Source organism: Rhinolophus ferrumequinum, chromosome 23, assembly GCF_004115265.2.
Source record: "Rhinolophus ferrumequinum isolate MPI-CBG mRhiFer1 chromosome 23, mRhiFer1_v1.p, whole genome shotgun sequence".
In the NCBI taxonomy this organism is placed as follows: domain Eukaryota; kingdom Metazoa; phylum Chordata; class Mammalia; order Chiroptera; family Rhinolophidae; genus Rhinolophus; species Rhinolophus ferrumequinum.
This window is the reverse complement of record NC_046306.1, coordinates 45,049,255-45,337,612: the sequence shown is the minus strand read 5'-3', so window position 1 is coordinate 45,337,612 and position 288,358 is coordinate 45,049,255. Positions and strand designations below refer to the sequence as shown.

General features: G+C 40.4%; 2 protein-coding genes across 6 annotated transcripts; one reads left to right on the top strand and one right to left on the bottom strand.

The window, feature by feature from the left end:
* The first annotated feature begins 53,778 nt into the window (after positions 1–53,778).
* On the top strand, positions 53,779–277,737 carry SYNDIG1 (synapse differentiation inducing 1). 5 transcript variants are annotated; one of them, XM_033095214.1, is made up of 5 exons: positions 53,779–54,205; positions 158,330–158,937; positions 193,288–193,425; positions 233,075–233,134; positions 265,892–268,239. In XM_033095214.1, the coding sequence occupies exons 2-5, from the start codon at positions 158,458–158,460 to the stop codon at positions 266,048–266,050; spliced, it is 837 nt and encodes a 278-aa protein (XP_032951105.1). In that variant the 5' UTR covers positions 53,779–54,205; positions 158,330–158,457; the 3' UTR covers positions 266,051–268,239. The 5 variants fall into 5 exon arrangements, with proteins under 5 accessions (XP_032951105.1, XP_032951109.1, XP_032951108.1 ...); XM_033095218.1 differs by lacking the exons at positions 233,075–233,134; positions 265,892–268,239 and adding exons at positions 194,586–194,661; positions 200,930–200,986; XM_033095215.1 differs by lacking the exon at positions 53,779–54,205 and adding an exon at positions 54,381–54,680.
* LOC117016120 (V-type proton ATPase subunit e 1-like) lies at positions 262,637–263,397 on the bottom strand. The gene has a single exon (XM_033095219.1). The coding sequence runs from the start codon at positions 263,395–263,397 to the stop codon at positions 263,152–263,154; it is 246 nt and encodes an 81-aa protein (XP_032951110.1). The 3' UTR covers positions 262,637–263,151.
* Positions 277,738–288,358: the final 10,621 nt, after the last annotated feature.

Sequence of the window (288,358 nt, the reverse complement as noted above, 5' to 3'; positions counted from 1 at the left end):
ATCTTACAATTTGCAACGATATGGATTGAGCTAGAGAACATTATGCTAAGTGAAATAAGTCAATTGGAGAAAGACAAATACCATACAGTATTTGTGTGTAATCACAACTAGTCTCAGGGATATAGAGGAAAAAGTGATGGTTGCTAGAATGGGGGCGGGGATGGGGGAAAAGGGAAGGGATTAGAAAGCACAAATTTGTAAGCACAATGTTGCCACGGGACATGAAAAACAGTTTGGGAAATACAATCAATACTGTTGTAAAGATTTTGTAGGGTGTCAGATGGGCACTTGTCTTATTAGGGAGGCCACTTCATGGACAGTGTAGATGCCTGACCACTGCACTGTACACCTGAAGCTGAAGCTGAATAATATTGTATGTCAACTATAATTTTATATACATATGGTCACGGGATATGGAGTACAGCATAGGGAATACAGTCAATGGAATTATAATAGATACGTACGTTGTCAGAAGGGCAATAGATTGGAGGAGGGAGGTTATCACTTTGTGAGGGGGGAAATGTTTAAGTATTACATTGTTTTGTACACCTGAAAGTAATAAAAAGAAAAGAAAAGAAAAGAAAGAGAAAACATGGTTAGGAGTACACTGGGCTGTCAGGATAATATTGAACATTTTCAGTAGGGGTATTTTAGGGCAGTTGGAGTATTTTTACTCATAATCTGTCCCATCCTTATAGAACATTGTACTCTGGTTCATCACTCTATCCTTCTATTATATATATATATATATATATATATATATATATATATATATATACACACACACATATATGTATATATACTTATATATGTATTATATATACATATTTATGTATTATATATATGTATATACATATACACATACACATACATATATATATATACACACACACATATATATATGTGTGTGTGTGTGTATATATATATATATATATATATATATATATATATATATATTCATAGGGGCTGGAAATCCCAGAATGGAATTCAGACTTACCAAAAAACAAGTTTTAAAAACTACATTGTAAATGTATGAAATAACCTAACTGAAACGGTCAGGGTAAAAGGTAGTAATCTAAGTAATTTTTGAAATGAATCCAATCTGAGACTAAAGTCAAAGGGAAATGCACGTAGCATTATACTCTAATTGATGAAGTTGTTTCCCATGGGGTACAGACAAATTATTCTGAAGCCATTATCCATGTATACTGCAATTGAACAATTAAATAAATAATAGCATATATTGGGAGCAAGATTTCTCATTGTTGGTGCCGGAGGTTACAGATAATCATGGGTATATACATATGCAGATATATACAGAGGGTGCCAGAAATTATATATATATTTTAAGAAAGGAAGAAAGTACTAAAATTGTAATACTCAATATATACCGATAATACAAGATGAATACAAGTCACATTTGACGTCTGCAATTACAAGAGGTGCTCAAAGTGGTTACCATCAGTGTCCAGACACTTTTGATTATGGCAAACTACTGCTTGAGCAACGTTGACCAAAGTATCCACTTGTATACATTTTTTTGCACCCCCAGTATATATGTATATAAGTGTACATACACAGTTCAATATGCACATATATTTTCTTACTCAGTCTGCTGAGTGGGACTAGAAACAATGATACTCCAATAGTAATGAGCACGTGTAGCACCCAGATTTTGTTTTTTTGTGGTAGGCAAATTAATGGTCCCCCAAAGATACCCATATCCTAATCCCAAGAATTTGTGTATATGTTAGATTGTATGACTAGAGGGAATTAAGATTGCGGGTAGAAATAAATTTGCTCATCAGATGATCTTCAGATGAGGAAATTATCCTGGATTATCCAGGTGTGCTTACTCAGCTATAACAAATTTGGGTAGCTGTGAGCTACCCAATATATAATAAATATAATAAATTTGGGTAGCTGTGAGCGACCCAAATCCCCAACATAATGGCAGATTCCTTAAAATAGAAGAGGGAAGCAGAAGAAAGAAGAGTCAGTGTCAGAGTGATATAATGTAAGAAAGACTCAACAGCCAGGGGAAGCTTTGAAGATGGAAGACCACAAGCCAAGGAGTGCAGGCAGCCTCTAAATGCTCGAAAGGTCAAGAAAAATGGATTCTCTACAACGGCATGTACCCTTGATATGATAAGAATGGCAATTTACCTCTATGCTCCTCCTCTCCAAAACCCATAACTCTAGTCTGCCCATGAGAAAAACAGACAAATCCCAATAGAGAGACTTTCTACAAAATAGATAACCAATATATCTCAAAACTGTCAAGGTCGTCAGAAACCCAGTAAATTCTGAGAAACTGTCACAACCAAGAGAAACCTAAGGAAGTATGATTACTTGAAACACACACAAATACATCAGGTAAAAACTAAAGCAATCTGAATAAAGTATGGACTTTAGCTAATAATAATGTATCTTTATTGGCTCATTAATTGCAACAAATGTAACATACTAATGTAAGTTGTTCACAATAGAGGAAACTGAGTTATAGGTATAGGGGTACTCTCTGTATTATCTTTGCAATTTTTTGTAAATCTAAAACTAGTTTAAAATAAAAAAAATTTATTAATTAAAAGGGGGAGCTGATATAAAAGGGCTACATAAAGTAAATACTAATGTAACTTTCAAGAGATAAGTTACCAAAGCTATCTTGAAAGGAAAAAATAAAAGGTTTCCAAACCTTTCACTTTGAATCTATATTTGTCCTTGTAGCTCTGATGTGTCTCTTGGAGGCAGCATATGGTTGGGTTAGTTTTTTGCAGCAATCTGCTACTCTGTGAGTTTTTATTGGTGAGTTCAGTCCATTTACATTTATGGTGATTATTGATATATGAGGATTTCCTATCATACTGTCTTTTGTTTTCTGGTAGGACGGTGTTTCTTTGCCTTTTAGTTGTTGTCTATTATTGTGGTGGTATGCTATGATTTTCCCCTCAGTTTCTTCTTTTTTATGTTACATATTTCATTCTGGATTTTTTTTTCAGTGATTACCATTAAGTTTATGTAAAAGAAAGTTTCTTATTTAGAGTATTACATGTTCTTCAGCATGGTTCCTTTGTCCATTAACTTGTGACAGTTCAGTCCTTTACTCTCTCCCCTTTTATGTTTTTGTTGTAACAAATATCCCTATTTATGCTGTAAATTGATTTCTGCAGTGCAGAGGCAAGTTGTCTTTTGTCTTTTTTCAAATTTTTAAGTGTTCTTTCTTTCCTTTTCTTTATCCTGTGTGTTATGTTTAAGTGTATAGTGTCCTATTTGGTGTAGGGTTTGCCATTTCCTGCTTCTGTCTGTTTGTTCATAATACAAACAGACAGTCTGTTTGTTCATGGTTTGTATTCTTTTGCTTTTTTGTTTCAGGTCAAATAGCCTCCTTCAGTATTTCTTGTAGTGCAGCTTGTGGGTTAGAAAATTTCTTCAGCTTCTGTATGTCTGGAAAGGTCTTTATTCCGCCTTCATATCTGAAGGATATCTTTGCTGGATATATTATTCTTTTCGATATTTCAATAGTTTAAATATTTGATTCTGCTTCTTTCTGGCTTGTAGAGTTTCTACTGGAAAATGTGATGATATTCTGATGGGCTTTCCTTTGTAGGTTACCGTCTTCTTTTCCTTGGCTACCTTGAGGATTCTTTCTTATTGTTTATTTTTGACAGCTTCAATACAACGTGCCTTGGAGAAGGCCTATTGGGGTTGAGGTAATTAGGTGTTCTATTTGCTTCTTGGATTCGAGGATCCAGTTCTTTCCACAACGTTGGGAAGTTCTCATCGACTATTTGTTTGAATGTACTCTTTGTTCCCCTTCTCTCTTTCTTCTCCTTCTGGTATGCCCATTATTCTTGTATTGCTCTTTCTGATGGAGTCAGAAAGTTCTTGTAGAATTCTTTCATTTCTTTTAACTCGCAAGTCTCTCTCTTCTTCCATTTGTGTCATTTCCAGATCTCTATCTTTGATGTCACTGATTCATTCCTTCATCTGGTCAGCTCTGTTACCTAAGCTGGCTATTTCATCCTTCATTTCTTTTATTGAGTTCTTAACATCCAGGAATTCTATATGGTTCGTTTGAAAAATTTCCATCTCTTTGGTAAAGTGTTCATTTTGTTCTTTGAATGTGTTTCTGAGTTCATTAAACTGCCTTTCTGTGTTTTCTTTCATCTCATTGAGTTTTTCCAAAACTGCAATCTTGAATTCTCTGTCAGGTAAGTCACATATTTCCATGTCTTTAAGTTCATTTTCTGGATACTTTTCATTTTCTTTCTGAGCTGCCTTGTTACCTTAGTTATTCATGGTGATTAATGAATTATTGTTTCTCTTCCTAGACATCTACAGGAGTGGGTTCTGCCACAAATTGATAGGAAGAGGCCTTTCTTTTGCTTTTCAGCTGGTAGTGTTGGTAGAATGCTGTATTTTTCTCTCCGACTTCAGCCTTTTATTCTGTCTCATGTTGTAGTTTTATATTTTATCTGCACTGTTCCAGCTTCTCACACAATGGGGCTGTTCCCTGGAAGTTTCACTTCTCCTCTGTGAGCAGGTTGCCTGGGTCTCAGGGCACCACCTCCGTGGGGGAATATAGAGAGCTTCTGAAGTTCCAAAGCTCTTCCTACACCAGTTTCAGGGCCTGTGTGTTTCAGTGGCCCTGTTTACCCCTGCAGGCATCCACCCAGGTAGGTGGGGGAGGGGCAGGGTGGGTTATGAGAGATGGGTCTGAGCAATGGCTGTGGCCACCACCAGCACAGCCAGGCCTGCACCCAATGCTCTCTCCCCTTCCCTGGAACTAGTTGAGCTGCAAGTCTGTGGCTGTGGGCCACCATTCTCAGAACTGCAAATATTCTGTTCTTTTGATCTGACACTGCTACTGTTCCGCTTCCAGCACTGGGCAGGTGGTGGTGGTGTGAACTCTGGGAGGGTACGGAGGGGTTGGCTAGGCTCCGTGCCTATGCCTTCCATCCTTTGCTTGGTAGTGAGGACTTAAGCTGCTGTTTTCACCCTTCATCCCTCAGTCTTTGCTCTGAGGTCTCTGCCATGAGTATGGGTTCAGCCATGTTATTTGCTGATCCTTCAGGCAGGACTGTAAGCCGAAAGAGAGCACTGACAGTCCTAATTTTTCCCTCTCCCATGACTGCTGTAGCTCCGGAGTGCCAGGAGCTCAGAGTTCCAGTCTGCGTTCTGAGGCCCGTGCAGCCCTGAGTCTCCTCACTGCCCCTTTCCCTCTTCCCCTGCTCACTCAATTTGCCCACCTTTAGATGATTTCAGTTATGTGTCTTTTAGTCTTGCCTGTCTGCTATTCAGGGAGTCATTTGTGGAATTATAAGTGTTTAATTTGTTGTAAATTCCAGGGGAGATTTCAAGAGGCTCACCTCACGCGACCGTTTCTATGATGTCATGATCATCCAATTGGTTCTCAATCTTTTGCTCTCTCTCTTCTTCGAGTACCCCTATGATGTAAATGTTGGCATGGTTGATGTTGTCTGATAGGGCCCTTAAACTATTCTCACTTATTTGGGATTTTTTTTTAATGTTTTGATTCATTGTTTTCTGCTACCTTATCTTCTAAAATACTGATTTGATCCTCTGCTTGATTGGAACTATTTTTGACTCCCTCTAACATATTCTTCATTTCAGTTATTTTATTGTTTCTGACTTGTTCTTCTTTTTTTATTAGTTTATTGGGGTGACAATTATTAGTAAAGTTACATGGGTTGCAGGTTGACAATTCTGTAATACATAATATAAATATATATATATATATATGTATATATATATATATATATATATATATATCACATTTTGTGTAATGTGATATATTACACTGGAATGGAAAGAGAGTCAGTTCTCTTTCCATCACCATATATTTGATTTCTTTTACCGTCATCTACTTCCCCTCTCCCTCCTCACCCTCTGGTAACCACTAAACTATTGTCTGTGTCTATGAGTTTTTGATTTACATTTGTTTGTCTTGTTCCTTTGTTGTTTTCAGTTGTATATACCTCATATCAGTGAAATCATATGGTTCTAGACTTTTTCTGGAGGACTTATTTTGCTTAGCAGAATAATCTCAAGTTGCATCCATGCTGTCTTTTTTATGTTTTCTATCACAATTTTTATGTTTCCTATCTCTGTGTTGAAATTCTCCATGAGATATTGAGCATCCTTATAACCAGTTTTGAACTCTTCATCTGGTAGATTGCTTGTCTCTATTTAGTTTAGTTTTTGTTTTCTTCTTCTTCTTCCTCTTCCTCTTCTTCTTCTTCCTCTTCCTCTTCCTCTTCCTCTTCTTCTTCTTCTTCTTCTTCTTCTTCTTCTTTTTCTTCCTTCTTCTTTCTTCATTTTCTAGAACTTTGTACTGTTCTTTTGTTTGGGACATGGTTTTTTGTCTCCCCATTTTGGCTGCCTCCTTGTGTTTGTTTCTATGTATTATGTAGGACTACTATGCTTCCCAGTCTTAGTAGATTGGCCTTATGTGGTAGGTGTCCTGTGGGGCCCAGTGGTGCAATATCCCTCATCACCTCAGCCAGGAGCTCTAGGTGCATCCCTCGTGCAGGTTTGTGTGCTTTCCCATTGTAATTTAGCCTTGGTTGCTCTTTGCACACCAGTAGTAAGGATTCACCCTCTGGCTGAATGATTGTGAGGACTGGCTGTGACTATAGTGCAGGAATTGTGCAGGGGCAGCCCCTATAGAGCAGGATTCACTTTAGCAGGATTCTGGTGCCTGCCCATCCTACACTTTGAGTGTGTCAACTTTGTAGGCAGCCAGGTGATACCCTGGCTCAGCCAAAGCTGGCCATGGGGCATGTCATCCTCAGGGTCTCCTGGAAGGGTACCTACTGCAGGTCAAGTTCAGCCACAGCATATGCCCTGCCTAGGGCCACTTGGCATGAGCCATAAAGCAATTGTAGATGGCCACTACTTGCACAGGGCCCAGCAGGTTTGCTTTGGGACCAGAAGTATGCCTAGAGGGCATCAGACTCTTGGTGCTTGCCCTTTGATGAAATTCTGAGAAAGGGATGGGATACCACAGACGTGTTGCTCCTTCCAGCCATCTCCTGGTGGCTGCTTTGCTTTGAAATGCGTCTCTGTTTCAATTGTGTGTGTGTGTATGCTTGTGGGCATTCATGTATGGGAATTCATGTATGTTTGGAACACACATTAAATTCACTGATGGTGTATAGAAACCACTTCTCTTCCTGAAGTGCCAATCATCCTCACTTGTGGCTTAACTATTCACCTCAGGCCTTCCATTCAGGTGGACCGCAGTTTTCAGTAACCCCACTCCTAGTTGAATGGGGTAACTTCTAAGACCCATTCTTCTGTACCTTCATCTCTGTTTTACTCAGTTTCCTTCTTTTGACAGACAACACTACCCCCTATCCTGCTCAAAGAAAGATAATCACTGTAACTCTGCTGAGTTCGCTTCTCTTCTTCCTGTACTTCTTCTAAAGAGTCCAAGAAAGAAATGGAACACAATTACTGCTGCTACTATTATGATTGAGAAATGTCTAGCTAAACTTCTCTGAGCTCACCCATGCTTGAAATGATGCCTAGTAATAAAACCAATCAGTGCCTCTTGATTTATTAAAAAATAAAAAAAAAAAACTGCTGTGTGTAGGAATGAAATGTACATAGTTTACTCTGACTTACCTCCTATCCTTCCACATGTTTGAAACAACTTGGCATTCCCAACCAATGTTGACTTTGTTATATTTTGTTATTCTATTCAGTAGAGCTTTCATGTTCTTACATAACTTCAACTTCACATTTCATTTGGCAGAGCACAAAGCTGATCTCCTGCTCTCAGTTCACATCCATAACCTTTTGTCCTTCAAACCTGGTCTTAAATATCTCATAAACAGCTACATGAATGAAGTCTGTGATATAAAAATACCAGCTAGGATATGCTTAAGTTTTCAGAACAAATTAAGAGTTCAGTTTCTTTAATTAGAGTTCAGTTGCATATTATTTACTGAGTATATATGCCTATGTGTTGAAGCACTGTGCTCCACAATATGTAGATAATTCAATGTTTCTGGGTTAAAGGCTTCACCGATCAGGGATATTTCTCCAATTATAAAATAGTGGTTCTATATCACCTTTGGAGTAAGACAAACCAAGGTTAGAAAGTCAGTTCTGCCACTTACTGTGAATGATGTTTGCCCTGCCTCAGTGTCTTCTTCTGGTCAGTGTTGCAGGTACTATCTCACCAGTGAATAATATAAAGACCAGCAATCACTAATGAGAGCTGATATGTATTGAGTGTGTCTACCTGACAGACCTTATACTGAGAGCTTCAGAAACCTCTCAGGGTGAAGGATAGTCAGAAAGCCTGGAGCAGAGTTAACTCTCCGTAGGGTGGTCCAGTCAAGTAGGCAACTGACATTTGTAAGCAACACAACCACATCTAGAACCCATACCCACATACGGGTCTAAGGATCATCCCAGCTGGTGGGCAGAGCATGGCAACAAGGCTGACCTGGGCCTCTGTCTGTGAGCGGCAACACTCTAGTGGGAATAATCAAGTGTGATCTCTACACAATCAGAGGAATCCACTACGAGCAAGATGTCACTGTGAACTGGACGATACTGATTTGTCTTGAACAATTTAATTGTTTTGGGTAAGTACTGGAAACCACTAAAAGCTAGAGATAGGTGAAGGTTGGATACTCACAGCCTTTTTTGGTAAGCAGGCCCGGGACAGCCTCAGCTTCCAGTTTCTCTAGTGCTCTGAAAATATCGTGGATGAAAAGTTCACCTGATACAAAAATTACATCCCAACAAAAGGATGCAGTGCATCAGCTACATAATGTCCAGTGACTAAGAATCCTCCACTCAGTGGCTGGACAAGGGTAGTCAGGACCATCTATGGGGCCCCCAGGACTCTAGTTTTGTAAACCGCATCCACGCAAAGACAGGGGATAAGCTCCACAATACCCGGCTGTCTTGAGAACAAATGAGAGCTCCTTTCTCACATCCACTGTGCTTTTTAGCAAAGCTGCCACCTCTGGGAGCCTCCTGTAAAGGGTGGATTCTGGTTCTATGCTGGCTGATCCTGGAAGCTGGGAACTGACCAGGGAGAGTTACAAAATTACCTGCCACTAAGGCGGACATGGAACCTAGGACACACACTCACTTAGATCATAACGTCTGCACCTAAGTATTTAAAGCAACTAATGGCTCTCATATTAATTTCTGAGGCCCTATAGGGAGATTGATGAATCAAGCTCTGTCTAAAGTAAAATGAACCAGAGGCAGAGCCCAGTTGTCCATGCTGGGGATTCTGGAGACAAGTGGGGACCTATTTGATCATGAACGCACCTTCCAGAAGGAAAGAGTTATTGCTCTGCAAGCCAAAATGCAGCATCTGCCACATGGACACAAGAAGCACTAGAACCCTGCATTTGGGTTACCCTCACAGGGAGGGATGTGAGGCTATCCCTGAGGACGGGAAGGGAGGTGTCGAGGCAAGTGGGTCTCTGGCCCTGAAGCTTGTTTTGTCCTGGGTCTTATCTGGGAGGTACATGGACAGGTCACCCCAAGTACATGGTGCCGTGCCTGCCTTCTGTCTCACCAGCAACAGATGCTCCTGGGAGTCTTTGCATAGAATGTGAGACATTGTCTGTGTGACAAGTTCCCAGCAAGGTGAAGAGAAAATGAGGGAAGTATACATTTTTATTTTCATGAATCTTATGTTAAGGACAGTCCATTTCTTCTGATAATGAATTTCTTTTTCTATTATTCATGTTAAAATATACTTTCTTTTATGCATTTATGGTGAAGGTACAGGAATACCTCAGAGATATTGTAGGCTCAGTTCTAGACCACTCCAATCCCTTGAATATCGCAATAAAGCAAGTAACAAATTTTGGGGTTTCCCAGTGCATATAAAAGTTATGTTCACACTATACTGTAGACTATTAAGGTGCAATAGCATTATTTCTAAAAATATATATACACATACCTAATTTTAAAGTATTTTATTGCTAAAAAGTGCTAACCATCATCTGAGCTTTCAGTCATAATCTTTTTTCTGGTGGAGGGACTTGCCTTGATTTTGATGGCTGCTGACTGATCAGGGTGGTAGATGCTGAAGATTCAGGTGGCTGTTGCAATTTGTTAAAATTAGACAACAGTGAAGTTTGCAACATCAGTTGACTCTTCTTTTCACAAAAAATTTCTCTGCAGCATGTGATGTTGTTTGATAGCAGTTTACAACTTCTTTCATATTAAGGTCAATCCTCTCAAACCCTGCTGCTGCTTTATCAACTAAGTTTATATAACATTCTAAATCTTTTGTTGTTATTGTAACAATCTTTACAGCATTTTCACCAAGAATGAACACTCTTGAACCAAGAGTGAACACTTACTTGAACACTTAGAGGCCATTATAGGGTTATTAATGGCCTAATTTCTCAGAGAATAGAGAGGCCTAGGGAGAGATGGAGAGAACCATTTGGTGGAGCAGTCAGAACATACACACAAAACATTTATCAATTAAGATCACGATTTTATATGGGCACCCCAACACAATTACAACAGTAATATCAAAGATCACTTAGCATAGATCATTATAACAAACATAATAATAATGGAAACGCTTGAAATACTGAGAGAATTACCAAAATGTGGCACAGATACAAGGTGAGAAAATGATGTCAGAAAAATGGCATTTATAGACTTGCTGGCCTCAGGGTTGACAAAAACATTCAATTTGTAAAAAATGTGCTATCTGCAAAGTGAAATAATGTGAACTGTAATAAAATGAGCTGTTCCTGTATAAAGATCGTTGCATTTGATTTACTTTTTAATGTTATTACTTAGCAAAATAACAGATTATAAATAAGGGATTTTGTGATATCTAAAGTTTCTCCAATTTAAGCATCCTCTTTAAGAAAGAAAATACCTATTTAAAATGAGAAAAGAAACTATGACAAATCACACATGTTGAAAGCTGACAGCACAAACAACACAAATTTCAGAAAAACAGTATAATATTGCTTTCAACCAACTAACTGCCTGGCAACCTTTATAATGTAATTTCCTTTGGTGTATGCTGGTTGGCTCCATCTTTCCCTGACAATGATTTCATAATATCATTCTCCATAACAAAAATAGTAATTGATAAATTATTTTCCTTACAGGGTTCATTAAACTTCATTGTGTTACTTATTTTTAAAACATTTCTTTTAGACTCACTGCTCATAATTATTAGCAATGTCATATATGTTTTAGTATTACTTCAAGTTTTAGAAGACTTGTATCAAGGTCTTTCATATATGAGCTGTACAGTTTAGAGCATTTTGATTTTATTTATTCACTAATTAATCTTCAATGTTGTTTGAATTTCTGACACTCTTTAGCCAGTTTGTCATTAGTGACTCAGTGAGTATGAATTTTTCTAATATTTTGTTATTGTTTCCTCTCTGGAATCAGTATTGGCATCTCAGGTGAACTGGGATTCACTGGTGCGCATGGGCTCTTTGTCTGGAATGTGGAGTCTTCCCTTCCAGGGCATTTCCCTGGACATGTCTGGATTTAGATTTTTTTCCAAATTTCACTTTTCATTCTCCTCTTTACTAATCTCAAAGCAGTGGACCATTGTGGGCTAAAGTGTTTGGTTTGTGAATAACTTGTAAAGTTGACATATGGCCTTACTTTCATAAGATGTGATAAATCCTAACTGGAAAACAAAGCCTAAAAGATGTACAATCACTCTGAGAGTTAGAAAACAAAAAAGTTTATCACTAGTCCTCCATATTGTGCAGGTGCTGCTGGAAATTCTGCTCTCAGTAAATTGCTATAATCACTTAATAAGAGTAGCCAGTAATTGAGAAAACAGTAAAAATATCACTTCATCTAGTGTAATATTTGCATTAATTATTTTTCTAGATTATCCTTAATAATTTGTATTTAAAGCACAAATGACTCAACTAACACAAATAACTCCAAGCTTATATGTTACAGATCAGAGAAGCTCATTAGCATATCCCAAATTCACTTACACCAACCTCTACTCTTCTAAATCGATCATTCCATCATGATGGTGAAGATAGCTGTCACATCATTATGAGACAGCATATTCCATATGACAAAGATTTAATAGCATTTTAACCTAATGAAAATCAAAATAAAAAATGTGTTTTGCAGTGGTAGCTGGAAAAGCCATGCCAGGAACCACTGTGCTCCACAAACCACAATTTACTAATCCCTCAGACCAAGACTAACCCAAATTTTGAGCACATTTGCCTTTGAAAAGGCTTTTTATCTAAAATATTTACCCAGGGAAAGTGCCAGGTTAAGATAGGCCCAAAAACAAACAAAAAAGAATGTTAGGACTAAAATTGTGTTATGTTCATACTAAGAAATACTACTCAGCAACAAAAAGGAACATATTATTGATACACAGTACGTGGGTGTATCTCAAAATACTTATGCTAAGTAGAAGAGACAGGACCCCCCCCCCAAAAAAAAAGTACATATTATGACCCATTTATATAAAACTTTAGAAAATACAAACTAACCAATTGTGACAGAAAGCAGATGAGTGGTTGTCTGGGAATGAGGACATGGGAGTGGTGGGCAGAAAAAATGGATTGCCAAGGGGAATGATGATGACAGATACACATAGTATGCTGATTGTGATGATGGTTTCATTAGGGTATGTATAGTATACCTATGTGAAAATTCATCAACTTGTACCTTAACTTTGACTTTACTATATGTCAATTATACCTTATTAAACTGTTTTGAATGGTGTTATGGCTGAACAGGTAGAGTCTTTCCAAATAAGTTTAGGCTAAGAAAAATTAAAGGGAAATTTCTTTACCCTCAGAATAACAGCATCTGAGAACATGAGGAAATGGCAGTCACTTGGTTTGTAGAAAGATTGGATATTTTAAAGGCCACCAAGACTGTTTCATTTAGTTTTATTATCTGTTTGAGTTGAAAGCTTGGAGTATTCCATAATTTGCATTGCAAATCATTTGGGTCCAGACGAGAGGAGTGGCTTCCCTAGAAAAGGCCCATGTGTCAACTTATGTGAGACAACACACAGGACAAAGGACAAAGAGTGAAATCCAACCAATGGTAAAAATGGTAAACAAATTTTACCATAAGGTAAACTAATGAATTAGTAGAAGCTGCTTGAAATTCTGTGTTGACAAGGATTATGTCCTCTCATCTCTTTAGAGAAAAGTGTGCCGCAGTTGATTATTAATGTCTGCCATGGACACAAATGCCAAATATCTTCTAAGCCATACCTAGGCTATCTTCAAGAATCCTTCTAACTCTAACAATGTGGACGTACTTACTATATGCAACTAACTATGCAACATACCAAAGAAGAGTCAGAAGATGAAAAATAATAATAGTTAATTTTTATTGAGCACTTCCTTTGTACTACAATGTTTCCCCAAAAATGAGACCTAGCCGGACAATCAGGTCTAATGCATCTTTTGGAGCAAAAATTAATACAAGACTGGGTATTATATTACAATTACACTATATTACATTACATTACATTATAAAAGACCTGGACTTGTATTATAGTAAAATAAAACCAGGTCTTATATTAAATTTTGCTCCAAAAGGCCCATTAGAGCTGATTGTCTGGCTAGGTCGTATTTTCGGGGAAACACAGTATATATATAAATGCTTATACTGTCTTTTATACTTAGCTACATAATTACTGTTACCAGAGTTCTTTGGTTTTTCATGTGGATTCAAATTACTTCCTTGAGGTTGTTGTCAGCATAAATAACTCCCTTTGGTATTTCTTGTAAGGTGGCTATACAAGCGATGAATTGTCTCATTTTTTATTTATCTAGGAATATTTTTATTTCACCTCCATTTTTGACAGTTTTGCTGGATATAAGATTCTTGGTTAGTGATTTTTTTTCAGCAGTTTGAGTACATCATCCCACTGCCTTATGGCCTCAATTGTTTTTAACGAAAAGTCAGCTGTTAATATTGGGGTTCACTTTCAATTGATGAGATATTTTCCTTTCATGGTTTTCAAGAAATCTCTTTGTATTTCAGCATTTTTACTATATGTCTAGGTGTGAATATCTTTTGTGCTCTTTAATGTGTAAATTAATATTTTTTCAGACACTATTTTTTTTTATATTTTTCATCTCCTTTTTCTCTCCTCCTTTTAGTACTTCATTACATGTATATTGATATACTTAATGATATATCATACATCTCTGAGGCTCTGTTCATTTCATTCTTTTTTTAAATTAGTTTCAGGTGTACAAAGCAATGTATTAGTTACACATTTACACACCTCACAAAGTGATAACGCACCCCCCATCTACTACCCCTCTAACATCCTGACATTGTATATGGCTCTTCCTATACCATTGACTATATTCCCTTATGCTGTACTTCATATCCCGTGATATGTATATAAATAAATACACACACACACACACACACACACACACACATATATAGTTGACACTCACTATTATTCTACTTCAGCTTCAGTTATATAGTGCAATGCTCAGGTATCTACACAGTTTATGAGGTGATCTCCCTGATAAGTCCAGTGCCCATCTGGCACCCTACATAATATTTACATTATTGATTATATTCCCCATACTATATTTCATATCCCTGTTACTATATTGTGACTACCTATTTGTACTTTCTAATCCCTTCACCTTCTTCCCCATCCCCATCACCTCTCATCAGGCAACCATCAGTTTTTCCCTTATATCTCTGAGTCAATTTCTGTTTTCTTTGCTCGTTTCTTCTGTTCTTTCGATTCCACATATAAGTGAGGTCATATGGTATTTGTCTTTCTCAGTCTGACTTATTTCACTTAGCATAATATTCTCTAGGCTCATCCATGTCATGGCAAATGGCAATATTTCATTCTTTTTTATGGCAGAGTAATACTTTATTGTACAAATGTATCACAGTTTCTTTATCCAATCATCTATCAATAGGCATTTCAGTTGTTTCCATACCTTGGCTATTGTGAATAGCACTGCAATAAACATAGGGGTGCATATATTTTTTTTTTAATTAGTGTTTTATATTTCTTTGGATAGATACCCAGGTGTGGAATTGCTGTCATAAGGTATTTCCATTTTCAATTTTTTGAGGTACCACCATACTCTTTTCCACAAATCTGCAATGGCTTCACAAATCTGCAATCCCACTAACAGTAGATGAGTGCTCCCTTTTCTCCACATCTTTGCCAGCACTTGTTTGTTCATTTATTGATGATAGCTATTCTGACAGGAGTGAAACATTGTGATTTTATTTGCATTTCTCTAATGATTAGTGATGTTGAGCATCTTTTCATGTGTCTGTTGGCCATCTGTATGTCTTGTTTAGAGAAATGTCTCTTGATGTCCTCTGTTCATTTTTTAATTTGGTTGTTTTTTGGTGTTGAGTTATATGAGTTTTTCATAAATTTTGGATATTAACTCCATATCAAATATATCATTGGCAAATATCTTCTCCTACTCAGTGGGATGTTTTTTTGTTTTACTGATGGTTTCCTTTGCTGTGGAAAACCTTTTATTTGATGCAATCCCACATTTATTTTTTCTTTTGCTTCCCTTGCCTAAGAGGATATATCAGTAAATATATTATTAAGGGCAATGTGTGTGAATTTACTTACTATATTTTCTTTTAGGAGTTTTATGGTTTCAGGTCTTACATTGAAGTCTTTAATCCATTTTGAATTTATTTTTGTATATAGCATAAGAAGGTGGTCCAGCTCATTTTTTTGCATGTATCTGTCCAGTTTCCCAGCACCATTTCTTAATTAGACTGTCTTTACCCCAATGTAAATTCTTGCTTCAATTGTCATAGATTAAATGACCATATAGACATGGATTTATTTCTGTGCTCTCTGTTCTGTTCCATTGATCTATGTTTCTGTTTTTATACCAATACCATGTTGCTTTGATTACTATAGCCTTGTAGAATGATGTCAGGTAGCGTGACAACTCCCACTTTGTTCTTATTTCTGAAGATTGCCATAGCTATTGAGGATCTTTTATGGTTCAATAAAATATTAAGATTATTTGTTCTAGTGCTGTGAAAATGTCATTAGTAATTTGATAGGGATTGCATGAATCCAAATATCACCTTAGGTAGTATGGACATTTTAACAATATTAATTCTTCATATCCACGAGCATGGTACATATTTCATTTATTTGTATCTTTTTAATTTCTCTCTTCAGTGTCTTATGATTTTCTGAGTACAGATTTTTATTTCCTTGGTTAAATTTATTCCTAAGTATTTCATTGTTTTTGAGGAAATTGTAAACAGGATCTTTTTTTTTTAAATTTTCTCCTTTTGATAGTTTGTTATTGGTGTATACAAATGCAACTGATTTTTGAATGTTAATTTTGTGTCCTGCTACTTTACTAAATTCATTTATCAGTTCTAATAGTTTTTTGGTAAAATCTTTGGGGTCCGCTATATATATTATCCTGTCATCTGCAAATAATGACAGTTTTACTTCCTCTTTTCCAATATGGATGCCTTTTTCTTGTCTGATTGCTGTGGCTAGAACTTCCAGAGCTATGTTAAATAAAAGTGGTGAAAGTGGACAACCTTGTCTTGTTCCTGATCTTAAGGGGGAAAGTTTTATCCTATCTCCATTGAATATGATGTTAGCTATGGGTTTATCATATATGGTCTTGACTATGTTGAGATATGATCCCTCTATTCCCACTTTGCTGAGAGTTTTTATCATAAATAGGTGCTGGATTTTGTCAATTGCTTTTCCTGCATCTATTGACATGACTATATGATTTTTATTTTTCATTTTTTTAAGGTGGTGTGTGTCTTAATTGATTTGCAGATATTGAACCAACGTGCATACCGGGAACGACTCTGACTTGAGTGTGGTTTATGATCTTTTTAATGTATTGCCAAATTGGGTTTCCCAATATTTTGTTGAGGATTTTTGAATCTATGTTTGTTAGGGATATTGGCATATAATTTTCTTTTTTTGCAATGTCTTTGTCTGGTTTCGGGATCAAAGTTTTAGTGGCCTCGTAAAATGACCTTGGGAGCCTTCCCTCCACATGGATTTTTTGGAATAGTTTGAGGAGAATAGGCGATAATTCCTGTTTGAATGTTTGGTAAAATTCACCTCTGAAGCCATCTGGTCCAAGGCTTTTCTTAGTTGGAAACTTGTTGATTAGTGATTCAATTTTCTTGGTAGTAATCAGTCTGTTCAGATTTTCTGTTTCTTCTTGATTCAGTTTTGGCAGATTGTATGCTTCTGAGAATTTATCCATTTCTTCCAGATTGTCTAATTTTTTGGTGTATAGCTGCTCATAGTATTTTCTTAAAATTTTGTCTATATCTATAGTGTCTGTTTTCACTTCTCCTCTTTCATTTCTAATTTTATTAATTTGGGTCCTCTCTCTCTTTTCCTTTATGAATCAGGCTAAATGTTTGTCATTTTGTTTATCTTAAAAAAAAACAAACAGCTCTTGGTTTCATTGAACTTTTGTATTGTTTTTTGGTCTTTATTTCATTTACTTCCTCTGTGATCTTTATTACTTCATTCCTTGTACTCATTTTGGGCTTATTTTGATGTGCTTTTTTTTTCCAGTTTCCGTAGGTGGAAAGATAGACTGTTCATTTGAGATTTCTCTTATTTCTTTAGGTAGGCTTGCATTACTATGAATTTCCTTCTTAGGTCTGCTTTCACTGCATCCCATAGATTTGGGGTTGTTTTGTGTTCATTTTCGTTTGTTTCAAGGTATCTTTTGATTTCGTCCTTGATCTCATTGTTGACCCTTTCATTATTTAGTAGGATGTTATTCAGTCTCCACGTGTTTGTGTGTGTTTCCAGTTTTCTTCTTGTAATTGATTTCTAGTTTCATACCCTGTTTCCCCAAAAATACGATCTAGTTGGATAATCAGCTCTAATGTGTCTTTTGGAGCAAAAATTAATATAAAACCCAGTATCATATCATACCACATCATATCAGACCCGGTCTTACATTATAGTAAAATAAGACCAGTTCTTATATTAAGCTTTGCTTCAAAAGATGCATTAGGGCTGATTGTTGGGGTAGGTCTTATTTTCAGGGAAACACGGTAACACTGTTGTCAGAGAAGACGCTTGATATGATTTCAATCTTCTTAAATTTATTGAGAATTGTTTTGTGGTTTTCCATGTGGTCTATCTTGGAAAATGTTCCATGTGCACTTAAAAGAATGTGTACTCTGCTGCTTCAGGGTGAAATGCTCTAAAAATATAAATGAAATCCAACTGGTATAATGTGTCATTTAAGGTCACTGTTTCCATATTGATTTTCTGTCTGGAGAATCTGTCCATTGGTGTCAGTGGGGTGTTAACATGCCCTATTCTGATTATGTTACTTTTGATCTCTGTCTTTATGTCATTCAATATCTGTTTTGTAAAAGTTGGTGCTTTTCTGTTGGGTGCATAGATGTTTACTGGAGTTATGTCCCTTTGTTGTTTTGAGGAATTTATTATTATGTAGTGCCCTTCTTTGTCTTTTATTATAGTCTTCATTTTAAAATCTATTTTGTCCAATATAAGTATTGCTACTCCAACCTTTTTCTTGTTTTCATTTGTGTGATATATCTCATTCCATCCATTTATTCTCAGTCTGTGTGTGTCTTTTGATCTGAAGTGTGTCTCTTGTAAACAGCATATTCATGTGTCTTATTTTCTTATCCACTCAGCTATTTTATGTCATTTGATTGGAGCAGTTAACCCATTTACATTTAAAGTAATTATTGATATTTATTATACATAGTTATTGACATTTTATTTTTTGTATTTCTGGTCTTTGTTGCTTAGTTTGTTTTCACCTTTCTTCTGATTAAAGAGGCGCTTTTAACCTTTTTTACAATACTGGCTCAGTGGTAACAAATTCCTTTAGCTTATAATTTTCTGGGAAGCACTTTATTTGTCCTTCAATTTTAAATGATAGCCTTGCTGGGTAAAGCAATCTTGGTTGTAGGCTTTTGTTTTTCATTACTTCAAATACTTCCTGCCACTCCCTTCTAGTCTGCAAAGTTTCTGTAGAAAAGTCAGCTGCTAGTCTTTTGGGAGCTCCTTTATAGCTGTCTTTCTCTTGTTGCTTTTAGGGTTCTCTGTTTGTCTTTAACCTTTTCCATTTTAACTGTGATGGTTCTTGTTGTGGGCCTGTTTGGATTCATCTTGTTTGGGACTCTCTGTTCTTCCTGGGCTTGCATGTCATTTTCCTTCACCAGATTAAGGAAGTTTTTGGTCATTATTTCTTCAAATATACTCTTGATCCCTTGTTGCTTCTAATCTCCTTCTGGTATTCCTATCATGCAAATGTTGTCCCAAGGTATCTTAAACTATTTTCCTTGTTTTTTATTATATTTTCTTTTTGTTGTTCTGATTAGGAGAATTCTCCTACCATGTCATCTAATTTGCTGATTTGATCTTCTGCTTAATGTAGTCTGCTGGTGACTCCTTCTGGTGGTTTCACCTATTGTATTATTTACTTCTCACTGGTTATTTTTTTATGGTTTCTATATCCTTCTTTATGCTTGCTGTCTCTTTGTTGAAATACTAAGTTCCATAAACATTCTTTTTTTTTTTAATTTATTGGAGTGACAATTGTTAGTGAAATTACATAGATTTCAGATGTACAATTATGTATTACATAATCTATAAATCCCATTGTGTGTTCACCACCTAGAGACAGTTCTCCTTCCATCACCATATATTTGATCCCCCTTGCCCTCACCTCCCACCCCCCACCTCACTTATCCTCTGGTAACCACTCAACTATTGTCTGTGTCTATGAGTTTTGTTTCTCATTTGTTTGTCTTGTTCTTTTGTTGTTTTTGCTTTATATACCACATATCAGTGAAATCATATGGTTCTCTGCTTTTTCTGTCTGATTTATTTCTCTTAGCATTATACTTTCAAGATCCATCCACGATGTCACAAATGTTCCTATATCATCTTTTCTTACCGCCCAATAGTGTTCCATTGTGTACATATACCACAACTTCTTTATCCATTCATCTATTGAAGGACATTTTGGTTGTTTCCATGTCTTGGCCACCGTAAACAAAGCTGCAATAAACATTGGAGCACACGTGTCTTTATGGATAAATGTTTTCAGATTTTTTTGGGTATATACCCAGGAGAGGGATTGCTGGGTAATATGGTAATTCTATTCGTAATTTTTGAGGAACCTCCACACTGCCTTCCATAATGGCTGCACCAGTCTGCATTCCCACCAACAATGTATGAGGGTTCCTTTTTCTCCACAGCCTCTCCAACACTTGTTACTATTTGTCTTGTTAATGATAGCCATTCTGACTGGGGTAAGGAGTTACCTCATTGTGGTTTTTAGTTGCATTTCTCTGATGATTAGTGATGTTGAGCATTTTTTCATATGTCTATTTGCCATTTGTATGTCCTCTTTGGAGAAAAGTCTCTTCAGGTCCTCTGCCCATTTTTCAATTGTTTTTTGTTTTTTTGTTGTTGACTTGCATGAGTTCCTAGTATATTATGGATATTAGCCCCTTATCAGAGGCACTCTTTGCAAAAATCTTCTCCCATTCAGTAGGATGCCTCTTTATTTTGTTGATGGTTTATTTTGCTGTGCAGAAGCTTTTAAGTTTCATATAGTCCCATTCGTTTACTTTAGCTTTCACTTCCATTGCCTTTAGAGTCAAATTCATAAAATGCTCTTTAAACCCAAGGTCCATAAGTTTAGTACCTATGTTTTCTTCTATGCAGTTTATTTAATCAGGTCTTATGCTTAAGTCTGTCATCCATTTTGAATTAATTTTGGTACATGGTGACAGACAGCAGTCTAGTTTCATTCTTTTGTACGTGGCTATCCAATTCTCCCAGCACCATTTATTGAAGAGGCTGTCTTTCCTCCATTGTATACTTTTAGCTTCTTTGTCAAAAATTATCTGTCCATATTTATGTGGTTTTATTTCTGGGTTCCCCATTCTATTCCATTGGTCTATGTGTCTGTTTTTCTGCCAATACCATGCTGTTTTGATTATTGTAGCCCTGTAGTACAAGCTAAAGTCAGGGAGTGTGATACCTCCAGTATTGTTCTTTTTCCTTAAGATTGCTTTGGCTCTTCGTGGTCTTTTGTGGTTCCAAACAAATCTGATGACTTTTTGTTCTATTTCTTTAAAAAAATGCAATTGGGATTTTGATGGGGATTGCATTTTAAATCTGTATATTGCTTTGGTAATATGGCTATTTTAACTATGTTGATTCTTTCAATCCATGAGACCGGAATGTTTTTCCATTTCTTTGTGTCTTCTTCAATTTCTTTCAAAAAAGTCTTATAGTTTTCAGCATATAGGTCTTTCACATCCTTGGTTAAGTTTATTCCTAGATATTTTATTCTTTTTGCTGGAATTACGAAAGGATTTGTTTTTGTATTTCTTTTTCTGAGATTTCATTAATAGTATATAGGAATGCAATGGACTTTTGTACGTTGATTTTGTAGCCAGCAACTTCACTGTATTCGTTGATTGTTTCTAATAGCTTTTTGGTGGAGTCTTTAGGGTTTTCTATGTATAGCATCATGTCATCTGCAAAGAGTGATAATTTAACTTCTTCATTCCCAATGTGGATGCCTTTTATTTCTTTCTCTTGCCTGATTGCTCTGGCAAGGACTTGCAACACTATGTTGAAAAGCAGAGGTGATAGTGGTCACCCCTGTTGTGTTCCTGAACGTAGAGCAAAGGCCTTCAGTTTTTCACCATTAATTATGAGATTAGTTGAGGGCTTGTCATATATGGACTTTATTATGTTAAGGTATTTTCCTTCTATACCTAATTTATTTAGTGTTTTAATCATAAATGGATGCTGTATCTTGTCAAATCCTTTTTCGTCATCAATTGATATAATCATATGATTACTGTCCTTATTTTGTTTATGTGATGTATCACATTGATGGATTTGCAGATGTTGAACCATCCTTGTGTCCCGGGGATGAACCCCACTTGGTCGTGATGAATAATCTTTTTAATGTATTGTTGTATTCAATTTGCTAGAATTTTGTTTAGGATTTTTGCATCTGTATTCGTCAGAGATATTGGTCTGTAATTTTCTTTTTTTGTGTTGTCCTTACCAGGTTTTGATATCAAGGTAATGTTGGCCTCATAAAATGAGTTAGGGAATACTGTCTCTTCCTCAATTTTTTGAAGAGTTTGAGCAGGATTGGTATTACATCCTCTTTGAAGGTTTGGTAGAATTCACTAGTGAAGCCATCTGGTCCCGGACTTTAGCTTTTGGGTAGGTTTTGGATGACTGATTCAATTTCTTACTGGTGATTGGTCTGTTTAGATTTTCCAGTTCTTCATGGTTCAGTCTAGGAAGGCTATATGTTTCTAAGAACTTTTCCATTTCTAGGTTATTGAATTTGGTGGCATATAGTCCTTCATATTATTCTTGGATGATTCTTTGTATTTCTGTGGTGTTTGTGATAACTTCCCCTTTTTCATTTCTGATTTTGTTTATTAGTGTCTTCTCCCTATTTATCTTAGTGAGTCTAGCCAAGGGTTCATCAATTTTGTTAATCTTTTCAAAGAACCACCTCTTTGTCACATTACTTTTTTCTATTGTCTTTTTGTTCTCTATTTCATTTAGTTCTGCTCTGATTTTTGTTATTTTCTTTCTTCTGCTGACCTTGGGTTTCACTTGTTCTTCTTTTTCGAGTTCTTCAAGGTGTAACATGAGGTTATTTATTTGGGATTTTTCTTGTTTCTTGAGATAGGCCTGTAATGATATAAATTTCCCTCTTAAAACTGCTTTCGCTGCATCCCAAAAATTGTGGTAGGATGTATTTTCATTGTCATTTGTTTCTATGTATCTTTTGATCTCTCCTCTAATTTCTTCTTTGACCCAGTCGTTCTTTAAAAGTATGTTGGTTAATCTCCATGTGTTTGTGTTTTTTCCTGCTTTCTTTTTTGCAGTTGATATCCAATTTCAAAGCCTTGTGATCCGAGAATATGCATGGTATGATTTCAATCTTCTTAAATTTGCTGAGGCTGATTTTATGTCCTGATATATGTTCTATCCTTGAGAATGTTCCATGTACACTAGAAAAGAATGTATAGTCTGATGTTTTAGGATGAAGTGCTCTATATATGGCAATCATGTCCATGTCATCTAATGTGTCATTTAGGGCTGCTATTTCATTATTTATTTTCTGTTTGGATGATCTATCCATAGCTGTCAATGATGCATTTACGTCCCCTAGTATAACTGTGTTTTGGTCAATTTCTCCCTTTAGTTCTGTTAGTAGTTGCTTGGTATATTTTGGTGCTCCCTGATTGTGGGCATAAATATTGATGACTATTATGTCTTCTTGTTGTATAGTCCCCTTCACCATTATGAAATGTCCATCTTTGTCTCTTGTTATCTTTTTCACCCTGAAGTCTGTTTCATCTGATATAATTATGGCTACACCTGATTTTCTCTGGGTACCATTTGCTTGGAGTGTCAATTTGCACCCTTTCACTTTGAGTCTATGCTTGTCCTTGGAGGTGAGATGTGTCTCTTGGAGACAGCATACGGTTGGGTTTAGTTTTTTGATCCAATCTGCTACTCTGTGCCTTTTTATTGGTGAGTTCAGTCCATTTACATTTAGGGTGTTTATTGATATGTGAGGATTTCCTGTCATTCCATCTTTAGTTTTCTGATAAGGCTGTGTCTCCATTGTTTCTTTGCCTTTTTGTTGTTGTCTATTATGTCTGTGTGGTGGTATTCTATGATATTTCCTCTGTTTCTTCTTTTACTACAGTATATATTTCAGTTCTGGATTTTTTTTTTTTTTTTAGATTTTATTGGGGAAGGGGAACAGGAGTTTATTGGGAAACAGTGTGTACTTCCAGGCCTGTTTTTCCAAGTCAAGTTGTTGTCCTTTCAATCTTAGTTGTGAAGGGTGCCGTTCAGCTTCAAGTTGTTGTCCTTTCAGTCTTAGTTGTGTCGGGCACAGCTCAGCTCCAGGTCCAGCTGTCGTTGCTAGTTGCAGGGGGCACAGCCCACCATCCCTTCCGGAAGTTGAACCGGCAACCTTGTGGTTGAGAGGATGCACTCCAACCAACTGAGCCATCCGGGAGCTAAGCGGCAGCTCAGCTCAAGGTGCCGTGTTCAATCTTAGTTGCAGGGGGCAGAGCCCACCATCCCTTGAGGGAGTCGAGGAATCGAACTGGCAACCTTGTGGTTGAGAGCCGGTGCTCCATCCAACTGAGCCATCCGGGAGGCAGCTCAGCTCAAGGTGCCGTGTTCAATCTTAGTTGCAGGGGGCGGAGCCCACCATCCCTTGCGGGACTTGAGATTGAACTGTCAACCTTGTGGTTGAGAGCCCACTGGCCCATGTGGGAATCGAAACGGCAGCCTTCAGAGTTAGGAGCATGGAGCTCTAACCGCCTGAGCCACCGGGCCGGCCCTGGATTTTTTTTTGACATAAACAAAAAAACAGAAAGTTTGATATTTAGAGAAAGAAAGTTTGATGAAAAACTTTATCAAAATTTGATATTTAGAGTATTATGTAAAAGAAAGTTTGATATTTAGAGTATTCCTTTTTCTTCAGCACGCTTACTTTCTCCATTCTCGTATTCCGGTTCAGGCCTTTGCTCTCCCCCTTTTTACGTTTTCATTGCCACAAATTGCTCCTGTTGGAGATGGTCAAATAGCCTCCTTCAGTATTTCTTGTAGTGCAGGTCATGTATTAGAAAATTCCCTCAGCTTCTGTACATCTGGAAAGGTCTTTATTCCTCCTTCATATCTAAAGGATATCTTTGCTGGATATATTATTTTTGGCTCATAATTTCTCTCTTTCAATTGTTTGAATATTTGGTTCCACTCCCTCCTGGCTTATAGAGTTTCTGCTGAAAAATCTGATAATAATCTAATGGGCTTTCCTTTGTAGGTTAACATCTTCTTTTCCCTGGCTGCCTTGAGGATTCTTTCTTTGTCGTTGATTTTAGACAGCCTCAATACAATGTGCCTTGGAAAAGGCCTGTTGGGTTGAGGTAATTAGGTGTTCTATTTGCTTCTTGGATTTGAGGATCCATTTCTGTCCACAAGTTTGGGAAGTTCTCATGAACAATTTGTTTGAATATACCCTCTGTTCCCTTCTCTCTTTCTTCTCCGTCTGGTATGCCCATTATTCTTATATTGCTCTTTCTGATGGAGTCAGAAAGTTCTTGTAGAGTTCTTTCATTTATTTTAAGTCTCAAGTCTCTTTCTTCTTCCATCTGTGTAATTTCCAGGTTTCTATCTTCGATGTCACTGATTCTTTCTTCCATCTGGTCAACTCTACTACCTAAGCTGGTTATTTCATTCTTCATTTCTTCTATTGAGTTCTTAATCTCCAGAAATTGTATTTGGTTCTTTTTTAAAATTTCAATCTCTTTCGTAAAATGCTCATGTTGTTCTTTGATTGTGTTTCTGAGTTCATTAAACTGCCTTTCTGTGTTTTCTTGCATCTCGTTGAGTTTTTTCAGAACTGCAATCTTGAATTCTCTGTCATTTAAGTCACATATTTCCATATCTTTAAGTTCCTTTTCTGGAGACTTTTCACTTTCTTTCTGAGTTGTCTTGTTGCCTTGTTATTCATGGCAATTACTGTCTTGTTATTCATGGCAATTACTGATTTATTATTTCTCTTCCTAGACATCTACAGGAGTGGCTTCTGCAACTGTTGGATAGGAAGAGGTCTTTCTTTTGTTTTCCAGTACCTGTTGGTATAATGTTTTATTTTCTCTCCAACTGCAGCCTTCTTTTTCTCTCTCACATGGTAGTGCCATGTTTTCTCTGCACTATTCCAGCTTCTCACACAGTGGGGGGATTCCCTGGGAGACGGGCTTCTCCTCTGTTAATAGTTCGCCTGGGTCACAGGGCGCAGTGTCCCGGTGGGTATGCGGAGAGCTTTTGAAGTTCCAAAGCTCTTCCTGAACCAGATTCAGAACCCTTATGTTTCAGTAGTTCTGTTTACTCCTGCAGAGATCTGCCCCGATAGGTGGGGCCAGGGGCCAGGTGAGTTGTGAGAGGTGGCCCAGAGCAATGGCGGCGACCACCACCACAGCCAGTCCTGCTTCCATCACTCCCTCCCCTTTGCCGGAACTAGTTGGGCTGCGAATCTGTGTCTGCGGTCCCCAGTTCTCAGAATAGCAAATATTCTGTTCTTTTGATCTGACACTGCTACTGTTCCACTTCTAGCACCAGCCAGGTGGGGGCGGGGCGAGCTCTGGGAGGGGAGGGAGGGGGCGGCTGGTCTCAGTGCCTAAGGCTTCCGTTCTCTGCTGGGCAGTGAGGGCTTAAACCACCGTTTTCAGCCTTCTTCCCTCAGTCTTTGCTCCGAGGTCTCTGCAGTGAGCCTTGGGTTCAGCCGTGCTATATGCTGCCCGCTCAGCCCTGTGGGCCATAAGCGGAGCCCTAGCAGTCTGAGTTCTTCCCTCTCCTGCAGCTGCAGTAGCTCCGGGATGCAGTGAGCTTGGAGCACTGAGCTAGGTCTGCGTCCTGCTCCCGCGCCGTCTCCGCACTTCTCCCTTCCCTCCTCCCCGGCTCGCGCAATTCGCCCACCTTTCAGTGAATTCAGTAGTGGGCCTCTTCGTCTTGCCTGTCTGCTGTGCAGGGAGTCCTTTGTGGCGTTATTGTTGTTCGATTAGTTGTAAATTCCAGGGGAGCTTTACAGAGGCTCACCTCACGCTGCCATTTTGATGACCGATCGTATGATCTTTTTAATGTATTGCTGAATCCAGTTTGCTAATATTTTGTTGAGGATTTCTCATCTATGTTCATCAGTCATACAGGCATATAATTTTATCTTTTTGTAACATCTTTGTCTGGTTTTGGAATCAGAGTAATGCTGGCCCCAGAAAAGAAGCTTGGGAAGCTTCCCTCCTCTTGAATCTTTTGGAATAGTTTGAGGATAGGTTTTAATGCTTCTTTGCATGTTTGGCAAAATTCACCTGTGTGGATGACCTGACGTTCTTCAAATACATGCTAGACTTGTTGCTGTTGTACTTGTGGTGGATCCATCAGGAAATATCCAGCAGTTTGCCATCAATCAAGGGCATGCACAGGTTGGAGAAGCCAATGTAGAAGACAGTGAAACACTGCAGGGTGAAGTTTGCCAGTCTCATCATAGTACCAGGAAGACATGTAGTTCTTGAGCACCTTGGGAATGGCTGCTGTGTCATAGCAGGCACCTCCTGGGCATATTTAGAAATAGGGTCCTTGGTGATTAGGTCATCCAAAGACACCCCCACCTCCACAGCAGCATGTTGAAGTGCTGCATGCTGGTGGCAGCTAGGTTGGAGCAGGGTGGCCAGTACAAGCAGATCATCCTGGAGATTACGCACTTATAGCCCTCAAATATTCTCTTTTATGAGGTAATTTTTCAAGGCTTCTGTCCATTTTTGTATTGTGTTCTGTCTTTATCTTTAAAAAACTTTTTATTGGGATAATTATTGATTTACAAAAAGTTGCAAAGGTAGTACAGAGCAGTCCCATGTACATTTTACCCAGCTATCTCCAAAGGTTACATCTAATATAATTATAGTACAATTATTTTTTTGCTGTTTATCTGATATATAAATTTGTTTAACCATCACTTCAGTTCAAGTTACTGAACCATTTAATTACCACAAAGGTCATGTGTTACCCCTTTATAATGCCTATCACTCCCCCACCATCCCTAACCTTGTCAACCACTAATCTATTTTCTAGCTTTATAATATTATCATTTTGAAAATGTTATATAAGTAGAATTACGCAGCATGTGAGCCTTTAACAAAGGTTTTTGTTATTCAGTATAATTCTCTGGAGACTGATTCAAGATGTTCCTTTTAATGGCTGAATATTATTCCATGCTATGGATGTCTCACCATTTATTTAACTATCATATATTAGGGATATTTTGCTTATTTTCACTTTTTGGCTATTATAAATAAAACTGCTGTAAACAATTGTGTACAGATTTTTGTGTTGACATTAAGTTTTCATGTCTCTGGGATAAATGTCAAGGAATACAATTGATGGGTTACATGAGTTTAATTTAGGTGTTTTGTTTTTAATGCCAACTATTTCCCAGAGCATCTATAATAATTTACATTCCACAACAATGTATGAACAATGCAGTTTCTCTACATCTGCAACAGCATTTAGTGTTACCAGGTTTTTGTTTGTTTGTTTTAAGTTTAATTGTTTTAAAGGTATGTAGTGATATCTCACCATGCTCTTAATTTGCCTCTTTCTAATAGCTAGTGATGTTGAATCTTCATGTGCTTATTTGAAACCTGTATACCATCTTTAGTGAAATGTCTCTTTATGTCTTTTTTCACTTTCCAAATGGATTGCTTTATTTACTTATTTTCTTGCTGTTCAGTTTTGAAAGGGCTTCATATATTCTAGATATGAGACCTTTGTCAGATATGTAGTTTCAATTTTTTAATCCTCTTAACAAGTTCTTTTGCAGAGCAAACAGTTTTGATTTTGATGAAGACTTTCTTTAATACTTTTAGCCCATAATTTGAACATATGGCATATGTCATGTGTGCATGTGTGTGCGTGTGTGTGTGTGAGTGTTGGCAACTCCCTGGCCTGGCAGCAGAGCAATCTATCTTTCTGGGAATCTGAAAACCTCCCCTTATCCACACTCAGTCCTGTGTTTACCAATTTCCCTTTAGTTGAGAAACTCCTCGAGCAACTGCCCTGATATCAAAGCCTCATGTGCCACCACCTGCTTCACAGGCATACAGATAAATGGATGAGATTGAAGTCACATCCCAATTGTGGCGCCATCTGATTCCACATTATTATTCTAATTCTCAGTCAATTTTAGTGCATGACCTTTTAAAAAATTTTATTATTGTTTTAATCTTTTTCCTGGAGAGTCAAACTCTATTCCTTGAATCCTATAAAGAAATTATATTAATCAACAAACTGTAACAGTTGTAAATGAATGAAATTTAACTTCACATATGTCAGTCACACTGGATACACTTCTCCAAGGAGCCTATGCCAAATATCAGTTCTGTGGAAACATTTTATCATGAATACTTACCCAGATTTCTGTGTCTTTCTCTTAACCATATCCCACTCCATATTGTAACACTCTTTCCACCATCCTCTTCCCCTTCTTTCGCTTTCTATCCTGTGATCTAACTTTCAGGTTTGTAACCACTTTTTTTTCTCGTGAACCCCCTCTGAGTTTGGCATCCATTTCTCTTACCTCTGCTGCCTCTCCCTCTCAGTACCCCTTATACTGTCCACCAATATTCTCCTAAATTCGTTTGTTTCCTTTATCATCTCTTTCCAAATTCACTCTTATCTCTCTTTTACTGATATATTCTTAGTCTATTTTCTGCCCCCAAATCACACATTCTCTCTTTCTCCCTATTACCATCTTGACCAGAATTTAACTTCACAATTAAATACCACTGTATCCTTGGGGGAGATATTTTAATTTTTCTCATGAGCTTCAGTTTTCTCATGCATAAAATGAGGAGAAATACCTATCTTGCATTTTTGTTGTGTGGATTAGAAATTATTCATCTGAATAATAATATAGTAGTACCCCCCCCACCTTATCCATGGGAGATGTGTTTCATGACCTCCTTCAGTGGATGCTAGAAACTGTGGATGCTACCAAACCCTATATATACATACCGTTTTACTTAAAGAAAGCACTTTACAGTTTTTCTTTGGCATATCCAAATTGCAAGCATCACTACTCTTGTATTTTGGAGACATTATTAAGTAAAATCATGGTTTCTTAAACAGAAGCACTGTGATCCCACAGCAATTGATCTGAAAACCCAGATGGCTACTAAGTGACTAATGGGTGAGAAGTATATACAACATGGAGATGCTGGGTAAAGGGATGATTCACGTTCCAGGTGGGATGGAGTGGAAGAGCACAAGATTTCATCATACTACTCAGAATGATATGTATATTAAAACCTATTAATTGCTTAATAGCTAATTGTTTATTGTTAATAAACAATAAAATAATTGTTTGTTTTTCATTTAACATTTTCTGACTGTTGTTGATCATGAGTAACTGAAACCACAGAAAGTGGATAAAAGTGGACTACTGTAGCAATTAACATCTATTGAGCAGCTATGTTATTCTAGGAAAATAATTAATCCTCACAATATTCCTAAGAAGCCAAAACTATTATTATGTACATTTTAGAGATGAGAAAAATGAGGCACAGAGTGACTAAAACCCTTGTAAACATTAGAGCCAGGGTTGAGACTAGCACCTGTCCTAGAACATCTAATCATAACTGGTTCAATCTATGGCAGTTTAATTGCTTAATGTTTAAAGTATATGGCCAGTGAGTTCCTGTGCCAGATCACCTCCCCTCTCACAGGATCTAGCACAAGAACACACAGGCCAGATACCTTAAACATTAAGCAGTTAAACAGTCTGGAAGCCCTGTCAGCAATCCTTTAAAGGATGTAGTATCATTACTCCCACTTTACTGATGATGAAACAGTCTTATGGGGATTGTATAATTTGCCCCAGATCCCTAAGGTACGTAAAGGATCCCAGGGTTGAACTTACATCTGTCTGGTTCTAAGCTCCACATTCTAGAAGTCTGGAAAGATAGCTTGTCTCCAGGACGGTACATCAAGCCATACCCTCCCAGTACATACATGCCATTTCCTTTTTGATGTGTATAATCTCCTCCCTGCCCTTTATTTTTCATTTAATTTTTAGGTCATTCTTTTCAGTTTTAAATTAAATTTAGTTTTATTATAAGTTTCAGGTGTACAAAACAACATAACAATTATACATTTACACTCCTCACAAAAGGATAACCCCACCATCCCACAATTATATACAAGGGGTGCCAAAAAAAAATGTATACACATTTTAAGAGACGTTATCTATGTATTACTTTTCAAAGTAGACATGATGCATACATCCATTTTACCTGTAATTCATACACTTTTGGGAATGATTGATTTTACTTCCAACAAACTGGTACACCACTGCACTTCCACTAAGAAATGAGAGCTTACCTTGAAGAGAATTTGCCAGGACAATGGATAGGACAAACAGGTGTGGTTGAGTTTCCCCCATGTTCTCCTTACATAACATCCCTTGACTTCTACCTATAGGGGACCTTAAAGGATGTGGTGTACCATAGAAAACTGGCTACACTGGTGGTACTTTGGGAAGAAATTGAAATGGCATGCGAAGAGATACAAGTAGGCATTTTGTTCAACATTGCTCAAACAGTAGTTTGCTGTAATCAGAAGTGTCAGGGCACTGATGGTGACCACTTTCAGCACCTCTTGTAATTGCAGAAGTGAAACATGACAGGTATTCATCTTTTGTTATCGGTGTATATTGTGTATTGCAATTTAAATACAGTTTTTTTCTCTCTTAAATGTGTATACTATTTTTGGCCATATACATGTGTGTGTGTATAATATATATATATATATGTGTGTGTAATATATATACATATAAAATAGGACATTCAATATTATTTTATATTAGTTTTAGGTGGTGTCTGGCACAGTGGTTAGGCATTTATATCATCTATGAGGTGACTCCCCTGATAAGTCCAGTACCCATCTTGCACCCTACGTAGTCTTTACAATATTATTGATTATATTCCCTATACTGTATTTCACATCCCCATGACTATTTTGTGACTATCAACTTATACTTCCCAATCCCTTTACTTCTCACCCATCTTTCAATCTCCCCCCATCTAGCAACCATCATTTTTTTTCTCTGTATTTATGAGTGTATTTTTTTCTGTATGCTCATTTATTCTTTTCTTTAGAGTCCACATATAAGTGAGATGATATGGTATTTGTCTTTTTCAGTCTGACTTATTTCACTTAGCATAATATCCATTAGGTCCATTCATGTTGTTGCAAATGGTAAGATTTCATTCTTTAAAAAAAAATACATATATATACATGTGTATGTGTATATATGTGTATATATATATATGTATATATATATATACATAAATTAAAGTTTATTGTGGTGACAATTATTAATAAAGTTACATAGATTACAGGTGTATAATACTGTAATACATCATCTATATATCACATTGTGTGCTGACCAGCCAAAGTCAATTTTCTTCCCATCACCATTAATTTGATACCCTTTACCCTCATCTACCACCCTCCTCTGCACTTACCCTCTGGTAATCACTAAACTATTATCTGTGTCTATGAGTTTTTGTTTCTTCATTTGTTTATTTTGTTCCTTTGTTGTTTTCAGTTTTATATACCACGTATCAGTGAAATCATATGGCTCTCAACTTGACTTATTTCACTTAGTGTTATAATCTCAACATCCATCCACGATGTCACAAATAGCATTATTTCACCTTTTCTTATGGCAAAATAGTATTCCATTGTGTATATATACCACATCTCCTTTATCCAATCACCCATCGAAGGACACTTTGGTTGTTTCCATGTCTTGGCCACCGTAAATAAAGCGGCAATGAACATTGGAGCACATGTGTCTTTATGGATAAATGTTTTCAGATTTTTTGGGTAGATACCCAGGAGAGGGATTGCTGAGTCATATAGTAATTCTATTCGTAATTGTTTGAGGAACATCCACACTGCCTTCCATAGCGGCTGCACCAGTCTGCATTCCTACCAACAGTGTATGAAGGTTCATTTTTCTCCAAAGCCTCTCCAACACTTGTTACTACTTGTCTTGTTGATGATAGCCATTCTGACTGTGGTGAGGTGATATCTCATTGTGGTTTTTATTTGCATTTCTCTGATGATTAGTGATGTTGAGCTTTTTTTCATATGTCTATTTGCCATTTGTTTGTCCTCTTTGGAGAAATGTCTCTTCAGGTCCTCTGCCCACTTTTCAATTGGGTTGTTTTTTTGTTGTTGTTGACTTGCATGAGTTTCTTGTATATTTTGGATATTAGCCCTTATCGGAGGCACTGTTTGAAAATCTTCTTCCATTCGGTTGGTTGCCTCTTTATTTTGTCAATGGCTTTTTCTACTGTGCAGAAGCTGTTTAGTTTGATACAGTCCCATTCATATATTTTAGCTTTTACTTCCCTTGCCTTTGAAGTCAAATTAATAAAATGTTCTTTGAATCCAAGGTCCATAAGTTTAATACCTATGTTTTCCTCTATGTACTTCATTATTTCAGGTCTTATGTTTATGTCTTTGATCCATTTTCAGTTAATTTTGGTACATGGAGACAGATAGCAGTCCAGTTTCATTCTTTTTTTTTTTTTAATTAAAGATAATTGGGGTGACAAATGTTAGCAATGTAACATAGATTTCAGGTGTACAATTCTGTATTACATAATCTATAAATCCCATTTTGTGTTCAGCACCCAGAGTCAGTTCTCTTTCCATCACCATATATTTGATCCCCTTTACCCTCATCTACTACCCCCTCCCCACTCCACCTATGGTAACCACTAAACCATTGTCTGTGTCTATAAGTTTTTGTTTCTCATTTGTTTGTCTTGTTCTTTTGTTGTTTTTGGTTTATATGCCACATATTAGTGAAATCATATGTTTCTCTGCTTTTTCTGTCTGACTTATTTCGCTTAGCATTATACTCTCAAGATCCATCCATGTTGTCACTAATGATCCTATATCATCTTTTCTTACCGCCGAATAGTATTCCATTGTGTATATATACACCACAACTTCTTTATCCATTCATCTATGGAAGGACATTTTGGTTGATTCCATGTCTTGGTCACTGTAAATAAAGCTGCAGTGAACACTGGAGCACACGTGTCTTTATGGATAAATGTTTTCAGATTTTTTGGGTATATACCCAGGAGAGGGATTGCTGGGTAATACGGTAATTCTATTCGTAATTTTTGAGGAAACCTCCACACTGCCTTCCATAGCAGCTGCACCAGTCTGCATTCCTACCAACAGTGTATGAGGGCTCCTTTTTCTCCACAGCCTCTCCAACTTGTTACTATTTGTCTTGTTGATGATAGCCATTCTGACTGGGGTGAGGTGATATCTCATTGTGGTTTTTATTTGCATTTCTCTGATGATTAGTGATGTTCAACTTTTTTTTGTATGTCTATTTGCCATTTGTTTGTCCTCTTTGGAGAAAAGTCTCTTCAGGTCCTCTGCCCATTTTTCAATTGGGTTGTTTTTCTTGTTGTTGTTGACTTGCATGAGTTCCTTGTATATTTTGGATATTAGCCCCTTATCGGAGGCACTGTTTGGAAAAATCTTCTCCCATTCGGTTGGTTGCCTCTTTATTTTGTCTATGGTTTCTTTTGCTGTGCAGAAGCTTTTAAGAATGATACAGTCCCATTCATTTATCTTCACTTTTACTTCGCTTGCTTTGGAGTCAAATTCATAAAATGCTCTTTGAACCCAAGGTCCATAGGTTTAGTACCTATGTTTTCTTCTATGCAGTTTATTGTGTCAGGTCTTATGTTTAAGTCTTTGATCCATTTTGAATTAATTTTGGTACATGGTGACAGATAGCAGTCCTGTTTCATTCTTTTGCACGTGGCTTTCCAATTCTAACAGCACCATTTATTGAAGAGGCTGTCTTTTCTCCATTGCATGTTTTTTGCTTCTTTGTCAAAAATTATCTGTCCATATTTATGTGGTTTTATTTCTGAGTTCTCAATTCTATTCCACTGGTCTACGTGTCTGTTTTTCTGCCAATACCCTGCTGTTTGGTTACTGTTGCCCTGTAGTAGAAGCTAAAGTCAGGAAGTGTGATACCTCCAGTATTGTTTTTTTTCCTTTAAGATTGCTTTGGCTATTCAGGGTCTTTTGTGGTGCCAAACAAATCTGATGATTTTTTGTTCTATTTCTTTAAAAAATGCCATTGGGATTTTGATGGGGATTGCATTAAATCTGTATATTGCTTTGGGTAATATGGCCATGCTAACTGTGTTGATTCTTCCAATCCATGAGCCTGGAATGTCTTTCCATTTCTTTGTGTCTTCTTCAATTTCTTTCAAAAATGTCTTCTAGTTTTCAGCATATAGGTCCTTCACATCCTTGGTTAAGTTTATTCCTAGGTATTTTATTCTTTTTGCTGCAATTGCAAAAGAAATTGTTTTTTGTATTTCTTTTTCTGAGATTTCATTGTTAGTATGTAGGAATGCAATGGACTTTTGTACGTTGATTTTGTAGCCAGCAACTTTAATGTATTCGTTGATTGTTTCTAATAGCTTTTTGGTGGAGTCTTTAGGGTTTTCTATATGTAGCATCATGTTATCTGCAAAGAGTGACAATTTAACTTCTTCATTCCCAATTTGGATGCCTTTTATTTCTTTCTCTTGCCTGATTGCTCTGGCAAGGACTTCCAACACTACATTGAAAAACAGAGGTGATAGGGGACAGCCCTGTCGTGTTCCTGAACATAGAGCAAAGGGTTTCAGTTTTTCACTGTTAATTATGAGATTTGCTGAGGATTTGTTATATATGGCCTTTATTATGTTAAGGCATTTTCCTTCTATACTTATTTTATTAAGTGTTTTAATCAAAAATTCATGTTGTATCCTGTCAAATGCTTTTTCTGCATCGATATAATCATATCATTTTTATCTTTTATTTTGTGTATGTGATATATCACATTCATGGATTTGCGTATCTTGAACCATTCTTGTGCCCCTGGGATGAACCCCACTTGATCATGATAAATAATCTTTTTAATGCATTGTTGCATTCGATTTGCTAGAATTTTGTTTAGGATTTTTGCATGTGTATTTATCAGAGATATTGGTCTGTAGTTCTCTTTTTTTGTGTTGTCCTTACCAGGTTTTGGTATCAGGGTAATGTTGGCCTCATAAAATGAGGGAATACTGTCTCTTCTTCAATTTTTTGGAAGAGTTTGAGCAGGATTGGTGTTAGATCCTCTTTGAAGGTTTGGTAGAATTCACTATTAAAGCCATCTGGTCCCGGACTTTTGCTTTTAGGAAGGTTTTGGATGACTGATTCAATTTCATTACTGGTGATTGTTCTGTTTAGATTTTCCATTTCTTCGTGGTTCAGCCTTGGAAGGCTATATGATTCTAAGAACTTGTCCATTTCTTCTAGGTTATTGAATTTGGTGGCATATAGCCCTTCATAGTATTCTTGAATGATCCTTTGTATTTCTGTGGCATCTGTGATAATTTCCCCTTTTTCATTTCTGATTTTGTTTATCAGTGTCTTCTCTCTTTTTATCTTAGTGAGTCTAGCCAAGGGTTTCTCAATTTTGTTAATCGTTTCAAAGAACCAGCTCTTTGTCACATTAATTTTTCTATTGTCTTTTTATTCTCTATTTCATTTAGCTCTGCTCTGATTTTCATTATTTCCTTTCTTCTGCTGACCTTGGGTTTCATTTGTTCTTCTTTTTCTAGTTCTTTAAGGTGTAACGTGAGATTATTTATCTCGGATTTTTCTTGTTTCTTGAGGTAGGCCTGAAATGATATAAATTTCCCTCTTAAAACTGCTTTCGCTGCATCCCAAAAATTTTGGTAGGATGTATTTTCATTGTCATTTGTTTCTACATATTTTTTGATCTTTTGACCAAAACAATTATACTAGAGGACCTAAATGCATCGTTGACAGCTATGGATAGATCATCCAAACAGAAAATAAAATAAATAATGAAATAACAGCCCTAAATGACATATTAGATGAAATGGACATAATTGACCTCTAATTTCATCTTTGACCTGGTCTTTTTTTAAAAGTATGTTGTTTAATCTCCATGTATTTGTGGTTTTTCTTGCTTTCTTTTTGCAGTTGTGATCCAATTTCAAAGCCTTGTGATCAGAGAATATGCTTGGTATGATTTCAATCTTCTTAAATTTGCTGAGGCTAGTTTTATGTCCCAATACATGGTCTATCCTTGAGAATGTTCCATGTACACTAGAAAAAAATGTATAGTTTGGATATTTTAAGATGACGTGCTGTATAAATGTCAATTGTGTCCATTTCATCTAATATGTCACTTAGGGCTGTTATTTCATTATTTATTTTATTTTCTGTTTGGATGATCTATCCATAGCTGTCAATGATGCATTTAGGTCCCCTAGTATAAGTGTTTTGGTCAATTTCTCCCTTTAGTTCTGTTAGTAGTTGCTTGGTATATTTGGTGCTCCCTGATTGGGGGCATAAATATTGATGACTGTTATGTCTTCTTGTTGTATAGTCCCTTTTACCATTATGAAGTGTCCATTTTTGTCTCTTGTTGCCTTTTTCACCCTGAAGTCTGTTTCATCTGATATCAGTATACTAAACCTGATTTTCTCTGGATACCATTTTCTTGGAGTATCAATTTCCACCCTTTCACTATGAGTCTATGCTTTTCTTTGTAGCTGAGATATGTCTCTTCCAGACAGCATACGGTTGGGTTCCATTTTTTGATCCAATCTGCTACTCTGTGCCAAAATTTTTAATTTAGTTGTTCTGGAGAAGGGCCCAGGCATCAGTATTTGTTAAAACTACTCATGAATCAAATGAATCAAATGTGCATCCAAGGTTCAGAGTCACCTTGAATGCAGATTTCAGTACTAAGTCTTCATACTGTCAACTCTTCAGCTCCTCCAAAGGACGCCAGGAAAGGACCTACCACAGGAAGGGATACCCACCTGTACAGTATAGTCAGGGCTCAGAAGGGAATTGAACTAAGTGATTGTTGGGAAGCTCTTGAAAAGTGAGGAAATGATTGATATTGGACAGAGTTTATAACAAAAATAGCCTTAAATTAGTGGGCACAGCAAAGGGAGAGTCTTAAAGTGAACCCTGATGAGTACAGTCTTTGCTGGGTCTTACCTTCCAGGAGTAGGGGATCTTGGAGCATGCAGCCTAGTTGTTGTGTTGGCTTGTTTTTCCCTTGGTGCCTATACTCTATAACACAGGGACAGAAAATCATGTTGGTTTCAGTTCTCAGTATTAACCATAAGGAAAGCTTAATAGCAAGTTTGAATACATGTAAAAAGAAGTCTATTCAGGAAAGGGTAAATGAAAATCTATATATTCACGAGGAAAGAAAGAATTTGGAGAAAGCAAATGCAGTGGCCTCTACAGTCACCATAGGAAGCAGAGACTGAAAGCTTTCTTGCTCCGCTGAGTTCACTACTAATTTTTATTTTAATATTTAGCCACTGCATGATTAGTAATATAACTCAATTTATTAAGCACAGTTTAATGAATCAATCTAATATTTTTACAATGAGTAAGACATATTAAGAATATAAATGTATTAGTGAATCAAATATTTTGTTCTAAATAATGCAACACAATGGTGCTGCATCCAATTAGAAATTAAAATCAGGAATCTGATTAAAGACAATCACAAAAATCTATTGATTTTGTTGAATATATTGAAGTTGGTGAGGCTAGGAGAATATACAGTAATGTATTCAGTGCTTTGGCAAGGCACAATATGAGAAGAGGTAAGCCTGAGGATGTGGACATCACCAGCCACCTGTGCTCCATCCAGAAAGATCAGCATGTGATGTCATAACTCAGAGGCTTTTGGGAGAAATTTGGTAAATGCTTTCTGCAAATCCAGCTGCAACAACAGCTAATTAACCATCTCACTGAGTCTAGACACCAAATCAAGCCGTCTTGATTCAGATCCTTATGTTTTATATTCATGATGTATTAAAATAGGATCTTTCTGGGGAGAATATTTATATCATAAAAATATCTAAAATGATCACAAATCTAAATGAAAATAAAATTAAACACAATATCCACAAGTATGCATGGTTTTAAAGTATTTTAGATCAAATGTTTAATGAAAAAGTTCTTGTGGAGAGACAAGCAGTATGACCCCAGGGGCTCCTTTTAGTTACCTTGGCAAACAGCTGTCTGGGTCAGAAGTTATCCCACACCATGGAGTAGGGGTCTGTGCTTGCTCCTAACCCTTAGCCTAAGACATAGTTTCCCTTTCTTTGCCCACCAGTACACTCACTTTGCAATTCTTTCACCGCACTTTATCTCTTTGCTTTGGATGTTCTGGTTTTGTCTCTTCCCCACTACTAGATTATAAGGCCTTGCTAAGGAGAGGCTATGTTGCAATCATCTTTATATCCTCTGTAGATCTAAGAAGACATCTTGTGCTCATTAAGTGCTTGAGTGAACTGGGTCTCTTGCCTGCCTGTTGATATGAGGGGAGGATGTCTTCTGTGGATTCAGAATCTGCCTTCTGTAAGCAAGGTTTCATGACTACTCAGGAATTCCTCCTGATCAATAACCATGTTACCGAAAAACTCAGGTTTGGTGACTTGCCAAACAGAAGCCCAAGTCTGAGAGATATGGGTTGTGAAAAGAAAAGGAGGTTTTTCAAAATGCTGGCATTCTGAGAAGATGGAGGACTTCTATCTCAGGGGCCATCTTCCCCATTCCTAGAATGGCCAGAAGGTTTTATAGGCATGTAAGAAGAGGCAGAACAAAGGAAAGGGGAAGTTAGTCAGGTGATCCCTGGATGCTGACATCTGGAAAAACGCATTCTAGGGTATGGTTTGTTCAGAGATAATGTTATCTTGGAGCTGGTCATAGGAGCAATTCATATGTCATCTGATGGAAAATTGCAAGGAAGTTGCAACCTCTAGAGGTCTAAGGGATGAAACAGTTTCTTTTAAGTCCATGTTCTGGTGATTGACCAGGTTAACGAGGTATGTATGTAACCTTGGGAAAACAGAGCAATTGAACCAGGGAGGAGCAGAAGGAAACGAAGAAGAAAAAAATGAAACATATTACTAAATCTTGCAAAATATACCACCTTATAGACAAAAACAAACAAACAAAAACTCAGTCAAGCCTTCAGGAACGTGGCCTGACTGGGGGTGAAGAAAGGAGACAGGAAAATATAGTAGAAAAACAGCACTTGTCTTTGGCTGATTGAAATTCAACAGATTTTTTTTTTATTTAAAGTTTATTGAGGTGACAATTAAAAAAAAAAAGAAATTCAACAGATTCCCAGTGGATTTATTTTCTAAATGGCTTCTAATTTTCCTAAGTGTTTTGTCCTCTTTATCTTATATGTGAGCATCCAATGAGCAGGCACTGGTGCCATAAATTTCTGACACTGCCTCCTCGGCAAAATCCTCTAATTATAAAGTACTTCTTGTTATGCAACCTAAAGGGAAGAGTAAAGAATTTACTTCTGCTTTCACCATTGGCTTTGGAGATGAATGTCTTCTCATCCCCCTCAGACCCCAGGAATCCCTGACCCTGTGCAAAGGTGGGTGCCAGATGCTTGTGCTCACCCCTCAGCCCATGAGTTGAGGTGTTTGCCTCCTTTGCCTCAGGAATGGGCCATGCATCTCCTGGCTCATGGGGTCCCTTTGCAGAATGTCAAGCACAGTAACCTCTTGATGTGTGAATCTCTCCACCTGCTCCCAATCCCAGGCAACAGGAGAGAGCCTCCTAGATCAGGGAGAGAATTCTCCTAGAAACACTCTCAGATGCGCTGAGGGCTGTGACTTCAAGAGAAAAAGTGTAAAGGACTAATATTTAATGCACATTGAATGATAGCAGGAGGCTGCAGACCAGGCATATTGCATGGGGATGCCACTGAACTCTCTCTACATGGAAAAAAGATGCTATCATTGCCTGCCCCCAATTCAGTTTAGACCTGAGGCCTAGAGAGATTAAATAGCTCACCCAGGGTGAAACTCTCTCTCTGACAGACACACATGCACACACATCTGCACACACACTCACACACAGTGTTAATAAGTGGCAATGCAGCCTTTTGACCAAAAGATATACTTCATACACAGGACTTTAGGACACCTCTTGAAATCTGCATCCTTTTATGCATCTTAGCTATAAAGTCTATGAAGTTAGAACTGACAGAAACTCTAGTTCGAGTGAGAAATCCAAACTCAGGCACGGGTGAACAATGTGCTCAAGGTCACATGGATAAGGTTATCTAGAGAGCCTTTGGGACCTTGAGGATGTCTTAAAACCCAAGTGTCTTGGGAGGGTTCTCCCAGAATCAGACCCCAAGATGAGTATCCATGGGCAAGTGAGTGGTTATGGAAGAAGTCCCAGAGGAGGCAGTCAGGGAGCAGGAGAGGAGGGTGGGAAAGATAGGAAGTCACATGGGGCAGGATGTCAGAGAAGTTCTATAGAGATGAGCTGAAGCTTGACCCCACAGAGGGCTCTGGAGGGTAAGCAATGCCTCTGAATTTATCCTGCCTGGAAGCAAGGCAGCTGGACTTTTAAATGTCTATCTGTCCATCCATCACTGGTTACTGAACACCAGGAAGGACAAACCCACAGGCACTCCCAGTTCTCTGTGATTGAAGGGTAAGCCCAAGTCCTCTGAAGAAAGTATGAGTGCTGAAGTTAGAAGAACAGTATACAGAAACTGTAGAGTGAGGGCACAGGTCAGATATAGGAACCAAGGGGTGTCTTACTGGAGATCACCAAGGATGGTCTCCCAATGTTACTATGATGCTCCACATGGAGCCAGAAGCACACCCCATTATGCATAGCCCCACAACCTCCTCAGGAAGTGTAGGGAACTGGGGAGCTGTCCAAATATCTGCAGTGAAATACATCAAGGAGATTGGAAAACAGAGTTGAAAAGAAATGTTGACAGAATTAGAATATTTAGCTTCAAGAGAAGATGAAATAGTGGTCCAGTACCTTTCAAGTAAATAGAGACTCAGTGATGTCAAGTGGTCAAAACAACTCCAGACAATCCACCAAAAGAGCGGTTCATTCGGGAAAAGAAATGAAACCACCACAGCAGTGTGAGAATGCACACCTTTGGCCAGAGCTCCAATTGGTCACACACATGCAAAAAGCAAGAGAGCCCTCCCAAGATGGTGTCTCCCTCTCCCTCTCCCTCTCCCTCTCCCTCTCCCTCTGCCTCTCCCTCTCCCTCTCCCTCTCCTTCTCTCTCTCTCTCTCTCTCAAGTTACCACAAAGTTTTAACAGGAAAGCAGGACTAGAGAGTTAACAAGGGGCTCAGCTCCATCCATAGTCCTCTCAGCTCTATGGTTAGTCATCTTAAGATGCCAGTTCATTTTTATCAGTGGAAAGAGAATGATGGCTGATTCAGTGACTATAGAGCTAGGATATATGACTTAATGGACAAGAAGAGGTGCTGGTATCAGACCTAACAAGAAATGGCAGCCCTAGAAGGCACTGACGGGAGTGAGCTTTGCATGTCTGGGATTTGATGTACAGTGTTACGCAGGTCCTCCTTTAGGAGTACTCAGGTACTCCTAAAGTGACTTGTCATGAACATAGAAGCATGACACAAAGCTATTTCTGAGCATTTCTGAGGATTTGATTTTGGAGGCAGAAGTATGAGAATGAGACAAACCCAGGACGAGTAGCTCTTCCACACTCCCCTTAGCCCAGTGTGAGGGGAGTGGAAGTCGTTTAATCCTTCCAAGCATGGGCCTGGAGTCAGGATGCTCGAAGTTATGGCCCTTTCCAGCTGAGTGATTTATTAATGTCACTTGACCTCTTTGAACCTCAGGTCCCTCCCTTTTATGGAGGGACCAGTCCTGCCTCATGGGGCTGTTGTGAGTTCAGACATACTCAGAGCTAGGAACAAATAATGAAATATCAAGTAGAATGGCTCTTTAAAGGTGAAATAAAGGCCCATGTCTGGGGGAAAGGTGGTGTTCACTGCTGCTTACAAGAATTTAAAACATTCATCTGCTCAAGCAGAATTTATTTGAGTCAATAAAGTATCATCAAGGGACACCCAAAGCATCTTGAATATCTGGCTCAGACTATTTATATTTCTTCCAGCTATTGACATAGCACCTTATATCATATCAGTACTGTGCAGAAATGTAAGCTCATTTATCCTCCCATTGCCCTTGGGTGTGAGGCAAAATCAAAAATTAGCATCTCCAGTTTGCAGATACAAAAACTGAGAAATGGATCAAGTTGCTGCTTCCTCAGTCTGGAACAAAAGCAAGGTTTGCTGTATGTGTCCTCCTTTACAATCTTAAGTTTCCACTCCATGAACCAAGTCTTCAAGGCTCTTCATTGCTCTCCTTACTCAGATATTTCTTTTCTCCTCCTCCTCCTCCTCCTCCTCCTCCTCCTCCTCCTCCTCCTCTTCCTCCTCCTCCTCCTCCTCCTCCTCCTCCTCCCCCTCTTCTTCCCCTGCCCCTCCCCCCTCCTCCTCTTCCTTCCTCCTTCCTCTTCTTCTTCTTGTAAAAATGAATGGATCTTTCTTTGAAAGGAGTGAGAAAAGAGCACACAAAAGAGGTATGAAAATCTCAGCTGGGACTGGATTCTGGCACACAGAATTTGCCCTGATTTATACCTGGTTACTGCCCCAAGAATAGTAAACCAACAGCCAGTGAGGTCCAGTACCAGAACTGCAGCAGGGAGAAGCTGAGGTCTGAAGTCAAATACAAAGACTGAGGGAAATAGAAGTAAGTAGCTACATCATTAGCCAGGAAAGTAAAGAGCCAAAAGGAATCAGTGGCAAAAAAGGGGTTTCCAAAGTGTGGGTTAGAAAGAAGTCCCTTTATGTGAATGTGATGGATTGGGTCCATCATACCTCACGACCAGCCCAAAGACAAGCTATATAGAAGAGGCCTATGCTAAGTGCTACACAGACAGGGAGGCTTTATGAGTACAGGTGTTGGACTTCAGAGATGTCCCCCATTGCACAGTCACCCCCATGCCCCTCAGTCACCGTAAACAGCACATTTTCTCAGGATGCTCTGCAGCAAGCACAGCAAAAAGGAGCCTGCAGACTGGTCTAGCACAGCTCCTGGTCACTAGGTCACCTGCCCTCTTCAGTGGTCTCTCCTGCTCCCTGCAAGGAGGAGAGCAAAACTCCTAAGGCATCTCCATCAGAGTCTGCCATTTAAACCACAATAGAAATTATTGTGGCATTTGTGTCTGAAGAACTTTGATAATTCTTGTGTTACTATTTTGGTTTTGGCTAGCAGGCTATTTATATGACAGTCAGAGCTCATGGGTCTAAAGACTGTGATATATTAGAATAAAGGAAATCCACGAATATCCTTATCTTCACAGACAAAAAAACACAACATTGTTTGTATTGCCTCTATAAACTCCCCATTCATTCAGCTTGAAGGTTCAGCTGATTTTGTTGTCTTGGAACATTTGAGGTCACTTGACATATCCTGATGTTTTCCTTTTACTTTCCCCTTGAACTCTTCAGAAGGGAAGTGAGCTGAGGTTAGGTGATCTGGAAATACTGGAATGACAGGGTAGCAAAGCAGAAATAATCAGAGAGAAGTTTCCAGAGGGAGACAGAGATTAGAACACACTGTCTAAGCACAACTGCTAATTTTAGAAAGAGCAGGGAGGCCTGCCACACTGAAAATTGGCACAGCTGCTTTCTGTATCCATGATGCCACCCTGGCCTCTGGCCACCCCATATTATGCTGTGGTTTCTATGCCATGAGACTGTAGTGGTACCAACCAGTAGCCTCCGCCCTGCATGTTCCCTCTGCTCACAAACTGTCCTAAGAGAACAGGCCCAAAGGAGAGGGCAGCCAAGGGAATGCATGCTTACAGGTGCCACTCGCCATGCAGCTATGACATCCTGATTGCTTCTCCAGAATTTGCCTTTACTTGACAGTTAGGGAACAGTTATGTTGTTTGCAGGAAAAAATACATGCTTCTGTTGAAAACTGTGTTTTTAGTGAAGTAATAAAGTATATGTTTCTACCTGTTGACTATCTTGGTGCCTAAATAGAGTTTCTTCACAAGACCAAATACATTATTGTGGGTGCAGCTATTCTGTGCGTGGGTGGGAAGTAGCAGCCCTCAGACTCCAGCTGTCCCCACTGCTGTCCCAGAACTATATCCCTAGCCATGAACAGTTTGGTACCTGGTTAGTGGGAGACCCAGCTGCTACTGCTAAAAGCCTACAACAATAAAAACTTTGAAAAAATATACATAGTATATATTAAAGGTAATCCCAAATTTTAATTATCAATTAAAACTTTTAAGAAGGCCAAAAGCCACATAATACTGGTATATATAAATTCTAAGGAATAATTTTTTTTGCAGCAAGAATATTCCACAGTATTCAAATGGTGCGCACTCAGTTCGTTGATGGTGTTTAGGTCTCACCGTGAACAGAATTCATGGTGGCTGCTGCAGGTAATGACTGCTCGTCACTTACCTTCCTATGTTCACATGCACACATGCACATGCTTCCCCACACACATGTGCACACACATGTACAGTTTACTGGCAAACACCTCTGGTCCATTAAGTGCAATAAGTAAGGTGAATAAAGAACAGTGATCCAGGCAGGAAGTGGTCTGACCAACAGAGACATAAGGAGGGCAAGTCCCTTCTTGAAAGAAGGACAAGATCCTAATCTTGTGTTCCGGAAGAAGGAATGTTGGAGACAAGCCTGCCTATGGATGGGATGGCCCTGCAAGCCAGCAGTGAAGCAGATAAGGGGGCAGGTGCAGAAGCATGCCTGGACAAGAAAAATGGGAATTCCAAGTGTTGTCCTGAACGAGGGAGTCATGGCACTAGCCTGCAGATATTTTTGTAAGAGAAACACATTGCAAAAAGTATGAGAAAATCAGTGTGGCTAATGACGTGATGATTTCAAACTTTTCTAAAGAAACTCCAAAGCCGATCATCTTTCTTTGCTGTCTATGGAAGATTTATGCATGGCTTAGCTTACATATATAAATCTGATTCTGTCATTCTTCTAGTCCAATGTTGCTTGTTGCCCGAGGGTGAGGCCCAACCTTCTTAACAACTGGTCTGAGGCCTTTAGTGACCAGGCAACTGCCTACCTCCCCAGCCTGACCTCCTGACCGCACAGGAATCACACACTGGTGCTCCATGCTTCTTCTGATCTAAAAACCTGTAAGAGCCACTTGGCCCAGACACAAACCACCGCCCCTGCCCCCAGTGTGCCCAAGTGCCCACACACAGGCCTGTAACTCCTGAAGCGCTCTTGGGGCTCAGCTGTCCTGATCACACCCAGCTTCTATGGACTACAGTTATACTTGCTCTGTTCCACTGGGAGCCCTGCATTCCCAGTCAGAGGAATTGTGGAACTGCAGAGCCACTGCCTGTTTCCCTGTTCAAATAGGCAGGGCCACATCTGCCTTGCCCATCATGGCCCCCAGCATTGCTGCTTACCCCTGCCTTGTAGATACCAGCATATGTTCCTAAACCAGTGACAAATGTGCAGGCCAGGAAAGGCGCATCTAGTCACTTGGCCTTCCAAAGCAGTCTGCCACTGCAGATACCATCACTTTCCATTATTTGTGAGGATCTTCTTATTCTGCTATTCCTTCCATGACTGTGGGAATGAGATGTAAGTATTTGACAAGCTATACCACAGCTGTGAAACCCCTTCTATATGTTCTGGATTGTCAGGTGGTTCTTGGACCAGAGGAAATTCTTTCATTTGTAAAGCCAGCCAAGGCATATTTGTCCTGCATCCCAAACTGGATAGCTTCTATGTGGCATGCTTAGTGCTTGCTGTTTGAGGGGCTCCTCATGGCACCGCGGTTTCCTGGTATCAAGCAAACCACGTTTAAGGGACTCCAGGAAGGAGAGGCTGCCTGGACAGCTGGGGCAATGCCAAGCCCTGGTTTTCTTGGGCCCTGCTCACGAACATGATGATCGCCCAGCAAACAAAGCTAGAGTGCAGGAGAGTTCTGCATGGTTTGGCTCTGGCACTGGCCTGATTAAATATGAGTGAAAACCTGAGAATCACAAAAATGAAATTGCTTACCTTTGTGCGGTCCCCTCCCAGTTCCACATCCTGTAAGATTAGAGAAGTGGTTAATTTTGCAATAGAACTCTTTATTTTTGGAAGAAAAACAAACACATGTAGCAAAAATATATATCTTCTTGAGCTAAAAATGAGTCCTTAGGTCTTTTAGAAAAATGCTGGAGTTCATGCTAATAATTAATGACACATTTAAATGCTTAGCTCTGAACCCGCAGTGTTTTCAATTATCCCAACCTCTTAGCTTTTCAATATATTAGAGCTAGCTAGGACATGTAGTTCTTTTGTACAGCAAGAAAAACATGGTCTTCTTTCACTTTAGTGAAGAAGGTACATTGCTCTGTCCACTTCAGGGCATGGATCGAAGTAGACATCTGAATCCATTTTGGGGGGCTAGTGTTTTTGAGTACGTGCTGTAAATTTTGACCTCTCTGTCCATCCTGAAAGCAAGGTTTTGTAAAGCCTTTTTTTTTTCTCTCTCCAACAGTCCTGGAAACAATCCTATTTTCCAACTTTTGGCAAATATAATACATTTTCTGAAAGATACTGATTAGTCTGATACTGCACTCTGTCATAATAATAGATATATGTTATGAATCATTAACTGAATAGCAGGAGTTAGTTATAAGATAAAAGTCAAATAGAAGCCATCTGCTGAGGCAGGACAGGCGTGAGGCAGTGTTGAGATATGGAGGAGCATACACGTTGGTGACACAGGGAGCTGGTGCTGGAGGCTCTGGTGTGCAGGCTGGGCTGCTACCTGACATAGCTGGAAATGTCCAAAAGAAGGTGCGACCAAACCTGTGTTTAGGTCAAGTGACAGTCTAAGAAGAAGAAATGAATTATCAAAGTCAAGAGAGGGAGTACATGCGATGTGGGGGCAAGCAGGACGGCGGTAGCAAAGAACCCACAATGTTTGCACTGAGCACAGCAGAGGCACTTGAACTTGATCTCTATTTCCTGACTGGTCTCTGGCTGCACGGCATGTATGGGCTGCTCACTAGGAAAGGCACAAGATCTATCCCAACTGGGCAGCTTAACCAAACCTACCTTTGTGTGTATCTGATGTAATCCACAAAAACAAGCAGCCTTGTGGCCCATTCTTTAAAGAGGCTCACATTCAAAGAAAGCAATTTGATATCTAACATCTTAAAGTAAAATGTAGACTTGGGTGATACAGGAATTTCACACGGTGAATCGCACAACAAAATGTCCCAAGAGCCTACTTAGATGCCTCTCTGGTGCCAGAGGGAAGCTGTTTGACACACGTTCAGCCACCACCCAAAATACGGGTGCTGATGCCTTCTGGGCCCAGGGAGGACAGAGGTTATGCACATGTGCTTCCTCTCTTTTTCTCACCTGGGTGATTCTGAGAAACACTTCCTTCATTCATCAAACAGTTCCAGGAGGATTAAGAACTGGTTGTTGCCCACAGTGGTCACCACTTCAGGGATTCCTCCTTGGACTGGCTCCGTCTCCCACCCCGTTGACCATCCTGGTAGCACTTCACTGTCTCAGGGGCTATTTCCCAAATAAACTGCCTCAACACACCCTCAGGCTCTGATTTCAGGAAAGGAAGCTAAGGCCAAGATACCTGCTATCTGGATAATACAGCACCTGTATTTTACTGAGGTGGAGAGAGCTTGTCCAGGTGTGTGGAATTGTTAGCTCTGCTGAGAAAAACTACACCAGCAGAGGATGGGCACACAGACACTAAGAGAATAGGTAGCAAAACCTTCTAGTTCAGCTTTAGTCAGGTCCCGAAGGAAGAAGAAACAACTCTGAAGTGTTCCTCACCAGCATGTCTGAACATACCCACAGAAACCACAGCTCCTTTTTGGTGTATTCACTTGTATAGGTGCCCTGGACTAACCCTCCATGGCAAATGCCTTCATGCCCATTTTGTAGACAGAGAAACTGATATTTAAAGAGGTTGAGGAGTTGGTTGAATGTCAACGAGGTAAAAACGATAAGCTGGATTTAATCTCACCCAACAGACTCTGACCTGCCCCCTTCTACTACACCATAGAGTGTCCCATGGTCCTAGACATGCTCAGGTGTCTCTCTAGGCTCTGGTTGTAAAGGCCTGGAGCTGAGTGGAGCAGGCAGCCTACATTTGCACTATCTTAAAAGAGAAATTAAGGCTCTCCCAGAATGAGAGTGATACTAAAGAAATGTGCAGGTGAGAGTCATTAACAGCATGGTCCACAGAAGCTGAAGAACAGGTAGATGCAATTGACCAAAGAGATCTCAGGGGAACTGAAGTGACACAGCACTGTCAGCCACACTCAGCCTCTCCCCTTTGAAACAAGAAGCACTTGGATGAAAGAGAGAACATCAATCACCCCTCTTACATAGCATTATGTAGGCCTTCCAGCACCACCATCAGTTTTGTGCCAAGAATCTAGAATTTGCCTTTCCCCTCATCTTTCTTGGGAAGAGTACCCAGCAAGCCCTGACAGTCTTGCCAACTGTCTTTAAGAACAATAACCAGCCATCTCTGCTTAGGAAGACATGCTGAGTGGGTTGAACATATTCTTGCCTCATAAAATGCCAGGTCAGAGATATTCTAATTATGCTCATTTTAGATATGAGGAAACCCGGGCTCTATAAGTGAGGACAGAGAGTGATGGAAGTGGCAGATGCTCACTTTGAGGTCTGCCTGGCTCCTAATTCTGAGCTCCTCAACTGATGGTAAGTATTCGGCAGACTCCCAACAGACACACTCTGTTAATGTTGCTACTGGCAAAGTTGAAGACGAGGCTAGATCTGAACCCCACTCCTTCACTCACTAGCTATGTGATGACAGGCAAGACACTCAGTCCCTGACACTCAGCTTCTTCATCTCCCGGGATCACTCCTACCAACTCCCACAACTCAGCTCAACATTCCATGAAGTTATGTGTATAAAGAACCTATCTTATTCTCAGGTGAAATTGATTGCAAAAATTGCCCCAAATTCTTCCCAAACCTCCTCACATCCAGTCTCCAATGTGACTTTATGGCTCCATCCATTAAAAGGTGGAGGCTATTTCCCCATCTCCTGAATCTAGGCTGTGCCACGTGACCTGCTTTGGTCAATAAGACCAATTAGCTAATGCTAACAAGATATGAGTTTGAAAAACAGTATGTGTTGAGGCCTGCTGCTGCTGTTGGGCACCCTACAGACTCCAGTTTGGGAAGAATCCTGGGCCAGCCTACTGCAGAAGGAAAGGTTTATAGTCCAGTTGGCCCATCACCCCTGTCAATCGCCCACCAACCCACAGACATATGAGTAAGGCGTTTGACTGGCATCTGACCACAGCTGCCTGAGTGAGCCCAGGCAACACCACGTGAAGCACAAGCACTCTATCCCAGCAGGCTCAGCCTGCATTGACAACTCTCAGAATTGTAAGCAAATAAATGATTATCATTTTAAGCCTCTGAGTTTTGGGGTAGTTTGTTATGCAGTAGATAATTGATACACTGGCACTATAGAGGTTGCCTAAAATATATTCACTTTCTCTCTTCTTTGATTCTCTTCAAAGTGATGTGATAGATGCAGAGGCAAGACTGCTGATTTGGAAATCAGTAACCCAAATCTGAGCTTGACTGCCCTGCACTCAGCGCCTCTGGAACTATTTCTTCACCTGTACAATCAGAGGGTGGTACTAGGTGACCGAGAAGGGCTCCTCCAATTCTAACGTTCGTACATCCTATTGCATCTTTCTTCCTATTCTAAATTCCCACTTCAACATTACCTCAGAAATTTTTCTAGGTTTTTAATATTTCTCCTTTTATTCCTGATAGCAATTCATGTTTTTCTTAGAGCCTCACCTACCATGTCTACATTGAACATCTGAATGGTCATCTTTCTGTCCTTCTGAGTAAGTTCCTACTTTAATAAGATATTGCAGCTTTTCAATTCCTGGATGTCACGAATTTAAGTCAAACAATTTAATAACACACGTTGGGCGAGGGAGGCAAGGAAAAACTGGATTAATTGCATTACTTTAAAATCAGGTATACCATTCTTCATCTTTAGTATTACCATCAATGTCTGAGGCCAAGTATTTTACATATTCGATCCAAAGATGATTTCTGAATGAGCACTGTTGAACCCTAGACATCACACACAGCACCACATGGGCATTTTGTAATCCTTGCCCGTGGTCTAAATCCTTTAAGTTCAAAACATATTAAGGGATATCTATTTGAAAAAACTCAAATCTGTGTTTCTTCTCACCAAGCCACCTCTCTGGGGATATAACAGCTTCTCCTGAAAGTAGTCCAGAGTCCTGACATTTGGATGGGTGCTTGAGTGACACTTCTTCACAACACATGAATTGGCCCCACCAAATTCTCTTATCTCTGACAGTTTTGTGATCTGTTCTAGGAGATAAGCATTGTTGAGAAGGTACCCAATATCCCAGAGATTTGGCAATTTCTACTGTGTTCCACTGCAGTCCCTCATTTACTTTCTTATTTCAATGTTACATCATAGCATAATAGTTATGATAACATTCCAAGCAACTACTAGGGATCTACATTTAAAAGAAGCCACCCTATGTGTGCAGCTACCATTCTGGATCAACTGAAGTGTCCACCAGCAGCCCCGGACTCCTTCCCTTAGCTGGCACATCTGCTAGGAGCAGGTATATCTCTCTCTTCATTTGAGATTCCTGGCCCTGACAAGTTTCTTTTGCAATGAAGTGTAAGGCCCATTAGGATTGTAGAAACACTAAAAGATATGCATGTGTATGTAGGGGGGAGGACAAAAAAAGACAACATTCATCTGGGGATCTTCAAGCTATGTGAGTAGCATGGGAGAAAATAATGGATAATAATAACAATAATACCCACCACATCATGAAATTTTCCCTTTTCTTTAAAATTATCCTCTTCAAAGACATATATATTTTTGACCCCACAATCCAATGTGGTTTTTTTCCGAGAACTGTCAATCACTGAGTATTTGTTCAGTACCTGGGATGGGCCCAAGCAAAGAGCTTTACAAATATAAATATAGTGTTCTAAGAGAGCCCACCCATATAACTGGGAGAGAGAAGTTACACATTCATCCCACAAGAGAAGAAAATGTGTATGTTTGAATGTTAAATTGAGTGAGGCATGTTATAAAAATTAAGCCTTTGAAAATTTTAGGAAATGGAAGACTCCCACTCCATACTCAAAAATCACTTATAAGAGCCAGGGTACAGAGTTCCAAAGCATTGGCCTGAAACTTTCAAAGTACCTAGGACATGGAGACAGTCAACAGAACTCAATACAGGGGCAACTGCAAAGGCATTTTCTCCGTTTAACTTCTGTAACCCTCAAGTTTGGAGGGAGTACTCCACAGGTAACCAGAGGTGACCAGTGATCAACGTGTTATACTGTACTCAGCAAGGTGCCTGTCTGCTATGTTAGGAAAAGTCTAATTTAAAATTCAACCCTTACCCTAGAGGCAAAGGCTAGTCAAAAGTGTAACCGAAGCTGGTGTTCTCTTGACAAAACAACGTAAACTCAAAGTCTAGATAAGCAAAAGTGCACTAACGGAGAGTCAGGGAACCTGGGTCAGGGTTCTCCTGCGTATTGGGTGCCTGCAGAAATCTGTTAACCTTTTTGTAAAAAACCTCAGCTTCTTCATCTGATAAACAGGAATAATGATTCTCCGCCTCTAGTGAGTCTAACAATATCTATCTGCTCAGCTCAGTGGTTCAGATGAGAGCATGTTCTATTCAGAGAAGGATTCAGGAACAGTAAGCAACTTTACTAAGGTAAGGTGGCTTTTTCCTCTCATTTGAGTTCTTCCAGATGGAGAAATGTGTAATATCCATTTCTGAACATTCCAGACCACAGCCTTGCAGCTCTGGGATCTAGAGGAGGAATCCCCAGTTGTGCTTTGCCATGTTACGAAGAGAGATGGATGTGACTCAGGTGGGTAAAGACAAACCACAGGTGGTGCTGGTTGAGCTAACCTGCTCCTCCAATTCAAATGTGTCCTATAGTTGCACTCTGACTTTGGTATTCTCTTTGGGCTGTTGAAGTTCCAGGGGAGCCAGTCTCATCAAAGGAACAACAGGGAGGGACCTGCTGTTCTGGCACCACCTCCAACTCCTACCTATGGAAACTCCACAAGAGGAGGCATGGCAAAGGAAGCAAGCAGCACCTTCTGAGGCAAAGGGTTGTTTACCAGGCTGGAGGAGGGCTCGGACCCTAGGTGGGTTTCATAAGGCATAACCAGCCTTGATCACGAGGGGCAAGCCTGCACTGGCAAGGCTGGGGCTAGTGGCAAGTCTGTGTCTGGGGTAAAAATTGGCTCACAGATGTTTTTCTAAATCACTTTTGACCCTCTTTATGGTATATCTTTCACAGTTCATGAAATCCAAACTGAAAACATGACTCCCCGCTAACAAAATGCAGACTTGGGAGTTGGCCCTCCCTTGGCTCTGGCTCCCATCTATCTACTCTCCTCAGGATTGTGCCAACACCCCATTTCCCACCACAGCCACCCTAGTTTCCTTTCAATTCCAACTGCAAAGAGCCAGCCATGACTGGACAAAAGACATGCTTCAGGTTGGGTGGGGGTGTTGGAATCTGGGCCCTGCACCTGGTTTCCCCTGGATAGTTAGCTGGTAAGACTTGAACAGATGCCAGACCTATAAAGTGGGTCCTTATCAACCTCAAAGAGGAACCAGAGCTTGGAGAAGCCTTTAGGACCAAGGGGAGCCATCTCCTCCCTTGGTGGAGCCAGGTGTCAAGTCCCTGTCCTCTGAGTCCCAAGTGGCTGCCCCTCTCCCTCAGCCTCTGTCATCCTCAGATTCCCAGACACCTGCCCCTGGCCACTTGCCAGACGGGAACACCGGCGGGGGCCAGGTCTGCCTGGGGAAAAGTTGGCGGCCTCCTTCTGGCAGGGAAGTTTCCTCCTCCCCCTCCTCCTCCCCTCCCCCCTTCTCTCCTCCCCTCCCCCCTCCTCCTCCCCTCCCCCTTCCTCCTCCCCTTCTTTTCCTCCTCTTCTTCCCCTCCCCCTCCTTCTCCTCCTTCCCCCTCCTGCTCTTCCTCCTCCTTCTACCCCCTCCTCTTTTTCCTCCCTGCCATTCTTCCCTGGAGCCCGTGACTGCTGTCTCCTGCACGCGTGTCGCCAGGCTCCGCAAGCCGAGCTGCGTGCCCCGGAGCTCCCCTTCCTCAACCCGCAGGCCAGGCGCGCGCCGCAGGAGTCTCGCCTCACCCCTTCCTTTCCTAGAGGCCACAGGGCCAGGAGCTCCCGGCCGCCCGAGCTGCCGCCGCTGTCCCTAGTCCTGCGCTCCAGTACGCGCCGGACTGCTGGGGCGCGGGCGGCGAGCGCAGGGCGGGCATAAGCACGGGTAGAGGAGCGGCGCGGAAGGGACGGAAGCGAAGGGGAGGGTAGATGAGGAGAGAGGCGAGGAGCCGAGGAGCGAAGGCGGGAACCGCCCCGCCCCGTGCCCCTCACGCTTGCTCGCTCCGGAGACTTGCGGGAGGCCGCCTGGGCGCGCTAACCGGGTCACCTTGTCCCGGAGGTAAGTCCCACCGCCCAGACACTGCGGGCGGCGGAGGGGCTGGCTCGAGCCGGGAGGGGGCTTGCGGGCGGGCGGCGAGCACCAGAGGCGGCCCCTCGAGGGAGGGCTTCCTGGCTCCGCCTGGAGCGCGCAGACCCGGTGGCGGCGCGGCGCCGGGGGGGAGTCCGGGTGGTCGCTGCAGCGGCGCCTGTGAGGCGCGAGGTCGCCAGGCGCTAGGGGAGAACAGAGCAGGCGAGGAAGATGCCGAGGAAGGAGCGGGATGCTCTCAGCTCGGGCTGCAGCTTGGCTCCTCGCCATCCCTGGCGCCCAGGCGACACGGAGGGGCTGCTGTGTAAAGTCAGTGGGAGCTAGTGAGCCCGAGATCTGGGAGCGCAGCAGAGCGGGGCTGCCCAGGCGGTGACGGCGCGCGGTGGGCATTGGCTCTGCGGGTTCGGTCGACCCCCTGGAGCGACCCGAAGAAGACTGGCTGCGGCTGGTGAGTGGGCAGCCGCGGAGCTGGGACCAAGGTCCATCTGTGGCCAGGAAGGAAAGCGGGCTTCGATTTTCACATAGCTGATGGGAAAAGGAAGGCGAGGGTTCAAATGCGCTGGGGTTGGAATCTCCTAACAGGCGACCTGGACGGAAGCAGGAACTCCCCGAATCCCTCATGCCGACGAGGGCAAGACAGGCATCCGTGAACTGCCTGGTCCCTGGGAGCCACCAGACCAGGCGCGGAGAGGGAAGCAAGTGGGTGCGTATGGAGGGTTCAAGTTCTAGCCTCGATTTCCCTAGGTATGATTTCGTCCTCTTTGTGTGCGCTTTCCCAGCAATAGGGAGAGGGCCCTGGACGACAGAGTTGAGCATTTTCCTTAGGGAAGGGGCTTGGATAGCTGTGCATTTTCTCTAAGATCCCAGAAGAATGGGCGCTCGCAGCCCTGCTTTGGGAAGGCTTCCAGGGGGTCCCTTGACTTTTCTGAAGAACTAGAGGAAGGGGTCCTCTGGTCGCATTTAATTTCCTCTAGGGTCTGCTCTCATGCAGAGGTTTGGACTCCTAGCACCCAGACTTCAGGTGCTGGAAGCCCTTCTGCGTCAGATGCGCTAGCGCTGCCATGCTCCTGGCGGGCACTGGATGTCTGCCCCTTCCTTGACCAGGTCCTGGTGTTTAGTGCAGCACTGTCCGAGGCTGATTTGGGGGTTAGGGGTGAGCTACTCTGTTTTCAGGCGGTGGGGCGTGCACGCGAGTCTGTCCGCCCCACTCCTGCTGGCCAGTGTGTTTGGTCAGAGCCCAAAAGAAGAGGCGTGTTGCGCAGACCTGCAGTCTGTAGGGTGAGCAGCCTGGTAACAAACCCAGGAGGAGCGAGCCAACTTTTCTTTGCTGAGGTGCAGTTACCTGGGCAGTGCCGTTGGTTCAGGAATGTAGTCCTCAAGAGGGGTCTGACTCCCGAAATTTTCCCAGCAGTTAAAGTGAAAATTAGCCGCCAAGGGGCCGGGGTAGCCTGAGGTCCGTTCTAGCTAGGACAGGAAGTAACAGGAGCTGAATTTTCTGATGAATTGTTGCATGCTTTGTGCCTTGCAGTTGTGTGGAATGTCTTTCTGGAGATCACACCACAAGTGCTGGGCCTGTGGGATGTGTGAGGAAGAGCCCTTCCTCCCTCTGGCTAACACCCTCTGGCACTTTTTCAAAGAGCAAATGTTGATTTATGGCTAATCTGGTGCCCTCTCCCACCCTGTCCCCACCTACTTCCGGGAAATGTAGTAGTCCTAATCAAGAGGGGCCTTGTTAAGTAAAGGAAATAATTGGGAAATCTATGTTTCAAGATTTTTTTTTTATTATTATGGAAAATTTCAATGGTACATAAGGATAGAGGGAATAGTACACTAAATCTCCAGGGTACCGGTCATCCCACCACCACACTCATTAACTTTTTGCCCTTCCTCCGTGTGTACTGCCCCCTCCTTGGAGTTCTGGAGGCCATGTTGGATGAAGGATTTAAAGACCCATTGCCAGCTTATTTCACCTCCAGATGCATTCCCCTGTATCTCCACCTGATGAAGTTTCATATCATTTTCACCTACTCAGAAATGACTGCTTTAAATGATTCCACCAGAACATATGTGATGTTAAAATAAAAACGAAAACACCCCCCATTTTCATTTTGGGATAGAAAAAGAAAATCTGCTAACATTCCTTGAAACATGAAGTGGGGAACTAAAGGGAGAAGGAGAAACCCAGATCCTGGGAAAAAGAGACATTTGAAACAACATAGATTTGACTTATACCATTTGATGTGCAGGGGATAGACAAAAATCCAGTTGAACCATGATAGACAAAAAAAACTTTTTTTTTTTTGGTAAAAGTTTTAAAAATAATTTCATAAATAATAAGCAGTTAATTTCTTCCATATTTAGCATGACATAATAGTGCTACACTGGACTCAACTCAACTTTCTCATTAACTCTAACTCAAGTTTTCTGGGAGTTATTACTATTATAAGAGAATACAAACATATTTTTTAATGCAAGTTTTCTATCAAAGATAGTGCTATTCTGAGGTTCTGAAGAGTACTAAATATTTCATCTCTTAATTAGAAAACATTTGATCATAACACCAATCACATCACCCTCTAGAGAGACACTACTTCCTCAATTTTAATTCCAAGTGTCGTTATTGTTGGCTAGAGAATAGCGTGGAGAAAGCCTCCAGAGACAGTGGGGGGGTGACCCCCCACACATACATGCTTACATGGCCCCCTCCCAACCTGCACACCTCTGCATCATCCTTTATATAAAAACCGTTCCTAAAAATTATCAATGATGTTCTTGGAGGATTCAGTCAGACTTCTGAATACCTTTATAAGTTACACTATTTAAAGGTATCCTTAGCTAACCTTTTATAATATGAATAACCATTCTGTAATTGAGCAGTTTTATGTCTTTCTTCCCCCAAACAAAACCTTGTCTTTCCATGACAGTATGACCCTGAGCCTCTCACTTCGGCCTTTGCACGGCCCCCTTGCACATTGGAGATTCTCATGGCCAATACAGATTGAGTGTGACCTATAGTTTGAGCAGACTTCAAGTTACCACCAAAATTCTTTTAATGAGTGGATGAAGGTGGCAAGAATTGAAGGGTGGAGTGTTCATTTGTCAGTAGCAGTGAAACAGTGGGCTAAATGAATAGCAAAACATTCTGTTCTTTCAATGGACTTGTGACTACAAGGTTGTTTTGTGGAAACATGCTGGTGTGAGGTGAAATTGGAGCCATAGCTTTTGACCCAACATCTTTACATTGCAGACATTGGACCAACGAGTCAAAAAAAGCAAAACATTAAAGATATTCAAACATTAAATATTCAAAATATTAAAGATAGGCTGACCAGCGTCCTGCCCATGACACCAGAATTGGAATGAAGGCAGTATTAGGTAGTTCTAACACTGATTGTTCAATATTCTCTGTGCAAGATATTTAGATATTTCAAAGTATTCCTGAGGGTTCATAAACATGTGTTTTAAAGAGAAGCTGCAGTAACTCTTTCAGGTACCAGGCTACAATTCAGTGTCCTCGTTGTCACTTTATTTACTTCAAGGAGGCAGTATACTACATTTCAGCTGTTATTTGGGGAGAGAGGAGGCAGTGAGACGCATATTTGTGATTTTCCCATGTCTGTGGCTGCCCTGCCTACCCATTGTATTCCTTAGAGTGCCTGTGGAAGACTTAGGTTTCAAACTCTGGGCTCTGTTGCTTGCGTGCTCCATGATCTTAGACCACTTAACTTTTCTGAGATTCTTTTTCTTTTCAACCATGTTCTTTCCAGGATTTTGAAAACAAAATGTCTATGGTTGTCACAATTTTTTTAAATGGGGAAGACTGTATTGAGAACACGTCAGTGTCTTAACAGAAGGTTTCCTTTGCATCCCATGGCTCACAAAAAAAGGAGTCCAGACCTTTCTTTTCACCTGTGTCCTCCAGCTCCTTGTTGAGGAGAGTCAGAATAAGGACAGTGTGTATATGTCCACGCAGGTATGCATTCTCTAGTAGGAATGTGCCTGAGTGGTATAGCCATTCATGTCAGCAGGGATTTAGAGGGAATATGTATAGGAAGGCTTATGAGCAATAGCTTATGAAATGCGTCTTTAACACAACTAAACTTAAATTCATATCACATTATAAAAGTTATATGATGCATGTTCTCTAGGATAAAACATAAAAGATAACCAATAAATCATGAAACACCATTTTTTATAATACATGATGATTTAAATTACAAACTTTGGATCAAAAGTCCAAATATTTTTTTTTTCAATTGAAGTTTATTGGGGTGACAATTATTAGTAAAGTTACATATATTTCAGGTGTACAATTCTGTAATACATCATCTATAAATCCCATTGTGTGTTCACCACCCAGAGTCAGTTCTCCTTCCATCACCATTTACTTGATCCCCTTTACCCTCATCTCCCACCCTCCACCGTCCTTACCCTCTGGTAACCACTAAACTATTGTCTGTGTCTATGAGTTTTTGTTTCTCATTTGTTTGCCTTGTTCTTTTGTTGTTTTTGGTTTATATACCACATATCAGTGAAATCATATGGTTCTCTGCTTTTTCTGTCCGATTTATTTCGCTTAGCATTATAATCTCAAGGTCCATCCATGTTGTCCCAAATGGTCCTATTTCATTTTTTCTTAGCACCGAATAGTATTCCATTGTGTATATATACCACAACTTCTTCATCTATCGAAGGACATTTTAGTTGTTTCTGTATCTTGGCCACCATAAATAAAGCTGCAATGAACATTGGAGCACACGTGTCTTTATGTATAAATGTTTTCAGATTTTTTGGGTAGACACCCAGGAGAGAGATTGCTAGGTCATATGGTGATTCTATTCGTAATTTTTGGAGGAACCTCCACATTGCCTTCCATAGCAGCTGTACCAGTCTGCATTCCCACCAACAGTTTATGAGGGTTCCTTTTTCTCCACAGCCTCTCCAACACTTGTTACTATTTGTCTTGTTGATGGTAGCCATTCTGACTGTGGTGAGGTGATATCTCATTGTGGTTTCTATTTGCATTTCTCTGATGATTAGTGACGTTGAGCATTTTTTTATATGTCTATTTGCCATTTGTATGTCCGCTTTGGAGAAGTGTCTCTTCAGGTCCTCTGCCCAGTTTTCAATTGGGTTGTTTGTTTTTTTGTTGTTGAGTTGTATGACTTCCTTGTATATTTTGGATATTAGCCCCTTATCAGAGGCACTGTTTGCAAAAATCTTCTCCCATTCAGTTGGTTGCATCTTTATTTTGTCGACGGTTTCTTTTGCTGTGCAGAATCTTTTAAGTTTCATATAGTCCCATTCATTTATTTTAGCTTTTACCTCCCTTGCCTTTGGAGTCAAATTCATAAAACGCTCTTTGAACCCAAGGTCCATAAGTTTAGTACCTATGTTTTCTTCTATGCAGTTTATTGTTTCAGGTCTTATGCTTAAGTCTTTGATCCATTCTGAATTAATTTTGGTACATGATGACAGATAGAGGTCCAGTTTCACTCTTTTGCGCGTGGCTTTCTGATTCTGTCAGTATCATTTATTGAAGAGGCTATCTTTTCTCCATTGTATGTTTTTTGGTTCTTTGTCAAAAATTGTCTGTCCATATTTCTGTAGTTTTATTTCTGGGTTCTCAATTCTATTCCATAGGTCTATGTGTCTGTTTTTCTGCCAATACCATGCTGTTTTGATTATTGTTGACCTGTAGTATAAGCTAAAGTCAGGGAGTGTTATACCTCCAGCATTGTTCTTTTTTCTTAAGATTGCTTTGGCTATTCGGGGTCTTTTGTGGTTCCAAACAAATCTGATGATATTTTTGTTCTATTTCTGTAAAAAATGCCATTGGGATTTTGATGGGGATTGCATTAAATCTGTATGTTGCTTTGGGTAGTATGGCCATTTTAACTATGTTGATTCTTCCAATCCATGAGCATGGAATATTTTTCCTTTTGTGTCTTCTTCAATTTCTTTTAAAAATGTCTATACTTTTCAGCATATAGGTCTTTCACATTCTTGGTTAAGTTTATTCCTAGGTATTTTATTCTTTTTGCTGCAATTGCAAAAGGAATTGTTTTTTGTATTTGTTTTTCTGAGATTACATTGTTAGTATATGGGAATGCAATGGACTTTTGTACATTGATTTTGTAGCCAGCAACTTTACTGTATTCCTTGATTGTTTCTAATAGTTTTTAGTGGAGTCTTTAGGGTTTTCTATATATAGCATCATGTCATCTGCAAAGAGTGACAATTTAACTTCTTCATTCCCAATATGGATGCCTTTTATTTCTTTCTCTTGCCTGATTGCTCTGGCAAGGACTTGCAACACTATGTTGAAAAGCAGAGGTGATAGGGGACAGCCCTGTCGTGTTCCTGAACGTAGAGCAAAGGGCTTCAGTTTTTCACCATTAATTATGAGATTAGCTGAGGGCTTGTCATATATGGCCTTTATTATGTTAAGATATTTTTCTTCTATACCTATTTTATTCAGTGTTTTAATCATAAATGGATGTTGTATCTTGTCAAATGCTTTTTCTGCATCAATTGATGTAATCATATGATTTCTGTCCTTTGTTTATGTGATGTATCACATTGATGGATTTGCGGATATTGAACCTTCCTTGTGGCCCAGGGATAAACCCCACTCGGTCGTGATGAATAATCTTTTTAATGCATTGTTATATTCGATTTGCTAGAATTTTGTTTAGGATTTTTGCATCTGTATTCATCATAGATATTGGTCTGTAGTTTTCTTTTTTTGTGTTGTCCTTACCAGGTTTTGGTTATCTGGGTAATGTTGGCCTCATAAAATGAGTTGGTGAGTACTATCTCTTCTTCAACTTTTTGGAAGAGTTTGAGAAAGATTGGGATTAGATCCTCTTTGAAGGTTTGGTGGAATTCACTTTGAAGCCATCTGGTCCCGGACTTTTGTTGTTCGGAAGGTTTTGGATGACTTACTCAATTTCATTACTGGTGATAGGTCTCTTTAGATTTTGCAGTTCTTCATGGTTCAGCCTAGGAAGGCTACATGTTTCTAAGAACTTGTCCATTTCTTCTAGGTTATTGAATTTGGTGGCATATACTCCTTCATAGTAGTATTCCTGGATGATCCTTGGTATTTCTGTGGCGTCCATGATAACTCCCCCTTTTTCATTTCTGATTTTGTTAATTAGTTTCTTCTCCCTTTTTATCTTAGTGAGTCTAGCCAAGGGTTTGCCAATTTTGTTAATCTTTTCAAAGAACCAGCTGTTTGTCACATTAATGATTTCTCTTGTCTTTTTGTTCTCTATTTCATTTAGTTCTGCTCTGATTTTTATTATTTCCTTTCTTCTGCTGAGCTTGGGTTTCCTTTGTTCTTCGTTTTCTAATTCTTTAAGGTGTAACGTGAGGTTATTTATTTGGGATTTTCTTGTTTCTTGAGATGGGCCTGTAATGATATAAGTTTCCCTCTTAAAACTGCTTTTGCTGCATCCCAAAAATTTTGGTAGGATGCATTTTCATTGTCATTTGTTTCTATGTATCTTTTGATTTCTCCTCTAATTTCTTCTTTGACTTGGTCGTTCTTTAAAAGTACATTGTTTAATCTCCATGTGTTTGTGTTTTTTCCTGCTTTCTTTTTGCAGTTGGTATCCAATTTCAAAGCCTGTGATCAGAGAATATACTTGGTATGATTTCAAACTTCTTAAATTTGCTGAGGCTGATTTTATGTCCCAATATATGGTCTATCCTTAAGAATGTTCCATGTACACTTAGAAAAAATGTATAGATGTTTTAGGATGAAGTGCTCTATATATGTCAATTATGCCCATTTCATCTAATGTGTCATTTAGGGCTGCTATTTCATTATTTATTTCCTGTTTGGATGATCTATCCATAGCTGTCAATGATGTATTTAATTCCCCTAGTATAATTGTGTTTTGGTCAATTTCTCCCTGTAGTTCTGTTAGTAGTTGCTTGGTATATTTTGGTGCTCCCTGATTGGGGGCATAAATATTGATGACTGTTATATCTTCTTGTTGTATAATCCCCTTTACCATTATGAAATGTCCATCTTTGTCTCTTGTTATCTTTTTCACATTGAAGTCTGTTTCATCTGATATGGATATGGGTGTACCTGATTTACTCTGGGTACCATTTTCTTGGAGTGTCAATTTCCACCCTTTCACTTTGAGTCTATTCTTGTCATTGTAGCTGAGATGTGTCTCTTGGTTACAGCATATGGTTGGGATTAGTTTTTGATCTAATCCTGCTACTCTGTGGCTTTTTTTTGGTGAGTTTAGTCCATTTACATTTAGGATGATTATTGATATGTGAGGATTTCCTGTCATTCTATCTTTAGTTTTCTGGTAAGGCTGTGTCTCCATTGTTTTTTTGCCTTTTTGTTGTTGTCTGTTATTTCTGTGTGGTGGTATTCGATGATGTTTCCCTGTGTTTCTTCTTTTATTACAGTATATATTTCAGTTCTGGATATTTTTTGAGTGGTTACCCTTAAGTTTTTGTAAAAGAAAGTTTGATATTTTTAGAGTATTCCATTTTCTTCAGCACGCTTACATTCTCCATTCCCATATTCTGGTTCAGGCATTTAGTCTCCCCCTTTTTATGTTTTGGTTGCCACAAGTTGTTCCTGTTGATGGTGGTCGAATAGCCTCCTTTAGTATTTCCTATAGTGTGGGTCGTGTGTTCGAAAATTCCCTCAGCTTCTGTATGTCTGGAAAGATCTTTATTCCTCCTTCATATCTAAAGGATATCTTTGCTGGGTACATTATTCTTGGCTCATAATTTCTCTTTTAATAGTTTGAATATTTGGTTCCACTCCCTCCTGGCTTGTAGAGTTTCTGCTGAGAAATCTGATGATACTCTTATGGGCTTTCTTTTGTAGGTTACCGTCTTCTTTCCCTGGCTGCCTTGAAGATTCTTTCTTTGTCGTTGATTTTTGACAGCTTCAATACAACGTGCCTTGGAGAAGGCCTGTTGGGGTAGAGGTAATTAGGTGTTCTATTTGCTTCTTGGATTCGAGGATCCAATTCTGTCCACAAGTTTGGGAAGTTCTCATGAACAATTTTTTTGAATGTACCCTCTGTTCCCTTCTCTCTTTCTTCTCCTTCTGCTATGCCCATTATTCTTATATTGCTCTTTCTGACGAAGTCAGACAGTTCTTGTAGAGTTCTTTAATTTCTTTTAAGTATCAAGTGTCTTTCTTCTTCCATCCATGTCATTTCCAGGTTTCTATCTTCGATGTCACTGATTCTTTCCTCCATCTGGTCAACTCTACTACCTAAGCTGGCTATTTCATTCTTCATTTCTTCTATTGAGTTCTTAATCTCCAGAAATTCTATTTCGTTCTTTTTTAAAATTTCTGTCTCTTTTGTAAAATGTTCATGTTGCTCTTTGATTGTGTTTCTGAGTTCATTAAACGGCCTGTCTATTTTTTCTTGCATCTCTTTGAGTGTTTTCAGAACTGCAATCTTGAATTCTCTGTCATTTAAGTCACACATTTCCATATCTTCAAGTTCAATTTCTGGAAACTTTTCATTTTCTTTCTGAGTTGTCTTGTTGCCTTGGTTATTCATGGCAATTAATGATTTATTATTTCTCTTCCTAGACATCTACAGGAATGGGTTCTGCAACAGGTTGATAGGAAGAGGTCTTTCTTTTGTTTTTCAGTACGTGTTGGTAGAATGTTTATTTTCACTTTGACTACAGCCTTTTTTTCTCTCTTACACTGTAGTGTTATGTTTTCTCTACACTATTCCAGCTTCTCACACAATGTGGGGATTCCCTGGAAGGTGGGTTTCTCCTCCTTGAACTGTTTGCCTGGGTCATAGGGTGCCGCGTCCTTGTGGGGATGCGGAGAGCTTTTGAAGTTTCAAAGCTCTTCATGCTGATTCAGAGGCCCTGTGTTTTAGCAGTTCTGTTTACTCCTTCAGGGTTCCACCCAGATAGGTAGGGATAGGGGCAGGGTGGCTGGTGAGAGGTGGCTGAGAGCAATGCTGTGGACCACGACAGTCAGTCCTCCTTCCAGAGCTCCCTCCCCTTTGCTGGATCTAGTTGTGCTGCGAATATGTTTCTGCGGCCCACAGTTCTCAGAACTGAAAATATTCTGTTCTTTTGATCTGACACTGCTACTGTTCCACTTGTAGCACTGGGCAGGTTGGGGTGGGGTGAGGTCTGGGAGGGTAGGAGAGGGCAGCTAGGCTCAGTGGCTAAGGCCTTTATTCTCTGTTGGGCAGTGAGGGCTTAAACCACCGTTTTCAGCCTTCTTCCCTCAGTCTTTTCTCTGAGGTCTCTGCCATGAGTGTTGGTTTCAGCCATATTATATGCTGTCCCCTCAGTCCTGTGGGCCATAAGCGGAGCCCTAGCAGTCCGAGTTCTTCCCTCTCCTGCAGCTGCAGTAGTTCCGGGATGCAGAGAGCTCGGAGCACTGAGCTAGGTCTGCGTCCTGCATCCATGAGGTCCTGTCTCAGCACCTCTCCCTTTTCTCCTCCCCAGCTCACTCAATTTGCCCACCTAAGGTTATTTCAGTAGTGTACCTCTTAGTCTTACCTGTCTGCTGTGCAGGGAGTCCTTTGTGGAGTTATAGTTGTTTAATTTGTTGTAAATTCCAAGGGAGATTTCAAGAGGCTCACTTCATGCTGCCATTTTTTTGATGTCACCAAAAGTCCAAATAATCTTAAACCATTTAATGCTAACCTGTTAAATTACATAAAATAAAATACTAAAGAACACAAACAACAAGTAAGCATTGGGACCCAAGTTAACTGTTAGAACTAAAAATAACACCACCAAGAGAAAATACACACCTGTGGAAAATAATAAAAATAAAAGCTGCTTCCAAAAGTATATTTCGGATCAACCCAGGAGACAACTTTGCATATTTACTTGCACAAAAAGAATTTATCTAAGAGTACAATTAACATTATTCTAGAGCTCTTGGGGGTTGTGCTCTTGGGGTTCAAATCAATGTTCAGTGTGAAATATTGTGAGTTTTTAGTTCACCAATTGATTTTTGTATAGATCACAGTCATTTTTAAACTTAGGTTCTGATAAGCTATTATAACATTTAGGGGATGGCACTCCCAGGGATAAAATAGGTATTTACCGATTGCAAATTGAGTTTTTCATTAAGGGCCTGCTTAGTTTAAATTCATATTTTTAAAAATTATTACTTCTAAAACATTTGGCTTTATTGGATAATAAAATGTGCTAGCACGTTTCTTTCCTTAATCTTTTTCTCTGTTGGGAAACTTCAGTGTCCAAAATAAAACCAAACAGCAAAAAACATTTCAGAAAACTAGAACCACAAAGGTTTTATTCTATTTGCCTCAATTTTAAAGATACTCCTAAAAGCAAAAAATATCTTGCCTCAAATATATTTGGGCTTCACCCCCATTTAGGGAAGCAAAGAAACAAAAACGTTAACATATACTTACCTTTCTGCCATCTATGCAATATGCAGTTTTTAACTTATAATTTTAGTGGCACAAGCTCTGAGCTCACGCAGGTGTTTGAAATAATAATGTTTGTTTTTGAGAATTCTAATGGGATTAAGTCCTGGGACAGGGTTGAGAAATCCAGTAGTACTGCTGAGGGGTGAGCTCAGGCTCTGTTTAGCATGAGAGGGGACCTTGGCAGCTCATGCTACCAAGATCACTACTAATTCTTCTGCTATTTGCAGTGACTAAAATCGCCTTCACATAAAGTATATATATTTCTGTAGCCAACCTTAATATCTGAAGTCTCAGAGTTGGCCTCTTATCACAAGTGTTTCCTTTAGAAGGGACTTTATTCTTACCAGTTGGGATAATGGTGCTTTGTACTGTAGGACAGTGAGAAAAGTTGAGATGTGACAGGTAAATAGTGTGCACTGGGTCTGAGATGCCATATAAGCACAGGGTCTGGCCTGTGTTAGTAGCTCAGCCATTCATATATATAAGAGTCACTCATCTGCTCCACATATGTCATAGAGCCCCTCCACCCTGTGTGTGTGCAGACCGTGGAGAGGACCCTGCATTGGGCAATCACACCATTCCCAGCCCAGCCTACAAGTGTTTTCAAGTATCTCTTGCCTGTAAATGATCCTATTTTCAGTTTTCTCTCCCAATTTCTTTCCTTTCCCGTAGTGCCCTTTGGTACAAGCAGTTTAGCAACAAAGAACTATGAGCTGATTAATTAACATGCATACTATTTAACAGTTTTTCTTTTGTATGCTAAACCCGGAGACACAGCACATTCATAGTATCGGTACTCTGATACATTACAGTGCTCTAAAGTCCCTCACAAAGATGGATTTCTGTTCAAAGCCAATTGTAAGTAGAGGGAATAATCTGTTTTGTTAATTCTAAGTTCATTTTCTGCCTTTCATTCTTATCCTGATTTTTTTTCTAATTTCTTTTTTTTAAAATTAAAGTTTTTTGGGATGACAATTGTTAGTACAGTTACATAGGTTTCAGGTGTACAACTCTGTATTACATCATCTGTATATCACATTGTGTGTTCACCACCCAGAGTCAGTTCTATTTCCATCACCATATATTTGATCTCTTTTACCCTCAACTACCACCCCCCACCCCCTTTACCCTCCGGTAACCACTAAACTATTGTCTGTGTCTATGAGTTTTTGTTTCTGATTTTTTTTTTAAAGCTATCGATGTAAGTGTTCCACCTTTACACATGGGGCAACTGTTTTGTTTTTCTCCTTGTTCAGAGTTATATCATCAAGGCTCTGTTGGAATCCTTTCCTAACTGCCTCTGGACTCAGTAAGGGACATGCAATCTGCAACACAGTGTCCCACTCATGTGACTCAGAAGAAGAAGTGTCACTTATTCAACTGTGTCTCAGTCCTTCTGTCATCCTCTTTCATCCCACTTGTTGGGATCCCTTTTGCATGGTATTCAGTGGCACAATTGCTAATCTGAATGTTCTTGGTGTAAGTGTATTAGCTGTGAATGGGAGTACTGAATATATTTTGGGACCTCATAGTCTATTCTAAAACAGGAGGAAAAATGTATTTGTTGACTCAAAATGTGCAGAATAATGCAGTTTCTTTTCCTGATGCTCAACCTTGAGTAGCTGATTTGCTAAATATCTTTCCAGGGAAAAATCATGAACTTTGGGCTTTTAGTTCACATATGTATATTTCCATGCCAGACTCCAATAACTGCTCTGAGTGTTGTGCATCACAGGCAAATAGGACCACATAGCACAGGTCAGCTCGGTGAGTGGCTCTAGTGCAAGGTATGATCAGTGTAGCAGTACTCTCTCTTCATTGGTTTTTGATCCTGGCCCAGCCTCAAGCACCTTCTTTCTTTGCCAGAGCAGGGAGGTTTTCACATGCTCAGGTACTCATGACATCAGGGTTCCATTTTGGAAAGCTGAAACTTTGGAATGCCACACTGGAGCCTCCCTCCTCCCTTCCTATTCACCTTTTTGCCTCCCCCGACTGGGATGCTCCTCTGCTGACAAAGATCCCATCCTCCTTGGAGTCCCACACTGCCTGTTTCCAGCTACTGTGTGCACTCAGGACTATAGCAGCCAAACTTACAGATGGTGGGAGCAAAGGTCTTCCCAGTGACCCCTTGAGGGATGAGTTAGCCAAGCCGTAACACATTTAGAATTGCCCTACCTCCCCATATCTTGTGTTCCAGCTATTCCAATTCCCCTTGGTACCTGCAGAGGTTTCTGGTGACATTCAGATAGTAAATTGCCAAGTCCAATTTAGAATTACAAGTTATATTCAATTATAGTGTCACTTGTTCCACACCTGGAGAAACGCTGCCTACTGGGAGGAACGCTGGCCTACTCTTCCATCTGCTCTTCTGTTCTTCTCTTCCAGTACTGGATAACTGTAGAAGGACTTGGAGGAAAGGGGCAAATAGTATTTCCCTTGACTGGTGCTGTGGTAGTCCCCTCTGGTAGACCAATCACCAGTGAGGAAATTGAATCAATCATCTGAAACCTTCTCAAAAGCAAAAGTCCGGGACCAGATGGCTTCACTAGTGAATTCTACCAAACCCTCAAAGAATGTCAAATACGTGTCCTATGCAAACTCTTCCAAAAAATTGAAGAAGAGACAATACTCTCTAACTCATTTCATGAGGCCAACATTACTCTGATACCAAAACCTGGTAAAGATAACACACAAAAAGAAAACTACAGACCAATATCTCTGATGAATATAGATGCAAAAATCCTAAACAAAATTCTAGCAAAATGAATGAAACAATACATTAAAAAGATTATTCATCACGACCAAGTGGGGTTCATCCCAGGGATGATTCAGCATACACAAATCCATCAGTGTGATACATCACATAAACAAAATAAAGGACAAAAATCATATGATTATATCAATTGATACAAAAAAAAGTATTTCACAAGATACAACATCCATTTATGATTAAAACACTTAATAAAATTGCTATAGAAGGAAAATACCTTAATATAAAAAGCATATATGACAAACCTTCAGCTAATATCATAATTAACAGTGAAAAACTGAAGCCCTTTGCTTTACATTCAGAGACAAGACAAGGCTGTCCCCTATCACCTCTGCTTTTCAACATAGTGTTGGAAGTCCTCGCCAGAGCAATCAGGCAAGACAAAGAAATAAAAGGCATCCACATTGGGAATGAAGAAGTTAAATTGTCACTCTTTGTGGATGACATGATACTATATATAAAAAAACCCTAAAGACTCCACCAAAAAGCTATTAGAAACAATAAACAAATACAGTAAAGTTGCAGGCTACAAAATCACTATACAAAATTCCATTGCATTCCTATATACTAACAATGAAATGTCAGAAAAAGAAATTTGAAAAAAGTAAAATAGCTAGGAGTAAACTTAACCAAGGACGTGAAAGACCTATATGCTGAAAATTATAAGACATTTTTAAAATAAATTGAAGGAGACATAAAGAAATGGAAAGACATTCTGTGCTCATGGATTGGAAGAATCAACATAGTTAAAAGGGCCTAATTATCCAAAGCAATATACAGATTGAATGCAATCCCCATCAATATCCCAATGGGATTTTTTAAAGAAATAGAACAAAAAAATCATGAGATTTTTATGGAACCACAAAAAACTCCAAATAGTCAAAGCAATCTTAAGAAAAACGAATAATGCTGGAGGTATCACGCTCCCTGACATTACTTTTTACTGCAGGGCAACAATAATCAAAACAGCATGGTATTGGCAGAAAAACAGACACACAAATCAGTGGAAGAGAATTGAGAACCCAGAAAGAAACCCACATAAATATGGAGAGAAAATTTTTGGCAAAGAAGCAAAAAACATACAATGGAGAAAAGACAGCCTCTTCAATAAATGGTGCTGGCAGAATTGGAAAGCCACATGCAAAAGAACGAAACTGGACTGCTACATGTCACCAGGTACCACAATTAATTCAAAATGGATCAAAGACTTAAGCATAAGACCTGACACAATAAACTGCATAGAAGAAAACATAGGTTCTAAACTTATGAACCTTGGGTCCAAAGAGCGTTTTATGAATTTGCCTCCAAAAGCATCGGAAGTAAAAGCTAAAATAATTGAATGGGACTATATCCAACTTAAAAGCTTCTGCACAGTAAAAAAAAACCATCGACAAAATAAAGAGGGAACCAACTGAATGGGAGAAGAGTTTTTGCAAACAGTGCCTTCAATAAGAGGCTAATATCCAAAATATACAAGGAACTCATACAACTCAACAACAAAAAAACAAACAACCCAATTGAAAAATGGGCAAAGAACCTGAAGACACATTTCGCCAAAGAGGACATACATACAAATGACAAATACACATATGAAAAAATGCTCAACGTCACTAATCATCAGAGAAATGCTAATAAAAACCACAATGAGATATCACCTCACCCCAGTCAGAATAGCTATCATCAACAAGACAAATAGTAACAAGTGTTGGAGAGGCTGTGGAGAAAAAGGAACCCTCATCCACTGTTGGTGGGAATGCAGACTGGTGCAGCCGTTATGGAAGGCAGTGTGGAGGTTCCTCAAAAAATTGAGAACAAAATTACCATATGACCTAGCAATCCCTCTCCTGGCTATCTACCCAAAAAATCTGAAAACATTTATATATACATAAAGACACATGTGCTCCAATGTTCCTTGCAACTTTATTTACGGTGGCCAAGACATGGAAACAACCAAAATGTCCTTCGATAGATGAATGGATAAAGAAGATGTGGTATATGTACACAATGCAATACTATGCTGTTGTGTAAGAAAAGATGAAATAGGACCATTTGTGACAACAGGAATGCATCTTGAGATTATAATGCTAAACGAAATCAGTCAGACAGAAAAAGCAGAGAAACATATGATTTCACTGATATGTGGTATATAAACCAAAAACAACAAAAGAACAAGACAAGCAAACAAGAAACAAAAATTGATAGACACAGACAATAGTTTAGTGATTACCAGAGGGTAAGTGGGGAGGGAGGGTAGATGAGGGTAAATGGGGTCAAATATATGGTGATGGAAGGAGAACTGACTCAGGGTGGTGAACACACAATGTGATTTATAGATAATGTATTACAGAATTGTATACCTGAAATTTATGTAACTTTATTAACAATTGTCACCCCAATAAACTTTAATTTAAAAACAAAACGAAGCCTAAAAGAAATATAATATGCTTAATCTTTGTTTTATGCAATATATATATATATATATATATATATATATATATATATATATATATATATATATATATATATATAGAACACATTCTTAGTGTCCTGTTTATTTAAGCACCTAGAGGTAAAAAACAAATGCTAACTTTGACAACTGCTGTACCTCTGTGTTTATTGGTGTGAGTTTTGCAAGCACATGTGGTGAGAGCCTAGGCTCAGAATATAGCAGCCTATGCCCATCCTGAGTTATTTCATGTCTGTGCTCCAGTTTCTCTATTTCTTAATTGGAGATGAGTGCTGTTATCTCAAATAATGTGAGGTAATGTTTTGCAAAGGGTCTAGCACACTTCTTGGCATGTAGTGGGGATAAATAAACTAGCATATATATGTAAACTAGCATATATGTAGGTATATGTATATATATATACACATAAGTACACATGTGCACACATTTTACATGTATACGTGTGTATGTGTGCATGCATGCTAACCTCCCTGCCCAGTGTCCTTTCTTATGTAATATTTTGCCCCATATGAGGTATGGTATATTGTATGCAAACATGGGTTTCAGAAGTTCCTCTCATCTCCCCACATCCCCCCTTTGCACTGTGACATTCCCATGACTCCCGTCAAGAAGAGGAGTCCATTGAATTTGGACTGGACGCATGACTGACTTTGACCAAAACTGTGAAGTGAGAACGGCAATGTGCTAGTTCTGAACCCAGGCTTCATGAAGCCTTGTACACTTGAACTTGTTCTTTTGAACTTTGTCCACCTTCTTGTAAAAGAGCCCAGCTAGCATGTGGTCAGCCAACAGCTACCAATAACTACCAGACATGTGAGTGAGTGAAGGCACAAAGTCATGTGCTCTTTAGCTCCAGTGGAACCCTCACTGACTGGAGCCTCAAGAGAAATGCTAATAAAAGCCAAGAGAGACCTGCCAAGAACTGAGCAATCCATCTCAGTCCCACATGCTGACCCAGAGAATCGTGAGTAAATAAAATAGCTGCTGTTTTAATCCACTAACTTTTGATGTAATTTGTTACACAAGTAGTGACTTGTACATAGCTAGAAAAAAAATGGACTGGAATTATCTCTGCATAAAAATATATATTTAAAATATATATATATATATATATATATATATATATATATATATATATATATATATATATATATATATATATTTATACGTAATTCAATAATATAGCCCTTGAGCAAAAGTTGGATGGGAATTCAACAGGTTATTCATTGCTTTTGCAGAGAGGAAATGTGGGAAATGACTCAGCCAGGATCCTTGAGCCCCTATAGGAGATAAGGCACCATGTAAGCTGCTGCATTCACACTGAACCAGTCCTGGAGAGTCAGACAGACATTTCTCATTTTTTATATATGCAAAGTGTTTGGAACAGTCCCTTGTTGAGTACCCTCCCCTTCTCATCAGCTTTTGATGTCCACTTGTGACTGTGCCGTGCATGGCCTGGTGGTATGTTGAGAATAAGGTAGACCAGATGGATAACCACTAGAGTGGGGCGGTGATGAATCATCCACTTCAAGCCCTTCTGTAAGCTCCAGACCAGAGACTCCAGTGACCAGCTAAAGAGAGATAGGCTTCTTCTGTCCTGGGTCCTGTAGATATGGGTACAAGGAGCCCTCTCCTATGCATCACATTGCTTCCTCCTTAGGAAAGATGAATCCCCATTTTTTTGGCCTTTGCTGAGAACTCTTCCTCAGGCAGGCCCAGAGTATCTTTATCAGTGAGCTAAGTGGGACCAAGGCATGCGTGTTTTGCAGAATAGCAGTTAAATATGGTGGAAGACTCTCCATCAGGATTCTCATCAGAAACATTACTCCTGGACCTACGCTGCCCTTAACACCAGGCCTGTGCCAGGGCATTACTGGGCTCTGGGATGAAAGTGTCAGGCATTGCTCTGCCATTGTAGAATGTGGCATTGATCCGTGGGTCAGAATTTTCCTGTGTAATATGTAAAAAGTTTTTTCCATGTTAGCCTTCATTTCTCCTGTAGTGATTTAGTCCTACTCATGGCCAGTCTAAGCTACCTGTCAAGGCTGAGGTTCCTACAGGTGCCCTAATCTAGAACTGAACATCCTCTAACTTCTTTCAGAAGACAATATTCTAAACATATAAAGGTTATCTTCCCATCCCCATTCCTTCACATAGACACACACATACATTTACTCACATAGATACTGACAAATGGGTAAATCTACTCACACACATTCACACTCACATGTACATGCACATATACACAAGCACACACAGACACACTCACCTACCTACACATACACCCTGAACAGTAACCTGGCCCCCATGAATGTCACTCTGCAGGGAGCTGCTCCTGGGAAACCTGGAGGGCGGTGAGCCAGAGGACAGCACCCTGGGACATCGACAGCCATGTGCACCAAGTTGAGAACGAGACTTTCTGGCCACAGCCCCTGGACTGTGTGAAAAAGCCTTATGGGATGTTTTTGTGTCTTCACCAAGCAGCTCTCCCCACAGTGTTTCCAAGCCTGTTTCTTCTGGCTGGTGGGATTGGGACACCCAGAATTGAGTTCACAACACCTGTGCCCATAATAACAACAGAGGGGTGTCAGGAAGGGAGGGAGGGCAGCCAGGTGCCCGAGAGTACAAGCTGTCAGGCATGGGCGACAGGGAGATTTTGGAACCTTAAGCTTTTAGACAAGTGGATTCTTTCCACTCTGCTTCAGGTAATGACTAGAGTGGTAGTATGGAAGGCAAAGGGAACTCTTTTGTTGTGTTTGTTTCCTTTTGGGGGATCAATTTGTTTCCAGGCCTGAATGAAGAGCACACAGATCCCAGTTCCCTGAGCACTTTATGTAAAGCTTGTCTTTGTGGATTCTTGATTTTTATTTATAGAGAGTTATTTTACCTAAGATAGCAGTTATGCTTTGCCTGTGAGCCTGCAAGGATGGGATTTGCTCCTGGCATTTGGGAAATAGAGGCTAAGAGGAGGGGAAAACAAGTCATGGTAGCTTGGGGAGAGATTGGGGGCTGGCGGGGGAGTGGTGGAAATGTATTGGAATATAAATGGAGTTGTACCTGGGGACTCTGCACTGAGTCTGCCCAGATTTGAATTCTGCTTACCCCTTACCCTTTGGGAAATTATTCATCGTCTCTGCCTCAGTTTCCCTTTGAATGAGGAGGAGGCACCAGTTGTCCCTCCATGGTGTTGCCATGGCAATACATGAGATGACGTCCAGGTGATAGCATGTCGGCCATAGTGGGTGGGGGCCAGCAGGCAACAACTGTTGCTAGTGTTTCCTTACATGGGGCTTTAACTGAGGCCAACCGCTTGGGAATGGGCTTGGCAGAATCCTTTGTACAGGGGCAAGGTGATGGTGGGAAGCTGGGAGACCAGGTTCCAGGTGGGCACAGAGGAGTGGGGGCAAATGCCCAGTCAGCGAGCCACACTGGACATTCTGTAAGCTTGGACCATCGTGTGGGGGAAAAGCCAGGGAGGAAGCAAATCCCAGAGGAGCTGGCCTAGACCAACCTTACTGAGCCCAGCACCGAAGGCTGAGCCTATATAGTAAGGTGCCACAGGGTCACTGCCCTAGACTTCTTCGTGGGTCTGTGGACTGTGGTGGCAGGTGAGGGTTGGCCATTGAGAACTGGTGCCAGGAAAGGATAGGTGGAGCTGTTAATGGGGCCAAGACCATAAAATTTACAGAAAATAAAGTTTCAATCGCCCAAATGTGCTCCATTCAACAGGTCCTATGGATTTGGTGCTTAAGACATCAACCAATTAGCTGAGTGAATGTGAGGTCAATTACAATCAGTTGCGTGAATTCTTCAAACATACAAGTCATAACTAGTAGAATACTAAAGGATGCTCCTGGAGATTCAAGATCTGTACAAGCTGGGAGAATACCATTTTCAGACAGCCTGGAGAGAACAGGACCCTTGTGAAGTCCTTGTGTAGAAAAAAATGACGTCAGAACAATGTAAACACTCCTGACAAGTTGACAGGTTGACAGGTGTACGGATTAAAAGGGGTGAGCCTAAGATGCTGTCACCTGATTGTGACAGGCTGGCCCACTGCAGAGACACATGCAGGGCTAGCCACAGGGTCTACTGTATGAGGGAGGTGTTTTTGGCATCTTCCCATGGTAGACTCAGAAAACGTCCATCAAAGGTTCCTAAAGCCTGGGGGTGCAGAAACATGTGGGGATACACCTCAGGAATGAGGACTTGATGTTAACATTTACATTAAAAGCAAATGATGAAAATAGGAAACCTAGTCATATGTTGGCAAATAATATGAATTTGACAGCACCTTGGAGTATTGAAGAAAATTAGGGGAATGATTATGACTGATGACAGTTCAATTCATTCACTCACTGTATGACAAGCCGTTGGACACCTGTGCCATGCCTCTGCTTTATAGGAACCCAATAAAATAGAAAATGCCATACATTTGTTTAGGAGGCTGAGTTTCCTTTAATGTAAATACATTTTGGAAAAAAACAAACAGAATGTATAAGAATCCAAGAAGAATAAGAAATGCTGAGGATGGGTGAAAGAAGTAACATTAAGGTTAAAATATAGTACACTGTGAACATGGTATGAGATACTGTTAACTGCTGTCTAACAGATAGAGTGCCTGACAGCAAGATCTGTCAGGATACCCAGGTAACAGGAGACTCAGCTGGAATCCAGTCCAGCTTTGTCTGACTAGAGGCTTATGCTGTTGACAACTGTACTTTTCTGCCTGTCGTGTTTGTGGCAGACCTCTGAGAATCCATACAGACTCTGAGTGAAGACTTCTCTGTCCCTGTGCCTCTGAATGTGCCTACTCCTTTTTGCTGGTTCCTGTCAGAATTGGGGCTTTGCCAACACTGAACAGAGGAAGCAGCCCCAACAGCTTTGCCTTGAGTGAGCAGTCAAAGGTGGGTTTTCACTAGACAAGAGAGAGCTGGGCAGGGTAGAGGTGTGAGGGGAAGGGCGGCACACCTTTATGTTGTTGGTCCAAGATCTGCTGCTTTCCACCACAAGAGACGTGCATTCCCATCCTGGCTTGGGAGACTTTGGTAAACCTCCAATTCAAAAGAAAACAAAAACAATAAAACCTAATGTGGGGACAGAGTCCCAGAAAGCAGTTTCCAGGCTCTCGGCCTCACGTGGAAAGGTGCTGACTCGGGTAGCAGATGGCCATCAACTGTGGCTAGTTGGCCGTCAGCTGTAACCAGTTAGCCAATTAGCCACTGATATAACTGCTGCAGCTGCACTGGAGTCGAGAGTCCAGTCGAGTGAGTCAGTCAGTTGGCAGGCAGAAACGCGGACAGCAGGTTGCAGGTCGTGTGACTCCAGCCTCCAGTGAGACTATAGTGCCATCAGTGAGACGATAGTGGTATGACTCCCCTACCTATGGCTCCGTGGGTGTTCCTTTTTGGCCTAGCCATGTCCTGCGTTCTTATGTGGGGAATGGGAGCAGAGACCTCGCAGGCTGCCCCACATGACAAATGGCGGAGCGAGCAGGGTCTCCCGCACAACACCTAACATTCACTCTGTTGTGGGATAAAGGACAAGAATCATTTCTGTTTTCTGCAGAGCATGGGTTGAGCCAGGTTTTGTATGGTCCCCCAATCCATGCCACTGAACTGAAAAGAGTGTAAGACTATAGAGTGTGCCAGGTAGGATCCCTAAATAATGGACCTTCCCTCCTTGGAGAATGAAGATCCTCCCAGGGCAAGGGGCTGCACAGGGAAGGGTTCACTGACCAGCTCACTACCTATAAGCCCCCTCCAGCAGCCCTTCCCTTACTGTAGCACAGCCTCTTTCTGCCATCCAGCAGGAACTTCCTACTGCCAGCTAGATACTCCGAGCAAAAGGAAACTGCGTATCTTGCACAGTGGCAGGAATTCAAGGTGTTGAGGTAGACAATGCTGGGGGATGGCTTCATGTGGGATCAAAACAGAGATTAGGATAGTCCTGCCATGCTAACCCATTAATAATGGAAGAGAAAATCTATGATGCTTTGGACACATTAGGCCATTTACCATATAAGGCTATCAAAGTATTGAGGAGCACTCACAAAAGTTAGGGAAGCCTTGAATACTTGTGCAAAAATCTCTTTCCAGCTGCTGTCCAATCAGTTTCGCTGAAAGAATTATCTACACTAGCAAACTTAACCCTCAATCATTCTTTGCTCTGAGAATTAATACACATTTGTAATTATAATCAAAATCTTAAAAAGATTAAATGAGTTCACTTTTGTAGTTTTGAGTTTACGTTTTGGGCGTTAAGCCCACATGTGCACGCACACACTTGTGAAGTTTGGGTCCTGGTTTAAAGTGGATTTATTTTAACTGGATTTCCCCCAATATCAAATATCTTTTGGAAATAATAACCTCACGTATTAAAATAAGTACTGGAGGTTTTCATAAATGTCTCATGTACAGGGCTACTTTGTGATTTTCTTGAGTGCCTATACTGATAAGGGACCTTGAGCTCACGCTCAGTTGTGGCAACATGCTGAGTCTGAGGGAGTCTTGAAACAAGTAAAACCCAGGACCCCTGCCAGCAAAGGCAAGGTTAATACTTGTAACTAAATCACTTAAAAGGAAGCCCAAGCAAGTGACTACATGACCTGGTATGCCTGTTATCCTAGTGTCACTCTGACAAGTACCCTCTTTCATGCCCAGAAGTGGGCGGTCTGGATGATAAATCATGAACAGGTCAAATTCAATCAGATGTTTAGGGTGTGAAGTAAATGTGTAAATGAAACAGGCATCTAGAAAAGTATGCACTGGAGACTTCCAGAAAGACCTAATTTGTTCATCTGACTGACAGTTGAGCTTTCTACTGTGTCAAGCTCTGCTCTGGGTTCATGGCATTCAGTCGTAATGGGTCAGACGAGGCTCAGTTGTCACAGAGTGCGCACATTACCTTAGGGCATATATGGAAACAGATAGTTTTAGATTGTGGTAAATGCTATGAAGAAAATAGTTTATGTGACAGCTTAACTAGGGGAGATTGAAACAATGTAGGTGGTAGCCAGACTCAGCATCTTTTTTTTTATTGCTTTTTTTTTTTAATATTCAGAAATTGGTTGTATTTTTTTTTAATTTATTGGGGTGACAATTGTTAGTGAAATTACATAGATTTGAGGTGTACAATTCTATATTGCATCATCCATACATCACATTGTGTGTTCACCACCCAGTCAGTTCTCCTTCCATCACCGTATATTTGATCCCCTTACCCTCATCTCCCATCCCCCAACCCCCTTACCCTCTGGAAACCAAGAACTATTTTCTGTGTCTATAAGTTTTTGTTTCTCATTTGTTTGTCTTGTTCTTTTGTTGTTTTTGGTTTATATACCACATATCAGTGAAATCATATGGTTCTCTGCTTTTCCTGTCTGACTTATTTCGCTTAGCATTATATTCTCAAGATCCATCCATGTTGTCACAAATGGTCCTATTTCATCTTTTCTTACCGCCGAATAGTATTCCATTGTGTATATATACCACAACTTCTTTATCCATTCATCTAACGAAGGACATTTTGGTTGTTTCTGTGTCTTGACCACCGTAAACCAAACTGCAATGAACATTGGAGCACACGTGTCTTTATGGATAAAGTTTTCAGATTTTTTGGGTAGATACCCAGAAGAGGGATTGCTGGGTCATATGGTAATTCTATTCATAATTTTTTTGAGGAACCTCCACACTGCCTTCCATAACGGCTGCACCAGTCTGCATTCCCACCAACAGTGTATGAGGGTGCCTTTTTCTCCACAGCCTCTCCAACACTCTCCAACACTTGTTACTATTTGTCTTGTTGATGACAGCCATTCTAACTGGGGTGAAGTGATACCTTATTGTGGTTTTTATTTGCATTTCTCTGATGATTAGTGATGTTGAGCATTTTTTCATGTGTCTATTTGTCATTTGTATGTCCTCTTTGGAAAAATCTCTCTTCAGGTCCTCTGCCCATTTTTCAATTGGGTTGTTTGTTTTTTTGTTGTTGAGTTGTATGACTTCCTTGTATATTTTGGATATTAGGCCCTTATGAAGGCACTATTTGCAAAAATCTTCTCCCATTCACTTGGTTGCCTCTTTATTTTGTCGATGGTTTCTTTTGCTGTGCAGAAGCTTTTAAGTTCGATATAGTCCTATTCATTTATTTTACCTTCTACTTCCCTAGCCTTTGGAGTCAAATTCATGAAATGCTTTTTGAACCCAAGGTCCATAAGTTTAGTACCTATGTTTTCTTCTATGCAGTTTATTGTTTCAGGTCTTATGCTTAAGTCTTTGATCCATTTTGAATTAATTTTGGTACATGGTGACAGATGGCAGTCCAATTTCATTCTTTTGCACGTGGCTTTCCAATTCCGCCAGCACCATTTATTGAAGAGGCTGTCTTTTCTCCATTGTATATTTTTTGCTTCTTTGTCAAAAATTATCTGTCCATATTCATGTGGGTTTATTTCTGGGTTCTCAATTCTATTCCATTTGTCTATGTGTCTGTTTTTCTGCCAATACCATGGCATTTTGATTATTGTTGCTCTTAGTACAAGCTAAAGTCAGGGAGAGTGAAAACTCCAACATTGTTTTTGTTTCTTAAGATTGCTTTGGCTATTCAGGGTCTTTTGTGGTTTCAAAACAAATCTGATGATTTTTGTTCTATTTCTTTAAAAAATGCTTTGGGGTTTTTATGGGGATTGCATTAAATCTGTGTATTGCTTAGGGTAATATGGCCATTTTAACTATGTTGATTCTTCCAATCAATGAGCATGGAATGTCTTTCCATTTCTTTGTGTCTTCTTCAATTTCTTTTAAAAATGTCTTATAGTTTTCAGCATATAGGTCTTTCACATCCTTGGTTATGTTTATTCCTAGGTATTTTATTCTTTTTGCTGCAATTGTGAAAGGAATTGTTTTTTGTATTTCTTTTTCTGAGATTTCATTATTTGTATATAGGAATGCAATGGACTTTTGTATGTTGATTTTGTAGCCAGCAACTTTACTGTATTTGTTGATTGTTTCTAATTGCTTTTTGGTTGAGTCTTTAGGGTTTTCTGTATATAGTATCATGTCGTCTGCAAAGAGTGACAGTTTAACTTCTTCATTCCCAATTTCGATGCCTTTTATTTCTTTCTCTTGCCTGATTGCTGTGGCGAGGACTTCCAACACTATGCTGAAAAGAAGAGGTGATAGGGGACAGCCCTGTCGTGTTCCTGAACGTAGAGCAAAGGGCTTCAGTTTTTCACTATTAATTATGAGATTAGCTGAGGGTTTCTCATATATGGCCTGTATTATGTTATGGTATTTTCCTTCTATATCTATTTTATTAAGTGTTTTAATCACAAATGAAGTTGTATCTTGTCAAATGCTTTTTCTGCATCAATTGATATTATCATGTGATTTTTGTCCTTTATTTTGTTTATGTGATGTATCACACTGATGGATTTGCGGATGTTGAACCATCCTTGAGCCCCGGGGATAAACCCCACTTGGTCGTGATGAATAATCTTTTTAATGCATTATTGCATTGGATTTGCTAGAATTTTGTTTAGGGGTTTTGCATCTGTATTCATCAGAGATATTGATCTGTAGTTTTCTTTTTATGTGTGTTGTCTTTACCAAGTTTTGATATGAGGGTAATGTTTGCTTCATAAAATCAGTTAGGGAGTACTGTTTCTTCCTCAATTTTTTGGAAGAATTTGAGCAGGATTGGTATTAGATCTCCTTTGAAGGTTTGGTAGAATTCACTAGTGAAGCCATCTGGTCCTGGACTTTTGCTTTTGGGAAGGTTTTGGATGACTGATTCAATTTCGTTACTGGTAATGGGTCTGTTTAGATTTTCCAATTCTTCATGATTCACCTAGTAAGGCTATGTGTTTCTGAGAATTTGTCCATTTCTTCTACGTTATTGCATTTGGTGGCATATAGTCCTTCAGAGTATTCTTGAATGATCGTTTGTATTTCTGTGGTGTGCGTGATAACTTCCCCTCTTTCTTTTCTGATTTTGTTTATTAGTGTCTTTTCTCTTTTTTATCTCAGTGAGTCTAGCCAAGGGTTTATCAAATTTGTTAATCTTTTCAAAGAACCAGCTCTTTGTCACATTAATTGTTTCTGTTGTCTTTTTGTTCTCTATTTCATTTGGTTCTGCTCTGATTTTTATTATTTCCTTTCTTCTGCTGACCTTGGGTTTCCTTTGTTCTTCTTTTTCTAGTTCTTTAAGGTGTAATATGAGGTTATTTTTTTGGGATTTTTCTTGTTTCTTGAGGTAGGCTTGTAATGATATAAATTATCCTTTTAAAACTGCTTTCACTGCATCCCAAAAATTTTGGTAGGATGTATTTTTATTCTCATTTGTTTCTGTGTATCTTTTTTTTTTTTAATTTATTGGGGTGACAATTGTTAGTAAAATTACATAGATTTCAGGTGTACAATTCTGTATCACATCATCTATAAATTACATTGTGTGTTCACCACCCAGAGTCAGTTCTCCTTCCATCACCATATATTTGATACCCTTTACCCTCATCTCCCACCCCTTACCCCCCTCACCCTCTGGTAACCACTAAACTATTGTCTGTCTTGTCTATGAGGTTTTTTTGTTTGTTTGTTTGTTTCTATGTATCTTTTGATCTCTCCTCTTATTTTGTCTTTGACCGATTCATTCTTTAAAAGTATGTTGTTCAATCTCCACGTATCTGTGATTTTTCCTGCTTTCTCTTTGCAGTTGATATCCAATTTCAAAGTCTTGTGATCAGAGAATATGCTTGGTATGATTTCAATCTTCTGAAATTTGCTGAGACTGGTTTTTTGTTCCAATATATGGTCTATCCTTGAGAATGTTCCATGTACACTAGAAAAGAATGTATAGTCTGATATTGTAGGATGATGCTCATTATGTCCATTTCATCTGTGTCATTTAGGGCTGATATTTCATTTTTTTTCTTTTAGGATTATCTATTCCTAGCTGTCAATGATGCATTTAGGTCCCCTACTATAATTGTGCTTTAGTCAATCTCTCTGTTTAGTTTTGTTAGTATTTGCTTGGTATATTTTGGTGCTCCCTGATTGGGGGAATAAATATTGATGACTGTTATGTCTTCCTGTTGTATAATTTATCATTATGAAATGTCCATCTTTGTGTCTTTTTACCTTTTTTTACCTGAAGTCTGTTACATCTGATATCAGTATAGCTACACCTCCTTTTCTCTGAATACCATTTGTTTGAAGGGTCAATTTTCACCCTTTCACTTTGAGTCTATATTTGTCCTTGTGGCTGAGATGTGTCTCTAGGAGGCAGTAGATGGTTGGGTTTAGGTTTTTGATTCAATCTGCTACTCTGTGCCTTTTTATTGGTGAATTCAGCCCGTTTACATTTAGGGTGATTATTGACATATGAGGATTTCCTATCATACTGTCTATTGTTTTCTGGTAGGACTGTGTCTCCATTGTTTCTTTGCCTTTTTGTTTCTGTTCATTATTTCAGTGTGGAGATATTCTATGATTTTTTTTCTGTTTTTCATCTTTTTTTATTTTATACATTTTTGTTCCGTTTTTTTTTTTTGCGTGTTTACCATTATGTTTATGTAAAAGAAAATTTTATAGTTAGTGTATTCCATTTTCTTCAGCATGCTTCCTTTGTCCATTCCCTTGTGCCTGTTCAGACCTTTACTCTCTCCCCTTTTATGTTTTTGTTTCCACAAATTATCTAATTTTGCTGTGAGTTGAATTCTGCACTGCAGAAGCAAGTGGTCTTTTTCCTCTCTCTCTTTTATTTCAGTGGGTGTTTTTTTTTTTTCACCTTGCATGTTATGTTTAAGTATATAGTGTCCTATTTGGAGCAGGGATTCCCATTTCCTGCTTTTGTCTTCTATTCGTAATACTACTCATGGTTTTGTATTATTTTGCTTTTTTGTTTCAGGTCAAATAGCCTTTTCAATATTTCTTGTAGTGCAGGTTGTGTGTTAGTAAATTCCCTCAGCTTTTGTATGTCTGGAAATGTCTTTATTCCTTCTTCATATCTGAAAGATATCTTTGCTGGATATATTATACTTGGCTCATAAGTTCCCTCTTTCAATAGTTTGAATATTTAATTCCACTCCCTCCTGGCTTGTAGAATTTCTGCTGAAAAATCTGATGGTAATCTAATGGGCTTTTCTTTGTGGGTTACCACATTCTTTTCCCTGGCTGCCTTTGGGATTCTTTCTTTGTTGTTAATTTTTGACAGTTTCAATACAATGTGCCTTGGGTTAGACCTGTTGGGATTGAAGTAATTAGGTGTTCTATTTGCTTCTTGGATTCGAGGATCCAGTTCTTTCCACAATTGTGTGAATTTCTCATTGACTATTTGTTTGAATATATTCTCTGTTGCCTTCTCTCTTTTTTCTCCTTCTGGTATGCCCATTATTCTTATATTGCTCTTTCTGATGGAGTCAGAAAGTTCTTGTAGAATGCTTTCAGTTCTTTAACTCTCAAGGCTCTCTCTTCTTCAATCTCTGTTGTTTTCAGATTTCTATCTTTGAAGTCACTGATTCATTGCTCCATTTGGTTAGCTTTATTTTCTAAGCTGGCTATTTCATTCTTCATTTCTTTCATTGAGTTCTTAATCTCCAGTAATTCTATTTGTTTCTTTTTCAAATGTCAATCTCTTGGTAAGATGTTTGTTTTGTTCTTTGATTGTGTTTCCAAGTTCATTAAATTGCCTTTCTGTATTTTCTTGCATCTCGTTGAGTTTTTTAGTACTGCAGTCTTGAATTCTCTGTCTTTTAAGTCTCGTATTTCCATATCATTCAGTTCATTTTCTGGAGACTTCCCATTTTCTTTCTGAGCTGCCTTGTTACTTTAGTTATTCATGGCAACGAATGAATTATTATTTCTCTTCCTAGCATCCACAGGAGTGGATTCTGCAACACGTTGAGAGGTAGATGTCTTTTTCTTTTTCTTTTTTCTTCGACTGCAGCCTTTTATTCTCTTATGCTGTAGTGTTATATTTTCTCTGCACTGTTCCAGCTTCTCTCACAATGCGGGGGTCCCTGGAAGGTGGGTTTCTTCTCTGTGAGCAGGATTCCTGGGTTTCAGGGTGCCACCTTCATGGGCGGATGTGGAGAGCTTTTGAAGTTCCAAACCGATTCCTGCACCAGTTTCAGAGCCTGTGTGTTTCAGTGGCTCTTTCTACCCCTGCAGGTATCCACGCAGATAAGTGGGGGCAGGCGCAGAGTGGGTTTTGAGAGGTGGCTCTGAGCAGAGGTGGTGACCACTAGCACACCAGTCCTTCACCCAAAGCTCTCTCCCCTTCTCCGGAAATAATTGGACTGTGAGTTTGTGGCTGTGGGCTGAAGGTCTCAGAACTACAAATATTCTGTTCTTTTGATCTAACGCTGCTGCTGTTCTGCTTCTATCACTGGGGTGGTGGGGCTGGAGTGAGGGTAGAGAGGGTTCGGCTAGGCTCCATGCCTATGCCTTCTGTCCTCTGCTGGCAGTGAGGGCTTAAACCGCTGTTTTCACCTTTCTTCCCTCAGTCTTTGCTCAGAGGTCTCTGCCCAGAGTGTTGAGTTCTGCCCTGTTATATCCTGACCCTTCAGGCAAGACTGTGGGCCATGACAGGAGCACCAACAGTCCTAATTTTTCTCTCTCTGGCGACTTGGGTAGCTCTGGAATGCAAGGAGCTCGGAACTCCAATTCACGGTCTGAGTCAATCCTGTGGCCTGTGCAGCCCACATCTCTGTACTTCCGCCTTCCCTCCTCTCCCACTCTCCCAATTTGCCCACCTTTAGATGATTTCAAATGTGTTTCTCTTAGTCTTACCTGTCTGCTGTGCAGGGAGTCCTTTGTGGAATTATAGCTGTTCAATTTGTTGTAAATTCCAGGGGAGATTTCAAGATACTCACCTCATGCCTCCATTTCTATGACATAATCGCAATAATGACATTTTAAAATCTTCCTTTCCAATTTGGATCCCTTTTATTTCTTTTCCTTTCTCATTGCTGTGTCTATGACTATGTTAAATAAAGGTGGTGAAAGTGGACATCTTGTCTTATTCCTGATTTTAACAAAAACACTTTTAGCTTTATACTTTTGAGTATGATGTTATCTGTGGGTTTGGTCATATACACCTTTCTTTTATTATGTTATGTTCCCTCTATTTCCATTTTGCTGAGATTTTTCTTTCCAAATGGTTGCTGTTTTTTTAAATGCTTTTTCTATATCTATTGATATAATCATATGAATTTTATCCTTCATACTATATCTGGTGCATCACATTAATTGATTTGCATATATTGAACCAAACTTACATCCCAGGAATAAATCCCACTTGATCATGTTGTATGATCTTTTTAATGTATTGCTAAATTTGGTGTGCTAATATTTTGTTGTGGATTTTTGACTTTATGTTCATCAGGGATATTGGCCTATAATTTTCTCTTTTTGTAATGTCTCTGTCTGACTTTGGAATCAGGGTAATTGTGGCCTCATAAAATGAGGTAGAGAGACTTCCATCCTCTTGAATTTTTTGGAATAGCTTGAGAAAGATAGGTGTTAATTCTTCTTTGAATATTTGGTACAATTCGACTGTGAGGCCTTCTAGTCCAGGAATTTTGTTTGTGGACAATTTTTTGATTACTGATTCGATTTCATTAGTAATTATTTGTCTATTCACTTTTCTGTTTCTTCTCCAGTCTTGTCAGATTGTAAGCTTCTAGGAATTTATCCATTTCTTCCAGATTTTCCAATTTGTTGGCAAATGATTGTTCCTAGTATTATAATGCTTTGAATTTCTGTGGTGTTCATTGTCACTTTTCCCCATTCAATTCTGATTTTATTTATTTAGAGCCTCTCTCTTTTTTTCTTGATCAGTCTGTTTAAAAGTTGTCCATTTTGCTTATCTTTAAAAAAAAAAAAAAAGAAAGAAACCTCTTGGTATCATTCATCTTTTGTATTTCATTTATTCTGCTCTGATCCTCACTGATTTTCACTGACAGATGTTGTGGGACTCTTCTTTCCAGCACAGAAACACAGGGCTGGGGAGCACAGTGTGGGGATGGGCCTCCTCCCAGTGCTCAACCACTATCTGTGGGTTTGGAGTCAGCCTGTGTCATGTTGCTGCCCCTCCTACCAGTCTCGATGTGACCTCTTCTTTATATCCTTACTTATAGGGGTTCTGTTCAGTTAGTCTTTAGATGATTCTTCAGAAAGTAAACATTCTTGATAAAGTAAGGAGTGGCCACTCTCCTGTCACTTAAAAATTCTATAGAGGGGAGCTGACTCTATAGAATTTTTAAGTGACAGGAGAGTGGCCACTCCTTACTTTATCAAGAATGTTTACTTTCTGAAGAATCATCTAAAGACTAACTGAACAGAACCCCTATAAGTAAGGATATAAAGAAGAGGTCACATCGAGACTGGTAGGAGGGGCAGCAACATGACACAGGCTGACTCCAAACCCACAGATAGTGGTTGACCACTGGGAGGAGGCCCATCCCCACACTGTGCTCCCCAGCCCAGACACAGTGTGATTTATGGATGATGTGATACAGAATTGCACACCTGAAATCTGTGTAGTTTTGCTGACAATTGTCACCCCAATAAATTAAAAAAAAAAAAATTTACACATCAAAAAAAAAATTCTATAGAAAAAAATGAAACTCTTTATGAATGGTTGATAAAAATATGGGTAAAGCTGATTCCTGATTATCAGCCAAGGGGGTGGGGATAATAGATGCCTCATAAATTGTGCCTTTAATTTTAGTGATTCTGAGCAAAGCATGTTTCTAATACAAATAGCTGCATTTAGAAGTGCCATAATCACACTCACTTTATGCCTACACCTCTCCTGAGTTAGGTGGGAAGTAAAATGACCGGAAGGTATCAGTAAAGGAAAACCAAAGAAAAATGCCTGCAATTCATCCATTCACCAGCTAGGGGGTTGCCACCAGACTCAGGAGTCGGTGTCTGGACTGCTGTGCAGACAACAGTACTGGAGCAGTGCTGGCATCCCTGTTCCTCTAGGTAGTGTTTTGGTTTGATTGTTATAGCTCAGTAATAACATCTTAAAAGATGTCAAATGGCGACTGTAACATTTCTTTAAAAATGAATAAATGTAATTGTAGGATGTTAATACAATTGGAGTAAATATAATGAAAAGAAAAAAAAAGAAACTCCTTACATGCTAAAAAGAAAGGATTGAGCTTCTTTCTTTCTATCAAGTTCTGTTTTTAATCTCTTTCCATGAGTTTCTACAGAATGTTGGGCTACTTGGGCATTTCCGTATCGACTTGGAGAATCTGGTGTTTCCGGTACTCAAACAAAAGCAGATACATTTCTTTCTTTTGCCTCTGCCTTGATTTTAGTGCTGTGCACCATCCCCAATATATATGAAACATGAAATCCAAAGTACTGACTGAGGTGCTCACAGTATTGTGCTTTAGACAGGACTTCCATGTCTGGCTCCACAATGCACTTAGTTAAAGCACAGCTTTTAAATGCTGGTCGTATCAGGCATGTCTCTCAGAACATCAGTGCTGGCCTGGGAGGAGCACAAGACACAGAATGTGGGATTTCTACTCGGAAGCCTGTGCTGTGAGAGATCTATTTCATAAAAAAATAGATTGTGCTCATGGGCTGAAGCTGACAGTGCTCAGGATCCCAGAGGGACGTGAGGGAGAGTTTTCTAATTAGCGAAGACAAATTGAAAGCAGAAGCAGGTAGCTCACCAACTCTATCCTATAAACATTAAAACAAAACAAAACAAAACAAAACAAAAACACCAGATTCCTCAAGCTAGCAGGTGTCTGGAATAATTTGAAGCTTTTAGGCAAAGAAATATATCTATCTATCTACCTATCTAGATAGATAGCATATTTGCATATTTTATATACATAGGTATGTTATAAATTGTATTTTACACTTTATGTAGTAGTACATATATGCTTCACTTTGAATACTGTGCTTCTATATATAATAAAACTCTTGAAAGTTATTTCATTGTGCTGTGGGCTGAATGTCTGTGCCCCCCACCCCCTTCCAAAATTCATGTTCAAGCCCTAACCTCCACTGTGATGGTATTTGGAAATGGAGCTTTTGGGAGGTAATTAGAGTTAGATGAGGTCATGAGGGTGGGGATCTCCTGATGAAATGTGTGGCTTTATAAAAAGAGGAAGAGGGAGAGGTCTTGCTATCTAGCCATATGCATGTACCCAGAAAAGTTCATGTGAGTACACAGGGAGAAGGAGGCCATCTGCAAGGTAGGAAGAATGTCCTCACCAGAAACCATTATCAGCCAGCACCTTGACTTTAGATTCCCTGGCTTCCAGGACTGTGAAAAAAATGTCTGTTGTTTAAGCTGTGGTATTTTGATGCCAGTCTGAGCTGACATTCATCACTCACAGCACACTAGCCGTACATAATGAATAAGATATTATATATGAAGAGTGACAATTAAGTTCATGAACTTGTCACTGTGCACTTATATTGGCAGCACTGTACAAACACCTCAGTAAAGTTTCATAACATTGGTATATGAGTATCACACAGCTGTGTTCATGTCAACATGTGGCAGTATCTTGTTGAGTGTTGTTCATTATTGTTGTTGCGCGTTTTTGTGTACTGTCAAGAGAATGTATGACCTTGAATTAGAGCAATGAACCCACATTAAATTTCTTGTTAAACTTGGCAAGAGTGGAAGTGAAATCAGGGACATGTTAGTCCAAGTTTATGGGGATAATGCCATGAAGAAAACGACAGTGTACAAGTAGATTAAACGTTTTTCTGAGGGGAGAGAACGCGTCACTGATGAAGAGAGGTTAGGGTGGTGAGTAATGAGCAGAACAGATGAAAACATTACAAAAATTCATCGAATTGGGTGTCAAAATCGTCGGCTCACTGTGAGAAGCATAACCAACCAAGTAAACATCAGTAGAAACAGTTAGGAAAATCCTAACTGAAAATCCTGGCACGAGAAAGGTGTGTACAAAAATGGTCTTGAGGGAGCTCACCGATAAACAAAAGCAAAGGAGAGCGAAAGTATGCCAAGGCCTTTTGGAGAGGCAAGATGATATTTTGGGCTGTGTTATCACTGGTAATGAAACATGGGTGTACCAATATGACCCTGAAACAAAGCGTCAAAGTGCACAATGGAAGTCAGCCAATTCTCCACAACCAAAAAAGTTCTGTCAGTTCAAATCAAGACTCAAAACGATGTTGTAACCTCTTTTTGGTATCAGAGGGATTATTCATTATGAATTTGGACAATGAATACCAACTGGACAAACAGTTAACCAAGTTTACTGTTTGGAAATGCTGAAAAGGCTGCATTAAATGTAAGATGAAAATGACCTGAACTTTTTGCCAACAATTTATGGCTCCTGCATCATGACAGTGCACTAGCTCACATGACACTGTCTGTGAGGGAGTTTTTATCCAGTAAACAAATAATTGTATTGGACCACGCTCCCTACTCACCTGATCTGGCCCCAATGACTTCTTTCTTTACCGAAAGATAAAGTAAATATTGAAATGAAGCCATTTTGATGACATTCATGACATCAAGGCCATGCTTGATTGGTAATACAATGGCATCTCTGATGGCCATTCCAGAAAAAGAGTTCCAAAATTGCTTTGAAGGGTGGACTAGGTTCTGGCATCGGTGCATAGCTTCCCAAGGCGAGTACTTTGAAGGTGACCGTAGTGATATTCAGCAATGAGGTAGGTAGCACTTTTTCTAGGATGGGTTCGCAAACGTAATTATCAGACCTCGTATGTGACACTGCTGAGCAACAGCAGCTAATGAAGACTTTCCCCACCCATTTGCTAGATCCCGTTTATAAGCGTTCAAGTTTCTTTCAGGTCTTAAAGTAAGCTATGGCCGTTTGCATGGCCAACCACATTTCTGATGGGAAGCAGTGTGGAGTAGAGTTGGGTACATGGGGCTCTGAGACCAGACTGTCTGCGTTCAAATTCTAGCTTTGTCACTTAATAGCTGTCTGACCATCAGCAACTGATTTTACCTCTCCATACTTCAGTCTCCTCTACTAAAAATGGTAGTGGTATCGTGTTTCCCCCAAAATAAGACCGGGTCTCTGGGGACAGAGCCAGGAGTGCAGTTTCCAGGCTCTCGCCCTCACGTGGAAAGGTGCTCACTCGGGTGGTAAATGGCCATCAACTGTGATTGGATGGCCACCAGTTGTGGCTAGTTGGCTCTCAGCTGTAACCAGTGAGCCATTGGCCACTAATATAACTGCTGTGGCTATGCTAAAAGAAAATGGGGGCTAGCAAGAAGATGGTGGCTGAGGTAGCAAGAGCAAATTGCAGTTAGCACGACGGATTGCAGCTAGCAAGTGAGGTTGGTTGGCAGAAAAGCAGACGGCAGGTTGCAGATCATGGGGATCCTGCTCCCTGTGTCTCCAATCCAGCCGCCAGCGGGACTATAGTAGTATGACTCCCCTGTCTGTGGCTCCATGGCTGTTCCTTTTTTTTTAATATTATTAGTTTCAGGTGCACAAGACAAAGTAATACTTAGACGTTTATCATTTATATCCCTCACACTTTGTGAACCCCCTTCCCCCCATCCACTATCCCTCTGACATCGCACACAGCCATTACATTTCCACTGTCTCTATTCCTAATGCTGTACTCAGCTTCTTGTAAGTATATACATATATATATATGTATATATATATACGTATATATATATAAATATATATATATGTAAACTATATATATATATATATATATATATATATATATATATATATATATATATATATAAAACTATAGTTGGCATTCATTATTGTTTAACTTCAGGTGTACGCTGCAGTGATCAGGCGTCTACATCATCCCTGAGGTGGTCTCCCAAATGGGACAAGTGTCCATCGGATACCCTACAAAATCTTTACAACATTATTGATTACGTTCCCTAAATTAATTTTCAAAACCCCGTGGCCATCTTGTGGTTACCGAATGTTTTCTAATCCTCTCACCTTCCCCCTTATCTCCACCCCCCCGCCCATCTAGCAACCCTCAGTTTTCCCTCTATGTCTCCAAAACGGTTTCTGATTCGTTCATTCAATTATTCTTTTCTTTAGATTCCACATATAAGTGAGATCATGTGGTATTTGTCTTTCTTTGTCTGACTTCTTTCACTTAACATAATGTTCTCTAGGTCCATCCATGTTGTTGCAAATGGTAAGATTTCTTTCTTCTTTATGGCTGTGTAATGCTCTATTGTATAAATGTACCACAGTTTCTTAATCCAGTCATCTACTGATGGGCATTTTGGTTGTTTCGATGTCTTGGCTATTGTGTATAGTGCTGCAATAAACATAAGAGTGCATAAAGATTTTTGAATTGGAGTTTTGGATTTCTCCGGATAGATACCTAGGAGTGGAATTGCTGGATCATAAGGTAGTTCCATTTTTAGATTTTTGAGATACCTCCATATTGTTTTCCATAGTGGCTGCACCAATCTGCAATCCCACCAACAGTGCACAAGCGTTCCCTTTTCTCCACATCCGCGCCAGCACTTGTTGTTTGTTGATTTGTTGATGATAACCATTTGACCGAGGTGAGGTGGTATCTCACTGTGGTTTTTATTTGCATTTCTCTGATGGTTAGTGAGGTTGAGAATTTCTTCATGTCTGTTTGCCATCTGTATGTCCTTTTTAGAAAAATGTCTCTTCATGTCCTCTGCCCATTTTTTAATTGGGTTGTTTGTTTTTTTGGAGTTGAGTTGAGTGAGTTTTTTATAGATTTGTGATATTAACCCCTTATCAGATATGTCATTGGCAAATATCTTTTCCCATTCAGTAGGATCCCTTTTTGTTTTATTGATGGTTTCCTTTGCTGTGAAAAACCTTTTTAGTTTGATGTAATCCCACATGTTTATTTTTTCTCTCACTTCCCTCACACGAGGGGATATATCAGTAAAAAATCTTACTCCGGGTAATGTCTGTGAAGTTTCTTCCTGTATTTTCTTCTAGGTAATTTTATAGTTTCAGAGCTCACATTTAAGTCTTTAAGCCATTTTGAATTTATTTTTGTATATGGTGTAAGGAGGTGGTCCAGCTTCATTTTTTTGCATGTGTCTGTCCAGGTTTCCCAGCACCATTTATTGAATAGACTGTCTTTACCCCACCGTACATTCTTGCTTCCATTGTCGTAGATTAAATGGCCATATAGGCATGGATTTATTTCTGAACTCTCTATTCTGTTCCATTGATCTGTGTGTCTGTTTTTATGCCAGTACCATGCTGTTTTGATTACTGTAACCTTGTAGTATAATTTGATGTCAGGTATTGTTATACCTCCCACTTTATTCTTATTTCTCAAGATTGCTAAGGCTATCCAGGGTCTTTTATGGTTCCATATAAATTTTAGGATTTTATGTTCTATTTATGTGAAAAATGTCATTGGTAGTTTGATAGGAATTGCATTGAATCTGTATATTGCCTTAGGCAGTATGGACATTTTAACTATATTAATTCTTCCTATCCATGAACATGGTATGTGTTTCCATCTATTTGTATCTTCTTTCATTTCTTTCTTCAGTGTCTTATAATTTTCTAAGTACAGATCTTTTACTTCTTTGGTTAAATTTATTCCCAGGTATTTTATAGTCTTTGGAGCAATTGTAAATGGGATTGTTTTTTTAATTTCTCCTTCTGATGTTTTATTATTGGTATATACAAATGCAACTGATTTCTGAATATTAATTTTGTATCCTGCTACTTTACTAAATTCATCTACCAACTCTAATAGCTTCTTGGTGGAGTCTTTAGGGTTCTCTATATATAGTATCATATCATCTGCATATAATGACAATTTTACTTCCTCCTTATCAATTTGGATGCCTTTTATTTCTTTTTCTTGTCTGATTGCTGTGGCTAGAACTTCCAGCACTATGTTGAATAGAAGCGGAGATAGTGGGCAACCTTGCCTTGTTCCTGATCTTAGGGGGAATGGTTTTAGCTTTTCCCCATTGAATATCATGTTAGCTGTGGGTTTATCATATATGGCCTTTATTATGTTGAGGTATGATCCATGGGTGTTCCTTCTTGACCTCTCCTTATCCTGCGTTGTTATGTGGGGAGTGGGAGCTGAGACCCCGCATTACACACTGCATGACAGGGTTTTATATTAACTTTTGCTCCAAAAGATGCATGAGGGCTTATATTCAGGGGATATCATCCTGAAAAACCATGCTAGGGCTTATTTTCCAGTTAGACCTTATTTTTGGGGAAACATGGTAATCACAGTATCCACTTCACAGGATAGTTGTTACATACTTAATTGTGAGTTATTTGGCCCATTTTGCCTCTGATTCTATCCATCCGTCACACTATAGGCTGTACCTCATGGAGTTAAAGAAGAATTGCACTGATGATATCTCATCCAGGAATTTTATGTCCAGGTGTACTCACTTCTGCAAGTGTACTCACCTCTGCAAGTCCAAATCTTCCTACAGCTAACATCTGAGACTTTCTACCTGGGGGCTCTTTACCAAGAGTAGAAGACCACTCAGCCCACACCAGGGCAAATTGCAAGGGCAAGAGAGTGAATGCTCCTGGAACAGCCCTTAACCAATGATGGACAGAGAGTTTGTGTGCAAATGCCTTGGTTCCCTCACCTCTCAGGTAAAATAACTCTGAGTGTGTACTCTACGTGGTCTCCCAGATTTCCCCAGCAAAATTAAGCCCCAGAGGCCTGCAGCAGAAATTGGCTTATTAACACACTTTTTTGGTTTCTCTCTGGTCCCTGCCTTACTCGCCACCACCTGTTCAGTATTTTCTGGAACCATCTCCCGAATAAATGATTTACACTTCAATCCTTGTCTCAGGGCCTGCCAATGGGAAGTCTTGGGCATCACCATGGACATAGGAATCATAGCCTAATTGAAATGGTACACCTGTTCTGCTTTATGTGCTTGTCTCCTGCTTAGTAGTAAACTCTTCCCAGGACCAGCAGAAAGCAGGGGCTGATGTATCACATTGAGAGGCAGTGTCACTGGAGAAGTGGCTTTGCTTATGCATAGATGTTGCTGCTCTGATTCACAGAACATCAGAGCCTCTTCAAGATGAGTCACATCCCAGCACAGACAGGAGTGAATCTTAGGGAGACAATATCAGGATCCTCACAAATGAATATTATCCCGTAGAGTCTAATAGGAAAGAATATGACTGAAACAATCATTCATTTGATCCCAGCAGCTATTTTAGTGACTTTTAAGAGTAAGTGTCATTCTATGGATGTCTCATCCAAACTCTCTTAAGAACATGTTCATTTGCATTTTTAGATCAAATATAAATTCATCAAAGTGCATTGCCATTTGGCTTCTGTTCTGAAAGGTATGAAGGTCCCTGGGGCTGTCTTCTGCCATTAAAAGTAATGAAATACAAAAGTCATTGAAGTAATATGAATCCCAGCAACTTTATAATAATTAAGTGCCATCAGATACCTGCTTCTGTTATGTATGGGAAGCACCTTCGAGAGAGTTTTATCTGAATTTGTATTTATTCTGTAAATTCTGACTGGCTAAGATTTTCAGTGGATATTTACTTTGACAAAATTATGCTCACTGCTTATTCAGAAGTCATATCATTAAGCATATTACATTTGTTTTCCAAGTTTCAGTGGTCCATCATCCCAGATATGTGAATGGTCCTTTGCCCCAGATTCATGGTCAGTGTCTCAGAAGCTCTGTGGTCTTCAAATGAGACTGGCAAGTAAACTGGGCCCTCTTCCATTCCTCTCAGCCACTCCTTCCGGAAGACATGGAGGAAGGCTGGAATCACTTTACAGAAGATGGGCAGCTAATGAATGGAAATCTACCTAGGGAATGGATTGCTTACACATGGTATTTGTCACCCAGGGCATGACAAAGACACGTGGCAATAAAACAAAATTTGGTTAATCAACTAACTGAATACATAGGTGATGCTAACAAGATGAAGGGGAAGGATTACGGAAAAAATGAGACAAAACCAGGAGACAGGTCTGTACCCAAAATATATATGTTGATGTCCAGAACTGGTTATAAGCTCCTCAGCAGCAATGCAAAAAGGGAGACACAATCAGCAACATGACTCACAGCATTCAAGCGGCAAAAATAGATCATGGACTCATGAAAAGCTCATCTATTTCTGTTCCTGAGATGAGATGCAAAGTTCTCACTGAAACAACACTGCACTGCAATGAGCAGCATACCCCCGTACAATACAATGTCTCCTTTCCCCCTGCCCAGCTCTCCAATCTCTCTTACCCTACTCTAGCTTTTTGATTACTCTGATTAGCACAACTCACTTATTAAACCCATGATATGCCTTTTATCCTTAAATAGAGCATAAGCTTCACAAGGACAGAGGCTTGTTTTTTGGCTGGTTCCCTGGTGTAGCCCCAGCACTGAGAATGGTGCCTGATATAGGGAGTGTGCTCAGTGCATATTTGTTGAATGATTGGATTGAATAAATTTTATTTATTCAGGTGTGTTTTTTAGAAAGGAAATCCATGGGATCCAGTGAGAGCAAACATTCAACACGTGTGGGTCTCTGATGGCTTGTTTCAGTGCAATGTTAGATTGTATAAAGGACCAAATGAAGATGCACATAAAGAAGGTACATAAGATACCACAGAAATAACAAAAATGTTTAAAGAAGCCCATCAAAAGAAAATAGGAAATGGTGGGGATTTAGACAAAGTGAAGAAACTCATGCAAGATGGACTTGGTCACCTTCAGGCCACCTGTGGGCTAACCACTCTTAACCTTTGCTCTAGGACTCTATCTATGGCTATGAGGCTATTTGAGGGGTTGGATGATCAGGTTTTATTTTCCCTATTGTGAAACATGGAAGTTATTAGTTTTCAGTTTTATTCAGGGTGGATCAAGATCCCAACTTGAAATCCATAGTTCGTGAAGAATAACTTTTACTTCAAAAAAGTGAAAGAAGGCCAGTGGGCCTAGAGCACAGAAAGTTGGGCAGGAGGCAAGAGTTGAGAGGTTGGCTCATGCTGGGTCTCTTAAGCTTCATAAAGGTCTTTGGTCTGTACACCAGGGGCAATGTCACTAAAGTAATTTACACAGGTGTGTCACAAGATCAGTTGTATTCATGAGAGAACCCTATGGCTACTGCATTGACCAGGGATGGTTGTATGAAGAGCTAGAAGATAGTTGAAGTGGCATGGGTGAGAGATGATAACAACTTGGTCTGTGGTGATAGGGGGGATTGGTGAAATACTCAGCAAAACTTGTCAATGACTCAGTTTTGATGGAAAGGAGGAGGAGGTGGCAAAATAGACGCCCAGGTTTGGGATTTGGACATGTGGACAGATGGACATGTGGACAGAAATGAGCAGAGGGTTTGGTGCACATTGAGCGTGATATTTTTGAGAGGCTCTAATGGAGATTCAAGTGGATCTATTGGCCATTGCACGTGGGTGATAGTTGGCACCATGAGCTACAAGTAGACTATGAATGAGAAAAGGATTTAAATAAACCCAACACTTAAAGGCTGGACAGAGAAGGATGACCTGGAAGAAAGTAGGGGGGAAGACCTGGGGAAGGAGCAGGAAAAGCAGGAGAAGATGCAGTTGGGGAAGCCATTGGGGGAATTATCTCAGGGAGAGAGAAATTGCCAGGGGGCAGATGTTTCTGAGAGATCAAGCATGGTGAGCCTTAAAAATTACCCTCTTGTTTCATTGACATTTAGGCAACGGGTTCTTTCAGTGGAATAAGGGGAGGGGACCAGATTGATTCCTACATATGCATGTCCTAGATCTGCTCTCCTCACTCAACCTCACAGCCAAATTTGGGTAGATTTTAGACATCCACATTAATTCCTTATTCTTTGGGCTTTATTTTTTAGTGGCACTGCAACATTTATAATAAAATTTGAATTTAATAGGATCCCTGGTGACCTCCACCTATATTTGTTTTTCATAGTTTGCTTTTTTGGGAAAAGAAAATAATGATGGGGAAAATAGAAGGCAGCAGGAAAAGAGGAAGACAAAAATATGAGATGGATTGATTCCATAAAAGAAGCCATAGGCATTAAGTCTATAGGTTCTGAACAGGCTGTTGAGGATAGGACATTGTGGACATCACTCATTCATTGGGTCGCCAGCAGTTGGAGCACCCTCAACAGTACATAACATACACAGTTTGCTTCACTAACCAGGTCAGGGTATTCCAGCTGACTGGCTGACTTCAGCATTCTCCTTAGGAAGCCAGGTCTTAGATATCAGAGCATAGTGGAGCTAGGGCTTATTGAGGAAATCAGAAATCCAAATACAAGAGATAAAAGGCTTACCCTGGAGCACTTGAAGCAAGTTTTTAAAAGTCTGTAGATAATGACATGTCATTGAAAGTTTCAATATTTCAGCTATCTCATTTTCCCTATTCTGCCAAATGTTATGACCCAGTGGTGACCAACCAAAGGGCAACTACAGAACAACGTTGGTAAGGGGAGATCACTACTTTTAAGGGGTTCATAATATATATCTCCGGATGGCAGAAATGAAAGAGGGCCTGATATTATCTCAATGTTGACCCTGAGACTTTTGGTATGGTTTAGCTCCCCCATATCATCAAGCCCCAGCCCCATTTTATCCCTAGTGTTTCGATTTGGCACACCAGTTTCCATTTATAAATAACCTCAGGGAAGAATTTTCCATCTAGGTTAATGCAGCTGTGGCTGGAAGCATGCCCACTGCCCAGTGCTTCCAGCTAGGGTCTGTCAATTCAGGCATACTTGTCTTTTATAAGTTTTAAGACCAAGGGCACATGGAATAAGGTAAGCTAAACCCTTATCTAAAACATGCCATGAGTCCAAGCGGCAGCACACCCAACATACCCAGAAAAGGAAAATACAATTAAGATGACACATCTAAGTTATTAGGAAACCAAGCCAAGCTTAGGAGAAATAAATTCCCCCTAAGGAGATGGAGAGCATGACAACAGTCCTGCCTGATGCTACCAGAGTTAAGAGTGGCCAGTGTTCTGATATATTGTCACTTTTCCCCTCTCAAAAGCTGGATAAATAAGATCTCAAACAATAAACTTTTGAAAATTCAAGTCTCTCAAAGTCATAACATTAGATAAGTCATAACATCCAGATAAGAAAAGTCCTTATCTGGAGGCCGCAGATGGAGACTGCTCTCATTACTGAAGAAGAACCATGATCTCTGTGGGCACAACCCAGGGATTGTTCTCACCTAAAGTAAAAGTCCATTGTTTTCACTCTGGCTTGTTTAAAGTCTTTTGTGCTGTGACTTCCAGGGCAGTGGCTCATCCTCTATCTGCCAAGACAAGTCAGCATGGTCCACAGCAAACAACACTGATTCCCAGAATTGACAGAGATGTGTGCTCTGTGGGCCCAGGTCTCATGTGAGGTGCAGGTTTGAGACAGCCATACAAGGAGAGAAGTTGGGCAGTGGGTGAGGCAACCTGCAACTCATTCATTCAGGAAGGGATATTAGAATGGAGAGATTGAGCCCTAAGACAAGGATTTGAGCGCATCTGGCTTCCTTGGGATGTGATTCAAGGGGAAAAGTGGGGAAGTAAGCAGGGAAGTGAGGGAAGCCAATAAATGGCTCATTATCAAGAGTTGTAATCATGGGTGACTGGTGTCAGTCCAGCTGGAGGAGCTATGGAAGACGAAGTAGGACCTCTTCAGAATTATGGCACCTGCAGGCCAGGGGCTGGTGGCTTCATTCTTTTGTCTTTTGTGGCTGAGGATACACCTGGAGAACTGACTCCTTCCCCAGCCCATCAAGCACATGGACTAAGATAACACCTTTGATTGGTTATGGTTGGATGCCATTGGTGCATGCTGCTGTGATGAGTGTCAAGCGTGGACCATCAACATCTGCAACACCAGGAATGCCAAACTTTTTTTCATTCATCATCTTTATTCCCATGTATGTGGTTCCTGAAAGGGGGTAAATAGCACTTTACCTATGGCTTGTGAAAGCCTGGGCTTTCCCAGAAGATGCTTCTTGGAGCTCTCACTACTTAACCCCCTTCTTTGTATGAAGCCCTGTTCCAAGCCCATCCCTCTGCACCAAAGGGAGCCTGAACCTTGCCACCATCAGACTGCTGTGAGCACAGGAGCACAGAGGGAAGGGAGATGTAGGGCCCACAAGTACCTCACTGCACCTACTCAACACAAACGGCAGGTTTCACCAAGACGGTAGGTTCCTCCTGTGGTTTCTGAGGACTTCCTTGTTGGGAAAAGAAAGCAAGCAGCCAGCAGATGTGAACAGGATGTCTGCAGCCAGGCATCCCTTTCCACCATCTGACTAGGAGGAAAGCAGCCTGCACGAGCCTTCTGCCAGCCCTCTGTCTCCTCCTTGTCCAGCACACAGAATTCATGGATTCTACGCAAGGAGCTCATTACCAAGAAGGGCTGAGGGTTTAGCCAGGAGGCAGAGTGTTCCTGCGAATTCAGGAACCCCTAAGCAGAGGAGTTAGGTCAGCAAGCAGTAGTGGTCCCTCTTAAAAGCCCCAACCTAAAGGGGTCACTCAGGCATAACTACACAAAAGGGTCTGGATCTCCCGAAGGTACAAATGTGGGCAGAAAAATAAAGCCAGTGTGTGTGGGGGGGAAATTGTCTGAGAAGAAGAGGAGATAAAACATAAAGTTGGGAAGAAGGTAAAGAGATCAAAAATGTTAACAATGGATAAGTGGAAATTAAAATTAAGAGGAATAATATTTAAATATCAGATAATTTAAGAGGCCTGATGAAGGAAAAGGTGGGTGAAGTGAAAGGTTTAAAATAAATATTAAACTAAACAAACAGAAATAATAGAACTAACAAAATTAAAAGTCTAGAAGTTAAAGATTTTAAAGTAAAAACAAAAAACCAAAGTGTTAATACAAGTGTCATGCAGGGTCTCTGGTCCCGCTCCCCGCACCAGAACGTAGGATATGGTGAGGCCAAAAAGGAACACCAACGGAGCCATAAATAGGGGAGTCATACCACTATAGTCTCGCTGGCGGCTGGGTTGGAGACACAGGAAGCAGGAGCCACAATCTGCTGTCCGCTTCTCTGCCAACCAACCAACACCCTAGCTTAGCCACAGCAGTTATGTTAGTGGCTAATGGCTAACCGGTAACAGCTGATGGCCACCCAGCCACAGTGAATGGCCATCTGATCACAGCTGGTGGCCATCTAATACCCAAGCCAGCACCTTTCCACGTGAGGCCGACAGCCTGGAAACTGCCCTCTGGGACTCTGTCCCCACAACGAGGCTAAGAATTTTAAACTAAATCAATACAGTTCTTCAAAATTATTTTTAAAGATGTGATTACTCAAGCTCCCGGTCCCACATGCCCCCCACCCGGCATACACTGGAATAATCGTGAGAATTGAAAAAATAAAAATAAATAAAAAGGAAAGAAGTAGAAGTGAGGAGCTTAAAAACTAAATAAAAGGTATACCAATCGAATCAATATGAGAAGCACAACTTCTAAGATGATGAGTTCTGCCACAGAATGAGTTTATAGTGATGTAAGAAAGTAACACGGCATAAAAAGACCACAAATAACATATATAAAGAACTCCACAGACTTGAGGTGTAAATATCTTCTGAGTGAGTATCAGTTTACTGTTTGATGTCCCAGGATCCCTGAAATTTTTATGGCAAGCTGTGGCACAGACACCTATCTCTCAGAGTTTTCAAATTGATGGGTTATAGACATGTTTTATGTAGCCCCTATGTGTGTGTGTATGTGTGTGTGTATACAGTTACTTGTCATTGTAAAATAAATGTGGATGTCTAGTTCTTCTTGAACTATTTATGCTTTGCTCCCTAAACTTACTCAGAAAGTATGCTTTTTATTTATTTCATTAGATGGCACTCAAAATTTTAATATGCATTTCTTTTTTTTCCTTTTTTTTAATTATTAATTTCAGGTGTACAAAGCAATGTAACAGTTAGACATTTATACCCCTCACAAAGTGATAACCCCCCACCCCCAATCTACTACCCCTCTGACATCTCATACAGCTGTTTCAGTTCCACTGTCTCTATTCCTTATGCAGTACTCCACTTCTTGTATGTGTATATATATATATATATATGTATATATATATATATATATACACACACACACACACACACACGTATATATATATACATATACGTGTGTGTGTGTGTGTGTGTGTGTGTGTGTGTATATATATATATATATATAAAGTTATAGTTGGCATTCATTATTGTGCAGCTTCAGCTTCAGGTGTACAGTGCAGTGATCAGGCATCTACATCATCCCTGAGGTGGTCTCCCTAATAAGAAAAGTGTCCACCAGATACCCTGCAAAATCTTTACATTATTGATTACATTCCCCAAACTGACTTTCTTATCCCCGTGGCAATCTTGTGGTTACCGATTATGCTTTCTAATCCCCTCACCCTCTCCATCATCCCCACCCCCTCTTCCCATCTAGCAACCCTCAGTTTTTCCTCTGAGACTGTTTCTGATTAGTTTGTTCATTTATTCTAGTCTTTAGATTCCACTTATAAGGAAGATCATATGGTATTTGTCTTTCTCCATCTGACTTATTTCACTTAGAATAATGTTCTCTAGGTCCATTCATATCATTGCAAATGGTAAGATTTCATTCTTCTTTATGGCTGCGTAATACTCTATTGTATAAATGTACCACAGTTTCTTGATCCAGTCATCTAGTGATGGGCATTTCAGTTGTTTCCATGTCTAGGCTATTGTGTATAGTGCTGCAATAAACATAGGAGTGCATGAAGTTTTTTCAAATTAGTATTTTGGATTTCTCTGGATAGATACTTAAAAGTGGTATTGCTGGATCATAAGGTAATTCCATTTCCAGGTTTTTGAGATACCTCCATACTGATTTCCATATGGCTGCACCAATCTGCAATCCCACCAGCAGTGCACCAGGGATCCCTTTTCTCCACGTCCTCACTAGCACTTGTTGTTTGTTGATTTATTGATGATAGTCATTTTGACTGGGGTGAGGCGGTATCTCATTGTGGTTTTTATTTGCATTTGTCTAATGATTAGTGAGGTTGAGCATTTTTTTATGCGTTTGTTTGCCGTCTGTATGTCCTCTTTAGAAAAATGTCTCTTCCTGTCTTTTGCCCATTTTTGAATTGGGTTGTTTGTTTTTCTGGTGTTGAATTGAATGAGTTTATTTTTATAAATTTTGGATATTAACCCTTTATCAGATATATCATTGGCAAATATCTTTTCCCATTCAATAGGATGCCTTTTTGTTTTATTGATGGTTTCCTTTGCTGTGAAAAACCTTTTTAGTTTGACATAATCCCATATGTTTATTTTTCCTCTTACTTCTCTTGCCCGAGGGGATATATCAGTAAAAATCTTACTCCAGGTAATGTCTGTAAACTTTCTTCCTACATTTTCTTGTAGGAGTTTTATGGTTTCAGTTCTTACATATAAGTCTTTAATCCATTTTGAATTTATTCTTGTATATGGTGCAAGGAGGTGATCCGGCTTCATTTTTTTGCATGTGTCCATCCAGGTTTCCCAGCACCATTTATTGAATAGACTTTACCCCACTGTAAATTTTTGCTTCCACTGTTGTAGATTAAATGACCATATAGGCATGGATTTATTTCTGGGCTCTCTATTCCGTTCCATTGATCTATGTGTCTGTTTTTATGCCAATACCATGCTGTTTTGATTACTGTAGACTTGTAGTATAATTTCATGTCAGGTATCGTGATACCTCCCACTTTGTTCCTATTTCTCAAGATTGCTGAGGCTATCTGGGGTCTTTTATGGTTCCATATAAATTTTACGATTATATGTTCTATTTCTGTGAAAAATGTCCTTTGTTGTTTGATACGAATTGCCTTGAATCTGTATATTTCCTTAGGCAGTATGGACATTTTAACCATATTAATTCTTCCAATTCATGAGAATGGTATGTGTTTCCATCTATTTGTGTTTTCTTTGATTTCTCCTTCAGTGTCTTATAATTTTCTGACTCCAGGTCTTTTACTTCTTTGGCTAAATTTATTCCTAAGTATTTTATAGTCTTTGAAGCAATTAACAATGGGACTGTTCTCTTAATTTCTCCTCTGATAGTTTATTATTGGTATATACAAATGCAACTGATTTCTGAATATTAATTTTGTACCCTGAAACTTTATTAAATTCATTTATCAATTATAATAGTTTCTTGGTGGAGTCTTTGGGGTTCTCTATATATAGTATCATATCATCTGCATATAATGAAAATTTTACTTTCTCCTTACCAATTTGGATGCCTTTTATTTATTTTTCGTTTTTTTATTAAAGTTTATTGGGATGACAATTGTTAGTAAAGTTACATAGATTTCAGGTGAACAATTCTGTGTTACATCATCTCTAAATCCCATTGTGTGTTCACCACCCAGAGTCAGTTCTCCTTCCATCACCATATATTTGATCCCCTTTACCCTCATCTACCACCCCCTACCCCCCGTAACCTCTGTCTTTTTCCTGTCAGATTGTTGTGGTTAGAACTTCCAGAACTATGTTGAATAGAAGTGGGAAAAGTGGACAACCTTGCCTTGTTCCTGATCTTAAGAGGAATGATTTTAGCTTTTACCCATTGAGTACTATGTTAGCTGAGGGTTTATCATACATGGCCTTTATTATGTTGAGATATGGTCCCTCTATTCCCACTTTCTTACAAGTTTTTAATCATAAATGGCTGCTGGATTTTGTCAAATGGTTTTTATGCATCTATTGATATGATCATATGATTTTTATTTTTCATTTTGTTAATGTGGTATATCACATTGAATAATTTGTATATGTTGAACCAAACTTGCATGACAGAAATGAATCCCACTTGATCTTTTTAATATATTGCTGATATTTTGCTAATATTTTGTTGAGGTTTTGCATCTATGTTCATTAGGGATATCAGCCTGTTGTTTTCTTTTTTAGTAATGTCTTTGTCTGATTTTGCAAACAGGGTGATAGTGGCCTCGTAAAAATGTTTGGGAGCCTTCGCTCCTTCTGGATTTTTTGGACTAGTTTGAGGAGAATAGGTGATAATTCTTTTTTAATGGTTTGTAAAATTCACCTGTAAAGCTATCTGGTCCAGGGCTTTTGTTTGTTGGGAGCTTGTTGATTACTGACTCAATATCCCTGGTGGTAATCAGTCTATTCAGGTTTTCCGTTTCTTCTTGAGTTAGCCTTGGAAGGTTGTATGCTTCTAGAAAATTACCCATTTCTTCCAGATTGTCTAATTTGTTGGCATATAGTTGTTTATAGTAATTTCTAAATTTTTTTTTTTAATTTCTGTGGTGTCTGTTGTCACTTCTCTTCTTTCATTTCTGATTTTAGTAATTTGGATCCTCTCTCTCTTTTGATGAGTCTGGCTAAAGGTTTGTTGATTTTGTTTATCTTTTCTAATAAACAGCTCTTGGTTTCATTGATCTTATGTATTACTCTTTTGGTCTCTATTTCATTTATTTCCACTCTGATCTTTATTATCTCCTTCCTTGTACTCCCTTTGGGCTTATTTTGCTGTTCTTTTTTTTCAGATCCCTTAAGTGTAAAGATAAACTGTTGATTTGTGATTTTTCTTGTTTCTTTAGGTAGGCCTGCAATGCTGTGAATCTCCTCTCAGGACTGCTTTCACTGCATCCCATAGATTTTGGGGTCATCGTGTTTTCATTGTCGTTTGTCTCTAGATATATTTTGATTTCTTCCTTGATCTCATTGTTGACCCATTCATTATTTAGTAACTTATTTAGTTATTCAGCCTCCATGTATTTGTGTGTCTTCCAGTTTTTTTCTTGTAATTGATTTCTAATTTCATAGTGCTATGGTCAGAGAAGATACTTGGTATGAGTTCAATTTTCTTGAATTAATTGAGACTTGTTTTGCGGTCTAACGTGGTCAATCTTGGAAAATGTTCCATGTTTGCTGGAAAAGAATGTATATTCTGCAGCTTTGGGGAGAAATGATCTGAAAATATCAATTAAATCCAACTGATCCAATGTGTCATTTAAGGCCACTGTTTCCATATTGATTTTCCGTCTGGAGGACCTGTCCCTTGTTGTAAGTGGTGTATGGAAGTCCCCTTCTATGATAGTGTTACTGTTGATCTCTGTCTTTATGTCAGTCAATATCTGTTTTACATATTTAGGTGCTCCTATGTTGGGTGCAAAGATGTTTACTAATGTTATGTCCTCTTGTTGGATCGATCCCTTTATTATTATGTAGTGCCCTTCTTTGTCTTTTAACATATTCCTCATTTTAAAGCTTGTTTTGTCAGATGTAAGTATTGCTACTCCAGTTTTTTCTCATTTCCATTTTTGTGAAATATCTTATTCTAACACTTCACTTTCAGTCCGTGTGTGTCTTTTGATCTGAGGTGAGTCTCTCGTATACAGCATATGGAAGGGTTTTCTTATCCACTCAGCCACGCTATGTCTTTTGATTGGATCATTTAATCCATTTACATTTAAACTGATTATTTATAGGTACATAGTTATTGCCATTTTGTTTTTGTATTTCTGGTCTTCATTGGTTAGATTGTTTTCATCTTTCTTATATTCACAGAACCCCTTTTAATATTTCCTGCATTGCTGGTTTGGTGCTAATGAATTCCTTTAGCTTATTCTTTTCTGGGAAGTTCTTTATCTCTTCTTCAATTTTAAATGCTGGCTTTGCTAGACAAATCAATCTAGCTTGTAGACCTTTGTTTTTCATCACTTTGAATACTTCCTGCCACTCTCTTCTGGCTTGCAGTGTTTCTGTAGAAAAGTCAGCTGACAGTCTTATAGGAGTCCTCTTGTATGTAACCCGCTGTCTTTCTTTTGCTGCTTTTAGGATACTCTCTTTGTCTTTAACCTTTGCCATTTTAACTATAATGTGTCTTGTTGTGGGCCTGTATGGGTTCATGTTGGTTGGAACTCTCTGCACTTCCTGAGTTTGTGTGTCAATTTCCTTCACCAGGTTAGGGAAGTTTTCAGACATTATTACTTCAAACATATTCTCGATCCCTTGCTCCCTCTCTTCACCTTCTGGTTTTCCTATGATGCCCATGTTGTTGCACTTGATGTTATCCACAGGTCTCTTAAACCATTTTCATTTTCTTTTTATTCTTTTTTCTTTTTGTTGTTCCTCTCGTGTGACCTCTGCTAACTTCTCTTCTAAATCGCTGATTTGATTAACTGCCTCTTATAACCTGCTGGCAATTCCTTCAAGTGTGTTCTTTATTTCAGTTATTGTATTCCTTAGTTCTAACTGGTTGTTCATTATGATTTCTCTATCTTTCTTTATGTTGTCACTAAGCTCCTTAAACATTCTTATCATCAGTGTTCTGAACTCTGGCTCTGATAGGTTGGTTACCTCTATTTCATTTGGATCCAATTCTGGAGGTGTCTTCTGTTCTTTTGTTTGGGACATGTTTCTTTGTTTCCCCATTCTGGCTGACTCTCTGTGTTTTCTTCGATGTATTAGGTAGATTTCCTAGGGTTCTCAGTTTTTGCTGGGTGGTCCTATGTAGTATAGACATATGGGATCATGTCAAACAACAAAGGAAAAAAACAAATACACTCACATGTAAAAACAACAAACAACCAACACTCAACATGGGCAAAAATATAAAAAATACAAAAAAAAAATATCTAAAGAGAGAAATCAAAAACTAACAACACCAAAAAAAAAATCAATACAGAAAAATGGAAAGAGGGAGGAAAAGTAGGACAAGAAATAAAAAAGGAAGAGTGAAAAGGGGACAATGTGTGTGTGTATATATATATACACATATATATACATATATATGTGTATGTATATATATACATATATATATGTATATATATACATATATATGCTAAAAATTATAGCAATACTAAAAAAACAAAAGAAAAGTAGCACCAGTCTTGGCTTAAGCCCACAAAGCTATCTCCAGGTTGTCCTCTGCTGTACAAAGGCTCCTCTCCATCTTGTGGAGGTGGAGCCAGCCACCTGGCCCCCAGAGTGACTCTGGCACTGCAATTCTAGATGAGGGGGGCTATGGGGTGTGGTTGGTAGTTTTTACAAAGTCAGTGCATTTTCTGCTCTTGCCTGCACATGCGTGCACTGAGAGCACCACAGCCAGCCACTGGCAGGTGGGCTTATGCCCTGTTCCCAGGTCTCCTGAGTCTTAGGGCACTTCTTCCCTCAGGGGTGTGTGGACGTTGCGAGATTTCTAAGCTGCTGAAAGGCCAGAGTTGCCATTGCCACATGTGTCCCTGCATGCTGACACCTGCATGTGTCCCTGCTGCAAGCAGCCCAGAAAAGGTGGGGGCTGGGAAGAGAGGTGCTTTCTGTCTCTGTGCCCTGCTTCTTCCCTAGGTCACAGCTGCAAACCAGCTTTTTCCAGATCCTGAGCACTGCAGCTCCTCAGTAATCTGACAGAACTCCTCGGTTCAGGGAGCAGCTTGAGACTCTAGAAGGGAGGGGTAAGTTTGCTGTGGGAGAGTGTCATGTGGGAGACCCTGCTCGCTACGCCATGTGTCGTGCGGGGCGGCCTGCGGGGTCTCTGGTCCCATTCCCCACACAAGAATGCAGGATATGGTGAGGCCAAAAAGGAACACCCACGGAGCCATAGGTAGGGAAGTCATACCACTATGGTCTCACTGGAGGCTGGGTTTACACGACGTGCGACCTGCTGTCCACTTTGCTGCCAACCGACCGACTCTCCTCCACTCTCCTTCAGTCTCCTCCTCTCTCCTCCACTTCCCTCCGTAGCCGTGGCAGTTATATTAGTGGACAACGGCTCAATGGTTACAGCTGAGGGCCAACCAGCCACAGCTGATGGCTATCTACTACCTGAGCCAGCACCTTTCCACATGAGGCCGAGAGCCTGGAAACTGCTCTCTGAGACTCTGTCCCTACATTCCACCCCTGCAGGTTCTCACCTCATAATCTACGTGACAAGTGTCTTTCGCTAGGGTCCTTGTGCTATATTAGCCTATTGACACCTACGGACAAAAAGAAACGGTAGTCTTAGGAACCAACAATGGCAAATACCTTCCATCTGGGAGGATACATGCTAGCTTTTTGTCCTGGGAAAGGAGGGTCGCTGCCACTGGCACCTTTCCCGGTTTGTGGTACCAGACCTTTATGGCAGTGCTTGGGGTCCCTTGCATAGTTTCAACATGTAACAGAACAGGGGACCCCATAATAGGCCATAGTGAGAGCACATAGTCTCCCCACAATATCATCCCGGTATCGGGACCTTCGTATACTACAGTCACTTGCGGTGGCCACTCAGCCACCACCCCTGGCGTCACTTGCAGATCATGAGTCAAACCGGCCCCCCATGGGGCTATCAGGCCTAACCATCGACAGTGGGGGCGTTTGACCTGCCAGGGCCAAGTCCATTGCTGCCGTTCCCCTGCTTTTAAGCATGTGGGTGCTGGCAGCAAAATGTTTCCATTCCTGCCGTAGCCTGGCTTTAACAGAGTCTCACTGGTGGTAACTTGTAATTGAATGGGAGCGGCCGTTCGATGTAGCAGAGCTTCTACTGGTGCGGGCCCTCCCTTCCGTGGTCTCTCATTCAGGACTCTCAGGACGTCCCATAGACGCGAGGCCCAGTCACGCATCGTGGGAGGGTGTTTTGATACCCAGAGACCTTGCTTCAAAAGGCCATTATAGCGTTCAATCATGCCAGCTGCTTGTGGGTTATACGGAGCATGAAACAACCATTGTGCGTCCATCCTGGCAGCCCAGCGCTGCACTTCTTGCCCCATAAAATGGGTACCCCTGTCACTTTCAATGACTTGCAAGCGCCCATAGAGGGCGCACAGCCGTGTAAGAGCGACCACTGTATGCCGCTGATCCGCAGCTGGACATGGCCAAGCAAACATCAATTCCGTAGCAGTGTCCTATGCTGTAAATGTGTATATCGCATTGCGGGCCTTAGGCAGGGGTCCAATATAATCCACTTGCCAGTGAGCGAGGGGCACCCTCCCTCACGTAATCTGCTGTGTCTCCCAGGGGAGCCTCTGCCTTTGGGGGCTATCCTGGGCACAGACGACAGTCATAGCAGGCATCTGCTATCTCCTGCCATTTCAAAGGCAGACCCCAGCGTCTGCTCACCTACCACATGGTTCGGCTTCCAGCGTGCTGCAATTTCCTATGCAGCCAATGGGCCACATCAATGGCAGGAGCCCATTCTAACCATCGGACCCGTGCTAGGGCATCTGCTTCATCATTACCTGGGGACTCTAAGGGGGAGTGACCTGTGACATGCATTAGGGTTACCTCCTTTCTCTGCCCTAGGTCCCAGAGGTCCTGCCACATGGCTTGACCCCACAGTGGATGGTGTCCTACCAACCAGTTTTGGTGTTTCCATGCAGGTAGCCACAACGTTAGGCCCTGGAACACCACCCAGCTGTCAGTACAAATAACTAGGGGCCCAGGCTCGTGGCTGATTACCACCCACACAGCCCGTAATTCAGCCCACTGGCTACTCTGGCCCATCCCAGTATCAAACCAAATTGTGTCTGTTTTGGGCTGCACACCAATAGCCTTCCAAACAGCTGCAGCTCCTCGGCTAGAACCATCAGTAAACCAGGCATCCTCAGGTACTGGGGACTGTCCTTCTTTATAGGGCGAGGGTTCCAAGTCCTCCCCTCTAGGCAGAGTGCTTGGCTCAGCCTGGGCTACAAGCTCCACAGGCCCCAGGACCTGTTGTAGCTCTGTCCTCAAAGGGCTTGAACTAAGGGTACTACATTGCTCCAAGTAGGCACCCTACTTGGCGAGGGTGGTGGTCTGTGCCACCCCCGTTTTGGGTCCCTGGGTCCACGTACGGACCCACCCCTGGACAGGATAGGTTGTCCGAACCAACACCCGTGCCGTTCCTGTGATGGCTTCTGTGGCCACTAGGGCTGCGTACACAGCAGCCAGCTGTTTCTCTATTAGAGAGTAGCAGACCTCTGCTCCTTTCCATAATTGGGACCAAAATCCCACTGTCAAGCGGAGACACTCCTGCTGTTGCCAGAGGCCCCATCCGTACCCCTCTTGGGTTACGTGAACATCAAGTTCAAATGGGCAGCCGGGGTCAACTACTTGCAGAGCCTGTGCCTGCTGCACTGCCCATTTTGTGGCAACAATGACTTGCTCCATAGCCTCTGTCCAATCCCATGAGGCCCCCTTTTTTTTATCATATTGTACAAGGGCTTTGCCATTTGTGCTAAATGGGGTACAAACGCCCGCCAATAGCCTAGCAGACCCAAATATGTCTGCAGTTGGGAGACCTTGGTCGGCCGGGGAAAGGCTTGTATCTTATCAATAATTGCCTCAGGTATAACCTTTGTCTTACCCGACCACACAACACCCAAAAACATGACGGATAAGCCAGGGCCTTGGACCTTTTCCTCATTCACCGCCCAGCTGCGTGACTTCAGGTGGCGGAGAAGAGAGGGAGCTGCTTGCTCTAAATCAGAAAGAGAATCTGATGTTAATAAAATATCATCAACATAACGAAACAAGGCCACAGAGGACAGGTGATCCCACTGTGCCAAATCCTGGGCCATGAGCCCGTGGCAGATAGTAGGGCTGTGCAAGTATCCTTGTGGAAGGACTTGAAAAGTCCACTGCCGCCCATCCCAAGTAAAAGCAAACTGCTCTTGACACTCGGGTGCAATGTCAATGGAGAAAAAAAGCATTGGCCAAGTCCACTGCATAGTGATATGTCCCCAGGCAGACAGCCAGACGATCCATTAATTATGTATTGAAGGCACTACAGCGTGCAAGGGTGGTGTCACCTTATTTAACTCCCTATAGTCCAGTCATTCGCCAGGTCCCATCTGGCTTCTTGAGAGGTCATACTGGGGAGTTAAAGGGACTGTGCGTTGGCCTCACAGTATGCGCCTTCTCCAATTCCAATAATGTACGACCAATCTCCTCCTGCCCTCCTGGAAGGCGGTACTGTCGCATTGTAACCACGCGCCGGGGCTGTGGCAACACTTGAGGAGGGTGGCGACCATGCCCGTGTGTCACCGCTTTCACCACCTGGATCTGGAGACGGAACTCTCCTACTGACGTCTGTAAGCTGAGGGGTAGCACGTCCACCCCTAGAATATACTCCGGAACGGGGGAGACATATACCTTGTAGGTACGAGGGGGAAGCCTTCCTATACCCAGTGGTAAGGAAACGGCTTTCACAGTCACAGTCTTTCCCCCATAGCCATCAATGCAGATTGCTGGTCCAGGGAACAGTTCTGGGTTCCCATAAACAAGACTGCAGTCTGCGCGAGTGTCAACTAGGGCCAAAACCCTCTGCACATTAGAAGGGGACCAATGTATGGATAGTTCCACGTGGGGCCTCCGGTCCCTGCTTGTCCCCTCTGACCGGATACCTTGGCCCCACCTCTAATCAAGCTGAAATGAGTTGTCCTCAAGTGGCTGCATGAAGTCCTGGAAGCACACGGGTCGCGCTTTCCCAGACTTCTCCTTTATGCTTCTCCGGAATTGTTCCGGATGCAACTGTTTCCAAAGTTCCAGCAGGAGTGCATTGGGTTTTCCGTCTATTTTCTCCCGATCGACCCCTGCTGCCACAAGATCACGCCACATCTGTGCGCGTGTTACTCTCTGAGGCCCACGACCTCGCCCCTGTACCTTTGGTTTGGGCTTGCAGGTCTCAACTGCGCGGACCTCCTGTCTAAACTTCCTTCGCCTCTGGCTTTCAACATCCCCTAGGGTGGCCATGGCAGTTGTAACTTCATGGATCCGTCGCCCTACATAAGGTGTAAGAATAGCAATCAAGGATCCAAAAGCACTCGCAGGTGCAGTATCCAAAACCAGATCTCTCATGCTGGCTGTAAAAAGCTCATCATCCGGCCCCTGCATGTTAAGGTTAAAAATAGCATGTCTCATACCCATTTCACGGATGATTTGTGTAAGTTCCGTATATGACTGCCATTGACTCACAGTGTCTGGCAGCTCGCCGGCCTGTCCCCATACTGTGCGTACCACAGCAGTGAGCCACTCCATTAGAGAATGGTTGCCCTGGTCGTGGGCTAAGTTATGGCAATTCTGTAACCTTTGTCGCAGGGACGGATGCACTGTCACAAAGGCTAGCTTTTCCATCTCGCCTGGGGAGCAGAGAATGTTGTCTACCCCCTCATCCCATAAATGTAATACCCAAGCCGAGACTGGCTCTCCAGGGCTCTGTTTGTACCGCCTCCCCAGCTCCTGCAACTCAGTGGGAGTGTAAGGTGTGTAGGTTGTGAACTCAGTCAGAGCTGGGTTGCCTGCAGCAACGCCCCCAGGGCCCAAAGGTTGCTCACGTTTTACTCTTTCCTTCAAGATTGGCCGGGCTTGGGGGTTGGGAGCTACATTGTCTCCACTCGCTTCCTCTGCCTCTGCCTCAGAGTCTCCACTGTGGGGCCCCTCTTCTAACAGGCGGACCCGGACCCAGGCTTCCAGCGCTTCCAACCGGGACACCTGGTCCGGCACCTGGGCCATTTCATTAAGCGCATTTTCCGTGTTGAGACTCAAGGCCGTGAGGAACATCCAGCCCACGTGGCCGGCTGTAGCCTTCTCCTCCTCCGGCAACCGCTCAGCCAGAGCCTGCAGGGCCCTCTCCACGCTGGCCGGAGAGCCGTCCATGTCCTCTCAGCCCTCCTTGGGGGTCCAACTCCTGAGAACAGTGGCCACCGGACACCACACACTGTGTGGGGGGCACCTGTCCTCCTGCCCAGAGTCAGACTCCATTCCTACCTGGTCGGAATCCTGCTCGCCGTGTCAGGTGTCTGAGTGGGTGGAGACCTCCTCGTAAGATGTCCACAACCCTCAGAGCCTAAGGCTGCAGCAGATCATCAAAATGAAGGCAACACCTTCCATGACCAAGAGGGAGGTGTGCCAGCCGGAGGCTTGAGTCTCCCAGGCGGACCGCGCCTCCCGTTCCTGGTGTCGCTCCTCCTGGGCCTCCCGAAGCTGGGCTCTCACACGCACAAAGCGCTCCACCATGCTTCGGTAGGTTGTGGCCGGCACCATACCCTGCTCACGAAACTGAGCTTTTATACGTGTAAACTGCTCCAGTATATTCCAGAGAGTTTCGGCCTATGCCATGTGTTGTGCGGGGCGGCCTGTGGGGTCTCTGGTCCCACACCCCACACAAGAACGCAGGATATGTTGAGGGCAAAAAGGAAACCCACGGAGCCATAGGTAGGGAAGTCATACCACTATGGTCTCACTGGAGGCTGGGTTTACACGACGTGCGACCTGCTGTCCACTTTGCTGCCAACCGACGGACTCTCCTCCACTCTCCTTCAGTCTCCTCCTCTCTCTTCCTCTCTCCTCGACTTCCCTCTGTAGCCGCGGCAGTTATATTAGTGGCCAATGGCTCAATGATTACAGCTGATGGCCAACCAGCCACAGCTGATGGCTATCTACTACCTGAGCCAGCACCTTTCCACGTGAGGCCGAGAGCATGGAAACTGCTCTGTGGGACTCTGTCCCCACAGAGAGTGTGGGGAGGGGCCAAGGTATGGCTTTTGCTTTTTGTCTGACCTAGGGCCCAGCTGGAGACCTCAGCTGAGGTTATTGCCTCAAAGGCTGGATAAGCTGCTCTCTCAGCAGGAGAGATCAGCTGTGGGTTGCAGGAAGAGAGCCCATAGCCATAGCCAGGCTGCCTCAGTCTCCTGTCTGCGTCCTGAGAACCACCTGTCCCTGCAGCTGTTCTTGTGGGTCTTATCTCCACAATGCTCCATTCCCTTTTCCCCTGCTAACCAGGTGTGCCCATCTTCAAGTAATCCTCTTTGGAGTCTCGTAGCCCTTCTGTGTGATGAGCAGAGAGTCCTTTGATGGGTTATAGTGTTCAATTTGTGGTGGGTTCTGGAGGAGAACTCAAGAAACCCACCTCGAATGCAGACTGGTGCAGCCGCTATGGAAGGCAGTGTGGAGGTTCCTCAAAAAGTTACGAATAGAATTACCATATGACCCAGCAATCCCTCTCCTGGGTATCTACCCAAAAAATCTGAAAACATTTATCCATAAAGACATGTGTGCTCCCATGTTCATTGCAGCTTTATTTACAGTGGCCAAGACATGGAAACAACCAAAATGTCCTTCGATGCATGAAAGGATAAAGAAGTTGTGGTATATATACACAATGGAATACTATTCAGCGGTAAGAAAAGATGAACTAGGACGATTTGTGAATACGTCGATGGATCTTGAGATTATAATGCTAAGCAAAATAAGTCAGACAGAAAAAGCAGAGAAACATGATTTCACTGATATGTAGTATATAAACCAAAAATAACAAAAGAACAAGACAAACAAATGAAAAACAAGAACTCATAGACACAGACAATAGTTTAGTGGTTACCAGAGGGTAAGGGGGTTGGGGGGTGGGAGATGAGGGTGAGGGGGATCAAATATATGGTGATGGAAGGAGAACTGACTCTGGGTGGTGAACAGACAATGGGATTTATAGATGATGTAATACAAATGTTAAATTATTAAATTATTAAAGTTATTATAGAGATTATATAAGCATAACTGACTATAAACTCAAGTTATAGTAATAAAATAATATTTCCTCTCTACTAGTTTCCAGTATCATGACCTCCTGCACCAGAAGGAAAATATTCTTGTGTTTAGGTCAAGTTGATTCTATTTTACATTCCATAACTGCTCAAAATAATGGGGCCTTTTATTTTATGTTGTATTTGGACCCCTTTGAATTTTCATACAGTTTTTCTGATTTTGTGTTTTTTCTGGAGTTTCTGGATGACTTTCTTTTAATATTGAGGAAAGAAACGTGTGCCTTCCTCCCAGCATCACTGATATCTTGCAGCTTTGTGTCTGTTCTCTCTTTCCTGTTCATGAAGATGGCCTTTGTGAAGTGCACAGATGTTTGTTACAAATTGTACATATTGTTGCTGGACAGCTGCTATACCAGGATTTCTTTTTATTCATTTCTGGAGTTATTCACTGTTTCTTTTATCTCTGATTGCCCATTCCCTTGGTTTCCACTATCATTTTTTTCTAGTATAGATTTGTAAGTTAGTTATTTAGAGAGGCTGTGTGTTAGTTATTTAGAGAGAATATGTGTGAGATAAATAAATAAAATTTATTTAGTGTATTGTTGTTGGTGTTTCCTTTTTTGTTTTTGTTCACATTGTAATATTTGCTTTGTTGGATGCATAACTTAAAAGTTTTTTCTCCCAACTTTGAAGGCTTTACGCCATTGTTTTTCCAGTGTGTTCTAATGAAACCTGATGTCAGTCTATATTCCTTTGTCCTCTCAGCTGCCATTCATCACCTCTCACAAATTCCAGGCTGCAGCTGCCTTGTTCAGCTTACAGTGACTTTCCTTCTTCCAAAGATTTGTTGAACTCATCTACTATGGCTTCTAAATTTTTTTTACTTTTCTAAGTATTTGTTACAATTTTCTCTTCTATTAAAATCTTCCTTTATGACTTTACTAACACTTTTAATGAGGTCTTCAAAAAAGGGAAGAAAAATAATGCGTGCTCATCTTCCATCTTGTTTCAGAAGCTTGGTTCCATTATGGTTACTTTCTTTGTCTCTCTAATCCATTTCATCAAAGGATTGTTTTTCAAAGAACAAACTTTCGGCTCTTTTGATTCTCTGTGTTGTATCTTTGCTTTCTATTTCACTAGTTTCTACTCTTTATTACCACCTGTCATGTATATTCCTTCCCTTTATTGTTATTATTTTACCTGATTTACTAATTCAGATGTTGACTTATTACATTTTACTCTTTATTCCCCTAATATAGCATTTAAAACTATATATTTTCCTCTAAGTATTAGCTAACCTGCACTCCTATGTTTGATATGTAATTTGTTTTTCGTGTGTTTTTTTTTTAATTTATTGGGGTGACAATTGTTAGTAAAATTACATAGATTTCAGGTGTGCAATTCTGTATTACATCATCTATAAATCCCATTCTGTGTTCAACACCCAGAGTCAGTTCTCTTCCATCACCATATATTTGATCCCCCTTACCCTCATCTCCCACCCCCCACCCCCCTTACCCTCTGGTAAACACTAAACTATTGTCTGTGTCTATGACTTTTTGATTCTCATTTGTTTGTCTTGTTCTTTTGTTGTTTTTGGTTTACATACCACATATCAGTGAAATCATATGGTTCTCTGCTTTTTCTGTCTCACGTATTTCGCTTAGCATCATACTCTCAAGATCCATCCATGTTGTCACAAATGTTCCTATTTCATCTTTTCTTACCGCCGAATAGTATTCCATTGTGTATATATACCACAACTTCTTTATCCATTCATCTATCGAAGGACATTTTGGTTGTTTCCATGTCTTAGCCACCGTAAACAAAGCTGCAATGAACATTGGAGCACACATGCCTTTATGTATAAATGTTTTCAGAATTTTGGGTAGATACCCAGGAGAGGGATTGCTGGGTCATATGGTAATTCTATTCGTAATTTTTTGAGGAACCTCCACACTGCCTTCCATAGCGGCTGCACCAGTCTGCATTCCCACGAACAGTGTATGAGGGTTTCTTTTTCTCCACAGCCTCTCCAACACTTGTTACTATTAGTCTTGTTGATGATAGCCATTCTGACTGGGGTGAGGTGATATCTCATTGTGGTTTTTATTTGCATTTTTCTAATGATTAGTGAGGTTGAACATTTTTTCATATGTCTACTTGCCATTTGTATATCCTCTTTGGAGAAATGTCTCTTCAGGTCCTTTGCCCATTTTTCAATTGGATTGTTTGTTTTTTTGTTGTTGAGTTTCATGAGTTCCTTGTATATTTTGGATATTAGCCCATTATCGGAGGCACTCTTTGCAAACATCTTCTCCCATTCAGTTGGTTGCCTCTTTATTTTGTCGATGGTTTCTTTTGCTGTGCAGAAGCTTTTAAGTTTCATATAGTCCCATTCGTTTATTTTAGCTTTTATTTCAATTGCCTTTGGAGTCAAATTCATAAAATGCTCTTTGAACCCAAGGTCCATAAGTTTAGTACCTATGTTTTCTTCTATGCAGTTTATTGTGTCAGGTCTTATGCTTAAGTCTTTGATCCATTTTGAATTAATTTTGGTACATGGTGACAGATAGCAGGCCAGTTCCACTCTTTTGCACGTGGCTATCCAATTCTCCGAGCACCATTTATTGAAGAGGCTGTCTTTCCTCCATTGTATGTTTTTAGCTTCTTTGTCAAAAATTATCTGTCCATATTTATGTGGTTTTATTTCTGGGTTCTCAATTCTATTCCATTGGTGTATGTGTCTGTTTTTCTGCCAATACCATGCTGTTTTAATTATTATAGCCCTGTAGTACAAGCTAAAGTCAGGGAGTGTGATACCTCCAGTATTGTTCTTTTTTCTTAAGATTGCTTTGGCTATTCGGGGTCTTTTGTGGTTCCAAACAAATCTGATGATTTTTTGTTCTATTTCTTTAAAAATGACATTGGGATTATGATTGGGGACTGCATTAACTCTGAATATTGCTTTGGGTAATGTGGTCATTTTAACTATGTTGATGCTTCCAATCCATGAGCATGGAATGTCTTTCCATTTCTTTGTGTCTTCTTCAATTTCCTTCAAAAATGTCTTACAGTTTTCAGCATATAGGTCTTTCACATCCTTGGTTAAGTTTATTCCTAGCTATTTTATTCTTTTTTTCTGCAATTGTAAAAGAAATTGTTTTTTGTATTTCTTTTTCTGAGATTTCATTGTTAGTATATAGGAATGCAATGGACTTTTGTACGTTGATTTTGTAGCCAGCAACTTTACTGTATTCGTTGATTGTTTCTAATAGCTTTTTGGTGGAGCCTTAAGGGTTTTCTATATATAGCATCATGTCATCTGCAAAGAGTGATAATTTAACTTCTTCATTCCCAGTTTGGATGCCCTTTATTTCTTTCTCTTGCCTGATTTTTCTGGCAAGGACTTCCAACACTATGTTGAAAAGCAGAGGTGATAGGGGACAGCCCTGTCGTGTTCCTGAACGTAGAGCAAAGGGTTTCAGTTTTTCACCATTAATTATGAGATTAGCTGAGGGCTAGTCATATATGGCTTTTATTATGTTAAGGTATTTTCCTTCTATACCTAATTTATTCACTATTTTAATCATAAATGGATGTTGTATCTTGTCAAATGCTTTTCCTGCATCAATTCATATAATCATATGATTTCTGTCCTTTATTTTGTTTATGTGATGTATCACACTGATGCATTTGCGGATGTTGAACCATCCTTGTGCCCCTGGGATGAACCTCACTTGGTCGTGATGAATAAGCTTTTTAATGCATTGTTATATTCAATTTGCTAGAATTTTGTTTAGGATTTTTGCATCTGTATTCATCAGAGGTATTGGAAAGCAGTTGTCTTTCTTTTTGTTGTCCTTACCAGGTTTTGGTATCAGGGTAATGTTGGCCTCATAAAATGAATTAGGGAGTACTGTCTCTTCTTCAATTTTTTGGAAGAGTTTGAGCAGGATTGGTATTAGATCCTCTTTGAAGGTTTGGTAGAATTCACTAGTGAAGTCATCTGGTTCCAGACTTTTGCATTTGGGAAGGTTTTGGATGACTGATTCAATTTGTTACAGGTGATTGGTCTGTTTAGATTTTCCAGTTCTTCATGGTTCAGCCTTGGAAGACTATATGTTTCTAAGAACTTGTCCATTTCTTCTAGGTTATTGAATTTGGTGGCATATAGTCCTTCATAGTATTCTTGGATGATCCTCTGTATTTCTGTGGTGTCCGTGATAACTTACCCTTTTTCACTTCTGATTTTGTTAATTAGTGCCTTCTCTCTTTTTATCTTAGTGAGTCTAGCCATCGGTTTATCAATTTTGTTAATCGTTTTAAAGAAGCTTTTTTTGTCACATTAATTTTTTCTATTGTCTTTTTGGTCTCTATTTCATTTAGTTCTGCTCTGATTTTTGTTATTTCCTTTCTTCTGCTGACCTTGGGTTTCACTTGTTATTCTTTATCTAGTTCTTTAAGATGTAACATGAGGTTATTTATTTGGGATTTTTCTTGTTTCTTGAGATAGACCTGTAATGATATAAGTTTCCCTCTTAAAACTGCTTTCACTGCATCCCCAAAATTGTGGTAGGATGTATTTTCATTGTCATTTGTTTCTATGTGTCTTTTGATCTCTCCTCTAATTTCTTTTCTGACCCAGTCGTTCTTTAAAAGTATGTTGTTTAATCTCCATGCATTTGTGTTTTTTCCTGCTTTCTTTTTGCAGTTGATATCCAATTTCAAAGCCTTGTGGTCAGAGAATATGCTTGGTATGATTTCAAACTTCTTAAATTTGCTGAGGCTGATTTTATGTCCCAATATATGGTCTATCCTTGAGGATGTTCCATGTACACTAGAAAAGAATGTATAATCTGATGTTTTATGATGAAGTGCTCTATATATGTCAATTATGTCCATTTCATCTAATCTGTCATTTAGGGCTGCTATTTCGTTATTTATTTTCTGTTTGGATGATCTATCCATAGCTGTCAATTATGTATTTAAGTCCCCTAGTATAATTGTGTTTTGGTCAATTTCTCCCTTTAGTTCTGTTGGTAGTTTCTTGGTATATTTCGGTGCTCCCTGATGGGTGGCATAAATATTGAGGACTGTTATGTCTTCTTGTTGTATATTCCCCTTTACCATTATTAAATGTCCATTTTTGTCTCTTGTTATGTTTTTCACCCTGAAGTCTGTTTCGTCTTATATCATTATGGCTTCACCTGATTTTCTCTGGGTACCATTTGCTTGGAGTGACAATTTGCACCCTTTACTTTGAGTCTATGCTTGTCCTTGTAGCCGAGATGTGTCTCTTGGAGACAGCATATGGTTGGATTTAGTTTTTTGATCCAATCTGCTATTCTGTGACTTTTTATTGGTGAGTTCAGTACATTTACATTTGGCGTGATTATTGATATGTGAGAATTTCCTGTCTTCTATCTTTAGTTTTCTGGTAAGGCTGTGTCTCCATTGTTTCTTTACGTTTTTGTTGTTGTCTATTATTTCTGTGTGGTGGTATTCTATGATGTTTCCCTCTGTTTCTTCTTTTATTACATTATATATTTCAGTTCTGGATTTTTTTTGAGTGGTTACCCTTAAGTTTATGTAAAATAAAGTTTGATATTTAGAGTATTCCATTTTCCTCAGCACGCTTACTTTCTCCATTCCCATATTCCGGTTCAGGCCTTTACTCTCCCCCTCTTTATGTTTCGGTTGCCACAAATTGTCTCTGTTGATGGTGGTCAAATAGACTCCTTTAATATTGCTTGTAATGCAGGTCGTGTGTTAGAAAATTCCCTCAGCTTCTGTATATCTGGAAAGGTCTTTCTTTAGTCCTCCTTCATATGTAAAGGATATCTTTGCTGGATATATAATTCTTGGCTCATAATTTCTCTCTTTCAATAGTTTGAATTTGGTTCCACTCCCTCCTGGCTTGTACAGTTTCTGCTGAATAATCTGATGATAATCTAATGGGCTTTCCTTTGTAGGTTACCTTCTTCTTTTCCCTGGCTGCCTTGAGGATTCTTTCTTTGTTGTTGATTTTAGACAGCCTCAGTACAATGTGACTTAGAAAGGCCTGTTGGGATTGAGGTAATTAGGTGTTCTATTTGCTTCTTGGATTCGAGGATCCAGGTCTGTCCACAAGTTTGGGAAGTTCTCATCAACTATTTGTTTGAATATATTCTCTATTCCCTTCTCTCTTTATTCTCCTTCTGGTATGCCCATTATCTTTGTATTGCTCTGTCTGATAGAGTCAGAAAGTTCTTGTAGAGTTCTTTCATTTCTTTTAAGTCTCAAGTCTCTTTCTTCTTCCATCTCTGTAATTTGCAGGTTTCTATCTTCGATGTCACTGATTCTTTCCTACATCTGGTCAACTCTACTACCTAAGCTGGCTATTTCATTCTTTATTTCTTCTATTGAGTTCTTAATCTCCAGAAATTCTATTTGGTTCTTTTTTCAAATTTCAATCTCTTTCATAAAATGCTCATGTTGTTCTTTGATTGTGTTTCTGAGTTCATTAAACTGCCTTTCTGTGTTTTCTTGCATCTCGTTGAGTTTTTTCAGAACTGCAATCTTGAATTCTCTATCATTTAAGTCACATATTTCCATATCTTTAAGATCTTGTCTGGAGGCTTTTCACTTTCTTTCTGAGCTGTCTTGTTGCCTTGGTTATTCATGGCAATTACTGATTTATTATTTCTCTTCCTAGACATCTACAGGAGTGGCTTCTGCAACAGGTTGGTAGGAAGAGGTCTTTCTGTTGTTTTCCAGTACTTGTTGGTAGAATGTTTTATTTTCTCTCCGACTGCAGCCTTTTTTTCTCTCTCACACAGTAGTGCTATGTTTTCTCTGCACTATTCCAGATTCTCTCACAAAGGGTGGATTCCCTGGGAGACAGGCTCCCCTCGTTAATAGTTCACCTGGATCACAGGGCGCTGTGTCCAGGTGGGTATGCTGAGAGCTTTAGCAGTTCCAAAGCTCTTCCTGCACCAGATTCAGAGCCCGTATGTTTCAGTAGTTCTGTTTACTCCTCAGGGATCCGCCCAGATAGATGGGGTCAGGGGCGGGGTGAGTTGTGAGAGGTGGCCCAGAGCACTGGCAGCGATCACCACCACAGCCGGTCCTGCTTCCACAGCTCCCTCCCCTTTGCTGAAAGTAGTTGGGCTGCGAATCTGTGTCTGCGGTCCCCAGTTCTCAGAACAGCAAATATTCTGTTCTTTTGATCTGACACTGCTACTGTTCTGCTTCTAACACCGGGCAGGTGGGGGTGGGCTGAAGTCTGAGAGGGGACGGAGGGGGCAGCTAGTCTCAGTGCCTAAGGCTTCCGTTCTCTGCTCGGCAGTGAGCATGTAAACCACCGTTTTCAGCCTTCTTCCCTCAGCCTTTTCTCCGAGGTCTCTTCCGTGAGCATTGGGTTTAGCCGTGTTACATGCTGCCCCCTCAGCCCTGTGGGCCATAAGTGGAGCCCTAGCAGTCCTAGTTCTTCCCTCTTCCGCAGCTGCGGTAGTTCCGGGATGCAGCGAGCTCAGAGCACTGAGCTAGGTCTGCGTCCTGCGCCTGCGAGGCTCCAGATCTCTGCACTTCTCCCTTCCTTCCTCCCCCGCTCGTGCGATTCGCCCACCTTTAGGTGAATTCAGTAGTGGGCCTCTTCATCTTGCCTGTCTGCTGTGCAGGGAGTCCTTTGTGGAGTTATTGTTGTTCAATTAGTTGTAAATTCCCGGGGAGCTTTACAGAGGCTCACCTCACGCCGCCATTTTGATGATGTCTCCATGTAATTTGTTTTGATACGGATTTTTTCTATAATATTGAGTTCTAAGTAATTTTACATTTTGTTATGATTTTTCTTTAGTCCAATAGATATTAAGGAAGCATTTATTTTTTTCTTAATTTCCAAATGAGTAAAAATTAATAAATGTATTGACTTTTAATAAATTGAATTTTATTAAATATTATGACTTTTAACATCAACTGTGTTGAGGTTACAGGAAGTGGTCGATAAGATACTAATTATTTGAAAGTTGTTGATACTTCACAGCCTAGTATTTGATCAATATTTGGAAGGGACAGAGAGTGGATGGAAGGAGGGAAGGAAAGGTAAAAGAGAAACAGAAAAAGGAAGAAAACATGTGCCTAGAAGAATATCTGTTCTCTAATTGTTGGACTCAGAATTTTATATATGCTCTTTTGCTTATTTATTTATTTTTGTAATAATTGATATCTTTCTCATTCTTGGTCTACTTATGTCTTAACATTATTGAGAGAGTTTTGAAGTCTCTTGTTCTGGCAGAGAAGCTATCACATTATCGCTATAATTTTAGCAATTTTTCTTTGTATATTATGACACAAATTGATATGTAGTATATAGAAGTTGACAGTTGAACCTGATGAATTGAACCTTTTACTTTGTAATAACTATGTTACTGCGTGGTAACATTTTCCACTCCTTAATATCTGCTGTGTTTCACATTCATTAAAATGAGCCTTGGTTGTTATATTTTTGCTTATAAGTTTCCTTCTGTATGTATTTTCTGTCCTTTTGCTTTCAATGCTTCCATGTCCTTATGTTTTATATGCATCTTTTATAAATAACATACATCTGGATAATTGTTTTGAATTCAGACTAAAATTTATTTTAATTGGCAATTTTAATTTACGCCTACTTTGAATAAAGACGTATTTTCCCTTGTTTTTATCTAAATTATTTATTTTTATTTTTCTACTGTTTTTAAAAGATTTTTAGTAAAATAGAGCTGACATACAATATTATATTAGTTTCAAGTGTGCAACATAGTTATTTAACATTTATATACCTAAAGAAGTGATGACCATGATAAGTCCAGCAACCACCTGACACCATATCATACTATCACAACATTATTGACTAAATTGCCTATGCTATATATTATATCCCCATGACTTATTTGTTTTTCAACTGGAAGTTTGAACCTCTTGTTCCCCTTCACTTCCCCCACCCTTTTTAAAATTTTTCCATTACAGTTGACATTCAATACTGTTTTATATTAATTTCAGGTGTATAGCATAGTGGTTTGACATTTATATAATTTAAGAAGTGATTCCCTGACTAGTCTAATACTCACCTAGAACTATACATAGTTTTCACCATATCAGTGACTATATTTCCTATGTTTTATTTTACATTCGCCAATACTATTTTGCAATTACTAGTTTCTGCTTCTTAATCCCTTCTCCTTTTTCACCCATCCTACCCAAACCCCCTCCCACCTGGCAACCATCAAAATGTTCTCCATATCTATAAGTTTGACTCTGTTTTGTCTGCTTGTTTATTTTGTTCTTTAGATTCCACATATAAGCAAAATCAAATTGCATCTGTGTTTCTCTTTTGGACATATTCCACTCAGCACAATACCTTCCCAGTCCATCCATGTTGCCGCATAAGGCAAAAACCTATTTCCTTCTATGGCTGAGCAATATTCCATTGTATATTTGTACCACTTCCTCTTTATCCATTCATCCATTAATGGGCACCCAGACTGCCTCCACATCTTGGCCATTGTAAACAATGCTGCAATGAACATATGGATGCAAATGTCCCCTCAAAGTGGTGTTTTGCTTTTTTTCTGTTTTTGTTTGTTTGTTGTTTGTTTTTCAGATAAATACCCAGAAGTGTGATTACTGGGCCTTTCTTTATCTCTCGTTATAGCCTTTGATTTAAAGTGTATTTTATCTGGTATAAGTATTACTACCTCCACTTTTTTTGACTTTTCGTTTCCATTTTCATGAAATATCTTTTTTACTTTCACTGTGTGTGTCTCTTGATCTAAAGTGAGTCTCTTGTAGGCATCATATGTAAGAGTCTTGTTTTCTTGTCCATTCAGCCACCCTGTTTTTTGATTGGAGCATTTGATCTATTTACATTTAAATTAATTATTGGTAGATATGTAGTTATTGCCATTTTATTATTCATATTTTGACTTTTTTTTTTATCTTAAATGGGTCCGTCTAACATTTCTTGTAATACTGATTTTATGGTGATAAACTCCTTCTAGTTTTTTCCTCTCTGGGAATCTCTTTATTTGTCCTTTGATTCTAAGTAGTTTTGCTGGATAGAGAAATCTTAGTTGTAGGTCCTTGGTTTTCATCACTTTGAATATTTTGTGCCAGTTCCTTCTGGCCCACCAAGTTTATATTGAGAAAGCAGTTGACAGTCTTATGGGAGCTTTTCTGTAGGTAACTAACTGCTTCTCTCTTGCTGCTTGTCAGATTCTTTCTTTATCTTTAACTTTTGGCATTTCAATTATGATTTGACTTGGTGCAGGCTTTTTTGTGTTCATCTAGTTTGAGACTCAGTGCACTTCCTGGACTTGTCTATTTCCTTCATCAGGTTAGGGAAGATTTCTGTCATTATTTTTATCAAGTAAGTTTTCAATTTTTTGCGCTCTCTCTTCTCCTTCTGGCAACCCTATAATTTGAATGTTGGCATGCTTGATGATGGCCCAGATCCCTCTTAAACTATACTCATTTTTCTAGGTCTTCTTTTTTTTTCTTTCTGCTGTTCTGTTTGGGGGCTTTCTGCTTCCTTATCTTCTAAATTGCTGATTCAGTTCTCCACATCATCTCATCTACTGTTAATCCCTTCTAATGTACTCTTCATTTCAATTATTTTATTTTTCATTTATGACTAGTTCTTTTTCATGTTTTCCACCTCCATTTTATATTTTTATCTATTTGTGGAAGTTCTCCTTAAGGTCACAGAGCATCCTTATGACTAGTGTTTTGAATTCTGCATCTAGTAGATTGCTTCTCTTCATTTTGTTTAGTTCTTTTACTTGAGCTTTGTTCTGTTCTTTTATTTTAGACATGTTTCTGTGTCCCTCTATTTTGTCTTCCTCCTGGTGTTTGTTTCTGTGTATTAGGTAGGGCTGCTGTCTCTCCTGGTCTTAGTAGAGTGGCCTTATGTAATAGGTGTTCTGTGGGGCCCAGGAGTGCAGTCTTCAGAGCTGGTCACCAGAGCTGTGTTGTGCAGGAGTGTCCCTTGTGTGGGTAGTGTGTGTCCTCCTGTTGTAGTTGAGACTTGGTTGCTGTTTGCACATCAATTGGAGGGATTTATCCTTGGGCTAATTGGTTGTGAAGACTGGGTGTGGCTGCATTGGAGGAGCTGTTATGCAGGATCTGACCTTTGGGGGCAGGATTTGCTTTAGCAGGACTCTGGTGCCTTAACTGTCTGCCCTTTTGGTGTGTCATTTTTGGAGGCAGCCAGGTGATGCTCCACTTAGCTTGGTCCCAAGCTGGCCACCAGGCATCTCATCTCCTGCTAGGGACCCTACTGCAGACCAAATTTAGCCACAGTCTGTGCCCTGCCCTCGGTCATGTGGCATGAGCCACAAAGCAATCTGCAGTAGGACTTGCGTTAGCAGGGTCCAGTCTGCCCTTTTTTTGTGCCATAAGAATGACACACAAGGAGGTGGCCAGGTAATGCTCCAGCTCAGCGCTGTCTCAAGCTGGCCACTGGGTGTGCCAGCCCCAAGATAGGGACCCTGTTGCAGGTCAAGTTCAGCTGCATCCTGTGCTTTGTTCTGGGTCACCTGGCATGAGCCCCAAAGCAATCTGCAGGTGGCCGCCATCTGTGTTGGATTTGGAGTTGCCTCGAGAGGCCAAGCCACACATTGAGGCTGGCTGTGACTAGTGCCAGGCTTAGGGCTGCTCACCCAGAGGGATGATACACGCCAAAGCCAGATGCTGCTTGTTTGAGTTTTATTAACCTTTGAAGGATTTTAGGGAAGTCCACAGCATGAGTCAAGATGGGTCTGTTTGTAAAGAAAAGCCACTGGAAGCAGCTTGGGTAGGTCCAGAAGTTGGATAGGGAGTGGTCTCAAGGAATCACCAGCTCTCCTGATTTTTTATTTTTTAATTTTTTGGTCTATTTGTTTTTTCTCTTCTGGATTGAAATGTCTATAACTATTTTTATCCATTTGGTACTTATCCTTTAAATTTACTCATGCATATTTAATGTAAATCTAAAATTGAATATTTTAACATACTTCTGGAACATTTAAAGGATCTTCAAATCACCCATCTCTTGATTTCCATACTATTGTTTACATTATTTTAAAAACTAAATCTCACAATTTAGGGGGTAGACTTATATATAGACAATACTTGTTTGGATTTACAAACATGTTTTTGGTTAAATGTTCATCAGTCCTTGCATCTCAAGCCATCAGCTGATATTATTTTTCTTCTTCCTGAAGTGCATCCTTTAGAATTTCTTTTGGTTTAAGTCTCTTAATTTTTACAGTTTATGTGTGTAATATTTCATTTTGTTCTTAAAAAATAATTTTATTATGTATAGTTCAAAGTTGACATCTAATTTTTCTAAATATATTGAAGATATTAGTCCATTGTCTTCTGGCTTCCATTATTGTCATTCTAATGTTGTTTATATGTAACTTGTCTGCCTTTTCCCTCCAATTTCTTTTAAGATCTCCTTTGAATTTCATGTTCATCAGTTTAATTATAGCATGTAAATGTGGTGTTTCCTGGTGTTTACCAGTGACTGTGTGTTTCTCAACAGATCTGAAAATTTCACAGGTAACATCCCTTCAAATATTACTTCTCTTCTCCCTAACATTATTTCTTCTTTCTATCTGTGACTCCTACTAGAAGTAGGTTGATGTTTCTTATTCTATATTCTATATTCATAACTACCTATTTATATTTTCTCTCTTTTTCTAGTAATGATACATTCTGGCTACTTTCTCAACTCTATAATATAGTTTACATTGTTTTCTTGAGCTGTGACTATTTTGATGTTTAAATTAAATTTATCTGTTGTATTTTTATTTCAACTGAAATTTTATTCGTTTTTTAAAAATTTAAACTATTTTTTTTTAATTAAAGTTTATTGGGGTGACAATTGTTAGTAAAGATACATAGATTTCAAGTGTACAATTCTGTAATACATCCTTTATAAATCCCATTGTGTGTTCACCACCCAGAGTCAGTTCTCCTTCCATTAGCATATATTTGATCCCCTTTACCCTCATCTACCACCCCTCTCCCCCTTATCCTCTGGTAACCACTAAACTAGACACAAACTATTTTTGTTTATTTCTGATAGTCTCCTGTTACTTGTTCATCGTTCAGTATTTCTATTTATTTTATAAATATTTTAAATTATTTCTATAATTCTCAAACTATTTCTATGTGTCTGCAAATATCTCCATACATATTTTATAAATAATTGTTCTATATTTTTACAATTCCAATATCTGAAGTCCTTGATTTTTTAAAGGTATTTTTTTCTATTGATTTTCACTCACAGTGACATGCTCATTGCTTGAACTTATTACGTGGTCAAATTTGGGGCGCTTCTCACCACAGACGTTTGATTCTATTTCTACCTGTAACCAAGGGTCATCACTTACCTGACATTATGTCACAACCAATAGAGCAGTGGTTTTCAAAGTGTGGTCCTTGGATCAACAACATCAGCATCACCTGTAAATGTCTTTGATATGAAAATTTCAAGATCCCACTCCACACTGAATAAAAAAGAGTTGGTGGAGGGCTGGAGAGTCCAAGATGGTAGCGGTGTAAGAGGACACTAAACTCATCCCCTCCCACAAGAACATTGAAATATATATATATATATATATATATATATATATATATATATATATATATATATATATATAGTAGTTACTTTTGAGAAACAACTGAGTAGCTCTGAACAAAAAATTAGAGAAAGAGATAGAATAGAGAAGGCTGGGAAACCAAGGGCACTCCCTGGGAATTGTGGGAACTCTGGAATTGCAGGTGTCAGTGAGTGCTATTGTTTATATCCCTCTACACCTCTACAGGGCTGGTGGGACCTCTGTCTGGGTGCTTTGGCCTACCTGCAAGATAGCTGCAGCAAATTACCAACCACACTGTTTGGAGCCCATTTTGCCTCCAAACAAAGAAACAAAGAAAACAAACAAAGAAAACAGGATTAACAGTGTGTAACTACAGCCAACTGGCCTTTCTTCCTGGAGTCACTCTAGCCAGACAGGCCAGTACCACAGATGCCATCAGTGCCCTCCTAACTCTAACTAGCAGGCCAAAACTACCTAGTACACAAACCTACACAGATGTCACTTCTACACAAGACAATTTTCTTTACAACAAATGAGAGAGACTGTACACACAATCCTGGGGTGGTGTGGGAGCTCTCTAAGACCTGCAGGAATTCTCCAGGGTTGGATGTCCCAGTGAGCACCACTGAATGCATCCACCTCCACCTTCATAACACAGACAGGAGTTTTATCCATGTGCTGTGGCCCACCTGCAAGATCACCACACTGTGTTCCCAGACACATCACCCAAGCATATTTCAACTCCAAACAATGGGAGCAAGCAGGATCTACAGGGCATTACTACACACACCTGGCCTCCCTGCTACTTCAACTCAGTAGGACAATGGCTCAAATGCCATAGGCACCTGCTCAATTCTAATCAGCCTTCCAAAAACCACCTGGCACACACAGCTTACACAGAGGTTACTCCTACACAAGGCCACTTTTTCAAAACTGGGAGAGAAAACTATTTTGTATAATTCATATAAGCAAACAGAAGGTCAAACAAAATTAAATGACAGAAGAATATTTCTCAAAGAACATGAAAAATCCCACGGGGGGGGGGGAAATCTAAGGAAAAAGAGATATATAATTTGCCTGATAAAGAATTCAAATAAATGATCATAAGAATGTTCAACAAATTTGAGAGTGGAATAGAGGAACCTAGGGAGAACTTAAAGAGTTAGAATGTATAATAAATAACCAAGTAAAGTTACATAGGTTTCAAGTGTACCCCAATAAACTTTAAAAACAAAAGCACTAAGTAGAGCTGAAGTATTCAATAACTGAAATGAAAAATACACTGAAAAAATCAACAGCAGACTAACTAATGCATAAGAATAGATCAATGATCTGGAAGACAGAATAGTGGAAATCAAACAGCAAGAACAGCAAAATGAAGAAAAAAAAGTTTTTAAAAAGAGGACAGTTTAAGGGTCCTCTGGGTCAACATCAAACACACAAAAATTCACATTATAGGGATCCCAAAATGAGAAGAAAGAGAGAAAAAGGAACTTTATTGAAAGAAATAATAGTTAAAAGTATTCCTAACCTGGGAAAGGAAACAGACATCAGGTCCCAGGAAGCATAGAGAGTTTCAAACAAGATGAACCCAAAGAGACCTACAACAAAACATATGAAATTAAAATGGCAAAAGTTAAAGATAAAGAGACAAGTTTGAAGGCAGCAAGAGGAAAACAATGAGTTAAAAAGGAAACTCCACAAGGCTATTAGCTGATTTCCTAGAAACGGCTTTACAGTTCAAAAGGGAGTGACAGGACATCTTTAAAGTGCTCAAAGAAGGGAGCCTAGAATAACTTACCCAGCAAGGTTATTATTTAGGATTGAAGGAAAGACAAAGAGATCCCCAGACAAGCAAAAACTAAAGGAGTTCATCATTGAGCCAGCTTTATAAGAAATGTTAAAGGGTTCTTTAAGCAGTAAAGGAAAGTCTATAACCAGAAATAAAATATGAGTAAGGAAAAAAAAACTCACAGGTAAAGCCAAATATTTAAAAAATACAGCAAATCAGACATTTAAAAAGCTACTATGAAGGTTGAAATACAAAAGTACCAAATTTAATTCAAACTACAATAAATACATAGGAGATACACAAAACAAAAATATCTAATATATGTCATCAAAACACAAAGTGTGGAGGGGGTAGTTAAAATATAGTCCTTTTAGAATATATTTGAACTTAAATGCCTATGAGTTTAAAATAGACTGCTATAGATCTAGAATGATATACACAAGCCACGTGTTAAAAACAAACAAAAACCTACAAAAGATACACCAAAACTAAAGAGAAAGGAACCCAAACAAAACACTAAAGAAAAACAGCAAATCACGAGGGAAGAGATTGTGAGAAGAGAGAACTACCAAAACAACCAAAAGCAATAAAGAAAATGGAAATAAGTAAATACTTATGAATAATTACTTTAAATGTAAATGGGTTAAGTTCTCAAATAAAAAGATATTCTGGTTGAATGGTTTAAAACATATGACCCATCTATTTGCTATTTACAAGAGATTCACTTCAAATTGAGAGACCCGTACGAACTGAAAGTGAAGGGATGGGAAAAGACATTCCAAGGAAATAGACATGAAAGAAAGCAGGGTATCAATAGTTATACCAAACAAAAATAGACTTTAAAACAAAGAATGCAAGAAAAAAAAAGAAGAAGAAGGGCATTGCACCCAACATAAGAGCACCCAAATATATGAGGTCGACAATTAAGGTTGCAAACTCATCCTAGAAAAAGTGCTACATACCTCATTGCTGAATATCACTATAGTCACCTTTGAAGTACTCCCCCTGGGAAGCTATGCACAAATGCCAGCACCTAGTCCACCTTTCAAAGCAATTTTGAACCTCTTTTTCTGGAATGGCCAGCAGTGCTGTTGTTGTATTAACTTTGATGTCCTGAATGTCATCAAAATATCTTCCTTTCAATATTTTCTTTATCTTCAGGTAAAGAAAGAAGCCATTGGGGGCCAGATCAGGTGAGTAGGGAGTGTGTTCCAATACAGTTATTTGTTTACTGGATAAAAATTCCCTCACAGACAGTGCCATGTGAGCTGGTGCTTGTCATGATGCAAGAGCCACGAATTGTTGGCAAAAAGTTCAGGTCGTCTAACTTTTTCACGCAGTCTTTTCAGCACTTCCAAAGAGTAAACTTTGTTAACTGTTTGTCCAGTTGGTACAAATTCATAATGAATAATCACTCTGATATTAAAAAAGATTAGCAACATTGTTTTGACTCTTGATTTGGACTGACAAAACTTTTTCGGTTGTGGAGAATTGGCTGACTTCCATTGTGCACTATTTTTTTTGTTTTGTTTTGTTTTGATGATTTTTTTTTCTTTTTTTTTTTAATTTATTGGGGTGACAATTGTTAGTAAAATTACATAGATTTCAGGTGTGCAATTCTGTATCACATCATCCATAAATCACACTATGTGTTCACCACCCAGAGTCAGCTCCCCTTCCATCACCATACATTTGATCCCCCTCACCCTCATCCCCCACCCCCCAACCCCTTTACCCTCTGGTAACCACCAAATTACGTTCCCCAGATTAATTTTCAAACCGTGGCCATCCTGTGGTCACCGACTGCCCTCCAATCCCCTCACCCTTCCCCCACCCCCCACCCCTCCCGCCCATCTAGCAACCCTCAGTTTTTCCTCATTGTCTCCAAAACTGTTTCGGATTAGTTCATTCACTTATTCTTTTCTTTAGAATCCGCAAATAAGTGAGATCATATGGTACTTATCTTTCTCTGTCTGACTTATTTCACTTAACATAATGTTCTCTAGATCCATCCATGTTCTTGCAAATGGTAAGATTTCTTTCTTCTTTATGGCTGCATAATACTCCATTGTATAAATGTACCACAGTTTCTTAATCCAGTCATCTACCGATGGGCATTTTGGTTGTTTCCACGTCTTAGCTATTGTGTATAGTGCTGCAATAAACAGGAGTGCATAAAGATTTTTGAATTGAAGTTTTGGGTTTCTCCGGATAGATACCTAGGAGTGGAATTACTGGATCATAGGGTAGTTCCATTTTCAGATTTTTGAGATACTTCCATACTGTTTTCCATAGTGGCTGCACCAATCTGCAATCCCACCAACAGTGCACAAGCGTTCCCTTTTCTCCACATCCGCGCCAGCACTTGTTGTTTGTTGATTTATTGACGATACCATTTTGACTGGGGTGAGGTGGTATCTCATTGTGGTTTTTATTTGCATTTCTCTGATGGTTAGTGAGGTTGAGCATTTCTTCATATGTCTGTTTGCCATCTGTATGTCCTTTTTAGAAAAATGTCTCTTTAAGTCCTCTGCCCATTTTTTAATTGGATCGTTTGTTTTTTTGGAGTTGAGTTGAGTGAGTTTTTCATAGATTTGTGATATTAATCCCTTATCAGATATATCATTGGCAAATATCTTTTCCCATTCAGTAGGATCCCTTTTTGTTTTATTGATGGTTTCCTTTGCTGTGAAAAAACTTTTTAGTTTGATATAATCCCACATATTTATTTTTTCTCTTAGTTCCCTCGAGCGAGGGTATATATCAGTAAAAATCTTACTCTGGGTAATGTCTGAGAAGTTTCTTCCTATATTTTCTTCTAGGTATTTTATGGTTTCATATCTTACATTTAAGTGTTTAAGCCATTTTGAATTTATTTTTGTATATGGTGTAAGGAGGTGGTCCAACTTCATTTTTTTGCATGTGTCTGTCCAGGTTTCCCAGCACCATTTATTGAATAGACTGTCATTACTCCATCGTACATTCTTGCTTCCATTATCGTAGATTAAATGGCCATATAGGCGTGGATTTATTTGTGGACTCTCTATTCTGTTCCATTGATCTATGTGTCTGTTTTTATGCCAGTACCATGCTATTTTGATTACTGTAGCCTTGTAGTATAATTTGAAGTCAGGCATTGTTATACCTCCCACTTTGTTCTTATTTCTCAAGATTGCCTTTGCTATTCGGGGTCTTTTATGGTCCAATATAAATTTTAGGATTATATGTTCTATTTCTGTGAAAAACGACGTTGGTAGTTTGATAGGAATTGCGTTGAATATGTATATTGCCTTAGGCAGTATGGACATTTTAACTATATTAATTCTTCCTATCCATGAACATGATATGTGTTTCCATCTATTTATATATTCCTTCATTCCTTTCTTCAGTGTCTTATAATTTTCTGAGTATAGATCTTTTACTTCTTTGGTTAAATTTATTCCCAGGTATTTTATAGTCTTTGGAGCAATTGTAAATGGGATTTTTTTTTAATTTCTCCTTCTGATGTTTTATTATTGGTATATACAAATGCAACTGATTTCTGAATATTAATTTTGTATCCTGCTACTTTACTAAATTCATTTATCAGCTCTAATAGCTTCTTGGTGGAGTGTTTAGGGTTCTCTATATATAGTATCATATCATCTGCATACAATGATAACTTTACTTCCTCCTTACCAATTTGGATGCCTTTTATTTCTTTTTCTTGTCTGATTGCTGTGGCAAGAACTTCCAGCACTATGTTGAATAGAAGCGGAGATAGTGGGCAACCTTGCCTTGTTCCTGATCTTAGGGGGAATGGTTTTAGCTTTTCCCCATTGAGAATGATGTTAGCTGTGGGTTTATCATATATGGCCTTTATTATGTTGAGATAAGATCCCTCTATTCCCACTTTCTTAAGGGTTTTTATCATAAATGGCTGCTGGATTTTATCAAAAGCTTTTTCTGTATGTATTGATATGATCATGTGATTTTTATTTTTCATTTTGTTAATGTGGTGTATCACATTAATAGATTTGCGGATGTTGAACCACCCTTGCATACCAGGGATGAATCCCACTTGATCATGGTGAATGATCTTTTTAATGTATTGCTGAATTCTGTTCGCTAATATTTTGTTGAGGATTTTTGCATCTATGTTCATTAGAGATATCGGCCTGTAGTTTTCTTTTTTTGTGGTGTCTTTGTCTGATTTTGGGATCAGGGTGATAGTGGCTTCTTAAAAAGTGTTTGGGAGTCTTCCCTCCTTCTGGATTTTTTGGAAGAGCTTGAGGAGAATAGGTGATAATTCTTTTTTGAACGTTTTGTAAAATTCACCTGTAAAGCCATCTGGTCCAGGGCTTTTGTTTGTTGGGAGACTGTTGATTACTGATTCAATTTCCATGGTGGTAATCAGTCTATTCAGGTTTTCTGTTTCTTCTTGAGTTAGCCTTGGAAGGTTATACGCCTCTAGAAAATTGTCCATTTCTTCCAGATTGTCAAATTTGTTGGCATATAGTTGCTCATAGTAACTTCTTAAAACTCTTTGTATTTCTGCAGTGTCTGTTGTCACTTCTCCTCTTTCATTTCTGATTTTATTAATTTGGGTCCTCTCTCTCTTTTTTTTAATGAGTCTGGCTAAAGGTTTGTCAATTTTGTTTATCTTCTCTAAGAACCAACTCTTGGATTCATTGATCTTTTGTATTGTTTTTCTGGTTCCTATTTCATTTATTTCTGCTCTGATCTTTATTGTCTCCTTCCTTGTGTTCCCTTTGGGCTTGTTTTGCTGTTCTTTTTCCAGATCCCTTAAGTGTGAAGATAAACTGTTGATTAGTGATGTTTCTTGTTTCTTTAGGTAGGCCTGCAAAGCTATGAATTTCCCTCTTAGGACTGCTTTCGCGGCATCCCATAGATTTTGGGTCGTGGTGTTTTCATTTTCGTTTGTCTCGAGATATCTTTTGATTTCTTCCTTGATCTCCTGCTTGACCCATTCATTATTTAGTAATAAGTTATTCAGCCTCCATGAATTGGTGTGTCTTCCAGTTTTTTTCCTGGAGTTCATTTCTAATTTCATAGCATTGTGATCAGAGAAGACAATTGGTATGATTTCAATTTTCTTAAATTTATCAAGACTTGTTTTGTGGCCTAACATATGATCTATCTTGGAAAATGTTTCATGTGCACTTGAGAAAAACGTGTATTTTGCAGCATTGGGGTGAAATGTTCTGAAAATATCGATTAAATCCAAATGGGCCAATGTATCATTTAAGGCTGTTGTTTCCATATTGATTTTCTGTCTGGAAGACCTGTCCCTTGTTGTCAGAGGTGTGTTGAAGTCCCCTACTATAATAGTGTTAATGTTGATCTCTGCCTTTTAGTCAGTCAGTACCTGTTTTATATATTTAGGTGCTCCTATTTTGAGTGCATAGATGTTTACTAGGGTTATGTCCTCTTGTCGGATTGATCCCTTTATTATTATATAGTGCCCATCTTTATCTTTTAGTATGTTCTTCATTTTAAAGTCTATTTTGTCAGATATAAGTATTGCAACTCCAGCTTTTTTCTCGTTTCCATTTGCATGAAATATCTTACTCCAACCCTTCACTTTCAGCCTGTGTGTGTCTTTTGTTCTGAGATGAGTCTCTTGTATACAGCATATACAAGGGTCTTGCTTTCTTATCCAGTCAGCCACCCTATGTCTCTTGATTGGAGCATTTAATCCATTTACATTTAAAGTGATTATTGATAGGTACATAGTTATTGCCATTTTTAAATTTGTAGTTAGGTTGTTTTGATCTTCTATTTACAGAAGTCCTTTTAGTATTTCTTGCAATGCTGACTTGGTGGTAATAAATTCCTTTAGCTTATTCTTTTCTGGAAAGCTCTTTATCTCTCCATCAACTTTAAATGATAGCCTTGTTGGATAAAGCAATCTAGGTTGTAGGCCTTTGTTTTCCATCACTTTGAGTATCTCCTGCCACTCCCTCCTGGCCTTCAATGTTTCTGTAGAAAAATCATTTGATAGTCTTATGGGAGTTCCCTTGTATGTAACCCTCCGTCTTTCTCTTGCTGTTTTTAGGATTCTCTCTTTGTCTTTAAGCTTTGCCATTTTAACTATAATGTGTCTTGGTGTGGACCTGTTTGGGTTAATCCTGGTTGGAACTCTCTGCACTTCCTGGACTTGTATGTTGGTTTTCTTCATCAGGTTGGGGAAGTTTTCAGACATTATTACTTCAAATATGTTCTCAATCCCATGCTTACTCTCTTCACCTTCTGGTATTCCTATGATGCGCATGTTGTTGCGCTTGATGTTATCCCAGAGGTCTCTTAGGCCATCCTCATTGTTTTTTATTCTTTTTTCTTTCTGTTGTTCCGTTTGGGTGATCTCTGCTACCTTGTCTTCTAAGTCGCTGATTCGATCCTCTGCTTCATCTAGCCTGCTGGTAATTCCTTCAAGTGAGTTCTTAATTTCGGTAATTGTGTTCTTTAGTTCTAACTGGTTGTTCGTTATGATTTCTACATCCTTCTTTATGTTTTCTCTAAGCTCGTTTGTTATGATTTCTACATCCTTCTTTATGTCTTCTCTAAGCTCCTTAAACATTCTTATCACCAGTGTTCTGAACTCTGTCTCTGAGAGGTTGGTTACGTCTGCTTCATTTGGTTCCAGTTGTGGAGGCTTCTTCTGTTCTTTTATTTGGGACGTCTATCTTTGTTTCCCCATTCTGGCTGACTGTGTTTATTTTGATATATTAGGTAGATCCCCTAGAGTTCTTAGTTCTTGCTAGGTTATCTTATGTAGTATGTGTCCTTTATATTTGACTCACACCACGTCGTCCTCCTTGCGTGTGCTCCAAAGGTGAGTCTTGTGTTGTGTACACTGTCCCGTTCAAGAAGATCTTTAATTGCTTTTTGCTTGTGAGTAGGTGAGGTTAACTCCTGGGCTGACCCGTTGTGAGACTTGGCTCTGCCCCCCGCAGGGCGCTCTGCTGCGTGAGGGTTGACCACCCTAATGTAATTTGGCCTCTATGGGCTCCAGTGCCTGCAGAGAACCCCTTCTAGGTGTGTGACCTGCAGGTCAAACCCGGCTGCACTCCGATTTGGTCTGGAGTTGGTCCCTGGATATGCTGAGTCCCGTGCCTCTCAAGCTGGGCCCCGGCAGGGCAGTTTCAGAACAAAGCAAATCACCAAGCACAACAGCAACAACAACAGCAAAGAAAAAAATCAAGTACATTCACATGCAAAAAAAACAGCCGATAACCCCTGCTCGACACAGACAAAGATATCAAAGATATAAAGACAAAGCAAAACAAAAGAAAGCAAAGCAAAACAAAAAGCAGCGACCGTCTCAGCCTGAGCCCAGCGAGCAATGTCCAGGTTGTCCTCTGCTGTACCAAAGAGCCCCCTGCTTATTGCGCAGGCAGAGCCGGTCACCTGGTGCCCAGAGAGACTTTGGGACTGCAGACTTAAATGCGTGGGCCTGAGGGGTCTGGATGATAGTTTTTACAAAGTCAGTGCAGTTTCTGCCCTTGTCTGCACGTATGCACACTGAGAGTAGCACCACCAGCCCCTTGTCCAGAACTCCAGAGTCCTAGGGCACTTCTTCAGTGTGTGTGTATGGGTGCGGGCGGGAGATTTCTGATCTGCTGACCGTGCCTCACAAGCTGGGCCCCGGCAAGGCAGTTTCAGAACAAAGCAAATCACCAAGCACAACAGCAACAACAACAACAAAGAAAAATATCAAATACCTTCACATGCAAAACCACCTGATAACCCCCACTCGACAGAGGCAAAGATATCAAAGATATAAAGACAAAGCAAAACAAAACAAAACAAAGCAATACAAAAAGCAGCGACAGCCTCGGCCTAAGCCCACCAAGCAATGTCCAGGTTGTCCTCTGCTGTACCAAAGAGCCCCCTGCTTATTGCGCAGGCAGAGCCGGTCACCTGGTGCCCAGAGAGACTTTGGGACTGCAGACTTAAATGCGTGGGCCTGAGGGGTCTGGATGATAGTTTTTACAAAGTCAGTGCAGTTTCTGCCCTTGCCTGCACATATACACACTGAGAGTGGCACCACCAGATCCGTGTCCAGTACTCTTGAGACTTAAGGCACTTCTTCAGTGTGTGTGTGTGTGTGAGTGCGGGCGGGAGATTTCTGATCTGCTGAAAGCCCAGAGCTGCGCCTGCCTCACTGCTGATCTCCGGGTGTGTCTCTGCAGCTGCACCCACCCCGCCTTAGGCAAGCCAGGAAGGGTGGGGGCTGGGGATGGAGGGGTCTTCACTCTCCCAGCCCAGCCGCGCGTCGCCCTCTTCCCACAGGCCAGAAAAGGTGGTGGCTGGGGGTGGAGGTGTCTCTTCTCTCCTAGCGCAGCCAAAATCACACACACTTCCCAGTCTCCCTGGGTCAGGGCTGCCTGTCAGGCTTTCCAAAGCCTGAGCTTTACGGCTCCTCTGTAATCTGACACCACTCCTCAGTTCAGGGGCCGGTTTAAGTCTCTGGAAGGGCGGAGTAGGATTGGAAGAGCGGGGCGGGGAGGGGGCCCAGGTATGGAGGCTGTGTTCTTTGCGCTAGGGCCCTCTGGCCTCCCTCCCGGTGGGAGAAATCAGCCGTGGGACGCAGGGAAAGAGCCCACCTCCTGGTCCCCACGCTCTCCGCTCCGCCCTGGGATCCCGTGCGTGCCCGGCACAGCGGGGCTCCACCGCGGTTTCCCGTTTAAGTCTCTGGACGGGCGGGGTAGGATTGGAAGAGCGGGGCGGGGAGGGGGCCCAGGTATGGAGGCTGTGTTCTTTGCGCTAGGGCCCTCTGGCCTCCCTCCCGGTGGGAGAAATCAGCCGTGGGACGCAGGGAAAGAGCCCACCTCCTGTTCCCCGCGCTCTCCGCTCCGCCCTGGGATCCCGTGCGTGCCGGCACAGCGGTTTTCGGTTTTCACCTCCGCCAGCTGAGGCTCCGTTGGGGGCTGGGCTCTCCCGCCGCTGCCGGCCGGGCGTTTTCACTCCGCTCCTCTTTCCTTCCCCTGCTCGCCCAATTAGCGCACCTTCAAGTACTTCTTAGCTTCAAGTAATCCACGAATCTCCCCGCTATTCTGTGTGATGAGCGAAAAGTTCTTTGATGGGTTATAGGTCTCGTTTGCAACAAGATCCGGAGGAGAACTCAGAAAGTGCGCCCTGCTGCCGCCATTCCTATCCCATTGTGCACTTTGACGCTTTGTTTTAGGTTCGTATTGGTACACCCATATTTCATCACTAGTGATAACACAGCCAAAAACATTGTCTTGCCTCTCCAAAAGGTCGTGGCAAACTTCAACTCTCCTTTGCTTTTGTTCATTGGTGAGCTCCCTCAATACCCTCAGTACAAAAACTTCCTCATTTTTGTACACACCTTTCTCATGTCACGATTTTCAGTTAAGATTTTCCTGTTTCTCTGTCAATACTTACTTGATCTGCTATGTTTCCTCACAGTCAGTCAATTATTTTGACACACAATTCAATGAATTTTTGCAATGTTTTCGTCAGTTCTACTCCTTACTGGTTGCCCTGGTCTCTCTTCATCAGTGGCGTATTCTCTCCCCTCAGGAAAATGTTTAATCCATTTGTACATTGACGTTTTCTTCATGGCATTATCCCTATATACGTGGACTAACATGTCCCTTATTTCACTTCCACCATTGCCAAGTTTAACAAGAAATTTAATGTTTGTTCATTGCTCTAATTCAAGCTCAGACATTCTCATGACAGTGCACAAAAACACACGACAACAGTAATGAACGCCACTCAGCAAGACATTGCCACATGTCAACACAAACACAGCTTGTGAGACACTGATATACCAAGGTTATGAAACTTTGCTGAGCTGTTTGTACAGTGCTGCCAATGTAAGCACATGGTGGCAAGTTTGCAAACTTAATTGTCAGACCTTGTATAAAGTGGATATCCATGGACATTAAAGCAGAAATTAACAGTAATAAAATAATAGTAGGGAATTTTAATACTCCACTCACGGCAATGGATAGATCATTCAGACAGAATATTAATAAGGATATAATGGCCTTACATGTCACATTAGAGCATAGTTACTTAATAGACATTTATAAAACATTTCATCCAAAAAGTGGAGAATACACATTTTTTTCAAGAGCACATGAATATCCTCCAGGATATTAGGCCACAAAACAAACCTCAATAAATTCAAAAGAATGAAATCATATTAAGTATCTTTTCCAACCACAGTGGCATGAATCTAGAAATCAACTACTGGAAGAAAACTGGGGAACACACAAATATGTGGAGACTAAACAACATGCTACTAAGCAACCAATGGATCAAAGAGAAAATCAAACAGGAAACCAAAAGCTACCTTGAGACAAATGAAAATGAAAACACAACTTTTCAAAACTTATGGGATTTAGCAAAATCAATTCTAAAAGGGAAATTCATAGCTATAAGGGCCTACCTCAAGAAACAGGAAAAATCCCAAATAAGCCATGTACTTTCACACCTAAAGGAAGTAGAAGAACAAGAATAAATAAAACCCAAAATAAACAGAAGATAGGAAATAATTAAGATTAGAGTGGAAATAAATGACATAAAAATGAAAAATAAGAATAGAAAAGATCACTGAAAATAAGAGCTGGTTGTTTGAAAAGATAAACAAAACATTAAGACAACTGATCAATAAAAAAGAGAGAGCACCCAAATAAATAAAATCATAAATGAAAGAGAAGTTACTACTGACACTGTGGAAATCCAAAGAACCATTAAAGAATCCTATGAACAATTATGTGCCAACAAATTTTTTAATTTAGAAGAAAAGGATAAATTTCTAGTAGCCTATAACCTTCCAATACTGAACCAGGAAGAAATAGAAAATCTAAACAGACCAGTTTCTAGCAATGACATTGAAGCAGTAATTAAAACACTCCCAACAAATAAAAGTCCAGGACCAGACCATTTCACAGGTGAATTCTACCAAACATTTAGAAAATAATTAATTTTTCTTAAATTATTTTTAAAAATTGAAGAGGAATAATTTTTCTTAAATTATTTTTAAAAATTGAAGAGGAAGGAATACTGCCAACCTCATTCTATGAAGCCAATATTACCCAAATACCAAAAACAGACAAAAGTATTACAAAAAAAGAATATCACAGGCCAATATCCTCTATGAATGTAGATGCAAGAAGTTCTCAACAAAATATTAGCAAACTGTATTCAACAATATCTTAAATGGATTATACACCATGACCAAGTGGGATTTATCCCAGGAATGCAAGAATGGTTCATCTGTAAATCAATCAATGTGATACAGGGCAGAGGACCTGAATAGACAATTCTCCAAAGAGGACATACAGATGGCCAACAGACTTTTGAAAAGATGCTCAACATCATTAATCATCAGGGAAACACAAATCAAAACCACAATGAGCTGTCATCTCACACCTGTTCAGAATGGTTATCACCAATAAATCAGTGCTGGCAATGATCTGGAGAAAAGAGAACCCTTTTATGCTGTTGATGGGATTGTAATTTGGTGCATCAACTATGAAAAACAGTATGTAGATGCCTCAAAATTAAAAAAATAGAAGTACCTTATGACTCAGCAATTCCACTCCTGAGTATTTATCTCAAGAAAACAAAAACACTAATTCAGAAAGATATATACACCTCTGTGCTCATTGCAGCATTACATACAATAGCCAAGATAGGGACGCAAACCTAGGTGTCCAACAATGTATGAATCGATAAAGAAGATGTGCGTATATATGCAATGCAGTATTACTTAGCAATAAATAAGAATGAAATCTTGCCATTTGTGACAACATGGATGAACCTAGAGGGTATTATGTTAAGTGAAATAAGTCATACAGTGAAAGACAAATACCATATGACTTCACTTATATGTAGAATCTTTAAAAAAAAAAATGAATAAAAAAAGAAACTGTTGTTGAAGCCATGCAATCTGTTTTAACAAGTCCTTTAGTGATTCTAATGCATGCCTAAATTTGAGACCACTTTCATAAAGAATCTCAAAAGAGAAAAAGAATTCAGTCTTAACTTCTTCATCTTTTGTCTCTACCAAGGCTGTATAACTTACTATTATTGTTACTGTTTGCATTTTAATCAATGCAACTCAGCCTCTTCCAGTATTTTTTTTACAGGACAGTCGTAATCTTTGGCAATTTTCCTTCATCACCAGCAATGTCTCAAAGTGTGTTCTAATCCAGGATCTTATTTTGTAGTAAGAGAATCCCTCAGAGCATCTAGTCAACTTTAATGCCAGAAATGAGTCTATGCATTGAGGTTTTAATTTCATAAATGTATTTTTTTTTATTTGTAAGGTTCTAAGTTATTTCTATTTGAAACATATTTAGCATTTTTATTTATTGACCTTTACCTGATAATGTTAATACCTGCAGTCATTTTGAGCTAATTGGTTGTGGGTTTGTCACCTTTGCTAATTGTGGCTTATTTCCTCGTGTTATTAATTCCAAACTCAAGTTCCTTATACCCTTATATATGGATATTTTCTGAGTCCTGTCTTTAACACATTCTTCCAAAAGGGTTTTGCATTTGCTTCGCTAAGAATCAGGGCAGTGGGATTTCCAGCCCCAAAAACTCCACACTAAGTGTACCAAGTTTTTCAAGGTACACTGAGTTTGAAATCTCAGCGTGTGTGAGTGCAGGCTTGTAGTTAGAAATTCTGAGACGAAGTCACTCCAGCACATTCCAAAAATAACAGGTTACCCACAAAATTTTTAGAGACAAGGATCCTTTCAAGGCTTTCTGTCTCTCTCACTCTGGTGGGAGGAATACTTCTTGCTTGAGTCTGTGTCGACATTTATAGTCTTATCACTAAATTCACTGACCACTTGGGGAGCCTCCACACCTCCAAACCATAGAGTGGTGAGTGTGGTGTGAATGTGGGTGCCATTGCTGTCGATAGTGATGGCAGTGGTGGTGTTAATTGTGTTGATGGTCATGGTGTTGTTGGTAGTGGTGGTGGTATAACGGTGGTACTGGTGATGGTGGTAATTGTGGGTGGTGGTGATGGTATGGTCGGGTTTATGGTCAGGAATCAGTCGATTTTTTTCTGTGAAGAGCCAGATAATAAATAGTTTAGGCTTTGTGGACCATATGGCCTCTGCCACAACTACTCACTCTGCCCTTGTAGTGCAGAACAGCCATAGGAATATGTGACTGTATGGATGTGGATGTGGTTCCATAAAACTTTATTTATGGATACTGACACTTACATTTTTTATAGTTTTCATGTGTCTAGAATACATTTCTTTTCTTCAACCACTTAAAAATGTAAATACCATTCTTAGCTTGTGCAGGTTTTGAGCTGGGTTTGTCCTGTGGGCTATTATTTGCCAATTCCTGGTGGTGGTGTTAGTGGTGGGGATTATGGTGGTGGTAATTGTGGTGGTGGTGGTGATCTGGTGATGGTGATAGTAGCGATTGTGGTAAAGGTGATGAAATTGATGGAGTTGGTAAAAGTGAACATGGATATGCTTTTGGTGTAGGAGCCTTCTCCTACAACATCTTCCTTAAAACTGAGATGGAGAGTCAAAGCCGAAGGAATTTGGTACAACTTGCACAGACAGCAATGGTCCTAATAATGCAGATTTTTCTCATTTCCAATATCACAGCATTTCTTCTGCACTTTTCTGACCTTTAATGAATCAGATTTAGAAATTCTGTGGACTCTTTCTTGGAGGTGCTATGACAAAGCCTTGCTCACTAGCAAAAGTTTGGATTTGCTTTGTGAGCAGGAAGTCCCAAGCCACCAAAATTGGCAAGTTCCATGATGCAGCATTTTGAAATTGTAATGTGCCGTTTAAATGTTAAATAATAACAACTGATCTTGTTCTCAATGCTTCATTACTTATTTCCACTGCCAAATCACAGGCTTTTCTACTTGTTTGTGCTAAAAACAAATTTTAATTTTTTTTAATGAGGATTTGCAAGCAGCTCTTTTCTCTGAACATTTGGGCATTGGCAGAAATACATATGTCATTTGCTTAGCAGGAGGGAAGTATTGCTGTTTACACAAAAGGCTTCTAACAGTGTTGGAGTTTAGGGAAGACCCAGCACCTTGTGTTCTCCTAATGCTTTTCTTAATTGAGTTGTATGAGAAGGGATTAAAAGTGTTAGGAGCAATCCATGCCTATCACACATCCCAAGTGTCCTGGCTAAACTAATCTGCTAATTAGTTTAATTTTCGTCATCATTTGGCATAGTATTCTTTTTCTACTTGGAGGTACTGCCCTGAAGGTTGTTTTATATGTTAAATGTGACTATTAACTGCACAAAGTCTTCGGCAAATGAGGTTGTGAATTAGCCACAGAGGTGCAAAAATTAGGTACTGCTGTGTAAACTCCTTCCCCCACACACAGCAACATCCTAAACCCAACAGTGCTGAGCTTGAAGTCTTCCTATGGAAGAGCTGTGTAGGCAGAATGGGTGGCTGAGGGGTGAGGCAGGAGAGACATTGATTTTTTTTTTTAATTCTAAAAATGTTTACAGGCTCAGGGGAAAAAGGAAAATTAATATAAGAAAGTTTTAGCGCTTCCATTTGTCTTTGCTCATGCCTTTGTCTGGAAATTATTACACTTACAACACTGGTTCTCAAAATTTTCATTTGATTTTTTTCTAGTTATTTTCTCAGAGTAAGGCATCTATTAAACATTAGAGACAAGCTTGTGAAAAATGCAACCTATAATGAATAATCCCAATTTCTACACGGATAGGTCCATGTATTATTCTGTCATATTCTTACTATACGTTTCCTGGTAGAGCACGCTAGGATTCTTTTAAAAGGGTGTATGTTGTAGAGGATAGAAGCAGCTGGAAAACAAAATTGCTCAGATCTTGTTTTCAGTAGGGAAGTTTGAGAGGCATTTGCTGAAGCATGGGATGTCTTAATCTGATGTGAAACTCAGAGATTCCAAAACATGTGCTACATTTGAGTGTCTGAGTTTCTGTTTCAGTGAAGAGGCAGGCTCAGCCTGCAGTGTTTTCTTCCATCAGCAGGTCACATGATCTGTCTGCACATGGCGTTTCTCTGGTCCAGCTAATGTTTGAGAGATCCCTGCCTCGGCTTAGTCAACATTTATAGTGTCTGTCACTCTATGTTCATACATGAAATGCATTTCCCTCACCACAGATGTGCAGACTTAGGGTTTGTTTGCTTTGTTTTTATTTTTATTTTTTATGTTTTGTTCTGTTTTCAAGACAATTTGATTCTCACCATATATTTGCCAGAGAAAGAATACATTATTTTATCAACCATTCAACAAGAGATATGCAAACATAATTAGTCCACTATTACATAGGAACTCAATTATAACAACCACCCCCCCAATGAAAGCAATAAACAAAATGCAGTATATCCAGCCACTGGATTATTGTTCAGCCATCAAAATGAATGAAGTACTGATACATACCACAACATGGATGAACCTTGAAAACATTATGCTAAGAGAAAGAAACCAGCCACAAAGCTCACATATTATATGATTACATTTATGTGAAATGTCCAGAACAATCAAACCTATAGAACAGGAAGGTAGATTAGTGGTGCCAGGGCTGGGAAAGAGGGGAATGGGGAGTGACCCCTTAATGAGTATGAAGTGAAGAAGATATTCTATAATTAGATAGTGGTGAGAATTACACAACTCTGAATATACTGCAACCCACAGAATTGTAAGCTTTAAAATTTACACGAATTTTATGGTACCATGTTTCCCCGAAAATAAGACCTAGCCAGACAATCAGTTCTACTGCGTCTTTTGGAGAAAAAATTAATATAAGACTCGGTCTTATATTACATTATATTATATAAGATCTTACATAATATTACATTATATAAGACCCAGTCTTATATTATAGTAAAACACGACCAGGTCTTATATTAATTTTTGCTCCAAAAGACACATAAGAACTGATTATCCGGTTAGGTCTTATTTTGGGGGAAACACGGTATGTGAATTATATCTATCAACTGATAGTTGTTGGTGCCAGTTCATCACCAATAGGAATCCCAAATTTGGGGTGCGGTGAAAAAGGAAACTTTATTCAGTGCAAACAGTTCAACTTTGATACAGCAAGGCTATGGAACAGCTCCATAATGTTACAGCTCAATTAGAAGCAGCACAACTGTGAAACAGCATGGCTGTGAGGTGGCCCTGGGGTGAGTTGCATCTCTGGTTTGAGAGCCCTGCTCTGCTCCTGCACAGGTCTGCTCTGCTCCAGGGAGAAGTCTTCAGTGGTTCAGCTCCAGTTGGGGAAACACAGTCTGTGATGTAAAGGGAAAGTGTGTTTTCTGAGCCAGAGGGGAGCTGACTTACATAGACAGAAGTCGCTGCCTATGGTCTCTGCTTGCTTCATCCTCAAGCAAATGAGGACTCCAAATCCTCCTAGTTTGATTGGTCCAAAAGTCACTGTCCTGATTGGTCAGAATGAAGCTGCTCTGATTGGTCAGTGAAGATACTGATGGGGCTATTTCTGCACAGCTCTGATTGGATGGGGAAAGTTTCAGTCCTATTGGTTGAAATAGGATTCCAGGAACTCCTTTATCAGAGCTAACTCAGATGGCAGGAACCCAGTGCAGGCCAGCATTTCAGTGAAGGAGGCAGGCAGCTTAGTGCAGGCTTCTCCCTGAAGGGAGGCTTGCCTGAGAGGCCCCTGTGTAGAAACAGCTGCTAGGCTATGTTTTTTAAGTTTGAGCCCAGTTAGCCACCAGGAGCCCTTAGTACATATCTTCTTTCTCAGGGTCCACATATGTCAACAATGCTGTTATTTTTAAAAATGAATGAAATTATAATTAAAACAACAGAGAGAAACAGAATTAGGATCATCCTGAAATACCAGATGCCTTTCAGGTGTGAGAACTGATGATGCAGGTCCAGAGTCTGACATATTACCCCAACTTTCAGATGATGTATTTATGTTAATACAGCTGAATGAGGAGATTGTAAACCTTGGAGTTAGATATACGTGGGTTAAATCCCACCTGTTTTTCCTGGCTGGAGTATCTTTTTTGTTTGTATTTTGATCATCTACTGTTATGATTTAGAACCTTGTGGAATGTGAAGGACACCATCAGAGATATGACCCCAAGCTGAATCTCTGAGGCCACTGGGGGTTCATTTTCTTGGTGAAGAGTTGGTGAGTTGGGATTTTATGGAGGCCAGGAAACCTAATTGTTTCCCAAGTTGCTTGTGAGAGAATCCATCTTTCAGAGGGTAGTCTTAAATTACCCTACATTTTGAGACTGCTTTATGAAACCAGATTGCCAATTAATCAGTTAGCAGTGAGGAATCCTTCTTTTGGGGACTGAGGACATGAGCCTGTGTGATCTAGCCCATCCTGTGCCTGTAATAAGGCAGCTTATGAATTTGCAGAGATAACTGTCTCATAGGCTTGTTTGGAATTTTTGTTTTAAAATGTGTTCATCTAAGCCAGCATGTTACCCTTTGATCTTGCTGGCCTAGGAGGCCTTCCATCTCTTTAAAGTGGCTTCTATTTAGGTACGTGAAGGCAAATATCTACCCTCGTCTCCAAGTTCTGACAAGAGAAACCAGTTCCAGTCATTCGATAATATACAGTTCTGAACTTATAGACAGATAAGGAGGCTCCCTTGGTTTTCTTGTCTACAGAAAGCCACCTCACAGGCTTGTTGGACAATAGTCTTATGCTTTGGGTTCCTTCTCCAAGAAGCAGGCCCCAAGACAAGATTTGGGAGCACCAACAGAGGAGTAGGGAAGTGAGACAGGAAGGGAAGGTTTTGATGAAGGGTGTAGTATGCATCATACTGGGGCGTGTGGGAGGGTGTGCAGGACACTCTCCTCAGACTGTCCCACAACAGGGACAAATATGCTGGGCGTTTATTCACCATCTCCTCATCTATCATTGGCTGAAGCTTACCCCTCTGATCTTGGCTTTGTGAGCCAAGATGGTGCTGTCAGTCCCTGGGACAGTAAAAGCCAAGGCATGGGGTATAGCATCCATGGATTCAGCTTACCTGGTATATGTGAATTCATCATCATCACCCCAACATTCCCCTATGCACCCCTCACCCATTCATTGTTTCCTACCTTAGTAAATAGCACCTCAGTCTGACAGGGGCCTGGACAGAAGCAGGGATATTTCATCCTCACATTCTCCACCCCCTCCATTATGCATATTCAAGGAAGCACCCAGGCCTGTAGATTCTGCCTCCTACATGTTTCTTGGACTGCATTCATCTCTCCATCCATGATCCTTCCTAAGATCCATCCATCAGCACCTTGGCTGGGACCCCTGTTTCCTGCCTTCTCAGTTGCACATCTGTGCGCCTCTCTTCTCCATTCTGCTCCTCCTTGGACTCCTTATGTTCTCAGGACAGGTTCAAGTGTTCTCACCACTGTTCCCATCCTCTCATCTCTCCCAACCCTCTACTCCATCCAGCTCCACTGGCATGTTTCCTGCTACAGAGCCCTAAAGCATTTGACATTCTGTTTTCTCCAGCTAGAACAATTTCCCCTTTAGTCTTGACCCTAATCTTCCCACACTTCAGGTCTTCCCTTAAATGACATCTTCACAGGAGGCTCTTTTTGAATCCCCAGACCAAGTTATTGTGCCCAGTTATCTTGCTTATTCCTTCAAGGCAAGCTTCTCCTTATCTAGAGCACTGAGCATACTTTAGTGCTTGTTCAAAGATAATCTTATTCCTGTGCTGTGCTCAGCATCCTGTCCATCTGGTCACCCCCACTCTCAGCACAATGCCCATTCACAGTTGGTGCCCACTAAATGCCTGTCATGTGGATGCATGGAAGTCCCCAGTATATGCTTGCCATATGCTTGGTGCTGGATACATATCAACTTCCTTCCCTGGTTTGGGGAGAAGGAATTCAAATTCCTTGTTTTGAAAATTTTATAGGTAATGTTGCATTGGGGGTCGAGGCCACCTCTGCTCAGGCCATAGTCCATTCTGGAGAGCTGGCTTTTGACCTCCTGGAGCCTGACTCTGGGGTGGTTTTCACTTCTACTGAGAGATTATTGTTACTTGAGGGGTGTGTGGGGGGGTGTATTTGATGGTCCAGAGTTAGAAAGACTCCAAAATCCAGATTCATATGTAAATGGTATTTCTATTATTTTTAGATATTATCTTTAATTAAAATGAGCTGTTGTCTTTAATCAATATAGGAATGACATAGGAATCATTACTTGTTTTTAAGCAGGATCATAATATTTTGCTGATGTTTACTGCTTGTCTATGTGCAAATACCTCTTAGATGAGAACAGAATAGCAGTTTTTTGTGTGTGTGCTAAAGGAAGTTCTAGGAAATTGCTCGATAAAAGTCCATACCTCATCACCAAAAGTATAGAATTATGCTTTTCCTCTATACAATGTAAAATTTCTTGCTGGAATAGCTTCTTTCTAAGTCAAAGATTTATTTATAAATCAGGAATTCATTAAGATAGGTGAGCTTTTAAATTACCCATCTCTCTAAATTAGTGACTAAACAAGTAATTTATCTTGGTTGATGAAGAAAAAAGTTTTGTTTTCATCAGTGAAGTTCTTGACACATGTGTTTGAGGGTCCATTTGTAGCCTATATTGGCAAAATATTATTAGTTATGCATAAGCACACTGAATGATCTAAGACTCATCATCAGAATTACAATGATAGTTGAGCTGCTCTCTTACCTAAAGGAGCTTGCAGACCATTTGAGGCAAAACCCAGTCAACGTAAGTCACAGGGGACCATGGTGGGTAGGTCACAGATGCCTGACCTGGACACTGCTCCATGGGGGAGATGATGTCTGAGCAAAACCACTTATGGAGTTAGTGGGCAGCTATGGTATCAAAAGCAGAGGCAGGAGAGTGATACAGACCCAGGTAGGTTCAGCACATGCAGAAGCCAGAGTGGACATTTGTCTCCAGGAAAGTAAGAAGTTGGGCATCCTGAGTTGGTACATGGGGTTGAGTGGGGTGGACAGTGAGGTTGGAATGGGGTATCAGGAGCAGCCTCAGCCTTGTAGCCTAACCTGAGGCCTTGATTGTGGACAGTGGGCCCACATGAGTCTCTCAGGGGAGACATGATGAGAAGTCCCTTCATGATCCCTCATACCAATGGCCTTGGGGAGGAATTTGGCAACTGTTTGTGGACTCAAATATAATTCATAATTTTTGTACAAAAAATGAGCCAACAAGAATAAATTTGAGAGATTCTTTATAAACATCTCTATTTTCGGTGTCTTTTGAAAAGTTGAAGTGGCAACATAGAAATGCATTCCATAATGGGTAGAAGCAGCAGGAGTCAAGAGTTAGCAGCTGGCGTTCAGGCTGCTGGTGGCGCACCTTGGGCCCCTGCATGTGGGTGCCCTGCCTAGTTCTGGGGGCCCTCAGGGCACTGCCTTGGAGAGTCTTGGTTTGACTCTCCCTGATAGTTTTCTGGGTGGCCTGAATCTGAGGGGAATCTCTGAGGGAAAACAACAGAATTGGTGATTGGATGGTATAGAGGGGGAGGAATAAAGAGTTGAGAATGGCTTTTGAACTTGGGAGATTGAAGGGATGCAGTGTGGAGAGTGATTTTGAAACTAGGTTTAATGGCAACAGAAGCACCAAGGATCAAATTTCAAACTAAAATAAGCAAGAAAATGGGGGTGGGGTGGAAGAACTCTATTCCTACCCCGTCTTCCAACTCTTCTGTTTCCCCCATTCTTCATTATTACTTATTTTGGTGGTTTTTCTGTTCCTGGATGGCTCTTTTGTCTTGGATGGTGTTAGTTGTTCATAACTATTTTTGCATGAATTATTCAGAAACAGTTTCAAGTAAATCCTCATCTCTTTGACCTGAGTAGCAACAGTAGTCAGGGCCAGCTATTGGGGCTCTTTCTGGATGAGCCCCTCTCTGCCTCCAAATCAGCAAACCTCGGGCAATCTCTGAATAAGCTGCAGTTAGCACTCAATTTGTGATACTTCCAGACTCCCAAGCAAGGAAGGATGCCAGCTGCCCTTAACTCTCAGAGGACCCAGCTAATGTGCCCAGGTCATGGGTACTATGCTGTGAGTATTATGCACCTGGCCAAGAGTTCTTCCTGGGCTTTTTGGAAATGGCCTTTGGCCCCACAGCCACCTCAGTGTTAGAAATCCAGTCTATAATTCACAAATATCCTCACCTAGTGATCCTAACAAAGTGGGTAATCATACACAGCCTGGAAGAACGGTTGTACTTGAGTAGGTGAGAGGGACAAGCAGGACACCTGTGTTCCTCACCTCCTGCCTCCCTGAAACCCCCATGCAAGACCCCATCAGTTAAAGGGGAAAAACTAACTGTGTGAAGCAGTGCTTTCCAGCAGGATATCTAGGCATCTGTGTCCCTCAGGAAGACCTCTGTTGTCTGGTGTGACAGTAGCATTGGAGCTGCTGGTTGTGGAGTCTTCCAGCCACTGACTTGGCTACTCACATTGTCTCTTTGTGAGTCATTTGTGAGAGAGGAAATACACAGAACACAGGAATACTAATTAGTGCTCTCTTAGTTCATGTCACCCTAAAGGTTCCTATGGAGGATCCAGCTGAGCATTAGAGGAGTACATTGTGCCTCAAAACTGGGTCACCAGTGTTTACTCTGCTTTCTCTTGTACCCATTTCCCACACTGTCCAATAAATACATCTATGATTATCACATTCCACTCAAGAGACTTTCTTCAATAATGCCCATTGTTTATCAAAGTAAATGTTTTACTTTGGTATTCAATACCCTCCAAATAAGGCCTCTCCCCACCTTCAACTTTATCTCTTGGCTCCCCACGGCTAGAATTTCCCTAAACATTACCTATACAAACCTCTGCCTCTTGGCCTTTGTTTCATGCTGTTCCTTCTGCCTGGAACATCTTTCTTACACATGTTTACCTGTTGATTTTTTGTTTGTTTGTTTGTTTTGTTTTGTTTTTGTTTTTTGTTAGTTTCTTTCTTTTTTTAATTAAAGTTTATTGGGGTGACAATTGTTAGTAAAGTTACATAGATTTCAGGCGTACAATTCTGTATTACATCATCTATAAATCCCATTGTGTGTTCACCACCCAGAGTCAGTTCTCCTTCCATCACCATATATTTGATCCCCTTTATCCTCATCTACCACCCCCCTCCTCCCTTACCCTCTGGCAACCACTAAACTACTGTCTGTGTCTATGAGTTTTTATTTCTCATTTGTTTGGAAACAACCAAAATGTCCTTCAATAGATGAATGGATAAAGAAGTTGTAGTATATATACACAATGGAACCCCTGTTTTTTGAAAAACACTTTATTATAGAAAATTTCAAACATACATGAAAATAGAGAGAATTATGTAATAGACTCCATGTACCAACTTTACTGATTATCACAACCCATGGCCAATTTTATTTTCTCTGTAACCTACCTACTCCTCCTCCCTATCCAAATGATTTTTAAACAAATCCAAGATATCACATTATTTATTTGACCTGTAAATACTTTACTATGAATCTCTTAAAGCAGGTAGCTCTTTTTAAATCCTCATCATATACCTTCAAAATTAACAACACCTTAAAAAATTACAAGAACTTCTTAGTGTCATCAACTATCCAGCCAGTGATTTCATTTCACTAATGTCTTTATATATAAATATATATGAATATATGTATAAATATATAAGGACATTTCTGTATAAATATGTGTTTGTACATGTATATATGTATATATATGTGTATATACACACACACACACACACACACCTACATGTACCTATATACATACAAAAAAAATCTCAGTTTATTTGTTTGAATTAGATCCAAATAAGATTTATATATATAACTAGTTATTAGTGTCTTCTAAGTCTCTTTAATCTATAGAATCTTTATCTCTCTCCCTCTGTTTGTTTCTTAATCCTTACATTTTCTGGGTTATTTTTCCTGTAGAGTTGTCCATATTCTGGATTTTACTTGGTTGAATCCACCCATGATGTCATCTGATATGTTCCTTATCCCTCTAAATTTCCTATAGTTGGTAGTCATATATGTGTGTGTGTGTGTGTGTGTGTGTATGATATATATATGTATATATATGACATATGTTATATATATACATATATATACTATATATACATATATGTTTTCTAAATTAAAATTTATTGAGGTGACAATGGTTAGTAAAATTACATAGGTTTCAAGTGTACAATTCTATAATACATCATCTATATATCATATTATGTATTCACCACCCTGAGTCAGTTCTCCTTTCATCACCATATATTTGACCCCATTTACCCTCATCTACCGTCCCCCCCCCTTACACTCTGGTAACCACTAAACTATTGCCTGTGTCTATGAAATATCACCTCACCCCAGTCAGAATGGCTATCATCAACAAGACAAATAGTAACAAGTGTTGGAGAGGCTGTGGAGAAAAAGAAACCCTCATACACTGTTGGTGGGAATGCAGACTGGTGCAACTGCTATGGAAGGCAGTGTGGAGGTTCCTCAAAAAATTAAGAATAGAATTACCATATCACCCAGCAATCTCTCTCCTGGGAATCTACCCAAAAACCTGAAAACATTTCTCTGTAAAGATATATGTGCTCCATTGTTCATTGCAGCTTTATCTACGGTGTCCAAGACATGGAAACAACCAAAGTGTCCTTCGAAGGGTGATTGGATAAAGAAGATGTGGTATATATACACAATGGAATACTACTCTACCATTAGAAAAGATGAAATAGTGCCATTTGCGACAACATGGATGGATCTTGAGATTATTATACTAAGCAAAACAAGTCACATAGAAAAAGTCAAGAGCCATATGATTTCACTCATATGTGGGCTATAAAACTGAAAGCAACAAATGAACAAGACAAACAAATATATAGATATACTTGATTAAGATAGGGTTGTGTTTTGTTTTGTTTTGTTTTCTTTGGCAAGAAGACTTCATGGGTGATGGCATGATTTTTCCTTCAGAAGGCATAATATATGTCCATTGTCATTATTTTTGTCATGCTAGTTGCCATTGAAAACTACCAGCCCAATGTAATATCTGTTGATCATTTTGATAGTAGCTTATATTCATTTAGATTCCACAGGAAGATCTCATGTGACTAACATTCCTCCAGTTCTTTCATGTCAGTTTACCTACAGCTTTTAAACTTGAAGATCAGTTTGACTAGATGTAAAACCATTGACTCACATTTTATTGCCTTGAGTATCTTCAGTACTTCAAGGCATTGGCTTCCGTTATAAAATCACATTTGTTGACAAGTCTGGCAACAATCTTATTTTCTTAGCCTTTTGAGTGACATGTTTTTGTGGGTTGTTTTTCCCTGAATAACCTAAGGTGTTCTATGTTGTTTGTTTTTCTTTAAAGTTTAGCAGATTACTATAATTTATATTGAGGTTGGCTATTCTGGGTCAGTTTTCCCAAGCACTCATTGTACCCTTTCAACATTAATTTCAGGAAAGTTTTCTTAAATCATAGTTTTAGTATTGCTCTTATCCATTTCTTATTTTCTTCTCCAAGGTCTTCTTTGATATGCATAATGTGCTTTCTTTGCTTGTATTCTATATTTTTCACTTTCTTTAAAAATATTTTTAGCAGTCTAAGTGCATACAACAAAAGACACATCTTTAGTGTTACAGTTGGATTAGTTTTGATAAATGCATACATCTATGTAACCTCTTCTCTCCCAAGATATAGAGTGTCTGCAACACCTCAGGAAATTCCCTTCTGTCCTTTCCACAAAATAGTCGTTCCCACTCTCAGTCAAACAATGTTTTGATGGCTTCTGCTACACAACATTTTGTCTATTCTAGAATTTCAAATAAATTTAAGTGTTGTTTTTTTTTTTCAATTTAAGACATTTTTCTATTTTCCATGTTCTATTTATTTTAAAGTATGTATGTATTCACTCTTCTGTCCCTTCTGGTTTAGCCTTGATTTCTGAAATTACTTTCTCTTTTATTAGTAATTCTTTCCTGAGTCTGTTCACATCTCTTTCTATTCCCAAATTACATTGCTTCTGATTTTTTTCCCAAATTCTGATTTATGTTGGACTTCTCTTGAAATTTTTATCATTTTTTCGATTCCTTTTAGATCATTTTGAAATACTAGATTTCGGTTTCATGTCGGCATGATTTTCTGGCATGTTTGTATCTAAGTACTATTACAATAGTTTATGTAATTACTTTCTTTTTTCATTGATTCAACTTTTAATATTTTTATCTCCAGCAAGCACCTAACATAGTGCCTTTCAATAACAGCACTTGATAAATATATATTTCATTGAACTGAAACCTAGCTGATTGTGATCAATATAAAAGATTTTTCACTACCTTGTGTTGAAAGTGATATCTAATCCCATAAAACCCCGAACCATGAACGAAGATGTACAAATGACAGACCTGACAGGGACCTTGAATTTCTTGCTCAACTACTTTATTAACAATTCCATTTTTATAACCAAATTACCCAAGATTATACAGACATTTAGTAGCAAAACTGAGGCTAAATCTCTAGTTTTCTGACTCTTAGTATAGTGCTCTTTATATTATGACAGTCTCACAGTAAAGAAAAATGTGTTTCTATACAATAAAAACTTTGTACAGATGTTGCATACCTACTTTCTGTCTTTTATTTTTCTTTCGTAGTCTCTATCAGTTTTCTCACCTATCTGATATTCACCGAAACTTGTGGGCAGGAGGGTTCTTCAAGCAGTGGTACAGAGAATAATAACTAGGGAAGGAGGAGTAACGGTGGATCACTCTCAAAGACAAGGACGCCCGTTTTTATCCTCTCTCCTCCCCCAACTGCAAACATTGGTAAAGCAGTAGGTGAAGCTTCCTCTGCCAGACTCATACAAACTCCAAGGCTGCATCAGAGGTTGTAACTGGGAGCTTAGCTATTAGTGCAGCCCAGAAAGAGTTTTTTTCAAAAGAAGGCAGCATCCTAGACATAACAGCAGCAAAAGATAGAATGAAAGGTTTTCTTCTTTGCAACCACTGGTTTTCAATATCATGGACTAAAGGAAAAAACACAAAATAACAAAGTATTATTTGTTATATAATATAACCAATTATATTACATAATTATATATCTGTTGTAAAGAGCCTTGGAAGAACAGCACAGTCACTGGTAAGGCTCCAGAAAACAATGGTGAGAAGACTGGTGGATTACCCCAGCTAGAGCACTGTTTGAAGCATTCTCTCTCCATTTTATCTGCTAAACTCATGCATGGGGAAAGGTTATCACATAGGAGTGCATAAAAGTAAACAGAGAGGAAATGAATTAAGAGGAATTACAAAGTTAAAGACTATTTATGACAAGCCAGTCTGTTTTAAAAGAGATACTAAAGGATGCTGCAGTGACAGAAATAAAAATCCACTTATTTCAGCCCCTTTCATTCAGATGTAATCATAATTTATGATACTCAAAGTTTCAAGAAGAAAAATGGTTTTTAGGAGTATAAATTGTTATATTTATTTGATTACTTTAAAAATGTAGTAAATAATCAATTGTAAAATTGAGCCAACATGTACAAACCAAAACTTACATCAGACGCTATGGAATGGTGCCCTTCAACTTTAATGTGCAGAATAATCACTTGTGATCACATTAAAATGCAGATTCTGGTGCAGTAGTTGCAGGTGGTATTCAAGTTTCTTTATTTTTAACAAACTTCCAGGTGGTGCTGCCACAAATTAAGAGACCTAAGCTGTGCTAGAATATCAGATTCACATTAGGGACTTGTGCAGCTCAAGAAGATCACTAAGTAGAGATTATTCTAATCATATAACACTTGATACTGTTTATTTCAACAAACATCCATGGAGTACCTGCTGCATACCAAGTGATTGAAAGAGATAAGGTAAAACTGGCTCTTTGGTCTTAAGGAGCTCCTGGGCAGGGGCTGGGGCTGAGGAAGGCTATTGACATAAATAGCTGTCATGTTGGCAGAGAATAATGCAACAGGAGCTACAAGATAAACCATAGCACAGGTGCCGTGAATGCATCAGAAAAGGGAAAGGTTACTCTGGCTGGACAAGAGCATATAACTCCTCAGGAATTTGAACAAATGCAATCAACTGTCTTTTGTAAGTCACTTACATGGATCTTGGTAGAAGGAGCTAAGTCTGAGAGAACAAACTGAGCTTAAAGTAGATTATTCTAGTCTTCACAGTACATGCAACAAAATCACAAACCAGATGAGGGGCCCAATTATGAGATCAACCCAACAACTTCTCTGTGAAAGGAGGAGGATTAGAGCAGAGGTATCTTTGGACCAGAAATACCTCAATAAGAATATTATGCTAGCTTGGAAGATGATCAAATGCAGAGATGATGTTCAACCACACATTGTGCCTTGCATGTTGCAGGTACTCACAAGATCTTGTTCAAATATTTTAATTAATGGTTTTAGTTCTCAGTCTGTGAATGTGCCTCCAGAGCTAAATACTTCTTAGTGCCACATAAGCAGAAGTGGCAGCATGATTTTTGACCTTTCTTACATTTCACACAGTGTAACATTAATAATACCCACTAATTTCTCAGTAGTTTGACTAGTCATTTGTCAACTGTGTTAAAATACGATTTTCCAGTTAGTCACAAATGTGTCCTATGTCCCCGCCTTTGGTCAGTCTAAAATTGTAGATTCCTGTTGTTAGCTATCACCAAATAAAGCAGTTACAATGTAAGAAAATTCTTAAATCTCATAGAAAGCCAGAACATCTGAAGTCCCTGAGACAGAATATTTTCCTACGTAACAGTTATTAATTTGCAAAGAGGGAAAGCTTGAGGAAATTTATTCTTTATCTCTAAAAATCTTAAGCTTGGATATCATTTTTTTCTTTTTTATTTCTTTTAACATTCGAAACCCTAGAAAGGAACCCTAGGGAGAAACAATTTAGAGGACTTAACTGTATCCCATATATGTAGATGTTTCTCTAAGTTGGGCACTATTGAGGCAGGGAAATTTCTAGTCTGATTCCGGGGATTATGCTGGAAGGTCAGTAGGCATATGTGAGTGTTGAGCTAATTCTAGTACCTACAGCAGAATGTGCATGTGAGTATTTCCTATGCAGTGCTAATGGTATGGGTCTTGTCATTTACCTTCTAAATCTGTGTAAGATATTATTCTAAACCCTTTCTTTCTTGGATGTGTGTTTTTGCATGAATGAATAGCCATAGACCTGGGAAGAGTCCATCCCCATTACAGATTTACAGCCTTATTTTCCCTGTGGACTGTTCTGATGCTAATGTGATTGGCTTTACCCATGAGTTTCAGGATTTCTAGTAGCAATCATAGGTTTCTCTGGAGCTGCAGTGGTTCCAATTCCTGCAGAATCTTCTTCATTTGGAAACAGAGACTTTGTAGACATGCAAATAATTAGTTTCTGGTTTACTTCATCTGGCTGCTCTGATAGAGACTTTTCAAAATTGGCACTATAGGTAGGACTGGTGTATCATCCAACTCTCCTAGCTATTGTGCAGATTGGTGGACGAGTACACCAGAAACAACAAGGGTCTGGGTGATTAGCTCTTTTTCAGGTGTGATTTTCTTTTCTCATCTCTGTTCCTTCTCCTCCAGGAGACATGGGTTTCCTGCGACAAGTGTGACCCTGGAGCCTGTGGAGCCCCTGGAGCCCTGGAGGACCCTGGAGCCCCTGGAAGTGTGACACCTTCCAGCCTGACATCCGGTTGGTGAGGGAAAGCACCATGGATGGCATAATTGAACAGAAGAGTGTACTGGTGCACAGTAAAATCAGCAATGCTGGCAAGAGGAATGGTTTAATTAACACCAGAAACTTCATGGCTGAGAGCAGAGATGGCCTTGTGTCTGTTTACCCAGCACCCCAGTACCAGAGCTGCCAGGTGGTGGGCAGCGCAGCATCAGCCACCATGGACAGCAGCAGGAATGAGCCAATCCAGCAACTGCTAGACCCCAGTACCCTTCAGCAGTCGGTGGAATCCCACTACCATCCCAACATCATCCTCTACTCGGAGGGCATGCTGCACTCCTGGGGGAACAGTGTGGCTGCCGACTGTTGTGAGACCACCTTCATTGAGGACATGTCACCCACCAAAGAGAGCCTAGAGTACCGCGATGGAAAGTTCATTGACCTCTCAGCTGATGACATCAAAATCCACACCCTCTCCTATGACGTGGAGGAGGAAGAGGAATTCCAGGAGCTGGAGGTCAGAGGATATGTTTGTCATAGGCCTTCAGAAATGGGGTGTGGGGATTCGGTGAGAACACATGAGTGCCTAGTGTAAGTTAGGGAATTAAACTAGTGTGTAAAAATGCAGAGACTGAAGTGTTTTTGACACCTCTTAACTCGAATATTTGTGGAAGGTGGAAGGAGTGGAGAGACTAGATGAGCAAGACCCAATGAGGGCTTCAGCAAGGATTCTGATCAGAGATGACCCAAGGTAACAGCTATCAGTATGGGACTACAGATGTATTTAAAGGTTGCCAGTGCTGGCAGGTCACTTGCAGACTCCCAATAACACCCCACACACAGCAGAGAGGGGTCACTGGCAAAAGTGAGCAAGGTGAAAGAGGGGCATGTGGTCCTAGGGCCACACAAGGCTAGAAATGCGTGTGTTGGGACAATTTGGGACGTCTTTTTGATGCCACATATGTGTGTTTTCCTTAATTTGGCATTCCAAAGGGATCATTGGTATGAGTAAACCTGCTGGAAGAAATAGTAGAAATCAATCACCTAAAGAGAAGATGAGTTGAATTATTACAGAAGTCCCTCCTTCAGTAAACTAGATAGCATGTAAGGACGTTGGATTACATTCTCAGAAAAGTGCACATTGGACATGGTGTAGCATGGCACAGCAGCCTCCGGATGTACAGCTCATCCCTTCCCCTCCAATGCAGCCCCTCAAGTGGGAGAGAGAGAGTGAGCTAGCTGTACAGGTCTGAACAAAAGTCATACATTTGTCAATTAAGAGGTGGGCACCCAAGCTTGGGACGTAATTTCAATGCTATGAGGGTGGAGGATATTCCTCCAGGATGTGAGTGGCAGGGAGAGAAGGTCCAGATTTTCAGACAGTTTGGAGGGGAAGGACCTTCAGAAGGAAATGTATGTCAAAGGGAATGGAAGTTTGTTTTTGGCTAAGGTAGGTGGGAATATTTTGTAGGTTACGGGAAATGTTCAGGGCAGAGAATGCAGGATCAAGGCTGGGGAGCTGTCCGGGAAAGGCAGAGACATATGTCCAAGCATGTATGCAGAAGTTCTGGCCTTTCACAAGAAGTCAGCCTACTGCTTGTCTGAGAAAGAAGGGAATGGTGGAAAGAAGGTTAATGAATTGAAGTGCTCTGGGTTAAAGAGGAAGGAAATGAGGGGCCCCATGTTAGGTAAGCGTCCATGGAGCCTGGAGAGGTTTGGAAGAGATTGGAGACACTCAAAGCAGTGATGTGGGTGACTATTCTAGAAAAGACTGTTGAAGAAACCTCCAAGCTGTAGTGGGGGAGGGGTGGGGTTCTGTGTGAAGATTTGGTGATGCCCAGGGCTCCATGTCTTTCTCCAACAACATGTAACTATTGTTCATCAAGTGAGGCTCTCAACAGAACAAACTCTGGGCTTCCTGTCTGTGAGATTGGGGAGGCTGGGGAAAGCAAGAAGGAGGAGGTTTGGAGTAGAATCAGACCCACACCCACTGGGCCCCACACTGGGTAGTAGAATACCAGTGAAATCATAAGGAATTGATGGGCCAAGGACATGAAGCATCAGGATTGGAGGTTCAATGAGGTACAGAAGCAGCTGGAGAGAGATGTCTTAGTCAAGGGGGAAAAAGTGATGTTGTAGCAATCCCCATGAATGGAGCTGAAAACAGGGCGTGGAGAGAAGTTGTTAGAGTGGGAGAGGCTGTCTGAGGAGACCTCACACCCTCTGATGACACCTGTGAAGGGAAAGAGAAGGATGTGAGCTCTGGCATGCTAGAGTTTTGAGAAAGTTGGAAGAGTGCTCTGGCCTCCATTCAAAAGCCTCTGTTAAGTGTTCACTGTTTTCTAAGGTCTGAGATTTTTGTTGAAAGCAAAAGTATTGATGCTGTTTACCTGCATGAAGTTTAGGAAGCAAATACACAAAAATGCAATTTCAGTATAACACAGGAGTTACGATGATAGACTACTCAGTCTGCTTTGAGAGCATCTAAAGGAGAGGATAGAGCTCATGCACTGCATCTTGAAGAGGAGAACTAGACTGTCAGGCAAGAAGGGTTGTGGGAAGGTGGTGAGAAAATTCCAATCCAAGGGGACATCATAAGGAGATAAAACACAGAGGCCTCTAACCTAGATCTGCAGGGAACAGTAACTGGTTAGAATTGCTAAGACCTATGGATCATGGTGAGGTCTTGGAGACAGGACCAATGGGGCATGGGGTCCCATCACTGTGGACCTTACCAGCCCTCTGCGGGAAATTGGATTTTAAGTAGGTGCCTACAAGACAGGAAGGATGGACAGGTAATAGAATCAAGAAGGAGACCTATGGAAGAGAGGAGCCTGAGACTGGAAAGCCCACACCTGTCTACAACTTTATCTCTACTTGGATGCAGGGTGCTGCTGTGCTGCACCACGCAGTCCAGACTGATGGACACCTTGATGGCTAATTAGGCATGAAGAACCACTGAGGAGTTTCAGGCAGGACGGCCATGGTCAGATCTGTATTTTTGGAAGTTATTCTAGCTGCAGGGTGTAGGAGAGACAGAGATGAGAAGGGAGGGGGCATTGGGCTAGGACCAAACTAGCTGCAGAGCCTATTGTAAGGGATGGTGAAAGAGAATCAGGATAACATTAAAGGTAAATAAATAATTAAAGAGTGAAATTTGCCATTGATTAGAGATCATGGGAAGGAAGGAGTCAGATCTCTCCAATGCAAAGATGTTTTCAACCCCTCAAGTGGCCAAGTTGGCCAGCAGAGGATTTTCAGTTTTTGGAAAATCAACTCCAATATATAATATCCACCAGCAATAAAATATTTGGAATAATTACTAGATTGAAACTGTAAAAAATTTCTGAATGAGTCCATCATTCCTTTGTCACTTGTGTGGGCTTCATTTCTCCCCTCCCTCTCATTATATCCATATATTTCATATCCATATCTTTGAATAAGTACGTTATGCCAAGCTCAGTGGAGATGAACAGGTGATTAGCATATCTTTTTAATTCTCAGTCAACGTCCATCCTGTGGCTTCAAAATGAACTAATTCAAAATAATTTTATTTCTTTTTCTTTAAGACTTGCATGCTGATTGAGCTTGCAAATAAACACAACCAATATTTAAATTCAATTTTTTTTCATATTACGTCTTAATCCACATTTTTGGCAATCAGTTACTGAATTCATTTTGTTTCAACAACTTTTACGGAATGACCTCAGCCAGTAGATGTGGTTTTTGAAACTCTACAAAGATTCAAAACCAACTCAGAGAACAACCTTTAAATTTTCACTAGGAGGTAGTTGGCTGAGGTGACAGATATTTTTACCTGGTTGGTTCAAAGCTTTAAGAGGTAGTACAGGCTTCTGGGAAGGTGAGCTCTGCTAACCCATCTACCTTTAATGATACAACAACTGGAATCTTTATCATAATAATGGCACCTACTATATATTTTATAGTCACCTCTGACTAGTAATGAGATGGATCATGTTGGCATTTTTACCTTAGTCAGAAAAAGTACACCCAATAACATTAATGAAGCAAATTGTTTAAAAGCTGGTACATGTATACAATGGAAAGTTACTCAGCCACAGAAAAGAAGGAAATCTTGCCATCCATGACAACATGGATGGACCTAGAGGATACTGTGCTGAGTGTAATAACTCAGACAGTGAAAGACAAATGTCATATGATTTCACTTATAAGTGGAATATAAAGAACATAATAAACAAACAAATGAAACAGAAATAAACTCATAGATACAGAGAACATTTTGATGGTTGTCAGATGGGAGGGGTATTGGAGGTGAGTGCAAATGGGAAGGGATTAAGAAGTACAAATTGGTTGTTACACAGTAGACATGAGGATGTAGGGCATAGCATAAGGAATATGGTCAATAATATTGTAATAACTATGTATGGTGTCAGATGGGTAGTAGATCTATGAGGTCAGATAGATGGGAGGGGTCAGAGTGCAGGGTGAAAAAATTGAAGGGATTAAGTAATACAAATTGGTGGTTACAAAATAGTCATGGGTATGTAAAGTATAGGGAATATAGTCAATAATATGGCATTAACTATGGATATTGCCAGGTCGTACTAGTCAGAGGGATCACTTCCTAACCACTATGTCTAACCATTGTGCTGTACACTTGAAACTATTATAAAATAATGTGGAATGTCAACTCTAATTGAAAAATGTAAAAAGAGAGGAAAAGATCAATAATATTGTGATAGCGTGGTACAGTATCAGATGGTTGCTGACTTATCATGGTGATCACTTCTCTAGTATAGGGAATATAATCAATAATGTGGTAATAAGTCTGTATAGTGCTAGGTATGTACTATAGAATAACTATGATGTACATCTGAAACTAATATAATATTGTATGTTAGCTATATTTTAATAAAAATCTTTTTAAAAAACTTAAAAAAAAAAAGTTGAGCTGCTTCTTAGGCATCTAGTGAGACTTTCCACTTGATATCCAGGTAGCAAACCCAGACCAAGAAATTGTTCCCTCCCCTCAGGCTCTGAGAAGAAATCAAGACACAGTTGTGGTGTTTTTACACTCGTGAGGGACATCAAGGGGTCACCCAAAGTGGATGATTTGGTCCTTTAGGAATTCTGTAAAAAAAAATTAAAAAATTTCTCAGCAGCATTCGTATGGTATAGCTATGATACTCTTTATTCTATTTTTCTGCAAATCAAAAACAAAAAACTAATGACTGGTTGGAAGTGTAATCTTACATGCAGTAACTGTTCTAAAGTTTACTCTTTTTTCCATTCCAGAAAATAATGAAGTATTTATCAGTTAGCATTTGCTGCAAAACAAAACTTGATGGCTTAAAACAACTCTTTGTTTACCTCAAGATTCTCAGGGTCAAAAATTTAAGTGGGTCTCAGCTGAAAAGTGTTTGTTCTGCTGGTCTTATCTGGGTTCCCTCACTGGTTTGTGTTAGCTGCTGCTTTACTGTTGGCTGGGCATTAGCTGTGGTGACAGAGGTGACTGGACCACATGTTTCTCATTATCTAGCAGTCCACTTCATCACATGGAAGCCATGATAGGGATTCCAAGAGTAGCAAGAGGATGTGAGTCTCAGTGTGCAAGGACTTTCCACGTCTTTGCTTGTGTTACACGTCATTGCCTTATTGGCCAAAGCAAGTCATATGGTCAAGCCCAAAGTCAGTGTGGACGTGCCTAATTAGGATGATAATACAGGAAAGTGCCAACAAATTGGGTGCCAATATTGTAACATTCTACCACAAAGCAAAAATTTTGGACTACTTGGCATATATTTTTTAAGACCATCTCATTGAACAGAGTGACAACAGCCATGGTTATATTATGACTGAAACAAAAAACAGCAGATACTTACTTCAGATAAAAGAAAACAAAAGTGATTTTAACTTCTTTGGAAATTCTATAGTTTCACTTGGTCTATAGCAATTTGATACTGTTTCCTGAAAACTGGGGCAGTTTTCAGAAAGCCATTGCCCTCGTTAATAGCAGGGCCCTTATCACTGGAGTACCGATTTACTGGGTAGCCTGCCTCTTATCTGTCCCCTTATCACTCTACCTGGAGAGGTTCGTCTCTGCATTTATAATGGACACTTCCCTGATCCACAGAGGTTTGCCCATTTGACACATTGACACATATTTGCAAGAGCATATGTTTGCCTTGCAGGTTGTGGCATTAGTGTGATGGGGTTCTGTACCGTGTTTCCCCGAAAATAAGACCTAGCCAGACCATCAGTTCTAATGCATCTTTTGGAGCAAAAATTAATATAAAATCCTGTTTATATTTATATTATATTATATTATATTATATTATATTATATTATATTATATTATATTATATTAAAGATCCAGTCTTATATTATAGAAAAATAAGACTGGGTCTTATATTAATTTTTGCTCCAAAAGACACATTAGAGCTGATTGTCTGGCTAGGTCTTATTTTGGGAGAAACACAGTAGCTAATTTCAAGAATCTTTATGGAAAGGTCTCAGAAATTATGGTTTTCCCTGCTCTGCCCTAAGAGAGTGAGCTATTAGTCACAGTGAAGGGTCAGTTGTGGCTCATATCCCATGGGTTGGGGCATGAGGGGGAGATTGCAGGGGTCCTCTGAATGATTTGCAGGAATGCAGAGGTGAGTGCTCATCACTCAGTACCCCATACTCAGTATGACCGACCATATATGGGCCTTCCTCAGAGGGTACCCTCAGGACACTCTGGATGCATGATAAATTGGTCCTGGTACCCCAAACCCCCAGGGCCTCCTCCCTGGTTTTTGACCATTATGTCATCCAGTTCTCAGCCAGTAGCTAAAACTGCAGCTTACAGGAACACCAACACCCCGAAAACACTTCCTTTTCCACACAAATAAACTCAAACAGAGAGATTATAGGCACAAATACTAACGCAGTTTTACAAAATATAAAAACTGAGTTTAAAGTTCTAAAATGAAGTGAGTGAAGTTTAGGGCTAAAGAGGCCTACCAACCCTCCTGCTGTTAAAGATGCTCATGAAATGTCGCAAGGCTAATTATTACTCATTTACTTTGACAGTACAAAACCTTTTGGATCCTAGAGCACATGGAAGTCATCACTTAGAAATAGTGCCCAAAAGGGTTGAGCCTTTTCTTCACCAGAGGAAGAAAGGGGAAGGAAAACACTTATTTATGGAGCATATACTCTGTGGAAGGTCCTTCATGCATATTGTGCCATCTGATCCTCACATCAATACTGGCAGCAGGTACTATTACTGCCCCACCTTGTACATGAGGAGACCAAAGCTTGAGAGATGGCCAAGGTCACACAGTTGGCTTTGCTGGCAGCTCTTCTATCTGCGACATGCTGATTTTAGACTCATCTTCTAATGGTGATGCTGTTCTTTCTACATCAGAAAAAAAAAATATGTGCTAGAGTGAACTGCCATTTCAGAACCCACAAATAAAACACGAGGAGACTGAGCTGGAAAATCACAGGACACTTCTTTACTTCTGTGAACCCTCTGATAGCTCTACCAAGACCTTCTAGTCTGCCTTCCCATTTAAAAACTTAAAACCTGTTCGGAGAGATAGGGTTTCACAACTGTGATGTAGCACTTACATATATATGCCTCATTCATAAATATCAACAAAGTAGGGAGGACTTCATAGACATTTGAAGAAAACCCCATGAATGAGACAGAGCAATGCCACCAAAAATAGAACAGCTGACCCAGAGGAAAAAGAATTCAGAAAATAATAGACAACTTCCTGGAAATTATTTTTATTACCCCTTCAGAGATTTGAGGGGAATGATTTTAGAGGGTTGGACATTTTTTGTTTTGTTTTGTTTGTTTGCCTCATTGCACTAGCTAGAATCTCAAATACAATGTTCAAGACATGTGGTGAGAGTGAACATTCTTGCTTTGCTCCTATTCTCAGCAGTGAAAGCATTCAGACTTTCATGATGAAGGAAAATGCTGATGTTCTTTTTTTTTTAATTAAAGTTTATTGGGATGACAATTGTTAGTAAAGTTACATAGATTTCAGGTGTACAATTCTGTATCACATCATCTATAAATCCCATTGTGTGTTCACCACCCAGAGTCAGTTCTCCTTCCATCACCATATGTTTGATCCCTCTTACCCTCATATACCAGCCCCCTCCCCCTTACCCTCTGATAACCACCAAACTATTGTCTGTGTCTATGAGTTTTTGTTTCTCTCTCTGAGTTTCAGTCCCATTCATTTATTGTAGCTTTTACTTCCCTTGTCTTTGGAGTCAAATTCAGAAAACACTCTTTGAACCCAAGGTCCATAAGTTTAGTACCTATGTTTTCTTCTATGCAGTTTATTGTTTCAAGTCTTATGCTTAAGTCTTTGATCCATTTTGAATTAACTTGGTACATGGTGACAGATAGCAGTCCAGTTTCATTCTTTTGCACGTGGCTTTCCAATTCTACCAGCACCATTTATTGAAGAGGCTGTCTTTTCTCCATGGTATGTTTTTGGCTTCTTTGTCAAAAATTGTCTGTCCATATTTATGTGGTTTTATTTCTGGGTTCTCAATTCTATTCCATTGGTCTATGTGTCTGTTTTTCTGCCAATACCATGCTGATTTGATTATTGTTGCCCTGTAGTACAAGCTAAAGTCAGGAAGTGTGATACCTCCAGCATTGTTCTTTTTTCTTAAGATTGCTTTGGCTGTTCGGGGTCTCTTGTGATTCCAAACAAATATGATGATTTTTTGTTCTGTTTCTTTAAAAATGCCATTGGGATTTTGATGGGGATTACATTAAATCTGTATATTGCTTTGGGTAATATGGCCATTTTAACTATGTTGATACTTCCAATCTGAGCACGGAATGTCTTTCCATCTCTTGGTGTCTTCTTCAATTTCTTTTAAAGCTGTCTTACAGTTTTCAGCATATAGGTTTTTCACATCCTTGGTTAAGTTTATTCCTAGGTATTTTATACTTTTTGCTGCCATTACAAAAGGAATTGTTTTTTTTATTTCTTTTTCTGAGATTTCATTGTTAGTATATAGGAATGCAATGCACTTTTGTACATTGATTTTGTAGCCGGCAACTTTACTGTATTCGTTGATTGTTTCTAATAGCTTTTTGGTGGAGTCTTCAGGGTTTTGTATATATAGCATCATGTCATCTGCAAAGAGTGACAATTTAACTTCTTCATTCCCAATTTGGATGTGTTTTCTTTCTTCCTCTTGCCTGATAGCTCTGGCGAGGTCTCCCAACACTGTGTTGAAAAGCAGAGGTGATAGGGGACAGCCCTGTCCTGTTCCTGAACATAGAGCAAAGGGCTTCAGTTTTTCACTATTAATTATGAGATTAGCTGAGGGTTTCTCATATATGGCCTTTATTACATTGAGGTATTTTCCTTCTACATCTATTTTATTAAGTGTTTTAATCACAAATGATGTTGTATCTTGTCAAATGCTTTTTCTGCATCAATTAATATAATCATGTGATTTTTGTCCTTTATTTTGTTTATGTGATGTATCACATTGATGGATTTGTGGATGTTGAACCATCCTTGTGCCACAGGAATGAACCCCTCTTAGTCATGATGAATAATCTTTTTAATGTATTGTTGCATTCGATTTGCTAGAATTTTATTAGGATTTTTGCATCTGTATTCATCAGAGATATTAGTCTGTAGTTTTCTTTTTTTGTGTTGTCCATACCAGGTTTGGGTATCAGGGTGATGTTGGCCACATAAAATGAGTTAGGGTATACTGTCTCTTCTTCAATGTTTTGGAAGAATTTGAGCAGGATTGGTATTAGATCCTCTTTGAAGGTTTGGTAGAATTCCTAGTGAAGCCATCTGGTCCCGGAATTTAGCTCTTGGGAAGGTTTTGGATCACTGATTCAATTTTGTTACTGGTGATCGGTCTGTTTAGATTGTCCAGTTCTTCATGGTTCAGCCTAGGAAAGCTATATATTTCTAAGAAGTTTTCCATTTCTTCTAGGTTATTGAATTTGGTTATTGAAGTCCATCTTTGTCTCTTGTTACCTTTTTCACCCTGAAGTCTGTTTCATCTGATATCAGTATAGCTACAGCTGATTTTTTTCTGAATACTATTTGCTTGGAGTGTCAGTTTCCACATTTTCACTTTGAGTCTGTGCTTGTCCTTGTAGCTGAGATGTGTCTCTTGGATCCAATCTGCTACTCTGTGCCCTTTTATTTGTGAGTTCAGTCCATTTACATTTAGGGTGATTATTGATATGTGAGGATTTCCTATCATTCTATCTTTAGTTTTCTGTTAAGATTGTGTCTCCATTGTTTCTTCCATTGTTTCTTTCCCTTTTTGTTGTTGTTTATTTTTTCTGTGTGGTGGTATTCGATAATATTTCCCTCTGTTTCTTCTTTTATTACAGTATATATTTCAGTTCTGGATTTTTTTTGAGTGGTTACCCTTAAGTTTATGTAAAAGAAAGTTTGATATTTAGAGTATTCCATTTTCTTTAGCATGCTTACTTTCTCCATTGCCATATTCCGGTTCAGGCCTTTACTCTCCCCATTTTTATGTTTTGGTTGCCACAAATTGTCCCTGTTGATGGTGGTCGAATAGCCTCCTTTAGTATTTCTTATAGTGCAGGTCGTGTATTAGAAAATTCCCTCAACTTCTGTATGTCTGGAAAGGTCTTTATTCCTCCTTCATGTCTAAAGGATATCTTTGCTCGGTATATTATTCTTGGCTCATAATTTCTCTCTTTCAATAGTTTGAATATTTGGTTCCACTCCTTCCTGGCTTGTAGAGTTTCTGCTGAAAAATCTGATGATAATCTAATGGGCTTTCCTTTGTAGGTTACCGTCTTCTTTTCCCTGGCTGCTTTGAGGATTCTTTCTTTGTCGTTGATTTTTGAATTTGGTTATTCAATACAATGTAACTTGGAGAAGGCCTGTTGGGGTTGAGGTAGTTAGGTGTTCTATTTGCTTCTTGGATTCGAGGATCCAGGTCTTTCCACACGTTTGGGAAGTTCTCATCAACTATTTGTTTGAATATCCTCTCTGTTCCCTTCTCTCTTTCTTGTCTTTCTGGTATACTCATTATTCTTATATTGCTCTTTCTGATGGAGTCAGAAAGTTCTTGTAGAATTCTTTCATTTCTTTTAAGTCTCAAGTCTCTTTCTTCTTCCATTTGTGTAATTTCCAGGTTTCCATCTTCAATGTCACTGATTCTTTCCTCCATCTAGTCAACTCTACTAACTAAGCTGGCTATTTCATTCTTCATTTCTTCTATTGAGTTCTTAATCTCCAGTAATTCTATTTGGTTCTTTTTAAAGATTTCAATTTCTTTGGTAAAATGTTCCTGTTGTTCTTTGATTGTGTTTCTGAGTTCATTAAACTGCCTTTCTGTGTTTTCTTGCATTACCTTGAGTTTTTCCAAAACTGCAATCTTGAATTCTCTGTCTTTTAAGTCACATATTTCCACATCTCTAAGTTCATTTTCTGGAGACTTTTTATTTCCTTTCTGAACTGTGTTGTTGCCTTGGTTATTCATGGCAATTAATGATTTATTATGTCTCTTCCTAGACATCTACAGGAGTGGGTTCTGCAACAGGTTGATAGGAAGTGGTCTTTCTTTTGTTTTCCAGTACTTGTTGGTAGACTGTTTTATTTTCTCACAGACTGCAGCCTTTTTATTCTCTCTCACACTGTACTGCTATGTTTTCTCTGCACTATTCCAGCTTCTCACACAATGGTGGGCATTCGCTGGTAGGCGAGCTTCTCATCTGTTAACAGTTCGCCTCAGTCATAGGGCATAGCATCCATGTGGGGATGTGGAGAGCTTCCTGCACTAGAGGTCCAAAGGTCTTCCTGCACCAGATTCAGAGCCTGTGTGTTTCAGCAGTTCTGTTTACTCCTGCAGGGATCCGCCCAGACAGGTGAGGACAGGGTCCTGTTGAGGTTTGAGAGGTGGCCTAGAGCAATGGCAGCGACCACTACCACAGCCAGTCCCGCTTCCACAGCTCCCTCCCCTTAGCTGGAACTAATTGGGCTGCTAATCTGTGTCTGCGGTCCACAGTTCTCAGAACTGCAAATATTCTGTTCTTTTGATCTGACATTGCTACTGTTCCACTTCTAGCACTGGGCAGGTGGGGGCGGGGCGAGCTCTGGGAACGTAAGGAGGGGACGGCTAGTCTCAGTGCCTAAGGCTTCCGTTCTCTGCAGCAGTGAGGTCTTAAACCTCCGTTTTCAGCCTGCTTCCCTTAGTCATTGCTCTGAGGTCTCTGCTGTGAGCATTGGGTTCAGCCATGTTATATACTGTCCCCTCAGCCCTGTGGGCCATAAGCAGAGCCCTAGTAATCCGAGTTCTTCCCTTTTCCACAGCTGCAGTAGTTCCAGGGTGCAGCGAGCTCAGAGTAGTGAGCTAGGTCTGCATCCTGCTCCTGTGCGGCTCCGTCTCAGCACTTCTCCCTTTCCTCCTCCCACTTGTGCAATTTGCCCACCTTTAGGTGCATTCAGTAGAGACCTTCTTCGTCTTGCCTGTCTGCTGTGCAGGGAGTCCTTTGTTGAGTTGCAGCTGTTCAATTTGTTGTAAATTCCAGGGGATATGTACAGAGGCTCACCTCACTCCTCCATTTGATGACATCTATTAGTAATTTTTTAAGGCACCTCCACACTGCTTTCCACAGCAGCTACACCAATATGCATTCCCACCAACAGTGTGTGAGGGTTCCTAAAAAAAGATAACTTAAGCAATACTAAGCATGTCTGAGAGATCTGCATATCGAATCACCAAAAGGTGGGCAAATGGGTGCACAGGGGAGGAGGGAAGGGGAAGGGCAGTGACCTGGGCTGCAGGTCACAGGATGCAGTCTGAAGCTCACTGCAGTTTCAGAAGAAGGAGGAATTAAGTCTGCAGGTGCACTTCCAGTGGCCCACAGTCTTTCCTAAGGGATCAGCATATAATACGGCTGAACCAAGTGTTCAAGGCAGAGATGTTGGAGGAAAGACTGAATACAAAAAAATGGGCACTGTAGTTTAAGCCCTCACTACTGGGCAGAAAACAAAGACATGGAGCCTGCCTGATTCCCCCCTTTCCCAGAGGTCACCCTATCCCCACCCTCCCAATGTTAGAAGCAGGCAGCAGAAAAACTGGTAGTAGTGTCACTGTAAAGAACGGAATACGTACAGCCCTGAGAGCTGGAGCTACATTCCCACAGCCAGAGATGCACAGGGCATGACTAATTCTGCCAATGGGGAAAGAGCAGTAGGGGAGGAGACAGCTATGAGTGGGTAGTTGGCATTGCTCAGATCCACAAACACACCAGCTGCATTTCAGAGCCCACACCACCCCTACTTTTCTGGGCAGATCGCTGCAGGGGCAACCATAGCCACTGAAACACACAGGCTCTGGCATCAGGCTGCAAGGGCAGCACTGGGATTCCAGAAGCTCAGAATTGTATCACCTTCCACATCCTCCAATGGAAGTGGTGCCCTGAGACCCAGGTGAACTGCTCACAGAGGAGAAGCTCACCTTCCATTACATGAGAAGCCAGAACAGCACAAGATAAAATAAAATACAGCATGAGAGAAAATTAAAAGCTGCAGCTTGAGAGAAAATAAAACATTTGAGCAACATACTAGAAAGCAAAAGAAAGACCTCTTCATATCAACCTGCTGCAGAACCACTCCTGTAGATGCCCAGGAAGAAAAATAATAAATCATTAATTGCCATGAATAACCAAGATAACAAAATAGCTCAGAAAGAAAATGAAAAGTCTCCAGCAAATGAACTTAATGACATGGAAATATGTGACTTAAATGACAGAGAATTCAAGATTGCTGTTCTGATAAAGCTCAACGAGATGCAAGAAAACAAGACAGGAAATTTAATGAACTCAGAAACACAACCAAAGAACAAAATGAATATTTTGCCAAAGAGATAAAAACTTTAAAAAATAATCAAAAAAAATTCTGGAGATTAAAAATTCAATTAAAGAAATGAAGAATGAAATGGCCAGCGCAGGTAACAGAGCTGATCGGATGGAGGAAAGAATCAGTGATATTGAGGATAGAAATTTGGAAATGACACAGATGGAATAAGAGAGAGACTTGAGACTTAAAAGACATGAAAGAAGTGTACAAGAACTTTCTGACTCCATTAGAAAGAGCAACATAAGAATAATGGACAAACCAGAAAGAGAAGAGAAGAAGTGAACAGAGAGTATATTCAAATAGTCAACAAGAACTTCCCAAACTTGTGGAAGGAACTGGATCATGGAATCAAAGAAGCAAATAGAACACCTAATGACCTTAATCCCAACAGGCCTTCGCCAAGGCACATTGTATTAAAGCTGTCAAAAATTGATGACAAAGAAAATATTCTCAAGGCTGTCAGCTTGGGGAAGCAGCAGGAAGCAGTGACCTATAAAGGAAAGCCTATTAGATTATCATCAAACTTTTCAGAATAAATTCTACAAGCCAGGAGAGAGTAGAATCAAATGTTCAAACTATTGAAAGGAAGAAATTATGAGCCAAGAATGATATATCCAGCAAAGACAGCCTTAGATATGAAGGAGAAATAAAGACCTTTCCACACATACAGAAGCTGAGGGAATTTTCTAATATACAACCTGCATTACAGGAAATATTGAAGGAGGCTATCCAACCTGACACACACAAAACAAAAGCATACAAAACCATAAGCAACATTATACAAAACAAAATGGCAACCCCTACACAAAATAGGGCACTATACACTTAAACATAATATGAAGGGTAAAGAACTTAAAGATATTTTTGAAGGAAAAAGAGAAGAAAAAGACAAATTACTACTGAAAAAGAGGAAAAACTGAGGGTAGCTAGATGGGTGGGGGGTGGGGGTAGGGGGGAGGGGGAGGGGATTGGAGGGCAGTCGGTGACCACAGGATGGCCACGGGGTTTGAAAATTAATCTGGGGAACGTAATTTAGTGGTTACCAGAGGGTTAGGGGGTTGGGGGGTGGGAGATGACGGTAAGGGGGATCAATTATATGGTGATGGAAGGAGAACTGACTCTGGGTGGTGAACACACAATGTAATTTATAGATGATGTGATACAGAATTGCACACCTGAAATCTATGTAATTTTACTAACAATTGTCACCCCAATAAATTTAAAAAATAATAAAAATTAAAAAAAATTGACAAATCAAACCAAAAAAAAAAAAAAAAAGAAATCAACTGACAAATTAAGTAGGGATAACTTGTGACAACGAAAACATAAAAGTGGAGAGAGTAAAGGTTTGAATCTGCAAAGGGGAATGGAGATAAGAAATATGCTGAAATAAAAGGCATACTGTATATATGAAACTTTCTTTTACATAAACATAATGGTAACCACACACACACAAAAGAAAAATTCCAGAACTGAAATACATAACATAAAGTGAGAAGAAACAGCAAGGAAAAACATAGAATACCACCACACTGAAATAAAAGACCACCAACAAAAAGGCAACAATGGAGACACCATCCTACCAGAAAACAAAAGACAAAGTGGATATAGGAAATCCTCATATATTTATAATCACCTTAAGTATAAATGGACTGAACTTAGCAATAAAAAGGCACAGAGTAGCACATTGGATCAAAAAACTAAACCCAACTATATGCTCCTTCCAAGAGACATATCTCAGCAACAAGGACAAATATAGGTTCAAAGTGAAAGGGTGGAAATTAAAACTCCAAGCAAATGGTATCCAGAGAAAGGGAGTGTATCCATTCTTATATCAGATGAAACAGACGTCAGAATTAAAAAGGCAACCAGAGACAATGATGGACATGTCATAATGATAAAGAGGACAAAACAACAAGAAAACTAAACACTTATCAATCTTTATGCCCCCAATCAGGGAGCACCAAAATATACAAAACAACTATTAAAATACACAAAGGGAGATGTTGACCAAAATGCAATTAAAGTAGGGGACCTAAATACGTCGTTGACAGCTATGGATAGATCATCCAAAAAGAAAATACGTGAAGAAATATTAGCCTTAAATGACACATTAGATAGAATGGACATAATTGACATTTATAGAGTACTTCACCCGAGAACACCAAACTATACATTCATTACTAGTGTACATGGAACATTCAAAAGGATACACCATATGTTGGGACATAAAACTAGCCTCAGCAAATTTAAGAAGATTAAAATCATACCAAGCATATATTCTGATCACAAGGCTTTGAAATTGGATATCAACTACAAAAAGAAAGCAGGAAAAACCATAAACATATGGAGATTACAGAAAATACTTTTAAAGAACGACTAGGTCAAAGAAGAAATAAGAGAAGTGATCAAAAGATTACGTAGAATAAATGAGAAATGAGAATGAAAATACATCCTATCAAAATTATTGGGATGCAGTGAAAGCAGTAATAGGACGTAAATTTATATCATTACAGGCCTATCTCAAGAAACAAGAAAAATCCCAGATAAGCAACCTCACATTACACCTTAAAGAACTAGAAAAAGAAGAACAAATGATACACAAAATCAGCAGAAGGAAGGAAATAGTAAAAATCAGAGCAGAACTAAATGAAACAGAGAACAAAAATACAATAGAAAAAGTTAATGCAACAAGAGCTTATTCTTTGAAAAGATTAATAAAAATGACAAACTTTTATCCAGACTCACTAAGATTAAAAAGAGAAAAGACATAATTAGACAAAATAAGAAATGAAAGAGGAGAAGTTAACCACGGTTACCACAGAAATACAAAGGATCATCCAAGAATACTATGAAGGACTATATGCCACCAAATTCAATAACGTAGAAGAAATGGACAAGTTCTTAGAAACATATAGCCTCCTAGGCTGAACCATGAAGAACTGGAAAATCTAAACAGACCGATCACCAGTAACGAAATTGAATCAGTCATCCAAAACCTTCCCAAAAGCAAAATTTTAGGGCCACATGGCTTCACTAGTGAATTCTACCAAACATTCAAAGAGTATCTAATACTCTAATAGGAAGAGACAATACTCACTAACTCATGTTATGAGGTCAACATTATCCTGATACCAAAACCTAGTAAGGATAACACAACAAAAGTAAATTACAGACCAATGTCTCTGATGAATACACATGCAAAAATCCTAGACAAAATTCTATCAAATCAAATACAACAATGCGTTAAAAAGATTATACATCACAACCAAGTGGGTTTAATCCAACAAGGATGATTTAATATACACAAATTGATCAATGTGATATATCACATAAACAAAATAAAGGACAAAAATCATATGGTTACATCAACAGATACAGAAAAAGCATTTGACAAGATACAACGTCCATTTATGATTAAAACACTTAATAAAATTGGTATAGAAGGAAAACACCTTAACAATAATAAAGGCCGTATATGGCAAACCCTCACTTAATATCATAATTAATGGTAAAAAAATTCAAGCCATTTGTTCTATGTTTAGGAACAAGATAGGGTTGTCGCTTTCACCACTGTTATTCAACATAGTATTGGAAGTCTTAGCAAGAGTAAACAGAAAAGAGAAAGAAATAAAAGGCCGAAATGGGAATGAAGAAGTTAAATTGGCACTTTTTGCCAATTATATGATTCTTTACATCAAAAACCCTAAAGACTCCACCAAAAATCTATTAGAAACAAGAAATGAATGCAGTAAAATTGCCAGCTGCAATATCAACACACAAAAATGCATCACATTCCTATAGACTAACAATTAAATTACAGAAAAAGAAATTTTAAAAAATCCTTTTACAATTCCAACAAAGATAATCAAATAACTAGAAAGAAACTTAACCAAGGATGTGAAAGATCTATACAATGTAAACTATTAAGACATTTTTAAAAGAAATTGAGAAGACACAAACAAATGGAAAGACATTCCGTGTTTATGAATTGAAAGAATCAACATAGTTAAAATGGCCATATTACCCAAAGCATATACAGATTCATGCAATCCCCATCAAAAACCCAATGGCATATTTCAAAGAAATAGGGTAAACGTGATCAAATATATGGTGATGGAAGGAGAACTGACTCTGGGTTGTGATCACCCAATGTGACAGATGCTGTATTATAGAATTGGACACCTGAAACCTATGTAACTGTACCAACCATTGTCACCCCAATAAATTTTAATTAGAAAAAAAGAAAAAGAAATAGAACAAAATATCATCAGTTTTGTATTGATACACAAAGACCCTGAATAGCCAAGGAATCCTAAGAAAACAGAATAATACTGGAGTTATCACATTTCCTGACTTCAGCTTGTACAACTGAGCAACAGTAATCAAAACAGCATGGTAATGGTAGAAAAATGGACACACATACCAATGAAATAGATTTGAAAACCTAGAAAAAAACCCACATAAATATCGTGTTTCCCCAAAAATAAGACTGGGTCATACATTAAGTCTTGCTCCAAAAAACTCATTAGGGCTTATGTTCGAGGGATGTCATCCTGAAAAATCATGCTAGGGCTTATTTTCCAGTTAGGTCTTCTTTTCAGGGAGACACGGTATGCACAGATAATTTTCGACAGAGAAGCCAAAAACGTACAATGAAGAAAAGATAGCCTCTTCTATAAGTGGTGCTGGGAGAATTGGAAAGCCACATGCAAAAGAATGAAACTAGACTGCAATCTGTCACCGTATACCACAATTAATTCAAAATGGATCAAAGACCTAAATATAAGACCTAAAACAATAAACTGCATAGAAGAAGCATACGTACTAAATTTATGGACCTTGAGTTCAAAGAAGCTTTTATGAATTTGACCTCAAAGGCAAAGGAAGTAAACGTTAAAATCAATGGGACTATATCAAACTAAAAAGCTTCTGCATAGCAAAACATACCATTGACAAAACAAAGAGACAACTCACCAAATGGGAGAAGATTTTTGCAAACACTGCCTCTGATAAGGAACTAATATCCAAAATATATAAGGAATGTGTACAACTCAACAACAAAAACACAAACAATCCAATTAAAAAATAGGCATAGGACATGAAGAGAAACTTCTCCCGACAAGACGTATAAAAGGCCAACAGATATATGAAAACGTGCTCAACGTCACTAGCTATTAGGGAAATGCAAATCAAAACCACAATGAGATACTACCTCACACCTGTTAGAATGACTATCATCAAGAGAAATAATAACAAGTGTTGGAGAGGCCACTGAGAAAAAGGAACCCTCATACACTGTTGGTGGGAATGCAGACTGGTGCAGCCGTTATGAAAGGCAGTGTGGAGGTTCCTCAAAAAATTAAGGATAGAATTACCATATGACTCAGCCATCCCTCTCCTGGGTATATATCCCAAAAATCTGAAAACATTTATGTACTCACTCTCATGTTCATTTCAGCTTTACCTGTGGTGGCGAAGACATGGACATAACCAAAGTGTCCTTTGATAGATGATTGGATAAAGAAGATGCAGTATATATACACAATGGAATACTACTCTGCCATAATAAAAGATGAAATACTGCCATTTGTAACAACATGGATGGATCTTGAGATTATTATACTAAGCGAAATAAGTCAGACAGAAAAAGTAGAGAACCATATGACTTCACTCATGTGGGATACAAAACTGTAAGGAACAAAGTATAAGACAAATAACCAAAACTCATAGACATAGACAATAGTTTAGTAGTGACCAGAGGGAAAAGGTGGGAGGGAGGGTGGTAGAAGAGGATAAAGGGGGTCAAATATGGTGATGGAAGGAGAACTGACTGTGGGTGGGAAGCACGCAATGTGATATACAGATGATCTTTTATAGAATTGTACACTTGAAACCTATGTAATTTTACTTCCCATTGTCACCCCAATAAGTTAAATTTAAAAAAGAAAACACATTATATGTATTTATTCTTTGCACCTATTTATTTGGAGTGAATGGGGTTTATTATCCTGGATGTCCATGTTCCTTATGTGTCCCACATTTTGTCACCCTCTCCCAGATGTTCATTGAGTGTGGTGGTCTTGCTCCACATAGTGTTGCCCTGATTGAAGCTTTTAGGGTGTTGAACACATCCTTCACAGGCTCTGCACCAGGTGCTGTCTGCCCCCTTTCAGGTATTACCCTTTCAGGAGAAGCGCCCTAATATGGCCTCTGCCTGTGTAAAGGCTTTCTCTGAGGACCTGAAGGCTGATCTGCAGAGTATGGGAGAATTTCTGCTCCTAGGTTAAGCCTTCACCCAATAACTGACAGGAGATAGTTTATTCCGGTAGGCTCAGTCTGGGAATTGTCTCACTCTGGCTCCTTTAGTTCCAACAGGACCAGACTCCAGATGCCCACAGAGATACCTGCCTTGGTAACTTTATTGGCTGTGTTTTCTTCCACGTTCCACTTTTCCTCTTCCTTGCCAGTATTTTCTGTGGTCACCTCCCAATAAAAAAATTATAGGCCAATCCTTTACTCAAGATATGCTTCTAGGGGGAACCAAAACTAAAATGGGTTGCAAGAAAGCATTTTGCTATGTTTTCCCAGGGCTCTTGAGCACTTCCACACCACAGGAAGACCTACCCTGATAGGGGAAGTCATCCATGGAGCTTGTTATCCTAATCTAACCATTGGATTAAATGCCCATAGTGAATTAGAAGACAAGTTTTAAATTATGGAATATCATCCCTCTAGTATAATTATTATCACACTCCACCTGCACAACCAAAGACAAACCAGGAGCTATACACAAAGGTGAATCTTAATGAATTTTGCTTCATTTGGCTGCTGCTTCCAGAATATTACAGGCCCCAAGGCCACAGTCACTTTTAGATGATAATGAGTCACTCCTCAGACAGTAGAGGAGTTTGCACTTTGTCCAGAACAAGTGACCATCAGCAGAAGTTTCTCTCTTGACAGCAGCTCTGGATGAAGAAATGCCTATCTCCCCAGAGTGTGCACACCTGGCCATGGAAACCATGGTTGTATGTCCCCAACCTCCTCCAGTTGCCTTTGCTGAGTTTGCTGTCTAACCATAATGGATGACAGTGTAGCCTTGCAGGGATAATTCCTAGAGGTGTCTTCTGGGAACCTGATGCCTGCCCCAAAAGGCTAACCCATTTTCAACAGGGAATTAAAATCTGAGACTAATCAAGTCTATTGATCATGGGCATACAGTAGGCGTTATGACCTGAAGCTCCCACCACAAAGGAGGAAAACAAACTTTCAAGAAATAGAACAATAGCACTGTTCTTTTAGGTAACCCACAAAGGTGTGTCTGTTTAGTTTCTACCCTCTCACTTCACACTAAAAATTGGTTTATTCCACACAGAGTCTGTTTACAAAGAATCTTAAAATATTTACAATCATCCACCCTCACTACAGAATCAAACTGGGAGCTTCCAGAAGATAAGGGCAAGGTTGAAGATGACCTTCGAAGGGTGGCCAATGCAGAGCTATATGCACCTTGCTTACCCAGACATACCCAAAATTATGGGCCATGGGAGGAAAATGCAAGACACTGATGTTGGATTTGACTTCTCTTCTTTTTTTTTCTTTTTATTAGTTTCAGGCATACAAAAAAATATAATAGTTAGATATTTTCACCCCTCACAAAGTGATAACCCCCTCCCCGAATCTACTACCCCTCTGACATCATATATAGCTGTTATACTTCCATTGACTTTATTCCCTATGCTGTACTCACATCCCATGACTATACTCATATATATATTAAATTGTAGTTGACATACAATATTATTCAGCTTCAGTTTCAGGTGTGCAGCATAGTGGTTTAGCACCTACACTGTCCATGAAGTGGTCTCCCTAATAAAATAAGGGCCCATCTGACACAATACAAAATCCTTACATTATTGATTATATTCCCCAAGGCATGGAAACAACCAAAATGCCCATTGGTACATGACTGGATTAAGAAAATGTAATACATTTCTCTAATGATCAGTGATGTTGAACATTTTTTCATGTGTCTATCGGCAATCTGTATGTCCTCTTTGGAGAAATGTCTATTCAGGTCCTCTGCCCATTTTATTAATTGGATTGTATGTCTTTTTGTTGTTAAATTCTATGAGTTCCTTATATATTTTGGATATTACCCCCTTATCAGAGGCATTTTTAGCAAAAATCTTCTCCCATTCAGTTAGTTGCCTCTTTATTTTGTTGATGGTTTCTTCTGCCGTGCAGAAGATTTTTAGTTTGATATAGTCCCATTCATTTATTTTAGCCTTTCCTTCCCTTGCCTTTGAAATCAAATGCATAAAATGCTCTTTGAACCCAATATCCATAAGTTTAGTACCTATCTTTTCTTCTATGCAGTTGATCGTTTCAGGTCTTATGTTCAGGTCTTTGATCCATTTTGAGTGAATTTTGGTAAACAGTGACAGATAGCAATCTAGTTTTATTCTTTTGCACGTGGCTATCCAATTCTCTCAGCACCATTTATTGAAGAGCCTGCCTTTTCTCCATTGTATATTTTTGGCTTCTTTATCAAAAATTAGCTGTGCATACTTATATGGGTTTATTTCTGTATTCTCAATTCTATTCCATTGGTCTTTGTGTTTGTTTTTCTGCCAATACCATAGTATTTTGATTTTTGTTGCTGTGTAGTACAAGATGAAGTCAAAAAAGGTGATAACTTCAGCATTATTCTTTTTCCTTAGAATTGCTTTTGCTATCCATGGTCATTTGTGGTTCCATACAAATCTGATGAGTTTTTGTTCTATTTCTTTTAAAAATGCCATTGGGATTTTGATGGGGATTGCAGATTTAATGCAATCTTTTAATGCAATCCCCCAAAATTTGATGAGGAATGCAGATTTAATTGCTTTGCGTAAAATGGCCATTTCAACCGTGTTGATTCTTCCAATCCATGAACATGGAACATCTTTCCATTTTTTTGTGTCTTCTTCAATTTCTTTTAAAAACATCTTGTAGTTTTCAGTGTAAAGGTTTTTCACATCCTTGGTTAAGTTCATTCCTAGGTATTTTGTTCTATTTGTTGCAATTCCAAAAGGAATTGTTTTTCTTTTTTATTTCTTTTTCTGAGATTTCATTGTTAGTCTATAGCAGGGGTGTCCAAACTGCGGCCCGCGGGCCAACTGCAGCCCTCAATCCATTTTTAATTGGCCCGCAGCAAATTCCAAAAATATATTTAGTTTACTTAAATAAACCAGGTGAGGCAATACATACTTCACCTCGAGTGAGTGGCCCGGCTGTTTGTGTATTTTACCACATATGGACAGCCTTGAACTTGACAAAATCATCATTCTCCCTCACCTTCCCTGTGGTCTCACCTAAATGTATGGTGAGGATGTGCATCCTGGAGTGCATAGGGAAGGCATTTTAGATGGGGAAGGAGAGGAATCAAGTTGGGGCCGAAGGACTGAAGACAGTGAATGCATTCATGGACACTGATAAGCCCAAAGGAAGCCCCGGGAACTCTGGGCAAACTCTGGGAGCTTTGCTGCTTCAGTTGGTGCTGCCCATGTTGGCTAAGGGCACGCATGAATTCTTCATTCATTTGACACATGTACATTAGGTGCCTACTGTGTGCCAGGCACTATTGTAAGCTCCTAGAGTATAGCTGTAAGCAAAACATGCAAAAATATCTGCCCTCAAGGTGCTAAGAGGAAGGGAGTCAGGCTATATATAAGCCAGTACCAGTTGGGAGCAAAGGATACCCACCAGGCAGGTAAGGGGATAGTGGTGGGAAACAGCAGTGACAGTCTGGCAGGGTGTCTGAGAAAGCTCTGATGAAAAGTGGCATTTGAGGAAAGCCCTGCGTTACGGAAAGCTAGTCATGTATGTATCTGGGGAAGAAAGTTCCAGGCTGAGGGAATAGTAAGCAAGTGCAATGGTCCCAAGGCAAGAGCATGCTGGGCATATTGGAGGAACAGCAGAGAGCTCTCTGTGGCTGGGAGAATGAGGTCAGAGTTAATAGGGGTCAGAGCCCATAAGACAGCGCTTCCTGAGATGAGATGATGGAAATGCCCTATGTCTGTGCTATCCAGTGTGATAAGCACTAACAGCCTCTGGCTACTGAGCACTTAGCATATGGTAGTGTGACTGAGGAACTAGTTGTTAAGTATATTTGACGTTAGATAATTTAAGTAGTTCTATGTGGCTATGGCTGTGAACTAGTTAGCACAGATGTGGACAACATATGGGCCTCTGGTCTTGACCCTCAGTGAGACAGGTCCAAGGGACAAATAGCCATGTCTGACCTGCATCTCAGTGTGCTCCCTTGGGTAATGTTGGGTTCCTTCTGATCCTGCTCCTCCAGCTGCTCATTGAGCAGTGGGCCCACATTATGTGATTTCCCTATGCTGAGTCTTAGGGAAATAGTATTCCACAGGGTTCTTTGTGAGGACAGAGAGATGGTAGAAGCCCCCACACCTGTTAGCACATCTGCACCTTTATCATATCCGTTGCCAAATAAACCTTGCTTATTGTATAAAAACTAAAACCCACAAATGTAAAAAGAAAGAAAAAAATCAATGATATGCCCACCATCCAGAAGAATCTAATTTCTGACACTGTGGAGGAAATATGATATATTCTACTTTCTACCCTGGTTTTTCCCTTCAATTATGATAAAAAATCTTTCCAGGGCAGTAAATAAACATCTGTACCAGCATTTTTCATGACTGTACAGAATTCTAAGCAGAATTCTTTTGTAATGTTGCTGTTTTTTAAAAGTATTTATTTATTTATTTATAGTTTATTGGGTTGACAATTGTTAGTAAAGTTACATAGATTTCAGGTGAACAATTCTGTATTACATCATCTATAAATCCCATTGTGTGTTCACCACCCAGAGTCAGTTCTCCTTCCATCACCATATATTTGATCCCTTTTACCCTCATCTTCCTTCCTCTTCCCCTCTAACACTCTGGTAACCACTAAACTATGAGTCTATGAGCTTTTGTTTCTTCATCTTTTGTCTTGTTCTTCTGTTGTTTTCAGTTTTGTGTACTACATATCAGTGAAATCACATGGTTCTCAACTTTTTCTGTTTGATGTATTTCACTTAGCATAATAATCACAAGATCCATCCATGTTGTCCCAAATAGCACTGTTTCATCTTTTCCTATGGCCGAATAGTATTCCATTGTGTATATATACCACATCTTCTTTATCCAATCATCTATTTACTACAGAGCAACAATAATCAAAAGAGTACGGTATTGGCAGAAAGACAGACACACAGACCAATGGAATAGAATTTGAAACCCAGAAATAAACCCACATAAGCATGGACAGATAACTTTCAACAAAGAAGCCAAAAACATACAATGGAGAATAGACAGCCTCTTCAATAAATGGTGCTGGGAGAATTGGAAAACCACGTGCAAAAGAATGAAACTAGACTGCTATCTGTCATTGTATAATTTTGCTGTTTAAAACAGTGCTGTCTGGAACACTTTTGAACGAACATCCCTACATGCCTGTCCATGTGTTTTTTAGACTGAGCTTTTGGAAAGTGAGCCTCTGTAGGACGTCCTGGATTCCAGGCTGCTTGAGGACAGTCCTGTACCCTCCTGCTCTCTGGGCCTCCACTTCTTCCTTCAGGCAAAGCAGTAGCTGCTCTCTAGAATTAGAAAGCAGAGAAGTCCGGGGGAATTAGGAGGGCAGCATGAGGCCCAAAGGGAGGCAGTAGGGTGATGAGTAAAGCCCAAATGAGACTAAGTGACATGGCTGAGCACGGTTTCCTACCCCTGAAATGGCACCCTCGCAGCCCTTGCTCATGGAGCTGAATGAACGTGAAATTGTGACTTGTGAAACATGGCATTGTGCCTGGCATTGTGATTATTTTATTAAAGTACCCTAAGGAAGAACCCCCTGAGGTGACTAAGCGTCTTCCCACTGAGTGGAGGCAATGAATACAGGACAGAGAATGGACAGACTGTGGTCGTAGGGAGGAAGACCAGTAGGGTACCAGCTGAGGGACCAGGAGTTCCTCACTTTCTCTGCTTTTTGTAGCATTTGCCTCCTCCAAATGTTTAGCTCAAAAGGGAGGTCCCACACATAGACTGTAACCTCTGTTAGAATGCTGTCAGTCTGCTTTGCAGATATTCCAATCCAAAAATCCATGAAGAGGAATTTTAGAAACAGCTGCTGTGGGTGATGAATTTCACCTGGTGTTGGTGGTTGTGTGTATTTTCTCTACCTGGTTTATTGGTATGTACATAGCCTCATCCAGGCAGCTGCATTTCCTTGCTATTTGGTGGCACAATGCCCATGGCCACCTATAGCCCACTAATGGAAAAAGGAACATGGAAAGTGGCTCGGCTGCTTCATCTGCTCTGTGATTTGTCTGAATCTATTTTAAAATAGATTCTTAAATATTTTCAGATTTAAAATATTTTAGATATTTTAACCAAAGTTGGCCAATTGTTTTGGTGCCATGTAGCCACAACTTTGCAATTTACCGAGTGTGCTTCCCTTATGCTTCTAAATAAAAATCTGTTTTTGGTTTATATACCACATATCAGTGAAATCATATGGTTCTCTGCTTTTTCTGTCTGCTAAGCATAATAATCTCAAGATCCATCCATGTTGTCACAAATGGTCCTATTTAATCTTTTCTTACCGAAAATAACAAAAGAACAAGACAAACAAATGAGAAACAAAAACTCATAGACACAGACAATAGTTTAGTGGTTACCAGAGGGTAAGGGGGTTGGGGGGTTGGAGATGAGGGTAAGGGGGATCAAATATATGGTGATGGAAGGAGAACTGACTCTGGGTGGTGAACACACAATGGGATTTATAGGTGATGTAATACAGAATTGTACACCTGAAATCTATGTAATTTTACTAACAATTGTCACCCCAATAAACTTTAATTTAAAAAAAAAATCTGTGAAGATATTTCTTTGGGGGGATGCCCTGAAATCTAATTGTTTGCTTCATGGGGATAGTGATGTAATTCTAAGCAGCTTCCAAAGATGGAAGTAGATGCCGCTAGCATTCCTGTGTGGTCTGAGGAGCAGTTCACACAGCAGTGGCGATTTGATTGGGAAAACTTTCAACTGACCACTACCACTACTGGCCTCCCTGTCACCACCAAGGGACAGACCACTGAAGAAGGAACGTATTCAGGATCCCTGAGGCAGAGGAGGGACCTTATCTTTGGGTAAGAAACAATTGAGGCAAAATGGAGTTTGTTTATAGCCATGTTTTTGGTGTCCAAACACAACATACAGTACAGAGCTCTGGAATGAGCAGCCATCGACTGGGTTGTTGTGTGATTTGGTAATATTTCCACTTCTCAGAGCCCAGCTTTGTCCTTTGTAAAATAGAAATAACAATAAAAATAGGAACAACGCCTATTTACAGAGTTGCTGTGAAAATCTATCCAGCTCAGGTGTATACATGTAAAATACTTTGTGAACAAAACAAAACAAAACAAAACAAAAAACTAAACAAATATCCATAGACAGAGTTGTTGCACATGTGCAAGGACACCCACAAGCAGAATCTTGATCCATCAGCATGAAGATCATTAACTCAGGGTCTGAATTGAGGGCTAGAAGAAGTGGCTGTCCTTTCAGTCCTGGTCATCCACCCCTCCAAGTGGGCTCTTTGGACATGGTCTGCCCTGAGATTGTCACGGTAGGCTCCTCCCTTCCCAGACTTTCCCAAAACCTCATGCAGAGAGCCCTTCAAAGTGCAACTCATTCTTTCCAACACAGTCTTGACACTCCATGTCTCTTATTTTCCAGAGTATGGGTCTGAAGACCCATGGAGTTGACACTACTGTTTGTCTGTGGAGAGGAACAGCTATTACAACATTAAGACTCTGCCTGGCTTTTTTTCTTTTCCAATCTCCACTGGGCTGTGTGCCCCTGGTGAGCCTCCTCTGCCCCAAAACCTGGCCCAGCTTAAGAGGCACAAGATTCAACATATCCAGAGGCCAACTCCAGACCAAACCAGAGTACTACTGGGTTTAACCTACAAGTCACACACCCAGAGGGAATTCTCTGCAGGCACTAGAGCCCATAGAGGCCAAACCACATTTAAGTGGTCAACCCTCACGCAGCAGAACGCCCTGCGGTGGGAAGAGCCAAGTCCCACAACGAGTCAGCCTAGGAGTTAACCCCACCTACTCACAAGCAAAAAGCAATTAAAGATCTTCTTGAACAGGACAATATACACAACATAAGAATCACCTTTGGAGCACATGCAGAGGAGAAGAACGAAGTAGTGCAAGTCAAATATAAAGGACACATACTACATAAGATAACCTCGCAAGAACTAAGAACTCTAGGGGATCTACCTAATACATCAAAGCAAACACAGAGAGTCAGCCGGACTGGGAAAACAAAGATACACGTCCCAAATAAAAGAACAGAAGAAACCTCCACAACTGGAACCAAATGAAGCAGAGGTAACCAACCTTTCAGAGACACAGTTCAGAACACTGGTGATAAGAATGTTTAAGGAGCTTAGAGAAGACATAAAGAAGGATGTAGAAATCATAACGAATAACCAGTTAGAACTAAAGAACACAATTACCGAAATTAAGAACTCACTTGAAGGAATTACCAGCAGGTTAGATGAAGCAGAGGATCGAATCAGCGACTTAGAAGACAAGGTAGCAGAGATCACCCAAATGGAACAACAGAAAGAAAAAAGAATAAAAAACAATGAGGATGGCTTAAGAGACCTCTGGGATAACATCAAGCGAAACAACATGCGCATCATAGGAATACCAGAAGGTGTAGAGAGGAAGCAAGGGATTGAGAACATATTTGAAGTAATAATGTCCGAAAACTTCCCCAACCTGATGAAGGAAACCAACATACAAGCCCAGGAAGTGCAGAGAGTTCTAACCAAGATAAACCCAAACAGGTCCACACCAAGACACATTATAGTTAAAATGGCAAAGGTTGAAGACAAAGAGAGAATCCTAAAAGCAGCAAGAGAAAGACAAAGGGTTACATACAAGGGAACTCCCATAAGACTATCAAATGACTTTTCTACAGAAACATTGAAGGCCAGGAGGGAGTGGCAGGAGATACTCAAAGTGATGGAAAACAAAGGCCTACAACCTAGATTGCTTTATCCAGCAATGCTATCATTTAAAGTTGATAGAGAGCTAAAGAGCTTTCCAGAAAAAAATAAGCTAAAGGAATTTATTACAACCAAGCCAGCATTGCAAGAAATACCAAAAGGACTTCTGTAAATAGAAGAAAGATCAAAACAACCTAACTACAAATTTAAAAATGGCAATAACTATGTACCTATCAATAATCACTTTAAATGTAAACGAATTAAATGCTCCAATCAAGAGACATAGGGTGGCTGAGTGGATAAGAAAGCAAGACCCTTGTATATGCTGTATACAAGAGACTCACCTCAGAACAAAAAACACACACAGGCTGAAAGTGAAGGGTTGGAGTAAGATATTTCATGCAAATGGAAATGAGAAAAATGCTGGAGTTGCAATACTTATATCTGACAAAATAGACTTTAAAATGAAGAACATATTAAAAGATAAAGATGGGTACTATATAATAATAAAGGGATTGATCTGACAAGAGGACATAACCCTAGTAAACATCTATGCACCCAACATAGGAGCACCTAAATATATAAAACAAGTACTGACTGACATAAAGACAGAGATCAACAGGAACACTATCATAGTAGGGGACTTCAACACACCTCTGACAACAAGGGACAGGTCTTCCAGACAGAAAATCAATATGAAAACAACAGCCTTAAATGATACATTGGACCACTTGGATTTAATCGATATTTTCAGAACATTTCACCCCAATGCTGCAAAATACACGTTTTTCTCAAGCACACATGGAACATTTTCCAAGATAGACCATATGTTAGGCCACAAAACAAGTCTTGATAAATTTAAGAAAATTGAAATCATACCAATTGTCTTCTCTGATCACAATGCTATGAAATTAGAAATGAACTCCAGGAAAAAAATTGGAAGACACACCAATTCATGGAGGCTGAATAACTTATTACTAAATAATGAATGGGTCAAGCAGGAGATCAAGGAAGAAATCAAAAGATATCTTGAGACAAACGAAAATTGAAACACGATTACCCAAAATCTATGGGATGCCGCGAAAGCAGTCCTAAGAGGGAAATTCATAGCTTTGCAGGCCTACCTAAAGAAACAAGAAACATCACTAATCAACAGTTTATCGTCACACTTAAGGTATCTGGAAAAAGAACAGCAAAATAAGCCCAAAGGGAGCACAAGGAAGGAGATAATAAAGATCAGAGCAGAAATAAATGAAATAGAAACCAGAAAAACAATACAAAAGATCAATGAATCCAAGAGTTGGTTCTTAGAGAAGATAAACAAAATTGACAAACCTTTAGCCAGACTCATTAAAAAAAAGAGAGAGAGGACCCAAATTAATAAAATCAGAAGTGAAAGAGGAGAAGTGACAACGGACACCGCAGAAATACAAAAAGTTTTAAGAAGTTACTATGAGCAACTGTATGCCAACAAATTTGACAATCTGGAAGAAATGGACAATTTTCTAGAGGTGTACAACCTTCCAAGGCTAACTCAAGAAGAAACAGAAATACCTGAATAGATTGATTACCACCAGGGAAATTGAATCAGTAATCAACAATCTCCCAACAAACAAAAGCCCTGGACGAGATGGCTTTACAGGTGAATTTTACAAAACGTTCAAAAAAGAATTATCACCTATTCTCCTCAAGCTCTTCCAAAAAATCCAGAAGGAAGGAAGACTCCCAAACACTTTTTACGAAGCCACTATCACCCTGATCCCAAAATCAGACAAAGACACCACAAAAAAAGAAAACTACAGGCCGATATTTCTAATGAACATAGATGCAAAAATCCTCAACAAAATATTAGCAAACAGAATTCAGCAATACATTAAAAAGATCATACACCATGATCAAGTGGGATTCATCCCTGGTATGCAAGGGTGGTTCAACATCCGCAAATCAATTAATGTGATACACCACATTAACAAAATGAAAAATAAAAATCACATGATCATATCAATAGATGCAGAAAAAGCATTTGATAAAATCCAGCAGCCATTTATGATAAAAACCCTTAAGAAAGTAGGAATAGAGGGATCATATCTCAACATAATAAAGGCCATATATGACAAACCCACAGCTAACATCATACTCAATGGGGAAAAGCTAAAACCATTCCTCCTAAGATCAGGAACAAGGCAAGGTTGCCCACTATCTCCGCTTCTATTCAACATAGTGCTGGAAGTTGTAGCCACAGCAATCAGACAAGAAAAAGAAATAAAAGGCATCCAAATTGGTAAGAAGGAAGTAAAATTATCATTATATGCAGATGATATGATACTATATATAGAGAACCCTAAAGACTCCACCAGAAGTTATTATAGCTGATAGGTGAATTTAGTAAAGTAGCAGGATACAAAATTAATATTCAGAAATCAGTTGCATTTGTATATACCAATAATAAAACATCAGAAGGAGAAATTAAAAAAACAATCCCATTTACAATTGCTCCAAAGACTGTAAAATACCTGGGAATAAATTTAACCAAAGTAAAAGATCTGTACTCAGAAAATTATAAGACACTGAGGAAAGGAATGAAAGAAGATATAAATAGATGGAAACACATATCATGTTCATGGATAGGAAGAATTAATATAGTTAAAATGTCCATACTGCCTAAGGCAATATACATATTCAACGCAATTCCTATCAAACTACCAATGACGTTTTTCACAGAAATAGAACATATAATCCTAAAATTTATATGGGACCATAAAAGACCCCGTATAGCCTCAGCAATCTTGAGAAATAAGAACAAAGTGGGAGGTATAACAATACCTGACTTCAAATTATACTACAAGGCTACAGTAATCAAAACAGCATGGTACTGGCATAAAAACAGACACGTAGATCAATGGAACAGAATAGAGAGTCCAGAAATAAATCCACGCCTATATGGCCATTTAATCTACCACAATGGAAGCAAGAATGTACGATGGGGTAAAGACAGTCTATTCAATAAATGGTGCTGGGAAACCTGGACAGACACATGCAAAAAAAAATGAAGCTGGACCACCTCCTTACATCATATACAAAAATAAATTCAAAATGGCTTAAACACTTAAATATAAGATCTAAAACCATAAAATACCTAGAAGAAAATATAGGAAGAAACTTCACAGACATTACCCGGAGTAAGATTTTTACTGATATATCCCCTCGCGTGAGGGAAGTAAGAGAAAAAATAAACATGTGGGATTATATCAAACTAAAAAGTTTTTTCACAGCAAAGGAAACCATCAATAAAACAAAAAGGGATCCTACTGAATGGAAAAAGATATTTGCCAATGATATATCTGATAAGGGATTAATATCACAAATCTATAAAAAAAACTCACTCAACTCAACTCCAAAAAAGCAAAAGACCCAATTGAAAAATGGGCAGAGGACTTGAAGAGACAATTTTCTGAAAAGGACATACAGATGGCAAACAGACATATGAAGAAATGCTCAACCTCACTAACCATCAGAGAAATGCAAATAAAAACCATAATGAGATACCACCTCACCCCAGTCAAAATGGCTATCATCAATAAATCAACAAACAACAAGTGCTGGCGCGGATGTGGAGAAAAGGAAACGCTTGTGCACTGTTGGTGGGATTGCAGATTGGTGCAGCCACTATGGAAAACAGTATGGACGTATCTCAAAAATCTGAAAATGGAACTACCCTATGATCCAGTAATTCCACTCCTAGGTGTTTATCCGGAGAAATCCAAAACTCCAATTCAAAAATCTTTATGCACCCCTATGTTTATTGCAGCACTATACACAATAGCCAAGACATGGAAACAACCAAAATGCCCATTGGTAGATGACTGGATTAAGAAACTGTGGTACAGTTATACAATGGAGTATTACGCAGCCATAAAGAAGAAAGAAATCTTACCATTTGCAACAACATGGATGGACCTAGAGAACATTATGTTAAGTGAAATAAGTCAGACAGAGAAAGATAAGTACCATATGATCTCACTTATTTGCGGAATCTAAAGAAAAGAATAAGTGAATGAACTAATCAGAAACAGTTTTGGAGACAAAGAGGAAAAACTGAGGGTTGCTAGATGGGCAGGGGGGTGGGGGTAAGGGGGAAGCTGAGGGGATTAGAAAACAGTCACTAACCACAAGATGGCCATGGAGTTTTGAAAATTAATCTGGGGAACGTAATTTAGTTTTTACCAGAGGGTAAGGGGGTGGGGGGGTGGAAGATGAGGGTGAGGGGGATCAAATATATGGTGATGGAAGGAGAACTGACTCTGGGTGGTGAACACACAATGTGATTTATAGATGATGTGATACAGAATTGCACACCTGAAATCTATGTAATTTTACTAACAATTTTCACCCCAATAAATTAAAAAAAAAAAAAAAAGACTCTGCCTGGCAACACTGCACAGCCTTCGTTCAAATAAATTATCTCAAATTCCCAGCAGGTGGTACATACGCATCTCCATCCAAGCAGCTCTCAGTCCACCCGTGAATCTCACTCATGAATTATGCATTCTTGAGAGCTGTTTAGTTCTCCTCTCTGACAGACATAAAAATGGTAATTTTCATTTTCCTTTATTGTTGAGGAGACCGTATGGGAGGTGATGATGCACAGTAAAGATAATATAAACTTCACGGACACAGCTCCATGGAGGGGATGCTGTGTGGTCCTAAACTCACCAGCGGTCCTGACTAACCTGGGCAGAGACACTGCCCACCCAGCAGGAAGGAGCTAGCCCTTTCTGAGAAGTGATGACTCAGAGCCCCTGACCTGCAGTTCTGAGGTGGATGGGTGTTATGCAGACAGTGTGTCACACACTTCCATGAGACCTCCAGAGAAAGTCCTTGTTTGTGATTTGAGTGAGCCCTTCAGAATTCGCCTGTTTTCTTTCAGTCAACTGGACAAAAGCAGTCCTAACACAAATCTTCTATCATTTCACTGCAGGACCTCTGCTGTCTGTGCACTAAGTAGAGGCTCTTATTAGCATTTTATGTGCATTTTAATTAATCAAAATTGGAAAGGGTACCATCATCACCTGTGGGCTTCATCTGTGTCTGAGTAGGAATGTCAGGGGAAACATGAGGACGCACTGAGGGGGTGGTCCTGGTGGCAAAGTTGTCCACATAGGTGGTAGGCTCACATAGAGTATGCACCTGAGTGTTTGGTGTTTCAGGTGACCACATTCACCTGAAGCCACCTGAGGAAGTTGCCAACATGCATTGCAGTTTGGTGCAGAATGTCTCCAGCCTGCAATAGGAGGCTGTACGTTTAACAAACTCCTGCAGCTCACAAAGATAGCTAGGAAGCTAATGACCCTCTTTTTCAGGAGGAAATGCTCCATTTCCTTTTTAGAAAACAAAAGCTGGAGTAAAATAAGCACATAGAGTGACCCTGGTTTAGGGTGAGTCAGTGAGTGTAGCATGTACTGATGAGGAAAGAAAATTCACAGTGGGGGACCCAGCAAGTGGGATAACCAATGAGGACAAAAGCATCCTCTACCCAGGTATGTAGAAATAGAAGCACATTGGCAGGACCCAGCCCATTAGCACCTTGGAGCACTAGTGTGCCCTCTACAGGGAGGTTTAGCATTCCATCCCAAAGATCTATGAAGTAATTGACTTCTGTAGGATTTTATCTTCTGTGAGATGACTCAAGAGCCTTGAACCTGGGATTTTTCTCTTCCTGTTCTTGGTAAGAATTCCCTTCACTGGGGGCTTCCTTTTGGGGGGAAGCACTTGCAGACAATCACAACAAGAGTAACCTTCCCAAGGGCTTCTCCTTGTGCCAGCCTCCACCTCCATGTCAAAAGGGCATTGTAGAGCAGTTCCTTTATTAATTCTCTTCTCTACCCATTTATCTCCTACAGAGCAACTACTCAAGTGACACAGAGAGTGAGGACAACTTCCTCATGATGCCCCCACGGGACCACCTGGGCCTCAGCGTCTTCTCCATGCTCTGCTGCTTCTGGCCTTTTGGTGTCGCGGCCTTCTACCTGTCCCACGAGGTAAGGCCTTGCTCTGTCGGTTACACATGCGCAACACATCCAGCCAATGAAGATAGCCCAAGAAGCCATTCAGCTCATGCCACCAGAGGGGTCCATTATTTATGGTTGGAGAATAGGCCCTGGGTGGTCAGGGCCACCTCACCTCATTTACAACATAGGACTACCATTGCCCCTGGGGCAAGGTGGGAAGTCTTCAGGAAGAGGACTGAGTGATGGAAACAAGTGTACACGTAGAAAAAATAGATAGATTGGGGAGCTTGGCCTTCAAGCAGGCACTTGAGCCCTGTCAGCGGGATTGACCCAGTGCTGGGAAGCGCTGTGCCCAGGGCAACAATGTGTAACTTACTGAGAAAGGAGATGAAGGTGGTTTTGTTTTCTTTATGAAAGGCTCATTCATATAAAATTTATTCTAGTTTCATACCGTGTTTCCCCCAAAATAAGACCTAGCCAGACAATCAGTTTTTATGTGTCTTTTGGAGAAATAATTAATATAAGACCCTGTCTTATTTTACTAGAATATAAGACCCAGTTTTATATAATATAATATAATGAATATGATATAATAATATAATATGATACCGGGTCTTACATTAATTTTTACTGCAAAGACACCTCAGAGCTGATTGTCCAGCTAGGTCTTATTTTCGGGGAAACACGGTAGCAGCCTGGGCATACTCATCCCAAATTAATGCTCTGCTAGAGGAAAGGCTGTGGAGTGGCCATGCTTTCCTTCATCCAGGGCTTCTAAAGATATCAGTTCCCAGCCCTTTTTCAATGCAAAGCATCCTTCTTGTTATGCCTTCATGGAACCCAGGTTTTGAAAGATTTCCACCAGCAAATGAAGAGTATTCTTTCAGAACTAACCTGTGTCCCCATTCTTATTAATCAAAGGAAGATGTTTATACTTGTTCGTTAAAGCATGAGGTTTCGGCATCACCATGACCCACACTAACATCCCAACCAAACAGAAAGGCGGCTCCATCGGTTGGCCAGGGTGAGCGTGACACCATGCTCATTGATGTCCTCAAGGCTTCTTGAATTTCCCTCAGTGCTGGGGTTCCCTTCCAGCTTGTAGGATTCAGGGGCTGAAGTTTCAATCAGCTGACTCTGGCAGGTTTTTTGCTTGAAACACTGATTTATTTCTCTTGGCTTGAAAACAGATTCCCTGGCAGAGCCCAGCAGTGGCCTCCCACTGCTTCTTGCTGGCTTCAGTACTGATTCTGTTTTGTTTGACTGGTGAGAGCGCTTTTATGCCCTTTTCTTTTTCCCTTGTCCCCTCTCCCCTTTCTTGACACCATGGAGGAGTAGGGGAGAAGAGTGAACGGACTGGCAGTGGTGCTCCTGAGGGCAGGAGCTTCTTAGCAGGGACACTGGAAAGGCCCTCCAAGGCAGGGGTAGGAAAGCCGAGGCATGAGGTGGGGCCCTATACAGCACTGCTCCGTGATCTTTGTTCCGGAGTATAACGGATGGGGCAGTGGGTGATGGGAAAGTCCAGCACTGCTGAGGTTGGGCTGAGTGGTTACTACATGTCCATGGATGGCCTGGAGGGTCACTCTGAACACCTCTTGTGTGAGCTTGTCCTACAAATGCCAAAAACCCCCATTCTTTGGGGCACAAGCATAGGCTGGAAATCAATTCTGCCATGTCTGGTAGGGGCCTGAGTGGCTGTGGGGTAGGCAAAGCCTGGGTGTGCCTGCACCCCAAGGAGAGGATGTGGCTGTGTACGCTGAGGACTGGGACACAGGGCGGGGACCTGGAGAAAGCATATGGATAGATGCCCTCCGTATGGGGAACATGCTCGAAGAAGACCCCAGAGGCAGAATGCATACCCACTCCTGTGTACACTGTACCCGGAACCTGGGTTAGACAGCATACTGCACATTGACAGAGTCATTTCACTACAAAAGGGAAGGTCAGGATGGAGCCAAGAGAACTGGCTTCTCACACATTGTGGGCAGGTCTGGCTTTTCCCAGGAGCTGAATATGTGGCATCAACCCTCTCTCCTCCATTCCAGTCCCACCACACGGCAAGGTGAAGGAGGGTCAGTCACTCCCAGCCTCCTGGGACCAATCCCACTAAAGAAACCCTTTACCCTCACCTCCTGAGCAGGAGGGCACCATCGACATCAGAAATCTATTTTGATTGCCAAATTTTAAAGTGGGATCAATTTTTTTTACCTTGGATTCCACTAGGACAGGTGTTACCTGTTCAAAGACATGAGAGTAGACATCGCATAAACAAATCTGCAGGGTACCTAGAGGAGGTAAGCCCTGGATAAAAGGAGAGCGCACAGGGAAAAGTTGCCTACATGGCCAGATGCAGAGGCAGTCCTTTGTCTTGGCTGCTCCACATATCCTAGGGTAAAGCCTCTATCTCTGGAACAGGGCAAAGTATGCACAGCATCTTTGTCTGAAAGATTATAATCATAATAAAAATCAAAGCCATAATTGCGGAGACTGGCATTTAGAGTCTCTTTCTCAGAAAGAAATTTTATTCTTCACTTGGTAAGAACCTCTTAGACTTGGGCCTGAGAAGTCATGAAGTTTAATACCTTCAATGATAAATGATTATTTATCATTTATGAACAATGATTATTTGTTCAACAGTGAATGTGAAATGCAATTTTTGTGGAGGCCTCTGGTTATATCTCTTGGAGGTGAAGGCAAAAGTGTAGGGGTTGCATTCAGTGTTGGAATAAAAATAGGGGTCTCAGAGGTCCCTAGCTCTGTCCTTCTTTCCACTGTGCTTTGAGGGTGAGCACAGAAGAGAAGAAATCTCTGGAGGTGAGTGCACTTCACAGAGCTTGTATCCAAATCTTTCCACATGGGAACTCCCAGGCTGAGACCAGCTTTCTCCTTTACAGTCCACAGCTGTGCAGTTCTGTGCTCTGCTGCAGACCTGAAGGCGACCACTCATGGCACACGGGCTGCAGCACAGACATGAGGCTGCCATGCATGCTGTTTGTGCCTCTATAGCCTGACTGCAGACAGGTCGATAGCAGGCAGCTGTCAAAGGGCAAGTGTGTACGTGCAATAGAACAGACACACTCTGAGAGTCATTACACTCAATTAAATCAGTGCTTTCCTGAGCCAACCAGCTGGGAGTTTTACCCCATGCACTAGAGTGTCCAAAATCATCTCTGCACTGCCCTTTGTGGTTGCCTCCCATGGGGGCTTGGGGGGTGATGTCAGAGTAGAGCAAATAGCATATTGATGAAGCAAGACCCCTCAAGTTCCAAATGCTGCTCACAAGGGAATCTTTGACATCGGTATGACTTTAGTTTGTTTGTTTTCTTTTACCACAGATCACATTTCGGTGTAGTCACTGACAATCAGGCAGTCTGCACTTTGTCACACAACCACTCAGTGAGGTCAGGGGAACATGAAAGGCCATTCCAGGAAAATAAAACAAAAATCTCAGTTGTTGGATAACATGGAGGAGTGGTGAGACAAGTTAACCGGACCTCTAGACTTGATAAAACCTGGGATAATTTTTGTTCTGTCCTATTCCAGCTGGGCCCAAGTCAGCAGGCAACTTCTCCATGCCTCAATTTCCTGATCCACAAAGTGGTACTAACTAACCTATGGCATGGAACTGACACAGGTTAGGGAAGTGAAGTTAGAGAGGAAGATGCCAGAATGTTCCTGGAAAGCAGCAGGTGCTGAACACGCTCTACTGGAAATCCAAATTTTCAGCACACATGTGGGTTCCTAGGTGGAAGGAGACATAGGCTCTTTTCTCCAACAGATTTTATAACTTGCAAGAGGTGTTAAGTAGTAGTCATGGTAGTAATAAAAGTGTTTGTAAACTGGGTAACATATGCTGACCTACTAGGTGCTGGTCCCATGTTAAATATTGTACATCTGGCTTCTCAGGGAGTGGTCCTGACCAATAGCACTGGCACCCCCAGCACTGTTAGAAATGCACGCTGTGTGGGCCTACCACAGATCTGCTCAATCAGAGCCTCTGGGATGAGCGGGAGCCTGGGAACCTGATGCTGCCTTCAGTTTGAGTAGTGCTAGTGCACATGTATGACCTGGCAAGTCTGTGTCATGGCACTGCCATCACATCACTTTGTGACCATGAAATCAGGGTTCAGTGAGGTTGGATAGTGCCCTAAGGCCATGGCTGGCTGGCAGTGGGCTGGGACTGCCAGGACAGCCTGGCTCAGAGCCATCTCTGGAAAAGGCAGTTGGTTGAGCCTGACTGTCATTAAGGACTTAATGTGGAGGACTGTGGAGGAGGATGAGTGTAGCATTTTTCACGACTTCATTTTGGTCCAACAGTCTTAATGGTTTGATCCAGCTCCACTGCAAGCAAGCTTCATAAACCATTTTGTAGAGAGGAAAGGGTTGTGTGCAATTTTGGTAAATACATCTAGGAACTGATGTTTCTGATCTATGTGGAGAATAGAAAAGAATCCGTAATTTGCTGAGCAACTGCTGTGAGTTAGTTAATATACACATTTTATCTCATTTAATATTTGCAATGAATCTGAAAGATGGAAAATTATTATACCCATTTTACAAATAAAAAAATGAATTTTAAAGGTATTTATTTATAGAAATTAGAGAGGTAGAAAGTATGGGTACAAGATGCAAATATAGATATTTCTAATCCTTAAAATCAGATTTTCTGCAGTATAATTTTGACTTTTATCTATTTGAAAACAAAAATAGAAGCACAGTACTTGCTTCTGAATCTGATCCTCCACACTGCTTGGAGGGTAGTGCAGTGAGGAAGAGAAGCCCATTCTAGAAAGCGCTGTGATGCTTATCTTCAGCGCCCTCACGCAATACCATGTGGCAGGTGCCAGCTTGAGACTCAAGCTGGAGACCTTCCCCCAAGGAGGCCTTGGGTCTGTAACTGGGCATTGGGCAGACCTGAAGGTACCATGCCCTGTATCTACTGCAGATATCTTCTGCATTTATGCATTTATTATGTTATCATTTTATTTCATTTCATTTCACAAAATGTTTCTTTCCTTTCCTAATTGCAACATTGTAACAATAATTAAATGAGAAAGGGTATTAAGAATCAGATTATGAATTTTATGAATAGAACCAGCAAAGGGAATTGGACAAATTAAGGGAAAAAAGGAAATCTCTTTATGGTACTAAAACCTAGAAAAACGGGACTCCAACCTGGTCAGTAACTGTGTCCTTGAAATCCATTCATTCATCCGACATTTACTGAGCACCTACTATCATCTGGGTGCAGGTTTATAGCAGTGATCAAAACAGAACCCCACCTTTACAGAATTGACATTCTAGTGATAAGAAGCAGGAAACAAACGTAAATTATAGAGTGCTCAATTGCAATAAGTTATAAAGGAGAAAAATTAAGTTGGAAATGGATATGAGGCATACATTTTTCAATGGGGTGTTCATGGAACAGCTGTTTTAGAAGATAACATTTCAGGATACAAATACAGACTGAGCCATGAGGATCTCTTGAGGAAGAGCATTTCCAGCAGAGGGACAGCCAGTGCAAGGCCCTACGGTGGGAACATGACTGGGGAGTTTGAGAACGATGTGGAAGCTACCATGGCTGAAGCAGGTGCCCTTTGGGTTCGGAAGTAGGATGTGAAGCCAGAGAGGTAACAAGACGTGGGTAGGTGGGGGTAGACACCACTGGGAGTTTTAGGTGAGAAGCCACTGGGGTGTTTGAGCAGAGGAGAGACAACATCTGTGTCTACAGTACAGGGGAAGCACGTGTAGGGCAAGGGTAGAAGAAGGGACACCATGCTGGAGGCTGGTGTAATCATCCAGAAGAGGCAGTTGTGCTCTGGACTGCAGTTATGGCTGAGAATTTAGAGAAAAGTGAGGAGACAAGAATGAATTGTGGAAGGGTTGTGGTCAACAGATTTCTGTTGTGAGTGTGAGAGGAGGAAAGAATGGAAGGACCCCTTGAAAGGTGGAATCTCCACTGACCAGGGGGAAGTGGAGGGTATTGTTGGCCAAGGGTACAGTGTGGGCTTTGACCCTTTGACCTTTTGACCCTGGCAGGTTTACAATGCCTGGTGGCATCCAAGTGGAGGCACCAAATAGGAAGCTGGATGTGCACATTTGGGAGGGGGTTCAAGGGAGAAGTGTGGGCTAAGGACAGAATGAAGGCCAGGTTTGAGTGTTGAGCTCTCAGCAATGAGGAGGCCAGTGGCAGCATTGATGAGCAGTCTTGGGGGTGCTGGAAGTGAAAGCCCATGAGTGTGGGCTCAAGAGAGAACAGGAGAAAATATCCAGGGGACACTGAGCTGTGTTGCTGGGAACTAGAACAGTGAGCACTGCACAGAGTGTACAAGAGGGACGTCTGGGTGCTGGCTACGCACTTGCTACCATACCCATAAGTGTAAAGCTAAGTGAAAACTGGCTTACTTACTGAGCATCACATTTATGATTTGTGTACTTTTCTGTAGATATTTTATATTTTAATTAAAAGGTATTTTTTAAATTATGGGAAAAGAGAAATTGGGTATGGTACATTGAATTATCACTTTTGAAAAGTTTTGCTATAAACAGAAAGAAATGAGTGGTAGCTAATAGGAGAAGTGATATGAAGAGCATTTCTTTTTTAAGTAGGAGAAGTTGTAGCATATTTGTATGCTGATGAATATGATCCAACAAACAGGGAAAATCAATGTTTCATTAGATAGGGGAGGTGGTAAAAGAGAATTTCTGGGGAGACGTTCTTGTCTCACCAGGTAGGTGGAGTGAGAAGTGGAGGGAGCTCATGAGTTCATGCAGAGTGGCAGGAGATGGGTGGGAGCTACACAGGAAGCTGGGCTGAGGCACAAGGTGCTGAAGTTTGAGGAGCAATGAGGCCGCACCAGGGCCCCAGGGAGGGCATGGCAGGATTGTGGCAGCTGATGGAGGTGAGCGTGCCTTGGCAACCAGGACCTCTGCAGGGCTCCCTTAGCAACATTGTTGCAGTGCGTATGCAGCTCTGGTGTGGGCAGAGGGCTGATTCACCAAGGCTGCCAACAGGCCTGAAGAAGGCCACAGAGAAGGAGAAGCAGGAACTCAGTGATGTAGGCAAAGGAGCAGCTGGGGCATCAGGCCGTGGAATCTGAGTAAAATGGGAAGGGGGGATTTACGGGCAGTGTTGGGGGGTGGTCGGGGGGAACAGTGATACATACGCCCCCCACCCCCGTGTGCTCAGCATTTGCTGTGCCGGGCGCCATGCTCCTCATTTGCTCACATTACCCCTCACGCACGTCCTGCAGCTCCTGAGGGTGGTGCTCCTTTCCACCTTTTCAGATGAAGAAAGAGGCCCTAAGAGGCCCTGTAGCCAGTCCCGTCTCACATTCCCAGGGCAGAGCCTAGATCCCCACCCTGCTCCATCATCATTGCCCACTTAGGGGTTGGTGCTCACTAACTAAGTACTTGGGGACTGACTCCACACAAATAGTGTTTAAAGAAACCACGGGCATTGTTTAGACATTATAAATCCCTATATACAGAAGAAGCGTATTTAATACAGAATCCTTTCTTCTTGTTTTCTCAGTGAAATAAGAAGCCTGATTATAGCTTCCAGGGATATGTCTGTCCTTTCCCCATCTGACTCCATCAAGACTGAATAATATTAAGTTACAGGAGAGAACCAGCAACCCTGAGTAATGACACACACTAAAGGTGTTTGTTTCTCCTGAAGGGGACTTTCTTCAGCAGAGTAGATATGTAAGTCAAGTACATTGCAGGCAGTGCCCTTTCCCCTCTAAACAAGGGGCTCTTCAAATTCCGCAAAGGTGGAGGGAAACAATGATGGGATTTTGAGTGTGAAAACCTGTCACTCAAATAAACCCTGATAAAACACATGAGGGACATCATTGCTGTTCCAAAGGGAGTTAAATATTTCCTTTCTGAATCTTTACCCTGGATAGTAATACTAATTGTTTGTGGCTGGTTTCTAGTATTCGTCTCAGTGTTTTCAGCCTGTTTCCCAGAAAGAACCCTCATTCAAGGAGAATGAGGGCATGGTTTCCTGGCAGGCTACCAAATAATGCCATTTGTTGGATCTCATTTTCATAGTTGGTTCTTGAGCCACCGTGCTTTTGATATTATGAAAGAACCAACCAGTGGGGCCATCAGGACTTGGTTGACTGGCTCCATCTTCCAGTTTCTTTTTTTTAATTAGTTTATTGGGGTGACAATGGTTAGTAAAGGTTTCAAGTGTACAATTCTGTAATACATCATCTATAAATCACATTGTATGTTCACCACCCTGAGTTAGTTCTTCCATCACCATATATTTGATTCCTTCTACCCTCATCTATCACCCGCTCTCCTATTACCTCCTGGTAACCACTAAATTGTTGTCTGTGTCTATGAGTTTATGTTTCTTCATTTGTTTGTCTTGTTCCTTTGTTGTTTTCACATCAAAGGAATGAAACTGGACTGTTCTCTGTCACCGTGTACCAAAATTAACTCAAAATGGATCAAAGACCTAAACATAAGATCTGCATAGAAGAAAACATAGGTAATAAACTTATATACCTTGGGTTCAAAGAGGATTTTATGAATTTGACTTCCAAGTCAACGGAAGGAAAAGCTAAAATAAATGAATGAGACTATATCAAACTAAAATGCTTCTGCAAGAAGCATTGATTTGTGCCTTTCTTATTTCCTTTTTGGATACAAATACAAGGATAGATAGATACATAGATAGATAGATAGATACATAGATAGATACATAGATAGATACATAGATGATAATAGACCTCCAAAAAGACAATGTTGTTATTGTTTTATATTGTCAGTATTTATTTTTATATACACACATATTCCACTCCTTTTTTCCTTATTCCTTCCTGAATCATTGACCTCCTAGCTTGAATAATTTCCGTTTTGTCTAGAGAATGTCCTTTAGAATTTCCTTTAGTATGGATCTGCTGGTGTCAAATTCTCTCTGTTTTTTGTCATTGGAAATATCTTTTTGTTACTTTCATACTTTTCATTACTTGTATTACTTTTATACTTGTTTTCACTAGGTATAGAATTCTGATGCACAATTCCCTCTTCAGTTGTGTTGAAACTTCTGATAAACCCATTCATTGAATTATAATATCCTTTTTTAAAATTTATCAGTTCTAGATTTTCTTTCTTTTTTCTATTTCAGATCTCCTGTAATTCTTCTTATACTTTCCAATTAACCTGCCAAGATTTTCAAACTTTTTTTGTTTCCTTGAATATAGTAAGTAGAGATGTTTTATAGTCTGTGCCTGATGATTACAACATCTAGAATCCCTGTAAGTCTGTTAGTTTTTTCCCTCCGTTTTCTCATTCATGTTATATTTTCTTAAACTTTTTAAAGATTATATGCTGGTGATTATTTCTGAAAAATAAAGTATTCATTGGAGTATTTTGAGGTTTAGGATGATACCACCTTCTTTCAGATAGGCTATTTCTTTGCTTTTGTCACATACAGGGCAAAAAGAATTCAGGGTCACCATAGTGCAACCTCAAGGTTTTTTTTTCAAGTTCAAGTTGTTGGGGTTTTGTTGTTTTTTTTTTTTTGAAACAAAGCATATTACAACATTATTAAAAATCCATTAATACTTTAATAAGAAGAACCTGAGTATTTTTTTAATTAAAGATTATTGGGGTGACAATTGTTAGTAAAGTTATAGATTTCAGGTGTACAATTCTGTAATACATCATGTATATATGTGCATGAGTGTGTGTGTGTGTGTGTGTGTATACATACATATATATATATATATATATATATATATATATATATATATATATATATGATCACATTGTGTGTTCACCACCCAGAGTCAGTTCTCTTTCCATCACCATATATTTGGTTCCAATTACCATCATCTACAACCCTCCTCCCCGCTTACCCTCTGGTAAACACTAAGCTATTGTCTGTGTCAATGAGCTTTTGTTTCTTCAATAGTACCATTTGCAACAACGTGGATGGCTCTTGAAATTGTTATGCTTAGAAAAATAAGTCAGACAGAAAAAGTCGAGTATTTTTTTTTAATTTATTGGGGTGACAATTGTTAGTAAAATTACATAGATTTCAGGTAATACAATTACCTGATACAATTCTGTATTACATCATCTATAAATTCCATTGTGTGTTCACCTCCCAAAGTCAGTTCTCCTTCCATCACCATATATTTGATCCCACTTACTCTCATCTCCCAACCACTAACCCCCTTACCCTCTAGTAACCACTAAACTATTGTCTATGTCTATGAGTTTTTGTTTCTCATTTATTTGTCTTGTTCTTTTGTTGTTTTTGGTTTATATATCACATATCAGTGAAATCATACAGTTCTCTGCTTTTTCTGTCTGACTTACTTCGTTTAGCATTCTACACTCAAGATCCATCCATGTTGTCACAAATGTTCCTATATCATCTTTTCTTATCTCCAAATAGTATTCCATTGTATATATATATATATATACCACAACTTCTTTATCCATTCATATAGCGAAGGACATTTTGGTTGTTTCTATGTCTTGGCCACCGCAAACAAAGCTGCAATCAACACTGGAGCACATGTGTCTTTATGTGTAGACGTTTTCAGATTTTTTGGATAGATACCCAGGAGAGGGATTGCTGGGTCATATGGCAATTCTATTCGTAAATATTTGAGGAAGCTCCACACTGCCTTCCATAACGGCTGCACCAGTCTGCATTCCCACCAACAGTGTATGAGGGTTCCTTTTTCTCCACAGCCTCTCCAACACTTGTTACTATTTGTCTTGTTGATGATAGCCATTCTAACTGGGGTGAAGTGATATCTCATTGTGGTTTTTATTTGCATTTCTCTGATGATTAGTGATGTTGTGCATTTTTTCATATGTCTATTTGCCATTTATATGTCCTCTTTGGAGAAATGTCTCTTCAAATCCTCTGCCCATTTTTCAATTGGATTGTTTGTTTTTTTGTTGTTGAGTTTCATGTGTTCCTTGTGTATTTTGGATATTAGCCCATTATCGGAGGCACTCTTTGCAAAAATCTTCTCCCATTTAGCTGGTTGCCTCTTTATTTTGTTGACGGTTTCTTTTGCTGTGCAGAAGCTTTTAAGTTTCATATAGTCCCATTTGTTTTTTTTAGCTTTTACTTCCATTGCCTTTGGAGTCAAATTCATAAAATGCTCTTTGAACCCAAGGTCCATAAGTTTAGTACCTATATTTTCTTCTATGCAGTTTATTGTGTCAGGTCTTATGCTTAAGTCTTTGATCCATTTTGAATTCATCTTGGTACATGGTGACAGATAGCAGTCCAGTTTCATTCTTTTGCACGTGGCTTTACAATTCTCCAGCACCATTTATTTCCTCCATTGTATGTTTTTACCTTCTTTGTCAAAAATTATCTGTCCATATTTACGTGGTTTTATTTCTGGGTTCTCAATTCTATTCCATTTGTCTATGTGTCTGTTTTTCTGCCAATACCATGCTGTTTTGATTATTGTAGCCCTGTAGTACAAGCTAAAGTCAGGGAGTTTGATACCTCCAGTATTGCTCTTTTTTCTTAAAATTGCTTTGGCTATTCGGGGTCTTTTGTGGTTCCAAAAAAATCTGATGATTTTTTTTTCTGTTTCTTTAAAAAATGACCTTGGGATTTTGAAGGGGATTGCATTAAATCTGTATATTGCTTTGGGTAATATGGCCATTTTAACTATGTTGATTCTTCCAATCCATGAGGAAGAATGTCTTTCCATTTCTTTGTGTCTTCTTCAATTTCTTTAAAAATGTCTTATAGTTTTCAGCATATAGGTCCTTCACATCCTTGGTTAAGTTTATTCCTAGGGATTTTATTCTTTTTGCTGCATTTGAAAAAGGAATTGTTTTTTGTATTTCTTTTTCTGAGATTTCATTCTTAGTATATAGGAATGCAATGGACTTTTGTACGTTGATTTTATAGCCCGCAGCTTTACTGTATTCGTTGATTGTTTCTAATAGCATTTTGGTGTAGTCTTTAGGGTTTTCTATATATAGCATCATATCATCTGCAAAGAGTGATGATTTAACTTCTTCATTCCCAATTTGGATGCCTTTTATTTCTTTCTCTTGCCTGATTACTCTGGCAAGGAATTTCAACACTATGTTGAAAAGCAGAGGTAATAGGGGACAGCCCTGTCATGTTCCTGAACATAGAGCAAAGGGCTTCAGTTTCTCACCATTAATTATGAGATTAGCTGAGGGCTTGTCATATATGGCCTTTATTATGTTAGGATATTTTCCTTCTATACCAATTTTATTAACTGTTTTAATCATAAATGGATGTTGTATCTTGTCAAATGCTTTTTCTGCATCCATTGATATAATCATGTGATTTTTGTCCTTTATTTTGTTTATGTGATGTATCACACTGATGGATTTGCGGATGTTGAACCATCCTTGTGCCCTGGGGATGAACCCCACTTGGTCGTGATGAATGATCTTTTTAATGCATTGTTGTATTCGATTTGCTAGAATTTTGTTTAGGATTTTTGCATCAGTATTCATCAGAGATATTGGTCTGTAGTTTTCTTTTTTTGTGTTGCCCTTACCAGGTTTTGGTATCAGGGTAATGTTGGCCTCATAAAATGAGTTAGGGAGTACTGTCTCTTCTTCAATTTTTGGGAAGAGATTGAGCAGGATTGGTATTAGATCCTCTTTGAAGGTTTGGTAGAATTCACTAGTGAAGCCATCTGGTCCTGGACTTTTGCTTTTGGGAAGGTTTTGGATGACTGATTCAATTTCGTTACTGGTGATCGGTCTGTTTAGATTTTCCAGTACTTCATGGTTCAGCATTGGAAGGATATATGTTTCTAACAACTTATCCATTTCTTCTAGGTTATTGAATTTAGTGGCATATAGTTCTTCATAGTATTCTTGGATGATTCTTTGTATTTCTGTGGTGTCTGTGATAACTTCCCCTTTTTCATTTCTGATTTTGTTAATTAGTGCCTTTTCTCTTTTTATCTTAGTGAGTCTAGTCAAGGGTTTCTCAATTTTGTTAATCTTTTCAAAGAAGCAGCTCTTTGTCACATTAACTTTTTCTATTGTCTTTTTGTTCTCTATTTCATTTAGTTCTGCTCTGATTTTTTTACTTCCTTTCTTCTGCTGACCTTGAGTTTCACTTGTTCTTCTTTTTCTAGTTCTTTAAGATGTAACATGAGACTATTTGGGATTTTTCTTGTTTCTTGAGATAGGCCTGTAATGATATAAATTTCCCTCTTAAAACTGCTTTCACTGCATCCCAAAAATTTTGGTGGATGTATTTTCATTGTCATTTGTTTCTATGTATCTTTTGATCTCTCCTCTAATTTCTTCTTTGACCCACTCATTCTTTAAAAGTATGGTGTTTAATCTCCATGTATTTGTGGTTTTTCCTGCTTTCTTTTTGCATTTGATATCCAATTTCAAAGCCTTGTGATCAGAGATTATGCTTGGTATGATTTCAATCTTCTTAAATTTGCTGAGGCTGATTTTATGTCCCAATATATGGTCCATCCTTGAGAATGCTCCATGTACACTAGAAAAAAATGTATAGTCTGATGTTTTAGGATTAAGTGCTCTCTAAATGTCAATTATGTCCATTTCATCTGATGTGTCATTTAGGGCTGCTATTTCGTTATTTATTTTCTGTTTGGATGATCTATCCATACCTGTCAATGATGTATTTAAGTCCCGTAGTATAATTGTGTTTTGGTCTATTTCTCCCTTTAGTTCTGTTAGTAGTTGCTTGGTATATTTCGGTGCTCCCTGATTGGGGGCATAAATATTGATGACTATTATGTCTTCTTGTTGTATAGTCCTCTTTACCATTATGAAATGTCCACCTTTCTCTCTTGTTACCTTTTTCACCCTGAAGTCTGTTTCATCTGATATCATTATACCTATACCTGATTTTCTCTGGGTAACATTTTCTTGGAGTGTCAATTTCCACCCTTTCACTTTGAGTCTATGCTTGTCCTTGTAGCTGAGATGTGTCTCTTGGAGGCAGCATATGGTTGGGTTTAGTTTTCTGATCCAATCTGCTACTCGGTGACTTTTTATTGGTGAGTTTACATCCATTTACATTTAGGATGATTATTCATATGTGAGGATTTCCTGTCATTCTATCTTTTGTTTTCTGGTAAGGGTGTGTCTCCATTGTTTCCTTGCCTTTTTGTTGTTGTCTATTATTTCTGTGTGGTGGTATTCTATGTTTCCCTCTGTTTCTTCTTTTATTTCAGTATATATTTCAGTTCTGAATTTTTTTGAGTGGTTACCCTTAAGTTTATGCAAAAGAAAGTTTGATATTTAGAGTAGTCCAATATCTTCAGCACGCTTACTTTCTCCACTCCCATATTCTGATTGAGGCCGTTACTCTCCCTCTTTTTCTGTTTTGGTTGCCACACATTTTCCCTGTTGATGGTGGTCGAATAGCCTCCTTTAGTATTTCTTGTAGTGCAGGTCGTGTATTAGAAAATTCCCTCAGCTTCTGTATGTCTGGAAAGGTCTTTGTTCCTCCTTCATATCTAAAGGATATCTTTGCTGGATATATTATTCTTGGCTCATAATTTCTCTCTTTCAATAGTTTGAATATTTGGTTCCACTTGCTCCTGGCTTATAGAGTTTCTGCTGAAAAATCTGATGATAATCTAATGGGCTTTCCTTTGTAGGTTACCGTCTTCTTTTCCCTGGCTGCCTTGAGGATTCCTTCTTTGTCGTTGATTTTAGACAGCTTGAATACAATGTGCCTTGGAGAAGGCCTGTTGGGATTGAGGTAATTAGGTGTTCTATTTGCTTCTTGGATCCAAGGATCCAGTTCTGTCCACAAGTTTGGGAAGTTCTCATCAACTATTTGTTTGAATATATTCTCTGTTTCCTTCTCTCTTTCTTCTCCTTCTGGTATGCCCATTATCCTTATATTGCTCTTTCTATGGAGTCAGAAAGTTCTTGTAGAGTTCTTTCTTTTAAGTCTCAAGTCTCTTTCTTCTTCCATCTGTGTAATTTCCAGGTTCTATCTTCGATGTCACTGATTCTTTCCTACATCTGGTCAACTCTACTACCTAAGCTGGTTATTTCATTCTTAATTTCTTCCATTGAGTTCCTAATCTCCAGAAATTCTATTTGGTTCTCTTTTAAAATTTCAATCTCTTTCATAAAATGCTCAATTTGTTCTTTGATTGTGTTTCTGAGTTCATTAAACTGGCTTTCTGTGTTTTCTTGCATCTCGTTGAGTTTTTTCAGAACTGCAATCTTGAATTCTCTGTCATTAAGTCACATTTCCATATCTTTAAGTTCCTTTTCTGGAGACTTTACACTTTCTTTCTGAGCTGTCTTGTTGCCTTGGTTATGCATGGCAATTACTGATTTATTATTTCTCTTCCTAGACATCTACAGGAGTGGCTTCTGCAACAGGTTGATAGGAAGAGGTCTTTCTTTTTTTTCCAGTACTTGTTGTTAGAATGTTTTATTTTCTCTCTGACCGCAGCCTTTTTTTTCTCTCTCACACGGTAGTGCTATGTTTTCTCTGCAGTATTCCAGCTTCTCACACAATAGGGGGATTCCCGGGTAGAATGGTTTCTCCTCTGTTGATAGTTCGCCTGGGTCACAGGGTGTTGTGTCCATGTGGGTATGTGGAGAGCTTTTGAAGTTCCAAAGCTCTTCCTGCACCAGATTCAGAGCCTGTATGTTTCAGCAGTTCTGTTTTCCCCTGCAGGGATCCGCCCAGATTGGTGGGGCCAGGGGCAGGGTGACTTGTGAGAGGTGGCCCAGAGCAATGGCAGCGACCACCACCTCAGCTGGTCCTGCTTCCACAGCTCCCTCCCCTTTGCCGGAACTAGGTGGGCTGGAAATCTGTGTCTGAGGTCCAGAGTTCTCAGAACAGCAAATATTCTGTTCTTTTGATCTGACACTGCTACTGTTCCCCTTCTAGCACCGGACAGGTGGGGGCAGAGCGAGCTCTTGGAGAGTAGGGAGGGGTGGCTAGTCTCCGTGTCTAAGGCTTCCATTCTCTGCTCGGCAGTGAGGGCTTAAACCACTGTTTTCAGCCTTCTTCCCTCAGTGTTTTCTCCGAGGTCTCTGCCATGAGCGTTGGGTTCAGCTGTGTTATATGCTGCCCCTTCAGCCCTGTGGGCCATAAGCGGAGCCCTAGCAGTCCGAGTTCTTCCCTCTCCCGCAGCTGTGGTAGTACCAGGAAGCAACTAGCTCGGACCACTGAGCTAGGTCTACGTCCTGCGCCCGTGTGGCTCCGTCTCTGCACTTCTCCTTTCCCTCCTCCCCTGCTCTTGCAATTTGCCCACCTTTAGGTGAATTCAGTAGTGGGCCTCTTCATCTTGCCTGTCTGTTGTGCAGGGAGTCCTTTGTGGAGTTATTGTTGTTCACTTAGTTGTAAATTCCAGGGGAGCTTTACAGAGGCTCACCTCACACCGCCATTTTGATGACGTCTTCTAGGTATTTTATTTTTTTGACACAATTGTAAATGGGATTGTTTTCTTAATTTTTCTTTCTGATCATTCGTTATTTGCGTATAAAAATACAAGTGATTTCTGAATATTAATTTTGTATCCTGCTATTTTACTGAATTCATTTATTAGTACTAATAGTTTTTTGGTGGACCCTTTCAGGTTCTATATATATTGTATCATGTTCTGCAAACAATGACAGTTTTACTAATCCATTCCAATTTGGGTGGCTTTTCTCTCTTTTTCTTGTCTCAGTGCTGTGGCTAGTACTTCCAATGCTACATTGAATAAAGTGGACAACCTTGTCTTCTTCTGGTCTTAAGGAGAAGGATTTCAATTTTTCCCCTTGGACTATGATGTTGGCTGTGGGTTTGTCATATATGGCCTTTATTATGTTGAAATATGTTGCCTCTATTCCCACTTTGCTGAGTGTTTTCATTATAAGTACATGGTGGAATTTGTCAAATGCTCTTTTATATCAACTTATTGATATGACCATATGATTTTTATCTTTCATTTTGTTTATGTGGTATGTCAAATTTATTGACTTGTGGGTATTGAACCAAACTTGCAACCAAGTAATAAATTCCACTTGACATGGTGTATGATCTTTCTAATGTATTGCTGAATACTGTTTGCTAATATTTTGTTGAGGATTTTTGCATTTGTGTTTATCAAGGATATTGGCCTATAATTTTCTTTTTTGTAATATCTTTATCTGGTTTTCGAATCATGGTAATGGTGGCTTACAAAGAAAGATTTTAGGAGTTTTTCCCTCCCCTTAGATTTTTTGGAATAATTTCAGAAAAACCGGTGTTAACGCTTCTTTGAATGTTTGGTATAATTCACGTGTGAAGTCATCTGGTCCAAGACTTGTTTGTTGGGAATATTTTGATTACCAATTTGATTCCGTTAGTAGTAATCATTCAGTTGTGATTTTCTGTCTACTTGAGTCAGTCTTGGAAAATTTTATGTTTCTAGGAATTTATCCATTTCTTCCAGATTGTCCAATTTGTTGCCATATAATTGTGGTAATATCTTCTCATAATACTTCGATTTTATTTACTTGGTCCTCTCTTTTTTCTTGATGAGTCTGGTAAATGGTTTATCATTTTTTAAAATCTTTTCAAAAACGAGCTCTTGGTTTCAATGATATTTTGTTTTATTATTCTTAGGCACTATTACATTTATTTTCACTCTGACATTTATTATTTCTTTTCTTCCACTCATTTTGAGCTGTGTTTGGTGTTCTTATTCTAATTCCTTTAAGTTTAAGGTTAGACTGTTATTTGAGATTTTTCTTGCTTCTTGAGGCAGGGCTGAATTTTTTTCTTGGGACTGTTTTCTCTACTTCCCATAGATTTTTGGGTGGTTGTGTTTTCATTTTTATTTTTCTCAAGGTGTCCTTTGATTTCTTCTTTGATTTCACTGTTGACACATTCATTATTTAGTAGCATAATATTTATCCTCTAGGAGTTTGTGTTCTTCATTATTTTTTCTTATAATTAATTTCTAGTTTCATTTATTATGGTCAGAAAAGATGCTTGACACAATTTCAATCTTCTTAAATTTATTGACATGACAGGGCTGTCCCCTATTACTTCTTCTTTTCAACATAGTATTAGAAGTCCTAGCCAGAGCAAACAGGCAAGAGAAAGAAACAAAAGGCCTCTGAATGGGGATGAAGAAGTTAAACTGGCACTTTTTGCAGATGACATAATCCTATATATAGAAAACCCTAAAGAATCCATCAAAAAGCTCTCAGAAACAATAAACAAATACAGTAAAGTTGTCGACTACAGAATCAATGTACAAAAGTGTCCTGCATTTCTGTGTACTGACAATGACATGTGAGAAAAAGAAATTTAAAACAATTCCTTTTACAGTTGCAACAAAAAGAATAAAATACCTAGGAATAAACTTAACCAAGAATGTAAAAGACCTATACACTGAAAACTATAAGACGTTTTTAAAATAAATTGAAGAAGACACACACAAAAAATGGAAAGACATTCCATGTTCATGGATTGGAAGAATCAACACAGTTAAAATGGCCATATTACACAAAGCAATATACAGATCGAATGCAATCCCCATCAAAACCCCAATGACATTTTATAAAGAAATAGAACAAAAAAATTATCACATTTGTATGAAACCACAAAAGACCCATAATAGAAAAAAAGAACAATGCTGGAGGTACCACACTTCCTAACTTCAGATTATACTACACAACAACAATAATCAAAACAGCATGGTATTGGCAGAAAAACAAACCACAGACCAATTGAATAGAATTCAGAACCCAGAAATAAACCCACATAAATATGGACATATAATTTTTGACAAAGAAGCGTAAAACATACAAAGGAGAAAAGACAAACTCTTCAATAAATGGTGCTGGGAGAATTGGAGCCATGTGCAAAAGAATGAAACTATACTGCTCTGTGTCACCATGTACCGAAATTAACTAAAAATTGATCAAAGACCTAAACCTAAAGCCTGAAACAATAAACTGTGTAGAAGAAAACACATGTACTAAACTTTTAGACCTTTAGTTCAAAGAGAATTTTATGATTTTGACTTCAAAGGCAAGGAAAGTAAAAGCTAAAATAAATGAGTGGGACTATATCAAACTAAAAAGCTTCTGCACTGCAAAAGAAACCATTGACCAAATAAAGAGACAACCAACCGAATGAGAGATTTTTGCAAACAATGCCTGTGATAAAAGGCTGATATCCAAAACGTATAAGGAATTCATACAACTCAACCACAAAGAAACAAACAAATCAATTAAGAAATGGGCAGGGGACCTGGACAGATATTTCTCCAAAGAGGACATACAGATGACCAATAGACATATGAAAAAAATGCTCAACATCACTAATTATCAGATAATAAATGCTAATAAAAACCAAAATGAGGTATCATCTCACCCCAGTTAGAATGCCTATCAACAAGACAGATAATAACAAGTGTTGGAGAGGCTGTGGAAAAAAAAGGAACACTCATACACTGTTGGTGAGAATGCAGATTGGTGCAGCCACTATGGAAGACAGTGTGGAGTTTCCTCAAAAATTTAAGAATGGAATTACAATATGACCGAGAAATCCCTCTCCTGGGTATCTAACCAAAAAATATGAAAACATTTATACATAAAGACAAGTGTGCTCCAGTATTCATTGCAGCTTCATTTACGGTGGCCAAGACATGGAAACAACCAAAATTTCCTTCGCTATATGAATGGATAAAGAAGTTGTGGTATATATACACAATGGAGTACTATTCGGCAGTAAGAAAAGATGAAATAGGACCATTTGTGACAACATGGATGGATTTTGAGATTATAATGCTAAGCAAAATAAGTCAGACAGAAAAAGTAGAGAACCATATGATTTCACTGATATGTGGTATATAAACCAAAAACAACAAAAGAACAAGGCAAACAAATGAGAAACAAAAATTCATAGACACAGACAATAGTTTAGTGGTTACTAGAGAGTAAGGGGGTAGGGGGGTGGGAGACGAGGGTAAGGGGGATCAAATATATGGTGATGGAAGGAAAACTGACTCTGGGTGGTGAACACACAATGGGATTTATAGATGATGTAATACAGAATTGTACACCTGAAATCTATGTAATTTTACTAACAATTGTCACCCCAATAAATTAAGAAAGAAAAATCTGAAAACATTTGTCTGTAAAGATATATGTGCTCTGATGTTCATTGCAGCTTTATTTATGGTAGTCAAGACATGGAAACAACAAAAGTGTCCTGCGATAGATGATTCGATAAAGAGGATATGCTATATATACACAGTGGAATATTATTCTGCCATAAGAAAAAGTGAAATAGTTCCATTTGCGACAACATGGATGGATGTTGAGATTATTATGCTAAGCAAAAAAGTCAGAGACAAAAAATCGAGAACCATATGCTTTTACTGATATGTGGTACATAAAACGGAAAACAACAAAGGAACAAGACAAAAATATGAAGAAACAAAAACTCATAAACACAGACAGTAGTTTCCAGAGGGTAAGGGGGGAGGGGGGTGGTAGAGGAGGGTAAAGGAGATCAAATATATGGTGATGGAAAGAGAACTGACTCTGGGTGTTGAACACACAATTTGATAGATAGATGATGTATTACAGAGTTGTACACTTAAAGCCTATATAACTTTATTAACCACTGTCACCCCAATAAACTTTAATTGAAAAGAAAAGAAAGAAAGAAAAAAGAAAACACTCTCAGGCAGCCTCCTTTCAGAATAGCCTGAGCATCTCTAGGTTCACACATGGGAGAAGATTGTAGACAATCCTTTCTAGGCATCATGCCCAGCAGGCCAGCCAAAACAAACAAACTGCCCCTCTGACTACAGTATTGAGATGCCATTTCCTCTCACTTGCTGTAACTGCAGCAAGGCAGAAGGGCCCACAGGGATGAGACAAACTTTCCCTTGCAGGGAAAGCTGTCCAGAGCAGCTTTCCTCTATCCACGGGCACATTACCACCTTCCTGGGAAGTGACAAGCGTAAATTTGGCAAAGAACACCCATGTGCACCTGAGCAGATATGCAGCTCCCACCCAGTAGAGAGAGGGCCAGTGGCTGCATTCAGAGCTCTGGCTTCCTTCAGACTTGAGCATGTCAGCTGAACTTTGGGCAACATTCATGCATAATAAATAGTTCCAAGCTCTAAATGTTCCCTGTGAGATACTTTGCCAATTACCTAAAAACCAATGTAAGGACCAGAGCACTCACGTTCTGCGTTAATCTGAGCTGCTTTAGTGGGCAGTGTACATGACTCAGGCACCCTGCTACAGAAGGTCTGGCTGATTATACTTGGCTCCCTCGTGTGCAATGTTACATGAATAAACATGTTTCCAAGAGCCCCTGATGGGGTGATCCCCAGTTGTTAGATAAACACAGATGGCTCTCAAGAAAGATTTGTCACAAGATTCGTTTTGGTTTTCAAACTCTGCATGTAATTAACAAAAGAATGCAAGGGACTTTATACACCTATAAAGACCAGGCAAAATTATTTGAAAATATCTCAGGAATGCAGAGAATTATTTGAAGACTGAGCTCTAGAAGACTGGGTCTCAAGATGGCTGTCTCTCTCTCTCTACCTACTTACCACATCTCCACTGCATATAGAAGGATTCCTGAGAGGACCACAAAATACTGCCCATCTATTCTTGTGCTTTCTATGCCTATAAACTATCCCAGGATACCTTGGATGCTCCTTTGGCTCTCTAAGAAGACCACCAGAGACCACATCTGGTGGTGGTGGGCAGTGAAGGCCTGGGATGGGGGCAGATGGCATTAGAAGGTAGCAATGTAGCAGGAGGCTGGAGTAATGGCAGAATGGGGGAAGTGGGGAAGCCTTGGGGTTCAAGGTTTCAAAATGTCCATTTTCGATGGAGTGGGCCATACTAGGGGTCTCCTGAGGGGTGGTGCTGTCCATGTGGAGGAGGCACCTTGCAGGAGGAGCTGAAATATGAACGCCAAAATGATTCCAAGCCATGGAGCTTTGTAGAGAACCACAGCTGTGCCAGGATGGGGCATGGGAATGGTCCAGGACATGGCCAAAGTAGGTGACTGGCCCCAGAACAGCTGACTTACACTCATAAATTCACCACTTGCATTCTACAATAGCCCAGTGCAAGGCCAGTTCTAAAAGACACCTCTCTCTGCCTGCATATCTTGATATTTCCAAGTCTCCTAAGCAATCTGCAGTCATGTCATTCCAGGACTCATTGCTTCATCATTTATCTTTGAATTATTTTTGAGGCAACCAACTCCACAGCTCTACCTACACGCTGAGTATGTGGGGCTCACTATGCTTTCTCTTTTTGTGTGTGCCTGAGCATCGCTGCAATGCAAAGCCCAGCTGTATTTAGATACCAATGAACGGAAACACATTCTGCAGTTGTACTTCAGTGTCTCCTTACTATTTTGTACATAATTTGGGCAAATTAAAAATAAATAGTGCCCTATCTCATATGAGATAAGGAAAAATAAAAATGAGAAGTATAACACACATGCTCTGCAGGTCATAGTACATGCTATGGTAATTATGCAAGGTAATTTTTTTCGGCTCTAAATTCAGTAAGTTCCATGCCTGTGATTCACATACCCTCAAAGTGCCAGAATAATAGCAAAGCTCATCAGGAAAGAAGAAAAGGGGGCATTGCTGAGAGAAGTCATATCCAGAGTTATAAGGCAGGGCCCTGTCCTTTAGCTGTACTATTTTTTAAAGGCAGAGGTACAGATGATGATGTTATAAGCACCTTTAAAATGCCCACATACAGTGGGTCTGATGGGTGAGGTAGTCCACTAAGGGGTCTCTGTCAGTGAGAAAGACTAAATTCCACTGATGCCAAAATCAAAAGATCAGAGATGTACCAAAAATGGCCCTAGACTTCAATGAGAATCTACAATAAAACTAATGACTTATCACAACTCTTCCTATGCTTGTATGTTTGGCTTGCATTAATATGCACGTGAGTTGAAACATATGAAACTGCTGTCTTCCATGCAAAGTGGTACTTCATGTTATGAGTGTCAAGATGGATCAGTAGCCCTGGTTCATCCCCAGTTCAGGAGGCAAAGGTGTCCCATTGATCACACTATCACAGTCATACCCCAACATGCGTGAAGCCCCAAAATTCTACTTGAGGCCATCTGAGGCAAGGGCTGTGTATGTGGCTGTGCCCAGAGCCACTTGTGGTGACCCTTTGGTGCCTCTGTCATCGACTAAGGCATGCTCAACTAAATGTGTGTCTCAGGCTATGGCCAGGCTGGAGTCAGCATTCATAGTCATGGCCACGGATGGTGACCACTGCACAGGATAAGGGCTACTGCACAGAACCAAGAGTACCTGGGACTGCACCTTCTGTTAAGTACTCAGGAAGCCACTGGACGCATGCACAGGTCTTCAACCTTAAAAGAGAGGCAAAAGAAACATGAACAACCATGCTTTTAGAGGCATGCTATGTATGCCCTCAAAGTTTTAGATAATATCATCTAAAAACAAAAAAGATCACGCATTTGGAAATGAAATTTGAGGTGAGCCATAGGCCAGATAGAAGAATTTAAAATATATTACAATGTGATTTTAACCCTAGATTCTAAATGTACAAGCATTGTATGGTCTCTTTCCTTGGACAATAATGCGTAGGTTTATCTGCTACAGATAAATAATCATAAAATCAAGGTACTTATTACTGAGCCATTGCTTCACCTATCACTGAAAACATCCATGAATCCATCCAAAACAGACATGATGTATTTGTTCATTTGTACATGAAACGAAGTTAAAATTGGTAATTTAACTCCAGCATAGATTCCAGAGGAAAAGAAATAGATCAGAAACCTGATGTCTTGCTGCACTGGATCATTAATATTTATATGGAACTGTTTAAATCCAGAATTTGCAAAACAGCTCTCAGAAGCTACAATCTGCAAACTAAAATATACATATAGAGATAGAGAGAGTGATGGGGCAGGAGAGAGAGAGGGAAGGAGCAAGGAAAGAAGGAAAAGAGAGACGGAGAGGGAAAAACAAGGAGCCAGAGAGAGAGAGAAGAAAGAGAGAGAGAGAGAGAGATGGGAAGAAAAAGAGGAAGATGGAGAGGAAGAGAGAAGGAGGAGGGGAGAGAGATATCCTTTGATGACCATCCAGCTGCCATTACATTTTCCTTATACAAGTTAAAATATATCCATCTGCTATATTGGGCCCATCCATCCAGCAATGTTTTTCAATCCATTTGTCTGCAAAGCCAATGTTATTCCTGTGCCTAGCTGGTCTATTGCAGCCCCACTATTACCCCTACCACAACCTTAATTTATATGTCACTCACCTTGGGAGGCTGAGGTGGGCCTGTTCTAAGTCCTTCCCCCATTCTGTCCTTTGGTAGAATTTTCCTTCCCTTGTGGTCCCATCACTCTTTCTCCACAACTCCTGGCGCTGGGTCTTGCTTTGCCAGGCCTTTATATCCCATTCCAGCACAGATTTTATGGCCTTACTAGTTACCTTGCTGAATCAAATAACTACACTCCTTTAACTATGTGCCTATTACTTTGGATAACGTGTGACTCTCAAGTAAAACGTTGGACCTTAGGCTAATTCTGAATCTTCTAGTGCCTATAGATGTATTCATTGGGTGCTATTCAATTTACTATAAATCAGGGGACATTCAAGAATAATGAACTTGAGGACAAAAGAAGGATATGATGAAGTACACAAAACATTAACTTCAAGACTTGTTGATGATTACAAATGACACCATTCAGTGTGTGGAATACACAGGTCCATTTTTATGTAATGCACATGTAAGCACACAACTTTGAAATAAAAAAGAGTGATGGACATTTCAAAGGTCTGTCTTTGTTTGTAAGAAAGTTTAGATAAGAGAATATGAAAATGCTGGCTTGTTTTGGTGAGATACATGGTGAGAAAGATGGACAGGTAACAGCTTCTGAACTACCCAAAGCATATTGCTTCAAGTGCTTCAGAAATTCCCAGTTCAATTATCACACCAATCTGAGGTTTACTATAACTATGCTCCTGGCTTAACTGTTCAGGTCTTCCTCCATCTATCTCTGACGACTCCAAGGGTGTACAGCAAATAGTCACAGAGACCCCACAGAGCCTGACAATGTGTTTGCTCACTTCCTTGTGACAAGATTTTCTGGACTAAGGTTGAGTCTATCTTAGAGCACATTGTTTCCATACTGTACTTTTTTTTATTATTCTTCCTTGTGTTCTATTCCCAACATGCTACCCTCTGGCTTAAAATACTCTATTAAGAGATAGAGTTTAGTTTGCTTTCAGCGTTCTCTGGCCCTACCCTGCCTTCCCAGTCTTATGTCAATCTACTTCCTTCTACAGCATAAAGCTTACATCCGTGTGATTTATTGTCTCCCTAAGGAAGTGCTCCCGCTCAAGTCACCTCAGTCTTTATTATTTCCACCTATGATGCAGGAGGAACCAGCCAGAAAGATCAGAGAATTGACACTACCTGAAACATCCCTCAACCTACAAATAATAGCAGCCTAAGTGGAGTAGCTTGGAGAAGTGTGATCAGCACTATCTGCTAGAGATCCTTAGTGGGGTTAGGGCTGGCTGCCCACAGATCTGCAGAGGGGATGTGCCTAGAGCATTTCATGACTTGATTTGATCTCAGGCATGACCAATTCCTCCTGATTCTGCCTGGACACAATTAGATTATACTACATTTATAAGCCACATGGTTCATCTTTACGAAATGGCCAAATAGAACATGGGTGTGAAGATCTCTGCATCACACACAAATGCAGCCAGGACTTAGTTACTACAAAGTGCCAGATACTGCGTTTTGTATCATCTAAACAGGAGGCTACTTTCTTGGAGTTTGATGATGCATATATGGGCTATGTCTTACTTTCTCACACACCATGTCAAATTAAGTGCCACTGTTGTGATCATGCACAGCAAAGAGCCAATTCGAGTTTCTGTTAGCACCAGAAGAAATGGGAATTCAAGCAAAGATAATGTAAGTTTCTCAACCAAGCCTTCACTTTTCTCACTAAAAAATATTCCTGCTCAAGAGGACTCAAGATGGCAGAGTAGATAAAACCCGTGCTTAATGTACTCCACATTAAAATTATAACTAAATTATAGAATAATAAACCTGTGTCCACATTAAAATATAACTAAATTATAGAATAATAAACCTGGAGAAACATCTGAAGTCTAGCTGAACAGAAGTTCTATAGCTAAGGGTATAAAGAAGAAGCCACATTGAGACTGGTAGGAGGGGTGGAGACACAGAACAGGCCACCCCCACACCTGCATGTGGCAGTTGAGAATTGGGAGGTATATCGCAGCTGCAAAGCTCTCCTCAGAAGGGAGAAAGGATTCTAGCCCCACTCTAGACTCCCCAGCTGCGAGCAGCAGTGCTGGCAAGAGGAACCCTCACAACAATTGGCTGTGAAAATTAGTGGGGATTCTGACTGAGTGGGCAGAAGACTGTGGAAAACCCAGACATGTTCTCAAAAAGCCCGTTCACAGACTCATTCATTTGCAGGCACTCACCCTGGACTCTGTTGGAGGGACACTGACTCAGGGGGCATCAGAAATATATGAAGAGAGACTGAGTTGTGTGTGTGGCTGTGGGGCGACAACTGAAGGGACAGTCACCATTTTCCCTGTGTGGGGTCCTGCTCCTCTGCAGCTGACAAGGAGGCATCATCTTACCTGTGTTGAGCCCTCCCCCGTGTGGCCAAATCTGAATCTGAATTGGCCTGGAAAACTCCATTCACTCTGGTGAACTCCAGTCACCCTGGTGACTTTTGGAACCCCACCCCACCCAAACTGCCCAACACCTGAGGCAATTTCTACACGAGCATCCAGCCCTGCCAGCATTGCACTATTTCTTGGAAAACTCTCCAGGGTCTGTGGCCCTGAGGTGGGTGACAGCTAGATTTGGTGCACTCTGAGACTTTTATTGACAAGCTCAGCACTGTCACTAAACCAGAATTTACATTAACCTAGTGACTACTACTTGTCCAACCCTGGTGATGACCTCAGACCACGCCTCACCCAACTCTCATACCACATGAAGGTCTATCAGTGGCTAAGCTTTACAGGAGCTGGCAAGTGGCAGCAGAACTTGGGGTGTCCTGGGCTTTTTGTAGAGCTAAACCAGGCCCAGTAATGGTAGAAGCCATCCCTGGTTAGCAGCATGGCCTCTTCCACACAGCTCCAGATTAGCACAGGCAGCAACCAACTGCAGATTGCTTTGTAGCTCCTACCAGGGAATCCTTGGCTGGTCACACAGAGTGCCTGACCTATACCTGCAGCAGAACCCTTTCCAAAAGGCCCCAGAACCAACATACCTGGAGGTCAGCTTCAGACCACAGCAGAGAATCACCCAATTAACCTCACAAGCAGCACACCCAAAGGATTGTCTCATCAGACACCAAAGCCCACTGGGGAAATCCTGCTCAACAGGGTAAGGCCCCCACACAGCAGCCTGAGGGGTGTAGATGTGACCAAATCCCACAGCCAGTCATCCTGAGGGTCAATCCCATACACTAGTGGGCTACTAGCGGTCAAGGCTAAACTATAATAGGAAGTCACACACAACCCACACAAGGAACACTCCTGGAATATCCAGGACAGATGGCCAGGGACATTGTGCTGCTGGGCCCCACAGGTCACCTGCTACATAAGGCCACCTGGCCAAGACAAGGAGACTTAGCATATCTACCTAATACATAGAAACACACAGAGAGAGGCAGCCAAAAATGAGGAAACAAAGAAATGTGTCCCAAATAAAAGAAAAAAGAAAATTCAAGAAAAAGAATTAATATGGAGGCAAGCAACCTACCAGATACAGAGTTCACAACATTGGTTATAAGGATGTTCAATGAACTTAGAGGAAGAACGTCTTAGAAGTGAGAACGTCAACAAAAAATAGCATAAAAAAGGACATAGAAACCATAAAAAAAAATCAGTCAGAAATAAAGAATACAATAACTGAAATGAAACATGCACTAGAAGGAATCACCAGCAGATCAGATGAAACAAAGGATTGAATTAGCAATTTGGAAGACAAGGTACCAGAACACGCAATTGGAAAAGTAAAAAGGAAATAGGAATTTTTCTTTCTTTTCTAAAGTTTATTGGGGTGACAATTGTTAGTAAAATTACATAGAATTCAGAGGTACAATTCTGTATTACATCATCTGTAAATCCCATTGTGTGTTCATCACCCAGACTCAGTTCTCTTTACATCACCATATATTTGCTCCCCTTTACCCTCTTCTATTACCCCCCTGCCCCCTTACCCTCTGGTAACCACGAAACTACTATCTGTGTCTATGAGTTTTTGTTTCTCATTTGTTTGTCTTGTTCTTTTGTTGTTTTTGGTTTATATACCACATATCAGTGAAAACATATGGTTCTCTGCTTTTTCTGTCTCACTTATTTCCCTTAGGATTATAATCTCAAGATCTATTCATGTTGTCACAAATGGTCCTATTTTATCTTTCCTTACTGCTGAATAGTATTCCATTGTGTATATATACCACAACTTCTTTATCCATTCATCTATCGAAGGACATTTTGGTTGTTTCCATGTCTTGGCCACCGTAAACAAAGCTGCAATGAACATTGGAGCACACGTGTCTTTATGTATAAATGTTTTCAGACTTTTTGGATAGATACCCAGGAGAGGGATTGCTGGGTCATATGGTAATTCTATTTGTAATTTTTTGAGGAACCTGCACACTGCCTTCCATAGCGGCGGCACCAATCTGCATTCCCACCAGCAGTGTATGAGGACTCCTTTTTCTCCACAGCCTCTCCAACATTTGTTACTATTTGTCTAGTTGATGATAGCCATTCTGACTGGGGTGAGGTGATATCTCATTGTGGTTTTTATTTGCATTTCTCTGATAATTAGTGGTGTTGAGCATTTTTTCATATGTCTATTTGCCATTTGTATGTCCTCTTTGGAGAAATGTCTCTTCAGGTCCTCTGCCCACTTCTTAATTGATTTGGATAGGTCATACAAACAGAAAATGAATAAGAAAATATCTGCCTTAAATGACACATTAGACCAAATGGACATAATGAGCATTTGGAGCACTTCATCCTGGAACACTAGACTATACATTCCTTTGTAGTGTACATGGAATATTCTCAAGGATAGACCATACATTGGGACATAAAACCAGCCTCAGCAAATTTAAGAAGATTGAAATCATACCAAACATATTCTCTGACCACAAGGCCATGGAATTTGACATCAACTGCAAAAAGAAAGGAAAATCTACAAATATGTGCAGATTAAAAAACGTTCATTTAGAGGTCATCAAAGTGGTGGCATGAGGGGAGCCTCTGTAAATCTCCCCTGGAATTTACAGCTAATTGAACAACTATAACTCCACAAAGGACTCCCTGCACAGCACACAGGCAAAACGAAGACATCCACTACTGAATTCACCTAAAGGTGGGCAAATGGCGCCAGCGGGGGAGGAACGAAGGGAGAAGCACGGAGACGGTGGGGGGGGGGGGGGGGCCGCAGGACACAGACCTAGCGCAGTGCTCCCAGCTCGCTGTATCGCGGAACTACCGCAGCTGTGTAAGAGGGAAGAACTCAGACTGCTAGGGCTCCGTTTACGGCCCACAAGGCTGAGGGGACAGCATATAACACGGCTGAACCCAATGATCATGGCACAGACCTCGAAAAAACACTGAGGGAAGAAGGCTGAAACAGTGGTTGAAGCTCTCACTGCCAAGCAGAGAACGGAAGCCTTAGGCACTGACACTAGCCGCCCCCTCCCTACTCTCCCAGAGCTGACCCCGCCCCCACTTGCCTGGTGCTAGAAGCAGAACAGTAGCAGTGTCAGATCAAAAGAACAGAATATTTGCTGTTCTGAGAACTGTGGACCGCAGACACAGCTTCACAGCCCAACTACTTCCAGCAATGGGGAGGGAGCTGTGGAAGCAGAACCAGCTGTGGTGGTGGTAGCCGCCATTGCTCTGGGCCACCTCTCACAACTCACCCCGCCCCTGGCCCCTCGGGCTCTGAGTCTAGTGCAGGAAGAGCTTTGGAACTTCAAAAGAGCTTCGCATACCCACACGGGCACTGTGCCCTGTGACTCAGGTGAACTATTAACAGAGGAGAAGCCTGTCTCCCAGGGAATCCCCCCATTGTGTGAGAAGCTGGAATAGTGCAGCGAAAACATAGCACTACCATGTGAGAGAGAAAAAAAGGCTGTAGTTGGAGAGAAAATAAAACATTCTACAACAAGTATTGGAAAACAAACGAAAGACCTCTTCCTATCAACCTGTTGCAGAACCCACTCCTGTAGATGTCTAGGAAGAGAAATAATAAATCAGTAATTGCCATGCGACCCCAACACAAAAAGACAGCTCAGAAAGAAAGTGAAAAGTCTCCAGAAAAGGAACTTAAAGATATGGAAATATGTGACTTAAATGTCAGAGAATTCAAGATTGCAATTCTGAAAAAACTCAACGAGATGCAAGAAAACACAGAAAGCCAGTTTAATGAACTCAGAAACACAATCAAAGAACAACATGAGCATTTTATGAAAGAGATTAAATTTTGAAAGAGAACCAAATGAAATTTCTGGAGATTAAGAACTCAATACAAGAAATGAAGAATGAAATAGCCAGCTTAGGTAGTAAAGTTGACCAGATGGAGGAAAGAATCAGTGACATCGAAGATAGAAACCTGGAAATGACATGGATGGAAGAAGAAAGAGACTTGAGACTTAAAAGAAATGAAAGAACTCTACAAGAACTTTCTGACTCCATCAGAAAGAGCAATATAAGAATAATGGGCATAGCAGAAGGAGAAGAAAGAGAGAAGGGAACAGAGAATATATTCAAACAAATTGTCAATGAGAACTTCCCAAACTTGTGTACAGAACTAGATCCTCTAATCCAAGAAGCAAATAGAACACCTTATTACCTCAATCCCAACAGGCCTTCTCCAAGGCACATTGTATTCAAGCTGTCTAAAATCAACGACAAAGAAGGAATCCTCAAGGCAGCCAGGGAAAAGAAGACGGTAACCTACAAAGGAAAGCCCATTAGATTATCATCAGATTTTTCAGCAGAAACTCTATAAGCCAGGAGCAAGTGGAACCAAATATTCAAACTATTGAAAGAGAGAAATTATGAGCCAAGAATAATATATCCAGCAAAGATATCCTTTAGATATGAAGGAGGAACAAAGACCTTTCCAGACATACAGAAGCTGAGGGAATTTTCTAATACACGACCTGCACTACAAGAAATACTACAGGAGGCTATTCGACCACCATCAACAGGGAAAATTTGTGCCAACCAAAACATAAAAAGGGGGAGAGTAAAGGCCTGAACCGGAATATGGGAATGGAGAAATTAAGCATGCTGAAGAAAATGGAATACTCAAAATTTCAAACTTTCTTTTATATAAACTTAAGGGTAACCACTTAAAAAAATCCAGAACTGAAATATATACTGTAATAAAAGAAGAAACAGAGGGAAACATCATAGAATACCACCACACAGAAATAATAGACAACAACAAAATGGGAAAGAAACAATGGAAGAAACAAGGGAGACACAGCCTTACCAGAAAACTAAAGCTAGAATGACAAGAAATCCTCACATATGAATAATCATCCTAAATGTAAATGGACTGAACACACCAATAAAAAGGCACAGAGTAACAGATTGAATCAAAAAACTAAACCCAACCATATGCTGTCTCAAAGAGACACACCTCAGCTACAAGGACAAACATAGACTCAAAGTGAAAGGATGGAAATTGACACTCCAAGCGAATGGTACCCAGAGAAAATCAGGTGTAGCCATAATGATATCAGATGAAACAGACTTCAGGGTGAAAAAGGTAACAAGAGACAAAGATAGACATTTCATAATGGTAAAGGGGACTATACAACAAGAAGACATAACAGTCATCAATATTTATGTCCCCAATCAGGGAGCACCAAAATATACTAAGCAACTACTAACAGAACTAAAGGGAGAAATAGACCAAAACACAATTATACTACGGGACTTAAATACATCATTGACAGGTATGGATAGATCATCCACACAGAAAATAAATAATGAAATAGCAGCCCTAACTGACCCATTAGATGAAATGGACATAACTGACCTTTATACAGCACTTCATCCTAAAACATCAGACTATACATTTTTTTCTAGTGTACATGGAACATTCTCAAGGATAGACCATATATATTGGGACATAAAATCAGCCTCTCCAAATTTAAGAAGACTGAAATCATACCAAGCATATTCTCTGATCACAAGGCTTTGAAATTGGATATCAACTGCAAAAAGAAGGCAGGAAAAAACACAAATACATGGAGATTAAACAACATACTTTTAAAGAACGACCGGGTCAAAGAAGAAATTAGAGAAGAGATTAAAAGATACATAGAAACAAATGACAATGAAAATACATCCCACCCTAATTTTGGGGATGCAGCAAAAGCAGTTTTACGAGGGAAATTTATATCATTACAGGCCTATCTAAGAAACAAGAAAAATCCCCAATAAGTAACCTCATGTAACACCTTAAAGAACTAGAAAAAGAACAACAAATGAAACCCAAAGTCAGCAGAAGAAAGGAAATAACAAAAATCAGCGCAGAACTAAATGAAATAGAGAACAAAAAGACAATAGAAAAAAGTTAATGTGACAAAGAGCTGGTTCTTTGAAAAGATTAACAAAATTGAGAAGCCCTTGGCTAGACTCACTAAGATAAAAAGAGAGAAGGCACTAATTAACAAAATCAGAAATGAAAAAGGGGAAGTTATCACGGACACCACAGAAATACAAAGGATCATCCAAGAATACTATGAAGGACTATATGCCACCAATTCAATAACCTAGAAGAAGTGGGCAAGTTCTTAGAAACATATAGTCTTCCTAGGCTGAACCATGAAGTACTGGAAAATCTAAACAGACCGATCACCAGTAACGAAATTGAATCAGTCATCCAAAACCTTCCCAAAAGCAAAAGTCCGGGACCAGATGGCTTCACTAGTGAATTCTACCAGACATTCAAAGAGGATCTAATACCAATCCTGCCAAAAAATTGAAGAAGACAGTACTCCCTAACTCATTTTTTGAGGCCAACATTACTCTGACACAAAAACTTGGCAAGGACAACACAAAAAAAAAGAACTACACACAATAGCTCTGATGAATACTGATGCAAAAATCCTAATAAAATTCTAGCAAATCGAATGCAACAATCCATTAAAAAGATTATTCATCACCACCAAGTGGGGTTCACCCAGGGGCACAAGGATGGTTCAACATATGCAAATCCATCAATGTGATACATCACATAAACAAAATAAAGGACAAAAATCATATGATTATATCAATGGATGCAGAAAAAGCATTTGACAAGATACAACATCCATTTATGATTAAAACACTTAATAAAATAGGTATAGAAGGAAAATACCTTAACATAATAAAGGCCATATATGACAAGCCCTCAGCTAATCTCATAATTAATGGTGAAAAACTGAAGCCCTTTGCTTTACCTTCAGGAACACGACAGGGCTGTCCCCTTTCACCTCTGCTTTACAACATAGTGTTGGAAGTCCTTGCCAGAACAATCAAGCAAGAGAAAGAAGTAAAAGGCATCCAAATTGGAAATGAAGAAGTTAAATCGTCCCTCTTTGCAGATGATATGATGCTATATATAGAAAATCCTAAAGACTCCACCAAAAAGCTACTAGAAACAATCAAAGAATACAGTAAAGTTGATGGCTACAAAATCAACGTTAAAAAGTCCATTGCATTTCTATATACTAACAATTAAATCTCAGAAAAAGAAATACAAAAAACAATTCCTTTTCCAATTGCAGCAAAAGGAATAAAATACCGAGGAATAAACTTAACCAAGGATGTGAAAGATCTATATGCTGAAAACTATAAGACATTTTTAAGAGAAATTGAAGAAGACACAAAGAAATGGAAAGACATTCCGTGCTCATGGATTGGAAGAATCAACATAGTTAAAATGGCCATAATTACCCAAAGCAATATACAAATTTAGTGCAATCCCCATGAAAATCCCAATGGCACTTTTTAAAGAAATAGAACAAAAAATCATCAGATTTGTTTGGAACCACAAAAGACCCCGAATAGCCAATGCAATCCTAAGAAAAAAGAACAATGTTGGAAGTATCACACTCCCTGACTTTAGCTTGTACTTCAAGTCTACAATAATCAAAACAGAATGTTATTGGCAGAAAAACAGACACATAGACCAATGGAATAGAATTGAGAACCCAGAAATAAAACCACATAAATATAGACAGATAATTTTTGACAAAGAAGCAAAAAACATACAATGGAGAAAAGAAAGCTTTTTCAATAAATTATGCTGGGAGAATTGGATAGCCACATGCAAAAGAATGAAACTGGACTGCTATCTGTCACCATGTACCAAAATTAATTCAAAATGGATCAAAGACTTAAGCATAAGACATGAAACAATAAACTGCATAGAAGAAAACATAGGTACTAAGCTTATGGACCTTGGGTTCAAAAAGCATTTTATGAATTTGACTCCAAAAGCAAGGGAAGTAAAAGCTAAAAGAAACGAATGAAACTTAAAAGCTTCTACACAGCAAAAGAAACCATCGACAAAATAAAGAGGCAACCAACTGAATGGGAGAAGGTTTTTGCAAAGAGTGCCTCCGATAATGGGCTAATATCCAAAATATACAAGGAACTCATGAAACTCAACAACAAAAAAAACAAACAACCCAGTTGAAAAATGGGCAGAGGACCTGAAGAGACATTTCTCCAAAGAGGACATACAAATTGCAAATAGACATATGAAAAATGTTCAACATCACTAACCATCAGAGAAATGCAAATAAAAACCACAATGAGATATCACCTCACCCCAGTTAGAATGTCTATCAACAAGACAAATAGTAACAAGTGTTGGAGAGGCTGTGGAGAAAAAGGCACCCTCATACACTGTTGGTGGGAATGCAGACTGGTGCAGCCGTTATGGAAGGCAGTGTGGAGGTTCCTCAAAAATTTACGAATAGAATTACCATATGACCCAGCAATCCCTCTTCTGGGTATCTATCCAAAAAATCTGAAAACGTCTACACATAAAGACACATGTGCTCCAGTGTTCATTGCATCTTTATTTACAGTGGCCAAGATGTGGAAACAACCAAAATGTCCTTCAATAGATGAATGGATAAAGAAGTTGTGGTATATATGCACAATGGAATACTACTCGGGGGTAAGAAAAGATGATACAGGAACATTTGTGACAACATGGATGGATCTTGAGACTATAATGCTAAGCGAAATAAGTGAGACAGACAAAGCAGAGAACCATATGTTTTCACTGATATGTGGTATATAAACCAAAAACAACAAAAGAACAAGACAAACAAAAACTCACAGACACAGACAATAGTTTAGTGGTTACCAGAGGGAAAGGGGGGTGGGGGGTGGGAGATGAGGGTAAGGGAGATCAAATATATGGTGATGGAAGGAGAACTGACTCTGGGTGGTGAACACACAATGGGATTTATAGATGATGTAATACAGAATTGTACACCTGAAATCTATGTAATGTTACTAACAATTGTCACCCCAATAAATTAAAAATAAAATAAAATAAAATGTACATTTAAAGAAAGACTGGGTTAACCAAGAAATAAAGGGAGACATCAAAAGATACATAGAAACAAATGAGAATGAAAACACATCCTACCAAAATTTGGGGGATGCAGAAAAAGCAGTAATAGAGAGATATTCATCTCATCACAGGCTAATCTCAAGAAAGAAAAAAATCCCAGATAAACAACCTCACATAAACTAGAAAAACCTTAAAAAACTAGAAAAAGAACAAATGAAACCCAAAGTCAGCAGAAGGAAGGAAATAATCAAAATCAGAGCAGAACTAAATGAAATAGACAGCAAAAAGACAATTGAAACAATTAATGTGCTTTTGCCTCGGAACTTGAGGATCTTTCATGGGTGGTCGGAAGAATGGCTGTCGATGTAATGGAGCTGTTACGTGAAAATGCTAAGCATCCTGGGGGATGATGAATACTAATGAAGCTATGGATGTCACTGATTAGCAGCTTCATTTTGAATGAGGGGTCGCTGTCTGCCCATTGAAAGAGGCCAGTGTCTGTGAGGTTCCCAAGCCATAACCATTTCTGGCTAGTGCTACAAGATTTACTCATCCGTTGTATGGAAAACTGGTGGTCAAGAAAAGCTCTTCATTTTGTGGACATGAAAAGAAAACATACAGATCAAGATGGATATTTATTATTAATTTTGCTAAAAGATTCTGAACCAACATCAAATCTAGATTAATGTGTCCATAGGATTCAAGCCTATGGTTTCTATTTAATCATGTCACTGCCCTAGAGAGTCACAACCTATTAACCAGTAGATTACTTTTTAGATCTATTTCTAGGACTACATAGCAAATGAAGTATTTTGTAATAGAAATTTCCATTAACTAGCCTTGTAATTAAATTATTCTGAATGAAAAAAAAAAACAAAACTAATGCAATTCTACTCCATTGGTCTGTGTGTCTGTTTTTCTGCCAATACCACACTGTTTTGATTATTGTTGCCCGGTAGTACAAAGTGAAGTCAGGGAGTATGATATCTCAAGCATTGTTCTTTTTTCTTAGGATTGCTTTTGATATTCGGGGGTCTTTTGTGATTCCAAACAAATCTGATGATTTTTTTATTCTATTTCTTTTTAAAAATGCCATTGGGATTTTGATGGGAATTGCATTAAATGTGTATATTGCTTTGGGTAATATGGCCATTTTAACTATGTTGATTCTTCCAATCCATGAACATGAAAATGTCTTTCCATTTCTTTGTGTCTCCTTCAATTTCTTTAAAAAATGTCTTACAGTTTTCAGTGTATAGGTCTTTCACATCCTTGTGAAGTTTATTCCTAGGGATTTTATTCTTTTAGTTGCAATTGCAAAAGGAATTGTTTTTTTCTTCTTTTTCCGAGATTTCATTGTTAGTATATTGGAATGCAATGGATTTTTGTACGCTGATTTTGTAGCCGGCAACTTTACTGTATTCGTTTATTGTTTATAATAGCTTTTGGTGGACTCTTCAGGGTTTTCTATATATAGCATCATATTGTCTGCAAAAAGTGACAATTTAATTTCTTCATTCCCAATTTGGATGCTGTTTATTTCTTTCTCTTGTCTGATTACTCTGGCTAGGATTTCCAATAGTATGTTAAAAGCAGAGGTGATAGGGGACAGCCCAGTCGTGTTCCTGAACATAGAGCAAAGGGCTTCAGTTTTTCACTGTTAATTATGATATTAGCTGAGGGTTTGTCATACATGGCCTTTATTATTTTAAGGTATTTTCCTTCTATACCTATTTTATTAAGTGTTTTAATCATAAATGGATATTGTGTCTTGTCAAACCCTTTTTCTGCATCCATTGATATAATCATATGATTTTTGTCCTTTATTTTTTTATGTGGTATATCACATTGATTGATTTGCATATATTAACTATCTCTATGGAACAGAATTGAGAACCCAGAAAGAAAACCACATTAATATGGACACATAATTTTTGACAAAGGAGCCAAAAACATACAATGACGAAAAGACAGCCTCTTAAATAAATGATGCTGGGAGAATTGGAACGCCATGTGCAAAAGAATGAAACTAGACTGCTTACTGTCACCATGTACCAAAATTAATTCAAAATGGATCAAAGACCTAAACATAAGACCTGAAACAATAAATGTTTAGGTCCCCTAAACTATAATTGTGTTTTGGTCAATTTTTCCCTTTAGTTCTGATAGTAGTTGCTTTGTATATTTCAGTGGGTCCTATTGGGTTCATAAATAATGATGACTGTTGTGTCTTCTTGTTGTATAGTCCCCTTTATCATTATGAAATGCCCATCTTTGTCTCTTGCTACCTTTTTTATCCTGAAATCTGTTACATCTGATATCAGTATAGCTACAGCTGATTTTCTCTGAATACTATTTGCTTGGAGTGTCAGTTTCCACATTTTCACTTTAAGTCTATATTTGTCCTTGTAGCTGAGATGTGTCTCTTGGAGGCAGCATATGGTTGGGTTTAGTTTCTTGATCCAATCTGCTACTCTGTGCCTTTTTATTGGTGAGTTCAGTCCATTTACATTTAGGGTGATTATTGATATATGAGGATTTCCTATTGTTCTATCTTGTTTTGTGGTAAGGCTGTGTCTCCATTGTTTCTTTGCCTTTTTGATGTCTATAATTTCAGTGTGTTGGTATTCTATGATTTTTCCCTCTTCTTCTTTTTTTATGTTATATATTTCAATTCTGGATTTTCTCTTTTTGATAGTCGCCATTAAATTTATGTAAAAAAATATTTTATATTTACAGTGTCCTTTTTCTCCAGCGTGCTTTCTTTCTTTATTCCCTTTTGCTGGTTTAGATCTTTACTCTCTCCCCTTTTAATTTTTTGTTGTCACAAATTATCCCTACTTATACTGTGAATTGATTTCCATGTTGCAGTCACAAATTGTCTTTTTCCTCTTTTTTTTAAATGCATTTTTTCTTCTTTTCCTTGTATGTTTTGTTCAAGTGTATAGTGTCCTATTTTGTGTATGGGTTGCCATTTCCTGCTTCTGTCTGTCGGTTCAGAATATTACTCATGGTTTTGTGTTCTTCTGTTTTTTTTTGTTTCAGGTCATATAGCCTCCTTCAGTGTTTCTTGTAGTGCAGTTCATGTGTTAGAAAATTCCCTCAGCTTCTTTATTTCTCTAAAGGTCTTTATTCCTCCTTCATATGTAAAGGGTATCTTTGCTGGACATGTTATTCTTGGCTCATAATTTCTCTCTTTTCATAGTTTGAGTATTTGATTCCACTCCCTCCTAGCTTGTAGAGTTTCTGCTGAAAAAAAAAATGATGATAATCTAATGGGCTTTCCTTTGTAGGTTACCGTCTTCTTTACCCTGGATACCTTGAGGATTCTTTCTTTGTCATTAATTTTTGAAAGCTTCAACACAATGTGCCTTGGAGAAGGCCTGTGGGGATTCAAGTAATTGGGTCTTCTACTTGCTTCTTGGGTTTGAGGACCAGTTCTTTCCACAAGTTTGGGAAGTTTTCGTTGACTATTTTTTGAATATACTCTCTGTTCCCTTCTCCCTTTCTTCTCCTTCCAGTATGCCCATAATTATGTTTCTCTTTCTGATGGAATCAGAAAGTTCTTGTAGAGTTCTTTCATTTCTTTTAACTCTCAAGTCTCTCTCTTCTTTCATCTGTGTCATTTCCAGATTTCTATCTTCGATGTCACTGATTCTTTCCTCCTTCTAGTCAACTCTATTACCTAAGGTGGCTATTTCATTCTTCATTTCTTTTATTTAGTTCTTCATCACCAGAATTTCTATTTGTTTCTTTTTTAAAATTTCAATCTCTTGGACAAAATGTTCATTTTGTTCTTTGATTGTGTTTCTGAGTTTATTAAACTGCCTTTCTGTGTTTTCTAGTGTCTCATTGAGTTTTTCTGAACTGTGATCTTGAATTCTCTGAAATTTAAGTCACAAATTTTTATGTCTTTAAGTTCATTTTCTGGAGACTTCATTTCCTTCCTGAGCTGCCTTGTGACCTTGGTTATTCAGGGCAATTAATGATTTATTATTTCTCTCCCTAGGCTTCTACAGGAGTGGGCTCTGCAATGCTTGAAAGGAAGAGGCCTTTCCTTTGCTATCCAGTAGGTGTTGCTGGAATGTTTTATTTTCTGTCCCACTGCAGCCTTTTATTCTCTCTCACACTGTAACATTCTATTTTCTTTTACACTGTTCCAGGTTCTCATACAATGTGGTGTTCTCTGGAAGGTGGGCTTCTCCTCTATGACCAGGTTACCTAGGTCACAGGGCACCATCTCTATGGGGTAATGTGGAGAGCTTCTGAAGTGCCAAAGCTCTTCCTGCAACCAGATTCAGAGCTTGTGTGTCTCAGCGGCTCTGGTTCTCCCTGATGGGATCTTCCCAGATAGGTGAGGGTGATGGCTGGTTGGGTTCTGAGAAGTGACTTTGAGCAATGAAGACTACCAGCTCACAGTTGTCTTGACCCTACAGTTTCTTCCCTTTCACCATAATTATTTGCACTGTGAGTCTGTGGCTGAAAGGCTGCAGCTCTCAGATCTGTAAATATTCTGTTCCTTTGAGCTGGCACTGCTACCATTTCTTCTGGTGTCTGCTCTTAGCACTGGGAGGGTGGCGGTAGAGCAAGCTCTGGGAGGGTGGGGAGGCAGTTGGCCAGGTTTCATATCTATGTCTTCCATCCTCTGTTGGCAGTGAGGGCTTAAACCACCTTCCCCACCCTTCTTCCTTCAGTCTTTGTTCCAAGGTGTCAGCCATGAGCGTTGGGTTCAGCCGTGTTGTATGCTGATTCCCTCAAGCGGGCCTGTGCATCAGTCTCCCACAACTGCGGTAAGCTCCAGAATGTATGCAGATCCAAGCTCCCTTCTGTGTCCTTTGGCCTGAGACCTGCATCTCTGCACTTTCCCATTCTCTCGTCCCCACTCATTCAATTTGCCCACCTTTAGATGATTTCAATTGCAGGTCTCTCAGGCATGCCTGTGTGCCATGCAGGGAGTCCGTTGTTGATTTATAGCTGTTCAATTTGTTGTGAATTCCAGGGGAGATTTCAAGAAACACTCCTCACACCACCATTTCTGTGATGTCATTCTTGTTTTCTTTATTTCTATTAATGGAACTTGCATTTGCCTACATATAAGGCTCCAAAACACTGCATGGATACCCAGGCCTCCCTCCCCTCTGTCCATAATATTCTCTGGGCTGTCCTCCCCACAGCATATGGGGCCAGGGCATGGCCCACACTCCCATACCCATCACTGACCCCCAGGAATCCTTCCTTGGCCTTCCTCCCCTGCAAGGTTCTACTTGGTCTACAGAATTTGTGCCAAGTTCTTGCTATGAGAATTTCCCTCTGTGACCCAGATAATCACCCAGTGCAGCCCCTCAAGGGAAGCTCTCTGGTCCTTTCTGGTTCTGTTTCCATTCCGTGACACCAATATCACACATGTGGGATGATCTCTTGGTTCAAGACTCAGAGGAAGTCAGGCCAAACCCATCTTCCTGTCAGTGTCAGATGTGATCCCCAGGAGGGGTGAATCTGAATTCAGGAGTTTTAAAATAAAATACAGGAACACACAAAGCCCTCAGTTTTGTCCTGTAATTAGACATTTTCATGAATGTTCTTGTTTGATCAAGTCCATTGCACAACTGTGCTGATAGTTACATAACCACGTAGTGGTAATAGCAAGGAAATATTACCCCAGTGAATATTGCATTAATATATCTATCAAATTCTGTAAGCATACGACTGGTTAAATGCAGATGAATTCTATTTGCTTGCATTCTTAGCCTAAGAGCCATTCATGTGAAAGGCCAATTCTTTCTCAACATTCTTTATTACTGCTCATCACCACTTTAGGAGCAGGGAGACCACAAAGTAACTCGATATATTTCACCAGAGTGATCTCTTCCCAAAATAATTCCACTTTTTTATTAGAAAGGAACAGCCTGACTCCAGTTGAAGGGTTTTGGGAGGTGGTGTCTTTGATTTAGGACAGAGGACTTAACCCTTTGGTGCCAGGACAGAAATCAGACATGCTCCGAACACCACCAACACCCTACCCCTGTCTAATTGGGAATACTGTGACTGGCTGTCTGACATAGACCACCTAGTACACTTGTCATAAAGCAGGAGAGGAAATAAGTCTGCGCACATCATGGATGACATGGAGCATCACAAGCCATAAAACTAAAGAATGACCCTGGCAGCAGCACTTAAAAGTGATCTTGGCACAATCTTTCATTAATCTACAAAATGATCAATTTTATTTCTCAGTAACTTAACAGAATCCAAAACCCAGAGGGAAAGGCTTAAAGCAGAGTCAGTCTTAGATGGGTTTCTAAATGTATCTAAACTCAGAATTATACCCCTTCAGCTCCCAGAATAGAATTGTAATAATAATTTTTCATCATCAAAAAGCATGAATTAAGGGGTTAGCTCATGGTGGTTTATGAACAGATGGTTATAAGAGTCAAGGACTCAGGGTCTGAGGAATTTCCTTGTTCTAGACACATCATTGTCAGCTACTGAGGGACAGGACACATTGCCCTGCACCACACTAGAGAAATGACACCTCCCCCAGTCCACAATATCGACACTGACAGTAATACTGGCCATTGTCTTCTGAGCATTTGCGTGTGCCAGGCTTTTCATAAGCTTTATTGCACATATCCCTCCACAGTTCTGTGGTCAGGCGGGAGGAATGCTTTACAGATGAGGAAACTGAGTCTCATGGAGATCAAGTAACTTGCCCAAACTCCCAGGGCCATAAAGTCAAGAGTGCAGCCCAGGCTAGGGACCTGACTCAGAGCAGACATTTTCAACATTTTGCTAAATGGCCACTCTCCACAACAAACTCAAAGATGCCATATGTACCTCTATGTTATTCAGATAAGGGCTCTGGGTACATGGGGATGGGATTTTGGAGACAATCCTGGTGATGTCCACTCTCAGTTCTGTGACCCTGGGTAAGTTGCTCACCATTCCTGGGCCTCTAAGGTAAGACAGGATAAGGCAAATGCTGTCATCTAGCCCCAGACAGAACTGCTCTGTGCCCCAGGTGATAGGTAAACATGCTGTGCAAAGTCAGAGGAACAGTGCCTCTCACATCAAGACAACTAGTCCTTGTTCTTATCTACCTACCTGAACAGAATCACATCCTCCACACCCAGTGCAGTCTTCTTGCTTCCTACACAGTCAGCTTCCTACAATGCAGACCTGACCATGGGGACCCCTGCTTGAAAACTTCAGGGCTCCACAGGGCCACCAGGATAGAATGCAAACACTTCAACCTGCTGAGGAAAGGACTTGTGTCAGCCTTCCCATGGCATCTTGCTTATACCCGCACCTTGTGCACCCACCTGTTGCAACTCCTAAAGCTCCCTGCCCCACCCCACCTCGGAGTCTCCATCTAGAGGCTCTCCCTTTGTGCCCACCCTCCTGTCAACATATGGAAACTCCTGCTCAGACCACACATCCACCTCCTGGGCAACATCTTTCCAAAGCCCCTCTGATGGCTGAGTCCTGCTGCCTGCCATGCCCTTTAGCCACCGAAAAGTCAGCTCTTGTTCAGCTACAGTGAAGGACTTCAGAGATGTTTCCAGTTTGAACTGTGGCCCACTAATAACAAGGATGTAAATTAGATTTGGAGTCTGCATTCTTAGCATCTGAACACAGGAGAGAATGGGCTTGTAAGGCTTTGGGGATGACTTCAATTGACAGAGTGTGCTGCCCCCTACACAGAGTTAGGGCTATGCACAGTGCTGATTAAAGTTTATTTTTAAAAAGCACACTGGTAGTCAAGGGGGCTGTACATCACTTTACAATCTTAATATGCATAATTTAGAATGTTTAGTATTCGTGCAATCTGTGACCTTGTAAAAGACTATAATAAATATATTTTGTGTGTGTTTGTTTGATTGGTGATGTAAAGACTAAAACAGGGAAGCAACATCTAAGAATAAAGGGGCCTGGCATGTAAGGGCACTTTCCCAAAACTTTCCACTCTCATTGGTTGAAAAATGTTAATTCTTCATTTAAGATTCTGCAGTGACCATGGCAATATATTTAATTAGACCTTAGAAATTAAGACTAGAAAAATGCAATGAGAAAGGGCCATTTACATGTGGAAAATGAGCTAACCCTCCGCTCAGATCCTTCTTGGAGGTTGTCAGGGTATAAATAAGACACAAATATGATTAAAATACTAATTGACAAATTGTTGGCAAGGAGAATTCCTGCTTTGTCTGTTTAAAGGTTCAGCATATATTTAGAATATTTATTATGCCTAAATTAATGTAACCCAAGACATGAGCCCTCCCTTTCAATATGGGCATTTTGAGGAAAGAAATTATCAGAATGCAACAATACCTTAGAATCTGTACCATGTGGGGAAAAGTCCTAAAGTATATGAATGGTCAAATATTTTTTAATGCAGCATTATTGCTTTCAAGGACTTTTATTACCTAGCAGCTAACAAGTTTATTTTTTTTTGGTGGCCTACTTTAATAAATGAAAACTATAATAATAGCTGAAATTAACAAACGATTTGTACATGTCTATCATATTTTTAAAGACGTCAGTAGCTTCAGTAGGTAAGGCAGCTTCCTTGCTAATATTTTAACATGTATGTAAATTAGCCCACACCGCTTGTGGTCCACCCTAATAGCCTGTCCTCCTGTGTAATGCTCTTTCAATGTTCCTGATACCCTAACACCTGTCTGAAATAAGTGGGGGCGGGGGGGCATTACTCCAGTGCGGCAGAAGTCAGTACTCTGAGAGTCCAAGGTGCTACACGACCCACTTGAAATCCTTAGTTAGTGATTCAGCCAGGTATTCTGACCACAGGTTCTACCCTCTCAAGATTCCTCTCTGCAGCCCTTACTGTCCTTCATGAATAAGGCTCCTATCCTGAAGGGCGATCTACTTTCTCTCTGTAATTGTGCACTTCAGACTCTTAACTGGGCTCCTACTATATGCCAAGCATTATGCCAGGTGTTGGAGACACAGCAGAGAACAGGACATAAGCCCTGTGCTTGTGCAAATTTAAATAGAATCCCCCAAGTAAGCCGTTTTCCATAAGGCCTATCTCCATCTTCTTTCTCCCTCATCTCCAACCTCACTCATGGAACCAAACCTCTGTTGGCATCCACATGCTCACTTCCCTTCTTTCCCCTGGCTCCTGTCATCACTGCTTCAATTGTCCATCTTCCCCCCTCCCCCAACCTTAGTTAGACTGGGTGAAGATGGGAATCTCATGTGTTCACCTTCCTCGAGCCCCGAAGAATATCTGCCGAAGGCCTGCAGACGCATCACTCCCTCCCCCTGGGTGAAAGCAAGGCCGGGCCCTCCTATCAGCACCCTGCCTTTCTGTATGGTGTCTCCTTTTACCTCTAATTCCAGTTGACTTAGAAAACAAACAAGGACAAAAAACTGTTTTGAATTCACTAAGGAACTTGTGTGGATCCATCACAGTCATGTTTGTGTTCTTTGGAAGTAGAACAGCACAAATATCTAAGAGACACATATTTAACAAGCTTAGAAACAGTGCTTGGTGTTCATAGGACTCGGCTATGTAATAATTTCTTTCTTCCCCCAGAAACGTTGTTATATATGCTAATGTGCACTTGATAAGTATAATGGCTTTTGAGTAAAAACACCCTTTACTTTTCCCTGTTATAATGCCATGACCTAATAAGCTAAAAGGCATTTTAGGTCTCAGAGGTTTGGTTCATTTGACATAATCTTTCTCAAAATAGTATTTAGGAAAGCAAGCTGTACTGTTATTATCCCTAGAAATGCAGCTGTGACAGGTTACATTTTCAAAAAAATGGCTGCTGCAATGTTTCCCATCTCTCATACTCTCTAGAGCATTTACTTAAATACCCCCTCCTGTGAGACTAGGCAGAACTTTATGAAGGCCTTGACCAGTAGAGTCTGGCAGAAGTGATGCTGCATGGCTTTGGAGGCTAGGTCACGATGAGGTCTCGAGATTTGCCTTGATATCTTGCGATGTTTGTTCTGGGAACCCAGCCATCATGCTGTGAGGAAGCTTGAATGAGCCCACATGGAGATACCAAATGGAAAGGCTATGTAATGGGTGCTCCTGTGGATGGTCTGCTTAAAGTCTCAGCCAAGAGCATCAGTTACAAGATAGGGACGTGGATGCACTATAGGTGTTTCCCTACCAGCTGTCAAGTCAGCTCAGCCTTGAATTTGACCAGACATTTATGAGCAAAGAAAAACCATCCCTATGATGTCTCCTGGATTCCCAACCTACAGAAACCATGAGCATAGTGAAACATGTTTTACACTACTAAGCGTAGAGTTGTTTATTTTTCAGAAATAAATGGATCAGCATCTTAAATAAGATGTAAAGTTTTATCAGAAAGCTGGGAGCAGGTGTTATATGTAAAACATTTCACTGCAAAACCAAGAGGAATTACACAGATTGTGGGAGATTATACAAGCCTCCTTGAGGCAGAGGAATTCGCCTCCTGCTGTAGAAATCTTAAGGTATTTCTCCTTGGAGGTCAGGCAGGGTTTTATACCTCTTATTTATTGGTATACTTTGAGTTCACATTTTAATGTCAGGGCCTCAGCTGCCTCATATGCAGAACTTGACAACGTATCTTGCCTCATACCGTTTTCAATTGGAAAACACTAAACTGTGAGTTTAGACAAGAAAGTTAAGCTGGGTTATACAAAATGGGGTCAGGTATATAACATGTTCTGGTCACTAGATGACCTCCTTTTTATCCTGGAGCTTTGTAATGTGATAAGATAATAAAAATATTATAGCCCATAAGGGCTATACTATTATATGTAGTGATGACACTACATTTATCTGACCTATAAACATTAAAAATAAATGTAATCTGTGAGTAAGTTTCTTAAATTATTTGTGTGAACATGCATGCATGCACATGTGCAAATGCACACTCCTGTTTATGCCATATAAATACCAGCTCCCATGAGAATTATCTATAAACAGGCACACATAAATGACAGATGGAAAAGAGAATTTGAGAGGTGTCATGGGCCCACAAACTTTCTCTCTGCTCTGTTTTTGTGTGGCTGCCCTCTTTGGAAGCCTAAATATTCTTGCCACCTTCTTCTCCCTTTAAGAAACAAGTACAATCTTTAGAAGTAAAGTGCCTTTTCTGCTGGGAATTAATAACAGCAGAATGCCCGGAACTTTGCTCTTTCCAACTTTCCACTCCTTCTAGACAATTACTTTTGTTGATGCCCCCCTTTGGGTCAGGTATACACAAGCCAATCTTTGTCTTGTTTCCCTTATCACGTTATACATGCTGAGAAACAAAAGGAGAGGTGACTAACGCTTCGATCCGAATGGCTGGAGATATGCGTTCTTTGGAGAAGGCACAGCATAGTCCGCTTTCCTGCAGGGAACTTGGACGAGCGTGCTGCCCCAACTGAGTCCGTGTCTTTCCTAGTCATCTGTTCTATTTCTTTTAAAAATGCCATTGGGATTTTGATAGGGATTGCATTAAATCAGTATATTGCTTTGGGTAAAATGTCCATTTTAACTATGTTGATTCTTCCAATCCATGAACACAAAATGTCTTTCCATTTCTTTGTGTCTACTTCAATTTCTATCAAAAATGTCTTATACACTTCCAATAAGGAGCTAATATCCAAAATATATAAGGAACTCATACAACACAACAGCAAAAAAAATAAATAAATAAAATAGACACAAATAATCCATTAAAAAATGGGCAGAGAACTAAATAGACATTTTTCCAAAGAGGACATACAGATGGCCAATAAACATGTGAAAAGATGCTCAACACCACTAATCATCAGAGAAATGCAAATGAAAACCACAATGAGATATCACCTCACCCCAGTTAAAATGGCTATCATCAACAAAACAAATAATAACAAGAGTTGGAAAGGCTGTGGATAAAAAGGAACCCTCATACACTGTTGGTGGGAATGCAGACTGGTGCAGCTGCTATGGAATTGTGGAGGTTCCTCAAAAAGTTAAGAATAGAATTATCATATGACTAAGCAATTCCTTTGCTGGGTATCTACCCAAAAAAGCTGAAAACATTTATCCATAAAAATATATGTGCTCCAACGTTATTGCAGCTTTATTTATAGTGGCCACGATATGGAAACAATGAAAGTATCCTTCAATATATGATTGGATAAAGAAGCTATGGTACATATACACAATAGAATACTATTCTGCCATAAGAAAAGATAAAATAATGCCATTTGTGGCAACATGGATGGACCTCGAGATTATTATGTTAAGCGAAATAAGTCAGACAGAAAAGGTCAAGAACCATATGATTTCACTGATATGTGGTATATAAAACTGAAAACAACAAAGGAATAAGACAAACAAATGAATAAACAAAAACTCACAGATTGAGACAATAGTTTAGTGGTTACCAAAGGAGGGAGAGCGTGGTAGATGGGGGTAAAAGGCATCAAATATACGGTGATAGAAGAACTGACTCTGGGTAGTAAATACACAATGTGATATATAAATGATGTAACACAGAATTGTACACCTGAAACCTAGGTAACTTTACTAACCATTGTCACCCCAATAAACTTTAATTTTTTAAAAAAATGAGATCTTATCACTTTTCTTTTCAATTTGCATGTTATTAGTTACTATGGTGTTAAACATCTCTGCATATGTTTGATATTTTGTTGCCTTTTTTATTATTCCCTCTATAAATTACTATCATACCTTTACCTATTTCTCTTGGGGCTTCTGCACCTTATTGATTTGTAGGCACTTTTTTCATATTATACCTATTAACCCATTATCGATTCACTGTATCACAAACATTTTCTCCTGGTGGACTCGTCTGTCAGTGGTGCCCTTTCACATACAGGGTAGTCCTGAAATCTCTGTGGTTGTTGGAAAGAAACTTAGAGAGCATGGGTTCTGGTTCTTTATAACTTATGGAGCCTGATTATTTAGCCTTCGGGGCCACTTAGCAGAAAGCAGAAGGCAGTACTGCTGTCTCACAGATCCTATCTGAAGGAGCAGCTCCCACAGAGTAATCCCAGTGAGCACCCTGTTTGCATGCATCAGCAGCGTCCCGTTCCTCCCAGATGGGAAGAAAGCGTGGGCTTCCAACCGCCCCCTCCATACCAGCAAAAAGCCCATGAAGAGTAAGAAATAAAAGCAGTAAAAACCCCCTTTGTTTAACGCTAGGCTGTGAGGCTAGGTACTGGCTCCCCCTTTGTGATTCATGAATTCACCAGGAATCAGGTGTACTCTCTTCTGCCACGAGTTGAGGGCAGAAAAGAGAAAATTGTAGGGAAGAGCCTCGTTATGAAAAAAAGTCTAGTTTCCACCATTCCCCATACATTTGACCCCCCTTTCTCATTTCATCTTCCCCCAACCCCCTTCCCCTAACCACCAGTCTGCTGTCAGTATCAATGAGTTTGTTTTTTGTTTTCTTTTGCTTGTTCCTTTGTTGTTGTTGTTATTGTTTGTTTTTTATATTCCACATATAAGTTAAATCATGTCTTTTTCCATCTGCCTTATTTCACCTAGCATAGTACCCTCAAGGTCCATCCATGTTGAAACAAGTGGCAGTATTTCATATTTTTTATGGCTCAGTAGTATTCCATTGTATATAAACCACATTTTCTTTATCCATTCATTTGTCATTGGACACTTTTCCATATTTTGGCTATTGTAAATAATACTGCAGTGAACATAGAGGTGCATATATTTTTTCAATTTGTATTTTCATTGTCTTTGGATAAATAGACAATTCCACAGTAGGAATTGCTGGATCATATGGTAATTCTATTCTTATTTTTTGAAGAATCTGTATGTTAATAAAGTTGCATAGGTTTCAGGAGTTCTTTTTTTTTTTAATTAAAGTTTATTGGGGTAACAATTGTTAGTAATGTTACATAGATTTTGGGTGTAAAATTTTATATTACATCATCTATAAATCCCACTGTGTGTTCACCACCCAGAGTCAGTTCTCCGTCCATCACCATATATTTGATCCCCCTTACCCTCATCTCCCACCCCCCACTACCCTTACCCTCTGGTAACCACTAAACTATTGTCTGTGTCTATGAGTTTTTGTTTCTCATTTGTTTGTCTTGTTCTTTTGTTGTTTTTGGTTTATATACCACATATCAGTGAAATCATATGGTTCTCTGCTTTTTCTATCTGATTTATTTTGCTTAGCATTATACTCTCAAGATCCATCCATGTTGTCACAAACGGTCCTATTTCATCTTTTCCTACCGCCGAATAGTATTCCATTGTGTATATATACCACAACTTCTTTATCCATTCATCTATAGAAGGACATTTTGGTTGTTTCCATGTCTTGGCCACCGGAAACAAAGCTGCAATGAACATTGGAGCACACATGTCTTTATGGATAAATGTTTTCAGATTTTTTGGATAGATACCCAGGAGAGGGATTGCTGGGTCATATGGTAATTCTATTCATAATTTTTTGAGGAACCTCCACACGGCCTTCCATAACGGCTGCATCAGTCTGCGTTCCCACCAACAGTGTCTGAGAGTTCCTTTTTCTCCACAGCCTCTCCAACACTTGTTACTATTTGTCTTGTTGATGATAGCCATTCTGACTGGGGTGAGGTGATATCTCATTGTGGTTTTTATTTGCATTTCTCTAATGATTAGTGATGTTGAGCATTTTTTCATATGTCTATTTGCCATTTGTATGTCCTCTTTGGAGAAATGTCTCTTCAGGTCCTCTGCCCATTTTTCAATTGGGTTGTTTGTTTTTGTTGTTGAGTTTCATGAGTTCCTTGTATATTTTGGATATTAGCCTCTTATCAGAGGCACTGTTTGCAAAAATCTTCTCCCATTCAGCTGGTTGCCTCTTTATTTTGTCGATGGTTTCTTTTGCTGTGTAGAAGCTTTTAAGTTTCATATAGTCCCATTCGTTTACTTTAGCTTTTACTTCCATTGCTTTTGGAGTCAAGTTCATAAAATGCTCTTTGAACCTAAGGTCCATAAGTTTGGTACCTATGTTTTCTTCTATGCAGTTTATTGTGTCAGTTCTAATGTATAAGTCTTTCATCCATTTTGAATTAATTTAGGTACATGGTGACAGATAGCAATCCAATTTCATTCTTTTGCATGTGGCTTTCTAATTCTCACAGCACAATTTATTGAAGAGGCTGTCTTTTCTCCATTGTATGTTTTTTGCTTCTTTGTCAAAAATTATCTGTCCATATTTATGGGGAGTTATTTCTGGGTTCTCAATTCTATTCCATTGGTCTACGTGTCTGTTTTTCTGCCAATACAATGCTGTTTCGATTATTGTTGCCCTGTAGTACAAGCTAAACTCAGCGAGTGTGATACCTCCAGTATTGTTCTTTTTTTTTAAGATTGCTTTGGCTATTCGGGGTCTTTTGTAGTTCCATACAAATCTGATGATTTTTTGTTCTATTTCTTTTAAAAATGCCATTGGGATTTTGATGGGGATTGCATTAAATCTGTATATTGCTTTGGGTAATATGGCCATTTTAACTATGTTGATTCTTCCAATCCATGAGCACGGAATGTTTTTCCATATCTTTGTGTCTCCTTCAATTTCTTTTAAAAATGTCTTGTAGTATTCAGCATATAGTTCTTTCACATCCTTGGTGAAGTTTATTCCTAGGTATTTTATTCTTTTTGCTGCAATTGCAAGGGAATTGTTTTTTTTTTCTTTCTTTCTTTCTTTCTTTCTTTTTCTGAAATTTCGTTGTTAGTATAAAGGAATGCAATGGACTTTTGTACAGTGATTTTGTAGCCGGCCACATTACTGTATTCGTTGATTGTTTCTAATAGCTTTTTGGTGGAGACTTTAGGGTTTTCTATATACAGCATCACGTCATCTGCAAAGAGTGACAATTTAACTTCTTCATTCCCAATTTGGATGCCTTTTATTTCTTTCTCTTGCCCGACTGCTCTGGCGAGGACCTCCAACACTATGTTGAGAACCAGAGGTGATAGGGGACAGCCCTGTCATGTTCCTGAAAGTAGAGCAAAGGGCTTCAGTTTTCACGGTTAATTATGATATTAGCTGAGGGTTTGTCATATATGGCCTTTATTAAGTTAAGGTATTTTCCTTCTATACCTATTTTATTAAGTGTTTTAATCATAAATTGATGTTGTATCTTGTCAAATGCTTTTTCTGCATCCATTGATATAATCATATGATTTTTGTCCTTTATTTTGTTTATGTGATGTATCACATTGATGGATTTGCGTATGTTGAGCCATCCTTGTGCCCCTGGGATGAACCTCACTTGGTCGTGATGAATAATCTTTTTAATGCATTGTTGCATTCGATTTGCTAGAATTTTGTTTAGGGTTTTTGCATCTGTATTCATCAGAGATATTGGTCTGTAGTTCTCTTTTTTTGTGTTGTCCTTACTAGGTTTTGATATCAGGGTAACAATGGCCTCATAAAATGATTTAGGGAGTACTGTCTCTTCTTCAATTTTTTGGAAGTGTTTGAGCAGGTTTGGTATTAGATCCGCTTTTGGGAAGGTTTTGGATGACTGATTCAATTTCGTTACTGGTGATTGGCCTGTTGTCCTTATCTGGTTTTGTTATTAGGCCAACATGGTCTCATAAAATGAGTTAGGAAGCATTCCCTCTTCTTCATTTCTTTTTTTCCTTTGGAAGTTTGGAAAGATAGGTAAGTCTTTGAATGTTTGGCAGAATTTACCATTGAAGCCATCTGGTCCTGGATTTTTTTTTCCTTGGGAGGTTTTTGATTACTGTTTTAATTTTCTTATTATTAGTGATAGGTCTATTCAGATTTTCTATTTTTTCATAATTTAGTCTCAGTCCACATTTTATTTCCACATCTACTTCCTGCATATGCTTTCCAGAGCTTCCTACTAAGGTAGCTTTAGTATACTGTTCATAGATTTTGTAACTTTCTATAATTTCCCACCTGGGATGCAGAGCAATGGAAGCAATAGGCATGGTAAAGTCTAGCTGGAGACACCTATGAAAATTGCCCATTATCCCAATTAGACAGGGAGGTGTCTTCTGTATGCTGCACAGGTCTTTCCCCCAGTTTTCCTTTTTCTTGTTAAATAGTAGAGTTTCTGAATTGGAAACACATCTTGATGAGGAGGCCAAAGGTATATCTGTTTATAAACTTTATTTCTTTATACATTCATACAACATACACAATTTTGCACAATTACACAAATGCAATTATTCATACATGCTTCATATTTTTAGTGCAATCTTTTTTCTCCTCTGTTTTGCTTGGGTTCCATTAGTGTCCTAACCAGGCATCTATGTTAACCACCTCAATAGCCCTTCATGACCCCTCCATCTTCAGCCATTTGTATATATACATGCATCTGTGCACTTGTGCACCAAGCACACCTACCCAAGTCAGTGTCTTATCATTATGTTATTTTATTTTAAATTTTTTTATTGAGGTAATACCAATTTATAACAGTATATAAATTTCAGGTGTGCAACATTATACAATAAGTCCTCACTTAACAGTATCTATAGATTCTGTGATTTTAAGTGAAATAACATATAATAAAACCAATTTTACCATAAGCTAAACAAGAGTTAAGTTCTTATAGCATCTCATCAATGTTATAATGAAAGATGACATTGAAGGAAATAATGTTAATTGAGGACTTGCTGAAATTTTGCATCTGTATTACTATATTGTGCTTGGATGAGAGTCCAGACACTTTCGGCATCTCAATGTTTTCACTGACAATACCTCCAAACACTCTTGAAATTTCTTAGTTATCTCATACTGGTGTTTTAAACATCGATGTTGTAATCTACATGAAGATAATTGTAATTTATTCAGCTGTCATCCCATCACTGCATTCACTGTTGCCTATATGTTTGGAGGGTTTTTTTTGTGTTTTTTTTTGGGGGGGGGAGGGTGTTAACTATGAACACTGTTTCAATCAAGTGTAGTTTTTGTTGAAAGTTTATTTCCATATTCACTGGCATTTAAGACTAGCCACAAATCAGATAATTTAATTATTATGGAAAATAATTTTCATCGTACATATTTTAAAGCAATTTTAATGTAGTATTATAGGGGAAACCTATCTTGATCATATGAATAAACCTACATTGTTTCCTGGAATACAGTAGGAAATCTTAAGTGGCCATTAAGGTTTTAGTCAATTCTACAGGGAATTTTCAAAATCTTCTTGAGAATTTTCCCCTCTACATCAGCCAGTCATTGGTCTGACCTGCCCCTCGAGGACAACCTTGGGCAAAGCAGTTCTCTATATCTAAAGGCAGTGCCTTGTGATGGACACCACCGTGAGCCATCAGAACTCGTCTTCCCTGCAGTTGGAGGGGGGACATTAGTCTTGAAGGGAGGGGTCTGGGCGTGGTACTCGTAGGATCCACTAAACACAGTATAGGCACCAGAAACATAGCAAAGAGACAAGTGAATGAGAGCAAACAACAACACAATCTACATATGTGTGTCTCTCATATGGTTCCAGCCATATGGTAACTTAAAATTCTTTCTACCCAGAGCAACATTTTCCTCAAATCCTTTCCCCAGCCCCCTTTACCTTCACTCTAACAACCTCTCCCTGTAAAAAGCAACAATGCTGAAGAGATGAGAAAAGTGAGCCTGCAATAACAATGTCCGAATTTAGAGAGGTATATCTTCAGATCCCAACTGGCCATCAGATCCTCTTCATGAAACCTCTTGTTAACCTAGAAAACTCCAGCAAAATGTGGGATCCCCTAGCTTCCTGTCACAGGGGAGAGCCTTCTCAAATGAAATGCTAATATCCCTTGATGTGATACATACCACGTTGTTAAAGCCCTAAATTTCAAATCAAGGAAAGGAGAAGACACATATTCCAGAAACAAAACCAAAAGACAAAAAGCAGAACAGATGCTTCCCCATCAGGCACCATCCAGAGATCCAGCACCAGAGAGGGCAGCTCTCAGAAGGAAAGGTGTCTCAGGGACTGGGTGGGGCAGGGAGGCTATAACTTTCTTCCTACAAAGTTGGCTGGGTGTAGACCACCCCAGTTCCCATTGAGGTTCCCTCATCCCCCAGAAAAACCTCTCAACTCCCTATAGACTCTCTGTAGTTAGAACTCTCTGGGTACAATCCAGGACCATCATGGAAGCATCTTCGAAACTGCTGAGACCCTGAGGGGTTAAATGCTTTGACCAAGGCAACAGCTAGTTAATGGCCAAGCTGGAACTAACACCTGATTATCCAGAGTGTCAGAGAGAGTGTATTCTTTAACCTTACAGGGATCTCAAAACGTAAATGCTAAAGGGTCCCCTAAGGAAAGCAGGCACTGCTCATGCCTTACTCACAGCAGAAAAGCCACCGGTACAACCCAGCACCACTAATTTGTACCAAAGCCAAGCACCTCAGTGACAGTGCAGAATGAGAGGGTCAGACAGTGACATAGAACCCAGATGCAGCCAGGACTTGCAAGCCAGCTCCCATGCAAAGGGGGAGATTTGGGTACTAAGGCCTGCTGCCTGGGCAGACAGGGAAGGCTGGCAGAATTGGCAGACAGGTCACACTTCACCCAGTGAAAACTTTGGCCAAAGTGTTGGACACTGACCAAAATGCTGAAAGCCTCAACTGGCACCCAGCTCATGGCTGCTCACCAAAAGAAGCAGGGCTTCTAGGCAAGGTGATTTTTTGAACCTTGGGAGGCAAAACCTGGCCTCACTTCACATGACACAGAAATGTGAGTGAATTGCAGAGGGTTTGTCAAAGGTCTTGCGTTGCCATGACAACACCATACTTGAGAGAGGTAGCCCTCCCTATTCTCCGTGGGAAGATCAGGATGAAAAGGGAACAAATAGATACTGTATGGGGTGAGGAAAGTTTGAAAGGCTACAGAGCAGAACCCTGACTCACAAGCGAGGAGATTATCCCTATCTTTCTACTGCTGGTGTGAAACTGGATTTTTAACAGAAGGGACAGTAACTGACAAACATTCAAATATATTCAGAGCAGCAATATGATAGAAGGTAACAATAGAATTGGTATGTTTTGTTTGGTGTTTTGGTTTTTTTAAATTAAAGTATATTGGGGTGACAATTGTTAGTAAAGTTTGCATATTTTTTAAATGTGCTACTGGATGACAATCTGTGGATGCAATTGCAACTGAAAATAAACCAACCGACTTCAAAATGATTCTTGAGACATCATCAAAATAGTGGTGTTAGGTGAGCCTCTGAAAATATATACCCTGGAATTTACAACAAATTGAACAACTATAACTCCACAAAAGACTCCCTGCACAACAGACAGGCAAGACAAAGCCTGAATTCTGTCTGCTGTGCAGACAGAACTGAATTCACCTACAGGTGGGCAAATTGCACTAGCAGGGGAAGAGGGATGGGAGAAGTGCAGAGACGGGGCCACGCGGGCGCAGGATGCAGACCTAGCTCAGTGCTCCAAGACTGCTGCGTCCCGGAACCACTGCAGCTGTGAGAGAGGGAAGAATTTGGACTGCTAGGGCTCCGTTTATGGCCCACAGGGGTGAGGGGACAGCATATAACACAGCTGAACCCAAACCTCATGGAGGAGATCTCAGAGGAAAGACTGAGGGAAGAAGGCTGAAAACGGTGGTTAAAGCCCTCACTGCCCTAGAGAATGAAAGCTTTAGGCACTGAGACTAGCCACCCCCTCCCTAACTTCCCAGAGCTCGCCCAGCCCCCACCTGCCAGTGCTAGAAGCAGAACAGTAGCAGTGTCAGATCAAAAGAACAGAATACTTGCAGTTCTGAGAACTGTGGTCCACAGACAGAGATTCGCAGTACAACTAGTTCCAGCAAAGGGGAGGGAGCGGTGGAAGCAGTACAGGCTGTGGTGGTGGTCACTGCCATTGCTCTGGGCCACCTCTCACAAGTCACCCCGCCCCTGTCCCCACCTATCTGGGTGGATCCCTGCAGACATAAACAGAACTGTGAAACACATGGGCTCTGAATCTGGTGCAGGAAGAGATTTGGAACTTCAAAAGCTCTCTGCAACCCCACACAGACGCTGCGCCCTATGACACAGGCAAACTGTTAAGAGAGGAGAAGCCTGCTCACAGGGAATATCCCCATTGTCTGAGAAGCTGGAATAGTGCAGAGAAAACATAACACCACAGTGTGTGAGAAACAAAGACTGCAGTAAGAGAGAAAATAAAACATTCTACAAACACATACTGGAAAACCAAAGAAAGACCTCTTCCTATCAACCTGTTGCAGAACCCACTCCTGTAGATGTCTAGGAAGAGAAATAATAAATCAGTAATTGCCATGAATAACCAAAGCAACAAGACAACTTAGAAAAAAAGTGAAAACATCTCCAGAAAATCAACTTAAAGATATGGAAATATGTGACTTAAACGACAGAGAATTCAAGATTGCACTTAGGAAAAAACTCAACAAGATGCAAGAAAACACAGAAAGCCAGTTTAATGAACTCAGAAACACAATCAAAGAACAACATGAACATTTTACCAAGATATTGAAATTTTAAAAAAGAACCAAAAAGAATTTCTGGAGATTAAGAACTCAATAGAAGAAATTAAGAATGAAATAGCCAGCTTAGGAAGTAGAGTTGACCAGATGGAAGAAAGAATCAATGACATCGAAGATAGAAACCTGGAAATGCCACAGATGGAAGAAGAAAGAGACTTGAGACTTAAGAGAAATGAAAGAACTCTACAAGAACTTTCTGACTCCATCAGAAAGAGCAATATAAGAATAATGGGCATACCAGCAGGAGAAGAAAGAGAGAAGGGAACAGAAAGTATATTCTAACAAATAGTCGATGAGAATTTCACAAACTTGTAGAAACAACTGGATCCTCGAATCCAAGAAGCAAATACCTCAACCCCAACAGGCCTTCTCCAAGGCACATTGTATGGAAGCTCTCAAAAATCAACGACAAAGAGAGAACCCTCAAGGCAGCCAGGAAAAAGACAGTAACCTACAAAGGAAAGCCTATTAGATTATCATCAGATTTCTCAGCAGAAACTCTACAAGCCAGGAGGGAGTGGAACCAAATAGTCAAACTATTGAAAGAGAGAAATTATGAGCCAAGAATAATGTACCCAGCAAAGATATCCTTTAGATATGAAGGAGGAATAAAGACCTTTCCAGACATACAGAAGCTGAGGGAATTTTCTAACACATGACAAGCACTATAAGAAATACTGAAGGAGGCTATTCGACCACCATCAAGAGGGACAATTTGTGGCAACCAAAACATAAAAAAGGGGAGAGTAAAGGCCTGAACCGGAACATGGGAATGGAGAAAGTAAGTGTGCTGAAGAAAATGGAATACTCTAAATATCACACTTTTATTTACATAAACTTAATGGTAACCACTCAAATAAAATCCAGAACTGAAATATATACTGTAATAAAAGAAGAAACAGAGGGAAACATGATAGAATCACACAACACAGATATAAGAGACATATCAATAATCACCCTAAATGTAAATGGACTGAACTCACCAATAAAAAGGCACAGAGTGCAGATTGGATCAAAAAAACTAAACCCAACCATATGCTATCTCAAAGAGACACATCTCAGCTACAAGGACAAGCATAGACTCAAAGTGAAAGGGTGGAAATTGACACTCCAAACAAATGGTACCCAGAGAAAATCAGATGTAGCCATAATGATATCAGATGAAACAGACTTCAGGGTGAAAAAGATAACAAGAGACAAAGATGGACATTTCAAAATGGTAAAGGAGACTATACAACAAGAAGACATAACAGTCATCAATATTTATGTCCCCAATCAGGGAGCACCGAAATATACCAAGCAGCTACTAACAGAACTAAAGGGAGAAATTGACCCAAACACAATTATACTAGGAGACTTAAATACATCATTGACAGCTATGGATAGATCATCCAAACAGAAAATAAATAACGAAATAACAGCCCTAACTGACCCATTAGGTGAAATGGACAAATGACATTTATGGAGAACTTCATCCTAAAACATCAGATTATACATTTGTTTCTAGTGTACGTGGAACATTCTCAAGGATAGACCATATATTGGGACATAAAACTAGCCTCAACACACTTAAGAAGATTGAAATCATACCAAGCATATTCTCTGATCACAAGGCTTTGAAATTAGATATCAACTGCAAAAAGAAAGCATGAAAAACCACAAATACGTGGAGATTAAACAACATACTTTTAAAGAACAACCAGGTCAAAGAAGAAATTAGAGGAGAGATCAAAAGGTACATAGAAACAAATGAGAATGAAAATACATCTTACCAAAATTTTTGGGATGCAGCAAAAGCAGTTTTAACAGGGAAATTCATATCATTACAGGCCTATCTCAAGAAACAAGAAAAATCACAAATAAATAACCTCAAGTTACACCTTAAAGAACTAGAAAAAGAAGAACAAATGAAACCCAGGTCAGCAGAAGAAAGGACATAATAAAAATCAGAGCAGAACTAAATGAAATGGAGACTAAAAGACAATAGAAAAAATTAACGTGACAAAGAGCTGGTTCTTTGAAAAGATTAACAAAGCCTTGGCTAGGCTCACTAAGATAAAAAGAGAGAAGACACTAATTAACAAAATCAGAAATGAAAAAGGGGAAGTTATCACGGATGCCACAGAAATACACAGGATCATCCAAGAATACTATGAAGGATATGCCACCAAATTCAATAACCTAGAAGAAATGGACAAGTTCTTAGAAACATATAGCCTTCCTAGGCTGAACCATGAAGAACTGGAAAATCTAAACAGACCAATCACCAGTAACGAAATTGAATCAGTCATCCAAAACCTTCCCAAAAGCAAAAGTCCGGGACCAGATGGCTTCACTAGTGAATTCTACCAAACTTTCAAAGAGGATCTAATACCAATCCGGCTCAAACTCTTCCAAAAAATTGAAGAAGAGACAGTACTCCCTAACTCATTTTATGAGGCCAACATTACCCTGATACCAAAACCTGGTAAGGACAACACAAAAAAGAAAACTACAGACCAATATCTCTGATGAAAACATCCTAATGCAAAAATCCTAAACAAAATTCTAGCAAATCGAATGCAACAATGCATTAAAAAAATTATTCATCACGACCCAGTGGGGTTCATCCCGGGGCACAAGGATGGTTCATCATCCACAAATACATCAATGTGATACATCACGTAAACAAAATAAAGGACAAAAATCATATGATTATATCAATGGATGCAGAAAAAGCATTTGACAAGATACAACATCCATTTATGATTAAAACACTTAATAAAATAGTATAGAAGGAGAATACCTTAACATAGGAAAGGCCATAAATGACAAACCCTCAGCTAATCTCATAATTAACAGTGAAAAACTGAAGCCCTTTACTCTACGTTCAGGAACACGACAGGGCTGTCCCCTATCACCTCTGCTTTTCAAAATGGTGTTGGAAGTCCTCACCAGAGCAATCAGGCAAGAGAAAGAATTAAAAGGCATCCAAATTGGGAATGAAGAAGTTAAATTGTCACTCCTTGCAGATGATATGATGCCATGTATAGAAAACCCAAAAGACTCCACCAAAAAGCTATTAGAAATAATTAATGAATACAGTAAACATGCTGGCTACAAAATCAATGTACTAAATTCCTTGCATTCCTATATGATAACAATGAAATCTCAGAAAAAGAAATAAAAAAAAAAAAACAATTCCTTTTGCAGTTGCAACAAAAAGAATAAAATACCTAAAAATAATCTTAACCAAGGATGTGAAAGACCTAAATGCTGAAAACTATAAGGCATTTTTGAAAGAAACTGAAGAAGACACAAAGAAATGGAAAGACATTCCATGCTCATGGATTGGAAAAATCAACAAAGTTAAAATGGTCATATTACCCAAAGCAATATACAGATTTAATGTAATCCCCATCAAAATCCCAATGGCATTTTAAAGAAATAGAACAAAAAATCATCAGATTTGTATGGAACCACAAAAGACCCCGAATAGCCAAAGCAATCCTAAGAAGAAAGAACAATGCCGGAGGTATCATACTCCCTGACTTTAGCTTGTACTGCAGGGCAACAATAATCAAAACAGCATGGTATTGGCAGAAAATAAGACACATAAAACAATGGAATAGAATTGAGAACTCAGAAATAAAACCATATAAATATGGACAGATTATTTTTGACAAAGAAGCAAAAAACATGCGATGGAGAAAAGACAGCCTCTTCAATAATCGGTGGTGGGAGAATTGGAAAACCACGCGGAAAAGAATGAAACTGGACTGCTATCTGTCACCATATACCAAAATTAATTCAAAATAGATGAAAGACTTAAGCATAAGACCTGAAACAATAAGCTGCATAGAAGAAAACATAGGTACTAAATTTATAGACCTTGGGTTCAAAGAGCATTTTATGAATTTGACTCCAAAGGCAATGGAAGTAAAAGCTGAAATATATTAATGGGACTATATCAAACTTAAAAACTTCTGCACAGCAAAAGAAACCATCAACAAAATAAAAAGGCAACCAACTGAATGGGAGAAGATTTTTGCAAATAGTGCCTCCATAAGGGACTAATATCCAAAATATAAAAGGACCTCATGCAACTCAACAACAAAAAACAAACAACCCATTTGAAAAATGGGCAGACGACCTGAAGAGACATTTCTCCCAAGAGGACATACAAATGGCAAATAGACATATTAAAAAATGCACATCACTAATCATCAGAGAAATGCAAATAAAAATCACAATGAGATATCACCTCACCCCAGTTAGAATGTCTATCAACAAGACAAATAGTAACATGTGTTGGAGAGGCTGTGGAGAAAAAGGAACCCTCATACACTGTTGGTGGGAATGCAGACTGGTGCAGCCTCTATGGAAGGAAGTGTGGAGGTTCCTCAAAAAATTAAAAATAGAATTACTGTATGGCCCAGCAATCCCACTCCTAGGTATCTACCCAAAAAATCCGAAAACATTTATCCATAAAGACATGTGTGCTCCAATGTTCATTGCAGCTTTGTTTCCGGTGGCCAAGACATGGAAACAACCAAAATGTCCTTTGATAGATGAATGAATAAAGAAGTTATGGTATATATACACAATGGAATACTATTCGGCGGTAAGAAAAGATGATATAGGAATATTTGTGACAACATGGATGGATCTTGAGAGTATAATGCTAAGCGAAATAAGTCAGACAGAAAAAGCAGAGAACCATATAATTTCACTGATATGTGGTATATAAACCAAAAACAACAAAAGAACAAAACAAACAAATGAGAAACAAAAACTCATAGACACAGACAATAGTTTAGTGTTTACCAGAGTGTAAGGGGCGTGGGGGGTGGTAGATGAGGGTAAGGAAGGATCAAATATATGGTGATGGAAGGAGAAGTGACTCTGGGTGGTGAACACACAATGGGATTTATAGATGATGTAATACAGAATCGTGCATCAGAAATCTATGTAACGTTACTAACAATTGTCACCCCAATAAACTTTAATTAATTAATTAATTAATTAATTAATTAATAATAAATAAAGATTTCAAAAGTTCCACCTTAGGTATGTAAATTTGACTTAATTACTCTCCAAACTAGTCATTTCTGATCATGAAAACCTGAGACAAATGATCTTTACATATGTGTAAGGAACATTCTCTCTTCTGATAGCATGTTCCTGTGACATGGTGGTTTGTTGTGGTGGCTGCCCCAACCTCAAGAGGCATGACCAGTGGTACACATGGTCACTGACCTCACAGTTTTATCCAGTGGATCATGGTTCTGGTGGTGGTGATTTTAGACAAAGCATGTAGGTACTGATTGTATTTGCTCTGTTTATATGATTTTCATTTCTTCAGTTTAAATAACACTTCACTCGGGGGAAAGGAAGTCACTTGTTTTCATGAGCTTTAGCACTAATGTTTTACTTTTGGATTTTCTTTACAACATTGTTAATTATATTCCCCAAACTGTATTTCATATCTTCATGACTTTTTTTTTAATTAAAGTTTATTGGGGTGACAATTCTTAGTGAAGTTACATAGATTTCAGGTGTACAATTCTGTATTACATCATCTATAAATCCCATTGTGTCTTCACCACGCAGAGTCAGTTCTCCTTCCATCACCATATATTTTATCCCCTTTATCCTCATCTCCCACCCCACACCCCCCTTACCCTCTGATAACCACTAAACTGTGGTCTATGAGTTTTTGTTTCTCATTTGTTTGGAAACAACCAAAATGTCCTTCGATAGATAAATGGATAAAGAAGTTGTGGTATATATACACAATGGAATACTATTCGGCGGTAAGAAAAGATGAAATAGGACCATTTGTGACAACATGGATGGATCTTGAGATTATAATGCTAAGCAAAATAAGTCAGACAGAAAAAGCAGAGAACCATATGATTTCACTGATATGTGGTGTATAAACCAAAAACAACAAAAGAACAAAACAAACCCATGACTATTTTGTGTCTACTGATTTGCTCTTTCCAATCCCTTCACCTTCTCCCCATCCCCTCCCCTCTTTCAAATAGCAACCAACAGTTTGTTTGTTTTTCTATATCTCTGAGTCTATATCTGTTTTGTTTGCTCATTTATTCTGTTATTTAGAGTCCAAATATAAGTGAGATCACATGGTATTCGTCTGTCTCAGTCTGGCCTATTTCACTTAGCATAATATTCTCAAGGGCCATCCATGTTGTTGCTGATGGTAAGATTTCACTTTTTTCTTAATAGTCAAGTAATACTCCATTGTGTAAATGTACCACAGTTTCTTTGTTCAATCGTCTATTGATGGGAATTTGGGTTGTTTCCATATCTTGGCTATTGTGAACAGCGCTGCAATAGCATAAGGGTGCATATATTTTTTTTGAATTAGTGCTTTGGATTTCTTTGGATAGATAGCCAAGAGTGGGATTACTGGGTCATGAGGTATTTCCATTTTCAATTTTTTGAGGTATTTTCATACTGTTTTCCATGGTGCCAGTTGGGCACTGGATTTATCAAGGGGATCACTTCATAGATTGTGTAGATGCATGACCAATGTGCTGTACAACTGAAGCTGAAGTAGAATAACATTGTATGCCAACTATATGTAAATACACACACACACACACACACACACACACACACCCCTACATGGTGTGATAATTAAGTTGTTGAACTTTTTGCAGCGATATTGTTAAACTAACCTTTTTTGATATCAGAGGGATTATTCATTACAAATTTGTAGCAACTGGACAAACAGTTAACCAAGTTTACTATTTGGAAATGCTGATTAGGCTGCATGAAAAAGTTAGAGGACCTGAACTTTTTGCCAACAATTCATGGCTCCTGCATCACGGCAATGCACCAGCTCACACGGCACTGTCTGTGAGGGAGTTTTTAGCCAGTAAAAAAATAACTGTATTGGAACACCCTCCCTACTCATCTGATCCAGCCCCCAACGACTTCTTTCTTTACCCGAAGATAAAGGAAATATTGAAAGGAAGACATTTTGATGACATCCAGGACATCAAGGGTAATTTGCGGACTGCTCTGATGGCCATTCCAGAAAGAATTCCAAAATTGCTTTGAAGGGTGGACTAAGTGCTAGTGTCACATCATAGCTTCTCAAGGGGAGTAATTCGATGGTGACTGTACTGATATTCAGCAATGAGATATGTAGCACTTTGCCTAGATTGAGTTCGTGAACTTAATTGTCTGATATATATATACACACACACACACACACACACACACATATATATATTATTCATTCACAGGAGTTGGAGTATAACATAAGGAAGACAGTCAATGGTATTGTAACAGTTATATAATATGTCAGAGGGGTAGCAGCTTGGAGGAGGGGGGTTATCACTTTGTGATGGATGTAAATGTCTAGCTAGTATGTTGCCTTGTACACCTGAAACTAATAAAAAATTAAATTAAATTAAAAAATGAAAATTGGGTTTTCTATGTGTCTTTGCAACCAGTTAAGTGAGGGTAGTTATATAAAGAACCAGAGTGTACATTCAGTGTTTCATTTTGAAATGTGCCAGTGGGTTTAAAGGATATTTCCGCTGTCCAGGCGGTGTCTGAGCCCTGCACTCAGCGAGCCTCCTGGAGCCTGAGCGTTTCTTGTTTTCTGACCACTGATTCCTATTTTCTGATTCTGAGCCATGTATCTCCCTTCCCTGTGATTCACTCCAAGAAGATTTCACGAGGATGGAAGTCATGGCTTTCTGATCTCACTGGGCTCCCACAGGCACACAGAAGTTGTAGCTGGGTGCTGCTCAGGACCTAGCCAATCTCCTGCACTTTTTTTTTGCTGAGCAAAAAGCCCCCTCAAAAGAAAGTAACACACTTCACTGGTGACCCATGGGCAAAAGGGCAGGGAAGAAATATCCAACCACAAGGGAGAGGGTCCCTGCCCAAAGGGGGACAGGTGCTCTCCTGCCATGTTCAGAGCATGAATGGGACTGCATACTAGGTGAGAGGCTGGCTGGTGTCACACGCAGTCACCTCCCTTCCATCCAAAGCACTGACCCTCGTGTTTCTGCCTTCGTGGCAACAGAGGCAGTACTGAGAGAAAGCTGTTGATGGGCAACCTGCCTTTTGAACCCAAGTTCTAGACGGAGGTATAGCACTTAGCTTAGTTTTAAGAGCCTGAATTTCTCACTCCCCTGATGGTTGGCACCAATTTGATTCTGCTCTGGCGGGAGGATATGTCTACTATGACACTAGGTGTGTGTCCCGTGGTTTCAAAGGAGTTTATAGTCACCCTGGAAAGCAAGAGAAGTCTCTGTGAGCACCAACCTAGTCACAGCCCATAAAGGGGCCCCCAGAAGCAGAACCCTAGATTGTGTGGAAACAGGTCATCTGTCTACGAGGGCACTGTAGGTGGACTGCAGACAAGAGGGCCATGAGGAAGGAGAGGAATGTTTGTGAACAGGTGTGACCTGCCCCTCCCCTATTCAGGCAGCTGTGCTGAGCAAGCATATGTGCATAGGGACCCTGATGCTCCTGCCTCAGCTGGTAATGCCATGACGATGTCAAAGTGATTGCAGCCCAGGCCGCTCTGAGCCCAAGTAGAGAAGCTCCCAAATTCCTGACCCTTACAAACTGGTAGAGACGTAAGTACTTATTCTTGTTTTAAGCCACAAAATTAGAGATGCTGTGTTTCTCAGCAGTGGATGATGAACACATCCTTCAGGAGAGAGCAGGCTGTCTAAATTAGGTGAAGGACACCAGTGAGCCTCTCACCAGGCTGCTCCAGGGCAGTCCTCAGGGAGCCCTCTCCAAATGGAGAGCCTTTTCACAACTGATTCAAGCATTTATAACAAGCCATAACTGCAGTCAGGAAATAGACGGTCTGCCCCAATTAGATCATTTGAGGAGGGTTTATTTACAAATGCAGTGGAGGGGGGGGGGTCGTTAGCCCAAGAGACAGTGCAGTGGCTGGAGCAAGGAGCACTGAGAGCACAGGAGGGAGGCTTAGGAGAAGCTGGAGGAGGGGTCATTCCTGGGGCCTCAATGGTTGATGAGACCAGCCCTCTCCTCCTGTGTCTGACAGGGGCCATCCAGTGGTACTCAGGGAGTAGCCAGAGACCTGGCAGTGGAGCCTGGGTCAGCCTCTCAGCCACAGGTAGGTGACCATGGGAAGGAGTCTGGAGGGCAGAGGACAGGCGACAATGGGAGAGACCCCCCTGACTGGGCCTGCCAGATGCCCAGGTCATGGTAAGAGCTTCACATGGACCTCATTTTATCCTCACAGCCACCTGTGGGGTCCACAGGTGTGCAGATGGGGATACTAAGTCTCAGACTCCCTAGTCCCCTTTTGAAATCAGTGGAGTATTTGAAGTAAAGTCTCACACAGTCCTCAATGAAGCCTTGGCTGGGAACACCTGTGCCCTCACAATGGGAGGGGATTTAAGGGTGAGATATGGATGACAAGATGGGTCCTTGTGGGTCCAGGTTCAGGGTCAGAAGGCCATAGGCTGCTCTGCAGGGCATGGGAACCATAGCGGGCACTCAGGGGCAATGTGAACATGTCTGCCTTTGGAAATATCTGTCTCTGGCAGCATTTAGAGGGAGCGAGAGGAATGCGGACAAGGCAGGAGGAAGGGGACCCTTTAATAAGCCCAAGACCATATAAAATACATTGCTTAATTGTCTCAGAACAAAGTGTGAAAGTGAGATTAAGTCTTCCATTTTCTTTGCCTCATATCACCTCCTAGAACTGAAGGCATTTTCCCAGGAGGACCAACTAGGATAAAGGACCAGGCTTCCACCTGCAGGGAGAATTGACCCTTCATAAATAGGTGTTAGCCTGATACTGCCATTAGAAAAGAGGGATCAGGAGGTTATATAATCCTTGGGGCCATAAACCAGTCAAGAGAGAATGGGGTTTGGAGATAACACTCCATAAGTTGAAAATAAAACTGGGAGAGCCATGGGTCTGGGCCGCTTCCCTTCCTGCAAACTATAATTTCATGTGTGACATGCAGCTTATGTGCAGGAGTCAAAGTGGTACCTCCAAGGAAGCTGAGCTTATAGACATCCAACTCACCCAGCTTCCTTCCCACCCATCATGAGCCTGCTGAAGTGAAAGGTGATTCTGTCAGAAATACAGGAGTCACCAGAATCTTCTCCACGTGGGTAGATCTATGGCTTCCTCCCTGCAAAGTCATGGTTCTCATCCTAGTTTGCCTAGACTGTCCCAACCTAGCACAGCAAGTCCCACGTCCTGGGAAACCAGGACTGTTGGCCACCTTGATTTTACCCTTGCCTGTACGTTAGAATCACCAAAGAGGTTGAAAGGCAGAGAAGACCCAGTCTGAGCCCAGAGCTTCTGACTTACCTGGCCTGGGGTGTGGCCTGGGCATTGGGAGTTTTCAAAGCTCCCCAGGGATTTGAATGTCCACCAGATTCAAGAAGTCCTGTTACAAGCTATCTGACAATACAGTTGGTGCTGAGCAGACCCATGGATACCCTGGGGTCCAGTTTCTCAGTGTGCTTGCTGAACATTCACTACATGAGGAGACGAGTCTAGGTCTCCAATTAGGACAAGCAAATGACATCTGTTCATTCCAGCCAAGAATAACCTGTGATGTCCTCTGGCCCCTGCCAGCAGATGCTGGCTTGGCTCTGTTTCTTAGTACCTTTTCTCTTTGTCTCCCTATACAGCAGGCAGAGTAGCTTGGAACACAGCCATATGGTGAAACCAGAGAGCCTGGCTGACCCTCTTCTTATAAAAATGCACGTGCATGCAGTCTTGCCTTCAGAATCAGAGGTTCAAAGACCCATGGACCTAGGGAAAAAGCTCCTGCCCTCATGCACAACAAGAAAACTGGTCCCAAAAGCCTGGAGTTTTAGTCCTGAAGTTGTCAGGGTGGAAACATTTCTCCAAGTCTGCACCCTCTCAATGGAAGGAGCAAGCTGTTTTATAACACTGTGATAGATTTTCTAAAACAAAGGAAGCATGTCAGGGATCACATGTTAGACCTTGGTGTCCAGTCAGTATGTAGCATGTAAAGAGCAGTGCTGCCTCACAGAGCTTCTGTGACATGCAGATGTTGAGTAACATGACTGAAAGAAGACTGCTTACCAATGAGTCTTTATCTCTTTACGGTTTCTGACACATCTCAGCTGATAGTGTCTCTAACACAACAAAATTCCTGGGTCTCTGTTGAACAATCTCCCTACAACCAAACGAAAATACAGATCAAAGTCCCTCAGCTATGAGAGCAAAAAAAAGAGTAATTCCCAAGCAGACACTTGGCTCCTGGGGATGAGAGCACCAGCACTGTATGTGCTCAGAACCCACAGATGGGTATGGGGCAGGGGTCTGTGGAGTTGAGCCAAAGCTCAGGTTAAGATTTCCCAGTGCCCTGCGTTCCTCACAAAGGCCATCAGAGAAACCAGGAGCATGCACTTGGGGGCAGATACCACTTGGGGGATTTGAAGGGAGCTGATATTCAATCAAAAAAAAAAAAAAAAAAAAAAAACTGGTGTAGCAATACTTATACCATACAAAATAGACTAAAACAAAGGCTGTACCAAGAGACAAAGAAGGACCCAGAAATCCCACTTCTGGGATTTATCTGAAGAAACTGAAAATGCTACTTTGAGGAGACATGTGCATTTATACGTCCATTGCAACATTGTTTACAATGGCCAAGATGTGGAGGCAGCCTGGGTGTCTGTCGATGGATGAATGGACAAAGAGAAGGTAGTACATATATACATTGGAATATTGCTTGGCCATTCAAAGGAATGGCTTCTTGCCATTTGCTGTGTGGATATGTTAGACAGAGAAAGACAGATGCAATGTGATTTTGCTTGTATGTGGAATCTAAAGAACAAAATAAACAAACAAAACAGAATGAAACTTGTAGATATAGAGAACATTTTGATGGTTGCCAGATGGGAGGGGGTTGGGGTGGGGTGGGTGAAGATGGGGAAGGGATTAAGAAGTACAAAGTGGTAGTTACAAAATAGTCATGGGGGTGTAAAATAAAATATAGGAAATATAGTCAATAATATGGTAATAACCATGTATGGTGCTAGGTGAGTACCGGATTAGTCAAGGGGATCACTTCTTTTTTTTTTCCCCATAGAAAGCAGAAAAATAATTTATTCCAAAAGATGGCAGAAATAAGAAATTCATCCCGAAAATATACTTTGGTGTAATTCTGTTGGGACAGATCTTCCCTTGAACTTGTTCTCCTACTGGCTGCTGCACTGGACTCTCAGTGTCTTGTGACAGCTTTGACACACTTCGCTGATTCCCATGTTGAGAAGGCAGGAGCCATCTTCAAATCCACAGGTTCCAAGGAGAGAGTGACGTTTCTTAGAAGAGTAGCACCTTCCATCTTAGAAGAGCGCATAAACATTTTATGGCATCAGCACAGTGTAGATTAAGGAGGCACGTATTTCATCAAAGTGTAAAAAAGGTGAGAGGAAAAAAAGACTGCATTGTAGAATGAGATATTCAAATGTGGTGTGGATGTTTAAGGCAGCTGATGGCCAAAAACAGGTGAGTCGAGGAAGGTGGGTGGGTTTGGAGGTGATTCTGCATTTAGAGTTCTCTTCGTGACCTCAATGACTGAGCGCCGGAGTGGGTCCTCTTCCTCAAGGCCAGTGATGCTTGAGATACCAGATGGTTTCATTTTTCAACTGTGGTCCAAAGAGAGGGTTGAGTTGAGCCAGAATTGCAATTAACCAAAAGAGATAGCAGCAAACTGAACGGGTCACCAACATGCTTATGATAACTCTACGGTTGGGACCCTGAGGGATGAACCAGGGCACCAGGAAGCCCACGATGCCCCAGAACACACTCATCACTATGAGAGGCACCGTGAGGCCCTTGAACGCCATAGTAGCCACCGGAGCTCCCAGCCCCTGCACCACCACCTCACTTTGGTCCCACCCAGAAGTCCACTTCTTAAATTATATAAATATCTAATCACTATGCTGTACACCTGAAATTAATATAAAATAATGTCTAATGTCAAATGTAATTGAAAATTTTAAAAAGGTGAAGGGGAATAAAAGGTTCAAATTTCCAGGTATAACACAAATAAATCATGGGGATATAATGTACAGCATAGAGAATATAGTTAGTAATATTGTGATAGCATGGATGGTGTCAGATGGTTGCTAGACTTATCATGGTGATCACTTCTTTAGGTATATAAATGCTGAATAACTATGGTGTACACAGGAAGCTAATATAATATTGTACATTAGCTATATTTTAATAAAAATCTTAATAAAAATGTTTAGTGAGTTCCTGCCCTCCTCCCAGAGCATAAGCTCAGGCTTCAGGCAGAACATATGGACAAGTGAGATGTGGACCTGTTTCTGGAGGTGACTCACCATTGAGCAGGGAAGGCAGCCACTAAAGGGCATTACTAAAATGCATGAACTCTGATGAGATAGGTCAGGTCTCTGAGACACAGGAGGCCCCTGTAGGGGCCTGAGTCCAGGGGTAAGGAATGAGAAGTGGCCACACTGACTTCCTCTCTGTATCTCTGCATTGCTCCTGCAGCAGAAGCCAGTGATGGTGACAAGGATAGTGCTAATGGCAGAGATAGCAGCAAATTCCATTCTAATGAGGGTGGATGCTTGAAGGACAGGTATTTATAGTGAATTATGTCCTAGGACCTTAGAGTGTGGGAGTGCTGCTAGATAAAATTAAACTCAGCTAATTAAGACTTAATTAATTAATTATTTAAGTACTACTGTCCTAGGAGGCTTCCCATTCTGCAACCCCTTAGCCCTGCTTCATTGAAAATTGGTGGTGGTGGTGAACACACAATGTGATATATAGATGATGTATTACAGAATTGTATGCCTGAAAGCTATATAACTTTACTAGCAATTGTCACCCCAATGAACTTCAATTAAAAAAAAAATTGTTGATGGTTAGCTTCCAAACTCGTTTCCAAGCCAAAAAAAAAAAAAAAAAATGGGGAAGGAAGTCACAGAAACTGGCCTTTGAGATTCAGAAATTGGGGAAAAGAGAGGGAGGCCACAAAGCAGACCAGAGTCCCTTCTCAACCCGACACAGCTTCAAACCTCGTAAGATCGGGTCAGGACCGCAGAGAATGGAAAATAATTCCATGAGTCCTCTTGGAGTCTCATACTTTGTGGTCCATTGCAAAGGCCTTGGTGTTTTTAATTTAAATAAAAAATATACTGATTCCCACACCTGCCTACACAAAGTAGAAATACTACTAGCGACATGTGGAAATGAGATCCGGCCAGAATCTGGTTCCTGGAGATGGGCCAGAGAGAGTTAGGACATTCTACTAGGGCAATAGGCTCTGCTTTTATCTGACCACCCGTGTGGCGTTATTGCCCTCAGCATCACATGGCACTTCTGGAAGCTATGCACCCTAGCAGCCTTTGTCCTCATCTGCCAGATGAGCCACCGTTTTATTGGATATTCCCTCCATGATGGTCACAGCTGAATCACACGACCCTTTCCACACTCCCGGTTTTATTTTCCTAATCTCATTTGTAGAGTGGGACAAGGAAGGAAGGGGTTGAGGATGGGATATGGATCTGTCAGAAAATACCAAATAAGATATAGCATCCAAAACCTCCTCATTCTTGCAACCTCGTGAACCCCAGAAACATGAATCTTATTAAACCAACACCTTGTTATGTAAGTGAGCAACCAGAAATCTAGGTATTAGTCTTACATCAAATCATTTTCCTGATAGATGAAGTGTACCAGTGCTAGCTATGTCAGGGAGGGATATGGTCAGGAGAGCATTATTCCAGGGCCACCAGCTGAAGAGTATAGTCTCAAGTTCCTGCTATCGATTTAATGATCTCATGCCACAGTTTCTTCCCTGGGAAATGAGAACCATAATATCTTTCCCCACACTCTTACTATACTGTAAAGATTAAATAAGTGTGAACATACTTTAAAATTTTTAGTGTTATCCAAATGAAAGGAAGTGTCATTTTGGGTAGAAAGAAGGGCACTGGAGGTGTAATACCTATACCATCCTAGGCATACTGGTGCTCTAGCCTCCAAGCCTCACCCCGGTGGTGCTCAGCTGGGTTACTGCCAACCATGGGTGTTTCTTTGGGGCTCTTTTGTGTTTCTTTGTGCTTTGAGTGCCTTGCCGTAGGGAAGCAGTAATAAGCAACACCTGCCTATTCCTTCCCTGCCAGTTAGAGAGAACTGCTATTAACAGCTGGGAGCTTGTACAGTTCCCCTTGGCAAGTCCTTTCTCTCTGGAATCAGTTAAGTTCAAGATTGGAAGGGAGCCAGAGGTGAGCCCTACACTCACTTTATTTGTTCTGACTTGCTCATCTTGACTTTCTTCTCCCCCCTTCCTTTCCAACTCTACAGACGAACAAAGCCGTGGCCAAGGGGGACTTCCACCAGGCTGGCAACAGTTCTCGGCGAGCGCTGTTCCTGGCTGTGCTCTCCATTACAATTGGAACTGGCATCTATGTGGGCGTGGCTGTGGCCCTCATCGCCTACCTCTCCAAGAACAATCACCTATGATGAGCTTCCTCCGGGTACACAGGGGAAGAACCTGGGACCAGTTGCATGTGGATGCAGAGAAATCAGGGCTGGCAAGAGAGACACATATGTGTGACACTGTATAGCATAAATTATTGCCAAACAACTCCATAACACCCTGAAATTTCTACCCATGGATTTCTTTGGTTTTTACCCTTTAATTTAATTTTCACAGCACTGTGTAGACCATGAAACAAATGGGCACTGCTAACCTTTCCAAGTGGAAGCTCCAGAGATCCTGATCCACGAGACTGTCTCTGGATGGTTTCTGGTAGTTTAATGACAGAGCAGCTCTTTCTGCAGTCTGCCAGTGCCTGTAATACCATAGTGTTAGCAATATACAAACAGTAACAATGTGTTTATTTTTTATGGAGTATGGTGCAATAGGCAGAAGGCAGGGGACATGCCTTCTGGCTGTTTCCATGGTTGACTCCTCTGGCATTCCCTCAGTCCACTCTCCTTCCCTGACCAAGAAGAAAAACAAAACTGCTGGCAGGACCCATGTTGTCACTGGTCTTCAGATAGGTCCATCCCTGAAAGTACAAAGCCAGAATAGCGTGGGACCTGTCCCCAGGCCCAGTCTTTTATTCCCTCCACACTGTCCCCAGCCTAGGAACACCTGCTCTCCCTTGGAACATGTCCAAACACAGCAGCCACCACACAGCAATCTGCAATCTTGGGCCTCATTGATCTAGGGGTGGGGAGCAGGCCACAGTCCTTCCTAAGACTCCTCCCAAAAGGGCCCCAGGCTTTGCTCCAGAACTCAAAGCAAAGGAGCTGTGGATGCCACCTCACCATAAAGAGTTAGCACTCACCTTGGTGATAAGTAGTGGCACTAGTGATCTTAGGAGATGACCATTCTGTCGACTAAATGAATAGGTATTTTCTTGTCATTTTTTTAAAGTGCAACTATTGTTTTATGCTGCTTAAGTTATCAGATGAATGCTGAGAAATAAGTAATCACAGACATTTTAATACCAGTTCTCTGCTGTTTCACGAGTGTTCATTATTTAACAAAAATTATCTTTTAGCTTTTTTGCTTAAGACTTTTCTTTCTGATTAATAACAATTCTTGGGTTTCACTTATAGTTTTTATTTGTTTAAATAATCACAGAGCCACCCAGGACTCAGCTGCTGAAACAGGTCTCCTAAGATGAGAATTAAATCATCTCTGGCTGCTTGAGTTCCACCTTGAATACTGTTACTAAGTATTGTTTTCCTGATACTTTTGGTGGACACTGAGACCATCTCTCTAGGAGAGATTTCACCCCAGCATTTACAGAATTCCTGCTGCTTGGGTCCTAGCTCCAAATTCCTGATTTGATTGATCAGAGGTACAGCCTGGTGGTTCCAGTGTGCGGTACAAGTGTCCTAGAGAAAGCACTCAGGTTTGATCTCCCTCACCCTTGACCTTAAAAACTTAATATTTTGAAAATTACTACCACTGCCTTCCTGGGTCAAGTCCAAGATCCTCTACTATTTGGCTCTAATGGATGCTTCAAAAATGTGCTCTCAAAAGAGTATATGGAAGAAGCCCAAATGTCCCTATAAGAGTCAGAATAACCTGGAGAAGGCATGGATTTGGGATCAGTACTTTCTAGCTCTGTGATCCTGGATAGATGGGTGTACTTCTCTGAACCTCATCTTTAGAAGAGGATGATGAATGAGGCCCACTTCCTAGGATTCTGCTGAGTACATGGACACAGACCCCAGCCACTCGCATGGGTCATGTGAGAAAGGTGGGGTGGTCACCATTATTCCCAGTGTCAAGGTAGTCATCCCACAGCTTGTTTGTGTCCTCCCATCTTTTCAGTGCTATCTCTCAGGGTTTATTCATCAGGAGCCATTGTATGAAATGGACTTCTTTGTATTTGTCCTAAAACAGTTCATTTTACGTTCAAGAGGTGTCCAAAGTTGCATGTTTTTGGATTTGGTTAAGAAGTAGAACCAACCCTGTGTGTCCCATCTTACCATCTCTACCACCACTTCATGGTTGCTCTACCCCAATCCCTCTGTGCCCAGGCATCCTGTCTCCTGCTACACCAACCTCCTATCCTCTCTCAGTCCCTGACTTTGCAGATGGAAAAGCCTCCATTTAAAATATGAGGTGTGATCAAAAAAATACAGTGAATGTTTAAATTAAAAAATTATTATAGTAAAAGACACATTGTCATTAATCCCCCTCAAAAAACTCCCCCTCACTTTGAACGCTCTTATCCCATAATTCTTGCCACTTTCTGAAGCAGTTCTGGAAGTCCTCTTTCATGAGTGTCTTTATTTGTGCTGTCGTGGCTGCTTCAATGTCCTGAATCGATTTAAAATGTTTACCTTTCATGGTCATTTTGACTTCGGGAAAGAGCCAGAAGTCAAATGATGCCAGATACGGTGAATAAGGTGGATGAGGATACACTGTAGTGTTTTTATTTGACAGAAGCAATGTGTGACACCAAGCATTGTCATGATAGAGGATGAATCCATTTGCCCATTTCTCAGGCTATTTTCTACATACATCATTTCTTAAACACTCATAAAGACACTAACAAAAGAGGACTTCCAGAACTGCTTCAGAAAGTAGCAAGAATGATGGGATTACTGTGTTCAAAGCAAGGGGGAATATTTTGAGGGAAGTTCATGGCAATGTGTCTTTTACTGTAATAAACTTTTTTTATTAAAACATTCGCCATAGTTTTGTTTTTTGTTGTTTTTTGTGTTTTTTTTTTTAATCATACTGCATAGCTTAGCCCTGTTTGTACTTTGTGAAGCTCTACCAAGTCCTTCCCAAGGACCATTACCAGAACCATATGTAGTACTATATGGTGTGAATGGTCATATGTGTGTGGTAGGGTCCGGTCCGAACCTGTTAGGACAGCTGAATGAAGCACATGTGGCCCTACCCCTCACTTAATAGGTGGACACAGTGCAGTGCAGTCCTATGACCCGTGGGGAACATGGTTCTATGTCATCTTCAGTGGTTCTGTTCACGACTGCTGCACAGCATAGCAGTCTTCTAAATGTGCCAGGGCTGCCATGTGCCCATAAATTCACATTATCCCAGTTGTCATTGCAGCCACCACCGATGAGGCACCGCCCTGCACAGGCCCTGCACATTATCTCATGTAGTCCCAAGAACTCCAGCGGGTAGGTGACAGAATTGAGATTCAGAGAAGGTAACTTGCCCAGCACCATGCAAGTGGCAGCTGCAGAGCAAGGAGGGAAGCACCAGTCTGGTGTCCCCTCCAGGTAACAAAGCACTACTCATGGAATTTGCTTCCTTGTCCCTCACCATGGCACAGCCTACTCTTCGAGAGCAGCTGATTCCATTCCTGTAAAAACTGTTTACTACAACTATTTTATTGACAGATACAGACCCAGAGCACATGAGTAATTTTCACCTAAGTCATGCACCTGGGAAACAGCAAAGTCAAGATGCATCCCACACCATTGAATCCTAAACCCCATCAGCTGCCTTTTACACCATGTTGCTCAGCTGTGGTTTTTACAAGTAAGAAAAATTTCATCTGAGCCCAGACCCCCTGTCGCCGTGTCAACAACACTCTTAGAGACCTGAAAAGTACTTTGGTTTATGTTTCACAGCATGTCTTTGCCAGCTGGTGGTGGGAGCAATGTGGGGAGTAGGGTGGAAGACCTGAGGAGACTTCCATGGAAAATAAGATCTCAGAAAAGCTGGTCAGGGCATGTCTCATTCCTGTGCACGGTGCTGTCCCTCCCCCACCCTTAAGGGCATCCATGGCTAACCTATCTCTAGCTGCCACAAGGTTCTTCCCTGCCCCTTCTTCAACAGGCGTACTCACTTCACAAGGTGTTCCCCTCTTCACCAGGTTCCCCTCTTCATCAAGTGCCCCCCCACCCTTTTGCCAGGTACTTGCAGTTTCACCAGATGTCCCACTTGCCCAGATAGTCCAACTCTCCCCAATGAACTACAATGGGTCCAAGGAGAACATGGTGAGACAGGCCACATCTGTAGGTCACTGTGCTATCAGCAGCTGCCCAAGGTGCCTGTCATGCAGAGTGCCCTGCAGGGTCTCTGGTCCCGCTCCCCACATAAGAACACAGGACATGGTGAGGCCAAAAAGTAACACCCATGGAGCCATAGATAGGGGAGTCATACTGATATAGTCTCACTGGCGGCTGGGTTGGAGACACAGGAAGCAGGATCCACACGATCTATAACCTGCCGTCTGCTTCTTTGCCAACCAACCAACCCCACTTGCTAACTGCAATCCGTACTTGCTAGCTCAGCCACCATCTTCTTGCTAGCCCCTATTTGCTTCTAGCGTAGCCACAGTAGTTATATTAGTGCCCAATGGCTCACTGGTTACAGCTGACAGCCAACTAGCCACAGCTGATGGCCATCCAATCACAGTTGATGGCCATTTACTACCCAAGTGAGCACCTTTCCATGTGAGGGTGCGAGCCTGGAAACTGCACTCCTGGCTCTGTCCCCACAGTGCCACAGACAGTTGGACCATACAGCTAACTGGGACCAGGGCCCTGAAAATAGCTGAGCAGTGCATTTCTCACACTTAGTCAGTTACCCGGCACCTGCCAAGATGCTAGAGGCCTCCTTCATTAGGAGCAGCCTCTGGCTTTAAAATGCATTAAAAGAACAGCCTTCCCATTAGCCAACAACTGTTACTACCCCCAGATATATGTCAAATGGTTACTGAGCCAAGGCCAAATCTGCCTTAAGCCTCTGGCCTGAGTTTCAGGGCCTGATGCCTGAGGTGGGTTTTTTTGTTCTGTTTAATTAAAGTTTATTGGGGTGACAACTGTACTAAAGTTACATAGGTTTCGGTTGTACAATTATGTAATACATCATTGTCATGCAGGGTGTCAGGCGGGGTCTCTGGTCCCACTCCCCATATAAGAATGCAGGACATGGTGAGGCCATAAAGGAACACCTGTGGAGCCATAGGTAGGGGAGTCATACCACTATATTCTCGCTAACAGCTTGGTTGGAGTCACAGGAAGCAGGAGCCACACTGTCCGCCACCTGCCTTCCTAACTGCAATCCGCGCTTGCCAGCCACCATCTTCTTGCTAGCTCGCATTTTCTGCTAGTGTAGCCACGAGAGTTATACTAGTGGCCAATGGCTCACTGGTTACAGCTGACGGCCAACTAGCCACAGCTGATGGCCATCCAATCACAGTTGATGGCCATTTACTACCTGAGCCAGCACCTTTCCACATGAGGCCGAGAGCCTGGAAACTGCACTCCTGGCTCTGTCCCCACAATCATAAATCTATCACATTGTGTGTTCACCACCCAGAGTCAGTTCCCCTTCCATTACCATATATTTGATCCCTGTTAGCCTCATCTACCACAATCCTCACCCCTTACACTGTGGTAAGCACTAGACTGTTGTCTGTGTCTATGAGTTCAGTTTGTTCATTTGTTTGTCTTCTTCCTTCGTTGTTTTCAGTTTTATATACCACCTATCAATGAAATCCTATGGTTCTCAATTGTTTCTGTCTGACTTATTTCCCTTAGCATAATGATCTCAAGATCCATCCATGTTGTCACAAATGATACTACATCACCTTTTCTCATGGCAGAATAGTATTCCATTGTGTATACATACCACATCTTCTTTATCCATTCATCTATCAAAGGACACTTTGGTTGTTTCCATGACTTGGCCACTGTAAATAAAGCCACCATGAACATTGGAGCACATATATGTTTATGGATAAATGTTTTCAGATTTTTGGGGTGGATACCCAGGAGAGGGATTGCTGGGTCATATGGTAATTCTATTCGTAATTTTTTGAGGCACCTCCACACTGCCTTCCATAGCGGCTGCACCAGTCTGCACTCCCACCAACAGTGTGTGAGGGTTCCTTTTCCTCCACAGCTTCTCCGACACTTGTGATTATTTGTCTTGTTGATGATAGCCATTCTGACTGGGGTGAGGATAGAGACCAGGGATGCTGCTCAACATCTTACAATGCACAGGACAGCCCCAAAACAGAGAATCAGCCAACCTGTACTTTACCATCTGTCTCAATCATTCACAACACAAGCAGGTGAAAACTGACTGAATTTAGCACCACCTAGGTGGAGCACCAACCAGGCTGGTAAGCTTGAAATCCACTCTCAGAACGACCACACTTCATTCGTATCCCTTACCATAGTTTAACTAAGAGAGAAAAGGAAAGGGGGAAGAAGAGAAGAAGAGAAAGGAATCCTGTCTCCTGGAAGAAGCTTCAGCTTCCCCGGATACATACCCATCTGCCTTTAGCAGCGCAAGTGTTGATTCTAAAACAGTGACAGAACAATAAATGCCTCTCACATTTGATATGACACGGGGCTTTGTAAAGAAGGCTCTCCTGTCTACTCAACCACTGAGCCTCACAGAAATCCTCTGGTTCAGAAGGGACGATGGGCCTCTTCATAGGTGACAGAGCCAGGACTCCCAGAGGGGACATGCTCAGGTCCACACGGACAGTTGGTGGAGAACGGGACTCAGGTCTCCTCACTACTGGCCAACCTTCCTTCCCCAGCTGCTCTGTGAAGGTGCAGGCCAGGGAGATGTTCATGCCAGGTCAGACACACACTGCCAGCAGCCTGGCTCTCATTTCCACGACACTGGTTCAGATGCCTTCAGGAGCCACATGCCTCCACTCCTCCAAGTCCTAGTCAGAAATCAGATCCACAGGGCCAGAGCTGTGCACAGGAAGGGTTCGGTTTCTCCTGTTCCTTTCCAGTGAAGAAGGGGAGAACCGACTGCTTTTGAGTACTGCGGCTGGGCAAGGTCCAGCAGGGGCCGCAGGAGCTGCAGGCTTCTCCACAGGACTTATCCATGCTGAGTCCTTTGGCATCACTTTGGAATAGAACCAGAGATGTGAGGCTGCAGGGCAGCCTGTTCTACATCAGTGTGGTATGACAAGCATTTGCTGAGCATCTTCTGTGATGGGCCCTAGAGGGAAAAAGACAGGAAGAGATCAGATCTGGGGATACTCAGAGCCATATGGGGACAGTGCAGAAGTGGAAGCCAAGACTGTGGGTATCCGTACATGTGGAGTTAGGTCTTTAACATATGGATTTGGGGGAGCACAATTCAGCTCATAACACTACCCAAGCTCATGCATCTTCCATCCCTGTGACTGCCTGCCTCTTCCCACATATACTTCCATAATCACCTTGAGCCTTCATCACCGCTCCCCTCCACCGTTGTCTTCAGCTCCAGCCACATCTGTTCATCTGTCTTACGGCCCATGCTTGTAGACCCTAAACCAAAGCTGTGTTTGATGGACAAAGGGCTTAAGCTGCCCACATGTGGGTGGTCCAGCACCTTAGACCCCGTTACCCACTGCAGGGCAGGGAATCAAGCTTGCACCTGTGTGAGATCCTGACTAGGCTGTGTCACCTGAGCCAGGAAGCCAGAATCCTGCAGGCAAAGAGCATGTTAGCATCTGAGACAGAGAAGGAGCCAGGATTGTGACACAGCTACAAAGCCTCCAAGGCTGGAGTTTTTTTCACTCAACCTGCCTTCAGGCCAGCTACAGCTGAGCCCTGACAGATAGGGGTGCCCAGTACAACTCAAAGGGCTTAGCCTCAGGCTCTCCTCACCTCAGCGGGGAACCACTGGGGAACTGACATTCTCAGGTCAGGTTGGGTGGGGGGTGGGGGTGGGTCCCGCAGAGACACAAGAGTGAGATGCTTGGACATGGGGCCACCCTCAGTGAGGACAGAGAGAAGAGTTGGAAAAGATGGCCAACTGAGGTGTTGGTGATGATGTGCTCATATACACCAGGTGCCCCTCAGGAATACTCAGCAGTTTTCAGAGTAATGTGTTCCCACCTGAACCTGCCTGAGGGTGGAAGCCAAGATCTCTTCAGCTGCTTTTACATGGAACCTGTGGTCTAGGCACAGCTACTGTACTCAGACCCAGGCGGCCTGCTGTGAGGAGTGTGGCCTCAGAGCTACAGCCACACTCTTCCTAGCCAATGGCTGAGCCGAGCAGTTGCAGAGGGCGCAGGCATTTCCACCCAACCAGGTTTCCTCCACCAGCGTTCTTTGCTGGGCAGCACCTGATGGCTGCCATTTCCCTATATTCTGACAGCTTCTCCTGCAGTCTGTCTTCTTCCATTTCCAGTTCACACGTGTTAGTCCCCAATAAACTTTTTACCCTTCACCCTGAAATTGCTTCCTGGAGAACCTAGCCTGCAACAATCTCCATTGGTGAGGTCTGGGAAATGAGAACAGAGATTTTAGAAAGTTGAAGCTCAAAGAGGTGAAAAGATATGCCCAGAATTCATGAGCTGCGAGAGATTAACCACAAGTGCCTCCCCCTTCCCACATCAAACCAACGATCCACACTACAGTTTATGAAGCGCCTTCACATAACTCACTTTGTCCCCACACACCCCAACCTCCTTCCCTTCTCACAGATGACACTCAGGCCTCTGCAGTCATCAGTCCCAGGACTCACTCACCCCTGGATTTCCAGACCTACATCTTTTCACTATATTATCCATGTTTTTCCTCTGCCACTGCCCAATGCAAAGTGGCTCCTGCTCTGGCAGGAACCCTCTGGGGTTGCAGGGAAAGGGGGTGCACTGCTCACTGGTGCTGCAATGGGTATTCAGCCCACACGGATTCACTTTGTTAGAGACAAGCTTGATAGGGTTAGCAAATCCATTGGGAATCCACAACTCCAGGCAAATTTTGTTTCTCTGTCTACAAAAGAGAGTAGGCTTTTTGTTTTGTTTTGTTTTGTTTGTTTGTTTGTTTGGTTTGTTTGTTTGTTTGTTTTGAAGAAGGTCTCATTAGCAGAACCACATGGAAAGGTTGTCCTTAATGTTTAGTGTCAATGTTTGCAGAGCCTTGATTTGCATAGTCATGGCAGTTTATGCTGTTTTTCATTCTGTGTTCCCTGTGCAATTAAAATTTCTCAATTTTCACTTGCTTTTCACATGTGAAAGATCTTCTGGACTAAAACTCAGCTTGATTTTTCTAGGAGCAGAAGTGGCTCATGATGGTACAGTTGGGAAAACTCTCGTCACTTCTAAGTTGTGTGCCAAAGAGAAAAATAAATACATTTTTCACTTTTAAAGTTTGCAAAACAAATTTGATTCCTTTGAAAATGAACCAGGCCAGCTCCTCTACTCACACCCAAGCTACAGTTCCTGGAGGGTGGACCTTGAGCAAAGAAGCTGCAAGCAATTGAACTGCCTGGGGGTCTGCTTACTGTGCCTCCTCAACAACCTGAGAGCATTTTTGAACCCTCATAAAGCAACCAGAGGTAGAGGAGCCCCATTTCATTCCCATTTTCTCTCCCAATCCCCTACCCACAAGTAGACATTCTCCCAGTAACCAAGTCCATAACAGCCATTTGGGGCTTTCCACACCCAAATTTCTAGCAGAGATATTGCACACTGGTTCATATTTGATAAGATTGAGGTTTTGCACCAGCTGGGCACAACTGTCCTGGAATGTCAAAGGTCAACTCATAATTCTCTTACCAACACCCCCCCACACACACAACATGGGCAGCTGCTGAAAGGTGTTTGATGGTGGTCCAGGAGCTCTGCCTTCCAGGTCTACCCGATGTCCACAGACCACATGCTGCCCATCTGCCAAGGCTAGCCAAGGCCCACCTTCTCTATAAAGCCTTCTTTGACCACTGTCTCAACCCACAAGGATCCTGTTTGATCTGAACATTAGCCTTCCCTAGATACATTCCCACATAATTGGCATGAAGGCTTAGCTGCACACCCACTCACCCGACACATCTTTACTGCAGACCTCCTCAGTGCTTAATGCCACTCTGAACTCAAAGGTAATGGGGATCAGTAAGAGAAAGATCCAACCCCCAGGGGGCATGACAATAAGACTACAAACCAATAGCTGATAAAGTAATTACAGAGTATGGGAAGGTCAGCAAGAAACAAAGACAGGGAACAGGATGGGTGTGGCAGGGAGAAAGTGGAGATGGTCAGGGATGGCCGATCCAAGAGAGTGACATTGAGATGCCCTAAAGCCCACTCAGGTGCTATTGACACAGAATCCTGGAACATAAGGGGCTTAGAACCTGTGACTCAAATGCTCAGATCTGTTCTTGAACCTCATGTGTCATTAGTGATGAAATACCACACAGGGGCCTGAGGCCAGCTCAATTTGCTGCTCTGCAATGCTCACGTCCTCTGCTCCACACTGGTGCCCTTCCTTGCCTTTCCCTTCCTTTCTCTTCCCTTCCTAACAAAGTCATGGGCGGAACTCACTGCCCATGGCCCTCTTTCTGTATCCATCCACAAAGGATGTAGGAGGTTTGTGAGAAGAGATATGTAAGAATTTAGGATTGCCAGGATGAGGGGTGAGATCAGTGTTGTCACACCAGAGTGGTGACAGACACAAGCTCTGATAATAATTGATTATGTGGATGATGAAGATGACCATATTTGGGTGTAACAAGAGCTCAGGTGATACTCTGGAGCTGTGTCTTGAAATAGTTTCTAAAAGAGCATCAAAGGAAAACCTCATGTGGTCAACACTACCCTTGAAATTGTGTAATGTAAAATGTAAAAATGCTACAAAATAAGAGCATAATGTAAAAGTATTACATTATTTTAATCAATATCAAATACTCATATGCACGAGATGGGGTTTACAGCCCTATACAGTAACACACTCTGGCATCATGTGCACAATACTGTCCAGCTTATGTCACAAAAGGACCCTGCCATCAAAAGAGTCATTACAGCACATGCTGCTGGCAACAGAGCAGCAAGTGCAAGATTCCAGCTTGCCAGCTTTTTCTGTTGGTCATCATGAACCTCAATCCTCCCAAACCCCCTATTACAAATAAAGTGAACTTAATCTTAGACGGCTAGGAAGGGATTTCCCCTCCAGGCATCCTGAGGAATCTGAACAGCTCATTGGCAAAAGGTATCCTTGTGAAAGGGTCCTGCTAAGTTAACAAACTCAGAGAACGAAGGACATTTTGAAGTTGTGTGCAGAGCTGTCACATCCCTTGCACGTTCTCTCTTTCTGATGTGCCCACATTGGTGTGTGTGTGGGGGGGGGTATTTAATATAATTATGGAGTAGGATGAGGAGATGTGACCATAATGCAGGGAGGTTAATTTCCTACATGGTGTGTAGAATCTGTCCGTGACCTCAGCTCTACCTCGTACATGTGCACGTGAAAACAGGTGCTGATGAGGCCCCTCCTTCTTTACAGTCAACACCTTTCCCAGTGCCTTTCATGTGCTCCAAGGGATGACTTTCCATGGTTCTTTCCAAACTTTTGTTAAGATTGAATAATGAGGATGAAAGGGAAGTGGCTTAGACCTCCTGCTTTTCGGTTGATCCACTATCACTGAGCCACCAATTGTTCCCTAACTTTACTCTAGTTTGGGATTTTAACTCTTTTTTCCTCAATAAATGACTCAAGTGAATGTTTTTGTAGGGTTCAGAAGCAAATTAGTTCTCTCTATCTATCTATCTATCTACACACACACACACATACACACACACACACACACAAGAATAAAATTGCACACATTGCATCACAATTCTGCTTACAAATCTACAGGTCGTGCAGAGTGGATCCCCACCTCTTCAACCTGAGGGGCAAGACCCACACCACCGACCCAAAGGAAGCCTCATAGCTGTCTCTCCCCAGGACATACCCTGATTTCAAAAACATCAAGCTGCCCCTTGAGTTTTCTAACTCTTCACAGCTCCTGAAGCAGAAGCTATCCCACTGGGGAAACAAAGAGATCTGCAGAGGGTGAGGACACATGGCTCAGAAGGCTATATTCCGAAGGATCTCATTTGCCAGGGTTGACAAGCTGTCCTGGCTTGACCAGGACCATCCTGATTTTTTTTCAGCCTCTATCTGGTAGACATGTGTCCCAGGCACAGTCATGGATAGGCAAAAGTCTGAGGAAAGCAGCATGATACAAGAAGCAAACTATGAAGTGCCTCTCTGGACTTGGTGAATGAGGACATTTCGAGGTCCCATCTAGAAATCCTAATGATTTGATGACTTAGAGCTCACCAATGGGCCTTAGCACTGTGTGCATACTTCAGTCCTCTTGCTCTCAGGCAGAGGAGACTGGCATCAGGAGGTCCTCAGGACCTGGCCTCATTCCCTTCAGGAGCAATGTCTGCACATGGACTGGAATTTTAACTTGTGTCCTAGGTATTGCCTTCCACTATGCCTCTCCCCCATCCCTGCCCCTGGTCATGCTGATCCTTCAGTGTGATATTCCCTGTCCTGCCCAGGTCCCCGCAACCCCTCCCCCAACTTGCCCCCAGCCCACACAGGTACTCATTAAAGAAGGCCCAGGTAAACGCGGACCCATCACCAAGCCTTGTCTTCAGGCTGTCTGCAAACTCAGTATTCCTCTTTGCATCCTCTGTACTGAGGCACCTGTGATTCTTTACCAATTTGCTTAACCAGAAACATTTATTACAGGCCCACTACCACTAATGCTGCCATGGAGGAAATTCTGGGATGCTAAAACTTGTTGCACATCAACAGAATGAATCTTAAAACACAAGTGAGCAAAAACATCAAGTCCCAGAACATACATGATGTCATCCATTTAGATCTGGTTCAATGAAAAAAAAAAACTAAACTATAATGAAGCACACACAGGTGATTAAAAGACAATGAGAAGCTGGAACCTGAGAGCACACAATTCAAAGCGGTGGTTATTCCCCATGGATCAGGGAGAAGGGCACAGTCAGCAAAGGGCAACTTGGGCACCAGCAGTATTCCCTTTTACAGGCTGGGTGTGTGTCCACAGGTGTTGCTGATTGTTCTTGAAGTGTACATAAACATTACACATATTGCTTGTATGTGTGATATGTTTCATGGTTTAATAAAAAGTCAGAGATTTAGTTGTGCCAAGCATCACTGGGTTGGAGACATAAAAATGTTAAGAAGACATCACCCCTCTGCTCAGAGATTTGCTGTCTCCACGCCTATGAACTTCTGTAACGAAGCTGTTATACTCACAGGCTTTAAGATCAGCAGGATTATCTGAGGTCTTGCTGCCCCACTCACTGGCATGTTATTGAACCTCTCTGAGCCTTGATTTCCTCATCATTAAAGTGAAGGAGGGGCAGGCCCCCTCACGCAGAACTGCCATGAGGAGCAAATGAGGGAAGGCAGGTAACGCCCAGCATGAGCACAGCCTCGCACGAAGAAGGTGGTCACAGTGCTGTTGTTGTCATCGTGATTACGAATTCAGCCCTGTGTCTTGGTTATTGACTGCAACTTCCTCTGTGTCTTACAATTTTTTTGAGGACATTTTATTTCATGCAAGTGTTTATTTTCCTCAGCATTAGTCATTTGGGAAACAGTGTTATACATACATATTTGAATCTGATTAAATTTGATCCTCTCAAGAAATGCCCTTGTGGGGTAGGCAGGTGGAGCATTAGTTCTTCAATTTACAAATAGGGAAACCGAGACTCAGAGAAGTCAGATGGAAACTCCTCTCAGCAGACAAGGTGGTTCCTCTTCTCACAAAGGAACAATGTGGACGCATGAAGGCTACTTAAAAAAAAAGTGTGGATCTTTTTCTACATCTTAGAATTCAAACACAAGCTTATAAAGAAACAGGATCAAAGTCTTTGGCAAAGGAAGTCCTGTCATTGTCATCTACCCACCATGAATGGTGACCTGTCAGCATTATTTGAGATCTCAGAGTTTCCTAAAAGGAGAACTGGTGATACCAGCTTCCCTTAGGAAATAGTTGGCTTAAAAATTAAAAAGAAAAACCTCCTTAAAGGTGCTTTGCTTTGTGACATTCCTATAACAAACTTCTTCCTTTAATGTTTGAGAAAGAAAATTATGCTCATTGCAACTAAAGTAGAAAGGAACAAACTTCTCAGTTCCCAGAGGGAAGTGTCATATTTGACTTTCTTGTCAATGAGGACATAGATAAAATAATCGTTGAGTCTGGGCCCTAAAGGGCATTGTCCTGATGTGTGGGCTTCATGAAACAGCCTGCCCACTCTGTGTCTGGTACATCTCAACGACAAGAGTGGTTTAAATCATGCAGACAATGTAGGCATGTGTGGATGTTGATAAAATAAAGCAAGAACACTGAAAAATATGTGAAGCAATTTGCTTTTACTGATAACAAGACTTCTCCAAACGCAGATTGATTTTGTTGACGCTAACGGTAGTGGATGTTGATGACTCCTGCCTCTCTTAGCCACACATTTCCTCCACTGCTAATGGTGCCTGGCCCCTAACTCTGCCTGAGGGGTCACAGGACCACGGAGTTAATGCCAGAAGCAGCCTCAGCCCATGGCGATGGGAATGAATGTGTGAATAAAGCCCAGATTCTTCTCTGCGTGGGCACAGCACTGAGCTGGTCTTCTGTCTTTAAGGGTTCCTTGAGGAATTGATGTGGCAACCACAGCTGTCACCTGTTTTTTTTTTTTTAATATACATACATATATATGTATGTATATATATGTGTGTGTGTGTGTGTGTGTATATGTATATATATATATATATAATCACATTGTGTGTTCACCACCCACAGTCAGTTCTCTTTCCATCACCATATATTTGGTTCCCTTTACCCTCATCTACAACCCTCCTCCCCGCTTACCCTCTGGTAAACACTAAGCTATTGTCTGTGTCTATGAGCTTTTTTTTTGTTTTGTTTTGTTTTAGACGTTTATCATTTATATCCCTCACACTGTGGACCCCCTGCCCCCCATCCACTATCTCTCTGACATCGCACCGAGCCATCCCATTTCCACTACCTCCACTCCCAATGCTGTACTCTGCCTATTGTAAATGTATACATACCTATATATACATATATATAATATTATAGTTGGCATTCATTATTGTTCAGCTTCAGGTGTACAGTGCAGTGATCAGGCATCTACATCTTTCCTGAGATGGTCTCCCAAATGGGACACGTGTCTATCGGACACCCTACAAAATCTTTACAACATTATTGATTACGTTCCTGTCACCTGTTTTTTAATGCCCTCTCTGACTGGCTTCTTTCCTGTCCCCTCTCACTTCCCCAGCCCCACCCGCACCATTGCTTCCTGGGACTACCTCCCAAATATTCCACTGGCAACGAAACCCAGTCCTGGGACTCTGCTGGAGGGTGGGCAGCCTGAGGCCCACCTTCTCTCCCTCAATTCTACAGCATGAAGTGCTTCTGAATGTGCCCAGGGCTGTCCTTTTCCCCACTTCTGCCGTTTTCCCCACTTCTTCCCCTCAGCCTACTGAGATCTGATCTTCAGAATCCTGCTGTATTTTCTCCTTTCTTCCAGACTTGCTATCTTCTCACAGCAAGCAGTGGCACTCCTGCCTTTGAGGTGCACCCGTGGCCTCCAAACTTCAAGTGCCAGGACCACTTACCTTGCCTCAGAGGCCTGGCTCAGCACCCAGGGCTACCGTTCACTTTCACTCCAAAAAAGTGTCCTGGCTTCACATCCTCATGTATGCAAGAGCATAGTGCCCAGGTTTGCTCATTCATTGTGAGCCCATAATTCACCTTTTCTTTTGTACAGTTCTGCAAGTTTGACGGTATACACAGCCCTGTAACCACCATCACAGTCAAGTTACAGTAGTGTTATCACCCCCTGGAAACCCAACCTGCCTTTTATTCGTGACCTACCCCCTGTAACCTTCAGCAAACACTCAACCTCCTTCCACCTGCAGTTTTGCCTCTTCCAGAGTCGAGTAGGGGAGATTCACAGAGCACGCAGCCTTCTGAGTCTGAGGCTCACCCAGGCTTTTGCGAACATTGCTCGTTCCTTCCTCGTTAGTATCTACTCACCAGGTGAAGGACATTTGGGTTGTTTCATTTGGACAGTTTGGGGAGATTATGAATAAAGCTGCCATAAACATATGTGCAGGTTGTTGTGGGACTTCCACTTCATTCGAATAACTACCCAGGAGTGGGTTTATTCACATTTGTTTAACTGCCTTCTGTGCCTTTACTACCTCACAGCCCCATCTCCTCACTCGTGCTCCTTGGGACAAAGTCCTTGTCTTGGGTCTGCTTTTGAAAACAAGTGACAAAGGGTTTAAGTTGGAGTCAGTAGAGGGGGCCTCCGCTGGGGACCCAAAAGCCCATCAGTCCTGGATCCAGGCCACCTCCCACTCCTGTGGGAAAATGAGTGTTAGACAAGAACCTGCTGCCAGTGGAAACAAAGTAAACGTCCACCGTCAGGGACCTTGGCAGCCCTTCACCCATATGGACAACTGCTAGTCAGGTGGGGCCAGGTGACCTGCTTCCCCAGTCCATACTGGGACCATGAGGACTCTGACACCTGCCCCCAGAGCCACACTAGAGGAAATGGACACAGAGAACCAGAGGAAGAGCTGTTGTCCCCGCAGCATTTCAAGAAACATCTCAGCCAAAGGCTGGATCAGTTTCCAGGGAGTTGGGGGTGGTGTGAGATTAGCCAGGACACGGAGAGGCTGATGTGGAGGTGGATGAATAGAGACAGGGTGGTGAGAAGGCAAGTGAGCCAGGCGATGCCCAGAGCTGAGAGGAAGGAAGACAAGCAGGCAGGCGGAGCAGAGGCATTACCAGAAACAGCCCCATCAGGAGCAGGAGCTGGAACCTCGGCATGTGACTTGGAGAAGAAACCCCAGGGACAGCTGCCAACACCGAAGGCCCTCAGGGTGCAGTGAGAGGCACAGTGGGGAGGCCAATTTTTTCTGCCCTTCCCCTGTGAGTTGGCACTCCCTCCACGTGGAGATGTCCGCATTTCCATGAACCTGAGGTAGAGTCTGTAGTCCCGAGTTCTGGGGCTGGGACGCCCAGTCCTGTAGAACTTGTTACAAACACAGGTTCCCACCTCTACCTTGGGTCAGGAGTCAGCATCTCCAGGGCTGGGGCCCAGGAATCTGTATTTTTAAAGACCTGAGGTGGTTCTGGTGAGGAACCAGGCTTGGAAACTGCCAAGCCCCAAGGCTCTGGGATTCTGACTCCAGCTGGAGGATGAGGGACAGGTAGGTGTTTTGGCCTGGCTGTTCTGAGAGAAGTGACTGCCCTGCCCCTTCCCCAGCACACCTGAAAGTCTTCACACAACTGCTGAGTCTGCAGCTACGGTGCTTGTAGCCTAAGAAATTATCACTGCCATAAATTTAGAGAAATGAATGTTTTAGAAGATAATTTTCTTTTTGGTTCCCTCCCAGGTTTCCTTTGAAGAGATGGTGTCGTGCAGGGCGGCCTGCGGGGTCTCTGCCCCTGCTCCCCACACAAGAACGCAGGACATGGTGAGGCCAAAAAGGAACACCCATGGAGCCATAGGTGGGGGGATCATACCACTATAGTCTCACTGGAGGCTGGGTTGGAGACACAGGAGCCAGGAGCAACACAATTCTCACTGCGCCGCTTGCAGACTCAGCCACCATCTTCTTGCTAGCCCCCATCTGCTGCTAGCGTAGCCACGGCAGTTATATTCGTGGCCAATGGCTCACTGGTTACAGCTGACGGCCAACTAGCCACAGCTGATGGCCATTTGATCACAGTCGCTGGCCATTTACTACCTGAGCCAGCACCTTTCTATGTGAGGATGAGAGTCTGGAAACTGCCTTTGTGGGGCTCTGTCCCCACAGACGGCTATAAACACACGCTTTCCCAAGCAGAAGCAAAGCCATCCTTCCCTCTCTACCCCACTGCCAACGAGCAGTTGCCCCGTCTGAGACCCTCACTGTCCCTCCTCACCAATATGGAGCTGAATGGACCTGCTTAAAGGCCTTCCTGTCTCTCTCCTCATTGCCTTTCTTATATTTTTCTCTCAGTTTCTACTCTTTGATTTCCATAATATTGGATTGATCTAATGCCATAAACAGCACTGTGATCACTATTCATGCCGAGCTGATAGTTGATGCAATCAAACATGGTGATCTGCTGACTGTCCTGTAAATTAATTCAGATTCCAGCTCAATGGTCAAAATCATATTCTCCTCTAGATTGTCCTGGAGCATAGCATAGGAAAATTTATACACGTTTAGCAAGTGACAGGTTAAACATGGCTGTAATTGCTGAGTCTCAGTGGGATATTAGAACAGAGTGCATTCATTTATTCATGCATTCACTCTGGATTGATTCATTAAACAAACATTATTGACCAGCTGCCATGTCCTAGGCACTGTGCTAGGTGGAGTCCACCTGGAGGAAAAGAGAAAAAGTGGACAGTCCTGTGTGTGTGTATATGTGAGGGTGTATGTGTATGTGACAGTGTGTGTGTGTGTGCATGTATGTGTATGTGACTATGAGTGTGAGTGTATATTAACACATACAAAGATCTGACAATTAAGTTTGAGAACTCATCCTAGAAAAAGTGCTCCATACCTCATTGCTGAATATCACTACAGTCACCTCTGAAGTACTCCCGTTGGGAAGCTATACACTTATGCCACTGCCTAATCCACCCTTCTAACTAATTTTGGAACTCTTTCTGGAACGGCCATCAGAGCTATCGTTGTATTACCTTTGATGTTCTGAACATCATCAAAATGTCTTCCTTTCAATATTTCTTTTATCTTCAGGTAAAGAAAAAAGTCATTGGGAGCCAGATCAGGTGAGTAAGGAGGGTGTTCCAATACAGTTATTTGTTTACTGGCTAAAAACTCTCTCACAGACAGTGCTGTGTGAGCTGGTGCATTGTAGTGATACAAGAGCTCCTTTGGGATCATTTTTGCACACACCTTTCTCATGCCAAGATTTTCATTTAAGATTTTCCTAACTCTTTCTCTAACTGTAGTACTCATCCATATGTGTACATCTATAATATGTGAACACACAAAACAGCTGTGCATAGCTCACAAGTATTTGGCAAACAGAGGAGTACTGTGTGGGGAGGTGGGGCTGGCACCAGTAAACGTGGGGAAGGGCAGATGGAATTCAAGGACCAAGGATAACAAGAAGCTTGAGAACAAGCTCTGCAATGAGGGCTCCACGCCCCACAAAGTCTCTTCTGGTGCCTGAGTTTATTACTGATCTTTCTTGACAGTCCTCCTCCCACCCTGCTTCATTGTTAGAAGAAAAGATGGAGAGAGACATTAACAGGTGAGATTATATGTGTGCTTTCGTCCCAATAGCTAAATTTTAAATAACTCAGAAGTGTTGGCATGGAGCAGACTTGGGAGTCTTTGCCTGCCAGAAGGAGATAAAAGTTGTTTTCCTTTGTCAGTTCCGTCTTCCTGTGCTCATGCTGCGCCTGCCTCCAGGAGAAACGTCCATGATCCTTCTGTTTCCTGCAGAGACTGGGACTCCCCATTTCCTGCCCAGCACCTGCTCCACTCTGTCTGCACTTCTTTGTGCAACAAGCATTGGTGGGCAACTCCTAGGTGCAAGGCACCCTTCCAGATCTCAGGGTAGGAAATATGCAAGATCTGGCCCTCGCTTCCTGATGCATGCAGTCTGGAAACAGAGAACGGCTCAGGGCCTGTGGTAAGAGCTATTAAGAGATCTGGCCACTAAAGCCGCTAAAGAAAGCTCCTACTCAACCCCTCATCTATGTTGCTGGTACTCAAGCCTTCTTTTGTCAGATGCTGTGCTTTTTGCCAATTCAGGGGGGAACAGACTTCATGATAGGTAGCATTTGAGCTGAACTTCAGACAACTCTGTGGATTAAATTTAAGTCTGGGGAAAAAGTCACCTGAGCTTCAAGGAATCACCTGGACTGTGGGCAGATTAGCACGAGCTGGGAGCTGTGCCTGCCCTGAATGTCATGGACACAGTGGCCCCATCCCAGAGATGCAGTTTGAGCTCAGGTAGCTTCTGCGGGCACCCTGCCTGCTGGTCTCTCACTGATTCTCTCTACCTGTGCCATCAACTCCTCCCAGAGCCAGGGCCAGTCCCTTCCAGAGCAGGAGGAAAATCAGCCGCCTGTGCCCAATAATCAGGAGTCAGAGGGAACAGACCTAAAGCACTCAAGCCCAAAACTCAGTGACTTAAAACAACAACTTAATTGCTCATGATTCTGCAGTATGAACTGGGTTCTCCTGCTGGACTCACCACATCACTTATGTGGCTGCACTCAGCTGAAAGGTCAACAGTGGGCCCAGCCCAGCTTGATCCTGAGACCGTTGGCATCACTCTCCCCACTCGTGTCAGTGCACCCCCAGAGAGCAAAAGGAGCGTCTGCCTGGCCTCCTTGTGGCTTAGTCCTGGCACCAGCACCAATGTCACTTGCTCCATATTTTATTGATTAAAGCAAGTCACAGGGCAGGAAACCACAAAAGGTCACATATACCAGCAGTCTTGGTTCATTGGGTGCCCCAGTGTTACAGACTACCACAGAGTGTGCCCCCAAATTTGAAGTACTCCCTTTCTGCCCCCGCCCATGGCAGCCAGTCCATCCCCTGCCTCCATCTTGGACTCCTGCCCAACATGTCCACACCCCTTTGGGTAGCAACTCTGTCCTCAACTTTAGGCCACTCTCTGGGGTGCTGACACCCCACCTAGACCTTGTCTACCCTGTCTTCCCAGAAGATAGTGGCTATGGCCAGAGACTGAGCTCCTGGAACAGCTTTGTTCACCCCTGCCTGACATGAGTCTCACCTAACCCCAGGCTTCCCCTCACACTGTGCCTCCCCTTCATGCCCCCCAGTACCCACCGCCCCCCAAGCACCCACACAGAAAAGGAGCCAGGCATTTGCTGGGCCCCTTTTACTAGTTGGCAGGGTCACTGTGCCTTTAAAATCACTATCCTTGCAAGGCCCTGAGCTTTTTTTGTTTCTTCTTTTGTTCATCTCATCCTCTCCCTCAGCTCCTCTCACCAGGCTTGGCTGAGCAAATTGGTCCCAAGATTCATATTTGGTTTGGAGTAGAAGGTCAGCTTGGGTTGCCAGCATAAGCTGCATCTCTGACTCATCCTCCTGCAGAAAGACCTGCTCAAGGGCTGGGCAGCAGGGAGCCTGCACCTGTTTGCAGATATAGCTGCAAAACATCTCCCCAGTAGAGAGGCACTTGACTCTAAAACATTATTCATATGACAGACATCTCTCAGCTGATATATTTAAATATTTTTTTCTGAAAATTTTTATTGAGATTTAGTTCACATGCCATGAAATTCACCCTTTTAAAATGTATAAATCAGTGGGTTTTGGTATATTCACAAGGTTGTGCAAATATGTAATTGCAGAACACTTTCATTACCCCAAAAGGAATTCCAAACCCATTAGCAGCTACTCTCCATTTCTCCGTCCCCCAGTCCTTGGAAACTAGTAACCCACTTTTCTATCTTCAGGTTTGCCTATTAAAGGAATCACACAATATGTAGCCCTTGTGCCTGGCTTATTGCATTTAGCATAAGGTTTTCAAGAGTCATCATGTTGTAGCAAGAATCAGTACTTTGTTCTTTTCATGGCTGAATAATATTCTATTGTATGGATATGCAACATTTTGTTTATCCATTCATTGTTGATGGACACTGGATTGTCTCCACCTTTTGAATGTCATGAATGATGCTGCTAGGCACATTTGTGCACAAATGTTTGTGTGAGCTTACATTTTCAATTCTCTTAGGCATACACCTAGGAGTGGAATTACTGCATCATGTGGTAACTCTGTGTTTAACTTCTGGGGAATCACTAACCATTTGCCAAAGTGGCTGTACCATTTTGCCTTCCCACCAGCAGTATATGAGCGTTCTAATTTCTTCACATTCTCACCAACACTTGTTATTGTCTGTCTTTTCTATCATAGCCTTCCTAGTGGGTCTGAGCTAATATTTAATGGGAAATTTATATTTTTATATTCCAAAACTTCAGTACATGATTTTTAATAAAATGGTGTACTACAAAGTTTCAGGTCGCTTTCCAAACACAATAGGTAGAATGTCCAGATTTCAAGTGTTTTGAGCAGAGTGCCAATGGACACAGTGTACTTTCCAAAGATGGCTGCACCATATCTGCCATCCCACATGCTATTCTTCCACCTCTCAGTGGAAGAGTGGTGGCCCTGACACTCTTCCACTGAGACGTGGCATCCATGCCCTTCCTCTCTGAACCTGAGTGTGATGTTGTGTATAATAATAAATATACATTTGGTCTCTGCCCTCAGGTCCTGGCGCAGAGCTCCTAAAACCCTTGGAATTTCCTAAGTGATGGGCATGTCAGGAGCATCTTTTGTTATTATAGTCGGTCTTAGTCCCATATCTTGACACAAGGGTTCCTAAGACCCTTGGAATCCCTGGTGATAAGACTGTTTTTGTGTGCTAATGAGATGACTGGTGGCTGAGGCCACTAGATCATTTCAGGATGCTGTCCGGTCACCAGAAATGTCAAGGCATAATTATAGGTTTG

Excerpts from the sequence above, each read along its gene's own strand:
- SYNDIG1 (XM_033095214.1), top strand. The coding sequence starts at position 158,458 with ATGGATGGCATAATTGAACAGAAGAGTGTACTGGTGCACAGTAAAATC. Across the intron at positions 158,938-193,287 it reads AGGAATTCCAGGAGCTGGAG|AGCAACTACTCAAGTGACAC; the intron begins GTCAGAGGATAT and ends TATCTCCTACAG. Across the intron at positions 193,426-233,074 it reads CCTTCTACCTGTCCCACGAG|GCTTCTACAGGAGTGGGCTC; the intron begins GTAAGGCCTTGC and ends TTCTCTCCCTAG.
- LOC117016120 (XM_033095219.1), bottom strand. The coding sequence starts at position 263,397 with ATGGCGTTCAAGGGCCTCACGGTGCCTCTCATAGTGATGAGTGTGTTC.